Below are 282212 nucleotides of genomic sequence, written 5' to 3'. Positions count from 1 at the left end.
AGACAAAACTAGTAATTCAAAGACACTATTTTGGACTCTGAGAAATTTGGCATTTTTAGCTAGCAATAGGAATTGTTCTATGAATGGTCATTTGGTCCACCACTGAATTATCTAAAATTGTTGGATGGATTTCCATGAAATTTGGTATGAATATTCATAGTTCCCAGAGGATGAAGCCTAACGATTTAAGTGATCCCTTGACTTTTCATCTAAAGCCACCATGATGTTGAGATATTTCACTTAATATCTCAACATCTTCAAGATGGATTGACTAATTTTTGTTTTTTTGCAGAGATTCATGGTTCCAAGATGAGGTATTGTAATTTGTGATCCCCTGACTTTTTCTCTAGCGCCACCATGAGGTTGGCATTTGTTGTGCTAAATTAAATTAAATTGCCATCTCACTTAAAACAGCAAATGGATGGAGTTGATGGATTGTCCTGAAGTGACAATTGTATAGAGTAAAGCACTGATTGATGAATCAAATATGAAAATAACCGTTGCGGCTCAGCTTGCATCGTTTGAGCTCTGGGAGGAGGGGTGCATTTATTCATAAACATTCAGTGTCGAGCCATCAGTGTATTTCCAATGAACAAGAAAATAACACTGAATACACTGATAATAACAATACAGAGAGACTGTAGAAAGAGCTCACACTAAAGTGCGGAGGAAAAGTGTCTCAACAGATACATGTGGAGTCAGAGGCGGGCAGTGACAGTGAATGATAGATGCAGCGAGACGGATGTGACAGATGGAGAGAGGAGAAAAAGTAGAGTGTTTGATAACTTATACCCATCTGCAATGAAAGGATGATAAATGCCTTCCATTTACAGTAAAAGCAATACTTTCCTTTGAATGGCTTCCCTGTGGGTCTGACCCTCCGTGGCCGTGTCTTCTGTCTCCCCATGATCTCCAGCCGTCCCTCTGTCAATCCTTTTTATTCTGTCTTTGGCTTTTTTCCCAATGTTTTAAAGGACAATACCAGTGATTTTATTTAACCCAGTAACAATAAATCTTATTACTGCCAAGCATTTTCCAAAACAGATGTACCCTCTGGACAGCCATTGTTTTTTATTCATTTGAGTTTGCTATAAAAATAACCTTGCAGAGACGTGAAGCATGTGTGAGATATGTAAACCATTACAGTGAACATTTTGCTGTCTTTATTTTCTTGTCAGTAATGTTATACTTTCTTGTGATGCAACTGCGAGCAAAGACTGTTTTGAAAAATCTTTTCTTGAGGGCTACAACATTAGAGATATGAGAGCTGGTTGATGTAATCAAGCCTTTTAAAAGGGATGGTTTAACATTTTGGGAAATACGCTTATTCGCTTTGTTGCCCAGAGTTTACGAGGGATTATGTGCTGGACTGAAAAGCAGTAACTTCCTGTAGTTGTGTTATTGTGAGATTGCCAGGCAACCTGGAAAGACTCCAGGAAGTAAATGCACCCAGCCAAGAACTAGGTCCGCATATCACCCTCTGCAAAACCACAAATTGTGTTTTTTGTAAGGATTAAACAAATGAGATACAACATGTTGATTTGTGAGCTCTAGATGTGTTGGTAGGCAAATTTTGTCACCTACAGACAGAGCCAGGCTAGCTGCTTCCAGTCTTTATGCTAACCATCTGCTGGTTGTAGCTTCATACTGAATGGACAAATATGAGAGCAGTATATCGATCTTCTCATCTACCTCTTGGCAAGAGATCAAAAAATGAAGCCTATTTCCCAAAATGTCAACTGAAACCTTAAAATATGGAGTCCCCCAATAAATCAGTATATAATAAATCTAGCAGTCCTACATTAATAAATCCTTAAAAACTAGTCAATTGTCTTAAATTAGGGGGTCCACCCCCCATATAGCAAGTGGTTTGTTTAAGGGTCAACAGATCAATGTTTTTCTTTTCACTGCACTCACATTCCATTTTTAGCCATGGCTTAACATAGGGGAGGCAATCTTGGTCACTTGGTCCATTGTTTTGGTAGAGACTGAAACATCTTAACAACTATTGGATGGATTGTCATTTATGTTCCCCAGAGGAGGAATCCTACCGACTCTGACGATCCCCTGACTTTACCTCTAGTGCCACCATTTATGGTTTTGAGTGAAATGTCTCAATAACTATTAAATGGATTGCCATTACCACAAATTCATGTCCCACTCCAGATGAATATATCCTCTGACTTTTCAACTAGCACCATCATCATCAGGTACTTTGGTTTGCTTTGTGACCAAAACCAATGACAGTCCCTTCAGCCTCAGCTGTATTTTGTGATATTTAGCAAATATTAGCATGCTAACACACTAAATTAAAATTGTGATCATGCTAAGCATTAACTTTGTCAGTATCTTAGCAGGCTAATGTTAGCATTTAGCTCAAAGCACCGCTATGCCTAGATACAGCCTCACAGAGCCACTAGCATGGCTGCAGTCTCTTAGTCTTGTTGAAATCCGAAACTCTTTGAAGAGTTTATGGTTTCTGAAAAGCTATATTGTTGAAAAAGATGGAAATCATATTTGATTTCCATCTTTTTCAGCCTGCTTTGCTCTAACCTGCAGAGTGCACCTGCACACTGAGCCACAATAGAAGCTTTATTTTCTGGAGGCACACTGTACAGCTTAGAAAACCCGCACTGCCTCTTATTCTCTGTATCACGTCCTGCTATATTTCTGTAATATATTCACTCACACATTGTTATTGGTTGTGGTGGTTTTTGAATGAAATGTGCAGTCCGTCAGAAGCTTTCAGATTTTGCACCGTGCAACTGATAACATCAAACATGCAGTGATTCAGTGCCATATTCATTACTGTTTTTTCTTCTTGGATGAATTGCCGGTACAGTGAAGGAAAGGGGGAGAATGCAATTCCCCTGGGCAAACATTAATTTTCTCACTCACCTACCCCCCTGTAACACAGTCTGTAGACATAACACACAGTTCTGATATTGTCCTTGGTTCGATGGATTTCTTCATGCGCTGCAGAGGAATCATAAGCCTGGAAGTGCAATCAGCAGAAGAGGCAGGAGAGACGGGGAAAGAGAGGCACCAAATCTCACTGATATTCTTGAAGACGGTGCCAAATGCTCTGCTCAAGGGCTAGCTATCTATTCTCTAACCATATGCTCATATATTATGAAGGGGGTTTATGTTTATGTCAACCATTCACAACAAGCTGAAAAAAAATATCAAAAGCCTTAAATATCCCATGAAACCCATACTCTACTTACACAAAAAGTCTGTTGTCAGAATAAAGATTGATAGGTCTCATGTTTTTCTGTATAGTCAAGTAAAAATCACTGTTTGACTTATTGGAAATAAAAGTAATAATCATAATTACATACATTGTTTTTCCCATCAGTATTACATTTTGATGTTTCTGCTGTTTTCATGTGCAACCAGATATGACTTTATTGAATGTTTCACTATCACTGCCTCTGTTATTCTGCCAAGGTCACTCCGGCTGATGGAGAGGGAGAGCACCAGGAAGACAACACCACTCACAGAGACAAGAGGTTGTAATCAGACAGAGCGAAGCTATAATCAAACATAGACCTTTGGCTGGAAACAGACAAAGCGTGACAAAAGAAAGGGAAAACAACATAATCATAGCGAGAGATTGAGGAATTCGATAAAAATACATCTTTAAACATCCAAGGAGAAGGGGACAAAGGAAAGCTATGTGGATAAGAAACTAAAAGAAAAAACTAAAAAGCAGTGTACAGACGGAGTGGTTAGGTGGACAGAAAGAGGAGACAGAAGGCAGGCTGGAGTAGATAATCAGGGCCAGTGCATCAAACATAGCCTGTTGCGAAAAACACCCTCTCAGCTAATCAGAGAAGAAATACAGAGAAAAGTTGGTTGATGCCAAAACAACACTGCGGAAATCCAGACTCGAATATGTGGTGTAAAGAAAAGGATTTGGTGTGTACAGCATACGGAAATGAGGACCGAATTGAGAAAATTCTCCTCCTTACGTAAATCTTCTCTGCATGAGAGAGTCTTCCTGTAGAGTCGGGGGTTTAATAAGATGGGGGGTGGGGGGTTGTTTTCCCCCCAATCCTGTCTTCAGCCAGCTCACTGGGCTGAGAAGGGCTGAGCAAGAAAAGAGGGAGGAGATGAGTTGTGTCTGAAGGCAGGGCGAGGATGGATTTGGGGAGGATGAAATCAGACTGACTCCCTCGTGTTTGCTTGTATTTTGGGAACATTCTGCTCTTCTTCACCTAATAATCTCGGTGGCTGGGACTGTTGTGACTCCACCTATCAGACCATTTTAATGAATCCCAGCAGATTAGCGGACACAATTATTGTAATCCTGGGGACACTCGACTAAACCAGCTCTTTTTCATTCACCAATTAGCTGCAGCATATGGTAAAAGTGTCCTACGAGGGAATGTACAAACAACTCCTGTTGTATAATGTGTATTGGCTGCTACAAGGCTCCTATTAGAGAGCACAAAGTCACCAGGTGGAGTGCAACTCCTTTACTTCATTGTAAAACAGAAACATAATTACAGGCAGTGCATATTGATAGTAGTTTCTGAGATAAAACACAAAGAAATGGTACATAAATATCACAGCTATTAAATATCTACAATCTCTTATCAAGGAGTAAACTTTTAATCACTAATTATCAATTACTGAAATAAAATATACAATTCCCATTCTGTGCAAATGAAAATAAGCATCCTTTGCTTATGCATGGACAGGTTAGGAAGTTAGCTAGCTAGCTAAATACCAATGAATTAGCAGCTTCACTCACTTAAGTTGAGTAATAACGTCCATCTTAGCCAAAAGAACAACAACTCAAGAAGAGCTTAATCTGCTGCAACAATAGCTATATATAGTCAAAACTTATATCATCTCCGACTTCTGTACAGGCAACCATCATAATGAAAGGAAACACAAGACTCTTCGAGAATGTCTCAGAGATTTACAATATGTAATTTGTGTAATTGATGTACATAATTGGCGTAGCTGGTAAGTAAACACAATATAATCTGCACAGTCTCCGTAATGTGAGTTTTGGCCTTCACCTGTTTTCTATGACAAATTAATAGTTTCCTGTGCCTTTTTATGGCTTTGATAAGTATTCATCTTGCTGATGCCTGCGTCCTGCTGCAGTGCAGTGTGTTACAGAGCTAAGCTGTGAGGTATATTGATGAGCTGTGGGTCTGAGGATGCTCAAATCACAGAGCAATCAGGCCTCATCTTGGCTCTTGTAGCCAGATGATCAGTGCAGACGGGCACAATTTGCCTCCTTTCTTTGGCACGGCATGACTTAACCCTTCTAAATGGTTAGGTAGCGTCATGCTCAAAGTGTTGGCTTTTTTTTTTAGTGTTTCACATACCAATGGGACGCATTGTGATGTTTTCTAAGCTGTGCTCAAGGGACGGAAAGTAATCCGATACAGAGGCGTTTGGTAGCATCCAGCGAGTGGCAGGACAGTGCAGAGGCTTGAATGCAGTAACACATTTCCAGCCAGTCAAATCAGATGGGAGTGGGATTGTGCAAGCCTTTAAATGTGTCTTGGGGGCTGGATAGCGGAGGTTATTATCCAAAGAATCATGACAGGAATTCAATAATGGGCTTTTGTCCTGTGAAATTTCACTCTTCCCATAAGGATCCTTCTGTTTCTGGCTCCCTACTCTTTCTCTCTATCCCTCTGCTCCTCTGGGGGGAATGAGTTAAAAGCATAATACTGGGAGTACTTGAGTGCTGAGGATTCCTCTTGAATGCTAAACAGTTTTATCAAATAGCACACTGCAGCACAAGACTGTAGGTGCTGATGGGCAGTGAGAAGCTGAATATATATCCGACAAGTGTGTATACTTTATGGTGTACACGATCAATGTAAACACAAGCTACAGAAGACTAACACATTCAGGAGAAAATTAAGTCTGTTCTCTGCGTTTGAGCCCACGCTGCAAATAATAGATATTTGTTTTTAAATTCTTATATCTTGTAAATGTAAACCTGCATTATGGAAATGTTTGAGATTAACACTGAATCAAGTGACTGTAATTAGAAAATGTTGCTCGTGTAGCTTAAATCACTGAAAATCTGCAGCTCCACACTCTAAACAAGTTTATAGAAAAACTAAGTGTAAGTCACCTGCCTGTCATGAAGTAGCAAAAGGTAAACAAGTGAAAACAGAGCATCTAGCAAGCAAAAGATCCAGATATTATTTCTCACAGTGCCTGATAATCAGGCCGAACTGCCATTTCATTTCACTTCATTCATTCATTCATTCATAATATTTGAATCGCCGAACAGATCGTAGATGTGAGCAGAAACTCTGTCTGGAAACAGTCCAGTGCAGCAGAATCGTCCAGTATAAAGATAATTCCTTGCAGAATAAATTAGTAAAAATATATTAGGTCTCAGTTTTGTGTGTTTGCTTTAAAGTCTTTCTGTGAACTTTGGTTAACAATTGCCTTATACAGCTTTGAATAAATGATAAGTGACGTTTGTGTATTTGAGTGCTTAAAATGGAAAACATTCTTTGCACCTTTGATGAGAAAACAGCAACATAAATTGCAAAATAGCTCTATTCAATATATAAATGCTAAAGAGCAAATTATTGGAAATATGAGTGATCATATTTATACTCATTGTGAATGACTTAAAAGATAAACTGGTTTGATGTCTCTAATCTGGTGTTTTCTTTGCTCTATATTTTTGTTCAGGACTGTTCCTGTGTGCTGTAATGGGTTTTATACCACTAGTTTCTCTCTATTTAGCTTTTTTCTTTTATTAACAGATCTGCCCCCATACTGACTGCACCATGTACCAGTGCAGAGAGACTGTTTGATTGGTACAGAGCAAACCTAAAACAAGACGTCAAAAGCTAAAAAGGCTGGAAACCACTGGTAAAACCACTTGAGTGAATTTGCTTAGTTACTTTCCTTCACTGGTAAGAACTAAGAAAAAGACCAGTGCATGGGCACAGATAACCTTACTCTGTACTGCTGAAATATCTACTCTAAACCTCCGAACTCCAAACTCTTCCTTTTGTCCTTGAAATATGCTCAAGCTGTTTTTTATTTGGATCTCTGATAAAAATCTGATTTGTTAATAAGATTCGTTAACTAATTTGTTAATTATACAATATATTATGAATACATCTTCTATTAACAAACCTACTTGGCATTCAGGACGCAGATATCGTGTAATGCTTTCAAATAACAGACTCACACTGATCGCACACGCACACACACAAACAAAACATTTCATCTGTACAACACTCTGCCTACACTGTTCCTATTTGAGCTCAAATAAGAAGCACAGTGCTGCTGTGGGAGTTAAGGTCCTGACTTATTGCTTGTGCAAGAGGACAGGATGCTATGTGTGTGTGTGTGTGTGTGTGTGTGTGTGCGTGCGTGGTGGCAAAAGCATTTCCATCCTTCAATTTTGTTGTAATTCCACATAACAGTCTTGTCTGTGAACAATGCTAATTAATAGCAGATAGCAGAAAGTACAACTAGCAAACTTTCTTCTCTGCTCCCCCTCACACACACACACACACACACACAGACACACACACACACACACACACACTCACAGCAGGACTCTTGGCATTGTAAGAGAACCTCAGTATAAAGATTTAATGGGACTGTAGGGGGATGTCGTCTGGTAGGGTTTAAATGTTTAAATGTTGCTATTTCTTCCTGCTGCAGCGGGAAGAGAGAGTTTCCTGTGGTAATCCCTCCCTGCATCAGTGGTCTTCTTCCTGCTGCCTTTGCCACAACAATTTCCCTGAGGCATAAATGCATCGATGTCTGTATGATGTAAGCATTGCAAAACCCAAGAGCCACTAATGTGGAGAGCTGTAAATGCACTACAAACTGGGAGGCAGAGAGCAATGTAGGAACAAAGAACCAGAAACAAAGAAACAAAACTTGCAAATAAGCGCTGGAAGAAACTAATTTTTTTTTAACGGAAAATTGTTGAAAATGAAAAAAGCAACTTAATCATTCATGCATTTGTGCCACCTGTTCATAGATGAGTAGTGCTCTAGGAGGGTTTCAGGGGAGCTCATCTCACAGGGAGCATTGTGGGTAAGACTCCAGTGCAGCCAATTTGGTACCAGGCAGCAGAGGAAGGAGATGTCTTGGAGGAAACCTGGGCTTGAGGCTTAATTTAACATCTAAGAAAACAGTGGTACTGACATAGATTTCGTTTGACAGCCGCCGCCCACTCGCACTCTCTCTCTCTTCCCTCTCTCACTTATTTTCACACTCTCTCTCCTCTGTCCCTATCTGACAGATACACGCGCATTTACAAAATGTGATGTAACAGCCCCCTTGAGCTGTAATCCAGGGCGAGCATCCATAAAGAAGACTTGTTAAGATGTTCAAAGGAAACCGCAAAAATAAATGAATGTAGCGGGCAGTGGAGCGCTGCCATTAACTAGCCACCAGATCTGGTTGTAACATGATGTGAGAGAGTGTTTGTGTGTGTGTGTGTGTGTGTTGTTGGGGTTATCAGCAACAGTAAGATCTGCTGACTAAAGCCTTCCATGGATCAATGTATGTCAGCAGTTGCAATGAAAAATCAGTTGAGTGATATGCATGTGTGATGAATTTGTGTCCTCCAATGTGTTATAGGGGCAGCTCCAGAACAAAATACACAAGGAGACAAAAGGTTTTTACAATACAAAACTATAAAACCCACAATATTTTCAGTTAACAGCAGGTTCACAAGTGTTTAGAAGGGATGCACCAATCCAGTATACACAGAATAGATATCAGATTGAGCACAGATACTGACCTTATTCAATGGATCAGGTATCAGTCAGGATAGGACTGATCCACATTAAATACAGTTTCTTTGGTATAATATCATTATAACATTCAGTGTTTCCATTATCAGTTGCATACAGTCAATCATGATGGACCACTGATTCATTTGTAGCACAACAGCAGACCCTGACTTCATGTTTCCTTATGTAAGAACGATTCCACACTGTGAGGTAAACTGATTTAAAATTTGGGGAAAAGACATCTCTGGTTTTGGATCAGTCTGCTCTGTGTTGGCAAATAACCTGACTTTAGGTATTGGAATCTGTATCGAGAGAGAGAAAAAGTTGGATCAGTGCATCCAGGAAACAGGATGTTATCCAAATCCAAATACACAACACTAGATTGATAACTTCAGGTATAACAGGTTCACTGAGTACAAAGAAAACAGATTTTAGGAAGCATCACAACATCATAATCACAGTACACTGCCGTACTATCATATTATTGTATTAACGTCATTTTTTTATGTTTCTTTTTTTCATTCAACAGTATCTTATAGATCCTCTCCAGACAGGTATTAAGACATAAAAAATACTCAAACTCTGCATATACATCATTCTGCACAGTGAAGCTCAAACACCCAGCTGAAGGAACAAGAAGAAAAATACATTCTTGAGTGGAGGAGGGACTTTAAAATATACAATTAAATATATTTTTCATAGTCAATGGAAAGATGCTGTCCAAACGTCTAGTGGGAATTATTACGCTCTAAGGTGGACTCACATATCCCATAATGCATCATAAAATGTGGTGTTCAATTAATGGCTACTAACTGAGAACAAGCTGCAGTAATGGGCTGTGCACAAACAGGGAGAAAAACTGTCTGCACAGTGCATGCTGGGAGAAAGAAATGACCTGAGTGGAGTCTGAAACATTTTTTATTATTATTATGTCTACATAGACGTCTAAATATATAGTGAGTAGTGAATGAGTTAATGTTTTTAAATCCAGACTTCCTTTGCTTATGAATCCCTCCCAGGAAAAAAAACAACAACAACAAAAACATGCAAATTCAAAATGCATTGTCATTAAGCCCACAGCAAAGCAGCTCCCATTGAGGACACAGTTTCACACACACTTGACAGACTGAGGAACAACATTTGCATATTTTAGAGCTTGGCTGATGTCCTTCCTTTGCAGCCAGAGTGGCTGGTGAGGAGGATTTGAGCTACCAAACAGCCATATTAGCAGATCGATAGGATCCATTTAATGTGATCGTTAGAAAAGGTTATGAGAGTGTAAGAGAACACGTCTCTATTACTGGGCCCTGACACGTTCTGCATTGTAGCAGCTAAATGCTACAGAGCATGCACAGGCCACATGCAAATAAACCAAAAATGTGCAATTGCATAAATGAACATGAATCAAATCTACAAAATGCAAATACATGCACAGATACATAAACACACAATGCACTTTGGAAGTGAAGGCGCAAGAAATCTGTGCATTTCAATACATTTAATTTATGGGCACCACAATAAGGAGAACAACGAGTACAAAAAGAGGAAAACAATAGCACTACTGTTCATAGGCAAATAATGGATAAAGGCTGACATCGTGTAGTTGTTGGCCTATAGTCTGTGCTGGTGTGGACAGATACAGTCAGTGCTGTGATGCCATCTAGTGGCTAAAGAAAAATGTTCATCACAGCCAACTGAAGGAGTCTGTGTGCAAATACAAAATAGTGAAACAATAAAAGAAGGACTTCAATTTAAACTCTGGGATTGTTTGTTGTTTTTACTGGTTTTAAGATCCATAGGAGCTGATCAGTGACGTCATCATCGTCTAATAAAGTATCTCTTCTCCAACATGGCTGGTTGTAACCACTGCAAACAGTCAAACGAAAACATCCATCTGAAAAGCAGGATAATACTGTTCCACTGTGGCTTATTACTTTCTTTGGACAGTATATTTACTGTATATAAACACAGCAAACCAACAGTTAACCCTTTTCTAATATGAAGAATAAAACGGGCCTGTGTACATTCATATGGATTAAAACAACTAATATTACAACCCCAAATTATGAATATAATAAGAATACAATAAGTGATAATTAAGACTACAAATACAGCCACACTTGCAGCAGATTTGAGCTCAGCGTGCTAACATTTGATAATTAACACTAAACACAAAGTACAGCTGAGGTGTTGGGAATTATCTGATAATTGATCTTAAACCAAAGGGGAAAATACAAATTTTGAATGTCACAGTGGCACTAGAGGAAGAGTCAGAGATCACTAGACTACAAAAAAAAAATCACCCTCAGGGAAGCATGAATGTTGGTACAGAATTTCATGGCAACCAATTTAATGTGTCAATATTTATTTATTTATTTATTTGAATATGTACACATACTGTTTATCCGAATGATGTATTCTTCATGTCAGGGATGGTCACATACGGATGCTTTTAACACGTCATTGATCAAATCTCTGTTATATCTTCTGTTACCTCCCCGGCTGTGTGCCAATAAGCCAATAAACCATGCAGCTTGAATTCCACAGTGCTGATTATTTTTCATCTTTCTTTATTGATCAGGAAGAGAAAAAACTCTTGAAAACACTTGAATTAAAAGTACTTGATTTCAACAGCTTCCAAAGCACTGTTCAGTGTGTGCAGACACCTGTTCATTTATCGCTGAGTTCACATTGTTTTACGTTATACAACCAAATAACAATTATAACATGATATTAACACACAAACAGGTTTATAAAAATACATAAGAGAGAAAAATAAGCTTATATAAAACAACATCTATATCTAAATATAAATGAAAGGCAATAAGAGGGATAAAATCTATACAGTCTTTGCCTAAATCAGTGTGGATAGTAACAGTTACTGACCTATAGATGGCATAAGAAAGCTAAAGGTTAACTTTAGCGCTGAATACTGGCCCTAAAGTCTGAGAAGAGGTTTTAAAAAAAATAAGCCAGCAAGGTTTTAAACATGTCTTAACACACTCTAGAAAAAGAGGATAATGAAACACATCATACAGCATTTAAAGGAGATTAGTTGAACCCTGAATACTTACAGTACTGTAAGTCTCTAATAGAAGTAGGAAGATTTTTCCAAACTGGCAACACATACAGTTAATGTTTCATGTTGAGGAAGCAGCAAGAAGTTTGCAAAATCTTGTTTTAATCTCTTGTCTTTGCTTTCTTTTTTTAAGACATATCTGTCAGTGTGTCCGTCCAAGACATCGGTGAGCAGCTCCAAAAGGAAAGCGACAGTTGAGGAAGTGCGCTGAACAATGAATGTACATTTTCCATTTCAGACGATTTGACGGAGCATTTGATGGGAGCAGAGCGAGACTGGTTTGTACTCAGATCATGAACGACTGAGTTTGTTTGTACTTCTTGAGCTGCGGAGAGCAGAGAGACATACAATGAATCCTTTCCTTCAATTAGCTACAGACCTGTGTTATCAGCAACTTATCACCAACATTTAATTTCAACCCAGATTCATGGCAGCAAGCAAAACAAGCCCTGGCATGATAACAAACTGCTTTGATCACTCACATTGCGGGTGGGAGGAGGAGGAGGAGGGTTGTAGGACTTTGCGCTGAAAGACAAAGAGCGCCAGTTCAGTCTAAGGTCAGTACCAGTCGATAACACATGACTGCAGACAAAACAAGAGTGAGCACTCACTTTTTCGTTTTCTTTCCTTCTGGATGAAGACATAAAAAAGAGGCAAAAGATCAAGAGCAGCAGGTTAATATTTTTCATTATCACAATCATGCAAGGTAGTTGTGGGTGAAACTTAATTTCTCAATTTAAAGCAGCCATAATTGATTTTTTGGGCGATTTGGAGGCAGTTCAATGATCTGTGAACACAATACTGACATATTATCACCTAAAAAGTTGCTGTGGTGAAAATGTTAGAAAGTATATGCACATCCAACACAAAGAATGCCTCTAACCAGCCGACAAATGTAAACCCTGTTTTTGTTCTGTTACTGTGTCAGTAATAAAAACATTCAGGGGCCATTCAAGATAACGAGTACTTTTACATTTAACACTTTAAGTACTGTTGCTACATTTTGCAGATGATACTTGCAGGACTTTCATTTTTACATTGTGGTATTCATACACATACTTAAAGGTACCCTGTGGAGTTTTCTTGTAAACAAACAAAAGTTATATTTCTGTGTTTCTGTGTTAATCAACAGAAACACATTGGGCCTCATGCAAGAAACACCCGAACAAACAGATTAATTCTCAAGAGGAACGTATGAGTGATTTAAGAGCATTTGTGGCATTCATCATTTTTCTTGTACTTGAAGATTTCTCTTCGATACAAACAAAATTTACAAGTGATCCAGATCTGTCATACAAGTCCTGAACAGGTAGTCTCTGCCTCTCTTCACAAGGGGAGAAAAACTTGATTGATTTACAATTATAATGTCTTAATCTGAATGAATTTGGAGTTTAAATATGATACCAAAGTCAACTAAAATAAAATATAAATAAAATGAATGCAAAATTAATATTCTGTTCACCATATCATTATCGTCATGGCTGACAATTTACCAAGAGGGTTTTTAGACTTTATGACTTTTATTGGAAAAATTCTACATTTCAGTAGTTGTTGGAAACTTCTCTCACTCCGACAGCTGTCTCTGTGTCTCTCTGCAGGTTTCTGTCCAGTGTTTTCTTATGATGCTGCAGGTGAGAGTGTAACATCATCTACTGTCATATTCTCTCTCTGTGACTGTCACATGACTGCCTCTCATATTAGTCAGCGCTTTGCTTTAGAAAAATGTTTTTTAGCATCTAACCTACAACAAAGCATTCCCTCTGTGCCGTTGTATTCATATTTTCTAATTGTTTCAGATTCCCTATTACTGACACTCCTAACCTTACCTTGAAGCTCTGCAGTGTGAAATTCTTGTTTTTACTCTTGTTTTACTCTTGTTTTAACATCTAGAGACGTTATTACATTATTAAAGAAATGTTCTTAATTCCCAACACCAATTCTATCTTATGTTTCACAAGATGCATCTTCAATCCTTGACAAACAAAAGATGGTAACCGTAAATCAAAACTGCTTACACATCTGGTTGTCATATTCATCATGGTCACATAATAGAAACGCACATTGAGAAACAGCTCAAAATTTCGATTCAGGCAATGTTTTTTGTATCAGCAGGGTAAATTAGAGGCTGAGATTTACGGATACGACTTCACAAACTACTCACTCTTGCAGCAGCCTCGACGTCGGCAGACACACACACAGACGCAGCAGAAGATGATGAGCGTCAGAAAACCTACAGCACCTGCTATCAGAATCGTCATATTCAAAGGATCTGGAAGAAGGCAGAGAGAGTTTTTGCTCAGTGTTCGGTCAGAAGAGCGCGACATATAAGCACCAATGAGCTGTTTTACCAAAAACACTTACAATCAATGACTTTAAGTTGTTGTGCCACACAGCTCTTGGGTGCCCCAACACTGTTGGAGGACTCGCAGCGGTACATCCCTGTATCCGCTTTGGACACGCTTTTAAAATTCTGCTCCAGACAAAAACAAAGTGTGAGAGGAGGTGTGGAGAGCAACAGCTGTGTTTCTGCACATGTTTATTACTGTGTCCATATATGAGTTAGTGTGTCTTCTTGTGTGTGCACCTGTTGTACATGAGTATTTACATACGCTACATGCGTGTATTAGTGTGTACTCACCAGTGTGCCTTTGTGTGTGTCGATGCTGTATGGAGTGTCTGCTGTTGCCGTCAGGGCCTTGTTGTCTTTGTACCACTGGTAGGTGGCAGGCGGCACGCTGAGCTTGTCTTTACAGAGGAGGTCCAGGCCCAAGCCAACAAACACAGAGCTCGGGACCTCACAGGACGGGACGTGAGGCGGCACTAAGGCAGCAGAGAGGAAAGACAGAAATATGTAAGAATACTGCATTTGTAATTTTTTGGGCAAATCTTCCTAAAACAATGAAAAAAGTACTTTTCTTGATGTATTTTACTGTTTGGTAGTTGTGAAGGACAGATTATCCATATGCCAAATCAATGAATTGATCTGACAAAAGTAATAATCTTATTGAATCTCTCTGTCTTCAGCGATAATCAATACATCACAGTTGAATTGGATTGAAACTACTCCCACACCTCCCAGGATTAAAGAACTAAAACTGGTACTGTCACTGCTATTTGACTGTTTAATTGAAGTCTACACTTTTCATATCACATCATGCAGTGAAATAATGAAAACAAATAAGAAAGAATTGAGACGGAAAAATAATTGTCGCTCTTGAACAGAATCGCAATCTTGAAGTAGAAGTGGACGAAATGGATAAAATTCTCTATCTCTGTATACATCATTTAATATTGCAATATATATATTAACATTTTCTGAAAAAACAATTACCAGATCAGATGGGAATGCCTGCTTTGGCTAATCAAGCAAATTAAATACCCACAGTGCTTAATTACACTGATTCAGAAATCATTTGAAAAAAACAATATTGCTATAAAATAGTCCTGCTCATTGATTTGCAACATGGCCAAATACAAATTGATGGCTACCACAAATGGTACGTCAAAATCTCTGACAGTAGTGAAATTCACATTCACACCTACAAACAATCTCCAATCAAGTCTCCAGTCAACCTAATCTCCATATATTTGGACTGTGGGAAGAAACTGGAGCCACTACAGGAAACCTTCACACTGGATTCACACACGGGAACATTTTGAGGAAACGATGCTGAACACTGAGCCGACATGTTGACAATATCAGATACCTTTCTAGCTAATAACCTTTATTGTTTATCTCTTCCCTCAGTCCCTAGCATGACAATTAAATGCAGAAAACTCAATTACTGGTTTTGAAAAGGCAACAGGGTAACATGCTTTTTTTTGTTGTCAGTTGCCTAGCAACGGGGATGTCACAAGTGAAACCATTTAAATAGATTCAGCGCATGTCTCACAAAGACACACACTCATATGCATATTTACACATTCACACAATCACATACCGAGCACATTGAGGGTTACAGTCGTCTCTCCCAGGTTGACGTGGTCCTCGCTGGCCGTCACCTCACAACGATACTCCCCCGAGTCTTTCTGTGTGACAGAGTGTATCGTCAGTGTCGCTCCCTCTATCTTGGCCCGTCCAGTGTAAGACCCTACAGTGGAGGGAACAAGGTCATGAAAAGACGATAAGGGATCGAGGGTGCTTAACCAAAGGCTAAAAGGGAGTGAATTGAAGGCAGTAAGGATGAAAGAATGATGGCAAGAGAGGCGGCAAAATAGCAGCTTTTTTAGTTTAGAGAAGCTGAAGGATTGAACGCCTGTGACTCACCGGTAAATTTGTGATCAAAGTACACAAATGTCACCCCCTTCCCTTTCTTCTTCCACTCGATTCGAGGGTTCTGATCTTTCTCTGTCTTGAACTCACAGGACAGCACAGCGTCTGGAGGACAGAAAACAAAGCAGCAGAGCAGCTTTTGTTAAAAAGGGAAGATATTACAACAAGATATCAATCAGTAGAATATATAGTGTAAACTTGTTTTCATTGCAGGTACTCTGTCCCATCATTTCTTGTTAAATGTGTTGTTGTTTTTTGTCACAAGTGTGTGCTGTTGAAACTGATCAGCACTAAGTAATGTTGCTGATATACTAGTTTAATGTACCGTCTACTGTGGTGTGACTCCTGTTATTATGTATTATTTTTCACGTTTGTATCACATGATGAGATATCTGCTGTTCTTCCTTTGTCTTAGTTGATTTTCCAAGAAAATATTCAGATATATACATGATTTAACCTGTAATTACATATGTATGTTTTAAATCTATATATATATTTTTAAAGAATAGTTTTGCATTAATTTTTGTGTTGATTTAACTGATTTTACAGGTTTCATTTTGGGACAGAAAGACACAGAAACAGAAGAGCAGATATCAAGTATAAGATCCCACTTCCTGTCTCAACTTGGCTGTCAAGGTGTTCCTGATTGTGCATATTAATATAATTTTTGTAAGTAATAATGACTGGGAGTAAGTGAAGTACCAGATATGTCTGTCTGATGTTTTTCTTTTCTTTTTTTTTCTTTCAGTCATATTTTACCCAAATATATTTAATTCATTTCCTCTTTTCCTCTCATTTGTAACTGGATGACAAAATTAATTTGAAATATCTTTAATCAGAATGAGTCTTTGGATCACTGAAGGAAGATAAAAATGATAAAAAAAAGAGCAAAAACTCACATCACATAAAAAGACCCTGTTCTCTAAAAAGTTGTTGTCATTTTAAAGAAAGGTAAATAATTAAAAGGTGAAAAATATGACAGGTATGTACAGAATATAACAGCTCACCTGTGTGCTCGTGGACCTCCACTTTGGGTTTACTGCTGCTCACTGTCACTGACAGACAGGCAGGACCTGCAGGGGTCAGATGATTCATCAACTATTATAAATTGTTGGAATGTTTTTACTGTCAGGTCATCAGGTAAAGCAACCTTAAAACCTTTTTCTGGTCATATATATCTCTAATTTTCAAAGAGGAGAAAGCTGTCGATGTTCAGATTAAGCATGCTGGGGTTTTTATTTTAATTACGATCAGAGAGACCAGAAACACAACAGACATAAAAACAGAATAGAAAAGTACACAAGATTGATCACAGCCTACACATACGATTCATGCATTCACAAGAAATTGCAAACACATCCTCACTGTAGAAAAGTCAGTTTTCCACAACATAATATGTAGGCTACCAGTGCATTTTAGCTTTCATTTTTTGTGGTTGCACACACACACACACACACACACACACACACACACACACACACACACACACACACACACACAGCATACAGAGTGTGTAGCTACATCCTGGTGGTGCCAGGAGCGGTGGTGCGAAGGAATGCAGGTGATGGATGGCTTTCGGACAAGCTTTATCCCAACCTGATAACCTCCCTTGGTGATCTTTCTATTCAGGAGGCGCACACACACACACACACACACACACACACACACACACTCTCAGAGCAGACACTGTCACAACGACACAACATTTACATTACAGTATCCTCACAAAAATGCATGGAAGTAGCATAGAAGTATTTAAAAATGCTGTATGTACAATGTAAAAAAAAAACATTAATAGTGATTAACCGTTCAAAATGTATCTTTTGAGTATAAAAACAAGGTTAAAGGGTGGCAGTAGGAAGTGAGTGGCTAGAAGTGTCCTACACAGAAAACAATAGCTGCAGTCAGCTTAAATTCATGTCAATTATAATGGAATCCAAAGGCAACAAGTTTTTCAAAGCAGTTTAAATCAAAAGTTTTACCAAAATATGGTGGAATACATTACTTTCAGCAGAGGGAGTTTCAAAGAGGGTGAAAAGGCTTTGATTGCACACAGATTGTTAGCAGAGATGTGGATTATGTTGCTGGAGTGAATTAGGAAGGTTTTTAGAGATGTTACTCAACTTTCTTCTGCTGTGAAAACATGAATCTGCCATAAATCCATTGTCACTGACTTTTATTCAAGCTGACCACAGTTGTCGGTGTGTGTCGTGTGTGTGTGCTGCACACATGCATGGAAAGCATGCGTTTCTTATGCAGACAAAGCTGCTCTTTATGACAGTAACCTTACTCCGCTCAGCTGGCACAACACACACACACACACACAAACATACACACAGACTTATATATTACACACTTGTGAGGATCTACACTGATTGAACCTTTAACACCGAGCCCTCTGCACAGTGTGCTTGACGTTGACCCTCAACCTTAACCTAAACATGATTCTGACTTTAACACTTAACTTCAATTCTTGCCATGAACTAATATTAACCTACATAAACATGAAATATTTCAGACTATATCCAATGTATTTCAACATAAATTTTATACAAAATGGCTAATTCATGTGTGATATCTGATATTATCCATAACATTTGTTATTTATATTTCAAATGCAAGTCCACAATGCATTTTTAGTGTTTTTAAGTATTTTTGGAATGCATTTTGCCCGAAGTACTCCAAACACATGTACTTTAGCTTTTTCTGTAGCTTAGTAGGGTGAGGATATCAATCTTTTCATCTCTGTGAGGACATTTGGTCCTCATGAGTAAATAAGAGAGAGATCAAAAGATACACACACACACACACACACACACACACACACACACACACACACACGATCATGAACATAGAGCATGTTGTTTAGAGACCAAGCCTCTGGTCCTTTAAAATTCCCACAACAACTTCAAATGCATTCTCCCAGATAGCAAGTGTGCGTTTTCATCTCAGTCCAATTAGCAGCAGGGTCAGTCGGAGGCTATCTTCAAACTGAAACGGTGCGATCTCAAACTTCTCCGTGATGTGTCCCATCAGTCAGTGGATCTCGGGTTCAAACGGCATCACAGCGGGTTAAAATGTAAACATGAAGCCCAACCACTCCCTCCCTGCACAATATCAGCCCCCGCAGTCCCTGAACACATCACACCTCCTCCCCTTAGCGTGCACGAGCCAATGATCAATGAAACGTTATAACAAGGCCGGTAATCTTCTTCATATTGAAAGAATAAGGAGTTAGAAGTTAGTCGGGCTAAATCTCGCACTAGGCCTCTTAAAAACCACCAAGTCGTTTAAAACATAAACCTCTTTCATCGAAAAACAATTAACTGGGTAATTAGACTTATCCTGCGTTTCTATCCATCTCCTTTGATAGTTTGGTTATTTATCTGTTTCTTCTCACTCAAAAGTTCCTACTTTTCTGAAACGAAGACACTCAAATGAACAAAACAGAACCAAATTTGTTTCAAGTAAAATTAAAAAAACAATAGGCTAGAATCCCTTGTGGAAAAGTAGGTTTATCTAGCCTATTAAAACATCACACCACACTGTGAAAATATAACATAAGCTCCGCATATGTAACAAAACTACAAATCTTAAATTGGCATATAGGCCTATAAGCTTGCACGCGCTATTGAATAACATGTAGCCTACTTCTTCCTCAGAAAAGTTCCAGCAATAGGTTTATTATGGTGTGTAACACTACACTTTATATTCCGTCATTAAACCGTTAGAAAATTGCTTCATAAAGTCTCTAAAACCGGGAAAAACAAACTCACTGTGCAACAATGTGATGAGAAGAAGCAGCGCCAGCATCTTCATGGTCTTCATGTTCAGTTCAGATCCGTCCTGAGCTCTGTGGGTGTCCGTTGAGTCTGGATGAAATCAGTTTTACTCCAAAACTCTCTGCAGCCCCCTCAACTTTCATCTGCTGCATGCGCGCGGTCTCGTGAACAAATGACGGGGAGCGCGTGCAGGAGGCGTTCAGAGGCTGGAGACCCCCTGTCCTGTCAGCAGGCAGAGCAAACAGGGAAATATGCTCTCCTATTTTGACATGGTTATGTTCTTTGATCTGCCCTGTTTGTACTGATAGTAGGTCTGTCTCATATGATATGAGTATGGTCAAACCTTTTAATTTTTTTTCTCTGATATGATGAGGAAGAAGACACTGCAGCTAAAATATGCCAGGGATGACACAGAAAAGGCAAAATTTCAATTGTGGTCCTTGGTGCAAAGAAAGCAAAGATGGAAGAGTCCAGCTGTAAAGGAAGTATCACAGTACCATCAAACCTGCGGTGAAACCAAACTAAACTTCATTTACTACAAATATTATTTAAAGATTCCCTCCAGACATGTACAATAAAAAAAAAAACTTTGCTTGGAATTATATTGTGTGTCTAAACAGGTTTTCCACAAAAAAAGCACTAGCCCCTTAAAATCCTTTAAATTATATCTCCTCCTTCTCCCTCATTGAAAAACCCAGAATCTATGAATATGCGAATATATTTCAAGATGTCTTCTACTTCGCTGTCAAGTCCATTCTCAGTATTTGTGCACTGGAGGCTTCAAGTTTCCACATCAGTCTTGTGTAAATTGTATACTGGACCATGATCAGCCACCAAACTAGTTGTGATGTCACAAATCATGCTTGTAGGCTGACCCCTTGGCAGATTTTCAATGAGCACATACAAACTTTCTACTTTCAACAGATGAAAGTAAAAACAGCCTTCTAGTGTCAAACTTTGCACATACATCATTCTGCACGGTGAAGCTAAAACATCACAGTGAGATAATAAGAAAAACATTAGTGGAGGGGAACTTAAAGTTCAGCTTCGAGGTTCTTGTGCTTTACTTCAGTATTTGCATTAAATGCTACTTTATAATTAAACTCTGCTACACTTCAGAGGAAAAGTAATTTGTAGATTAAAATTTACCAACAGAAATATATGTTTTTAAAATATGACATCCTATTCTCAAATTACTAGTAGGAGAATATATAAATTAGGCAAAACGAGCTCTATCTGGACCAGCTGCAATGTTAAAATGCTAAAATATTAATGCATCAATAATAGTATGTAATATGTAATAATATATTACAGAAGCAGTCATTCTGTATATGAGTACTTTTACTTTTTATATTAAGTACATTTTGCTATTAAAACTAAAATTGTGAATGCAGGACTTTTATTTGTATTAGCGTATATTACAGTGTGGTATTGGCAGTATTGATACTTTCACTTAAATATTTTTACTTCTTCCACCACTGCATCAAACCAACACAAAAACCTATGACACCATCAATAAAATCATATTACAAACAATATACTCAAAATTAAATAAAACTGTAGATACAAATTATAACTGGGTGGTAAGATTACACCTCCAAGTTTGACCTGTTTCTTAAAATTGCAATGGTTAGTTTTTTAATGTCAATAACAGGTACCACAGAACATAAAGATGCAAGTAGTCATATAAGTATGAGTAGGAAAATTAAACAGCTGAATGTTGCAATATAAACTCTAAAACTGTCAAATGTGGAAGGTGTTACTGTACAACCGTCAGCAGCAGCTTTACACTATACAGGATTCCTCCTCATGATAGTCAGAGACACGTCTGTGGAGAAAACTAAGTCAACTTTTTAGAAACAAATAAATACATTCTCAGATTAATCTTAGCTGCCTCACACTTTTGCATGTTTTCAGGGATTTCTGAGATTATCTCATAAAAGCATGTAATCCTCCATCTGAATATAAAATATGAACCCGAGCTTAGAGTTGTTTGGATTCCACATGTCAATGGTGATGTGTTGTAATAGGAGGTGCAGAGATGAGACAGCTGCTGGCTGAGCTACTGTGCCCTTGGATATTAAGTTTCTCACCACCAGAGCCCACACAACAGCACATTGTCACTCACTCTGGTTAATGTGCACACATGCTTACATTTGCGACCATATGCACACACAAAGACACACACACAGAGGCCATACATGCAGACACGTGTGCATAAACACACACAGGGAGAGAATCTCACAAAGTCTTTGCTGCAGCACCTGTTGACAGTCAACAATCTGCAGCTGCTCTGCTGTGAGCAGGACCCACTGATGTCATGTAACACACACACACATCTAAAACAACACTACTTACACTCACCGGCCACTTTATTAGGAACACCTGTGGAATCTACTGCAATCCAATACAACAGCTCTGCCATAAATTCTGCATTTAAATTTTCAGTTTTTGTTGTCACTGTCAAAAAGGTGATAATTCTACTTTATGTTTATCATAGAGGTCGCAGTGGGTGGTGGTGGTGTACTGGATTGCATTATATTGAATGGTGTTCCTAATATTTTGCAGCTCTCATTTATGTTAATGGAGTGGACAAAATGAATGAAGTGGCCGGTGAGTCAAGAGCTCACTTTACACAAACGTTTTTTGCACTAACTTCCCCAGATAATGAGTCCTATATGAACAAAACATACAGGAAGAGCCAACTTTGAGTGCACTGAGTGATCTTCAGTGACAGGCGTGCCAGTATAAACAGCTGTCCTCCTGACTGTTTACCTCACAACGATAACCAAAAAGCTGTGGTTGGTTTGTGCTGCATAAAGCTGCACTGATAAATATCATATTAACAATGTATCAAATGATTACTTGAAATGTGTCGCTTGTGGTGATAGAGAGTACTTAAGTGTCTCTCAGCTCATCCTCAGACAGCTGCTTTGAGCAAAAGAGCTACAAAAACCTGTTGAACGCTTCCTGCCCAGCACTAAACCACAAACAGTCAAAGTTAGATGCATTTTAAAACCAAGTGTAAACAGGGTTGCTGTTTGGTGCAGCTAATGATTCACAGCTTTTGTCACTATCACTGATTAAGCAAACGAGCTGACTCACCATCACAAAACACTCAAAGAAGAAACACATCACAGCAGGCCTGAAGCGCTTCAACAAAACATAACGTTGTGAAACACAAACTCAATTGAAACCCATATTTCATTATCTGTGTAACATGACTGATAAATTAAAAGATTAACAGAAACATCGCACTGAAGTTAGTGATTTAACACACAAAAACACTAGTAATGTTTGGAACCAGGGTCTCGTGAAAAGGGAGGGGAGCAACCTTTTCACACTGGTGAGCGTAGAGAGCGAGATATTTGGAGATCAAAACAGAGCTAAAAGGAGAGACTCCAAATGAATGGTAATAGTGCTCCATATCTTCTGGGTATGTATTTAGCCTTTTGCTAAATAACCACATGCACGTTGTCTTCCCAGTATGACCTGAGTTTTCCTGGCCCTCCACATTCTCCACAGATTTCTAATCAGGACTCTGTCTCCAGGACGCAACTTGTGACCATGTACTTTTCGATCATAGTGTACTTTCCCTCTGGCAGCCTCTTTGTTGGCACTTTTGGTGGCAATGGAATATGCCTCTCTCATCCTGCTCTGCCACCTGGCCACATAGTCCTCATGCTTCTCTTGTCCTCCACTGACATCCAGGTTAAAGAGGAGGTCAATGGGGAGTCTGGGGGACCTTCCAAAAAGAAGGAAGTAGGGTGAGTATTATGCAGTTATATGCATGGACCACCTTGGGCACAGAGGTTTTTCAGTCCAGTTTATCTTCCTCTGTCAGAGTTCTCAACATACTGAAAAGAGTTCTGTTGAACCTCTCAACCTGGCCATTACCCTCTGGATGGTAGGGACTTGTGTGAGATCCACACACTCCACTGAGCTCCTTTAACCTCCCCAAGAGTTGGTTGTTGAACTCCCTCCCCATGTCATGGTGTAGCTTGCTGGGGAAACCAAACTGGAGGATGAAGCCATTGAACAGTTTATCAGCTACAGTCTTTGCTGCTTTGTTTTTGGTGGGGTAGGCCTGTGCACAGTGTGTATAGTGGTCCATCACCACTAGGATGTACTCAAAACCCTGTTTGCAGGTTTCCAGATGGAGGAAATCAATGGACACCAGCTCAAATGGGTAGGTTGTCTTGATGTTCTCGAGTGGAGCTCTGGTTTGCTTTTGAGGTTTTTTCTTTTTCAGGCACTCACACTCTTTTGTGACAAACTGTTCCACACTGACATGCATTCTTGGCCAAAAGAACCTGTCTCTGATCAGGCCTAGCGTCCTTTCCACAGCCAAGTGTCCCATTTTTTATGCAGTTCTCTGAAGACAATTGGGTGGAATTCTTGAGGCAGGACAAGCTGATGTTTGTCTGCTGTTACCCTATACAACACTCCTTCACTGCTGATGTGGAGCTTAGGCCACTGCTTTAGAAGAACACACACATCTGGATCCTTGCTGCTCAGGTTTTTTCTGATAGGCCACTGGTTGCGAGAGATGTATATGAGATCTCGACTGATGACAGGGTCTCTCTCCTGAGCTTGTCTGAGCTGCTGGGGTGTGAGAGGAGGACCAAGGGCATGAGAGGGGGCATCCTTGACAAGACCGATTGCCTGAATACACACATTCTCCCAGGTAGGTGTTTCCCTTCCCACAGTAATTCCAGTCACTGCTGCACTGATGACTGCTGGGTGAACCTCATCGCTGCACTGGCTCATGTACCTGTCAATGTCTAGGGGCATACGTGACAGGCCATCTGCATCAGCGTTTGACTTTCCTGGTTGATATTTGATTTTAAAGTTAAAGTCTGCCAGCTCTGCAACCCAACGATGACCTGTGGCATTCAGTTTGGCTGTGGTGAGGACATAGGTGAGAGGATTGTTGTCTGTGTAGACTACAAAGGATGGGGCATAGTACAAGTAGTCTCTGAACTGCTCACAGATGGCCCACTTCATAGCCAGGAACTCCAGTTTGCCAGAGTGCATGTGGTAATTTTTCTCTGCTGGTGTGAGAGTTCTAGATCCAGATGAAATGACTGCCATCTTCCCGCCTCGCCTCTGGTAGAGTACAGCTCCTAGTCCATCCTGTGAGGTGTCACAGTGGAGAACGAAGGGTTGTGTCATATCTGGGTAGCCAAGTACGGGAGGGGAAGAGAGGCAGTCTACCAGGTGATTCAAGACAGCCTGGTGGTACTCTGTCCAGCTGATTGGAGTGCGGGAGGCCTTCTGTCCTCTGCTTTTGTTCTCTCTCTTCCTCTTCCCTTTTGCCAGTGCTGTTGATCATGGTTCTGTGGCTGGCATGTTAGAGAGAAGGGCATATAGAGGCTTTGCTACCTTGGAGAGGTCCCTGATGTATGGACGCTAATACGAGATGAAACCCAACAACTTTCTCAGTTCTCCAACAGTGGCTGGTCTCTTCTCCTTCAAGGCCTGAACACGGGCTATTTCCTTGGGGTCCACGGTATAGCCATCACCACTGACCATCTTTCCCAGGAATCGGACCTGTCTCTTGAAGAGCTCACATTTCCGTGGGGTGAGCTTCACACCATGCTGCTGATACCTCTGCAACACTGTCCTGACATGCTCCAGGTGGTCCTCAAAACTGGAACTGTGCACCAAATTGTCATCAAGATAAGGCTGACAGATAGTATCTCATAGGCCTGCCAGACATTTCTCCATACTCCTCTGGAACTCGGCAGGTGCAGAGCTGAGTCCGAACGGGATCCTAACGCACTGGTAGAGGCCTCACGGTGTAATGAAGGCAGTCAGTGGGCGGCTGTCTGGATCCAGAAACCCTTGATGGTACGCCTTCCCCTGGTCAAGGACTGAAACCGGGAACTGCCACTCAGTGAGTCCAACACGTCTTGAATGCGTGGAATGAGATGACGGTCAGGCAAACTTCCACTGCAGAGCAGGTTTCTTGGTGGCTGGTAGTAAAGGGGGTTGTGTGGGAACTATTGGCAGACAAGTTGGCAGGATACACAGTTTTGACTGCCTGTAGGTGGCCCACCACAGTATGTTGGTGGAGAGTGATGGAGTGGTTGGTGATGTTGGCTATGGGTATAGTGATGATGATTTTCCCTCCATCTTCTGCCTTCACCAGGCCCTCCAAGCCCTCTTGGAGTGGATGCAGGTCGCTGACTGTGAAAAGAACCTCCTGGCCTTTGTATTTAGCTCCTAGGTGGACGAGCACTCGTATAGCCGTCACCTCATTGGCTCCAAGGATGACTCTCTTCCTCCCAGTTCTCAATACACCCACATTCTCATCCCGGTCAGGCGTCTGCATGAGCTTGATGACCATTTTTGCCACCATCCAGCTTGCAGTTCACCAAGCACTGCTTCCCTACTAGACTCACCAGCTTTTTCCTGCATGGTGACTTGATGTAGTTGATGTAGGGGTTAAGTGTAGCCATCGAGGGGTCTTTACTGGCAGACTGTTGTTGTTTGTGCTTGGCTTTGTTTACATGTATCTCCCTCCCAAGTGTCTCTCTCTCTGTCTCTGGTCAATAGTAGGACACGTGGACAGGAGCTACTGATTGTCCCCTCTCAGCAGCCCATTCCCGTTTCCCATCATTCTCAGTTTCCTGCAGCCTCTGGAGATATGGCCGGGCTCACCACAATGGAAGCAGTGGTTACACTCCTCTCCTCTCCGTGCCTCTTGACATATTTCACAGCCTCTGGGTCTCTGCCTATTCATGGGTCTGTCTTTCCTTGTAGGCTGGTAGGTGGAGGGCTGGTGGACAGGTGAATGGTAAACAGAGGACTGGTGGATGGAAGGATGGTAGGTATATGGACGGTAGGTGGACTCACCCCTTGCTGCATGGTTTGCTGTTGTTTCCATGGCTCTAAGGAACATCTGTCTCACCTCCTGGATACCAGCTTTGAGCTCCTCCATCAGCCCCTGGGTCTTTGGAGGCTTCTCACTGCTAGGTTGCTGAGGTTGAAGCTCCTTCACCTTTGCTGTCACAGGGATGGGGTCCTTCACAACAGGTGTAGGTAGGGTAGAGCTGATGAGTTCAGCCTGGACCTCACAGACTCGGGCTCCCTTCATAGCAGCATTCTTCCTCTGTTTCTGTTGCCTCTCTCCTTCCAGACTTGCAGCTTCACTGAGCTTTTCTATGAGGATTTCATCATTCACATGGATGTCATTTAGGTAGGGCCTCATTTGGAACTTGATTGCATCACAGAGGAACCCTGTATCAATGGCATGGAGGAACTTACGCTGTACCAGGTCTGGGCTGTAGTACTCCTCAGCCTCTCCCTCACTGGACTTCCACAGCATTCTCTCCTTTATCTCGATGGCCCTGAATAGGAACTGCTGTGGAGACTCTCTGGGTTCCTGGGTAATATTGGTAAGCCTGTGACATAAGTCAGTAGTGCTTTCCTCCTTGTAGTGCCCTTTTAAGATGGTTTTCAGCACTGACAGGGTTAAACCACTTTTTATTTCCAACATGTTTCATAGGTGGAGACCAGGGGTTACTGCTCTGATTACTGCCTCGACAATCTCAGCTTCAGAATATCCTTTCCAGAGACCTGAATCAATCTGATGGATGAGATTGGTGTAGGAAAGCTTATCCTTCTGACCTCCCTCTCCTATTTGTCCATTTATCTTAAACTCTCTCCAGAGAGTGACCTCTGGTATGGATAGGTAGTGTGGTGTGCTGTGCCTGACCTCTGACTGTTGATGACTGAGAGAGGCTAACTTGTCACTCAGACTGTTGATTTTCTCCTCCAGGGTCCTGTGTGCCCGATCCTGGGGGTGCTCAAACTGGAATGGCTGTTCGGCAGAGTGGTCTAAGTGACTCTGTTCAGGGGAGATGTTAGTGTCCTTCCTGTTTCTTTCTCTCACCTCATGCACATATAAGAGGAGATGTCTAAGGTACTGACAAATCTTTTCATCCCTTTCCTCCATATCCTCCAGTTTCCTCTCGACAATCTTATTGAGAGTTCTCTTTGTCTTACCCCCCTCAGCAGGAACAGAACACTTCACATAATCACATATGTTCATTAGCTGCGGTGGCTCCAACTGCCACATCTGAGCACAAATCTCGTCCATTAAATTATCCATGTTTGCTCTGTGTTCTTCTTACAGGTGTTACCCTTACAGCACTGATGGTAAGGATGATGGTGTGAAGATCTGGTTCGTCTCACTAAAAGTGGCTCTTGGTGATCTTGAACTGAAGAACTCACTCCGGGGCTGACTCGCCAAAATATGTTGCACCCACGAATCACACTGGACTCAGGATGAACATATTTGTTTTAAAAAAAAGATGGATGGTCTTATTCTGAAAGAATAAATGAAAACAAACAGTGACTTTGCTGGTCTTCAGTAGCTTCACTCTTTACTAAGTGTAACTGCCAACTGAAGAACACAGTGCCAACCAACCATTTACACACCCAGATTTGTTCTCATGCCTTTTCTCAAATCAGTTATGCTTTAAATTGCAAAGATACAAAATCAATATCATATGCATAAAATAACACACAATTGAGTGGGCAAATACACATAAATATCCTATATGTCACAAAGACAACTTTGACACAAGAGGCCCGAGATATACACTGAGAGGTATGGCACGTGTTTGCAAATCACAGCTCAAAACAACACGATTATCAGAGGGACATCTATAGAAAGCAACTTGTTAAATCTAAAGGCAGGTGGATGACAGTATCAAAGGATCAAGGTGAAACAAACCTGATTAAGTGAATCCATGTTTCTTCTGAGACACGTTGCTGTGAGCAAATAACCTTGACACACACTAAAACCCTTGATATTGATACTCGTGGTTTGATAGTCACAGTGAACATATTACTTTTTGCTGAGCAGATGCATCCTCTCCTGGCCACAGACAGAAAATATAAAGTAATTTCAGGAGTTCACCAGTCTGGCCTATAGACTGAATACATCAATACACTTCAAAATGTTTAACGAGTGGGACATTTCACTGAAAATTACATGTCAGCTATTTCAGTGGTGATAATTTGACCTTTGTCCATTTCTATTCAAGAAACATCATCTCAGTATTTTGCACACGTGTCTAGCATCTGAAACTGATAAACATTAAAATGGTATACTGATTAACTTTTATTTGTCTCTATAGTGTAAGTGTAAGATAGTTTATTGTTTTGGATATGAATAGTGAATAGTTCTTTATCTGACTTTTCTCTTTTAGTGTTTACCTCTTTGGAAATTTGTACTTTCTACCCACTAAATCATTGCAGAGTGCTTGCCAAGAGGAAGCATAAGAGAAAAAACTTTGACAAGATAAGGTAACGGTAAGGCCTCCTGCTTTATGACTTACTGAAAAAGAAAATAAATATAATGGGAGGGACTAATGCTGTTCATAAAGATTAAGAGAACCATAAGAAAAGACAGATAAACAGCAGTCACGGAGAGGAGGACGCACATGAACAGGCGATAATAACTTACAGGTATAAGAAACATTTGACAGTAAATCACTGTCTGCAGTCTCAGGTTGCTTTAAATGACCATTCTGATAATTCACCTCTTTTTCATGCAGACCAAAATGAAGACACTGGTGATTCTCTCACTGGGCCTAGCAGGTAAGGGAAATGTTTTTGAATAGTGTGTTCCATAAAAGACTTTTTTTCAGTTTTAAATGTGTCTTGCAAATTGGTTCCGTTATAATTGGACACTTCTCCATTGCTGTGGATTTTGATCTCAGCAAAATTTAAGACTGATGTCATCTCATTGCAATTTGGGCTATGAGCTTGTCACAACCATGAAGAGACCTTCTTTAGGAAAATGAAAAAACTAAAAATCTCAAGCAAATCAATAAAAAATATAAGGTAGTCATGTTTTTGTTCTTTCAAGTTCACAACATCTTCAAAGGTAAAGTTCAGCACGTAGAGATTCAGGTTAAATATGAGTTCACGGACCGAACACAATTTATAAATTAATCAAAATAGATACAATTAAAATGAGATACTTTCTTCCAACAGAAAGAAGTTAATGATTGATAAAACGTTGATTCTTGCAAAGATTCACAAAGGTCTTATCTCATATTCATGATCCTCTCCATATCAACATGATCCCAGTTGTTGCTGCATCATGAAATGATAGGTGCAGGTAAAATAATCTGCCCGATTTTGACAACAAATATTTTTATTTTCTCTTTGCAGTGGCTCTAGGACTGCCCGTGTTAGTTCCTGATGTAGTACAAAAACCTGTTTTGACTGAGGAAGAAAAGAGCCCTTTGCTGGGAGATTCGGTTCCCGTGCAGGGTCATGTCGTGGTGGAGGATCCTGCACCACAGGTCAGACTAGGCTCCATAGAGCAGCAGGAAAAAGTAGCACCAGACACAGACCAAAGTCCTCTGAATGTCCAGGTCAAAAAAGATAGCATTTTGGAACAAGAGGTTGAAGTAAAGCCAGAAGACAAGGTGGATTCAGAGCTCAAAACAGAGGAAGAAGTTAAGGTGGAGGGAGACGTTAAGGTAGATCCAAAGGCTAAAGCAGATACAGAAGTACACCTGAATCCAGAAGTTATGGCAGAGCTAGAGGTTAAAGTAAAGCCAGAAGACAAGGTGGATTCAGAGCTCAAAACAGAGGAAGAAGTTAAGATGGAGGGAGACGTTAAGGTAGATCCAAAGGCTAAAGCAGATACAGAAGTACACATGAATCCAGAGGACATGGCAGAGCTAGAGGTTAAACTAAAGCCAGAAGACAAGGTGGATCCAGAGCTCAACGTAGACCAAGATTTAAAGGTGGAATCAGAGGTTAAGGTGGAACCAGATGTTCAGTGGGAGCCTGAAGTAAAGCCGCAAGAGGTTCAAGAGGAGATTCAGATGGAGATGAACCATGACGAGGAGACTGAAACCGGTCTGGAGATTGAAGAAAGGCACATTGACATGGAGGGAAGAAACGAAATGGATGACGACAACATGTTTGAAGAGCAGCTGAGCGATACAGAGCAGGGGCTTATGGGTAGGAGCAATAATGTTTTAGATGAAAAACCAATCATGGAACTCGAACCCGAGACGAGAGAAGAGCACTTTCTGGATCAACAGGTCATGCCAGGTTCTGCTATAATGGATGAAGGGCCAGCGTTGGACATAATGGGGCAGCAGATTCAACCTTTAGGGCACTATTTCCCAAATGAAGAGGCTGTGATGGGGATGGAGCTTGCAAAACAGCGTAACTCGGACTATCTGATGATGGAGGGAGCAGGGAATGAGTTTGTCAGGGAGGAGGAGTCTCCAATGGATGGCATGCCACTGTTTGAGGAGCCAGCAATGGAAGACAGTCCTCTGCTTGACGAAGGTGTTCAGAATGGTGTGGTGCCTGAAAGAGAAAATAGGACTTTGCTGCGGCAGGAAATTGGAAACCCTGTAGAGAGAAGATCAGCAAAAGGTAACGTAAATAAATTATTATGCATGCATACACACACTGGCTTCACTTATTACAACACTCACATACCCATATGTACAGTGAAATAGTGTTCCTCTTCTCCATACTGGCTGTGGAGAGATCCCTTCCTAATGCACTTCCAATGTAAAAATAAGGTATAAAGTTTGTTGAAGCTAATATGAGGCTTGAGCAGTCTGAGTTAGACAAACTAAGTGGATATCTTCCAAAGTTAAAAAATTCCCTCTTAATATTTCCCCAAAAAAGTGTTTCTGTGCTGAGTTGCAGCTGATGAAGAGTAATACAAAGATGGACTTTGGTACTAAAAAGACTGTGGAAGGTACCGACTTGGTTCAACTAACTCACACTGCTGAAGTCTCATATTAGCTTCAACTGAACTTAAGAAGTAAGTAAAAAAAAAAAAAAAAAAAAAAGCATTTTTACACCAAACAAGGATTGTGGATTTTGTCCCCCATTGATTGCATTGGAATCACTTTAGGATCTCTGGACAACAGGAATGATTACAGGACCAAAAACGGTGTCAGTTTTCATATTGGCCTGTGAGTTTTGTTTTAAGATAGACTTGGAAAAAATGTGAGCCTGTCCTTTAAAGAGCAACAATAAGATGTTGTAATTTCCCTTTTTAGCCACAAGGCAGTGCTCTTGTCCTGGTGTGGTACTGGAGAGGAAGTGTTACCAGTTCTTCAGAGGACCAAAGAGGGCTTCAGATGCTGAGGTATTCACGCCTTCTCCACCATTCTGAGGATGCACCATGAAATCTTTATAAACTTAGACATCTTTAGGAATACACTAATCACTAATCCCACTATCACTGTGCTTTCTGTCCCCTTGCAGTACTTCTGCCAGACACTTTCCCCTGGTGGCCACCTGGCCTCCATCACAAGTCAATACATCCACAGAGAGGTGATGAACCTGATGTGGCGGCAAAACGGAGCATACACACGCTCCTGGATTGGAGGACTACGATATTTGGAGGTGTGTGTGGTATCAGGAAACGGTTGGGTCACACAGTAAATCTGTTGTTGAAAATTAATTATTATACACCCTAGCTTGACTGGTTTACATTAAATAACTGCAATAAAGGTAATAAATTACTCCTCCATCTGATTGCACCTCATTAATCTCCTGTTATCTGTCAGACTGGTCGCTTTATCTGGTTGGATGGATCCCCCTGGAGCTATGCTGATTGGCTGTCAGGGGAGCCCAATGACACAGCAAACGTGGAGGACTGTCTGGAAGTGCTGTCATTTGGTATGAGTCAGTTTGTTGTTTAAAGCTGAGCTGAAGGCACACACATATTTTTATTTATTTCTTCGACATTGAATCAAATATGAATATTGAACACATATGGGGCCACTGGATTCCTAAATGGCTGTCTGTTTGTCTTTCAGGAAATGGGAAGTTCAATGACTTCACATGCTGGGAACCTCAAGCATTCATCTGCTCCTTCCCTTATTAGTGAATATACAGTGTGCTCCTTTCCAATCTGCTTCTTTGTCTGATTTGATGTTGGATGCAGAGTTAGTTGCTTTTTTCTTTGGTTGTACAGTAAATAATATCTTGAAAAGCAAATGGAACGACACCACACAATGTCTTAAAAATCAGAACTCCTAACCATATTGTACATCATATTCAGTTATGGTGTTCTTTGTTTTATATAATAAGATAATATTTTGTAAATAAAAACAGTGCCATATTTTGTTCTTGAGGTTGTTGTGATTATTTTGTGGAAATAAGTATACTAAATTGTTCTTAATTTAAGTATTGTCAGTATACTTAAATTACTTACTTACTCATTTTTTATTTACTAATATTGTATTAATTATATATAATTAGTGCAATTTTAAATAATTGAAATACACTTTAGTGCACTTGACTGTGCTATACCATTAAGATGCAATCAAGTGTGCATAATTACAACTTTTTGTCAAACTCTGTACATACATCATTCTGAACATTGAAGCTCAAACATCCAACTGAAGGAACAAGAAGAAAAACACATTTTTGAGTGATGGGATACTTTATAATAAGCAGTAATTGTAGGTGTGTTTTTGGACCTCACTTCCTAGAGATACAAACAGTGTCGCCTGTGTGACATCAACAGAGACAAAAAAACACAGTATGCCGCTTCACACAAGACCTACCTCACCTGCTAGGCCTAGTGAGTTGAAGAGTGAGTCTGTTGCATTAGCTCCGCCTACCGTCTCAGGAGGATCAACCACGGCTGGATAAAGGAAAACGCATCACGTGTCACACATTGTGCGCCATTTGTGATTTTCCCTGGGAATGTTGCCACCAACACTCAGTTCGTAATACTCATACTACTGCAAATGCGAGGGCTTTCATCAGTGGGCCATAGGCTCAGTCACCATTGTGTTACCACATTTGGTCATAGATAGTGACTTAAAAGACATTTATTTAATTGAAATTATAGCAGACTTTTGAGTACAGTTAAATAACTGAAAATGTGGTAAGATTTAAACTTTACATTCTCTCTCAGTTAGAGCTACACTGTTGGCCGGCAGCATGAGGCCCTGCTTGGCTTTAAACGATGAGTGTTTACTAGTCAACAGTGATACAGCCATCAGTCTGTGACTGACCTCCTGCCCATCCAGGACCCATACATGGCAAGCTCACCTCACTCAACCCCCAGAGTCCAGGCATTCTGGCTTATTTTGCAGGATCAGGGAACAGTCTCTCTGTCCAAGAGAGTGATCTGCTTGGGTGCCAAAAATCTTTCATGAGAGCCCAGATTTTAGATTTCACGTTCACCTTCTGCTGCATTGTTGGCTGAATGCTTGATAATGCTCTTCTGTCAGTGTGGCATCTAGACCCATTGAATTCCAATCATCACCTGCCCTTTGAATTACAGCAGATTAGCGCCCATTAAGTGATGTATTCACACTCGGCACACGGCACATGCGACTACTGTAAAGCCTCCTGGGTCTCACATGTTGCTGTGTGTGACTGTGACTCATTTTCCACTGGCCTACACAACCTTTGCTGACCTTTGGACATGTAGGTTAGGATTACCAACTCTAAGGTGATGACTGGCAGCTCTTTATCCTTCTATTATAATTGCTGACTGCTCCACACATACATACATCCACCACCATCATATACTCACTGCTATGAATATTCAACTTTTAGGGACACAATCTTTGATGTGTGAGCCTTGCGGACTCTACATTGTTCCCCTACCAGGAAATGTGACTTTTGCTGGATTTAGAAGATCACAGTTGCATGTGGATCTCCAGTCTATTCCTGGAGAGATCTCCAATAGCTTTGCTGCACATTGCAGGGGTACAAAACAAAATCATATTTTTAGACTCAGTACATAATCAGATCTTGTTAGTCATCATCTCTAAGAGCGTATAATTATGAAAAACCGATCGTCTGCCAAACCTTTCATACAAGAATTGAATAAAACCAAAGTGATTTTGGAAAAACAAGACAATCGTTGCACTATATCTTTATCATGTAGTGACTGAGAATTGAAATGGAGCAGGCAGGATTGCCAGAGTCCTGCTGCTCTGTTGTGATGAAAATCCTCTAATACTTTGACTGGCTATTAGAGTTGCTGTTTTGATGAGAGTGACTCAGTGGTTCTGGTCATCTGTCAGTTCAAGTCATTTTCTTGCTTCATGCAGCATAACCAGCTGTTTACTGGCTTCTCTGTGTGTGTGTGTGTGTGTCCATGCACAGAGGCTTTGAATCCTCCCGACTGAGCCCCGTACAGCCAGGCTTACCAGCACTTAGTACAGTGGATACCTCTGTTTCCATGGTCAGCCATAACCTTTGCATTACAGGCCTGTGGGGCAAAAACAGACTGTAAACAATGTTTACACCACAGCCTTTTATCGTGCAGATACATACCAGCACTAATCTGTGAGCATCATTCATACAGTATATGTTCTTCACACCGCTGTGATGACAAATAACAGAAAAAGAAGAATATATTGATATTTGGAAAGAGGGAAGAGAGCAACATTTGCAACATATTTCAAGAAGAAATACCTCCAGGTCATGACAAAGGTAGGATTGAACTTGGAACACAAGTTTTAGCTAGTTAACTAAAAGTTATTTATACTTTAAGTTGTAATCCTTAAGAGTCAGTTCTCGTTGATTTGACAACACTCACCACTACCAATAAAAACTTTATCATATATTATCAAAAGAATTATAATGAGAAGTAATTGCTGAATGTGTTGAATGGCTATAGCAGAAATAATGTTGATCATAAATAGTATCAAAATTTCATGACACTCTTAAGGATTATAAATTTAATATTTTTGCAAATCATTTTCCGTTACTGTTCTATTTGGTTCTGTATTTTATGAATATCATTAAACAAACTCCTGCTTGAGTTGTATTCTTCTGCCCTCACTCTGCGTGTCAATGCACAGCTATGCAGCGAGCTTAACACATTTCCGCTTAAGGTTGAAGACAGCGGGTTGCCTTTGAGGTTTTCACTGGAAGCAATTATGAAACTGTGAAAACACTATCGGACAACAAATTAAATGATGACAGTTACACAAATCAGAAAAAGACTGTTACCGTAATCAACAGTCAGGCCAAAGTTATTATAAAATACAAATTAGTACAGTAAAAAGGAAACTGGATTCACAAAAGCATAGATTAAGTTAGCTGTCAAATTAAATACATCGCTCATGCCAGAAAGAAACAAAGTTAGCAGTAAGTCTTGAAGTACTGGAACTGTTTTTCACTTGCAACTCTTAAATAGTTTTGCAGTTCACATTTACAAGATATCATACCTCCTCTCAAGGTGACACAGCTACTAACTGGTTTTTAAACTAAACTAAACTACTGTCACTCACTGTGAAGCTGTGTTTTTTAAAGTATTATTCAGTTACCTGAAATAAAAGCTTTGGCTGGCTGAATACCAAACTTGAGTCCAGAGTGTTTATGTACAACCCTGTCAGTAAGAGGTAGAGCATGCAGGGTAAGAGATGAAAGATGGCACATGTCAGGGGGATGAAGAGGGGATGGATAAGTGCTTTGTAAAGGTATTAAAGTCGGAGGTGTCAGTTCCAGGTCAGACCTGGGTAAACAGTTTCCTCTCTCTCCCGCTGATTGCATCAGAAATTAACACTATTCTCCATGGAGCATGCCAAGTGGCACACATTTATAACAGACATCATACAGATATGCAAATATGTTGGCACACTGCACAGTGTGGATACATTTTGTCCTCAAATGTCTGCTACAGTCCTACATGGTGTCTGGTTCATTGAGGATGAGAAGGGGGATAATGTAAAGCTTACGGCAGATGTCTGACAGAGGAAACACATTTTATCATTCTTAAAGGAAAAACCGGTACAGGCCTGAATGCCGGACCCCTATAGTGAGAGGATCTGGTGGCTCTGTTATGCTGTGGGGGGCATTTTGCTGGCATGGTTTGGGTCCACTTGTCCCGCCAGAGGGAAGGGTCACTGGTCATAATACAAAGTTGTTCTGAGTCATCACCTTTATCCTATGATGAAACATTTATCTTGATGGGAGTGGTCTCTCCCAGGATGACAATGCCCCCATCCATAGGGCACAAGGGGTCACTGAATGGTTTGATGATGGTGGTGGAGAGCGATGTCTAACATGTCCCATAGGTGCTCAAGTGGTTTGAGATCTGGTGACTGTGAAGGTCATAGCATAAGATTCACATCATTCTCATACTCATCAAACCATTCAGTGACTCCTCGTGCACTATGGATGGGGGCATTGTCATTCTGGAGGGGACCACTCCCATCAGGATAGAAATGTTTCATCATAGGATAAAGGTGATCACTCAGAACAACTTTGTATTATTTGCAGTGACCCTTCCCTCTAAGGGGACAAGTGGACACAAACCATGCCAGCAAAATGCCCCCCACAGCATAACAGAGCCACTAGATCCCCTCACTGTAGGGGTCAAGCATTCAGACCTGTACCAGTTTTTCCTTTAATTTGTCACTCATCTGTATACATATATATATATATATATATATATATATATATATATATATATATATATATATATATATATATATATATATATATATATATATATATATATATGTGTGTGTGTGTGTGTGTGTGTGTGTGTGTGTGTGTGTGTGTATATTTATATATATATATATATATATATATATATACATATGATATACACACTGACAACAAGGCTGGGAGAGGTTAGGGTCACGTATCTCTCTGTCAGACATCATAAAGCTATTTCTCTACCTCTGTCGCTGACCTCTGACTGCCAGAGACCCAGAGACCCCTGCCTCACTCAGGGGTGTGTCACAGACGATGCTGCTTCTATAAACACAAGAACACAGCAGAGAGAGGGACAGTCACAAACAAGAAAGAGGGATAAGAGGTCACTTCTTCATCCAGGTATGTTGAACACATTCTGTGGGGCAACATGCTAAAAGCATATGGGATAAATACATTTGCTGTTATTTAAAAAAAAATCAGTGAAATCAGTGTATCATTACTTTGATACTACATGTGATTTTTTTTAAATAACTACTTTTAAATGACATCAAATAGTGTCATGCATGTTTGTATAGAAATCCATCAAAATATGATGTTCATGTTAGCTAAATAGTATGTAGAAACTGGATGTGTCCTCTGTATGTAGCTTGTTGACCTGGGGAGGTTTAACCAATTCAATTGGCTTTATTGGCATGAAAGTTTCGAGAACAATGTTGCCAAAGCATTAAAATATAATTTGTCCAAACATTTGTTCCTTCTTTCACTGAATGTTTTACATTGTAGGAGGAGGTGCATCTCTGTCTCAGTCTCACCTGTCAAACAGTGACCACATATTCTGTTTTCTTTTGGTTGCCATGATATTTTGTGTCATCCTTTTTCGCCAGTTTGTGGTCACTGAGCCTGTATTTGGTTAAGATTTGTCTCTGCTTTCTATCTCAGTAGAGACAGTACAGTCATAATCTCTTTTTAGGGCCAAATAACATTCTAATCTACTTTGGCTTTTAGTTTCTTCTTTCCAGTGTTCCAGATAGGTTTCTTTACATGGCATTATAATTTGGTTTACTCTGATTGGTGTTTGGAAAGCAGTGTGGTGTGTTGTGATGATGAGTGTTTCTGGGCTCCAAACTGGAGTCCAGTGTAAGCCAGAGGGACTGGTGAGACCAAATCTAGTTTATTCTGAATCCACTCCAACTTTTACTGATCTTAAAATAAGTCACAAATACACCAGTCATTTAACAAGCACACTAAAAATAAACACAACTTTAAGCCAGCGAATCAAGAACGATGCAAATGTTTGTGACAATCCAAATTCTGGAAAAAAATGTGTCATCAACACTAACTGAGCAAAAACTGTAGTGAATGCAATTTGTGGGACATTTTTTTTGACACAGACATTATCATACTTGTCAAAATATATTAAGGGCAGAGTTTTTATATATTTACATCATGCAATTTGGTAGGTTTATTTGTTAATTTTTAGAGGTACAGTAGATAAACTAAGTTTTGTATATACATGTCTTAATTTTTTTTTCATGTTGAACTGTTATTTTAAACGTCTTAAAACATGATCAGAAGCAAGAACTGCAGCTACACTGCAATGGTACTCATGTCACAACAAACATTTACTTTACTTTCAACAGTACTTAGTTCTCATGGAGCGACTGTCCTTAATCAGCAAACCTGTTCGACAGAATCATCCTGAAAAGGAGAGCAAGGAGAATGGTGAGATTCAGGATGGGAAACTACAGATGGAGCAGAGAACCACAAAAGAGGGTAAATTTGGACTAAATAGTTGTGTCATTTCAAAGTCCAAACTGCATCTACTGCATTCTGTTCTTCCTTCAATAATCTAGTTTTTGAGTTGCAGAGGCTGAACATGATTCAGATTTTTTCTCAGTAGACTCTCAGTAGATTTGTTACATGAATCTGTGCTGTAAGTCTGCAGAATTCTAATGTGACTCCTCGTCTACGGTGTTAACAGACCACAAAGTGATGGCAGGCGAAGCTTTGGACAAGAGGAACATCTGGGAGCCAAGTCTTTACTACGCATTGGGAAAGGAGTCCTTTTTTTTCGCTGGTCATGACATCAGCATCCGGGAGTCTATGGATACTTATGGCGCTCTGATCTGGCCTGGGGTATGCCTTGCCATGATGGTGTGGAAACTAACTCAGTGAATGAACCGATTGTTACAGATATGATAATGACAATTTGTTTTGTAGGCCATAGCTTTGTGCCAGTTCTTGGAGAACAACCAGCAGCAAGTGAACCTGATGGATAAGGCCGTGCTGGAGATTGGAGCAGGGACTGGCTTGCTCTCAATAGTGGCAAGTCTACTTGGTAAGTTTATTACGATAATGAATTCATTTGTACTTCACATAATATGTTCTCTATGTCCTCTGTAATCACAGGTGTGTTGGACCAAGTCATTGTTTCATAAGTCACCAGTAAGTCTGGTCGGTGAATGTAAGTCATAACACACTCTTCACCAAATATAACGCCACTGGATGCAAAAACCAGCAACAAAAGATAGTTGCATATCAAGAGAAATATCAAATTAGAATTGTAGAATTAGCTTTTTTACTTAGAGATACTTAATCTTGTGGACAACATTGACATTTTAGCCTGGTACTGAACTCAAGGAAATATCAGGAAGTCACTACAAAACACTGGGATGTATTGTTTAGGGACCATGACTATCCACACATACCAAATTTCTTGCATTGCAAACAGGTCACCAGACCTACATTATTCATACATTAGAAATATATGTGTTCATTTATTCCCCATGAAATAAAACATCTTTTCATGCAAAAGAAATCAATGCAAGATCTCTTCCTACAGTAACTCATCCTTCTCTTCCCTCCTTATCCCTCTGTCTCTTTCAATAGATCACTTAAAGAAATCCATATTTATAGTCACTCATTCACTGACCTTCCAAACAGACCTAGAGTTTAAACACTGGCCTGAATGTTTCTCTGTCTGTAAATGTACTGCCTACATTCTTCAGTTTTTTTGGCTTGGTGAGGTGACCATGGTCCAAGTGAAGTCACAAATCAGTGGTGATCAAGTGAAGTTGCAAGTTTTATCATCAAATTCCTGACTTGAGTCCACATCTCCTGATAGCATTTTATAAACTTTATAGTAAGTGCGTTTTTTCATTCTGTGGCCTGTAGGATTTGAGACTTCTGAAAAGACAAACTTAGAGTACACACTTGTAATCATCTAAAATACCACGTGTATTTAATTACACATTTAGAGAATAAGGCTGGTGCTATTATATTTTCTTCTCATTGTCAACAAATCCCATGAAAAGTCCAATACCAACAATGTCTCAATCCTTTAAAAACTCTCTGACTTCCCTTCTTCTGTGGCCATCAGCCCTGAAAACATTGGTTCCTACTGAAGATGTAAAAAAGTGTAAAAAAAACAAGTGTAAAAAAACAAATGTATAGTTTCATTTTTAAAAAGGCTCTAACTTCCTGAAATAGCTAGGCATTGTAGTTTTTCACAAATGTCACTCAAACAGTTGTAAATTGAGTATTTGTTGGGGACTATTTTCAGTTGCAGATTAATACACATTAGGTGCATTCTTTGCGGCAGCAGGAGGGTTTATGTGGGATTGATTCAAAATAAACTACAGTGCCCACGTTCTTTGTAATGAAGCAACTAGCTAGCCAGTGCAACTGTGTGGCTCATTGATGTGTTTTTAATAGTTTTTGAGCTTTATGGCACAGTGAAATACGCTAACCAGGCTTCTTCTACCCTGGCAATACTTGTTAGTGTGATATGTTGGTTTTAGCCTTCTTATGGGACTTGTTGGCAATAGGAAAATATAAAATATCATCATGCTTTTTAGAGTTTAAATACAACTGCTACATGGCTGTGTAACTACTTGACAAACTACATGAGTTGTAGTGTTAGCATGTGCATCAGATGGAGCTATCTCAAGCTCACAGAGATGATTTTAGTGCCAGATCTCATTATATAACCCACAGCACTGAGTGAGATAACAGAGGGGCCAGTCACCAGAAAACGTTGGTGTTCTCCTTTCAAAGTTTCTGTCTGTGGGTCTATCATTCACTCTCTGCTCTTTTCCAGGTGCCCAGGTGACAGCTACTGACCTGCCAGACATCTTGTCTAATCTGACCTTTAACCTTCTGCGAAACACCAAGGGCCGTGCCCGCCACACCCCTCAAGTGGCTGCCCTCACCTGGGGTCAGGACCTGGAACGAGACTTCCCCTACCCGTCCTACCAGTATGACTACGTGTTTGCAGCAGATGTGGTCTATCACCACAACTGCCTTGAGGAACTGCTGAAAACTATGTGCTACTTTTGCCGACCAGGAAGTCGAACAACGCTGCTGTGGGCCAACAAAGTTCGGTTCCAATCCGACCTGAACTTCACAGAGTGCTTCAAGAGCAGCTTTAATGCCACACTGCTCTTTGAGCTCCCACAGCAGGAGGTGAGGATATACAGCGGCACAGCAAAGGAATGACACAGGAGTTTCAGGAGGGGGAGCTTCCTAAGAAGTTGATGGTTTTGTGATGATCTTTATCACTAAAAAAATCTATTTTTAAATCAATACAGAAAAAAGTCTGGTTTTGTTCTGTGTTTACATGACATTCCTAGACATTGCTATAACCCTTGTTGAGCAGAAAGCAGAAATGAAGTTCCTGACTCAAATTTCCATTTCAATAAGCTATTTTATTTGCCAGTACTTTTCCATACATTTGATATTTCTGACTTAACCTTTGATCAACAATTTGTTTTTATAAATAAATCGATTTGCTGTTAACACTTCTCTTACATTCAAATTTGTCTCTAACATACATAAACCTCTATCAAAAGTGCTCTGCTCTTGGCTATTCGTGCAAAGAGTCAATTATTAACAATGAAATAAACACAAAATGTTTTCCAAAAGCATGAAACTGTATTTCTGGTCTCTCTGCTTTTGGTAATCCAACAGCAGCGTTTAATTTAGCTGAATATAGTAAAAACTAAGACAAAGGAAACTATAGAATTTTCCATTAAATGGAAGACATACACACTATAGGACCACATATAGGATAGAGGAAAATACACAGTTTAAATCAAAAAGCATTACAATAATTCAGCACATGCACATACAAAGAGAGAGGGGGACAAAGAAGGAGAAGATGAAGAGAGTGTGAGGGAGGGACAGTGGTTTTAGAGCATAAAATGTCAAGAAATTTCTTTAACACCTACAGTACATCTATGCTTAAGTCCATTCAAGGTTGAACATCCACCTCTGTTCTATCCTTGTTGTTTCCTGTGCCCACCAAGAAATGTTTAGCGTCTCAAACTGTTGTAATTCTGCGATCAGAAAGTTCAGAAGAGACTGTCTGTCTGTCCTGAGTATTTGAGTCTTCATGCCACATGTTCTTGAGAACCGAGAGTCTTTACACCGCATGGTTGATTTGTTTTCAAGGTGTCTCAATGACTCTACGATGTGCAGCAGGTTGATGACTTGTTTGGTGGCTGCTCTAGTATAGACTCCCTGCGGAGGTCGTTAGGGACACTGCCTTCAGGACCCCAAATGTTGAGCTCTCCATAAATGCCCATATCAATCATCTCCTCTTGCCAGGGGATGGGGATATTGCCTGAGGAAAACTCATCAAAAAAGGTCTTGTCTGGATCCTCCAGGTTCACTCCTTTCACCGAGGAGAAAGCTCCGACATCATCCAGACTTTTAGCATACACCACTTTAGGGTCAGGTACAAAAGGAGGAGGTAGGATTCCTGGAGAGGTGAGATATGGAAACTAAAAATCACTTCAAAGTGTTGGAGGATTGAGGCAATTTTCAGGGTTTGATTGAATCAGAGACAAAGTGCTAAATTATGACAATATATATTTAAAGTTATAGATGTGATACACAGCTCTAAACAGGATAAGTATGGAAAAGAGATTGTACCTGCATTCAGTTTCCTCCAGTTGATGTCACTGAAAAAGGGGTGTGCTCTGATCTCATCACAGCTTCCATTCTTAAAGCCCATCCTCTTATCAACCTCTTTAGCGAGCAGCCCATCACAGAGGGACTTTGCATGCTCGCTGAAATTCTCTGAATAGGTCACCACTCGGTTCAGGATACGCTCTTTCATTTCCTCACGATCAACCTGACCAGAAGACAAAAAACCTTGTGTTTATTTCACAAAGTTAGCCTTTTGTGCACTGGGTAAATAAAAGGCATCAATAAAATACAACTAACCTTCTCCCCCCTCTCTCTGAACGGGTTCTTAGCAGCCATGAACTCAAACAATGTCACCCCCAGAGTGAAGTAGTCGACTGATGTGTCATACTTCTCCCCTTTCAGCATCTCTGGAGACATGTACCCTGCAAGAACCAAAGGGAAACAATAGTGAAAGAAAGTTCTGATTTACTGTGAAAACAGTAGAGTAAATATGAAATCGCTTATTCACTACTAGGCAGAAACAGATGAGACGCACCCGGTGTTCCAGCGTAGCCTTTGGTCATCGTTTTGCCTTCTTTTAGCTCCACAGCAAGACCCAGGTCAGATATACGCACATTGCCTGATCAATGACATGAAGATATCTTAATCAGCTATTTTTGGCTGGACCGCAGGGACCAGCCCTATAAACATAAATATCTGTCCCTGTCTGACTGACTGAGTGATGAAGATACACCAGTGTAAGGGTCAGAGCCAATCAGAGGCAGAGTAGGGGCAGGTCTTCATGGAATGTGGGTGGGGGAGAAAATAACGTGGCTGAGTAGATCTATCTGCAGATGCACAGTACTACACAACACACCCACTTTACTACATGACACACCCACTTCACAGAGCTGCCATCTTACGTTGGTTAGGTTGGTTAGATTTAGGCATGAGGAGTGCAATGGTTAGGGTTAGAACAGTGGTCACCAACCCTGCTCCTGCAGAGCTACTGGCCTGCATGTTTTGGGTATCTCCCTACTCTAACACACCTTATTCTAATAATTAACTCGTTATCAAACCCTTGAAAAGCTTCAGCGGTTCGATAACAAGTTAATAATTACAATCGTCTGATTCTAATTATTAACTCGTTATCAAACCCTTGAAAAGCTTCAGCGGTTCGATAACAAGTTAATAATTACAATCGTCTGATTCTAATTATTAACTCGTTATCAAACCCTTGAAAAGCTTCAGCTGTTTGATAACAAGTTAACAATTAGAATCAGGTGTGTTAGAGGAGAAACATGCAGGGCAGTAGCTCTCCAGGAGCAGGGTTGGTGACCATTGGGTTAAAATATCAGGGGGGTATGTCGAGAAGTAAAGTGGATGTGTCGTGTAGTCTGCAAGACTGCAGATAGACCCTTCTCAACACCGTATCTGTCATTTCAAATGGAAAGCCCTCTAGTATTTCATACATGGTCCAGCCATACACTAGGTTTTGTCCTAGTGTTTTGACTTTACATGTACACAAAGACATTTTTTTGTAGCAGTGACTAATGATTATTACCGTCATTATCTAGTAGCACATTTTCTGGTTTGAGATCTCTGTAGATGATTCTTTTCTGGTGGAGATGCTCCAGGCCTTGGATGATCTGAGCGATGTAAAAACAGGCTCTTGGTTCGTTAAACCCTGGGTTGTTCTCGTCCACCAGGTAGACATGGTACCTTCCAGGAAGAGAGAGCAGGTGTGTCATGTATTAAAAGGTTTGTGATCTGTGTACATGTACGATATTATACATGTCTTGCATGCTCATTTGCTTGCTAGAATAATGGTATTAACTGTGAATATGACCAAAATTATGTGCGCACATTAAAATCAGATTATTAGGAAACAGGGTTTTTTGGGGGGACCAATATGACTTAAAGGATAAAGTATTTTTGTTAATCTGTAGTCTAATTGTGATTAATGCTTTTAATGAGTCATACAGAGCTTGAGCTTATTATCTAAATTCACTTCTAGCCCTCTGTATGCAAACAACTGTGTGACAATGGTTGTTGAGAATAACAATTTAAATGTTTGTGAAAGCCAAATTTGCCTATCAAACTACATATGATCCATCCCATTGCAATCCCACTGAAATTAGGAACTAACATTCTGGGATGAATCGTGGCACATTGGTGTGATTATCAAATATATCTCCCACTGATATCACAACTGACTTTTGCTGAAATTACAACATTGCTATCACATCAATTTTTGGGTCAACAGCACTTTTTCTGTTGACAATGGAGATGTGGAAAAGGTATTTCAGAAAAGTAAGTTGTGTTTGCCAGTTATGTCTGTAAATAAAGTAACTATATAGTAAAAAGTGCATGGGGAGCATGTGAAACAATGAGTACATCTGTTCGTGTTTGTGCTTTGAAACAAGAATTTTTCAGAATGTGAAGTTACTTGAGATCTCCTCCATTCATGATGGTCATGACCAGACAAAGCTCGTCCTTTGTCTGGAAAGCGTACGCCAATGACACAATGAAGCGACTGTGAACCTTCTCAAGAATCCTCTTCTCCACCATTGCCCCCTACAGGAAAAATTAAGAAAGACAATTTTGAAAAATAATGCTTTGAAGGGGGAAAAAAGGACTTTCCCTGCATGTAGGTGAAGAAAAATGTGGTGTGTGTGTTAGAAAACAGGTTGAAGCATTTTAAAAGAATGACCTAAAGACAAGTCAAGGGCAAGATGTAACTGTGCCAAGGATATCCATTCAGAAGAGCTTTTCACTAAAGCTCCCAGTAATCACTCTATCCCTGTCTCAGTGTTTAATACTGCAGGCTAAAGCCAAACGAGACAGAGGCAGGGACAAATATGATTAGCACCACTGCAGTCTGCTCACTGCTGGCTTTTCTTTCCCTGGAACATAAAGCCGGCAAAAACACCTTTTTTAATCACATCACTGCATGAATCTTAGTTAAAAGATCATGGTGTTTCCCTGAAATCTTATTATAGGAAACACAATATTGCACTCCAAGTCAAAATCAAAGCTTTTTTATGAAAAGTGAGGACAAAGTTTTTCATTTCTGATCATCCAAACAATTCAACTGAAATAAAATACTTATCTACTTACTGCAATAATGCCAGACACTGAAAAAAGTAGTCTGTTCTTCCTTTAGACAATTATTCTCTCACCTCATAGCCTTTCCTCTTCTTCAGCCTCTTCTTGTTGAGTTTCTTACAGGCATAAAGTTTTCCAGTGGCCTTCATCTGGCAGGCAGACACCTCCCCAAACCCACCTTTCCCGAGCACACGGAAGTCTAGGAACCAGTCGTCATCCATGGGCTGCATCTCGAGCCACTTCCATTGTAGGAACCTCTTCAAGTACATGCTCTCAAGGAAGAAAGTGTAGGGGGCCTCTCGCAGATAGTCCAGCGTTGTGGCCAAAGCTGCAGAGAACAAGTCATCCCCTGCAGCCTCCTGGTTTTCTTTCACTTTGGCTATGATGTCCTCAGACAGGAATGGGCAATAGTGTTTGGCAGAGGAGTCCATATAACGCTGGACAATCTTTGAGGCCTTGTTTACCCTTTCAGAATCCTCTGCCAGGTCATAGGCCTCGACGTCTTTCCACAAACGGCAAGCCGGGACATAATCTTTATTTGCATTCAGGAACTCCCTAAAGAGGCGTTTGCCAATCGGCTGGTCCACACAGACTGTGTCAAAGGTCAAATCCAGGGTATCCTTCAAGTCCTCGCACACGGTGATGTGGGGCAGTTTGAGGCGAGAATGGTACTTCTTATCCCGAGCTGCTGCATTAGAGCCATCAATGCTTCCACGAGCATTGATGTACGCAGAATTTGCAACCACAGTGGTCAATCCTCCGATATCCATGTTGAGGGCAGATGACTGTTAGGCAACGCAGAGGGGACACATTGCAAAGAGTGAAGAGAGTGAGAGGATAAAAGCTGCAAACTACTGTGCAGGAGTGAGGCGGATCAAGGGAGAAGCAAGGGTGAGAGAACAGGAGACAGAGAGGGTGATAGATCACAGAGTGGTGACAGAGGGAGCATGAGAGAGAAATGAGGACTTGAGGCTGGTGTCTGAGCACACTTTGAGGACTGTACCACCCTCATTCACATGGGTGCACATTACCCCCACCCCTCCTCACACACACACACACACCTGACTCAACACCTTTCGGTAATCCATTAACACCCTAATGCCCCAGACAAAGTGTGCGAGCACATACTAGAACAGAACAACACAGGCAATGTACGCAGCTGGAGTTTCACCAGTCAATAAACTGAAAAATCACAATTAGAAGTTACTGAAAATTAAAGATAAGTAAAGGTTTGTTAAAGCTGTGTCGTTTATGACTCATTGGGAGACTTTCAGGTAATCATAACACATCAGACTGATTCAATTACAATAAACCAGATGTCTTTATATTCATATAATACATATTCAAGCCTTGTTTTAGATACTCTGTCTAGTGGCTATTGTTAAAATATGTTAGATATCCCTTTAGAAAAAAAAGAGGCTAATGGACATGTATTAACATGTTATGTTGCCATATGGTTTACTTACTTAGTAAAGGCCACAATAATGTCAGACACTGGAAAAACTAATTAGTGCCCACTGCCTGCAGCGCATGTTTTCTTTTGGTCCTTATTGGCTCTCCATGTCAAAAACATTTGGGCACACCTGATAAACAATGCCAGTTTCAATGTCAGGAAGAGCCCTTGAAAATCCATGTCTATATTAAAATGAAATGCTAATAGGAATAAAACTACCACAGTACAATGTGAGGCCCAATGGCACTGAGCGTGAAAGAGCATATAAGTAGTGACAGTTATTGACATTTTGTTCCCTCACCTCATGGTTATCCTCGTCTAAAGTCTTCTTGAGTTTCTTACAAGCATCTAGTTTTTCTCCGGCTTTCCTCTGACACGCAGTCACCTCCCAAAACCCACCCTCACACCGAAGTTTAGGAACCAATCTGCATCCACAGACTCTCAAATCAGCAGGGCCTCTTAAAGGGGCACTCCACCCATTTTAAGCAGTTTGCTTGTCACAGTACTGCTCAGCCTGTGAAAACAGTTGTAAAATGTCTTCTGTAGCTCTGGAGGAGCTTTATCAAGTCTGAGAAAATTAGTTTGAGCTTGGAGACTACAAATGTATAACAAACTGCATTGCAAACTGGGGTCATCAAGTTTAAAAGATGTGCACACATACATCAAGGGAGGTCTAATTATTTCTCCGCCCTCCCAGATGCATACTAATTATGCTTACTTATACCTGTGAATATGCTCGTTATTACAGTTGGTCTAATATTTATTTTACATGTGTTTGTTCATGAAAAATCAATGTGGTCTAAAAAAAAAGTGAGTTGCATTGTGGGAAATGTGGGATCAAGTGTTTTTAGAGTTTTAAGCCATACTAGAGACCAAAAATCAGGATATCTCCACCTCTGCTGCTCTTCAAGTCCCCAATTTTATGGAAGTGAAGCAATATTAAATTGCTGTAATATCCCTTTAAAGACACTGATCCCTTCACCAGTGGATGGATTGAGGGATACAGCAAGAGCTGCAATAATTAGATTAGTTGATTAATCGATCAACAGAAAATGAATCAACTATTTTGATAACTGAATAATTGTTTCAGTAATTTTTTAGGCAAAAATACTAAAAGTTTGCCGGTTGCAGCTTCTTCAATGAGGATTTGAAGCTTTTCTGCGTCTCAGTAATTTTAGATTGTTCATTGGAAGACATTTGACAAGCATCTTTCACTATTTTCTGACATTTTATAGACAGAAACTAATCAGCAGATTAATCAATAATAAAATTAAGTTAGTTGCAGCTGTTGTGAAATTTTAGAAAAAGCCTGACATGGTGTTCTTGACATGAATCTGAGGGATGATCTGTACCTGCCAGCTCCTCAGATTTGAAATATGTGAACTATTGATTGTGTTTGATAGGTGACCCTCTCGTTTCAGCAACAAACTCACATAAACTATAGATCCAAACTTTTAAAACAATCTATATTTAATTTGAAAACTTATATTAGATTACAGAAAAGGTATTTGGAAGAGTCAGTACATGTGTTGCTCAGTTTTAAAAGGGAGATCTTTGAAGGGAATACACAAAGACCTATACAACCACACATTTGTTACATCAATTTTTGAAGGTCTAGTATCTTTACCACTGGCCTCTAAAGGATACTATAAGCTACAATCGTCAATAGGAGTCATATACGTAATTAACAAAGCTTATTTACCTATCAGGAGCCTGGGTTATGAAAGTCTTTACCTTGCTGGTGCCATTTTTTTTTTTGTAAACACTACCAAGGCGTTACAGGGCGGTGATCAAGAATTCCTCAACTCCAGAATACAAAAAAAACAAAAAAAAAACCTAGCAAACAAGATCAGGAAAGCAGCTGCCTACAGAACAGAAGGAAGCCAGCCCAACATAATGAGGGATAAACTATTTAAAATTATTGCCCAGAACACAAAACAAAAAGTATCAACACATGTGATGGAGCCCCATCCTAGGATGCCATGGCAACTGTATTAAGCCATTCAGAATTCATGGTGGTGTACAAACACAGCATGTTCAAGCAGACACTTTGGCCACCTTGGAACATTTGATCATCATCATCATCATCATGTCTGCCATATGTAATTGCAAAATAATAGGAATAACTATTCAAACAAGTACATTATACATTCTCCAACAGCAGTAGGTTTTATAGAGTTTTTTTTAGTGGGATGGCTTATTGAAAAGTGAATTAGACATACAAAGACTTCAGCTTTGAGGTCAGGCCACAGACTACAGTTCCCTTGGACGACACCTCCCCCAGAGCTGCGGTGCAGGTGCACGTGATTCAGGAGCAGAAAAAAAAAAAAAAACTGGGGATAACACCCCAATTCTCTCAATATTCATCTACACCCCTGAGAAAAGCCAGACAGAAATACAGGCATGGGAAACAGGGGAAAAAGGTTGAAGTAGCACACACAGAAGGGGGACTAAATTCCCACGGTGAAAGGTGGTTTGAAGGACTGTGCTTGTTGGAGTGGCGAGGCGTAGACAGGCTAATCTTCATCGTCGTTCTCGTCGTACTCGTCCTCATCATCCTCATCCCCCATGTAAGACACTGGAGTCTCCACGCGAGACCCACTGTAGTGAGAGTCATTAGAGCTGGAGGCCATGGTGCCGTCGGTGCAACCATCACTACAGGAGGAGAGGAAGGGTGAATTTTATCATTCAGAAAAGAAGTTGTGGACGACGACATGATGATGATGATAGATAGATAGAAGGGAAGGCTTCTCACCTGCTTGCAGGGTAACGGGCTCCATTAGCAGAGGATCCTCCAGTGATGTAGACGTTACTGATGGGACCCTTTGCCATCTCTAGAAAAAGAGAAATTCTGGCCTGTGATTTCTGCATTTGTCGCTCTCTTATGCAGTCACACTACTGTTATGGTGAAAACTCACTGGCAGCCAACAAATTACGCAGCATCACCTGCAGCACTTCTAGCTCATCAGCGTGGGTGTGTGAAGCTAGTGAGTAACTTGCTCATTGGCAAACAATGTGTTAATAAACAACCTATGACATTCTTCAACTATTTGTGACTCCGTGCCAAAAAGCACTTTGTTTTTGTTTGTCTATAATCGTTGAGGCATGGCACATTCAAATGAGGAATCCAAAAAATGCAAAAAAACAACTTCCACAGACATCCACAGCAGGTAATGACTCAACTTCCTGACCCATCACTGCATCATTTCTTATATTTGAGCCAGTCTTCTGAGCTATTGTAAACAGCACCGGTCTAAAGTTTGGACACACTTTCTCATTCAAGTGAATGGGAAGTGAACTTTTTGTATAGTTTAACCATTAATTGTATTTGTATTGAAGTCACGCCACTGATGACTTTATTGTCTTTATGATATCTGTGAAGTAGCTGCTGTAACACTGTAATATCCTTTTGGGATTAATAAAGTACTCTCGCTCTCTATCATTTTTTGGCAAATCACTGTACTGTGGAGCAGCAGAAGAAGGAGCCTACTTTGTTTGCAAGAAGTTTAAGTTTTTGAATTTTCAATCCCCCTTTTTTCACGTCCCTGGTGAGTCCTGTATCGTCTGAGATCCCACAATGCCAAGCAATTTGCTCATGTCCCATAGAAAAAGACTCAGAGCTTTGTGTTGTGCCCAGTAGGTAATCACAAAGCAGTTGACCATCATGTTACAGACTGTGCAGAGCTACCAGTGTTATGCAAGTCAGCCAGAGACAGTTGAAATTAAATCTAAACAGCCAGCACTCTACTTAAAAGATTGTACATTCTTAAAAAAGGTGCTATATGTAAGAATAGGCCCGACCCGTCCTGTCTCATAATACCACTTTGTACCTCGAAAAGCGATAGAGAGTCACTGTAGCATCCAGTCTGCCATCAGTCTAACATGAGAGGGTGAAGACGTAGCTCTGCCCCGAGCAACTGGCAGCAATAGTAGAGATTTTGAAGGCTAACTGTTGTAATCTAGGACCATTATTATGTCACTTCATTGAGTTTTTATATTTTTTTCAGGTGAGAAAGCAACTGTTTAGATTCAGACTGACATATTTATGTAAATGTCTGAATATGAGCTCCAAGTAAACTAAGGGCTGCGACACTCACCTATAACGTAGGGCTCCAGGGCTTTGGGCACCAAGCTACGTGCAACCTTCAGATCCTCTGGAGAACACTTTCCCACCTCCAAACCACAAGCCATGCCCATACGTTTCAGGACCTCGATGTCATCATGGATCTCAAACATGCTGTCAAAATTGAACAAATACTCGAACCTGCGAATGACAGAAAGAACAGGAAATATAAAAAGGGTGAATTATCAGTAATCTAACAGAACAAAATCTGAATTTCCCAATCTCACTTTTAAGTGGTTCAAGCTGTTCTGAATGAGTTTACGCTGCAAATACTAAAGAACCAAATGTTGGATTCTGTCGAATGCAGTGAATACATTCAACGTGTTTAAATGGAAAGCACTTAACAACAGAGTTATAATCTCACAGCCATCCTGTAAGCATCATCAGTGCTTACAATGGAGGACTGCTGCCACCAATCTTGAGTACTAACACCGAGACATGTACTGCAAAGTCTATTACAAACCACCGGAAGACACCAAGAAAGATTAGGAGAAGAATGAAAGAATAATTGTATTTGACCCCAAATGTTCCATTTTGAAATCAATAGACTTTGAGGGATGTGATCCCTCATCAGTTGGCTGAGAAGGAAATGAACTACAAACTTTATGAGTTACTCTGAAACCACTCAAAATATCACAAGAACAGCATCTTTTTAAATAATCAAGTTTCAGAGGAAACAATGGATTCTTTAACTTCTCACTAATCATAGTGCATTAGAGCCTGACTGATACTGAATGTTTATGCTTTCATTTCTTGCTGCAATAATTAATGTTCAGCAAGGCCACTATGTTTTTGTTGTATATTACTCTATGACAGTTTAAATGTTCTCACTCATGCTAACAGGACTGCTCCTGGTTTTAATCCATGTCTGTGTATACAATCAAAGTCATGCAATAATAATAGCAAACTAAATGGTTGCACAGAATCTAATACAGCTGAGACTGCAACTTTGAGTACCAATATAGCAGATGACTAAGTGTCTGAAGTCTCAGACATCCCTCCCACATCCACAGTGTATCACTGTAGCAAAACTTTACTTCCTTCAGGACTGATTGCTTCCACAAGATGCATTCAAGTCATGCACCACAATCCCATGAGTAGCACACAATGCTTCTTAATACCCTCCTCTTAACATCTGTTTTCATAAATGGAACATGTGCTCGGAAAAGGAAATGGCATTAATTGCATGTCAGTGGGCTGTTCATGTTCCACCTTTTTTTCTCTTTTTTTTATTTTTTTTTATTAAAAGTGCCAGGTGACCAGCTCAATTATGAGCATGTCATAATAAAATCACCAAAGATGTATAAATTTCTTTTTTTTCTAGTGTTTTTTAATATGTATGATTTTAAAACTTTCATTACCAACAGAGGTTAACTTTGTATGAGAACATGACATATTTTTAACCCGTTCACAAGGTCTGGGTCTTCAAAGTCAGCTGCTAAACAGCTACATACTGAACATCTTGTCAAAAAACCGCATCTCTATCTTTAACCCGTTCACCCTTACTAACTTAGTCTGCAAGATTTCCAAATTGCTTTTTGATTACTTGCTAAGGACTGGAAAATTTTAACCAGCAAATAATGCAATATTCTAAACAAATTTAATTTAGTCCATACAACTTTGTCATATGCCTGTGGCTGCTAACCCAAATGGCTAATGTGCCTGTAATCCTTGAATTCACACCTAGCTGTGGAGGTGAATAGTCAGTGAGATTATTGTACCTACAACATAGAAAGATAACATTGTTCGGTCATTTCACAAGTGCTCACGGCAGCATTCTTTCTCTCTTAATTTTTTCTAATTATCTCTCTTAAGACCAACAAAATACTTGACGGTAGTTTTACAACTTTTTGCTTAAAGAGCTGAAACTGAAGGCTAGGCCAATCACATACTTGTCATTGGAGATACTGCAGTCGATGACAGTTTTCTTGCTGGTGTTGACAATAATGAAGGGAAGGTGGATGATGGAGTTGGGAGGTGGAGGTCTGTTTGCCTGCTGCTCTGTCTGTCTGTTCCGCTGAACAAGGTTCTTAAAAGCTATTTGCTGTAAGATAAAATCAAAAGAAAGATGAAAACTTTGATCAAAGTACATAAATGTTCATTTTGGATTGATAACACATTCAATATTGCAAAATTATTTCAGCTACTCTCTGCGACATTCATTAGTAACACTTAAGCTGGATTTATGCTTCTGTCAGGTGTTACTGCAGAGGCACTATAGATAAGTCCAGTGTGGGAATTGGTTTATAGTTGAAGGTAGAATTTCATCTGTTGGATGATGTAGCACCAGCATGACAATAACCGGATGTGTTGTGCATTATCCAACTGTATTGTGCAATTATATAATATAACTAAGCAATCATGTTTGCATTACTCCATTTTCTTTGTGATATGGATTACAACAGGAGGGTCACCTTGTCTTGCTGAAGAATTGTCATGCAGTCATTAGTAGTAATGGTGTTTACATTCTTTGACTCACTATGATAAAAAGCGACAACTACTCTTGGCATGTATGCACAGTCACTTTTTAGAGGCGGTGCACATCAAATCCAGCAGAACTTACAACATATTTAGGGAGGCTACATGCATAGACTCCACAGCTGCACTGTAACCCCCCTAAAACACAAATATAAAATCACTCAACTCATTCCCACCTGTAGTATGAGTTCCTGAAGCTGTGACTGTTTCTGCTTAATCCTCTCCAGCCGCCTTTGTCTCTCCACCTACAAATGATATAAAGGAATAATGATTAACAGTGATAACAAAGGCAATGCAAACGAATGTTTCAACAATCTTCACTGTGTTTGTACCTCTAGGTTTTGGCACTCCTGTGCTGAGTTGGTGGGCAGGCCGATCCACTTGATTTCTTTCTTCTCTTTAGAGATAATGTTCATGGCCATGAGCACATTAAGTGCATCGTACACACGCCGCCGAATGTTCTTCTGGTCATACACGTGCTGAAATTGAAAATTGAAATTATTATCAAAAACTTCTAGGTTGTTAAAAGATAATTGTAAAGTCTAGCATTATATATGCAACTTTTTCAAACATTTCCGTTAGGTGTTGTTTAGGTTTGCATCATTCTGAGAAAATGCCATGTAGCTGCAGCACTCACTGAGTCATTGGGTGACATGTGGTTGTCTGTAGAGCTGAATTCTGCGACCAGTTCATCTGCCACTTCATTGTAGGTGGTTACGCCTTTCTTCTGCACTTTCTCACACACTTTCATGGAGAAATGCCTCAAGCCCTTCCCATTCTTTTCTCCTTTCTTACCACGCTTTCTACAAACAGAGCACACCTCCTTAACATCACTCAAGTTTTCATATCAACTACAATGGTATAACTACTCAATCATCAACATTCATCTATTACTTGTTTTACATGAAATTACATCAATTGTGACATGACAGAAACACTCCACAATAATATTCCAAGCATGTAAATTTTGGAGCTTTTTGCGGACTTACCCTGATGACCAAGGAGAGGCATCCGATGGTTGACTCTGAGTGAGGAACTGGGAACTGGGTGTATGTGGACTGTTTACCAATATGGTATTGGATACCGTAGGCCTCTGAGGTGTTCCAATCACCTTTAAAAGACAGAGCATGAGAGGAGAAAGAAAATAATATTCTGCACTGGCACTCATTTTGAGAGACTGTCGACATAACAAAATGATGAAGGTTTACTTTTTCTAAAAAATACATTAGGTTTTACTTTAAAAAATAAGGTGACATCTAGATGGAAAGTAAGGACTGGGGCTAGCTCGCTTTAGTCTTCTCAGGAAGTGCATCCTCTGCTGAGCTCTGGTGGTGTTAAGAGACCAGGGAAGGTCATTGATGATGTGCACACCAAAGAATTTGTGTTTTTGACCCTCTCTGCTGCAAAACCTGTTAACGTAAGGTTGTGTGCTGTTGCCTCTTGTCTTCCTGAAGCCCAGAACAGACAGACAAGTTGTTCCCTTTGACACCAAACTTTTTTGTTGTAAGCTAAAGCCTATTTTGTTGTTACACACAGGTAGAATTACTGTTTAGTCTTTTGAATTTGTTTGACCATTTGTTGAATAATGACAGGAGGAGCTGAGGAAGCAAAGTTTAGAGACACAATTATGTAATTTAATTTATGATTCAACTAATTTGTTTTTAATTCTAATTATTAATTTCTCAAATACTGGCCAACATATTTGGATTGTGCTGCAAAAATAGCCAATGACAATTGTTTAAAAAAAGTTTTCATGGAGGAAGAACCTGTATTGCATATTAGAAATTTTTATTGAATAATCAGTTTTTGGTCATTGACGTAGACGATTATCAATGAAGGAAAAAGCTTGAAATTTGCATCTGTAGTGATAATGTGATGCATCTAGGAGATACATAATCAATTGCTTCACTAAGGTGATATCTAAGCTGATTCCCGTTATGTATACATTCCATGTATATAATGGGATGATGGGTGTAATCCTGCTGACTGTAGAGTTGATAAGCTTAGGATCAACTGCCTCCACCTACCCTCCGCCCGGTCACCTCACAATGATAATGGAGGGGCTTACACAACAGTAAGACACAGCAGAGAAACCCAGCAAGCACAAATGCATCTGCGGGTCACTGACAATTAAGAGAGCTGATTTTTTTATATTTGAGAGGTTCTAAGCTGTCAGACAAGTGTGGTTGAAAAAGCACAAAAGTCAGACAATATAAGACGATACAATGTGGCAGTTGCGTGGACCATCACTCACCATGTGTGGCACATGCATGTGTGCAGCAACGTTCACATTGGATGGCCCAAGGGTTTTGGGTAGTAGCTGTTTGGCCACAGGGGCAGCTGTAGGCTGGACAGTAACCAAAGACAGGACACCTGATAGAAGACATGAGACCAGTAATGAGTAGAGCTCTTGATTGAATCTCCATTGCCCCCTATTGTCCACCTTCCAACATATAGGCCTACACCTGAACAAACATTCCTCTGTGTGACTGGATATCAATTAAAGTAGCCTGTATGTAAAATAAACAAAATACTATGCAGTATAAAGGTATTTACTAATAACTTATACCTTTACTGGGGCTCAGATTCTGATCGATGAAAACCTTCAGCTCTCCATTTGTTTCAATCAGACCAGCCTGTGGAGGACAAGAACAAAATGACAACATTAAAGACATTACCTGAGGCCATTTAAACTTAAACAATAAGAGTACAGAAGAAAAAAAATGAAGCTACAAAGAAGATTTAAAACACACTTTGACAACTTAAGAGACATGCCATCATCTAAAGTCAGCTACGTGCCAGCAAGGTGGCACACAAACTACACTATCATTTTCCAGTAAAAGTCCTGTATATAGTTACTTACATCTTTAGCCATGATCCCAAAGGACCGGGGAAGTTGAGCTTCAGTTTAAAAAGAAAATTTTCTTCTATTTGTCACTATTCAGACCCTGAAACACAGAAAGGTGGCAAATGATTAAACAGTGACAGTAGCAAGTTCAGTTTGAACTAAAACCTTTTTTTCCACATTATTTCCTGAGCTTAAGTATCTTTGACACAGTTTCTGGTGTGAAATTGATCTAAACTTATGTCTTAAGTGAGGCCCATCTAAACTGATGACAAGCACACTGTACAAAGCTGCATCACAAACGTTAGCTTGACTTGCCGGGTACTCTTCTTACAGGTCAAAATTGACGCAAAATGTATCTAGAACGATCAATCTCCTACTTGTGAGCCTTTGAGGGGCATCTCTGAATACACTGTGGATGCAGAAAACCATATTAACGCATCCCTTGGTGCACACAACTTTTACTACGCTAAGTGTGCACAAGGCCTACTTCAGGTACCGAGCACGTCCGGAGGAGAGGCATTGTCGAACTTCTGCTACAGGTCACGCAAACATGCTAACTTTATCAAACCCACGCAAAACTATTAATGTGACAAAGTAATAGTACCGTATGGTTACCGATATACATGCTGCATTCGACAGTAACAGCATCCATTTCATACGACGATAGCAATGAACAATCTTTTGTTGAATGCAGCTAGCTAACTGTTAGCACCAACAGTTAGATTCAGGCTTACTGAGCGTTAGCAAGCTAGTTCGCTAATGCACGTTTTGAAAAGGATTCAAGAGAAAAAATAAGCGATTATTGGTTCCGTATTGTAGATTTCCAGCCAAAGTTGACTGAGAATTTACATTTGAGAGACGTGTGTGCATTTCGCACGGTAGGATAAGTTAATATAGAGATTATGTGCACTTACGAGTGCACTGTGCTGCTTCTTCGACGGCTGTTGTTGTTGGCATTTGAGAATGGAGGAAGAGGAGGTCTAAATCCATACCAAACAGGAAACAAACTAAGCAATGTCGAACTACTTTTCAACTATTTTGTAGTTAATTTCAGCGATAAATAATTTACTGATATTGAGTATTGAACTATTGAGTTTGTTTTCCTTTCAGTTTCTGTCTGTTGGCGTTTTACAGTAAGATATGGGAGGATTGTGCCTGTTGGTCGAGTACGGAGGCTGTGTACAAAATGCTCATTTTCGATTCAATAAACACATAGTGACTGACTTATTTTAAAAAAATAAAGCAAATAAGTTAATCAATCAGTAACAAGAGAATGAATTCATTAAGACTGAAAGGTCAGCGATATATTTAAAATTCACAGCCCCAAATAATTCGCCACAACTTCTGAGTTTACTCGTTGTTGTTGATTCATTGTGGTTTATTGACTTCGTTGTCAAACACTTGTCACCTCCGCACCAACCAACAGCACACTTAACAGTGTTTTTGTTTTGTTGCAAAAGTTACATTCAGGGACTCATAAAACCTTATTTATTATAACGTATTACAGCACTTAACTAGCTAACTAGCCTAACGCTAATCTCTTTTTGTATAAAATATATCGCGTAGGACTAATTTAGGCCATTTAACGTTGCGTTTCAGGTGTGGTTGTTCACCTTTGCACATAACGTACGTTGGTTTTTACGACGTTTCAGGACACGGACGTTGATGTAACGTTACGCTCTGAAAAACATACCGTTACATTCCAATCAAGCTGATAACCGTTAATGTCAGCCGCTTACCGCTGAGTTAGACTAACCAATATTTTGCAACACAAGGGTAAGTTAACGACTTGTCTGAAGCTAATGTAACCTTAACATAGTGCACAGTGAAGACTAGTACTAGTGTTAGCACTAATAGTTTAGCAATGCGTAACGTTACTGGTTATTTTAGCAACGAGCTAACTCGCGGTTACGGTTGAAAAGCCGGGACCACCGGCGCTTTGTTAGCCAAGTGGCGTCACGCTAGCTCGTAGCTAGCGGACAAGCTAAATCCACAGCTGTCACCGACAACACTGTCAGAGTTAACCTAGCTGCAGTTTTAACGTGGTTAGCGCTGTGTCTATTTACTAGTTAAATAATTTTCAAGACCTCCTTTTAACACGGTAATGTGTAAAAACTCATATCCAACGTCAATAACTGTTTTGAGGCTGCAAATATAAGCGAATCACGACTTGATAAATGCAGCTTACCGGTGCACTTCACAAGTTAGCAAGTTGTGTGTTAGCCTTTTCTATCCACTCTCTGCTAGCCTCTCTGCAGCAGCGCGTCTCACAATCTGATCTTGGCGGTGTCTCGCTTTAGCGGCATCTGATTGGACAGCATCGTCTTCTTCTTCCTCTTCTTCTTGTGTTACAGCGATTAGCATCCATTTTATTGGCGCATTACCGCAACCTTCTGCTCCGGAGTGTGGATCAGATAATAGGCTTGCAACCTAAATCTAAATCTTAAAAAAAAACGCTTCACACACACACAGTCGTGTTTCCATCACTTCAGAGGACATCACATTGACTTACATTCATTTCCTTGAGACTTATCCTAACCCTAACCATAACCACCACATGCCTAACCCTAACCCTTACCCTGACCTTAACATAACCCTAAACTAACCTTAACTTCAAACCAATTCTTCACCCTAAAATGATTTATTTTACTTTAAGGAGACTTGCTTTTCGTCGCCTTAAGGGAGGCAAGTCAAGTCAAGTAAACAGATTTACGTTCCCACAACGTGAGGAATAAATGGACCACACACACACACACACACACACACACACCCTAAACTACATTTTATCCTCCATGCTTTACAATCTAGTCCTACTATAAAAATCTCTATCAATGTCAACCACCCTAGCACCCTATCCCTGCTTATCCATCATAAAAAAACTGTATCCATAAAGAAAGCTAACAGTACCCTGACCTGTGTTCTTTTTTCCCTCAGATTATTCCTCATCATCTCTCTCTGTGTTCCATACCCCCTATAACTCAGAACTACATGCTCGCCGGACTCCTCTTGTTGATATCCCTCACACAAGCCTGTCTGGTGTTTCTCTACTATTTTCAGTGTTTTGTTTAATGCACAGTGCCCCAACCTTAACCTTGTCGACACAGTTTCCTCTCTCCTGTGTCCTCTACCTAACCCTAGTGATTGGACAGCATCGATGAGATAAAAGCAAAGCAGTCAAAGTAGTTTATGCCCACAACCCAATTCAACGCAATTCAAGACAGTTCTGACTGCAGGTAAGTGTTGGTTATATTAGAATCTAATCACTTCAGCACTCAGCTACATTTGGGAGGCGGTCAGGGATATATGTGAACGCTGCCTGACTGCATTAAAGCACTGCTTTGTTAGTTTTGGAATGTGAGTGTAACATGACAAAACCAGCTCTGCCAGATAATGAGGAGGATAAAAGTACTAAAAGGCCACCATTATTATACAGTGTTGTTCTGGGAATAATAAGTGTAATGGCCTCGAGAGTTTACCTACTATAACTACACCCTTTTTTGGAGGGTTTTGAAGGATGATTGTAGTTCTCCTTAAACCATCGAGTTGGATGATAACATTTACAGAAAACATAAATCAGTTGAATGAATAAATAATTAATAAAAATAAAAAGAAGAGCATAAACTTGTACACTTCAATTGTTGCCTATAGTCAAGCATTTCTTAGGGGTGTTGGGGTTGCGCTGAAGAAAATTAGGACTCATAACCTTTAATTTTCTAAAATGTGCAGCCAAGTGTGAATGTGTAATTTTTCTCTGTCACAGTTTACTACAGATTAAATCTAATGGATTGCAAACTTCAAACACATGCAGATAGTTCAGATGCATTTGAGACACTTCTAATGTCGTGTGTGAACTGCAGTCCATCTCAGCTGGATCTAGATACAGAACAGATACATAGCAGTCGGTCTGAAGGGTCAGGGTCAAAGGTGAAGAGAGCACAAAGCAATACCCTCTTACCCCTGATATGTACAATAGCATGTGTGAAGCTTTCTACACCAAACACTCATCACCTAACAATGTCTCAGATCCCTAAATCAAGCTAAATGATGCATTTAAGCCTCCATGTTCAAATGCTGCTCCACACCACTTCTCTCCTAAATCTCCAATGTCCAACTCCAAGTCACACTGATGAGTCAAAGCAGAAGACCTGCATCTTCAGCTGAGCTGAAATCAGTAACCACCAAATTATCTGATAATCGTTTATGTATTTTAATACAGAATCGTTTGACACAGGTTGGGGCATTTGTGACTATCCATATAAACAAGCGTCACTTTTTATCACATCAAATTCACTTTCCCTATCAGTTCAGATGTTGACACCCACGTCTTCCACTGATCTTCTTTGGTCCTCAGTCATACCCAAAGCTTCAAGAAAAACTATGGAGGAACATTCCCACAAACATACCAATCAAAAATCAACCTCCGTCTATCATGATAATGTATTGAATACCCAGTTTTAGTAGTTGTGTACACACTCAGTTGCCAGTTTACTGGGTACACTTAGCTAAACTAATGGAGTCTAACACAACTATCTGCAATAAATTCTACTATAATTATGGGTTTTCATGTAATCATGTAAAAAAAAAAGGGAAGCTGTAGTTTGTGGCGCTGATGAATGGTATTGTGTTATGGGGGGTGTTTCTAATATTCAGTCTACCATCATTGATATAAAGACTCAGTTCAACCCAATGCAATCCAACAACACAGCATATTGTTACATTCAAAGTAGAGCCCATGAATGTGTTTCACAACTGACATGAATGACAGTTACTACTCTACAGCATTATAAAGATCACTTACCTGCTGCATCCTGTGAGTGAGCGAGCCTAAAGTGAGTCTATTCAACTCAGACTGCCATTCAGACCTTTTTCACTGTAAAACAAAAAAAAAGGAAGGCTGACATGCACAGATACTCTATCAGCAACAGTGCTGTGTGTGCTATTCACACTTGTTGAAGGGTGGATTCATTTTTACGCAAGATAAAACTCAGCTGACCCTCACCCTCCTGTCAGTCCAGCTAACTCTGATACTTTATTTTTTACTGTAAGATGAGCTCCTATGTTGTTTCTCATGTTGCATAATATGAGGACTCAGATTCTCAATTATCAACCAAAGTTCACAAAATAGTAGAGACAGAATGTGATTAAAGACTTCTTTGATTTAATACATTTAAAGGCTAAAAAGCCATCTAGTACAACACAAAATACATAATACTATACTACACAATACATAACTATATCTCATAGCATATATTTATTAATATACTCTTTTATATAGTTTAGAAGGAAAAGAATTGTCTTGAACAAATTGATAAAAAAAAATAAAAAAATAAAAACATGTTTAACATAATACTATATGATACAACACTGTTAAACACTGTAATGGCAAAGGTAAGAACCAGAATTTTGTTTTGGTCTGACAGTTTCAAATTCTTGGTATTTGAGATATATTTTAGTAAAGAACTTGGTGCTCATGTCTTTATACAGGCTGCAGTGTAGCAAAAAGTATTGCTCTTGTTGATAGAACTGAAAAAGTTCCTTTTCTCTGCAGATTTGTCTGTGTCGACCGATCTCAATGGCCGGGTCGTGATCACTCCGTTGCTGCTCATGGTGCCCAGATGATCTGCCACTCAAACAAATTTCAATGTGTAGAGTTTCAATCAGGATGTCAGATGCCCCCCACTTTGCTACCATTTAGCAAAATTGCTTCAATTATAGAGGTATATATTTCTAGTCAGTTTTGGGTTATACAGTATAGTATGAATGTCGTAATTTTTTATGGCATAGAAAGTCTTTCCTCTTTGTCTTATGTGAAAGGGAAAGCAGAGAGTATCTGTTTGTCTAGACTTTTTTTATCTTCTACATGGCTATTCGGTCTGTGACGAGCCTGAGTGCGTGTATTGTGTATTTATTGACTGTCACTGTTTTTATATCCCCTTGCTTGGCTGTCTGGTATGTGTGGGAGGATGGGAGTGGGTTTCTCTGTGAGGGAAAAATTGCCCACATGGCTCACAGGCATAAGAGACTGCAGAGTGATAAGCTGGTGCACCCATAGTTATTGTGTAAGTGCTTAGTCTCTGTGCATGTCAGAGCTGAATGTGAATACAGTTTTTACAGTACATTCTGGCGTCACACCAGCTGAGTCACAGCCCATCAACCACTGCAGGCTGAAACCCCACATTTTCAGACTTCACCTTAACACCCCATGCTAGCATTTATTTGCCACTCATTTCTAAAAGAGAAAAAAGACCTCTAAGTACTTGCACTATAGTGCTTAACATGCTTTTAGCATGGCCAGATTAACCTGCCTCGGGCCCCAAGCTGCTAGGCCCCTATTAACCCCCTGTTCTTGCCACTCTTTCTGCAATGTGTGCACTCTATGCTCGAATACTGCCTAGCCTGGGTTTCCTGTGTGGTAATTTGATTGAACGCATTATTCAATCATAACAGAAACAAGATTTGACACAGGGACTCACTTCAAGGCAGGATCTCAAGATTAGGTACTTAAAAGACAAGTTCACAGTTTTTCAAGTTTGTCTTAAAACAACAGTCAGGTGCCCAAATGAAATAAGTTTTTCATGCCATAATCATTCCTGATGTTCATACCAGCCATCGTAACACACTTACAATGCAAGTGATGGGGGACAAAATCCACAAGCCTCCTTCTGCAAAGATGTATTTAAAAGTTTATCTGAAGCTAATGTGAAGCTTCAGCTGTTAGAATGAGTCAAATCAAGTAGATATATTTCAGCATTACAGTCTTTTTAGTGCCAAAGTCCTTCTTTTTGTTACTTTACTTACAGCGCAGCTCAACAGGGAAACACTGTCCAGGGAAACACAAAGAGGCAATTTTATGCTAAAAAGACTGTAAATGTGGCAGATATCTACTTGATAAGACTAACTCAGACTGCTGAGGTCTCATATAAGATTCAGATAAACTTTTAAATGCATTTTTACCTAAAGTGACTGTGTGGACACACTGTGGATTTTGGCCTCCTTCACTTACATTGAAAGCACATTTGAAGGGGATCTTTTAATAGCCTGTATGAACAGGAGGAATGATTCAGTGTTTATATGGACACCTGACTGTTGTTTGAAGACACACTTGAAAAACTGTGAACCTTTCCTTTAATTCTTCAAGTCTTTATTGTGTAATATTGTGCTGTTGTGGTTCACATTCCCAAACAAATTGCATTAGCGAAATAAATGAAATGTAATGTCAACCTTCATATTATTATTATTATTATTATTATTACTACTATTATGACAATGTGTGACGTGTAGTGGGGGAGTGACGAATTACAACAGATGCACTGTTTAATGGTTTGTGCGAGCGCGCGCGTGTGTGTGTATGTGTGTGTGTGTGTCTGTGTATTGTGTTGGCAGTAGTATGTGAGTGTTTATCAGACTGTGTGTTTAGAGGTGAAGGTTGCAGTTCTGTTCATTAACAGCTATTTTCTGTGGTTTACATGTCATAACAAAGTCATGTAAGACTTCGTTGCTGTCGCTTTCTCTCACACACATACACAATGACTAATTTTAGGACATAAAAGTGGGGGGAAAAGTAGTAGCGACTGCAAACTGCAAACCTTTATCTTTCTGGCCGACTACTTCCGCGCAGGCGCACAATGAGCGGCAGTCGGGCTACCAAACTGGTCAAACAGCGGGTGTGAAAATGGTAGGTAACCAAAATAAACACAAACCCAGGCACTGGTTTTGGTGCCGTGGCGGCTTACATTTATGCCTATTGTCGCATTATTAAAAGTTAGTGCTGTGTCGCGTTTTGGCAAGCTTACAGCGATCAGTTACTGGTGTTCGCTGCTGTTTCAGGGAAGGTCAGTTGATATTTTGAGAGCAGCTAGCTAGCTAGTTACATGTCCCTTTTTGGCAGTATGGTAACTTCGGCTGTGAGTAGGTCAGCCGTTGAACCTCAAAGACAGACACCGAGTGAAATCCTGACACACCTATACCCATACTGACAGTCTGTTCCCGTGATATTATCCCCTTTGTTAATGTCAGTGAGACATTCTGGCTAATTTAGCTATCGTTAGCCAGCAGAAGTTACTAGCGTTAGCTGGTGGTATGTAGACAATGCTAACCTAACGTTACCCATCTGGACGCACAATAATCTGCTCTGTGTGGACCGTAGCCAGTGCACACGTTTGACTTCGTGTGGCTGTAATCGCACCGGTTTTTGAAGTCTCTTGCAGGTTGGTGAACTCACAGAGTTAATAGTCTCCTGTTTCAGGAAATGCTGCTGCTCAGTGAAGTGCAAGTGCTCAGATAGCTGGTGTGAGGAGATGGCATGGTGGTTTCTCTGCAGGGGCAGTCAGAGCAGAGGGTTATTTCAGAATAATAATAACTAACGGTTAGTTTAATTCTCATTAATCTACTGGTTATTCACTTGATTCATCTTTGATCAAAATATATCAGAAGTTTCCCAGAGCTAAAGACGACGTCTTCTAATTGTTTGTCTGTCCAACCAACAGTCAAAAAGTCAAAGATATTCAGTTTACCATCATAGAAGACCATGAAAATCAGCATTTGAGCAGCTGGAGTCAGTAGACAGTTTGCATGTTTGCTTTAAAAATGACTTGGACAGTTAGTTGATTATCAGACTTCTCTGGCAAACGACCAACTGGGTTATCGAGTAATCATTTCAGCTCTAATATCAATAATAGTGTTAAGAGACCAGATACTATAATAAAGCCAATTTAATGATACAATATTCAGAACATACTTGTTTGGTTCTAGCTGAGTGAAATGTACACTGCTTCTGCTTCAAACTGATTTTAAAAAAAAAAAAGGTTTGTGTTAACTAACTAATCTTATGAAAGTATTAATTTCCATTCCCTATAATATAAAACATTACTACTGAGGTATTCAATATTGTGTCATTCAATTTTTTATTTTTTAAAAAAAATATTGCCAACTATTCCTGACAGGGTGCTTGTGTTACACTCCAGACTTGCTGCACCTCTAGGTCCTGGTGCTGGCATCCCATTTCCCTACTCATGTTACATCTATGACTGTAGTTATCTGAGGGGCCCTCCGGGGTACATCATGTGCTTTGAGAATCCACAACATCCCCCTTCAGAAAAGCCCATGTTGCCTTTGGACAGGACATAATCACCACGCCAGCTTCTTGGCTCACCTCCTATGATGTGTGTTTGTCGGTGTGACAGACTAACCTTTTGAAACATGTGTCTGAGTGTCTCTGGGTGTCTCCCAGTCTTTCTCGTCCTCTTCTCCGTTGCCTGAATGCCTGTAGATGTGTGTATCTCGCTGTGTGTGCTTCTCTGTGTCTCGCTTTGTGTTTGCGTGTTGTTGTCTGTACTCTCTGGTCTGGTCACACCCGTGCCTGACTTCCCCTGTCCTGTACTTGCGCAGCATAAGCTGAAGTCTTCGCAGAGGGATAAGGTACGGCAGTTCATGTCCTTCACACAGGCTGGGGAGAAGACAGCTGTGTACTGCCTCACACAGAATGACTGGAAACTAGAAGTGGCCACCGACAACTACTTTCAGAACCCAGAACTCTACTGTAAGGAATCCATGAAAACTTCAGTTGACCGGAAAAAGCTAGAGCAGCTCTACAATCGCTACAAAGGTAAGTGTTTTACTCTGTAACTTAAATATGTACTGGGGTAGTTTTTTTCCAAAAAGGACTGTATTCCTAAAAACTTATAGACACCACTTGTTTGCAGAAAGTGTGTTTTTTTTCCCCCTCTGATAGATCCTCAGGATGAGAATAAGATCGGTATTGATGGGATCCAGCAGTTTTGTGATGACCTCTCGCTGGATCCAGCCAGCATCACCGTGCTGGTCGTTGCGTGGAAGTTTCGTGCCGCCACACAGTGCGAGTTCACCAAGAAGGAGTTTCTGGATGGAATGACAGAGCTGGGGTGAGTGTCGACATCAACAGACACACTCAGAAGTGGGACATAAACACTGTGCCTGAAGTATCTTCGCATGGTGGTTCTCTTAGTGCAGCCCCGGGGAGGGAAGGTTTTCTATTTATAGACCCTCTCAACCACAGCTTGAGTATTCTGTGTCTTCGTGGAATGTCTCAATGGAGGAGCCGCAGTGTGTTTTGAGGGTTATTTATCATCAGCATCAACACTATCATGTACTAACTGTCCGAGGTGTCTGTGTGTGATCATTTAGAGTTTGTTTGTTTACATTTTTTCTGAAATTGTCTCTCTTTGTAGGTGCGACAGCCCAGAGAAACTGAAGGCCCTTTTGCCAAGACTAGAGCAGGAGCTCAAAGATAGCGGGAAGTTCAAGGACTTCTACCAGTTCACCTTTAACTTTGCCAAAAATCCTGGACAGAAGGGTTTAGGTAAGAAGAGTGACAGTCAGATGAATTTGATGAATGATATCACTAAATTGCAAACAGTTGAACGCAAAGCACTTTTCAGACATGGAATATGTAACATTTCTGGCTTCATCAAGTTGGTAAAGTGACGTCTTTATGTCATTCAGACATTGGTGACTTTTAGTTAATGTTCATTAAGGCTTCACTGAGCCGTGACAGGATATTTACGGAGAGAGAAAATGCTTGTGAGATATTTGGCACCTGGTGCATGAGAGGGTGCAGAGAGAAAGAGAGCACAGTGAGTTAAAAATGTAGTTAAAAAGCAAGGTATCACTGATAGATTTAAAACTTCTTTTGCTGTTGAAGCCTTAATTGACGACCATCGTGAGCATGAGGAACTCGGCACTGCTCCTCACAGTGAATCCACTAACACCACTACTGTCAATGTCATCATTAAATGTTATTGGAGAGCAAATTCTGCTGCTTGTTTTATAAGTCCGATATGCACAATCATTGGATGACAGGACGTTTCCACTCTCCTATTGATCAGATATGAGAAGATTGATCTCCTTAACACCTTAAAATTGCCTTTCACAGTGTTTCCTAGTTTATTAAACCAATTCATTTATTACAGTGATGTTAGAAGGCGAAAGGACGTGACGTGTGCACTCCTCTCACTGTGCACGTGTCACCTTGTGCTGCGGCACATGTCTGACCCAGTAAGATTGCTGTCCTGACTTTTTTGTAAAAGTGACCAGGGTGCTTATTCCGACATGAGACCAACATGTTAAAGTGCAGTGAGATTAAAGTAAAGGGGGACATTTCTGAAAGGGGTTTATATGTTGTGTTTTTTTTGTCTTTGCAGACTTGGAGATGGCTGTAGCCTACTGGAACCTGGTTCTGTCAGGACGATTTAAGTTCCTTGATCTTTGGAATAGATTCCTTTTGGTGAGTCAAAAAAGTGAAATTAGGGATGCGCCGATCAAATATGTCAGATTGGTATCACACCTACACTGTCTGGGAATCTACCATGACGTGACCGATCCACATTAAGCACAAAGTTTCTTTGTCACTGTCAGTATGAAAATTTCTGTGTTTTTGCTTTTATATTCACTGACTTACTGGGTTTTTCGGGCAGATCCATAAAATGACACCAATGAGTTCCACACAGTAAGCTGTACAGGTTTTAAATTTGGGGGAAAAAAGAAAGCACTGATATCGGATCAGTACTCCATAATCCCAGATATCATGAGTTGAGGTATCAGAATCTATATCAGAAGACAAAACATTGTAATGGTGCATCCCTCATTGAAATCCATGTGGCCCGGAGATGTGGAACTTGTGCCAAGGATGGAAAAAGGTGTGCTGGCTTTCATAACACCTCTCTGGGGGGGCAGTGAGTGAAACCAGGTGGCGTTTGTTTGGAATGAAAACCTGCACATTCTCAGACCTCCAGAACACATGCTGGCATCATCAGTGATTAACTGTCGTGTTATGGCAAAAACTGTCAACACATCTCGGTTATAGATATGAGTAAATTTGAAACCAAGATGTGTGAAATCATGTATATACTGTACTTTTATGTTCACCAGCACTTGTCTATTTCAGGAACACCATAAACGATCCATCCCAAAAGACACGTGGAACCTATTGTTGGACTTTGGTAACATGATTGCGGACGACATGTCAAACTACGATGAGGAAGGTGAGTTGTAAAATTCCTTCTGATTCAGCATTGATCCATTTGCTTTCAGGTTAATGCAGTGAATATTGAATTTAAATCACCGTGATACTAATGATTTCTTGGTGTTTATTTCTCAGGAGCATGGCCAGTCCTTATAGATGATTTTGTGGAATTCGCTCGACCGATTGTAACAGGATCAAAACGTAAAACTCTCTAAATCAAACCCCAACTCTGGAAAACCAGAACGTTGTTTCTTTTACAGTGACTTCATAGTTTTTTTTAAGACTTGTACAAAAAAAAAAGTGAAAATCGTAGACTTCAGAGAGAAAACAGAAGCACTCGAAACTGTCAGGAAACCACCTTTCAGGGAGCTGAGTACAAACTACGAGAAGAAGAACTGGCCACATTTCTGTCCTCATGAGACTGAGGCGTTATATGGACATTGCCAGATCCACCTCTGTCTCTCCTGTTGGATTCTCAGCATCCTGGACGCCCCTCTGGTCTGCCCCAGGAGCGCTGCCTGTGGAGACGGACACAGCACTGAGAGGAGGTTCACTGGCTGTGTGTACTCTAAAGAGACTGGAGAGGGAAAGCTGTGTGTTTTTAAGATTCTTCCTAGTTGGCTTTGTTTTGTTATATGAAGCTCTGAGTGACTGTGCAAAGTTCCCATGTCTTACTCTAACTTTGGGACAGAGTGCTCACTACACCAGCACCAACAGAACTGTTGCAGTTTTACTGTACATACTGTATCTATTGGGACAGTTTACAAAGAGAGCTATATGAAGAATAATATAAATATGTTCAATTTATAAATGCAAAAGATGATTCTTTTATGTACAGTCAATGCTAAGATCTCTAACGGGATGCCTCAATATCGTGGATGATATGCTGTTGGTATAATTGTTAGGTGGATCTGTCAAGTAATGGAGTTGTGAGCTTCTCATCGAAAGCATGTTTAACACATTTTATTTCACCTCGGGCTGGTTTCAAAAATTAATTTTCACTAAAGTAAAGGCGATGTTTTAATTTAGTTCTTGGTACCTGTCAGGATAAATCTCAGTCGACAGCGTGTCTTGAATCCTAAATGTCCACAGTACCACAATTTTGCTTTCAAAGGATAATTTCCTTTTAAGTGTCAAGGAAAGAGTTTTGTTTTTTATCAGTCGATCCCTCTGAGACATTAGTGAGGCTAAAGTGACTATTCAGCAGCATTTAAGAGTTAAAGTTAAGAAATTACAGGCCCTTAGGATTGCATGGCACATATCTGTATGTTACATCAGCGCGAAGCCCCTTAGTTCAGAAGCCAGGACACTAAAGAGGGCAACGACAAGACGACAACGTAAGCCTTAAGAATAAATACCTGTCTGTTCAATATTTATGTTTCTGTTCAAGCCCATCTGTTCAGTGTTACTGAAGGTAGTGAAAATTAGAATATATTGTTGATACATCATGTAAGTAGCCTAAGTATATTGTTCATTTAAGAAAGATGAATAAAGCATGAGTTTTTCCATAATCATACATGTATTTAGCTCTTTTGTTATTGATAAGATAAACAATGGGCATATTTTATATCACATGCATACAGTACATACATGCAGCTGCTTAGACAAGAGTGTGTTTCTTTTAGCAGAATTATAATGATAGCCAGACAAGTTAATGTGACTCTGTGAAACAAAGCTTTAATGTTACGTTTTTCTGAATATGATCCAGTCCTCCATGTTGTTGGTTGTTAATAATAAATAAGATTTAACAAGGTTTTTTTTTATTTTTATAGGACTTGGGAATGGTAACTGGGCCCATTTGATAATGATGCTTTGTGGGGAAAAAACATTGAGTTAGCTGCATATTGTTCATTGTGTCTTCATTATTTCTCTGTTTGCAACTTTACTGTGTGACACATCAGCAGTATTAGATCAGGATTTCCGTAGCACTCAGAATGATGGTACAGTCATAAAGTTTGTCATTGCTGTTTTTTATTCCATCAGAAACTCCAAGCCAAATGACTTTGTTATATCGGTGCAACTTAACTGTCCGTTTTTGTTGTGCCATCTTTTGTGAAAGACCCCTAATTTGTCTCCAACATCAAAAAAGTTTTCTTTTTTTATAAACAAATTTCTAACAGTTAATTTTAGTCTCTAGTATACCATAGAGAATGACAAGAAAAGTGGCAGAAGGTAGTGGGTTATTAAAGCCCTCCTCCACTCCAACAAATGTGTTTTGTTAATTATTCTGTCAGCTGGATGTTTGAGTTTCACTGTGCAGAATGATGAAGGCGACGTGCAGAGTATTTGCATCACAGCTGGTCTGGAGTCAGTCGAGGGCCAGCATACAACTTGGACAAGTGTGATGTGGAAACTTGAAACCGCCAGTGTACAAATACTGGAAATGACACATATTTGCATATTCATAGGCTCTGGATTTCTAATGAGGTAGAAAGAGAAGATGCCATTTTACAGATCTCCTCCAGATATGAATTAAAGACATAAAATACTCTGCTTGGAACAATAATGTGTCCCTAATATGTTTTTTCCACAAAAAAGTAAAATTACCTCGTAAATATCCCTAAAATGACATCAACTCCAGAATCTGTGAATATGCAAATATATTTCATCTCAGAAGTTTAACTGTTGGACACAAGATGTCTCCTACTTCATTGTAAAGTCCATTTTCAGTGTTTGTGCACTGGAGGCTCCAAGTTTCCACATAACATATGTGAAACATATCAATAAGTTTAATATTAGACCACGATTAGCCTCCAAACTAGTTGTGATGTCACAAATCATGTTCATTGGCTTGCCCCTAAAAATCAGATTTTCAATGAGCACTGAGAAACTTTCCACTTCCAGCAGATGAATGTGAAAACAGTCTTCTAGTGTCAAACTCTGCATATACATCATTCTGCACAGTGAAGCTCAAACATCCAACTATAGGAACAAGAGGAAAAACCCATTTTTGAGGGGGAACTTAAAGGACATGTCAGACAAAATGTATTACTCCAAACAGAAGATTTTTAATCTTCAACCACCAAGAAGACAAGCCAAGAACAGGGCCGTAGCCACAATTGAGGACACTGCGGTCATATTTTCTGTATTGTCTCTGGAAATTTAGATTTTTGCAGTGGGAGAAGTCAGATTCATGAACTCAGTATTTCTAAGATGGATTTTAAAAATGTATGAAATTACTGTTGCTAATACTATTATCACCATTACTACTACTACTGCTGCCACAGTCAGCTCCACCACAACGTCATCATCACATACTGTGTATACAAGTAAACATTACTGTCCCTCTTCCTCCAACTGTTTTTCAAGCAAATAAAGCTCATACCCGTGGATGCACCTGGGTGCTTCTTAACCTAGCCCCTCCCCTCAGTAAATGCTCTCATGTAAGGTGAGACGTTTGAAACTCTGACCGCTTTGTTATTTAACTTGACAGCAGCCAGCTCTTTTACAAGGAATAAAAATGAAATAACTTCAGCAGTACAGGGTTTTTATAGCTGTGGTGGACTACTGTACCTGCAGTACTTTGTGCGCAATGGAGGGGGAAATAAAAGGAAATGCTTCATGTAATAACAGCAGTGACAGGTAAGCCTCGTGTTGATATGTGTTCTCTCAGACTGCATTTTCATCAAGTTTGTATTAGATTTCACAGCATCAAGTTGTTTTTTTTAACACTGTAATGCTTACAAAACGAGAGCTGTTACATGGTTAGATGTATTGTCATTTTCCTACCTGCTAGTTGTTATTTACATCAGCTTCTTTCCTCATCAAGTCCTTAATCTCTTATTTACCGGGCTCAGTGAAATATCATAGCAAAGTGTTGTTTGTCGAAGGAGTTTGAATTTTGCTCCTTGCCTCTAGTCCCTCTTGAAAGTAATTTAAAATTTACTAGTCACCCAGCCAGGGCATTTGATCTCCCAGCTACAGAAACCCTACCCAGTGGAGGCTGTTGTAGTGTCTGTCATCAGGGAATAGGAAAGAGAAAGAAGGGTTTCCACCCTTTCACCCTGCTGTCAGTCCTTTCATCACAGTGTTCAGTGTCATTGAGTTGTACATGGCATTGGATTCACCCCCAGCAGGATTGACCCCTATGGCTTCACGAGACATGACGATTTTGAATCCTACAAGGAAATGATGAATGAGTACGTAGCTGTCCTCAACAGAAGATCCATGAGATGGTCCAAACTTCTTCAAGGGAAACCCCATGTTGAGAAGAACTTGACAGGTACAAGAAACAACAAACACACACTGTTTTGCTTTCATGTCTTCAAGTGCTCTGCAGTTGAATTGACGTTATTTTATAAAAATCTGTTTTGGAAGTGAAGAGGTATGTGCGTAAAGGTGTGCCCAATGAGCACCGCGCCAGAGTCTGGATGGCAGCAAGTGGTGCCCAGGAACACCTGGAGAGCAACCCGGGATACTACGAGTCCCTGCTGGCCATGGAGCATGACACCAAGCTGAAGGAAACCATCCACACAGGTTTCCTTTTCATTAAACCACACAACTTGTATCAACACATAGGTCCATACCATACTACAATTCTTCTAATTCTTTTGACAGACATGCATAGGACCTTTCCTGACAACATCCTCTTCCAGAGCAAGGCAGAGCCGGGCCTGCAGAGAGCTCTGTTCAATGTGCTGCTGGCCTACGGACACCATAATAAGGCAGTGGGGTATTGTCAGGTGAAGAAAAAGACGTCAGACTCTCCTCACACTCAACAGAACATCTGTTTACCTAAAGAACAGGATCAGCTACTTCCTTCTTATTCAAATACATGTGTGGGATTTTCCACAAACACAACATTTACTAATAAATGAAAGCCACCAGGTAACAGTGAATTTAATTAATTTAGTTATATTGTACAGTCACACAGCCTTTGGCTGGAGATGCAACCTGAGAAATCACACTTTATACCAAATAACAGCCGAGGAGACGGGTATATACAGGTATAATTGACAGGTACATAAGTAGCTGTATTCACCAGACATTCAAGTATATATTTATCACAATATATTAATGACAAAATCAATATTTACCACCTGGAAATATGTTCTTGTGTCGAGCAGAAATTCATAGTCATATATTTGGCTGCATGTGCTTTCGTCTGTAAAGTCAGTGACCCATGCCAGTGGACTCACACACAGTTAGATCATCGCTGTCTCTGTTTATTTCAGGGCATGAACTTTATCGCAGGCTACCTCATCATCATCACTAAAGATGAAGAGAAATCCTTCTGGCTCATGGATGCACTGTTGGACAGGATACTCCCAGGTAGACCTTTTTTTATTAAGACACAGTGCACGTACACACAATTATTGTAGCACAGTTCATGCAATGTGCTTTACATTAAGTGAATGTTTACCAGTAAAAATACAAGAGAGGGAATATAAAGAATGAATCAAACACATGATATTAAAAAGCATAAACATATTAAAATAAGTAATATACTCAGTTGATGTAGCTAGAGCTGCAACGATTAATAGATTTGTCGATCCACAGAACATTAGCCTCAAACTATTTTGATAATCGATTCATCACTTTTTAAAGAAAATTTTACAAAATTACCTGGTTCCAGTTTCTCAGATATGGATATTTTCTGGTTACTTTTAGTCCTCTATGATAATAAATTTAATATTTTTGGGTTGTGGACTGTTGGTTGGAACAAAACAAGACATTTGAGGATGTCATATTGGGCTTTAGAATAGAGAAAATAATCTGCAGATTAATCAATAATGAAAATAATTGTTAGTTGTGGCCCTATATGTAGCAGTCCTCATAGAGATGTTATAGACAAGAAGCAGAAAGTCTGGATGTGTAGGCTCTACCAGGGACATAATTTGGCAGCCTTATAATTTGAAAAATTAATTACATCGAATTAAATTAGTTGGAAGAAGTGTAGGTACCTTAAAACAGTGAGCTCTTTGCTTAGCTGCAGTTAAAGCAGCAGCAGCAGCATCTTACACAAGTACAGACTTTTAGACTAGTATAAATGTTTGGGCAGAACTAAAAGCAACACAGTACAGAAATTACACCTATCTGCAACAAAGACCTGCACATTTTCTTGTTTATATGTGAAAGAAAGACAAGATGATGCAACTATTTCCCATATATGTAGCTATAAAGTCACATTCGTAATAATATTCAAATTAATTTGCATGTTGTGTAATAACCTGTTTGTCTCTTTGCTTCCTTAATCTGCCTCTGTTTTATCATGGCTCACTAGGAGCATCCTAACCCTGATGTCATTAACTGATTTGTAAAGTAATGAGCAAAGCTAAAATATTTCTGAAGTAATCACTATATAAAGTTGTGTGTCAACAGCATAGCAGTGCATCCCATTAGTGCCGTTGTAATATAAAAAGCTGAGTAGTAGTGGACCAAGGTTGGAGCCTTGTGGCACTCCACATGAACCAATAATTCACACAAGAAATTCAAGACTGATTAAAAAAGATAAAAAATCTGAGACTTTGATCTGATCTGAGACAAAAGAGTTTAGACCGACAAACATGAACTCCTCTACTATAAATGCACGTTATTGTAGACTATTACAGCCCGGCCATGATGGGGCTGAAGACCGACCAGGAGGTTCTTGGGGACTTGGTGAAGACTAAAGCACCTGCAGTAGGCCAGCTCATGGACCAGTATCCTGGCATATGGACCCTTTTGGTGTCACGCTGGTTCATCTGCCTCTTCATTGACATACTCCCAATTGAGGTGAAAATTTGCATTATAGACAAATCAGGAATTCATGGAGATGTCGAAGTGCGTTATTTTACAGACCTCTGTCCTGCTTCCTGTACTTGCAGACGGTTCTGCGGGTCTGGGACTGTCTTTTCTATGAAGGCTCCAAGGTGCTTTTCCGTGTGGCGCTGACTCTCATCCTTCACCACCAGCCTGAGATCCTGAGAGCTCGTTCTTTGCCCGATGTGTGTGAGTGTTTCAAACAGATCACCTGTGGAGCTTTCACTCTGGACTGCCACGCCTTCATGCAGGTACATAATTGTATTATTGGTTTACACTACTCTGTGTTTTTATACTAAAGCAACATTATTATCAGAACATTCTAGTACTAAGTACTAATTTATCTAACACTACCAAACATCACATTTTTCAAGATGAGGAAAGATTCACTACTATGAAAACTGGTAGAAAATGCAAACTAACAAGGGAGAGAGTGGTGCATCTTTCCTGAGAAACATCTTTGACTTAGCTCATCTGGGTTAGCTCACACAGAGAATAGATGTACTACTCAGAAAAGGTGGTGTCATGACTCATCTTCATCCTTTTCATGGATTATGAAACATTTAACCACTCCCTGGAATGTCTTTCAAGGTTCGTTAATTGTTAATCATTAATCGATCAATTGATCATTAATTATGGTTTGTGGAGTATGAATGGAATAAATGGCTCCATGTAAACACAGCTTTTATGTGCATGCCTCTTTAAAAGAATAATCATAAACTTTGGTCAGTTCAGTGATGTTTACTTTAATTCTGTTTTTGCAGAAAATCTTTGCAGAACCTGGCAGTCTGTCTATGGCAACTATTGATAAACTGAGAGACAAATTCAGACAACGAATCCAGGAGGAGGAATCTAGACAGCTGTGAAGTTTTGGATCCACCGTTTCTCCACTGGACTGTAATGGCTTTCAGTCATTAACACTACTATCAGCAACCGTATATTCCTGTGTAGGGCTGGGCAATACATTGATATTATATCTATATCGTGCTATGAGACTAGATATCGTCTTAAATTTTGGATATCATAATATCGTGATATGACATAAATGTTGTCTTTTCCTGGTTTTAAAGACTGCATTTTAGTAAAATGATGTAATTTTGTGCATTTTCCAGACTGTTCTAGTTGTTCTATTATTTGCCTTTACACACTTAGTCATTACGTCCACATTACTGATGATTATCAAAAATCTCATTGTGTAAATATTTTGTTAAAGCACCAATAGTCATCCCTACATTACTGTTGCACTATCTGTATCGAGGTATTTGGTCAAAAATATTGGTATTTCATTGTTTTGTCCTTATTGCCCAGCCCTACTCCTATGATAAGCAAGCTATTTTACACTGAATGTCTGAAATACATGCTGAAGCTTCTCAATTGATGCCAGTGTTTTTGAACCTTGTCTTTTTCTGAGGGTCTTTTCGTTCCTCAGAATATTTTTGCTGCTATAGATACTTCAAGATCATCACACCTGTCACCTTGTATTTTAAATCTGTCATGTTTATTACCCTTAGCATTTGCTTTGTCACAGTGGAAAACAATAGTTGTGAGAATCTTACTTCTGTGAAAACTGTCAAGTGTCCAGTGGAAAAGGGGAGTTAATCTCTCGTGCACTAACTGTCCATTTCTCTTGATGAATTAAAAATAAGATGTTTTAAATTTGGTTTGGCAACTGCTGTCTTAATTTACAGATCCTGGTGTTGAACTCTTTCTTGTTAACATTAAGCCAAAGAAAGGCAAGAAGAAGTCATTTCAGTGTTACATGATAGTCTTCAACAACAGTTAATTCAGTATGCTGAGGCCAGAAACTTCCTGTTGCTGTGGATTCAGAGACATGGACTGTATGTGTGTAAATAATGTTTCAGTCGCAAGAAAATCAAACTCTTTCAAACAAAATGCTCATTCAGATCCCAGTTGCAAAAAAGCAATGAAGAATCAGGGGTGTGTTCCAGAGGCAGGTATTTGCTTTCCTTTGCTGAGTAAAACCTAGAATCACCTCAAATTCAAAACCTAAACTAAAGTAAATACACTTGGTTTTATTCAGATAACTCAGTGCTCCACATGCTTCTTGTAAAAGGCCCCATGTGCCTCAGGACTGGTGTAACAGTCGACCACCATGTTTGTCAAACACCTTCCCCCACCCTGCATGCACAGGCTGAACTGCTTGAAAAAAAAAAATGAGAATGGACCAAGAACTGTACTTTTTTTGTTTTAGCTGTGTGTATGCCAAACATGATAAAACTATACATTACCAACACACTGTGGTTCTGAGTCCTGTTGGCAGAAAACCTGCAAGACTAAAAACTACTGAAATTAAATTAATTAATTAATTAATCTAAATTATCTAAACCTCAGACTAAAACTGTGGGTTAACTAATAAAGAATCAATAATCATTTATTCTGACTCTTTACACAATGCTGTTGTAATTTAGCCTTTGTTATATGGAAACAATGTGTATAGGCCCATTTCACCCAGTAAGTCATAACAGTGGAACAGTGAGCCAGAAGGCACTATACCTGAAACTGAAGCAGCTAAATGATTTCAGCTGTCATTATTATTATTTACACCTGTGTTTTTCCTACTGGGACATGTCAAAATGTCTTTGAATTAATTTAATACATTTCCAATGTTCAGTATTACAGTTCCTCTCAAATACAGTACGTCCACTTCCAATGAGTCCAAACAAACAGGGCCGTCCAGGAACAGGTTTGACTGATGGAACTGACTAAAGGCAAAACAAAAAGACAAACAGCCTCTTTCATTCACTTTTATTGACCTGTGACGCCTTTAGAAAACATTTCAAACGATCCATTAAAACCACATTAAATCACTACATGGGTATTTAGATGAGGGAGGGGAGGAAAAACATAAAAAACATAAATATCTGTACTTTCTCCTATTACATCAAACAATGCATATTTATGGTAATAATAGTTCTGTACATGAAGGCTATGTGAGACACAGAGAAAATGTCCCAAACATGGCAGCACACAGTGTCAGTGAGTGAGTGAGTGAGTGAGTACCTCTGTGGTTATTGGCTTTACTTTAATCCCATCTCTGTTACAGCTGGGAAGGCACTGATGAACACTGACCAGAGCGTTTTGGCCATTTTTAATCATTACCAGGGGCTGTTTCCAAGGACTCTAGTGCAACTTCTTTCACTACAGCAACCAAAATCCCACGTAAGCCCATTTTCAGGGACACAAAAACAAACAAACATAACCACCCAGTGGAATATAACGAATCAACATTATTATGTTTCTACAGTGATGTCCTGAGCTTAAGCCAAATGTGCTATTTTTATAGACCGATTAAGCAATCCCTGGTGTATGTGTGTATATTGTAACAGCAGAATCCAAAAGGAGTGGCTACTATCCCCTGAAGGAATAGTTTTGGGAAATCCTCCTCCTCATAAAGAACAGGTTAGTGTTTGTTAACTGTGGTACAGTATGTTCTCTAGAATACGTTTACTTGAGCTAAATGTAGAGTTGCAGGATAAAATGTCAGACCTTTGCTGTGTGACGTTAAGCAGCCAGTAATTTTCCCTTTATAGTAACAAACCTCCTTAATGTTGATACCACTAAAATGGTTATCCGGAAACAGATAAACAATAAGAAAAGCTACAGTAGCAATTCCCTCAAATCCCACAATCCCTCAAAATTCATTTTTCACAAAAATCATAAATAGTACAATACAATTTGAGGACTCTCATGGACCCTTTGATCCATCCTCTTCTATACATGGTACCGGTTAAGAGTTTTTCTTCATTACAATCCTCTAACAAAGTCCCTTTTTTATGGAAAGAGCAAGTCAGTTCAGAAAGCGCATATCAACCTCCAACCAACTCCACAAAGTGATAATGACTAGTGTTACCGATGAGGGCAGAGTAGAAGCACACACACAGAGAGAGAGGCAGGGAGTTGAGGGATGGAGGAGGACAATGTAGAGTGTTAAGTCTTGTAAAACAGTGGTTAATTGCAAGGGTGGGATAGCGCACTCTGGCCTCTGGGGACGTGTGAGAGACACGCCACCTCAGATGGTCTGGTAGCCCGCATGGCTCCTCTTCCTGCCAATGAGGTAGGCCAGGAGCACGATGAGGACGAGACCAGCTAAAGCTGCTCCAACTATGATGGGGATCAACATGTCGTCTTCATCCAGCTGACACTCCTCAGCTGAGAGAGAAAAGAGAGGACAAATTAGATCAGAGAAGCAGCGGATTCATTTCATCATATTCTACTTGAGAATAAGAAAATCATCTCTTTTTAATGGCAGAATGTGTCTACCTGCTCCGAACTGATCTCCAGTGAGGCCGAAGGGCTGCACCTGCACCTGGAAGGTGTTGATGGACAAATCTTGAGCTACATCAAGAGTTTGTTCCTCGCGGCACATGTATGAGTAGCCCAGGGTGCCTCGCAGGTAGTCCAGACTGCCATTATGGGCTGAGAAGGGCTCTGTGACAGAGGACAGAATGAGGAATCAAAAGACAAGACAGAGGTTTCTGGTATTTAATGTGATAAAACCTACTCAGCAGAATAATTTTACATTATTTATACTGAAACTGTTGGTTTTAAATTATTTTGATTTCTGTACTCCGCTTTCTTTTGTATCTATTGATGTGTTTATGTTTACATGTTGTGTTCATGTGCTTCTATCTAATCTTTTATCCTGTTGCACTGCTGAAAAATCAATTGTCCCTTGAGGACAAATAAAGTAAATGATTGATTGATAAAGACAGTGAAGTGAAAATACATTGTCCAAGTTCTGTTTCAGTGCCCCTGTTAATTGTTTAGTTATCTCTTGGTGTTTGTCAAAATGTCATTTTTTTAGTGTTTTATCTCAAAATCCATCTTTTCTCTTCATCTCATCCCGCCCTCAGGGGCTATACATAAATGTATTCAATCAAATGTGATTTAGGGTCAACTTGTTAACCCCGCTCGTCACACAAAACAGCACTTAACCACTGAGGTCTAATTTAAATTCACTTATGAGATCCAATCAGATGTTAAGGATTTCATTTAAATATATAATACATATTCTATATTATCAGCAGTTTTCCACAGCTGCTGTGTTTGATTACGTCATATTAGACGGGTGTTATATATTCATTTATTTTTATTATATATATTTTTTCAGGCATTTCAGTGTAGATTTAATGCATCAAGGTGTGAAAATGTGTGTTTAAGATAAAGATATGAGGGTCTGTAAAAATAACATTCACTGTTTGACAACCTTCGGTGTATACATAAAAAATATTTTAACACCAAATTACCGTCAATTATAGTATGATATATGTTCTCTAACATATTGGTTTAGGATCTGGTGCATGTTTAGATGTTTTTTGTTTATGTTACAGTTGTGGTGCCACCTTTCCCTCATTTTGAGCCAGAAAAACTGAGCAGTGGATTAAGATCACAGCATAGATTGATAGATACACTAGCATGCAATACTGGGAGGAAGAATTTTCTTACCTTTCACGTCTGGCAAAACTGCTGACAGAGACACTTCATTCAAGTGGTACTTGTTGGATGTAGTATTCTGGAGGAAAAGTCAGTAACACTGCAGTCAAGCAAATGAACCAGTTTACTTTAAAACTCCAGCTGCCATCTAGTGGTTGTTTCAGAAAGTACTAGATGAAAATAAAACCGCCTGCAAGTTGGCAAGTGGATGAAAACTATGATCCTTTTTTTTATGCACAAGGTTTGGAATTACGTAAGAGTGACGGCAGAGCTCTTACCAGAGTGAAGAAAAAGGTGAGGTTGGTTTTCTCTGCATCTGTGGTGAGGCGCAGAGAGGCAGCGTCTGGGGCACATGAACCAGAGCTCTTTGTCACATTGGGCTGAAGGTTCACAACATCCTGCACAGTCTGTACATGAATGATGTCACATTTAGTATTTCAGACATGTCAAAGTATTCAGACGACCGCTGAGTGTTTGTATTTATAGTCACCTTATTCAGGGAAGCAGAGCTGTAGGTGATGTTGAGCTGAAGGCCCATGGATGCCAGTAAACAGACTGTGCCGTTGCTGCTGGTGACCTTGTAGTTTCCCCTGTCAGGTCTGCCGGGGTCCTTGTGTGGTGGAGCAGTCGCTGGTGGGGCAACAGTCGCAAAACTCTGGTGCAGGGCAGCAGCTGCAAGAGGTATTCAGTTAGGAGTCAAGCACTACAAAGACCCAAAGTGTTATTAAATAATGTCTAATTATAGTAATGTCTTTTCACAAGCTATTTTTGCATATACTTCCCCATTTCTGTCCAGCAGTGTTTATCTGATAATCAGAGTCTGTATCTGTTAATCAAAACAAACTGGGCCTTCCTCTGTACTAAATTCAGGTGAGTAAAATTTGCTGTGTTTATCTGAGCGTTGTTTTTTCGGTTCCAAAACTTAGACATACCTGCGCCTTTCACGCTTGGCCCAGTTAAAGGCATCAGACTTCCTGGTTTTTTGGCTGCGAGATAAACACTCAAACAGGTATTTGGTCCCTGACTGTTAAAGGCATCACCAGAAAATACGAACATTGCCACTTCCAGACTCGACACACAGGGCGGTCTGTTTCGGAGCAGCTCAAAGTGGCAAAATTAAAGTTCTGAGTTGACACAGTGTGTCTTACACCATGATGGGTTATGATATGTGGGATAGTCCTATTGCAATGTAAACATTTTATTAAACCAATGTATGACTTATCCACGAAAACTGTCAAATAATCATTAACTGGATAATAAAGAAGGCAACATATGAATTTAACTTTCATATTTCCCACTTGGTTGTTGCCTACGTGGTGCGCTTGGTTTATATGTACACATGTTAAGACGGCACCACTTCATCTGTGGTGAAAGAAAAGTAATTACACCTTCTAATTGACGACCACATAATGTCAAAATACTCTCTTACAAGAGGTAATGAAGTGATACGAGAGCTCAGAGGCCTGTAGTGACTTTTAAACCACAGTATCGGTGCTTGAGTCAGATCTGTGAAAATGATGTCACTGATGTTGATAGACACAGCTTACAGCTTTCCTGTCAGTGTACCAGCGAGTGGCTTGAACTGGTCTAAACCACTATTCGTTCAGGGCGTTTCTACCCTGAAGTCACTGAATCTCACACGCACTTAGTGGGTTGTACAGTGGTGTAGTTTAGGAGCCTCAGTCATTTGTGACTGCACAAGAAAAGTTATTGTAATAGGAGTAGATTTGGTTGCTGCAACAGTATATAAAACACACATTATATGTACCCTACACTTACACTCTATATTCTCTCTACACTATATTCTGTAAAAATCGATTTGGACAAAGCTACTGACTTAAGGTCAAAGACAAAATCCAGCCTGTTATCTTCATAGCAAGTCTTTTGGATGACTTTTGTTTAGTTTTAAGTCCAATATTTCCTATCAAGACAAGCAATATTATCCGTAAGCAGTGGAAAATGAGAGCCACCTGGGTCACAGTGGGAGGACTGAACAAATGATCCTGTGTGTGATATGTACCACACTATTATAGGTGTGGCTTCATGTCTAACGTAGAATACATCAGTGCAATTTATTTTACCAGCAGATGGCAATATACATACACTGTTTGATATGAAGCTTCCAGCAATTAACCTGTTTCCAACAGAGTGCATCAGGAACCCTCAATGCTTCAGAAACTTTACATCTAAAAGTCATGCAATACAAATGTTACTTGCAGATTTACAGATGTATCGTCTGCCTTTGATTCTCCAACTCAAAGTATTCATTAGGTAGAAAAATGGCACTTTTCACACCGTTATATTATTATTATATAAAGTAATTTATATTATTGGATCATCATTATTGATGCACTTAAGATATAAAATGTAAAAATCTGTCAATATTACCTCATTACAAGCACATAATATTGGAATATACAATACAGTGGTTGAGTTAAAGTTACATTTTGCAGTACAGAACTGTCAAATACACAATATTTGTGTTTGAGGTCCATCAGAAACAGCGTCTCCATTACAAAGTTTGTCCACCAGAGAGCACTCACAAGTTCATTTTTCAACTATAAAATGTCTCTTTCACTCCATGTATTGGTCACAATTATTTGATACATTTAGGGGATGCTTATCAAAAACGTTTGTTTATGTTCTAGTTCCTGTAAAAGAAAAAAAAAGAAAAAGAATACCAGCTGACCTGTTATCAAAACAGGATCAGGATATCATAGTAAGTACAGATGTCAGATAGCCTAAATATAGTGGGGCAGAAGTAGCATAAATTGAAAATACTGCAGTACAGTTCACAAGAGGATTTTACACAGGAGGAACAGTTTTCTCGTCCTGAAGAGAACTACTCAGCCTGTTATCTTTCCAGTGATTAAACTCTGATAATGTCATCATGAGTTATCTTAGTTTGGGCTTCATACACATTTCGAACAGTAAGCATGCGTTGAAAACTGGAGGTGTGAGCTTAGAAAGAAGTGGGCATTTAGGAGGTGAATTATGGGAATTGTAGGATCCAAAATTTTTGGAGCTTAACCCATACTAGAGATGAACAGACCGGAAATAGTCGGCCCCTGCTGATCGATTGTGACCACTCTCTATCTCATCAGTTTTTACACATTGTTAAAGATGAAACCAGTGTAACCAGTGTAACCAGTTACATGCTGCACTAATGCTTCAGTGTTAATGCTCTAATGAGGCCATATATAATAATATATCAATCAGAGAGCAAAAACCACTAGTTTTACAGCAATACTTTAAGTACATTTTGCTGTCAATACTTATATACATTTACTTAAGTAACGTTAGGATTTTTCATGCAGGACTTCTGCTTGTAATGGAGTATTTTTACATTGCTGTGTATCTCCCACCACTGCTTAGGTAACAGTGTTGTTTTTCTACTGTCAGGTTATCTGTGACCTTCGGAGTTGGTAACGTTACGTTAACTGTTTACGTCGCGAGGTAGCCGTTAACTTATTGTCCGATTAGCCAAACTAATACTTACCTAAAATCAAGTGTAACGTTACTGTCAGGCATCGTGACTGGACACCGCCGATCTGCGTCATGTTTCTCTGGTTTTCTCTCCGGTGGTTTCAGTGTTGGTCAGGTCGAAAATCACAGCAACACAACCGCAGACAGGACGGAGCGAAGCTAGGCTGTGCTATGCTAACGTTAGCGTCACAACAACAACAGTCTGGAGAACAATAAGAGTCGAGCGCACTGATGCAGCGACGCGACAAAACGCTGTTCTTCGTAACGAAATCTAGCTACTGACGTCTGTGGTTAACTTCTTCTGTCTATGTATGCCAACTGTGAGGTGAATGTTTCTTGGCTGAAACGCTTTATCATCGCCACCACTGCAAACGCTGACATCTGGATCACGTGACAGACGCTTTAAGAAACACCCAGAGAGTCACGTGACGGAGAGCTGCTTAAAGTTCACATTTTACCGAGCAATGCTGCAGTGGTGGAAGAAGTATTCACATCCTTTATATAAGTAAAAGTACCAATACAGTAATGTAAAAATACTCCATTACAAGTAAAGGTCCTGCATGAAAAATCCTACTTAATCAAAAGTACATAAGTATTAGCAACAAAATGTACCTAAAGTATTGCAGTAAAAGTAGTGATTTGGTCCCTCTGACTGATTTATTATTGTATATGACATCATTAGATTATTAATACTGAAGCATCAATGTGTAAACAGCATGTTACTGTTGTAGCTGCTGGAGGTGGAGCTAGTTTCAACTACTTTATATACAGTTAGCTAGTTTAGTTCAGTGGTTCCCAATCTAGGGGTTGGGCCCCTCCAAAAGGTCACAAGATAAATTTGAGGGGTCGTGAGATGATTCATGGGAGAGGAAGGAAGAAAAAACAAAGTTCTGATACACAGATCTGTTTTCAGTTTTTGGACTGTTTCTCTAATCTTTGATTTTTGGTGAAATGTTGGATCATTTGCACATTTATTGAAATGAAAACATGTGAGAAGTTCAGAGGGATAAATCACTATTTGATGGAGCTGTCAACAACTCATAGACATCTGAAATGTGACCCCGACGACACACTGCTTTTAGTGAGACGTCAAAAGCCAAAAAGGTTGGAAACCACTGGTCTCATTTTTAACAATTTGTTGTATTTTAAAAGCTTGTCATTGTGTCAAATCATCATCTGAAAAATAACTAAAGCTGTCAAAAATTGTAGTGGAGTAGAAAGTACAGTATTTCCCTCTGAAATGTAGTAGAGTGGAAGTATAAAGTAGCTTCAAATGGAAATACTCAAGTAAAGTACAAGTACCTCAAAATTGTACTTGAGCACAGTACTTGAGTAAATGTACTTAGTTACTTTCCACCACTGCAGTACTGATATGCACATATGTATGTTTAGTTATTGGTCAATGTCATTATTCCTCCTGTCCTTACTGGCCTTTACCTGACCTAACTTCAATGTGAGAAAGAGGGAACAAAGTCCAGTCCACCATCTGTGCAAAAATGCATTCAGAAGTTCAAACAAAGATAATATGAGACTTAGTCAAATTAAGTGGGTATCTTTTATTTCATATACTTAATTAACAGAACCATAATGTACATACAACATACGTGCAAACAAAAGTGATTATACCAGGGATATAGACAGCTGATATAGTACTGTGCAAACATTTAGATTCTTATCCATTATGCAATACTATCAGGGAGGCATCTGATCGGTCCCATATTAATTCAGCAGCATGACAATGACCCAAATCATTCAGCCAGAGTAATAAAGAACTAGTGACACAAAGAACAAGGAGTCCTGCAACAGATGGTTTGGCCACCACAGAGTCCTGATCTCAACAACATGGAATCTGTGTGGGATTTCATGAAGAGACAGAAGTAACTGAGTTGCCTAAATCCACTGAAGAATTGTGTCAACTTCTCTAAGATGCAGGAACAACCGACCTGCCAATGAACTCAAAAAACTGTGTGCATGTGCACCGAGGAGACCTGCTGCTGTTTTAAAGGCAAAGTGTGGTCACAACAAATATTGATTTCATTTCGGTTTCTTCTGTTTACTGAACTTTGTATGAAGTTAATTGATAAATAAAAGCTATTTGTGGCATTATTTTTCACTTTACTTTTAGTGCCTAAAACTTGCACAGTACTGTACATTTTTCCATGTAAAAATAAAAAAGTTAAAAAAATACACTATGTGCAAAAACATGGCTATAAGCTTTGATTGCCTTCTTGTTTTTACCGTATTTAATTGCGGTGCCATGTTCAGATGGTTCTTGACAAAAGTGTCTGAAGTTTGGTTTGGAGACTGTCAAGTCAAATCAAGTCAATTTCTATTTGTATAGCCCAATATCACAAATCATAAATTTGCCTCAAGGGGATTTACAATCCGTACAGCAATATAACATCCTCTGTCCTTGAACCCTTAATCCATTTCTTTTTATTTATGTGAAATTTCCCCATTTATAAAACCAACTGCATGAAAAAAATAAAATCTTTGTCCATCTAAACAAAGATAAACGTCGTCATCCTGTGATCATTCACTCGTGTCCTCCTCATAAAATGTTCAGTGTCCATCCAGAATAGTTTTGTGTAAATAAAATGACAAAACAAATGGCAAATATTTTCTCTTTCTAATCCACAGAGTTCACAAGAATATTCAATCTCCAGTCTAAACTTCTCCAAAATCCTAAAACAAACTATAATTACCTTATTATTAACACAATATCACCAGTTAACCATATATATTTATGCCAGTTCAATTCTCCATAAAGGGATGCCCAAAAACATCTCGCTGGGAGAAGAATGTCAGACAGACTCTCATGGCTATAGGGATGTTGAAAGTACATATAATCTGCACTTTATTCTTATCTTTTCTCTATTCAGCTTCTGTATTTGTGTGCATACATACAGACTTATTTATACTTTAACTTCAGTAAATAAATATTATGTCACTTCACACACCTACCCCACTTCACTTCAGAGAGAAATACTGTTCTTTTTAATACACTAAGATCAGTTGTATGTTATTTCAGGGTATTTTAGATAAAATACAAGTGTAAATTCAAATGTATTAGATCTCAATATCATTGTTTATCTATTAGTTGCCCTCCAAAGTTACAGTCTTTTTAGTATTAAATTCCTTCTTTGTGTTTCTCCAAACAGTTTCTCCAAACAGCAACAAAACTACATGCAGCTCACAGCACAATCTATTAACTAACTAACAGGGTCCAGAGAACGTAAGCATGTAATTAAAGGTCCTGTAAGGTCACGCCTCAGTCAGAAGTCCCTGAACATTTCACACACAGTTGTTAAAATTGAGTCTCCTCTCTGTGCTACTTCAACCGACCACTTCTCTGCCTGCAAGTTTCCTTTAGTGTCACAGATCAGTGTGATTATGCAACACTTTGGAAAGATGCAGAGGTCTCGTGTGTGTAACCCCTTCCTCTACACAGACAAACACGAACATTTAAGTATCATAAGGGCAACTTATCTTTTGACCTTTTTAACATGCAGTCACTTAAACAGGCTTTTACTGGCTCCAAATGTCAAATCAATTTTTCTGCAGCCTTCTGATCGACTATCCACATTTCTCCCTTTGATTGTTAAACTGAAAGACACAGTTTGCACACCATAATCTGTACAATCAGATTTTTACTCTCTGCTTGATAACTTTAATCTGTTTGGCATATTTTTAGATACATGTAAGTGACATAAACTGCTACATTTTAAAGTTTGTTTGGTCCCTTAAGTACCTCAGAAAAGAATGTTGACTGGTTTATGCTTAAAGAAACAAAATTCACCTTAATTAGGATTACTTGTATTTTCCTTTGCAAGACATTGTTGTCTTTCTTAAAAGATAATACACTATAAAAGCATAATTTACACTATAATACATATCGTGAGCTTCATAGAAATGTTATGATTTTCAAGAAAATCCAGCACAATAAACCATTTCAGTAACACTTCATTTTACTTTATATAGTATTTGTACGCAGTATAGCACTTAATAGTTTAAAACACACTGTAATGTATTTGTAAGCCAATACAAGGACATATTATGTATGTTTATTATTGCATTTGTCAACAGCTCCAACTTCTCCTGTGAAGCCTCCAAGCTGGTGAATAACCAGTTAATGAATAGTTTATAATGAAGTATAATATAGCTGTAATCATGTATAATCATATATTTAATATATTAATAGTTGATAAACATGAAAAAATCTTTCACATGCAGGTTTAAAATGTGTTAAGAACTCAAGTAGAAACACTTAAAATGTCCTTAAAAATGCTTACAACCACATTATAGTGTGATATAAACAATTGATTGAATACCGCTTATGATATTATATTCGGTCAATTTTGATTGTTCACTTAAAGGATCCGTGTGTAGGATTTAGTGGCATCTAGTGGTGAGGTTGCAACCAACTGAATCCCCCTCCTCTTCCAAGTGTGTCGGAGAACCCACGGTGGCCACGAAACTCACGAAAAACGTGAAAGGGCCTCTCTAGGGCCAGTGTTTGGTTTGTCTGTTCTGGGCTATTCTAGAAACATGGTGGTGCAACATGGTGGGCCTCGTGGAAGAGGACCTGCTCCCTATGTAGATATAAAGGGCTCATTCTAAGGTAACGAAAACACAACTTTTCTTATTTTCAGGTGATTATACACTAATTAAAACCTACTCATGAATATTATATTCCTTTTCCACCACATGCATTCAGCTAGATGCCCATAAATTCTACACACTGCACCTTTAAAATTTTAATAGTTTACTAGAAGAAGTTTACTCATCTTTTATTTCACTGTCGGATAACGGTGAAGGTCTGTTTTAAAAAGGTGTCCTGCTTGTACATATAAAGCATTCTTCTCGCTACACAATCAAACAGAATATCCGAAGCAGCTGAACATGACACAGTCACTGAGCGTTACTGTGGGTGTTGAAGCTTGTACGATGCTTTGAAGTACACACAACCAAGTCTCAGTCCATTGGCAGCTACTCAGTTCAGCCACTTCCTCTGATCAGAGTGGGGTGGAAAAAAAAGATAAAAGTGAGGCAACCGAAAGCAACCAGGAGGTAAAGAAAGAAAGAACGTTTCTACAGACGGAGAGAGAAAGAAACAAGGAGGGAGAGCCATGAACACACTGAGGACAGGTGTGTTTGTGCTGTTTGGGCTCGTGGTGCCTGTATCCTGTTCAGGTAAGCGATGCAGATCTAAAGCAGCTATTTGATTCTAATCTTATTCACTTTACTGAGTTTGATAAAAGGCCTGAAATGTTTGCACACATGGAAAAAGAAATGTATATCAGCTGGTTGGTATTGGAAGGGAGTCTGCAGGTGTTATAAGAATGATGCTGAATTTATTTAGTAAAACTAAACTCTAACATCCCTACGGAAATGTTTGTTGTCCTTCGTAACACAGGCCCTCGCTGCTCAGATAATCGGCAGTCGAGAGAGCAGTCAACCCTTAAAATGAAGTTTTACTTTTTTCTTTATTCACTTTTTGGATATTTAAATAAAGGAAAGAGTGAATCACCTTGCTGATTTATGCAAAACAAAATAGCAGAGAGGAAAGAGATTTTGTAATAGTCATCCGCTCAGTCATCCACTTTGTAAAGTTTCCATTCTAATATCATGAAGATGATTGTCTATATTTGGAACATAGGAACCAGTGATGGAAAATTATAGTCAATTATTAATCAATTCAATGCACAAAACCTTTTAGCTCTGAAACTTCCCACACAGCAGCGGCACGTTGGTTATTATAATAACCGTAGAATATAAGAATGTACATTTTCTTCTTACTCTGTATCAATGAAGAATGAAATGTAAAATAATTTTCTTTCCTTTGGGTTTAACTTGAGACGTTTGAGTTTTCATCGGCAGAAGTTTGTGTGCATTTGATGTTTCCCAGGTTTTCTGCTTCATGTCGTAGTTAGTGGGGTTTGTGAAAAAAAAAATATTCATAATGATCAAAAACACTTTCAAGTCCTGTCATGTATTTCAGTCAGATTCATCATGATGAAGGGAAGCATGTGCATAAATAAATAATCTCCCTCCAGACACTATACTGCGTATGAAAACACTGATGGTGAATTTTCACTGTTAGTTTTCCAGAGTAAGAAGATAAAACGTCAGATCTTCTGCAGCAGAAAAACACACTACGAAGGATGGTTGCTGCGAAGAACATATTCAAATATTTACTTACTCTGCTGCATGCTCATAACCTCCTGACCTTTTGAACGGCAGGATTGCTTCAATTATTTACAGATGATATTCTATCCTGCGATATACTGAGACATGTCAAAACACCAGGCCAAGTAAGCAATAATCACTCAGTATTGATCAGGCGATGTGCTACATGTTAGCTTGAAGAAAACAACATCCCTAACCCCTCAGCATACAGTTTCCCCGTTAAGTGGCTTTAAAGTTTGACGACTGACAATATATTGATTGTGTATTATCTTGTTCCAGCTCTTTAGTGAAGTAATTATGTTTACACTGAGTGAAATATACAAACCCAGGTTTTTATGGCTGCAGCATGTGAAAATATTCTAGATTTCTTGTGCATTATTATACACACGTTTCCCCAAAATTCAATCTGACATTTTGGTGTATTTAAAACTTTAGGATGAAAAAATAAAAATTTGTGAACAGAGTTTGGCTGCACACATTTAAAAATGCATACATTTAAATCAACACACCCACTGGCAGACTGCTACTTAGTACCATGTGTAAAGGAACATTTGACATTTTGGAAAATACACTTAATCACTTTGTTGCTGCAAGTTAGATGAGAAGATTGATACCACTCTCAGCTCAACTCACTCTTAATATGAAAGCGAATAGATAAAAGATATTATATATTTTATAAAAGGGTTACCAACCCGAACAATTTCTACAAATTAACAATTTATGTATAAAAAAATGAAAACAAGATAAAGCACAAATGAAAGGTGAGCTGAAGAGTTTTTGGGAAACATCAGCACAGTGGACCTTCAGTTTTCTCCCCTGCTCAGTAATACTAATTGCAGAATTTTGAAGTATAAAAATAACTTAGGAGAAATGTTGCAACTTTAGATCATCAAGATGAGATGAAGGAAGTTATAGCCCCAATGAATCACCACCACCGGCTACGTTCTCACAACATGGCTTCTTTTCCAACCGCACATTGAGATAAATGAGTCTCATCAAAACCACAGAGCAACCTATCGTGCTGACAGGAAGACGCTTAAAGTCCTCAACTGCAGATAGTTTCTTATTTCCTGTTTGAGGAGGACTTGCTCAATTCTCTCATGTGCCTCAGTATGTTGTTATTTTCCATCCCATGTTGCTGAGTGGATATCCTGTATGTCGTGCAACAGAGTCACACACACACATACACACACATATGCTGAGGCCCTACTTTTTACAGCTGCAGAGAGAAGTGAAACACTTAACTCCTCTTACATCCAGTATTGTAACAAATCATAAATATTCCACCATGAAACATTACATTATAACATATAACATTATTATATTCTTTATGTACTATATTTTATAGTATATAACACAGCTTATCACAATATTCTTTCTATTTCTATTACTATAAAAATATCAGACATTATTTAACATGCATTATATTATATATAGTGCACACCTATTACATATTATATATAATATCTCTGTATATATTTCCATATATTTCAATCTTTATAGTATTTATTATTCATACTTATACATATAGCCATATTTATATAATGTATAGTACATACAATATAGCTACTTGTTTCTTCATCATCGGACTCATTCTTTCTGGATATATATACTGTATTTGTACAACTCATTGGTACAGTCTGAGGTATTATAATGTATTAAATATAATTATCATAATTTGTTATTTAGTTTAGTTTTACTGTATTTGTATAATTCAAATAGTACATTATCTGTATAGCGTGTCTCTTGTGCTGCTGTAACATGTGAGTCTTATATTGAACTATCTTACAAGTAAAAGTGTTTATATTCACAGTTTTAGCGAAGCAAAAAGAAACAAGTATTGACAAGAAAATTAACAAAGTGAACGAAAGAGTTGAAGCATCAGTAATGAAATCCTCCAAAGTTTGAGATAGCGATACATCATTTTTCACTACAGGATGAAAGATACACAAACAAAAACTTGATTTGTACCCAACATCAGTGATATTTTCCTTATGTTGAATATTTTTTATGGGTATTATATTCCTTATTTATACATATACCTAAGTTTATTTTATTTGTTTACTTTATACAGTTGTTTATCTGTTTCCACTCAGCCTGTTTCTTGCTGCTGTAACATGTGAAGAGTTAAAGCATCAATTTAGAAAACCCCTAAAAGTTATTTTTCATTCAACCAGATTTTTTTCAAAAAACAGTATTTCTGATTATTGTGCCAAAAAATACAACCCTCGCCCCTCTGCTGCCACACACACACACACTCTTACCTCCCCTAACCAGCTCTGGTGAAAAGGGAAAAACAAGCAAATAAATAAAACTGGTGGGAAAAAACCAATAAGACTTCTTTCAGGTGGTCATTGAAGATTAATGTTGAGATTTGGATCATCAGTAAGAGGCTGTCAGATCTTATTAAACTGTGATAGTCTGTCCTTGAGCAAAAACCTGGATATTGATCAACTCATTAAGCCACTAAGTGGACTGTGGGGACCTCCTTCTTCTTGTAGTACATAAGAATGAGTTTTTGGTTGTAATTAAGCTTTAGGAGAAAAGCTGTTGTTGTGTCTTTTTGCATTTGATTGTTAATTCTTACATACCAAAAAAAAAAGCCCGTCTTAACGTGTATAATCATAGATGGAGGGTTAACAGACTGTAGAACATCATATAAATATAATACTATATTTGTGATTCATAAAAAAATATCAATAACAGAGGGTGAGGCCTTTCCAAAATTGGCTGCACATATTGGGTCCAAAAAATTCTTCTTCAGATATCACCAATTTTATTTTTAATTCTATGACTCTTATGGTTCCAGAGAAACAAGAGGATGACTGAGTCCATCTGATTAAATGATGATTTATGTAGAAATATATGGGGGCAGACTCTAAAAGAGGTGCAATAGCTGAAGAAATAATATAATAATATCATTTTCACAGCACTGACTTTGCCCAATAAAAGAAAAGAAATTAGTAAAGGATTCAAAAGAATCTTCAAAGGGAAATTGTTATTTTGTTAAATTGTTTTAACGAAAAAAAATCTTGTAATCGTGCAGTCATCAATTTGCTTTTGGTCCAGCTGATCCAGAGAACGCCTGAATTGGTTAATTTACAATTTAAGGATAACTGGAATGCTAATGCCAGGCTGGGTGACATACAACAAGGTGTCATCTGTGTAAAGTGATATATTGTTACATGAATCTGTTGAAGTGAAAAGGGCTCTATGACCAATGAGAACAGGTTTGGATGTAAGGGACAATCCTGTCTCGTACTCCTCAATAAACTGAAACAAGGGGAGAGCAATTTATTTGTAATAGTCGTGCAGAGGTATTTTTTTATATAAGAACTTAATCAAATGAATAAAGTTATCTCCAAAATTAAAAATATTTCAACACTGAAAACAAGTGAGGCTATTCTACCTTATCTACCTGTACCTCAATAATGATTTCAGTTCAGCGTTGCAATACTAAACTCAATTTCGCACAAACATATTCACACAAATATTTGCACAATTCATTTATGTAGCGTAATTCATTGCTGTCTTTGCCTGTCTCTTGTGCGGCTGTAACATGGACATAAAGTCTTACCTTATCAAATCGGAATCTGCAAACCACTATTTACATCTGTCAGATCTGTGGTTTCTCTCCGAAATGTATGTAGTGGAGGAAAAGTCTCACAAAACAGAAATACTGAAGAACCTCAAAAATGTATTGAAGTACAGAGGTTAGTTACCCCCCACGTCTGCTTGCAGTAGAATAATTTTCTCCCCTGTTTGTCCTGCAGAGCCTTTTTTTAATGACCTGGTCATCTGCTATTTCCTGGATGCGATCCTGATGGTTTACTGCATCACTGCCACTGTTTTCTTCTTTAGAGAAAAGGTGAGTTGTAGCACAAGCACATCCGGCCTCAGGGAACGCAAAGATATCTGTATTGGAATGATTAGTTGATTAATTATTTAGTTTTACTCTTCATTCAACAACTAAAAGGACATTTTTTTGGTTACAACTTCTCAGATGTGAATATGTGAAAATTTCTTCTTCTTTTTTACATTATTGAAAATGAACAAGCTTTACGTCTTTTGTCTGTTGATCAAACAGAGTAAAAAAATTGTTGTATAGCTCCTAATTAAAATGATTAATGATTATTTTCTTCTTTTTTCTCTCTCTTTTTTTTTTTACAAAACTTTGCTTTTTTGGTTATTTGCTTAGTCTATAAAATATTTTTTGTCAGACAAACTGTCCAAAGACCAAATTCATTTAATTTACAATAATATAAAACTGAAAAAAAGCAGCAAATGTTTCACATTTTTGCTCAATAAATGACTTTTTTATCAATTGAACAATTATAAAACTAATTGGTTATTAATTTTATGTTGACTAATCAATTAATTGGCTTAATAGACTAAACAATTAGTCAACAATTGATAGATTAAACAGACCTGAAGTAACATACCTGTTCATTTATAAAGTGTTTGTTCTGTTTAGTTTTCCTACCCCCCATCTGAAGCTGTTAAAGTGCCGGTAAGTGTTTATGTTTTTCAACCTCACTTAATTTTCTCATTATGACTTTGTTGACTGTTATTGGCTGATATAAAATGTGTGTGTATACTTGGATATGTGCATTTCAAGTTTATTTCAGTTCACTTTCTGTATTTTTCACTGAATCAAACAGGATGCTAATGGTGGAATTTACCAGGTAAGGAGGACTCTTACACAATTTCATGACCAAATTATGTTTAACTGTGGCTCTACTGTGGGGTATTTATTTATTGTATTTATTATTGTCTTTTTTTCCCCTGTAGGAACTTGAGAGACCAAAGGATGCCGATGCTTACCAGGTGCTTGAAACATCAAAAAGAAAGGTACGACACTACTTCTGTTGATAAGGATTTTTCACCTTCTCATCTGTTCTGGTGCTAAACTGTCAATCAACATCTTGTATTTTATCTCTAGAAAAAAGCTGCCAAGAAAAAGAGAACTGAGGTAAGGTTATTAACTCACTCACATGGGAATTACTGTCAAACAAAAATAAACTTTTTTAAACTGTGGGATATGGTGAAAATAAAAGGAAACAGCAAGATATACTAGACAGTATGTGTAGTGTAGCAAGAATCACATATGAGATATAATACCTGGGGATATGGGGATATAAATACCACATGAATCCAGGGTCCATCACTAATTTGGTGTTGATGGACGAACCAAAAAAATCTTTTGATCTCAGATTGTAAAAAAGACTGAAAACTTTAGCATCATTGTGCTGTGAAGGATGCATTTAGAATCCAGAATGACGCGTATCTTGTTAAGAGGAAGCTAGAAAAGAGGATTATTTGCATGATTAAGTATTCATACTTTGTGGTGAAGAACCACTTGAGTATTGCAGGACTTAGACAAGTGTCTTTTTATTTTAACTATATCTAACACAATAGCCAAACACGTGACATCAAGGGCCAAAAGTCTACAGGTTTTCATTACAAAACCTACAACAGCTGATTGAATTGTTTAACACTTTCATGACATAAAACATTAAGCTTTAGAGAAAAAAAAAACAGAGATTCCTCAAAGCAAATGCAATAGACGATGGGTCTCCCCCTGCTGATGTCACAGGGTAGAAAACTACTTATCAATGCAGAACTGTAATGTTGTCTCTCTTCTCCACAGTCTACCCCAGCTGAGGAGAGGGATATGGATCCCTTTGAAACTTTGGTGCCCAGTACCCCTGCTCCACGGCCAAATCCTTAGTGATTTTCTGCATGGTCACTCGTATCCCAAGAGAGCGCTCTTAACTCTGCTGTAAACTCCTGAGTTCTCATCTACAATCAGGAATAAGTTAATATTTCTTGCTGTTATGTGAGACAGTCAACTCCTCTCGTGTGTTGTTTGTGTCTGTGATAATCCGTATGGATTTAGAGCTGGTGGGAGGCAATAAAATAGCTTAGCTTAGCATAGAGACTATAATCAGGAGGAAACGCTTGGAAAAGCTTGGCTCTAAGACTAGCTTTTTTTTAAATCAATCAAGTTCAAGTTTATTGTCATTCAAACCATACATATAGCAGAATGAAAGGACATTACTCTGGGGCCAAAGTGGACAGTAAATAATAGTGCAAGACAGATAAATAAAAATAAATAACAAGACCAAATTTCTGAGAGAAAAAGAGTTTTTAAAACAGTATATTAAAGCACTACTATTGAGTGACCTTTGGGAAACAGGTTAAAACTTATTTAAAATATGAATATTTTCTTATTTAAGCCTCTGGAAATATCTTCAAAACAGAAATAAGTACAAAAAGAAGTAAGATATCAGATTTCTGTAGCTGGAACATAACTAGGTGAATATAACCAGCTTCTTTTTTGTGACACTCACCTGATTTGACTCACTCAGACTGATAAAGCCTCATATTAGCGTCAGATAAACATTTAAATTCTATTTGAATGAAACATGGATTGCGGATTTTGTGCCCCATCACTTACATTGAAAGTGCATTAGGAAATAATCTTTTAATGGTCAGTATGAGCAGGAGGAATGATTACCGTGAGCAAAACATGTTTCAATGTTCATACGGACACCTGACTGTTGTTTTAGGGCAGACTTGAAATATTGTGAACCTGTCCTGTAATAGCAACTGCCCTAAAACTAAAAAATAATACAATTAATAATACATTTTCCCAATTCTAAGCATGTGTCTCTGGATTAATTATCTCCATATGCCAAATGTTTGTTAAAATAAATAAATAAATTTACATTTTTACATTAAAATCCCTGTTTTTACTCTTTCTTCATGTATAAAAATGTGTCCAATCAAGGTAAAGGTTACACATCCTATGTACTAGGAGCAGTGGGTTGCCACTGTGCAGTGCCTCGAACTCAAATGTGACTTTGGGCGACTATAGCTAATGGCACCCATCATATAAACCTGCACTTTCTCTCTGTAGCTCCTTATCGTATTCAATATGAAGGAATTAATTTGGGCCAAAAAAAGATAACTCTAAATTCAATTCACAGCTATATATTACAAATCTTTTGGTTTTATTGGCTAATTTTCTTATTTATAAAAGCAAATTAACATTAAGAATCTAATTTGTTGGTTTTCACAAAGGAGGTCAAACTACATTGATTCAATTTTCCTGTAATACAAAGGCTGTGAGAACTATTAATACCTGGGGTTTTTTGTTTAAAATCTTTGTATGAACAATAACTCCCTCTAACTCAGGCTTTTTTTGCTGTTCTTCTGCAGACTGATGAGTATTTTGTATATAATCATTGTGTTAAAAGAACCTGGAATTGATTATAAGTCAATAAAGAAAGAAAAAGAAATGCTAAGCTAAGATCCATACTTAACGAACAGATATGAGAGCAAGAAAGCAAAAAAAAAAAATCTTGTTTTCCAAAGTTTAAAACTAATATTTTAAACTAATACATTTTCTGGCTACTGTTCCTGCTGTAAATAATCACACCGGTGTGCTTCATCGTGTAAACTGACTCCCAATAAAAGTCAAAGCACATGTCAAAACACTTGAAAATGGTTTAATGATGTTTACAACAAAAGAGAACTGTACATTTACAGTAAAAGATTATCTTTATATGTGTATAAAAACAAAACAAAACAAAAATACAGCAGACAAATGCATCAAAATCTACTATGTATCCTGATTCACATACTTAAAACTCCTACACAATCTTTCAGTTCTATGCCGCCATGACTGGAGGCGGGAGGGAGGAGGAGGGGGGGAGTTTGTAGTCAGATCAGAGCAGTGTCCCTCTGTTTTATTATAGTCCATGATGGAAAGCAGAACTCTTTACATTAGAGCTCCGGGAAGTTAATTCTTATTAGACTGCAGAATAAGAAAAGGGAGAAAAAACAGGGACACATTCCTTTAGATGAGCCCAAGCTTCCAATGTGAGTAGTTAAATGTTTTACAGAATGCATTTCTTGAGATACACAGACGTAATATGTACATGGTTGGCGTCCTTTTTTTTTTTTTTTCCTCATTTTTATCTCTTGATAAAAGCCATGGTCACTTGGGCTGTGAACTGATATCACACACATGACACACCCAAAAACATACAAAAATACTATATCTTTAACCTACCAAGAGTAAGACAGTTCTGCAATTAGTTCCATGCTGTGACAGGAAAAAGAGATTACAACAAACAAACGAGAAACAGACATTTTTTTCACGTAAGTTTTTCTCAGAAATATACCAAAATATACATCTAAGCTTTGGAATTACTGAGGCTAGGACTAAAGCCAGTGCTGGGTTTGTCTCTTAATACACATGCTGCAGGGTGGAAGGAAGAGAAAAACAGAGAGAGAGAAAGACAAGAGACACAGGACAGAGAGAGATCTTTGGTATCTGCATTTGTCAAAAGTTAAATATTTGGATTTTTGCTTTGGGATAGCGCTTGTGAGGTCCTACAACCTCACTTGGAGTAAAGCATTAAACAAAGTGTCACTGAAGCCCGTCGGCCAGAGGTCTGAGCCGGAGGGACACAGTCCATGCAGAGTGAAGGACCATGATGCATAGTGTCACAGCTGATAAAGAGTCTGTAGTGAAGAGATGATGTCAAAGGAGAGAGTAGAAGAGGAAGAGGAAGGAGGAGGGGAGGGAGGGAGGGAGACACAGCAGTGAAATCTAGCAACCGCAGGATGTGTATTCCTGGAGACAACAGGGTTATGTCCGGGGACTACAGTGTACAGATGAGGAGGAGACAGACGCACTGTGAGAGGCGGGAACAGCATTTTCACCACAGTCCTTGAGAGAGAGAGAGACAGCAGATGGGAGAAAAGTGGATCCTAGCAACAGTGCTCAAGACAGACAGACAGACATTGAGTCCTGAGCATTTACAGTGTGCACAGGATTTACCCTCAGTGTGTATTAACAAACATCACCCAGCTACCACCAGATTGGTTCGTTTACATGTCTGTCGGAGAAGCCCGCTCAGCCCTGTTCAACCCCCCCCTCCCCTCCTCCAATCCCCGCCCACAGGCACTGAAACCGCTGCACAGACCGGACTGAGTGTTTCCGAGAGGGGAGGAGGGGGGGGGAGTGTGGGGGTTTGGGGGGGTGGAAGGGAGGTGAGAGGACTCGGATGAGAGCGTGCAGCCGGGATTAGATGCTGAGCAGTGAGGCAGGGATGGGTGAGAGACGGTGCCGTTCATATACAATCAGTTAGAAGTCTTTGGTTAATGTTGTTACCATAGGAAAGCGAGAGCGGGCTGTGCCAGCGCACCGTCGTTTGGGAAGACACGTAACACACCAGTACTTGGTGGAGTGTAAATTAACAAAAAAAAAAAAAACTAAAGCAGGATTGTCAAACTTAGAAAAAAAAAATCAATGTTCAAACATGGGTCCATTTATGAAACAGAAAGCATCTTTTCAGAAGGGGAAATCTTTTAAACTGAATGTACAGAAAGCATTAAAACACACACTAAATAAAAATATTCATCTCAAGTTTCAACTAATAATTTCTATACAATGCTGAAATACATCAGTGTGCAGCATAAGAACACCAAATTGTGAGAGAAAGCAAGCAGACATTCATGAGTACTGGTATGTATTGTGTCTCCCCCTGGTGGTGGCTTTTATCCACAACCTTTCACTAAGTACAGGTGTGAACGGGCTTCTCCAATGACACAAGTTTGTGTATTTTTGTCTTTTTTTTGTGATTTTTTTTAAAATATTTTTTTTTTTCTTATTTCTTAAGTAGATTAAAGCAGGTTTCACTCAGTCTTGAGTTAGAAATGAGGTATACAACAGCTCCTTTTGCCTTACTGGTGCTCCACACTTCCTCTTATCAACGTTAAAAACTAGCAAACCAGTGTGGTGGGTCAACATTACTACAACTTGACGTGTGACTGATCCACAAGAGCATCTTGAAATCTCTGGATCACAAAATGAAACTAAAGCGTTACAGCCAAGCCAGTGCCAAGTAGATCAACAGTTAGACAGCGAGTAAGATAAGTAGAGATGAAACAGTCAAGACTATGACCACAAACTGTTGTTTTACCATTATTAACCACAAACAGGCTCAGCAGTGGCCAGAGGCTTTTGTTAACCAGTAGAGAACTTTAAACAAATATAAGTACTCATGTCTCAACTTTTTTTTTTCTTTTTTTTTTTAAAGAAATCACTCAAACACCTGCTTGAAGATGGGAAAAATGCACCATAATGCTTTGCAGACTGCCCTCTCTATTCTCTCTTTTTAACACACTCACGCACACACACATACATACACACACACACCCACCTGCTGGAATTATTAGTAAAGCTTTTTTTCACAGGTATCGTCAACCTGTCTGAGTCACACCTAAAAAACATAGGTAGCAACGTAATCATCCCACACTCCAAAATGCCCCGAGTACACTGTATTTGTTTCAGTGAAAACAATGCACCGGGTGAGCTCACACACACACACACACACACGCACACACACACACACACACAACAATAATGCTACAATGCTCATGTCTTCTACGTAACAATAAGGCATAAATGATAATGTTAATCTTCTTTGTCAAACTAAGAAAGCCAGTGATCGTGCCCTCTCACACTATACAAAACAATTAAAGGCATAAAGTAATATTACAGAAAAAAAAATCAAATGATTGTTAAAGACAGCACAGCAAATCAAGTCCACAATGACTCAACCAAAATAAAAACAACAACAAAAAAAAACTCTAGTAAAAGATTAAGATCAGATGCTTCAGAGTCTCTGTTCTCCTGCCAACCACAGGACCTGTCCGTCAGGAGCGCCCTCACCGATACACGACAGACTCAGGTGTCAGCGACTCACGTGCCACTGAGGCGTGGTCTCAGGTTTCTTTTCTTACTTTTTGGTCTTGACAGTTTTCAAAAAAAAAAAATTTTTTTTTTTGCTATTTTGCAATAATAAAAAGGAAGATTTCGGGGAGATTTTTGAGTAAGCATGATAAACACTACATTCAGTCTTGATAACATACTGGTTCAAATATAAAATATGAATATCTTACAAGTGTTTATATATATATTTATATGTATAGAATTAAGAAAAGATCGTTTCTCTAATTCTTAAGTCTTTCCTCAGATAAATATTTCAGTAACATCCTACGGTGCCGATGGCAACTGGTTCATCTTACTAGCACGCGTTCACCTCTTAAGTAACTACAAACAGCACTGGAACAGGACTGAGTCCTATAGGCCCGTCGTGGCCTCAATAACAGGGAAACCAGCAACATGAGCAGCCAGACACCTGCCGAGCTGCAAAGAGAAAGGCTTTTACTTTGGCAAGAAGGATCTCTAAACAATATTTAAACCTGGAAATACCCCATAAATAGTAGTACTAGAAAATAGCAGTAGTAGGTTGTCCTTTTATGTATGGATCCTATGTATGGTTCATCAGTATAAACTTTGAATGGCGAGCCAGACAGTACTTATACATTCCACACTGTTCTATACACAGAAATGTCTACGGGTGAACCTTATGTTTAAGTGCTGCTGAGGTATATTCAGTCAAAATTATTCAACAACAGAAAAGAAGTACACATGAGGAGAACATGGACAGATTTCACTGCTTAAAGTTTCAGTGATTGAATAATCACTGCGCTAATTCATTTTGTTATTTGGAAGTAGCAGAACAATGATGCTGTTGTGTGGGGTTTAGTTGAATGTGTAGCACATGAACAGTGCTCAGACATAATCTGGCAGGTTTTAAATCTAGTCCACAGACAGATTTGGGGAGCAGCATATTTGTTTGGTAATATGCTAATTCAAAATGTTGGTGATGAGAGGAGGTGTAGTATGATGATCAGAGCTATGGATTTACATAGTTGAGCCCTCCGTACGGGAGAGTCTACACCACAAAACCTGATTTTCACAGAACATGTCATAAAGCTATAGGAAAGCATGCAGGCCTCTCAACAGCTCAACTCCACCAGCAGCTTCAGCAGCAAGTTGTTAAAGCTAAGTTTCTGTGATCCTTATCCAGCAGCACCAAATTAGGAATATCAGTTATTGACAGAGGTGGGAGGAGAGGAAAATAATTTATCAGCAGTGTACAGAGTAGAGATCATATAAACGGCAACTTATGTGCTCAGACAGGCACAGCAACTACTGAGGAAAACCACTTTGGTTCAAGCTGTTGTTTTATGGCTGAATATTAGTACAAAACCAAAAAACAGACCTTTTCCGTTATGCTTCAGAAATGTCCAAAACTGCTACCAAAATGTCCAAAACAGATTTAAAAAAAAAAAAAAAGGAAAACAAGCCATCAAACGGCTCACAAAAAACCAGGATCAGGCGTTAGGGCGAGGCCCCAGTGATAAAAACCAATTCATTAAGAGTGAAAGGAAACTAATTTCTCAAGCTCCAACCAAGCCAATCCCTCTGTTTTTGGTCAGTTGTGCCGCCAATTAAACGTTCAGCTATGAGACACTTGGTCAAATTAAAAAAAAAAAAGGTCATCTTTGGAAAATGATCATCAAAATATTGCATTTCTATATTCTGTTGACAATGAAGAGATTCTGTACTCATAAATATATTGACTAGACTAAGCTACACTGACTACACACAGCAATTATTTTAACAAATATTTTTGGTATATCTTAAAGTACGTAAGCCAGTCAAACGACTGCAGACCAAAAAAAAAAAAAAAAAAAAAGACAGAATTTCATTCCTCCCAAAACAGGCAGACTGCAGCTCATCAATCCAGTTTTTTGGTACAGATACTGTGCACAAGTAGATACGACGGTACTACTATTAAAAATAAAAACACAATACAATAAACCCCATTTAGCCAAAGCCACCACATATTTGGTACGATGACCATGCCCCCCTGACAAGTCCTCCTCAAAACAGACCAGTCAGCCACAGAGCCTTGTGGGTCATGCAGTTACTGAACTCTCAGCATCTGCCTGAGCTGTAGACAACACATGCAGACTTCTACTTTCTACCTTTGAACCCAAAACATAAATGTACATTTTTCCAATGGATCACCATCCAAAACAAATCCTCAATCCAACACGGGACTGCATGTCTGCAGCTCTTATTAAAGCTCTCAGTTATGTTTTCAGTCATTTTCTATCAGTGTCTATAATCCGCACCAACACCTTCATATTACAAAAGCTCGGCGGCTACTTCGCCACCAAGGCAAAATGTAAAACTCAGTGTTTCCAGAAAGAGAGACTCGGAGAGACACATCTGGTCCCTCCGACCCTTAAAGCAATGATAACCTTTGTATCGGCCACTTATTACTTGTTTTTAAAGCCTTATAACCACGATTAAAAATTGATAGTTAAATCTTAACTTATTAGACTTACAAAGTTCTGAAAATGTAAAAAAAAATTACAGACAGTAAAGATAAATGAAAAAAAAAGTCTCTAAAATATAACTTTGATATGATTTACGTCAAGGCCTGTCAAAAAAACCCAAAAGAAGATAACTGAAGATGGGGTGACACACAAATCCCCATTAGTGATGATGAATATTGTGAAATTAGTAGTAAAATCAGTAAAGTTTGAATGTTTAAAAGAGAAAAATCCTAAAGTTTTTGGTTAGAAGTATTTCAGAGAAAATTCTGAGCTGGAAATAGACATATATACAAAACGTGAACAGCTTGATGGTACCGAGGATATTTTCTTCCTGGACACTTGTCAAGGTTCATGAGGAGCGGCAGGCCGACAACAGTGTCCATCTGGCTACTGTTTGTGGAAAAAACATCCAAGAATCATAAAGAGAAAGACGGGAAACAAACTATAAAACGGAAAGTCAACCCCAACCTCATCTGAGGTCATATTCTTTTTGGTGGCAGCAAAAGGATTAAATAATGATAGATACAATGGAAAGAACGTGGGGTGGTTAGTGAAGCGCAGAGCCTATATCAAACGACCTCCCCTATTCCCTACATGGTGTGATGAGAGTAGTGCACGACATGAGGAATAGGGCGTTAATTCGGGATGCAGCCTGACTGGCTTCACTGAGCCTTGGAGGCAGTGGTAATGGTCGAGGCTTGCACAGGCACAGCCGTGGTGGCTTGATGATGAGCATCAGCAGTGAGCTGCAGCCCCCCCGCCCCGGACACCAGGCTGACGGGGTTGCTGGCGAGCAGCGACAGGTTCTGGGGGCTCAGGAAGAGCGGCGTGGTCACCAGGTTGGGTGTGTTACCAGCAGATGTGTTGGCAAACAGCAGGTTACCACCGTCCAGAGAAGTGATGGGGATCGTCCCACCCGATGCCAGAGCTGTGGAGAATCATCAAATGATCAAATGATCAAATATCAGTTATCGAATGAATAACACAGAGTTTATTTCACTTTTTACTGTCGTTGCAGGACTTTTCTTTCTGCAGGATTTGTTTTTCTATCATTATAAACGTATCACCGCTCAGCAGGATTTTTTATATTCATAGATGAAATTTTTTCTCAGTGGCGTTAACCTCATGGGTGTGGTCCACAATATGCAAATCAATGGTGGCCTCATTCAATTTTTGTCATCATTATACTAATAATTAGGGTAATTATTTCTCCTGATAACCCTATAATGGATTTTAATTTTCTTTGTATGTGTTAGAAATATTTCATCTACTTTTTGTTCATTGATATACTCTTGAATTTATTTCACCATTTTATTTATTGATTCATTAATTTGTGTTTTTCCTAATGAGTCAGGTTTGGTCCTCATAACAGAGGTTCCCAACCCTCAGGTTGCAGGCTTGCAGAGGGACTTGAGGAAGTTCTATGATTTTTCACAAAAACAGAATAACAGGCTCATAAACTAACAGGCCATTAAGAAGTACACAAAATGTGTGTGAGGACACATCCTGGATGTTGCTGAGAGGTCCATCCGTACTCTTCAAATTTAGTAAATAAATATTTACACAGAGCAAACTAAGTTAATATCAGCTTCTGGTTTGGTTTTTAAGCTTGCCCTCTCTTTCTCTTGCTCTGTCTTTTCTCAGCTCATCTGCAACCAATTTGTCAATATAAAAACAGTCTGCAGTACAAACAGGTTGGGAAGCTCTGCTCCATCCCATGTGACTACCTATGAAACTGTATTTCTACAAGATATTTGTACAGTAAGTTGTTAATGTATTGTCACGACATTGGTACACACCTTGGATGGTGGCAAGGGTGCTGTTGCTCATGAGGGCAGGACTCAGCGCACTGCCAAGGCCACCAGGAGTCAGACTGAGCAGGGCCCCCCTGGACACACAGACAAAAGTATATTGATCAATAAAGAGGACATGAACAATTGAGTGAAATCCACAGAAGTGATAACTGGAGGACCTGTTTGAACATGCCCAATACTAACCCTGGGGTGAACTGGGAGGGGGCCATCAGTCCTGGGTTGAGCCCTGCAGCAGCAGCCATAGCAGCAAGGCTGGCGCTGGTGGGTAACTGGGCACCCTGCAGCGCCGCAGACAGCCCTGAAGTCGCCACCATCACCTGACCCGTCCCTAAAGTGGTGGCTATAGACGACGGGGCCTGGGTGACGACGGTATGCGCATGAACACCAGCTTTACTCTCTGCAGTCGTGGACTGAATACTCATTGGTGACGGGCTTAATGATGGAGAGCTGGTTGCTGTGGTAACCATAGGTGCAGTGGAGATGACAGATGCAGTGTTTGTGGCTCCAACTGTCGTGCCTTTGGAGAAACGTGGGTCATTGGGGTTTATTTGACAAAACACGACAAAGTTAACCTTAAATTCTAAAAATTCTAACACTTTCCTAAAAGCAAATACGGTTGAGCACACACACCTGTGAAAGACAAACTGGAGACGCTGGTGCTGGTGAGAGGCATCACTGGATTTACAGTCAGAGTGGTGGGTGTGTTAATAGTTGGACTGCTCACAAGGCTTGCTGTGCTGGCCACCTGGGCAACAGAATAGGAGGGAGGATTGAATGAGATAATGTGTGTTAGAGTCATTTAGCTACAGCTACACGCAAATATAATAAACCTTTTGTGGCAGCTTTGCCCAAAGAACCAATTATAAGAGCTTAATGAACAAATATCCACATGTCGTGACAAGCCTCCAAATACAAGTGACAAGTACGCGTGACCCTGTGACAATCTTTCCTTTACTTCCTTAAAAAATAATCCCTCAAGAAACACTTATGAGCAAGTTGTGTCTATCTTTACCAAAGGGCTACTGGGTGTGAAGATGGTTTTGATGGGGGTGTTGCCTCCTCCGCTGTTGCCACTGCTCGGGGGGTTAATCCTCTTCTCTTTCTGCCGGCGATTGCAGAACCAGACCCGAATCACCTCCTTCTCCATGTTGAGCTGGTCAGCGATCATGGTGATCTCCTCAGAGGTAGGTTTTTGGTTCTGCTTGAAGAGGGCAAAGAAGCCAGAGATGCCCTGTCAGCACTAAGGAGACTATTTCAGTCACTATGACCACAGCTTATGTAATTTTTATTTCAGATAACATCTATTAAAAGGTTAGACATTATGACCAAAGATTTATACCATGATAACATTACATACTTACAAACTACAACTGGGGTTTCCTGACAATAATAATCCACTGCTACACTTTCTATTCATATGCTCATTATGTTTCAAACTTTTTTACTTCAAATCCTACTTTCTCGAAAATATACCAATATATTGCCAAAAAACTGCTTCATTTTTTAGCTGGCACACAACAACAGGTAACATCTAACCTCTAATGTTTGCTTGATGGGAAGTTCATTTTCTCTCATCAGGTCAATACTGTTAACTGTTCTCACCTCAAGAAAGCTTTTTTCTAAGGCCACTCGGATGTTGGTCTCAATACTGGTCCTCTTCTTCCGTCTGCGGTTGATCCCCTCTATGCCCATGCCTGGGGAGCCCAGGGCACTGGGGCTGGACAGGCCCTGGTCAGATGTCAGGTTCTCTGCACAAACAGCACCGACACAAAGAAAGGGGAGGGAGGTAAAGACAAGGTAATGTAAAGATACACAGCCCGTGCCCACACTACTACTCCCGTGGCAATTGCCTCGATAGCAGTCAATTGGGTGGGTTCAGGGACAAACCTGCATCATTGAGCCACTTCTCCAGCAATGGCTTGAGTTTGCACATGTTCTTAAAGCTCAGATTCAAGGCCTCAAAGCGAGAGATGGTAGTTTGGCTGAAGTCGTTTCCGTACAGCTTCCCCATGGCCAGGCCAACATCCCCCTGGTGAGAAGGAGAGAAACAGAGAGACGGACCAAGAATGAAGGGACAGAGAAATATGAATAATGTAAGCACCAGCATCACGAGCAATTTCACTCTGGTTCTCTAGAGGGAGGTATTGCAGGAAAAGACTCACCAATATGTTGTTAATGATTGCTATATGCATTAAGGCCCTGTTCACACCCAGCATTAAAATGCATCTTGGGTGATCCAATCACAAGTACAGGTGTGAACGCACACCTGTACTAGGCGCATTGAGGACGCAATGAGATCCAATCACTCAGACCACACTCAGAGGTGGTCTGGGCTGTATATGGCCACATTCTTTTAGCAGAGTATACTGAATGTGTCCTGGGCCACATTGAAGGACCGCCTACTCAACTGACATCCTCTGCGGCAGTGGAAGTACATACTCATTCACGCCAGGCGACCTGAGCAGAGTATGAAGTTAGCAGTACAGCTGTGAGCGTTGCAGTGCAGTGTGTGTACAGTTTAGGCTGTTTGTCAGTGAATAAATGCTACAACAAGATCTAAGCCAAGTTCCCGTGTCTTGCCTGCCACCTGCTGATTAAAGTGAAGAAGGCTTAGTCCCGAAGTTAGCGACAATGGGTTAGGCTCACTAAAGGTGGACTGACCTTTAAGGCGGATCAGCTATTTTCATTTTAGTGACAATCTCAGCTGCTCCTAACTGAGTTTTGCTCTCCTCTGCACCATATTTGGTCTTTGCAAACGGAAATGATGTACGTGTTTATTTGCATATTGAGCGGGGAAGTGAGATCTGATCACAAGTGGTCACTTTAGACACATGTGGAGACACATGTTAACGCCAAGTGTGAACAGGGCCTAAGAATCTGAACATGACATGAGATTATCCACTGATGTTCATTTGCCAAAAGCAAAACACATGGAATTACAAATCACTGGACCCTTAATGATCATTCAAATGTATTTAGTCTTACACACACACACACACCTGCGTGAAGCCCAGTTTGATACGCCTCTGTTTGAAGGTCTTGGCAAACTGCTCCAGTTCCTCCAGATCACTAGGCTCCTCCAGAGTGGGGGTGTCCAACCGTTTGGGTGGTGTCTGACTGTGGGGCAGGGTCTGAATAGGTGTGGCTGCTGTTGTGCGGGTTGGAGTTGCAGGCTGCAAAACACAAAATGTGATTACAATTAAGATTAAGAGTCTGAGAAGGAAAATAAAAACACAGTAATGTAGGAGATTAACATGCGGTCAAACAAAATGCACAGTCAGTCTATAAAAGTTGTTTTTTATTCAAACACCTGGTACAGCTGAAAGAAATGCCATCACTTTTCAGAGTTTAAAAGAGATGCTTGCATCATTACCAACCTGAGTTGTGAGGGTGATGCTTTGTTGAGTCGGCAGGGGGTTAGCTTGGCTTTGAGGTAGTTGAGTTAGAAAACCCGGGGCTTGCAATATGCCTGCAGAGTGAAAGACAGTCAGGGGAGGGAAGATAAAAAGAAAGTTTCAATTATAAATCCCATACTTGGTAACTAAATCTTTTCTTAATTCTGCATGTAAATCAAACACTGCAACCCCCTGTAGCGCTTACCTTGTTGGGCAGGCGGTGTCTGTGAGATGATGAACTGAGGCTGCAGTGATGTGGCGATCGGGTGACCGGGCTGCACGAGAACAAACTGAGGCAGACCAAGATTCTGCTGCTGTAGCTGCTGCAAGACAAATCAAATGGCCTCTAGAATGATGTTGTAAAAATAGATGTTTACACCATATACCAGACTAAATTACATCACCGCAGCATTGTGGCTTTGAGCTCTCATCACCCAAAGTTTAATTGTGGCACCATCACAACCAATTTTGTCATAATTGGAAAATATATGCAAATGCTGCATTGGCAGCAGCAGGGGTGGTTGAGCGAGCTATAGATTGACTGAAGAGAGCGAGCAGTGCTGGCAAGAACAAAGCCGTGAAACAGATAAAATGTTATTTTCTGATTGTTTCACGGCGGTTACGTTCTAAAGCACAAATAAACACGCCCCCACACCTGTGCACAACCCTGCCGGAAGGTGCCACATTGTGGGATTTTGTGTGAATGCAGAACTTCATCTTGTCCACTGTGGCCTCTCTGCTCTGTGTGTGTGTAGATCAGCCCTGCCTTCGGTAAAGCAGATACACAGACCCGCAGCTCTCTATCTCTGTGTCGTGGATGTATAAAGAGCAGAGCGGAGCAGAGGAGAGACACGGAGACAGCGATGTAACCTGGTCGCTAAATTTTTAGTCCCGACTTCACACCCTGCGTGCTGTTATTGGCTGGGGGCTACACACCCACTGTCCAAAAGTTGACACCCAGAAGCGTCCCACACACAGCAAAATAATAATAAAATACAGGCAGGGTCAAGGTCTCTGTGGAGAAATACACCACCACACACTTCTAATTGTTTTTTTTGTATGAATCTATCCTTTTTTTTTTTAGAAAATCTCACATAGTATACCTTTAAAATAAGATGCAGTACATTTATGAATGTAGTTTTTAAACCTGATTTTTGTTTACTCAACACAGAAACTCTGGATGTCTCCTACAGTGCAAATAATTTTCACAATAATGAAAATTTTGATTTAAAATTCTTACCCAACTAATTTAAAGCCAGATAACAACTATCTTTATTTACATCTTCACCCACATTAGTTAAGTTTTTAAAAAACATTAATCAAAAACTGAGTCCTGTTTCAAAGGTGAAATAAAATTAAAATAATTCAACCAAAATAGAATTCAGGTATCCACATTATTCAGTCAGCTTCATTAAAAAAAAAGAATTCAGGGCTACAAGTTTACATACAGGAAGTTTTGTTAAAATATTGTTTCTATGAGTTGCAGAAAAAAAAAAACAACTGGTTGATGGCTGATTGTGTGATCTTACAGAAGCAATCTGGATTGGCTGTGACAGGGGTAGCTGGGTAATGGGTGCGGCTGCGGAGGCTGAGATACTGGCCCCAGTGGTGCTGTTCTGCTGGCTAGCTGAATGCTGCACGGCTGCAGCCAGGATCTGAGCTTGTGCCTGCTGGATCAACAGCTGCTGATGTGCTGGGGTCAGGGTCAACTGAATATAGGAGGTTACAGAGAGGAAAAGGGGAAAGAGAAAGACATAAGTAAGTAGGATTCATACAATTCAGTCTTAAGTGTCATTGGATGAGTTAGTGTTGTCATGATACCTCAGTTTTGGGTTTGATACACGTGCAAAGTTTAAAATCCAACATATTGGTAACCATTATAATACCACAGCAACATTTTACAAAAAAAAACATAATGTAGTTGTGTAATATTATATTAATAGTCTTGGCATGTTGGCATGAGATCTGTCTTTAAGTACTTAAAGAAAAACACTTGAGTTTTATTAACAACAACAGGTGGACTGCAGTGTTTGATGCTGTTGCCAACAACTATTTAACAGCTTTTTATTACGCCAACTTGACAGTACACACCCGTACAGATGATGGTGAAGTGGATTTACCATCTTACGTTACATATGAATACATTAGGTCACAATGCCATTGAATTAAACTTTTCACATAGGTATCAAATTAGTACTGAAACTTTGACTATCGTGACAACACTAATATGAGCCCAGACAGGCAAATGGGGATAAGACTCATGCAGCTGAGCCAGGCACAAGTGCAAATGAGCATGTTGATGTAATGTTTCAAACTCAAACCCACATGCACATCTACTCCCGCACAGCACAAAAGCGGCCGCATTCAACCCGACTGATCACTGCAACTACAACATGGCCTGAGCTGTAAATGGGAGAAACATGGAAATGAAATGTAGCCAATGTGACGTGATTGGCCTGATCACGAGTGTTACAGACACACCGAGGTTATGTCCAAACATTTCTGTTATGGAGGAATTTGAACATAAGCCTAACGACCACAAGGATGAACAGGCAAACAGGCAGAGGAGACACCAGCCTTAGCCACAGAATCAGGGCAAGCGATCATTTCATCACCCACTTTTTCAGCCAGGGTTAAATGTTTTAAAGTGTCACCTCAGATACGTGGCTACAACCTGGTTTTAACTCAAAGCAGAGAGGCAACGGGCCACTTACTCCTGCAATCTGTCCCCCGGCCAACATTAGCTGGGTTTGAGGCAATACGCTCTGCTGGACGGAGGTCGGAAGAGCACTCGAGTCTTCCGACTTAGACTAGTGGAGGTGAAGCAAAGACGGGGCTTAGAGGAAACCTTCCTAGAGGCATAACTGAGCATTGTTGACCATGTAAGCTAATCAATTAAATATTATTATTGTTATCATAAAAAATTAGAAGCTCTTACCTGGAAGCAATTTGAAAGAATATTTAATTCAGACAAAAACTACCAGTTTAATTTTTTAAAAAGCATAAAACTGAAAACACAATGAAACATTATATCTCTGTGCTACCTGAGCGGCTTTCCTGAGAATGAGCCTTCAGTCTTTGGGCAGGGAGAGGATTTGAATTAAAAAGGGAGTGAGAAAGTGGGTATTTAAAATGTGCCGCAGCCTTCAGAGACATGGAAAGTGAAGGGAAGGGAGGGGAGAGTTGAGATGCTAATTAAAATAACTGTTATGCAGTGCATGTAAATTCTGCATAGATTTGCATATTCTCGGCCATCTGTTTCCGAGCAACCGCAGAGCAGCTAATTAGCATACAGGGTTGATTAATCTGCCTTGTTGCCAGGCGACACCAGGAGAGCCTGGCTCATTTAAATTAACTCTTTCTGCTTGTGCATATATGAGTGGAGATGAACATTCCTCTGTTCAAACTTCATATTTCATTGTAAAACTAATCTGTGTCATATTATGTAGTCATGTTATTTTCTGTATGTTGATTTTGTGTTCTCTATAACGCTGTGAAATTTTTAACATTATTTAGGTGTGGATTCAAATAAGCCGACTGGGTTTTCAGCCTCTCCCTGCACTGTAAATTACTTAAATTACACTGTAAATGTCATTTTTGTGTATTTGTTCAATTGTGCAAAAAAAAACTAACTAAAAAATAACTGTCACTAAATCTAAAAATGATCTGCTCCTCCCACAAAAACAGGAGCACAAAGTTGCTGAAGATAAAGTGTGTGCTCGTGTGGTGGTGGTGGTGGTGGTGTGCCTCACGCGTTACCTGTTGGAGGAGGGCTTGTGCATGTGCGCTAGTGATTGCACTTGTGGTTGGCACCGTCTGCCTCTGAAAGTCCAATCCATTGATTTGGATTCCTACGGACAGAAATATAATACATGAAACATGTTGTCAGAGCAGTTCAAAGATGTTTTGAGCGTGGTTTAGCAGGCAACATAATCTACACTGTTGTTGGTTTAACAGAAGAATGAGGAACACAATACTAGAAGCCCACAGTGACCCTGCAGAAGAATAGTGAAGGAAAACAAACAGCACAGTTTTCAGGTGAAATGAAGACTGGGTTTGAGTAAAAACATACTTTTAAAATGACAGCATATATAATATATATATATAAGTGATCCAACACAGCTGCGTGAATCTGTTCAAATGTAGGCTGGCGAATCATCACAGAATTAAATATTAACACTACAGGCTTACATGGAAATGGGAAGCATACAGTGTCATTAATATTTACTTAATTCATCATTGCACAATACACATATAACACTGTGCAGTGAATCTACAACGTTAACTTTCAGTTTGATCATTTTCATCATAAAATCACTGAAGCACTGAGACGCAGCAAATTAATGTGATATTCATTAGGCACAAATAAGGGAAACTGCCCTGTGAGGTAAACAATTAATTTGACAAAGAGAACTGCTCACAAGGATTTTGGAAAGCTGCCATCTCTTTTTTTTTTTTCAAAAATGAGTCAGTAACACAAAAATTGAAATTTTTGGCTAAGAATTTGAAACCTGTTGAATGAGTAGGTAAAACTCGACACCCTGATTCCAGTCCAGTAAAGAAAAAAAAAGCAGGAGAAAAAAAAAAAAAAGCTGTAGGTCACTCACCGGTGTTCCCGTCACCACTTTCCATTGCACATTTAGTAGTTTCTGACTGATTATTCACTTTAGCATCTGGAAGAGCCAGACAGAGACACATAATGAGACTGCCAGTTAAAACATAACAGCTCTTTCTCAATTATTTAAGGAGTGCTCTCACTTTCGTCACCCCAATATATCCCATAACTGCATGATCACATTCACGGTTCAAAGCAGCAAACTACATGATCCAGCGAACTTAACCACCAATACAATGGTTTTTACAGTCAAGGGCAACACTACAAAAAATTGTTTGTTAACACAAAAATGCAAAGTGTGCCAGCTTGGCTTCTCCTATTTCGCACAAGGACGGCAAGCAACAATAAAACCCAGCTGAGCTCCATCACGACCTCATCAAAAACTCACCCGCTTTTGCTCCACCCGTGTTTTCCAGCATGGTTGCAGAGCCTATCAAGGAAAACGGCCTGTGCTGGGCAAACCCACCGACAGGGTGTCGGGCACTCAGTTCCTCCTCCCACTCCCCCCTCTCTTCACTCTCCACTGGTCAACGAGCAGAGTTCAATACAACCAGAGCTACACACAGACACAGTGGCACTGTCCACCACACGGTTCACTGAACAACACCAGGATACGCACACAGGGAAAGCCAGCAGGGTTTAGGCAAACAGCTCTCCTTCCCTCAGTCTGCACTCTTTCTCTTTTCTTTTCTTATAGCTCAGCCCCTTTCTCTTTTACAGTGCACTCACTCTCCCTCTTTCCTTGCCTCTCTCTCTCTTTCTCCTGTGCCAAGATTGTCAGTACTTCTGAAAAAGTTCACCCTCTCCCTCTCTTGCTGGAATGAAACAAACGACAAGTGCAGCTGGCAGCCTCCTCCAACCCGGCTCCCCCCCTCCAACTCTATAATGAAGCATAATCAGTATTCAGCTGATTAAAGCCGTATGCAAATCTGCCCCCTTCCTCGTTAGCAATGCAAGGCTTTGAAGTCCTGCGAGCGACGCATTTCACACAAGGCTCTGAAAGCTTTCTGCATAATTTAAACCCCTATAAATATTTATCAGCTCATTAGCATATTAATTGGATGGCTTTTGGAGGACGATAAAAAAAAAAACAGGGGAATAAGGACGACACAGAGAGGGGAAAAAAAGTGCACAAATCAGCACTCGGTGCAGCAGAGGGAGGGGAAGCAGCAGCACAAGACCAATTATTGTGCGAGTGCACGGCTAAAAAGTAATTAGCTAAGAGCAGGTAAAGGGCTGAAGATATCCCAGAATGCAGTGTGAGGCCTGTCGGCGGTGGTCTGGGCATGTTAGCAAGGCGGATCGCATTAATAAAAAAAAAGTCTAAGACTGCTCGTTCGGAGCATCTCCAGGAGTCATGGAGACTGGGCCAAACTGCTAAAAAGGGAGGAGGGGGGGGTCTGGGTTATTAGTGGGAGGGGGATTCGCTCAATCGGAAATAAATAACTCCACATTAATCCACCACAAGCCTGTCATTACTGCTAGACCCCCTGTGGCTAAAGCATTCCACAGCGAGCAACTACAGAGAGTGGGTGGTGGGCTGTTGCTGTCTATGTTTATGAAGTGTTAGGGGATTAGCATATTTAGATTAGCTTTACATTCCATTAGTATTTCATTTTGGAGCCCTTTTAAATTCATTTTCACCAGGCTCTGAGAGTTAATACAGTGGGGAAACAGCCTTGCCATGGAGCCGCACAGGTGTCCAGTGAATCAGAATGACTGGACTGGAATGTAGAGCGGTATTGTCGTCTACAGGGGAAAGGGGCTTACCATCTAACTCCACAACAACTTCTCCTGGCTAAAGCTGTAATCAACTTCTTCACTTATCCCCACCGCCTAAAGAAAGGCATTTACATACTTGTTGACCAAATCAAACAATGCCAAGAGGGCACTGGTGGCGTTAACACAGTGAATACTGAAAAAACAAACAGACCTTTCTCAGAAACAGCAGTATGAGGAAATAAGAGACAAGTCTTCAGTCACGAGCAAAGTTGGCAGCTGTTTGTAAACAGCAGTGTGTTTTTATGACGGACAACCAGACACTAAAACAGCGGTTCCCATCCTTTTTTTGTCAGATGTACCATGAAAAGAGTTCAAGTGACCCTTCATGTTAAAACTGCATTTTTTTGAACTATTATGATTATAAATCGGATATCATTTAACACTATTAATTACATAAAAATGGATATTGTTATAATACTTTTATTATAAGACCTAATGATCCTGAAGTTGCCAGTTAGGCTCTGTCTGGTTTAGTTAGATATTCATACTACAGTGACTTGGAGTGGCAGGAGCTCGACCAGTTTACTTTCAGCAATATGTTTCAGTGTCTCTGCTCAAGAGCTCGACCAGAATCGTATTTTTACCTCTTTTGTGGCCCATCATACCCGGTAGTTTATTGATTATAACATCAATAAATACACTAAAGATCAGGCTGACACCAATCTTATTTGTGTGTTTAATTTCCTCCTAAACACATATGTGAGTATACTTTCTTTTAAATAAATCATAATTTCTTTAAGCACCTGCATAAGTACCCCTGTTAAGGAAATCACTGCCCTGTGTTGCTTTTACATTCTAACTTGATGCCTTTCATGTTTTATGTAAAGCATTTTGAATTGCCTTGTTGTTGAAATGTGCTATACAAATAAACTTGCCTTCCGTGACAATAAATGAACACCGCACTAAACTCCACACCACTCTCCGCTGTTGATCCCTCCGAACAACACAGTGTTTACTTTAACTGCAGGCCTTTTGTTTACCAAGGTGGCTACTGCAGGGAACATACAGATGCCACACTGGTGTAAGAAATCTGAAAGAGGTCATTCCAACAAAGTGTGGTTGAGGGGGGGTCAAGAAATGAGTCTGTCCTTCTGACCTCTTTCACAATCACATCATACAACCAAATGAGTAAAACAAAGTGAATGCAAAGGCAGTTATCAGCAGTGTACTTCAACACATGTACAGTTACTTGGTTGAATGGTTGGCAAAACCCTGCTGTGGAACAATGCGTTATATTATTACCCTGCATGGAGAATTTTAAATAGTTATCTAATTAGCACCGTTATATGGGGAGTCTGGCTGAATACTGGGGAGCTGTTAATGTGAGGGGAGAGATTCGATGTGAGACAGAGCAAAACTTAATTAGGCAATCCACATTCTCCTCCACTACTTATATTCTACATCTTACACACAGAATACATCGAGACAACTTTTTCCAAATCTGGACAAGTCTGAGCAGGTCTGAGCGCTGAGCAGATGTTGGAACCGTCAGGATGTATAGTCACAACAGATCATCTTTCAGTTTGAGGGAATTAATAACCAAAACAGCATGAAGCTTGCTAGTTCAACGCAGAATCATTACAAATATCCAATTTAAAAATAGCATTTAATACTTGTCACCAGCAAAATCCAACAACAGAGTGAAGAAACAGCAACGTTATACTGAGCCCACAAATGAACACACAGGGTAATTTGATAAACAGTGATGGGGCTAATTCAACTGTACGCTACCGTAGATTCTCCTGGGCAGTCATTAGCCGGCTGTCTACAGAGTAGGTGGAAAATTTAATCTAAAGAAATGAAAGTGAAGTTTCTAGGGAGTGACGAGTAGGAATATGCATCTCTCTTCCAATCAGCACATGCAGAGGTCAGCCACCTCACCAACAGTTTCTTGGTGCAAACTCTCAAATAAATTCAATGCCTAGCAGGATGATATTTGCATTAACTGCTGGTTATTCATGTAGTGTGCACTTCACTTTCTTGTAATAGCAAAAAAAACAACTTTTTTTCAGGTTTTACCAAGGATCATGACTGTTTACCTCATCTTTTTAAAAAGCTGGCACATGATTGCGACTGCAGAGCAATATTCTTTAATAGACTGTATATTCCCTCTGTTTCCACAACATGCACTGGCTTTTAAAATAGTTCTGTCTGGTTTGTAGCTTAAAAACCTTTCATTAAAATGATGCTATTAATAATGGCAGACACATGAGAGTCATCAGGGACAACATAGCAATTGTTGCTTAGTAATGTAACAACCTGTAGGTCACCCACACAGCTGTGGCGGTGTCCAAAAATCACTCCCTCATCCACCACTCCCTTAATAATAGACACTGAATAGTTTAGTCAATAGTGAGGAGTAAATTGAGATTTTGGACACTCACTAATTATCATCATCACCTTTTTGCATCTGCGCTGACTGCTGTGGAGACACAAAACAGTCATTTTCACATCTATAAAAATGCAGCGCATTAAATTACGGGATTGTCAGCAGAAAGTAGCGTACATACCATGAATGCTGCTGTTTTTGTTATTTTTGAAAGCACTTTATACTGGATAAGTTTACACACTGAATAAAATGGCACACAGAAAACATGTATGCATCACAATATGGTAAACACAGAGTGATTTTGGCCTTTGTCTCCATTTCCTGAAGGCCTCCATTTTGTAGATTAATTCCCGACCCTACATGGCGCACAATCTTAGATCCTGACTTGTACTCATGGGTATTTCCTGAAGACATACTTGTACCTCTTCTGAATACTTAAGACTAGGGGTTCATTAGGAGTATGAATCTTAATGTGATAAAATTGATCATATCACAATAATTAGGGTATTGAGATATGTTGACGCATTTCTGTACTGACAACAGTGTAAAACTATGTTGCAATAGTGTGAGGACATACTGACCTAAATACAAATCCTCATAATGTCACAGGTAAGTATGTTAGAAAGAAAGAAATCCTTTGCATACAAACAATCTTTTAGCCTAACATCTGCTTTACCTTGCTATATTCAGAATAAGGAAGTCTCGCTTTGCATTGTTTAGTCATGAATGACTCACTTTACTGCAGATCACCAGAAACAAGCACTTATCTGTTTTGAGCACACCACACTGCTCTTATTAGTTATGATTTTCTTCCTCCACTGTGAAAAAGCTTGTTTGACTGGAGCCTTCATGGAGGCCTCCTCAGTACTTTTGAGATGGCATGTCTTGAATTTATTACTGCGAATGATGCATTATTCATAACAGCTGTGTTTACATCAATGAATATTCATGATGGAACTACAAGGCTGGAATGAGGGTGGAACTGTAAAACTGATTAAATGAGAAAAGTAGCCTAAGTGTGAGGATGCAAGATTTATTTCTCATCTGTTCGTTATGTAGAACAGCTTAATAAGTCAATTATATTTTTTCTTAAGTAAGTGAGGTTATATTCAGACAGTGGGTATAATTTCACACAATGCTAACAAACAGAAAACTTAAACATAAACTTGATTTAGACAACATCCTTTAAATATTGATAAAATAAAATACTTAAACCTCTTTTTTGGTTTGGCTTAAAATAAAGGACAGCTTTAGTATCATTTTGCCATATCACAAAATAACCTGTAATGTGATACTATTATTGCTGTGGGCAATAGTTACCCTGTAATTCTCACCCCTACTAACAAAATAGGAGGGGTGTAAGTTTAGTATATTTACATCACAAATAATACTATCCAAATCACCCCAATACATAAAGCTGAATCTCATTATCAAAACAAGTCAAGCACAGAAAGACAAGAAACTGCAGTTGCATTCAATATCCTGTTTTGACTTGCAAAGATAGGCATGTCTTCCTCAGCGTTTACCCCTGCAACTGCATAAAACCCCCAACTGAATACATCATGGCCAGAGTGCATCATATTTATACATTTATGAAAATAGTTACATGTTTCCTGTTCTCCATGCCATATTTCAGTAATTTGTGTGTCTTGGTCTATTTTATTCCCCCGTTTTTTTTAATAGTTTTCCTTCCACGAATCGAGGGTCTGAGGACCAAGAACGCTGTATTGCTGTACAGACTGTGAAATCCCCCTGAGGCAAATTTGTGATTTATATTGGGCTATACAAATACAATCGGCTTTAACTTTAAAGCCAAAAAGAAGAGATTCCTGTATGACATGAAACAAAGCCCATCCTCTGCAGTGTTACTACAACAGTCTTCAAACTGGTTCCTAAATGGCAAACTCAATCACATGGAGTTAAAAAAAAGTGCCATCAAGCTGTGTCTTGCCTGGTCATGAAACCGGCAGAGTGAATAGTATGACTGCCCTGCCTGTTATTATTGTGGCCTTCCGGAAGTGGGCCTCACCACCCCTCCCTGTGCCGGGGGGGGGGGATACACAGGTACAATCTTTGTATTCAGCACAAGCTCGGTCGGTCAGAAACTGCCGCAACAACGAAGGGCATGATGATGAAAAGTTGTACAAATAAATGAAATATTCTAATGAGATGGATGAACAGAGCAGCACAGAACAGAAGAGTCCTACTTCAAATAATAAAAGTGCCCAACTTCAATCAAACTGCGTTTAACTGCATAAACATAAGCTTGAGTTGCAGAAAACAAAGTTAGCCTCTAAACGACTGGACCAAGTTAGAGGAGGCAGCCAGCTCGCCACTCTGAGGACAACAGTTTTAATTTGAGTAAACCACGTCTTATTTTATGAAAAGCTTTTCGCTCATTATCGCCACAAACTGTTGACGTGCGTTGATTGTGCGGCGCCAGGGGAGCTCCGGCTCCTGGTCGGCTGGAGGAACATGCTGAACCCCGCACTCTGGTTGAGGCAGGCCCGCATGAATAACACAACAGGCTGCCGTGGTGGCTTCGCTGTGGCCGAGCACAAAAGGCTGAAGAGGGGGAAAAACGCTCTTGTATAAAAAATACCACGCCGAGCCGAGCTGACACTGTATTTAACAAAACACACGTTTGCAGCATTTCGGGTTATTTGTCCCCCGCAAGTAGCGCTTGAAAAGGAAAACAAGCCACTGCCCGGCTCGCTCAAATGAATATGCAAACCTCTTTCAAAAGCCGCTGTGTGCATCAACACAAAGCCAAGGCGGTGCTAGCAGGCGAGCTAACGCTGCTAGCATCCTCATTTCAATCAAACTGCGTTACTGAAATATCTAAATATGTCACATATGAACCAGAGTCACGTCGGCGATTACTAATAAAATATGCTAAACCGTATTTGTCGACAGAGGTATGAATATGTAGCGGCGTACGGCCGTGTAATCACACAAAGGGGGGAGGCATGTTTCCATGTAATTCACCGTCGCACTGCTCGTTTCCTCCTCTGTCAAATTACAGTTGGCTCGCTGTGTGAGCTGAAACAGGACTAAATATCATCCTAATCTGTCCGTCCATCTGCGTGTTGTCTGTACTCCGCTTATCATAAATTGTAACACCGTTTGAATATGAGTATGAATATGTAAAATGCTGTAATCATTACCTGGTCCTGAACTCTCATCTTGACTCGCTGCTCCTCCGTCCGCCATTTTGAATATTTAACCCGAAATCCCAGCCCTGAGCCTACCACACTGCTGCTACACACACACACACACACACACACACACACACACACACACACACACACACACACACACACACACACACACACACTGGTTTTGTCTTTCTATCGTTGTGAGGACCCTCGTTGACATGCCTTCCTTGGCCCCTTATCTTAACCTTAAAGGGAAACTTCGGTATTTTTCAACCTGGATCCCATTTTCCCATCATTTTGTTTCTAAGTGACTAATGAGGACAACAATTTTTAAAATTGGACCAGTATTGAGCGAGAGCGTTGCATCCAGCTGCCCCAAGACGAGCTGCAATGTAATCCTTTAGGGCAATTGCACATGTCAAAGTATGTCCACTAAAAGTGTTTGTTTTCTGCCACTGACTGGCTCAAATTGTTATTATAATATGTGTCTGACATAGAAAGTAACATTTAACACAGGGACTAGCTGCCTGTAGCAGCATTATGTCTAACTGCATAGGGATCTGTATCTGGGGCAGCTTACAGGCTAACCGAACCACCCATATATTAATCCATGCAGTTTGTTTACATGTATGAGGATGACTTTCACAGCCATTAGACTGTAATGAAACTAATAAAACTAAGTGTAATGACATATTATCCCATGGACTATTATGAGGACGATCATGAGTCATTACACTTTGAATGGCCAAGCATATTTACTTGAGCTGGAGTACACAGAAAGGAGGTAAAACGACTGAAAGACGTACAGTAACGGTTAGCTTAGAGAAATTGCTGGTGTTGCTGCGGTTACTGCTCCTGATGAGTGAAGAGGAAAACTTTTTCTGCATAGTTGGACCTGTTGCTGCCAGACTCGGAAAATCTAGAAGTGTCCATGGAGTAATCCCAGTTGTGAAACTACTACAAATTGATTTACAGCGTTTATCAACATAGTCATCCTGGAGACTGTTTCAGATCCGCAAAAGCAACTGGATGAAAAGAGCATGAAAAGAGCAAGGCTGGTTGGACCAAATGTTCAGCTCCACATGGTAAAAAATGCAATTACAACATGTAACTGTGTGAGGAATTACAGTATGTAAGTCTCTATCATCCAGCGGTAATCCATCAATACTGCTCAGTGTGGATCTGGTCATTTTATCTTCGCAATTCGGAAACTTTCAGACATGAAGAACTATAACATAACATCTATTAAGTTACTACACTACTTCTCTAGCATGAACAGATGCTGAGTTATGCACAACCTCAGATGTAAACAAACCGGCATGCGCAGATGAATATGTGGTTGGTTAGCCTGCAAGCTGCCCCAGATACAGATCCCTATGCAGTTAGCCATAATGCTGCTACAGGCAGCTAGTTCCTGTGTTTAACATTACTTTTGATGTCAGACACATATTATGATAGAAATCTGAGCCTGTCAGTGGCAAAAACAAGCACGTTTAGTGGACGTACTTTGACATGCACAATTGCCCTAAAGGATTACTTTGAGCCTATTTCGCAGCTGCCAGCTGAAGCACTCTCGCTCAATACTGTTCCAATTTTAAAAACGTCGTCTCCATTAATCACTTCAACAGGAAAATAGGGTCCAGGTTGAAAAAAGTTCCCCTTTAACCATCATAACTAAATGTCTAAAGCCAATTCCTCTAAACTGAACCTAAACCCAATTCTAACCTTAACCTTGAAACCAAGTCTTGAACTCTCAAACTGCCCTTAGAAGTAGCGAGGGCTGGCCAAAATGTCCTCACAACACAGAAATGTCCTCACAACACAGAAGTGTCCTTACAATGCAGCAGTGTCCTCACAACTCAGGAATGTCCTCACAACGCAGAAATGTCCTCACAATGCAGAAATGTCCTCACAACTCAGAAATGTCCTTACAATGCAGCAGTGTCCTCACAACTCAGGAATGTTCTCACAACTCAGAAATGTCCTCACAATGCTGGTTTTCAACTGAAATTAGTTCTCACAAAGATAGACAGACAAGTACACACACACACACACACACACACACACTCACACAGGCGGGCATGAGTACAGTCACGCGCAAACTTACCAGAACCTGTGCAGAGTGAGGTGTTTGCAGGGTGTTGTTAGCTGTGGCCTATTTACATACGTAAATAATTATCTAGATTTTTCTAAGAAAAATCTGGATAATTAGATAATTGTGAATTTGGACTGAAAAGAGCAGAGATTGATCCAAGAACTCTAGAGAATTTGACTTTTTATTTCGTTTTGTTTATTACTCCTAGTACTTATCTGGTAACTTGTTTTCTGCACTACTGTAACATGCGAATTACCCCTCTGGGTATCAGTAAAGTCTTATTTACAATTTATTTAGTCATATTCTATTCTATTCTATTATAATACATTTTATTTTATTATATATTCTTATATTATATATTTTAACATCCATCCTACAAACACCAATTTCAGACAAATTGTAAGATGTATTGGTGACTTTGCCTTGACCTTAGAGAAGGAATTTCACTTCTCTAATATATAGGGATGTGAAGTGGGGACGCATTTCCTGTCATCCCAGCCACTTCCTGCATTTTGCCCACTAATCTGTACTTTAGATACCAAGATAACCCACTGGATTACATAACCTTCCTTGACTCACCCAGTGTTCAGATTAACAGATTAAATGTGTGCATTTTTAAATCTTAAAGGACCATAGTAATGTTTTGCATATTTTAGACCATTTATTGCCAATCTGAAATACCTTCGCCAACCATTTTACAAACTGAAAGATACAGAAAAAAGTCCAATAAATGGACCTTGTGTTTTTGGTCAAACTAACTATTTCTTCTTAAATCTTTTTTATTGATTTTTTTCCAGCAGACAAAGCACTGTGATCTGACATACAAAGAATATAAAATGCCCGTAGTTGAACAAGTTAGATCCCACCCATACTCAAATTCAACTGCATTACCATGCAATGATGTAACACTGACAAAAGTTAATGTAGACTCGAAGTTCATTGTTGTTGATTACAGAGCTCCACGATAACAACAGCCAACCACTGGACCAAGGCCCCAGAATCTTAGAGACATCAAAATCACAGGTTCACTGCTTGTCAAATGGTTTTGGTAATTTATTCTTTGGAAATTTGTCAAGTTGCGCAACTTAAAGTCCCCCTCCAGTCAAAAACATGTTTCTTCTTGTTCCTACAGTTGGATGTTTGAGCTTCACCTGTGAAGAATGATGTATGCCAGCCTGTCCTCACCAGAAAAATTACAGTATAGGTCTAAAATTCAGGCTGGTAAAAACAACCATGACATTTACTTCCTCCAGCAGCTGTAGTAATTATGACCCAGGGAGGTGACACAGTTCAGATGACATTGATATAAGGTGACTTGATAAGATGATTTTGCCTTATTAGGAGGAGGTGGGTTGGGTGAATGGCTAGAGAGTTATGTGGCAAAAAGTAGACTTTGCTGCAGGAGACCATTGTTCGCCTCCATTTCCAACCGTGAGTCAGGACTTTTTTTTTTTTTAAATATAACATTGTGGTGTTTATTTTTGTCTTGACACAGAAGGTTGTGTAACATTAAAGGTGCAATGTATGACATTCAGCCCCACTAGATGTCAGAAAACAGCTATTTGCTATGTAAAGATATTGTTTAGTAATGCAGCCTGAGCAGAGAATGAAGTCACATTCCCTCTGTGTGTGCTGTAATCCCAGCCTCTCCATTCTTTGTTTTGGAGGTTGGTCTGGCCACATTTACATGTTGTGCACATGAGTCCCTCCCTGTCCTTCCCATCTTCAACATGACTGCCAGGTCACAAAGTCTCTGATATTACAGCTAAACAGTACACTAAAATATGTTTCTGAAAACATTTGAGGCATATTTGATCAGCACTGCCTAGTTTGACAGTTTGATCTGAGTTTCGTGAGCCATGTGTTCAGATGCTGCTTTTTTTCCCCAACTTTATTAAGTAAACAAAGTGTGCATTTGTTTTGGTCTGACATGCTGGTGCTCTAGTATGACGTCTAGTGGGGCTGAATGTTGTATATTGCACCTTTAAGGAAGTATAAACCACGTTTCAAGTGATCACATAAACCCAAACTATGATCTTTCCTTAACCAAGTGGTTTTTGTGCCTAAACCTAACTAGCCGTAAACCACAATGTTGTCACACCATAAAAGATAATTATTTTTTAACAGTGATTTGTAACGGTTTTGTAAAGCCACATATTACAGTCCTATGGGACATTCTGGAGTGCATTACTACGGCTGCTAGATGGTGTAAATGTAACTATTTTTTTTTTTTTAATTTTGCCAGCTGAATTTTAGACTTATACTGTTGTTTAATCATAAGGATGTGTTGTGTATGTGCAGAGTTTGACACTAGAAACCTCTTTTCACATTCATCTGCTGAAGGAGGAAAGTTTCTCTGCACTCACCAAAAATCAGATTTTTAGGCATGGCCGTAGCCAGCTATGATGTCACAGAGGTTCGGACCTCGGTAATTATTTCCTAAAAATATATATATACATATATACAATGGAAACCACTTAAAGTGATCCCAGTTACAGTGATCACTATAAGCGGTTTCCACTGTACTACATTATATGTATGTACATATATATACATGTATTTTTTTATACAAAACAATTTGAATTTAACTAAACTTTGAATTAAACGCTTTATAACTGTGTTGTTGAAAACATCTGGTGTATCCAGGCAGCTGATACCCCCCCCACCCGACTATCAATTAGACCAGGCAGCCTATTGTGTGCGGTATAGGTTCAGTAAAAGATACATTATTGCTAAGAAGCTTTCATTAACTACATTAACTAGAGCTTGAATGTTGATAAAGTATTGCAGCATTTCATTCATTTGAAGAATGACTCATTCAAGGCTAGCTGGCTTGAGGCTATAATAGTTAACATGTAAACACTAGTTAACAGTAAAGAGAGAAGGCAGGCTGAGAGTTGGTTTTCTCAAATGAAATTCTGTAATTAATATTTATTACATTGATAAAATGATTTGGCTCAAGAAGTGCCTGTCCTTCCACATTTTCATATGCAGAGATTTAAAAAAAAAAATCTTACAACTATAGAAATTAAAACCATGGAAAAAAAACAAAAACCTTCTAAGTACTCAGATTATGTGGATGTGTTTTGTTCTTCTATTTTTTGTTTTATTTTTTATTATTGTATAACTCTTGCTATCAACCTCCCTGATCCTTCTTCCCACTGAACACAGTAAGAGACAAACCAGTAAGAGAAGAAGAATGGTAAAAAGATTGTGGCAGAATAGTAGATTTATTCTTTAAAAAAAAAAAACTAGAAAAAAACAGAGAAAAATGTGACCATAAGGACAGAGAGGAGAACATAGAGCAGGACAGACAGAAGAAGAGAGGAGGAGCTCAGAGAGGAGGAGAACACAGATGAAAAGAACAGAGAGGAGGAGAACAGAGAAACAGGACTAACTTTGCATCCTTACGAACTTGTGAAATTAAAGAATAAAGTCACACAGAGTCGGGTATTTACAGATACAGAAAAAAATAAGTGGGTGGCAACAGAGCAGCACAAGTATCCCCATCTGGCATTTGCTTGTCCAGAAATGTAGTAAATAATCTGCATTAAAAGAAAAAATTCTGGACTTCACTAATTTCTAAACCCTGGCTACAGTCCTGTTTTTAGGGGTTGACCAATGAGCGTGATTTGTGACATCACAGCTTGTGGAAGCCAATCATTGTCCAGTATGCAACTTACACAAGTGTGATGTGGAAACGTGAAGCCTCCCGTGCACAGACATTGAGAATGGACTTTACAGTGTCCAGAATATTCATAGGTTCTTTATTTTTTAATGAGGGGGAAGGAGTAGATGTAATTTTAACATGGTAATTATACTTTTTTGTGGAAACACCCATATCAGGCACACATTATTGTTTCAAGCAGAGTATATTCTTAATACCTGTCTGGAGGGGATCTTCAAAGTATAACATCAACTAAAGCAGGTCCTGCATTATTACCTAATGATGTGGTTCTGTCTTCTTGGCCCTGTGTTAAAATACTAAATATTTATTTAAGTTAATATTATGCTCACATGGTGCATATTCATAAATATAAAAGTCATAAATTACAGAAGTTTAATTAAATAACTACAAACTAATTTATACACAGCGGACCTGGTACCAGTTAATATTATTCCATCACAGGAGTACTGGTGGGTCTCTGGGTGTCTGGGCATACAGTATAATGAAGCTGCCACATGTAGTCTACTGTGCGCACTGCACTTGATGGGAACTTGGAGGATGCATACACAATGTACAGAGTATGTTGTCGGCGGGGTTGAGGGGTCAGTAGCGCCCAGAGCCCATGCTCAATCCAACAGACTGCTAAGTAATAATGGAAAACTATGGACACCTGGGACAAAAGGAAAAATAGCTTTAAATTATCTAAAATTATAGATAATACAAGATAAACATGTATTGGAAAATGGTCAGAAACACTGTAAATTGAAGAATCTAAACAATAGTTATAATAACAAATGATTGTTGTTACAAAGTATAGAAGTCTCTTGTGAAGATGTAAATAATTTTACTGTTAATTGTAACTGGTTGCTTTTTTAGTTGGTTATAATAGTGACTTTCAGATTTGTCAGTCAATAGTCAGTCAAATGTCAAAAGTTTTCATACAATTTCCGATTCACCTGAAGAGACATCTGCCTCAGTTTTTTTTTCTTCCAGATGTATTTCTGTTTACTGAATTAAAAAAAAGACTAATTAAGAACAATATTATTAGTGTTGTGGAGATAATTCATTATTTTGTCACTAACACTTTTGAGTTGATCTTTTATGTAGGATATTAGCAATAATCAATAAATAGAAGTAGTATGACCCTTTTAGAGATGCAAAGATGCAGAATCTTGGTTCCCTCTCACATCAGTTGGGTAAACATTATGCTCAAACAATGAGTGACTGAATACTTCAAGACAGCTGACCTGACCCCACTAAGGATTGCATCATTGTCCTCAGTCGAGTCTAAATCTGCAACCCGGGCCACTGAATGAGCACACTGTCTCATTATCAAGGTCACATCTCTCCTAATACACAGCCAGTGTCGCAATTCACAAACAGCAAACTTTCAATGCCAAACCATCAGATGGAGGTCCAGGTTCAATTCACACCTCCTGCCTTTCACATCAGTGCAACAGTTCTAAATGAGAGACCACAGCAGCAAGTTAAAACAACAGGGTCAAAGGCCATTAACGTATTCAACTGCATTTATGATCTTTTTATATGCTATCATAAATGAACAGACCAGCTGTAATCTGGTCTGTATTGATTACGTACAACTTCATTGTCAGTCCAATACTGCAGCCTGCAGGTCAAATTGAGCACAACACCAGCTATGGATATACAATATAAAGCACAAAAACAACTTTCTATAAAGGTCAAAATCTATTGAACTGTCGAGCAAAACAATGAAATAAATGTAGTCACTGACTGGGATCAGTAAAACGATTTTTTGGGGGGAGGAATTGTTTTTTTTTTAATCTACATTTCATACTTTGCTGTGCTGCAGTCATCTAACTATATAGATGAATATTTAAATGATCTATCTATCTATCTATCTATCTATCTGTGTCATGTTGTATATTTAAGTCCTGTTGGTTGTACAGCCCCTCTTTATTACATTCAACTCTAATGGTCAGGTTTAAAGTGGATGATGAAGCAATGATTGGCAGTCTGGTGACATGTGACCTGTAGCCGTTGACTTATTACCTGGAAGAGTCAACTTCTCCATAACTGGGAGTTCACCGTGAAGGTTAGGCGGACTCTTGGTCTGAGACAGAGAGCATCTATTTCAGATCGTTCTTTTTCATTTCTTTTTTATTCTGATTTGTATCTTCTTTTAATGATGGCAACAAAGACGCAACTTGGATGGCAAAAACTGTTTCTGATACTCACAGGTAGGCTTTATACTTGTATTCTCTCTCTTTAATATCATAAACTACCACACCTTTGTGGCATTATCACCAACATATGTTAATCATTAATCCAATCCTTTGCTACTAAACCGGAAGAAGATTACTGAAAAGAGACCTGTCGGTGAAATCTGTTTATTATATATTTGCCTGGAAAGAAACATACTTAAAAATCTATATTTAAGTTTTATATAACATAAACATAATATAGGTTGAGTTGGTCAGATTAAATCATATCTACTATGGTCTGTCCTCCAATAACACATTATAAAAGTAGATGTCATAAATACATCACTATTACTGAGAAACAGATTGATTATCAGTTATCATGTATTTCGTTTTATTTCAGTGCTGCCCTGCTGCAGGAGTTTGGAGGTTAATATTCCAAAAGAACAATATGAGGTCGTAAGAGGACACAATATTAATATGACCTGCTCCTTCAAACCAGCCAACCCAACCTTCGACTTCTTCGTCTTCACATGGGAATATTTAGATGGGTCAGCGGTAAGAAGTTAAACTGGCTTCCTGCATAAATTGTGGTTGTAACATCGTCTTAGTAGCACATTGTGAGGAGCTGCTTAAAGGGGAACTATCAGCCTGTGAACACACACACACACTTACACACATATATGTATATTTATATCTATGTATATATATAATGTCTTCTGTGGCTTTGTCAAGTCTGAGAGAAAAGAAACCTGATGACGTCACCAAAGTAACCTCAGCTTGAAGTTGGAAACAAATTTATAACAGAAAGTAAAACTGGAGACACAGTGTGTGAATGACGTGGCTACTAGCCAGACAGGGAAGGTCTCCCAAAAGATATGCAATCAGAAGTGTAGCATTCTTGGATTTCTCTCTTTTTATTAAATAATTATACCAAAAACAACATTCTCCTCAGAAAGTGTTAATAATATATAATATTCTCATATCATGACTATGGTTGTGTCACATTTTGAAATGGACAATGATCCACTCGACTGTATATAAGAATACTTGTTTCAGTCAAAAGAAAGACAATGTCCTGTGCTTTCATTGAATGTGATACTTGATAAGTTCCAAACTAAACGTACGGAAACACACACACATATAGTGGCAATGACCTTTGTCCCGTGGATGACAAAGAAGTGAATAAGCCTCTTGCACATACTCCACTTGTACATGTTACATGGTACTGAGACAGAGAAATTATGCTATATTTTTCAGGTAGGACTATACACTAAACACTTTTGTATTATATTATTTTTTAATTTGATAAATTGTCATGATAATTTGTACACAAAATAATTCATTAAAGAGAAGGTATCGCAGCAACAATGTGGCAAAACTGGACATTAGAGCTGCAACTAACGATTTTTCTCATTATAAAATCAATTATTTTCTCAAGATTTGATTAATAGTTTAGTCAAATCAGATAATAGTGAAAAATGCTTGTATAATTTCCCAAATTATTATCAGTTTACAACTAGTTTATAAAACAGAAAAAAGCAGAAAATCCTCACATTTGAGAGTTTGGTACTTTTGCTTAAAAAACATTTATCAATTATCAAAATGGTTGCTGATTAATTTTCTGTTGACCAACTAATAGATCAATCGACAACTATAAACTGAAATCAATACATCTTACTCTTATTTAGCATACATTATACCACCTATTGTCAATTTTATTTACAGTATATATATATAATGTCATGACTTGTGGCATGGTATTGATATAAATATAAAGTATTATATCAATATCATTATTAGTGCAGGTGTCTTTGAATAACACTTGTTTATGTATATTTCTCTAGAAATCAGTGGCCACATACTATTCATCAATCAATCGAATTGACATCTCGCCTAATTATGAAGGCAGAGCCTTTTTGGAGATTGACAAATATGTCAGCACACTCCGCTTAACAAAGGTGACCATGCAGGACAACCGTGAATTCCAATGCAGTGTCAAGATCCCTGGTGATGATGAGGGAATAACAGCTGCCACCACTTCCCTTTTGGTCCTGGGTGAGAATGAACAACTCACATGTTTTATGTTTATTATTTGTCTATCTAACCATTCAAATGTCGTCTCCATGGTGATGTAAAACCAATACTGCATTTTGTTTTTACAATTTTCTTGTAATAAAGTGATTCTAACTGTTATAGTCTTTGTTTTATTGCAGAACCTCCCTCTAAGCCCATCTGCGGGATTCAGGGAAAAGCAGAGTATTTTCAAAACATCACCCTCACCTGCATGTCTGAGCAAGGATCCCCAAAACCCGTCTATAAATGGAACACCTACAGTGTCCAAAACATACAAAGACCACTTCCACCAAAGACACTTGAAAGTATGCTTTTCAACCATCCATATGTTTCTTTGAAGCACATATCTTTGTTGGATTGGGTTCTCCTTTTGCCAGTGTTTATGTAAAGAATGACAAAATGTTTTGTTACAGGCAATGGAGATCTATCATTATTCAATATTTCAAGAGAGACATCTGGGTTCTTCGTTTGCACGTCAACAAATCGAATGGGTTCTGCCAGCTGCAACTTAACCTTAGCTGTGATGCCTGGTGAGTGTCTTAACATGATTTACCTCTCACCTCTAAGTGATAGAGAGAATTGCCGCCCAACTCTGCTGTCCCCATCAGCTCCTTTGAGCTTTTGAGCCTCATTTAAATCATGTGGCTCTGGTAGTCCACTCTCTTCCATCTTTCCAGCAGCAACTCAGTGTACACTATCACAACAGAATGGTAGACAAAGTTCGCAACTAGCTGGTGAACCTGGAGGAGCATTTAGCTGCTAAAAAGCTTCGGCCGAATTATTTTTCTTAGGAGATGGTGCTGACCAAAACAGAGCTAGAAGTAGAGTGAATATTGGATTTACCTGTATCAGGTGGTGAGAAACACGATATGAATGCTAATGTTTGTGTCTGCTTTTAGTAGGCTAATCCCTCCCCCAAGCAGCAGTTGTCCAATCCTTGCTGAGCAACCATAACTAGCCACAACTTCAACTCTTTGAATGTGGAGGACAGTGCATTGTGTAACATTGAAGAAATCCTCACCATACCAGTGTGGAGATTGCATGTTGTGTAACAATGACCAAGATCTTTAGATCATTAGCTCATTTTGAAAAAAAAAAATGTAATCATTCTCACCCAAAACATATTTTTCTCATACAAAATAGTTGCATATGAGTGTAATTTGTAGAAAAGGCTCAGATATTTCAGATACACAAATGGCGAAGCTGTAAACACTGGCCTCAGCCTTGCAAGTATAGTGAGAAAACATCATGTTTTTCTTCTTTCTATCCAGGCAGCATGAATATGGGGTCTACTGCAGGTATAATTGTAGGAATCCTCGCAGGTTTACTGGCTGTAGGGATTCTCATCTTCTGTTGCTGCCGGAAAAAGGGCAACAAACACAAGTACGCTGAAGGGTACGTATTGTGTGTCCTGTATGTTTCTGCCACTGTAAACACAACAATTATTAGTGTATTGATTGTTAGTATCTAAGTGATGTTTACAAGTGCAGACCTCACCATTTACTCTTTCTGTTGTGTATTTTATCCCTGGTTGTCTGTTAGTTCCCCTGGAGATGTGCAGTTTTATGACAGAGACACTTCTGAAGCTGGAGAGCAGTACCAGGATGACATGGTCACCAGTGAAACAAAGCAACAGGTTTACCAGTATGAAGACAAAGACGTTCCTCAGAACAGTTACAGTGCAGGAACAGCTGGACATAAGTTTGATGATGACCAACACAGTTATTACAGTGGTAAAGAAAAACATGAGGGTAAGGGCAGTGATATTGACGCTCAACGTTACCAGGACGACCAGCATGATCACTATCGTGGCAGTCGCAACCACCTTGACGATAAACGTGATCGTTACGGCGGCAGTCGTGATCATCTGGATGATCAGCGTGATCGTTATGGAGGAAGTCGCGACCGCCTTGAGGATAAACGTGATCGTTACGGGGGCAGTCGTGATCGCCTTGATGATCAGCGTGATCGTTATGGGGGCAGCGGTGATCGCCTTGATGATCAGCGTGATCGTTACAGGGGCAGTCGTGATCGCCTTGACGATCAGCGTGATCGTTACGGGGGCAGTCGTGATCGTCTTGACGATCAGCGTGATCATTATGGAGGAAGTCGTGACCGCCTTGAGGATAAACGTGATCGTTACGGGGGCAGTCGTGATCGCCTTGATGATCAGCGTGATCGTTACGGGGGCAGTCGTGATCGCCTTGATGATCAGCGTGATCGTTACGGGGGCAGTCGTGATCGCCTTGACGATCAGCGTGATCGTTACAGGGGCAGTCGTGATCACCTTGACAACTGCAGCAATCGCTAACGTTGCAGCTGCAATCTCCTCAATTACACTTAAAATCAATACAGAAACTGATATCAATAACTTTGTGTTACTGAATGCTCTTTTAATGTCCTAAAAATTTTTTTTTCTTGTTTGGATCCACTTAATTGGGTTCATGGCTCAGTGCCTCGTCATACCAGACACATTACAAAATAGGTGGTGCTGAAAGCTTTGTGACATAGTGACTATTTATGGGGCCAGTTGCCTGCGAGTCCACTAACTGATTAGGCTGAAGTGAATAGATTTTGGTCCAAATATATGCTTTGGCAAAACCAAATCAACTTCTGACCCTGTTCAAAATGTCACTATACACCAATATTTAATTGAACAACAAGCCTGACCTGGATAGAAAAGTAGGACTTGTATTGTTAAACAAAAGTAATGTCGGTGTAATGTTTTGATGTCCTGTCATATGAGGATAAATAAATGAGGTGGTGAATGATACCATGATGACACAAAGTAGAGGGGCATGTCCTTTGAGTTCATTTTTCTCTATATTGGAACAGTCCTTTGTAGTCTAGTAGTTTAACAAATGGCCATTACATAAAATGTACTGTCTGCCAATAGGTTAATCAAAAACAAAAAAATATATGGCGGTTTGATTCCTGGCTCCTCTAGTCTGCATGTTGAAGTGTCCTTGGGCAAGATACTGAACCCCAAATTGCCAACGATGGTTGTGACATCAGCGTATAAATGATTTCCTCTGATAGGCAGGTTGGAACCTTGCATGGCAGCGCCTGCCAGCATATGAATGTGTGTAAATGGGTGAATGTGACACGTAGTGTAAAAGAGCTTTGAGTGGTCGGAAGACTAGAAAGGTGCTATACAAGTACACTCCATATAGCTTTTACCATTTACATCACACAGAGTCTGTCCACAGCTGACTGGGAGTGTCAGTCAAACCTGGTTGAATAAGAATATGCTTGCGTTCTGGTAACTCGCAGATCCATGAGGAAAGTTGAGGTGTCAACATAGCCAACTGTATATAGCATGTGTACTTCATACAGATTTAATGATTTAACCAGCATGATCAAATAGACTCTACTACAACTACCTGAGTTAGATTTACAATTTTTTTAATCTTTTAAAACATTTGTGTGGTACATCTTTTCTACAGCTAAATGCCATATTTGCTTTATTTTGTTATTTCTTTATTTTGGTGTTAGGTAATAAGGAGTTAAATTTTGCCTAAAAGTGATCATTTGTATTTTTGTGTTTTTTAAAAAAATATTTTTGTGTGTGTGTTTTATATAGCAACAATAAAATCGAGTTCAATGAAGAAAATGGGTCAAATGTTGCCGTTTGTGTGAAGTAACATTCCTCAAAACTCACTGCCAAGTCTGACCTGATTTTACAAACAAGCTGCCCCCCTCTCTCCTGCACACACACACACACACACACACACACACACACACATACACACATTGACCTATGTCACTTTTGGGGATATTATATACACTTACATTCATTTCCTGTGGACTTACCCTAACTCTGACTATGACCACTGACCCCCAAATCAGCTTTCTGTCAGCTTTTGTCCCCAGTTGGACAAGCCGTCCCCAAATAACTGGTCTGAAATATGTCCCCGAAAGTAGCCTATGACAGACAGACAGACACACACACACACACACACACACACACACACACACACACACACACACACACACAGAGAGAGATATCTCTACTGCCGCTACACTCGCTGCAGATTTTAAAAAATACCCTGCTGCTTATACACTAAAGGGACACCTCCACCAGCTCTGCTACATACTGTGTTTAGTATCCTGAGTAGCACAGGAAGGTGTCAGTCTTTCGGAGCAGTATTGTGTGTGTGTGTGTGTGTGTGTGTGTGTGTGTGTGTGTGTGTGTGTGTGTGTGTGTGTGTGTGTGTGCTGAACTCACCTCTGCATGAAGTGGTACAGTCCCGTTAGTCGCAGTCTGGGTCCTGTTGGTAGCAGCAGCAGCAGCAGCAGTCGGCGGGCAACGAGGATGACAAACATGCGGATAAACTGCTCATTCCTGTAAAACGGACTATATCATGAACTTTTACCGGTGGGCTGTTTTAGTGGGAGCGCTGGGTGAGTCTGAATATCTTTCAATACAAGCTAAAATGTATTTGCTGCATCAGCGCAACAGGTTGATCCAATGCAAACTGAACTGCCTATCCAAGGCAGCTATGCGGCTTCGGGCTATTTGTATAAGCTATAAAACACTTGATAAGGTGCTTTTTTATTGTATAATTTATTTGGGTGAATTAAGTGAGATAGATGACTCATTATATTAATGGTATGCCCCATTTTTAATGAATTACTGACACATCAGGGGGTTTATGGGACAACGCTAATAATCCTTCCGGTATTTATTATGTCCTTTATGTAATATTGTATAATATTTTGTTGATTTTACTTTAAAGTGTATTTTATCTCTTCAGATATGTTAATAATATACCCTATACTGTCTGTACAGTACACCATAGTTAAGTTAATTGTAGGGTGTATTTTGGAGTACAATGTTTAATGGTAGTGCTGTATTTTACACAGTGGGCCTGTATACTCAAAGCTGCAAGGATTAGTCTATTAATCAATTTATCTGCAACTTTTTTGATAAGCAATTTCTCGTTTTAGTCATTTTTCAAGCAGAGAATGTAAAACATTCCCAAGACTCTCAAATGTGATGGTTTGATGTTGTCATTTGTCATTTATAACACTAAACTGAATATCTTTGAGTTTTTGTCTGTTGGCCGAATAAAACAAGCTATTTGAACACATCATTTTGGGCAGTGAGAAATTATATCAGGCATTTTTCACTGTTGTCTGACATTTTATTGACAAAATGATTAATCAGTCACGAAAATAAGTTAATAATGTTCAATATAGTACACAAGTTGCTGCAAATTTGCAAGTAAGTATCTCCAAGTGCACATCAGTGTTTCTTTAAGGTTTGAAATCTGCCTGTGGTGGTACATCTGTTAGTAATATACCCCCATAACAGAAATATTCACTTTTCACACATTTTCTTGTGAAATTGTAGTGATATCCTTTATCAAACAAGGAGATTATATTCAGTCTTATCAGTGTGGGTTTTTTGTTGGTCTAATGAGTCAATGTGAAGGAATGCACAACACAGTAAAGACAGGAAATGTGACAGCTTTGGAGAGGAAAAGTCCGACCGTGTTCAGGAAACATGCAGCAAAGCGCTGACCTGGAATACATTTGTTACCAAGCACACACATACACACACACACACACACACACACACACACACACACACACACACACACACACACACATATACACACATTAGTTAAAATGTAATCTAATGCTGAAGGGAGGCCTGTAGTCTGCATGCAGGTGGTGGGAGAGTCAATCTGCTGTCTCTCTAACCTGTTCATTAGCCTACAGTGAGTCACACCTGATGTAAACGGCATGTAAACAATAATTAACCATCACTTTGAAATGATGCATCCAGAGGTTTCTGTATTCGTTTATCCGAACCTCCTCTCACCTCAAAGTGATTGCATTCATGGAGCAACGGTTTGGTTTAAATCTCTAGCAGTTAATTGGTCAGTTCACACCCAGCTGGACCAGGCCTGATACGCCCATTGGTTGGGAGTGTGTGAAACCCCCCCCTCCCTCCCTCAGCTCCTCAAGTGGGACAGAGGCGAGGGGGGGATTTGCAGCCCTAACAATGGACTGGTCCATGAAAAAAAGAAACAAAGGGAAGACCAGAGTTCTTTCGTGGGAGGAATTTAGGAGCTTGGTCACCCCTCCTCCTGTGCTCCTGTCCTGTAAAAACAAATTTGGCTTAATCACCACCATCATTCTCAGAAACGTGCAGTGCAATGTGTAGTTTCTCAACAGCTGAACACCTGATGATACTCATATGACTGCAGGAGACAAACTTCATCTAGGTTTTACTTCATCAATCCTTAATACACTAGTTTGAACCTCAGAGTGATGCAGTATGGAGGCTAATATCAGAAGAAAACACATCAATTTAAGATAAATGCAGGGTGTATGCTCCTCTTATTGGTATGAAGGAGAGGCAGGCTGGTGGATTTGCTTTTGTTTTGACTTCCTGTCTTCTGGGAAATGTTTGGAGCAAGTTCCTGCCCGCCCCACCCTAACCTAATATGACAAGCTGTACAGCAGAAAGCACCCACGAGCGTCCGACTGCTCCATCCCCTCCCCTCTGTGATGACAACCCCCTGCCTCCTCACAGGCCTCCCCAACCCCCCACACACACTGGAATTTAACCCCCCTGACCCCGGTACCAAGCAAGAGAGGAGCCGTACACACACACACACACATACACACATCTAATCTCTGTTCCCCTCTTCCCTCCTGTTTTGATATTACACTAAATATCTCCCAGGTGTAGTCCCCCGCACTCATGAATCATCCACACACAAAGAAGAGAAGCAGCTGTTTCTTCAGGAGTAAAGTTGTCATCGGCCTCCTTTTCCTGTCTTTAAACTGTTTTTGTCTTCACTCAGTTGCCAGTTTATTAGGTTCACCAAGATCAAACTATTGCAGTCTAATACAACAGTCATGCAACATTGTAGCCACCACATTTACATCAATTAGGGTAGACTTTGTTTTAATATAACACATTTAGGGCTGTAACAATTATTTTCATTATTGATTATTCTGCCAATTTTTTTCTTGATTAATCGTTATGTCTCTAAAATGTCAGAAATATTACTAAACCCAAAGATAATCTGTTTACTGTCATTTACGACAAAGAGAGCATTAAATCATCACATTTGTTAAGCTGAAACCAGCAAATATTTGGCATTTTTGATTTTAAAAAAAAGACTAGAATGATTATTCACTTATAAAAATAGTTGCCACTTAATTTTCTGTCTATTGACTAATTGATTAATCTGCTAATTGTTGCAGCTCTAAACACATAACAATTCAACAGCACTGCAGTTTCAACAAAAGCTGAACATTATAACCTGCATTAGTTTTAGCTAGGGGGACCTAATGAACTGACAATTAATTGCTATTTTGATTATCAATGAATTGTTTACATTATTTATCAAGTAAATATGCCAAACATCTGCTGGTTCCAGCTGTTTTTCACTGTTCTATATTGTTGTATATTGAACATCTTTTGGTTTTCATTTTTTGCACAAAAAATGCAATTCGAAGACATCACCTTGGGCTCTGGAAAATAACACATTTTACAATTAATGAAAGATCAAAACATTAATCAACATATTTATGGTTGGTAGAAATAATCATTAACTGCAGCCCTACATATAGTATATTTTGCCATCTGATGGTCATCCTCCTGGGAGAAACACTCGTCTTTGGGGTGTAAAATGAACATGATACTATCGCTGTTTGAAGTTGGCTGCACACATTTTTATCTCACAGTAACATTCACATGACTTTGAATAGTCAAATCATGTGTCATGGAAATACAAAAAAGTCAAACACATCCCTTATTCACATGTTCTGTCTCTATTTCTTTATGTGTGTGTCAGTCTGTGTGTGTGATGGTGTGCACGTCTCAGTGCGGGAGAAGCAACGGTTTGCGATGCTCTTCCAGTCTGTGGTCCTCCCGTGTCAGTACCAGACGGCCTCCACCCAGACCCCAGTGGTGCAGTGGTGGTACAAGTCCTACTGTCGAGACCGCACCCGAGAGTCCTTCACCCTACCGGAGAGTCTGGGCGTCCAGGCCTCCGACCTGGGCGCCACATCCCACCTGGAGTGCTCCGACAGCAGCCGTACAGTTCATGTTGTGGCCTCGGCACAGGGAGCCTCCATGACGCTGGCTGAGCACTACAAAGGCAGAGACATTGCCATCATAAACAGTAATGTGATGATTTTTATCCTCTTTGAAAAAGTGATGAATTGAGGGGAAATAGTTACCGCAGCTGTTTGACTACTGTACACTTAGATTCATCTCCAAACAGGAATCAGAGCTGACTGTGCTTTGTATTTCCTGTTCTCTAAATAAACCTCTTTTGTCTTTGTCTCACAATAGTGTAAGCACACGTGATCACGACCTCCTTTCTCTCACTCCTATTTATCTATGTTCTCCTTTTAAACCTCAAGCCTTATCGAGACAAAACACCCGTCTTCTATCCAAAAGTGTCAACAATGGGCTCCTGCCGTCATTAAATACAGTAACAAGAGTGATCCACTAACATGATAAAGGAATACATGTTGGTAATCTCTATGTTAATTAAGATTAGGATTTCTTGTTATTCACATGTAAACATTGTGTATTTAGTTTTGTCTGTTTTACTAAAGCTTCTATATCTAAGTGACAAGTGAGAAATGATTTAAGTCATTTTTTAAAGCCTCTTAGATGGGAAGATTTTCTGATTTTCTCTTTTATACATCATTGTGAATTGAACACCTTGGTGTTCTGAACTGTCGGTTCGGACAATACAAGCAATTCGAAGACATCAGCTTGTGTTCTGGTACAACAGTGATGACAATTTATAAACCAAAAAAATCATCAATCAACCTAAAAGATAATCTGCGGGTTAAACAATAACGAAAACACTTCTTACTCACAGCCCCGATTAGGCGTTACACGGAGCAAAATGTTAAATTACAGATGCATGCATACATGAATACACATTAATGTAGTTACTTTTGTAAAGCCCTGTTAAAATTGTATCAACATAAACATCAAAGCATCAGACCACAATTTACCAGATGGTGTTTGTAATTATTATTTCATCTTGTAGCGAGTATAGTTCAAATTCTCAAAGTGATTCTCTCATAAACTGACTGCTGCTTTATGAACCTGATCATTAGCTCTCTCACCTGCTACAGTCCTATTAATCTGGTTTCTTGTCTCCATGCAGAAGCGGACCTGCGGATCGGGCAGCTGCAGTGGGGAGACAGTGGAGTGTACTTCTGTAAAGTCGTCGTCGCTGACGATCTGGAGGGGAAGAATGAGGCCCAGCTGGAGTTACTGGTGCTCGGTATGGCCACACTTCATTTCAGTCAAAGTAGTGACATAAAGACTCAAACAAACAAACTTTGAGCCTGATCATGATCAGCTGTTTACAGTTTCCTTTATGTTTATTTGTATGTTAAAGCTCAGTGCAGTTTCTTTCAATATGCTGTTTGTAAAGGTTTTCAGAAATACCCTTTTTGTTGCTTTTGCGTTCCAAAGTGTCCATGAAACAGCTTCCATGGAGACGACCAAATGGTGTTTTCCTCTTTACATGGTCCTGATCCTCCATGACAGACTCTATTGTTTAGCCAACTGTACACTAAAGAGAGCTGACGTGGCCGTCTGGTACATCTTAAGTCAGTTAGACACTTTGTCAGGGTTGTGTGGCTCATGAGACTGTACAGGATCATATTGTATGTTTGTGTGTGATCATGTTATATTTGTTCCCTGGGGAGTGTTTGTTGTTCATGATTATACCTGGCTGCCAAAACCTGCGCTGAACAGCTAATATTAAAGTGTTAAAGGTCAAAGATTCGTATGTATGTCTTGAAGTAATTGTCCATTCGTTTGGGAGAAATTGTGGAGACTATTGTTGCCAAAAACGTAAGCCACTCCTTAAGCTGTTACCATGGCAACATGCTTTTTCAGAGGAGCATGTTAAGGGTTGCTGTAGACATGAGACAAGAGAGAGACACAGAAAAGGGCAGAAACAAGGCTTAACTCTGACTTGAACATAAAATGATCGTTACCAAAAATGTTTTTTTCTGCTGTAAGTTTGACCTGATGCGCATGAACATTAAAGTCTGCTCATTACATACATCCCTCCTGAACTGAGCACTAATCTTATTATAATCAGCTTACAGGAGAGAAGAGCAGGGGCATTAACTTGTGTGAATAACAAGATAGACTGAGTTTTTGGCATAGGACTTTTTTTTTTTTTTAACTTTGCTACATTGCAACTACAAAGGTAGAATTAGAAAGTGTGTATCTGGCCCTGACATGGCTCTGAGATACACTAACTTCAATTGTAAAGAAATACTTTGATATTTTGGGATACACTTGTTAGGTGAGAAGATTGATACCACTTTCAGGAGAGGAGAGCGTCTACAATCGTCTCACCTAACACTCAGCAAGAAAGTGCGTAAGTGTATCCCAAAATGTCAAAGTATTCCTTTAAGCAACAAGTTGTGATGTTTCTTCTTTCACCATCTCCTGAATTTCTGGTATCATTTTTCATTTTGGATACATTTTTCCTCCAATGTTCACTCCCTTTGCTTTCCCTTTTGCGCTGCAAAATCTTCTCCTGTACTCCCTCCATTCCTTAGTTTTTGCTCTGCCATGTTCTCCCTGCATCGTTCACTGCCTCCCTCCCTCTCAGAGCTGCATAGCTCCTGAGCTTTCTCAGGTTACTCTGCGTTACAGAGCTTCATGGTATGTAGATGACTGTGCCAGGTCAGTGGAGCAAGATTACTTTTTTGATCAGGAAGGAATGGTACACTGTTTTTTCCCCGCTCCATAGTAACAGTCTACTCAGCACACCCTGGAGCCATGACTGGCAGTAGTCTATTGCCGTAGTCAGACAGAGGCAGGTCTTTGCAGTAATCATAGTCATTTGCCACTTCACAATTAATCCAGTAAAAACATGAACTACTGCGGTTGTGTCTCAGCTCCAGTTCACCTGTTGCTGTCTGAATCAAGGCCATTACTTTCTCTTTTCCGTATTTTACAGTTTGCCAACTGTATAAAATTTGACCTGTTTTGACCTGTTAATCTTGTATATGAAGCACAAAAGAGGCATTGTTTCACAATGATACAATTTGTGGGGCCTTTTTTTTTGACGAGCTCCCATGGTAAATTGTTGTCCTTAATTGTGATGTGCCCCAGTTTCCAAAACCCCCTCTTTGTATTCTCACACTGCCTCTCTTGCCACGTCTCTATATATTTGTGTGTCTGTTTGCATGTAGCATGTGTGGATTGGCATCTGCATTAATTGATTTGTGTGCAGGTTTAACACCATCAGAGAGGCACATGTGTAGTGTGCATCACAGAAACATAGCACGGCTAACCTCCTAAAATAAAAATAGATTCAAAGTCAGATGAGTTTGGGTTTTGAACTCTGAACTCTGGCGTACATGACTTATGTTTATGGTCATAGGTTAGTATTTCTGAAAGCACTCCCTAGGAAACTCTATGGCATCATATTTTAGTAGCATGACCTCTGAACACTAAAACATGTCAGTGATTCATGTGATAACTAGACAAGTCTACAGCCATGAGGCAACATGAGGCTGCACTGGCAGAGCAGAGCTTTGAATCAAATGGTCTGCTAAGTATGCAAACATGCTCAAAGCTGACAATGCTAACATGCTGATGTTTAGCACATATAAACTTCAGTTTATGTTCACCATCTTCTTGTTAGCCTGTTAGCATGCTAACTTTTAGTTATTGTAATTCATCCTGGGGGGAACATGAGTCTCTGTAGCAAATTTCAAGACTATCTATCAGATAGTTGTTGAGACATTTCAGGAAAAAAAAATGTCAACCTGATGGTGGCGCTAGACTTAAAGCCAAAGGAACACCAAGATCATGAGGGCGAATCTTCTACGCTCCATCTGTACTAAATTTTACAGCAGTCCATTGAATAGTTGTTGAGATGTTTCAGTCCAGACCAAAGTGGTGGACCAATGATGAACCAACATTACCATTCCAAGCCACTAGCGTGGCTAAAAAATGTGTTCATTCATCTTAACATATGACAGCATGTATGATGCATAATTGTTAAATTTATGCAGACAGATATATTTAATATACATTAATTAAACATTAATGTTTCATTACTGTATGTTTGCCAATGTTGATGGTGTAAAAAGTTTGTCTCTTTGAGATTCCTTAATTAGTGCATGACCATCAATCAGCCACTCTGCTACCAGATTTTCTAATTTGCCTGATCTTTTTTCTCTTGCTTCCTGCTTCCTCTGCCGGCCTTCACCTATGCTCTCCGTCTCTCTGCAGGCAAGACAGGTCAGCCGGACGATATCCTACCTGAGTTTGATGTGGAGTTTATGCCAGGTACGGCACCTCACCTGCACTTTTAACTAATTTCCTGGCATCTTCTGGCTTCTCTAATGCCTCCTAATGTTTTATTCTCACTGACCAATCAAAACTCTCTTTGACTAACAAATTTACACTGAAAAAAACATCAGAAGGAGAGAAAAAAAACCAAAACAAAACAAGCTGCCAACCCAGTCAGAGGAGCATGTAACTCGATATGAATAAAACACACAGCCAGTTGGTTAATGAGGCCTCATGAAGCAAAAATCACAGACTCTCAGTTTTTATCCTTCACCTCTGCTTATGATTTAAATTCCACAGGGGATATATGTTGACTCAGCGAGGGGGTTTGAGTGGGTTTTGCTTTTGGGCACACCCTGAGGAAGTGTGTTGTTAGGGTGTAGATGCTTTAGAGATGTGATGTGGGATAAGAGTCACTTAGAGTTCCCTTGAGTTTGCCTGAAGTTTCCTATTATAGTGCTTTGTGTTCTTTGGATGCACCACTGGAAGAGGACGGAAACATCAGCATGATTTTAAAGGAACATTGCGGTTTATTACACCTTGGGTCTTTTTTTGTCTTCTCTGGCCATTTAAAGGTTGTAAACAAGCTAGTAGTTTAGTCAGATTAGCTAAACCACTTCATTTGAAGTTAAAACCGAAAGTGAGCGCACCGGAAATGTCTGGAAATACCTTATCACACAGAAAACATGTGCACACAACTAGGGCAAGTACATTAGGTCAAAGCTGAACTGGATGTTTCCTATTGACAGTTTGGGTAACAAATTTACTATTCACCTTTATTTTCTCTTCCAAATCAAGTTTGGCTAATCTGGCTGTTTGTGTAAAACCTTTTTTTAGCAATTTTTTTGATATTCCCAGATCTCTATAATTAACTTAACTACTATCACGAATATGAATAGTAGCCAAAGCTATAAAATCAAGACTCAAATTGTACATTGTAATCTTTTTTCATGACATGCAGAGAGTGTTTCTGCTTTTGTCTTATTTTTAAGAGCACATTTGTTGATATTGTTCTGTTAAACTGATTTTATTCCTCTTGTGAGGGCAGCTGGGACAGAGCACTTTATCTTTTACTATAAGTCTTTAACTGTCTGTATTGCAGAATGGGCGTTTGTGGGTTCTGTAGTCCTGGGTAGTATCTTGTTCATGTTGCTGCTGGGGATCTGCTGGTGCCAGTGTTGCCCTCATTCCTGCTGCTGCTACGTCCGCTGCTGCTGCTGTCCTGATACCTGCTGCTGTCCACGACACTGTGAGTAACACGAACAACTACACGATTTCCTTTAACATACCTTCTCAGTATCAACTCAACCCTCTGCATGGAAGGTTTAGAGTTTTGTTGTTCTCCTGTGCAGTATACGAGGCAGGGAAGATGGCAAAGAGTACCCAGCCCGCTCAGATGCCTGTGTATCCCTACTACATTCCCGGGGTCCCCGCTGTGGTTCCTCTTGCCCCTTCATCGCATGTGGAACCAAAGATTGCCACTATCCCTTCATTGGAAAATAACCTGGCTAGAGGTGAGTGAAAACATCACAGTTTGTAAGTTGCAGAGATGTCAGAAAACTCTGTAACAGCCTTATTTCCTTTCAAAAACACTGACTCGACTAACTCTCATTTCATCTGTCATCTCTCACCTTCAGAAATTACATAAATGTCTGTTACTCGTGCATGTTTGCTATATGCATGTTTGTTCTTTTCATCTGGTGTTAATATGTTTGTTTGATTTGTATGAATGTGCATTACACACTCAAGCGTATATGTGTGTGCAATCTTTGCATGATGATGTCCCTGTGAGTGCATGTGTGTGTGTGTGTCCATATCCACAGTGCGCAGTGGTTATCGACTGAAACCCAGTCAAGACCAGGACTCAATGAAAGTTCTGTACTACATAGAGAAGGAGTTGGCTCAGTTTCCCTCTGCCAAGATGGCTGCACTGAAACGTAAGCCTGCACAGATTAGGCCAGTTTCTGCAATCTGTGTGTGAGAGTGTAACAGTGCGTATGTGATTGTGTCTGGTCTAAGTGTTCCTGTTTTATGTGCATGGTTTGTGTACATGAAGTAGCGCTAGTTTCCATCTAATCCTTACATTAATTTCATAACATCTAACTGTCCTCACTGAGATGAGAAAAAGACATCTCTCTGTTTCAAAAGGAAAGTTATTATGTAAAGTCCATTATATTCTGTATTAGGACATCTCAGAGTGTATTATCATGCGGATGCCATGGCCACTTGCAAAGGAAAAAAATTTGTTTGTTGTCAATTTAATTCGTGTTCAGGTTTGTTTCACCGGTGAAAGTTCAATGGTGTTGCAGTTACCTGCAGTTTTCATAATTAGTCTGCAAACTAATTTAAAATTGTTGAACTATGTTTGAGGTGTTCTGATATACAAAAGTACTTTGTCTTGTATACATTTAAAGCATAACGCTCAGTACTTTACTGCCTTGTCTGTGGCTCTCGCACCTGAGTCCATTGGTTTCTACTGAAGATGTAAATCTTAAAAAATGTGTCACAAATGTATAGTTATTTTTTTTAAAAAGCTGAGTAATTTCCTTAAACAGGTGGGCACTGTAGTTTTAATCAAACATTACTCAAACAGGAGTAAATAGTGTGTTTGTTGGGGACTATTTTCAGTGGCGGATTAATACACATTTTGTGCCGTTGTGAATATTTATGGCAGGAGGATGGTGTATATGGGGTTAAGTTAAAATACAGTGCCTATGTTCTTATAAATGAAGGGACATAACGTGTTGGTGTGTTTTTTATTAGTGTAGTAGTGTTGTTAGTAGGATCAATACATTGTTGGTTTTGGTCTTTGTCAACAATAAGAAATATATAGAATATCACACCAGTCTTATTCTTTAAATTATGTTGTGACAGTAGTGAGAAGTGCTTTTTTGCTTAGGATATAATTTTCTGTCAGCTATAATAAGTACTCCTGGTTATACAGCCCTCATCACCACAAACCAGAGATTAGGTGATGTACAGTGTGTCCTATGCTCTCATCCCAAGCACCTAGTACTTTTAGCCGACCACATCTTTCTGTTAAATGTTCAGTTGCATCATTTCACAGTTATAGCTGTGTAATTTATGAAAGATTTAGATTTTAAATACTGAAATTAAAACAAATCAAACAAAGAAATAAAGTGAAATTTGTATATTCAGTCTATGGTCTCTACAGTGATGTGTCTGTCCCAACAGCCAGTAGCCTATCAGAGCTGAGTTCCCTTCATGATGGAGGGAATACAGTAGGAGGGAATAATTTCAGACACACATATCAGACCGTCCAGATGAAGGCACTGCCGTCCATCCCAGACCTTGATGACCAATCGGTGCTCAGAGTGGCTCCACCTACCCAGAGCCGCAGGTACAGACGGGACAGAGGCAACCACTCAGATGATGAACTAGACAGAAGGTAATTTGTATAATTAATCTTCTGATTATTTTCTCAGGAAATCATTACATTGTTTTTTTTTCTGTTAAATGTCAGAAAATGCCCGTTATAATTTATCAAAGCCGCATTCAGTTTACCTTCATATATGCCAGAAAAATCTTTTTCATTTCACATTTGATACACTATAATCAGAAAATATTTGACATTGTTGATTGAAAAATTGTAATTTTTCAATCAACAAAGCTATTTATATTCATCAGCTATTAATTGATCGTTAAAATAGTTGCTGATTAAGTTTCTGTCAATTAACAAACACTGTTTGATGAACTACCCCCAAAAAATAATTGTCCAATCACAGCTTAGCAGGCCTGTCAAGCTTTGGATTTCTCCACATGTTGAAACTGTGTGCATGGGGCTGTAGTAAGAGTGTTACTCTGCAGAGTTTTGGAGGGTCTTTCTTAGCCTTTCCGTTACCAAAAACATAAGAGAAAAGTAAGAAACCTTTAATAAAAGCTCAGTTCATGATAGGACATCCTCTGTCCCCTCTATGTGGAAACCAAATTAGTAGCTCTGCCCTTTATTGGATTTGGGGAATTTTATCCAGTATGCCAGCCAGCGTTATCTGAGATAGCTAACCGAGATATTTTCCATACACAATGGTTCATTCTCATCCTAAAAGCATTTTCTCTTGTAACATAAAAGTAAAAAATTGTGTTTGAAAGTACAAACAAATGTATGTAACCTAAGCAGGTGAAGAGGGTTATGTTAAAAAGAAATAACAGTCTGATCTTACATTTTTCTGTATCACACTTGTGCTTTTAAGCTAAATTGACGGTCGCCTGGCTAGAAATGCTTTTGTCTCTGTGTGAAATCAAGGAGCCATTGTTTCAGAAATTAGAGAAAATGTTGATGCTAAATCAGTATAAATTGCACGTGTGCCGAAAGAAAGCTTGACAGGTGTAGCAATAGTAACTAAGGGGGGCGGTAAATTGGGTAATCAACTAATTGTTTCAGCTTTAGTTTCAGAGTTACGAGTGTGGTCTGAATTTCACATTATTTCCAGCATAAGCTTTACAGGAAGATATCAGAAACATGTAAACTGTCGCTGTGTGCTCTCCCTGCTGTAGGTGGAACCCTCGCTCAGAGCACCTACAGAGAAAGACCCTGAGCAGGAGAGGGCGGACCGGCTCCCTGGACGAGCTGGAGGAGTTTGCTCAGTCTTATGGTTCCCGCAGCCGTCGGGCTGAGCCTCCAGACCGATCCTATGACCGAGATTACAGCCCGCCAAGGCGTTTCTATAGAGATGAAGATGATGGCTGGGGCCGTCGCAGCCCCTCACCTTTACCACAGAAGAGAAGGGACACATGGGACAGTGATCGTCCCCCTCGCTTGCCCCAAAGCAGAGGCTATGATGACACCTTCCTCAATAGTGTACTGCAGAGTAAGGCGAGGGGACGGGGAGGTGCTGGGAGGGTGGACGAGGACAGTGACACTCCCTCCAAAGGCAGCTCCAGAGGCAAGGGCAGCGATAGTTACTACAGCCGGTCGCCGAGCAACCGTCCAGAAGAAGAGGATCCTTTGCCTCCGTACTCTGAGCTGGAAGCAGAGCGGTACCGCAGGGCTGACCCAAACACAGACCGGTACCGCACTGTAGAACCTCCTAGAACAGAGCGATATAGGACCACTGAACCAACCACGAGGCCTTTCTCTTACACCCGCCCTCACCAGGGGATGTCCCATACGCTACAGGGGGGCAGGGAGGAGAGAGATAGGAGCCGAAACCTGGTGAGTTACTTGTAGCGGGGAAAAGGACCTTCTTTCTCTTCAGCAGGTGATATTCTATATTTTCTCTTATTGTCAACAAATCCCATTAATACACTCAGTCATTTTCTCATAGACCTCCATACAATCGGACTTCTTTTTGAAGCCAGTGGAGTTGCCCCTTTCTGGCCATTAGAAAGACCCAGACCCACTTTTCAGATCCAGAGCTACCTGCTTGGTGTATCCAAAGCCTGATAAGCTTATTCCTCTGTGGCATAGATCTACATTGTTGTCCCAGAACTATTAAAAACACATCAGTGAGCCATGAGTGACATGTTCCTCCATTATGAACATGCGCACTTTTGAGTCAATCCCAAACACACTGCCATGCTGCTGTAAACACTCACAAGCACACCAAATGTGTATTAATCCACAGCTGAAAATAGTCCCCAACAAATCCACTATTTACTCCGGTTTGTGTAACATTTGTTAAAAACCACAGTGCCCAGATGTTAAAGGAGACTTTTTAAAAAATAAAACTATGGAGTATCCTGGTGGTTACAGGTTTACACTGTTCCTGGTTTGAGTCCAGCTGGGACATCCCTCCTCTATCTCTCCCCTTATTTCCTGTCAGCGCTTTCCTGAATTCTATCTAATGAAGGCAAAAGTCTGCCCAAAAAAAGAAACTGCATATTTATGTCTTCAGTGGCTGAATATAAAGTATTAAAGGGCAGATTATCATGAGATTTGTTGACAGTCAAAAAAACATAGAATAATGGCAACCTGTTGTTTTATATTTGCAAAGGTTTTACAGTATTTGTACATATATATGTCTATATGACACTGTACATCAAGATTTATGGTCTCACACTGAATCCTTATAATTTACGTCTTACATGACTTTATCTTAGTAGCTGTAACATTTATTACATTTGGAATAAATAAAAGCAATTGCATATGTGCATTTACCTCAGATATGTATATTCTGATCATACTTATAACCATAACAGTGTTGCATCTGCTTACTCTCTGGTTTCTTAAATATTCAAAAAATGTGTCATTTTCTCTATGACATCACTATAACAGTCACTGCTACTAACAGGACTTGCACTGCATGATATCTCTGAATCATAATCAAGCTTTGATGACTTAGGCGCCACGCTGCACTAACCTAGCATGGGCATGAATGCAAAGTCTCTAATGCGTGGCTCTTGGTGTATTTCTTTAACAGAGCACAGCACTGAGCAGGGACACTCTCATAGTGTGACAAGGTTTCCCAGCCTCGGCCTGCACAGCACAGCACTGCCAGTCCGTTCGTTCAAACCGTCCTGTTGCTATGCAGGAGGGACTAACTGTTCTGCCATCAGCCATATGAAGTCTGGCTCATCTCACTGAAATAACTGCACCGAAAAAAAACAACAGTGGTGGGAAAATCCTGAGAAGTGAATGTGCACAAATCAGTCGTTTCTGTTACTTCGGGACGATTTATGGTTGTGTGCATGTTTTCTCTCGTGTGCATTACTTATACCTGTGGAATCATGCATGTGTAGTCCATAAATGGTCTGTGTGTGTGTGTGTGTGTGTGTGTGTGTGTGCACCAGTTTTACTTGTTGAGCATGATGAGTTGAGTAAGTGGACTTACTTTTATCAGTGCCAAGATGTTTTTTACTATCTGCCAACTACAGAATTCTTATGTAACACTGAGCAGGAACCATAGTCTTATTATTTTTCTACAAACTTCATACTTCTCACTCAGTACTCTGCAACTCAGGTTCACTTTATATTTGTCTGTTGTTGATATTGTACTGTATGATATTGTACTGTACCTTGAATTTGTTCTGCAGATTTTATTTGCACTGCTTAAGTAGCTTACTCTTTGAATAAAGAAAACTTTGAAGTCTTACATCAGTGTATTTTTATTATCACAGAGAGAGAAGATACATACAGCATAATAACATGAATAAAAAGTTTTGAGCTTTTATGCAGTCTGCAAGGACTCGTGATGAATTTGGTAAAAAAAAACAAAAAAAACATAAAAAAACATATCGATATTTGTCACATTGCAGAGCAGACCTCTGTGTCTCAAAACAATTGGAGGACAAGTATTAACTGAGAACATGTCACAGTAGATTTCCAGCACAGCACTCAATATTACATCACATGCATTGACAAAAAGGTAAAAACTACATAATTTTAGTACATCTTCATCTGGGAATATGTACACATCAAACTATTTACAATGTTAACAACATGAAACTGTACTCGGTTAAAATTAAAACTGAAATTTATAATTACACAAACAATTTGAAATAAAAGAGGAAAAGGACTGACAACAAAAGTCACAACAATACAATATAAAACAATGCATAAATAACAAAGATTGAGATTTAGGCTAAAGCTATACAGCTTATTGCACCTACGCTTTTTAATACATAAGTCAAAAAGTAAAATTAGACAGATGTTTACACTATGTTGCCCATTTTTATATTTGCCCCTTTAACCTACACATTTTTTGTTCCACATTACAGGTGTCACAAAGTCCCCCCTTTAACATCAATACAATTATTTTTTATATTAGTCCTGACTCTATGTTTCCTGAATATGCACATTTCTCTCAAGGCACATTGGCATTTTTTGATTTAAATCCCCCTTAATTCAAAGATGTTTTTTTCTTCTTGTTACTTCCGTCAGATGTTTGAGCTTCACTGTGCAGAATGATGTATGAGCAGAGTTTGACACTTAAAGGCTGTTTTCACATTAATCTGCTGAAAGTGGAAGTTTCTCTGTGCTTAAATCTGAGTTTAAGATAATTTTGTGACATCACAACTAGTTTGGAGCCAATCATGGTCCAGTATTCAATTTACACAAGTGTGAAGTGGAAACTTGAAACCTCTAGTGCACAAACACTGAGAATGGACTGAATAGTGAAGGCCTTGTGCCCCACATATATTTACATTAACTTATTTTGACAAGATTGATTTTGATATAAAATATCAATTGTCTGTTATACAATCTCATCTCTGAGTGGTTATTGTGTCTGATAATGTTTGTGATAATGTATATGTAACTTGGACAGAGTCTGCCTGTATTTTTATCATTGCTTATCAAAAATACACAACTAAATCAACACTACAGCTTTACTCACAACCTTCATTTACAGAAACACACAATCAGCACACTTTACCATGTAAATCATGTGTATGACTTTAAATTATGCATAAAATACATTAAGCTGTGAATGGGCTAAATGGTACAACATAATCTCACAACATATGAATTGTGAGCAATTAAATGTTACTACCGTTTATTTAGAGCAAAATGAGACTAAATGAACATTTGATAGCGCTCCACAACACAGCCTGCACATCACAGTGTACCTGTTTTGTGTTCCCTGGGTACCAAAACACAGTAAAAAAGACAGAAAATGAATGGTACTGTGTGTTCTTCGAAACTACTAACAACAAAATACCAGGAAGGAATTTACAAACTGGCACGTCTTTGAGTTCAGAGTGGAGCCAGACACAGATGTGATGGCAAAGCTTTTCATCCATGCAGCATTTTTCACAGGATTTCAAGCACACTTGTGTAAGCTGAGAGCAGCACTTGAGTTCAGCTCACGCGGGCTTGTTTTGTGTCAACTGTAAAGCTCGCCGGGGTCTATGTCCTCGATAAGGGATGTAAACATCCTCACACAAAGAGCTCCGACACTCGTTCAACATGACTCACCCAGAGAGTGAACTTTAAACTCGGGCGTTTTTCCACCAACAGACAAATGAAAACCATCATGCCAGCCGAGGCGACCTGCTTCTCTTTTTTTGTTTGATTTACAATCAGATTATCTGAGCTTCTGTTCTTTTAATATAACTGATTTTTCTGTCACGTTGCTGAGGACAAACAAGCCCTATAACTGATGAACATTCATATAAAGAGTGTATTAATCTGGTATGTAAATAGCATTTGATTACACTCATCAGGAGCAGTTGACTCAAGGAAACACAGCAGAGAACAGAATATTTACTGATATATTAATGACTAATCTGCTAGTTAAGCTCCCAGTTTCTCTCATGTTGTAGTTTGGACCATTAAAACTATGAAAGAGACTAACTGAAACAATGAGAGCGTTTTGTGTGGCGCCATGAAATTGTCTGAATGGAAAAATAAAATGATAGATTGTGCTCTCACAAATAATTCACTCAAATTACTAATTTGTAATATATGTAATTGTGCCGCCAGATTACCAGGTTGATTCTCTCAAAGTTAGTTGTTTAGCCAACAGGGGAAACAGCAGGGAGATAACCTCCTTAGGGGGAGATAGCAGGTCACAAGTATATGCTACATAAAGTATATGCTACATAAAGTATGTGCTACATAAAAGCTGGGAGCATGAAGATTAATTTGAGCTCAGCACTGTGTGTCATTTTTTTCTAGTAATAAATCTGTAATAAACACTGTGTTTTGGTTAGGCACCTATTCAAAATTTGAAGAATGTGTAAGGGCTTAGAACATTATGATAACATTACGATGGAAGTATATGATGGTCATTCCCATGCTCAATTGTGTCTCATAAGTTGTTGCAGCAATTTTGGGGTTGATACCATTTGTTATACAGGTTTGGTGCAAAATTTAACCATTTTTGACCACTTGAGAAATTATAAAAATGGTCAAAAATCCCTCCAAAATACCACATTAAACCTCAGCACCCTGTACTACTACTGTGATTTGGTTTCAAAAACTTTTGACATTTGGAGATATCTTGTGGGTATCCATAGAACCCATTTTCATTCAGATATCTTGAGGTGAGAGGTCAAGGGACCCTTTTGAGAATGGCCATGGCAGTTTTTCCCTCGCCAAAACTGAGCATAACTTTGGAGCGTTAGCAACAAGTTAGCATGACAAGGTTGGTATCAATGGATTCCTGGTTTCATTTGATACTAGTATCTTCACTGTAGCTTTAAATCTGACGTCGGGGCAGTGGAGGAGGTTAATGACTGATAAGATATACAGGATATGGATGCAAAATACATTTGTGGTTCAAAATTTGATATAGGAACTATTTATAAAGGAATACTTGAACCAGGTCAAGAATAACCCGCTCTATGCTGCGAAGGGTCCGAATATGAACTGTATGTGAGGGTTAAGTAGCTATTTTTTCAGGTTGTTGCTGTCGTAGGGACTCTGTGCTCCTCCTGCTCCTCCTGCTGCACCTGTCAGGGGGGCGGGCTCAGTGATGTCACCTGAAGCTGGGCAAAGGGGAGGTGGTGATGATCCGCCTCCATCATAGTCCGACTGCTTTAGGGGGAAGTTGTTTGTCGATTCGTCTGTAAACACTCGTCTTTCACCACAGATAATACACATGGCCAGAAAAACGTGTCGTCTTCAGTGAAAACGTGGGAGTACTATGCAGAGCAGCGCCTACATGACGCTTTTCTACAGATGTTCAGGATTTTTAGTGGATTTTAAATCGTCGTCAGGACAGTGAAGCTTCCGCGGAAGGATACAGAGCAACGAGATGGGAAAAACGATACTGATGGCGCTTCTGCTGGTTTACCTGCCGACAGGTGAGGCTTTAAAGTCCACATAGTAAACACACCTTTTGCCTGAAGTTCATACTTAATCCAGGTATAATCTGTTTTATCAGTTTATTGTAGAGTGAAGCCACTTGATCAAACAATCGAAACTGGGAAGTTGACAAGTTAATTATCGACAGGTGCAAACAAGACAAGGCCGTCTGTTGTCACGTGACTTTACCACAACTACTATTTTTTTGGCCTGCTCTCTAAAATGATAACATCCATCAGCTCACGCTGACTACGGTAGTCAACATTTCTTCACAATGATGTATCAGCTGTACTCAAGGATTTGTACTCAAAGCTACACACAACAGTACATCACATTATTATTATTATTATTATTATTATTATTATTACTATTATTATTATGGTAAATCTGCTGTTGATCTGAAATGATAAGTCAATTATTCTAGTTGATTAGAAAATGAATCAACAATTGAATACACTTTAAAGTCATTTATCAAGATTTATCAAGCAAAAACATCAAACATCATCTGGTGTCAGCTTCTCGGGTGTGATGATTTGCTCACTTTCTCTGTTAATGAGAATAATCAATAGTTGCGTGTCTATTCAGTATTTTGCCGATTAATCTATTAATCCTTTAGTCTATAAATTGCTTGAAAACTGTGAAAAATGCTCATTATAATTTTCTTAAGCCCAAAGTGATGCGTTTAAATTGCTTGTGTTGTCTGGCCCAACAGCCAAACCCCAAAATATTTCTGTTAACTATCACATGAAACAGAAAAACAGCAAATCTCCACAGTTAAGAAGCTGGAAGCAGAGAATTTTGAGCATTAAATGTTTAATTGATTATGAAAAGTTATTTTTCTGTTGTTCAAATAATCTATTAATTGACTATTTGTTTCAGCTCTGTTTCTATGTGTAGTAAACATTTTGTTGACAATGATGTACAAGGACAGATTCTTATGTACTTTATTTTATCTGAGTAGGACTGTGACTAATGGTTCTTTTGTATTATTGATTAATCAACTGAATGTTGATTTTGGTGAAAAACAGAAAGTCTTCAAGTTTGAGGGGCTGGAATCAGCACAAATTTCATGAAAAGTGTCTTAAAGTAAACTTAAAATGGTTGCGGATGAAATTTCTATTGATTGAGAAATAGTTTCAGATCAACATCTTAAAATTTCTGTGAAAAAGCAAATTTAAGCTGTCAAAGAAGGTTAGATTTGGTGTCAGATTTTTACAGGTCTGTGTTGTTGGTCCAAATGGTTCATAGTGGTCGTAGTTTTTAATTTAGCTCAGATTGTCTGTGTTTTCTTACCTACATCCTTGAGTGTCCATTGTTGATGATGTGATTTATGAGACTTGGCTGTCAAAATGTTTCATTGTGATTAACAAAGTATTCTATTTTTCTATTTGGAGACATTAATCAACTGAAGAAAAACTACCAACACGTCACAATTTTGGACGACTATTTCAAAGAGAGAGATTTTGACCTTAGATCCTAACTGATACTTTTCTCAGTTATAAGAGGTCACCTGTCATTAGCTTATTATCCTAAACTCTACACCTGATCATGATTGACAGCTGTTATTGCTTCTAATGTTATAGTAAAATATGTGCACAGGTAACGACTTCTGGAGTAAACTGTTAACCAGTCTGGTCAGATTCTTATCAATCCAGCATTCAGGAGCAAAGCCTTGACACAAACACACAAGAGGTTTTCTTTGTGAGTTACACATGTTAACTTCCATCTCATCTCATTCTCCGTCCTCCCTATTTCAGAGCTGCTCTCCATCCAGGTGAACGTTCCAGAGACTGAGAGGTTTACGACTCTGTTTGCCTCTGTGATTCTGCGCTGCGACTACTCCACTTCAGCGAACCCTCAGGATGTCCTGGTCACCTGGAGATACAAATCCTTCTGTAAAGACCCGGTGCTTGATTACTACTCCACAGGTGAGACCGCAGGTGGAGGGAGACCACAGCATATAGTTAAAAAAAAACATAGCAGTGTACATAAAAAATGGTAGTTTACATAGACAGTGATCTTTATCACAATAGTCGTCCTGTTTGGAGAACTGAAGATTAGTTTCGTTTCTATGACTACCAGTGTTGGTTTGATCCTTTTATATCATCATGGACATGAATTACCAAAACAGCAAATATTCTGGTTATTTGCTTCTATATGGGTGTTTGGCAGTTTTAAATCAAATGGTAAACTTGAAGGTTTGAACTTTAATGAGAAAACATTTTCAATGGTGGGAAAGTTGCCACGGACACCCGGTTCGTAATACTCATAATACTGCAAATGCAAAAGCTTTTATCAGTGGGCCATAGGCTCAATCACCATTGTGTTACCTCATTCAGCAATAAATAGTGACTTAAAAGACATTTATTAAAATGAAAATCTTCAAAATTATAAATTAAAGTTAATCAGCTGGTTGTTGCAGTTACACACCTGAAGGATTGAGTCAAAATGCCACAGATGTGATGGAGGTTTGAGCTTTGAGGAAAATGCTAATCTTCCGATCTTGGAAACAATTAGCATCTTTCATCCTTGTGTCGCTCTGTTTCTGAAGCCTATCAGGCCGCTCTGCAGCTGGGTCAGGACCCGTCCAATGACTGCCCAGACCGCCAGCGCACAGTTCGCACAGTGGTGCAGAAGAGAGGCCTTAATGAGCCCATACTGGGAGCAGACTACAGAGAACGCAAAATTACCATTCAAAACAGTAAGTGTGAACCCATCATAATAACAAGGTTGCTATGAACTGTCAATAGTCTCTCTTTCTCCACTGAATTGTGATCTAAGAAGATTTTAGAACACCAAACAAGTTGCAGAAATCTGCATACAAATAAGGAAAAATTTGTATAAGTATGTTTTTTTTTAAGTTAGAGTTTTTATTGTAGTATGTGAACATATGTTAGCATAGAAATATTTGCCAATCAGTGCACTATTTTGCCTAATTAATGGTCTTGTTAGCAGAACTGGAGAAGCTAAATTGAGTATATATTGTTCAGGAAAAAAGCAAAGATTTTGTGGCTTTTTTTGAATATCTTTTTCTTTTCATAACATTTTATTTGGATTTTGCTAGTTCAGAAGATATATGTTGACATTATTGTTTTATGTGTCAACAGAGGCTGACCTGGTCATCAATGAGGTGATGTGGTGGGATAATGGTGTGTACTTCTGCAATATTGATGCGCCTGGTGACACGACAGGGGACCCGGATCGTGAAGTTAAACTCATCGTGTACCGTAAGTTACCTCAGTTGTGGCACTCAAAGTCACATGGAGCATAAATATAATTTCTGAGGAAAATGTGTTTGTGAACTAAGAAAGAGATTGAATTATCAGTAATTTTGTGACCTCTGACCTGTTCCAGACTGGCTGACCATCCTGTTAATCATCATCGGTGCCCTCCTGCTCATCATGCTCTTCTGCATATGTTGCTGTCAGTGCTGCCCGCAGAAGTGCTGCTGCTACGTCCGCTGCCCGTGTTGTCCACAGACGTGCTGCTGCCCGGAAAAAGGTAAAGCACATGCTTTTTTTTGTTTGTTTTTTTTGTTGTTTTTTTTCCACAGCTGGTTATGAGGCAAATTGACATGAGCAAGTCAGGAGCCAGAAAGTTCAGTACTCCTTCAGTGTGAAACCATCAAACTACATCAAACTTAACAGTGCTTGAGCAAAGTTTTTCTCTTGTGACCTGTGATCTCTTCTTCACATATTTAAAATCTTTATACCACACTGGGATCATTTTAGTGTAAGTTAACATGAGGTCAGGGTGTGCTATTGGCACTGGCACCTGAGTGGATGTGACTGAGAGTGGAAGTCATGAATTTTATAATGACATTCATGAAGAAAGTGTATTTACTGTGATCAGTCCACATAATCGGGACAGTATCAGCCTTCTTTTATAATATTAACACAGTAAATAATAATCTAAATTATTGTATACAACACTCCATTTTTAACAGAGGTGTGCTGTTTTGCCATTACATCTGGAAATCGGACACTGTTATGTTGGTATTGATGAGCAAAATGCCTTTATCAGTTATGTGACTTAAACCTGCTTTTTCCTGAAAAAAGCTGCCTGCTGCAAACAACACTATTAGAGCAGTGAGATTGAACCAAAACAGTATAGTTGCAACCAGAAAGCTGAACAATGAGCTGAAATTGGCTATAAAGTATTTTGTTTATATATAATGTATTAATATAAACTATTTATTTTTTATTTTGGTATTTTGTCTTATGTTGCCTTATTATTTCATGACTTGTGAAAGATGTTATTTAACACATGAACACTAAATGTGTTGTGTATATATAGGTGTCTAATCTGTAATGTGTAGAAAGAAACTTCCTTTTTGTTTTGTTTCATAACGTGTAATAAGCAGCAATGGTTTGTGTTTCTTGAATGTCAGCTGTCAGAAGTCTTTATCTACATGTGGTATCTTTGTGTGTCACATAATCTCATATGAGATGGTCCATTTCAATGATATGACAGAAAATTTTAAAAATTCAAGTACAGTATTGTAAGTTTAACATGTGTCTTATTGATTAAAGCAGAACCCTATACAATGTGGATCATGTTTCATGTTTGCACTTTGCAAGCATCAGTAAATTCAGTTTTAGATCATTATCTGCTGCTTTTGAAATTACGAGAAACTGTCAAGTGGTGCAGGATCTGATAAGCATAGAAGCGTAAACACAAAGTGCATCATAGACAAAATGGTTTCTGATATAGAATCTGTACTCGTGCAAACCCATAAACCAAAATCTACTCCGTCATCACCGATATCAGAGTTGAGTCACACAAATGACCTTTAACCGTCTCTCTTCTCAGCTGTGATGCAGCACCGGATGATGCGACAGGCTCAGAAGGCTATGGCTCCTTGGATGAACGGCCAACCCATTTATGCTCCCATTAGCTCCAATGCCTCCTCTCAGGGCGTCCCCATACTGTATTCAGGTGAGTGACACAAAAGCACAAAGGACTTATTTTAATGCTTTATTGAATACTTTGTTGCTCCATTCTTGCCTAGACCCAAGATCGTGTGTTTGGTTTGGTTTCAGAAGTGGGAAGACACAATGGAAAAAAAAAAAAAACAGAGACTATGAATGCTATTTCCAGCATTTATATATTACATTTATATCAATCCAGCAAATAACACACTATAACTCTGGTTATCATGCTTTTGATGGTAGACCAACAATACAAATCCATGTAAATTGCTGTATTAGGCTTTTAATGAACTAAACCCACTTTCTGATAGATGTTATATTTGAATCTTTACTACAGAAAGAACAGTGTCCTTTCATGACTTGTCTTTGATTGATGTTCAGTTCTTGCAAGTTCTTTTATGAGAATATTAACTATATATTAAAATATTGATGAAAAAGATGTTTTTTGTTTACCCAAAAACATGCAAAAGAGATGACAGTAGACTTTTGTAGTGTCTGCAGATCTTTGTGTCAGACGGCATACAGGCTCTGAGGTTTAGGGCAGCCTGTATGTAGCCTGAGAGGTGAAAACCAAGTCTAAAAGTTCACAAAGAACTCACTGTTGCTTTTTAAGTTGGTGATGGTAATAATTGAAGGCATCTCAAATGAGCTAATCAACATTTCTAACCACGCTAAAATAAATGCTTGACTTTTGTCCAGGCTAAAACTATTGGATGGATTGCCATGAAATGTTGTACAGACATCATTGGTCCCCAGAGGATGACTCCTAATGACTTTAGTGATCCTCCAACTTTTCATCCAGTGACACTGTGAGGTCAACGTTTGTGGTTTTGAGCGAAATGGCTCAAAACCTTTTGATAGATTTCCATTGACATTCATGTCCCCTTCAGGATGAATTGTAATAACTTTGGTGACCGTTTTCATCTAGCGCTACCATCTGGTCAAAAATTCTGGAAATTATACACCCTTGTTTAGACTGATCAATATGTAATTAAGATTATTCATGTCTCCCCACTTTCTGTTTTTAACTGAGCTCACTGTCACTTTGGTTTCAGGCTCGTACTCGGACCACCCTGTCAAACAGAACTTTGCCATGGCTCCCATGCAGCTGTCACCCATGGCCCTGCAGCAGCAGCCCCCTCCTCCTCCTCCTCACCACTACCACATGAACGGCAGTGTGCATAGCAGTGTTCAAGGCACCAACCAGGTGTTGGACTACCTGGAGAACCAGGTGAGGGGGCTGGATACAGGACCACCTCCAATGGCTTCACGTGTTGTCCAAAATATGCCGCCATTACAGTCTCATCCTCAGCCCCAGCAGGCTCCTCCCGCAGTTCCCTACAGTCCCGGGCCTCCGAGTATGTTGTCAGCCCTGGATGACATGGGGGTGAGAGGGATCGAGAGAAGGGTGATCACCCTTCCTCCTATCATCCAGCGTGGACCCAGCTTTTCCTCACGCAGGGGGCCTGGAGGTGGAGAGGGAGTCAGGGGTGTCCCCAGAATGTCTAGCCAGTCCAGTGGGAGCACAATCCCCTCGGAAAGGGGCGTCCACAGAGACAGTCGTAGATACAGAGACGTCTCTCCTCCCAGGCGGGGGATCTTGCGTGATTACAGCGACGACTCCGACTGGGATAACAGGCGAGGGAGAGCGCCACACAGGGGCTCGAGAAATGAGAGAGGAAGCTCAGCAGGGAGGAGAGGAGGTGGGTCCAGGCCACGAACCCACAGTCGTGATGACCTGATGGAGGAGCTGCACAGCAGAGCAGCACGGAGGGAGAGGAGCTACTCACCTCCTCAGCGTCGCAAAGGGTCCTGGAGCTCAGATGAAGAGGACAACAGGAGAAGAAGGGGAGGGAAAGGGAAGGATTGGCCAGAGAAGCCCCCTAGCTACAACTCCATTGAGATCCAGCCTGGACACGGTAACGGGCAAAGGAACTACAACCATCTTTATGTAAGATCCACACACAAATACTGACACACACTCTGTATAAATAGTGTGCTGAGAATGATTCTCTTTGTGTCATTTTTCTATCTCCACTTAGTTTCCTTTTCTTTTTCTAGTTTCGACTTCTTTCTTTCGTCATTTGTTAGCCATGCTATCAGTGAGCGATGGCAATGTCAGTTGTTTGGTTGGTCGGTCCCACCACTTTGTTCCAGGCTGAATTATCTCTACAAATATTAGATGATTGCCATAACGTTTTGTACAGACATTCACGGTGCCCAGAGGATGAATCCTAAAGAGTTTGGTGATCCCCTGACTTTTCCTCTAGTGCCACCAACAGGTCAAACTTTTCACTTCATGTGAAATATCTCTGCATCTACTACATTGATGAGCAAAATTTAGACATTTACTCCTGATTAATTGTAATAACTTTGTTGATCTCCTGACTTTTCCTCAAGCACCATCATCAGGTCAAATTTTGAAGTCCAACACTTTGGTCTATGACCAAACACCTGCTAAACTAATTACATTCCCATCATCTTCAGCTATACTTTTTGTTTAGTGCTAATAAGCATGCTAAGATGCTAAACTAAGATGGTGAACATGCTAAACATTGTCATTATGAACATGTTAGCATTTAGCTCAAAGCACCACTGTGCCTAAATGCAGCTTCACAGACTACTAGCATGGCTGTAAATGAGTAGTCTTGTTAATTTCTTCATCTTTTTGGTCTCTCATTCTTCTTATGTGTGTTGAATCATCTCCTGCTTTAACTAAACCTTGCCTCTGTCTCTTTTCTCTCCTAGGATAGAAGTTCCCATAGCAGCACCAGCGTAGTCATCTGAAGCATTTCTTTCTTTTTGTTCTTTTCCTGAATGTTTCCACAACGGTGAAAATGAAGACAGACACTAGCTTAAAGGATGGGTTCGCAGTTTTTCAAGTGTTTTCCAAAACAATAGTCAGGTGCCCAAATGAACACCGAAATAGTTTTGTCTTGCTGTAATCATTCCTCATATTCATATGGGGGACAAAATCCACAAGCCTCCTTCTCGGCAAAGATGTATTTAAAAGTTCTCATATAGGCTTCAGATAAACTTTTAAATGCATTTTTACTCAAGACGACGACTGTGGATTTTGTCCTCCATCACTTCCATTGAAAGCGCAGTTGAAGGGATCTTTTAATGGTCAGTATGAACAGGGGTAATGATTACAGCAAGAAAAACATGTTTCAATGTTCATTTGGGCACCTGACTGCTGTTTTAAGACAGACTTGAAAAATTGTTAACCTGTCATTTTTATCTATTTGATCAGTGTGCAAGGATGTAGTTGTTATGAAGTTGTTGTTGTGACATTTGATAGTGAGTCCTGAAAATGTGTGTATGTAGTTTACTCTTGATGCACTGTATGTAATTGCTACAAAAATGCCTTTTTTTACATATGAAGAATCGTTATATTAAATGTTGTAATTTGTGTGTTTTTCTTACTGGTGATGGATAAATGTATTCTGCATTTGGTGTTTGTGAAGTAAATGTAAACATTTAACAGTTTAACCAAACAGATTGAACATGTTATTTGTGTTTGTGCAGAGAATACACAATGTGTAATCCTGGATTTTTTAAAGTCATTTCTTATTTTTGCATAATCATATATATTATTTAAAGTGGTTCTTTTTCTATCTTCATCCATAGTAACATTATTTGTAGGAAGGTGGATGGAGTTAGTGGACATCACTGACTCAGTCTGAAAACTTTGCATCAACGCCAAACATAATATTGATTTCGCAATAATATTGGTTTTTTTTTTTGTTTTGTTTTGTTTTTTGCTTTTATTATGAACAAAAATAGAGGTGTGCTGCCATCAAATGTGTACTGTATCTCTCTATATAAAGCAAGGAATCTGTCTGTCGGTATATATGTGGGTTTGTCCTGTCCTTGTCACGTGTCTCGAGAACCGTTCATCTGATCTACTTCATACCTGGCAGGTGGATTGCTGGGGAAATGAGGAAGTGCAATGTCGATGTGTGAAGATATTTGGATGAGCGGTTCTTGAGAAATATATAAAAATACCTCATAAATGACGTTGAATTGTTTACAGACAGCCCCACATGGTGGTCAGAGGTGGGATAACATCCGTAGTGATGAGAACTACCATAGAGAATGAATTGAAAAACTTTAGAGAATTAAGCTCTATGTGTTAGGTGTTAAGGGAGCATCGGTAAATTGTAGGGTCTCCCAATAACCTGCATGTGAGGCATTTAGGGGAGGAGCACAACTCTAGGTATTGAGAAATCATCCCATCCCGAAGAGGCACGTTTTGAATGGGCACTGCACTAGTAATGGTAATTTTGGTAGTCTCCAAACATCACAGCAAAACACCAATTTATTGATACGATAGATTTGGAATACATCTACGACCAGACAGCTCATCGACTGCAAGATCAAAAATGAGGCTCTAGGGATACAGGTTGAGGTGCTGAGAGCTCACCTCCTTTTCTGCAGAGCAACACATTGCCTACAAGGAGGAAAAAGTTAATGAGCTTTCCACCAGGCTGGAGGCAGAGACCAAAGAGAACAAGTTTCTGTGGAAAAAGGTGGAGCGCCTGACCAGTGAGATTCAGGGTGAGAAGGCCAGGAATCTGAAGCTCAGTGATCAGCTGCAGCAAGTAAGAGACACCCATGAGGAGCAACTTGAGACAGAGAGGAAGTCTCATGCTGAAAGGGTGAGCGAGGACGAGGAGATGCTCAATAAACTGAGGGCTGAGCAGGAGGCCCTCCGTCAAACCATGGAGCAGCAGATGGAGAACATAAAAACAAGACTTGGGGAACAGACCTCCACCAGCCTTGAGCTTGCCACTCAGCTCCAGGCTGAGAAAGAGGCAAGAATGACTCAACACTCAACTGACACTCCTACACTGCTGTGACTCAGCACCCCCTGTTTTAATATAAATACTCTGTATGATTGTATTTTATAGTACTGTAGTTGTATTGATGTATTATTGAGTTGTTATGTTTTCTTTTCCATCTGTTATCACCGTCTTCATAACATACAACAAAGTCATTTACAGAACAGAAAATGTTCTGATCTTTAATGGTTGTCCAAACAGAAAATGAGAATCTCCTATACTGGCACGCCATCAACATTTAAAGGATTGTTCAGAGTGAATGACTACACATTTATCTAAATATTGCAGTTGAATGATGCACTCAATCAAGGGATTATAGCCATTTTTTGTCATATACGCATGCTTACAAGAATTTGGCCAGGTCATATTGGAAAATAATAGGCTTATTGAATACCAAAAAATAAACCACTTAGCTTTTTACAGGTTCAGTCAAATTGGGTTATGTACCAAATTTTGAGAACATTATATTAAAGTTGTAGCCTACATGTGGAGAAGGAAAAAAAATTGCTACAAATACAAAATGGTGGAAAATGTGTAGGCAGAAACTGGCGTGGCCTATATGACAGTCCATGGTTGGACCAAGCAATCAAGAAAAAAGTAGTTTCTACACTTCAAGGTTCAAGAGTTTTGAGGTAAAGCGTTAAATGCTAAGTGTACATATAGTGGCCCCATCTTCTTCCTCTTCCTGATTAATTGGCCTTAATGAACTTTCCACCAAATTTGACTGAAATCTGTTCAATAATTGAAAGATCCTCTCCAACCATGATGTAAGATGTATATAAAATACTCTACTTTGAATAATTATTTGTGTCTGATATGGTTTTTCCACAAAAAAGGGTCAGTTGACTTGTTAAAATCCTTAAAATGACATCTAGTCCTTCTCCCTCATTTGAAATGACAGAATCTGTAAATATGCAAATATATTTCTTTTCAGAAGTTTAACTGTTGGACACATGATGTCTCCTACTTCACTATTAAGTTCATTCTCAGTGTTTGTGCACTGGAGGCTTCAAGTTTACTCATCACACTTGTGTAAGTTACATATTGGACCAGGATTGGCTTCAAACTAGTGTTTTAAATAAACCTTTTTTAGATACAGCTACTGTGAACTGGATCATTTATATACTTACACATGAAGATACATACAGAAAACCGGTAGCCAAAAGAATACACCTGGTTGCTAGTTTATTAGGTACACCTAGTTTAAACTAATTCAGTCTAAATACAACATCCATACAATAAATGCTAAAGTACCTTCACAAAGGTTATAATGTAAAGTTTGTATTGAAGCTGTATTGGAGGCTGTAGTTTCTTTTGCTGTTGAAATACATTGTGTTGTACTGAAAGCTGTCACTTATATGTTGTCCACCCCATTTCTACTAGTGAGTATAGACTAAATATTTAATACAATCTCCAAAGAAAGATAGAAGGAAAGCTTTTAGACATTTAGTATTCCAGTGGTATCCCTGGGTCTCTGGGAAAAAATACAATGAAACTGCCGTTTATAGTGCGCTGTGTACATTGCAGTTGATAAGAAAGAGTTAGAGGCAACCTAGGGACCCCAAATACTGTTAAAGGACAGGTTAACAATTTGTCAAGTCTTTCTCAAAACAACAGTCAGGTGCCCAAAAGAACATTGAAATAAGTTTTTCTTTCTAATAATCATTCCTACTGTTCATACTGACCATTAGAAGATCCCTTCATAAGCCACTTTTAATGTCAGTGATGGGGACCAGAATCCACAGTCCTCCTTCTGTGCAAAAATGTATTTAAAAGTTTATCTGAAGCTAATATGAAGCTTCAGTCCAAATGAGCCAAATAAATTAGATATCTTTCAATGTTACAAAAGTCCCTCTATTTGTTACTATTCTTCCACCACAGCTGAACAGGTAATCATGTCTGGGGAAACAAAGAGGGAATTTAATGCTAAAAAGACTGTAAATGTGGCAGATATTCACTTGGCCCTCATCACTTACATTGAAAGCACATGTGAAGGAGATCTTTTAATAGTCAGTATGAACAGGAGGAATGATTACAGTGAGGAAAACCTCTTTCAGTGTTCATATAGACACCTTACTGTTGTTTGAAGACAGACTTGAAAAACGGTGAACGTCTCCTTTAAACTGACTCTGCCTGTACTCTCTGCCAGGGAGACACTGGTGTGTCCAGCAGAGGGAGCCACAGGCTTTAATATGATCTGCAGCGGTCAGATGGTTTTGTCTTCTCTATGTTTCACTGGTGTTTATGTCAGTGCATGACTAAGAGTTACAACAAATCTCTTTTTTCCTCAGCTGTAGGTTTTATGAAACAGAATCAATCCATGAAACTTAAACAATGGCATAAATATACCGTCAATATTATTATATAAGCGGCAGAATGACGAGCTCTTTGTCAGTAGAAGATCCATTCAAACAAAGCTATGCTGTGTTTGGGGGAGCAGATGTTGAAGATGGAGGCTCTGTTTACAAAGAGGAGGGAGGAGGAGGTGGGGAAGGGGTTGGAGCTGTTGTCTGATTGGTGGACTCACTCGCTGACTGACTGGGAAGTAAAACTGTCAATGTCAAAGGATCCTGGATCAGCTGTTAACTGTCTGTCGATCTTCCCCAGACATCCACAGCGACCATAAACAACAGAGACTCAGCACAGCACCGCTCAGTCCCTCCTATGCAGATTGAAGTCAGGAGCGCAGCAGCTTCACGTCGTTTTCAGGTAAGACTGGCTGGATATTTAGCCGCCAGCTCGCTAACTTAGCATTTAGCAGCTGCGCAGATTGTTCTCTAAAGAAAACATTAATTATCATTAAAGCTGTAGACGGCAAAACATAAAGTAGCCGCACACAGCAGCGTTTAAACAAGCTGACCACATCTACACCACAGATTAATTAATACATTATCAGTGCATTTATATATTTTTATAAATATAAATGTCGGCGGCACCTGTTTGTCTGTGACTCAGCTTGTGTGAAGCTGATGGTCCAGCTTGTTTACAGGAGGACAGACTATCATTCATGATATGTTTGGCGTTTCTAGGTCGTGTGTCTTCACCATTAGGTAAGGTAGGCAGCTGCCTGGGGCCCAAAACTAATAGGCCCCCAAACAGTTATAGATTTATTATACTATTTAGATATGAAAAACATTGAATTATGTTACTATTGTACCCCGAAATAAATTATAAAAGGTCACCAAAGCACTTAAAAATATGTTACTGGTTACGCTGCAGATTCATGTTTTACTCACAAAATATAACAATTTAAATATGACGCATTATTATTCATTAAACTATCCAGTATTGTATAAACTAGTTAGAATGAAAAGCTCCACCTTGAACAGTTAATTTAAGGACATTGTGCTGATTAAGCCTCTCTTTCACTCTTCACTGTTGAGTCAAAATGTGCAGGACTTTTTTTACTAGTTTTACTTAAGAAAACAGTTTTGTGCACTTCTTCTGCCTCCGCCAATACCAACATTCCCAGTTAGAGAAAGGGTGAATATAAAACAAGACAGGGTTTACATCGGGCCCCCAGATCACTAAATCCGGCCCTGCTTGTCTTGATAGGATTATGTCTGAGATAACTTTACTGTGTGTGTTGTTGTCTTAAGGCAGCATGAACTCTCTCCCGGGAAGAGCCGCACTGTCTCTGTGCAGACGCACGGCAGCGACAGGCGGGATGAGGGTCCTCACTGGTTCCCCAGGTCACCCTGCCGGGGGCCTGCTGGCGGACAGGGTCTCTCTCCAGGCTGTGCGGGTCTGCCATTCGGGGACGAACCGCAAGGCCAGCATCAGCACTAAGAAACGGGGCTTCGACATCACCAGAAACCCCCACCTCAACAAGGTGAGCTCACTAACATGTCCTGGATCTTTTCTGACATCATCAACACATCTATATTTCTTTTGCAGGTGCTTGAATCAAATATTAACAAAAAAGACAAGTCACATCCCCATTTTTTTTAATTCTACATTGACATTTCAACCACACCAGGTCTTCCCCGGGGAGAGGTAAAGGTGTGAGCTCACCTGTTTACATATGAGGATATTATGCTGAGCTGTATTCATGTATGAACTGAGCACAACAGAAGATATTTGCATTGCTTTATTGAATATGCATGTTAGGGCTGCATTAGTGATTATTTTCACTATTGATTAATCTACTGGTTATTTTTTGGATAAATTAATAGTTAATAATAGTGTCTTGGTTTATAACATTTAAGCAAATATTGAAAAATGCCCCTCACGACGTCCCCTTGCCCAAAGTGACTCCTTTATCTTTGGGTCTAAAGAGACAAGTCAGACAAAACATGTCAGAAAAGAAAACCTGAAAATATTACTTGTTAGAAGCTGAAACCAGGGAATTTTTGCCATTTTTGCTCATTTTATGATTAATTTATTATCAGAATTGTTGCCATTTAATTTCTTGTCGATCAACAAATTGATAAACTGACTATCCATTTCAGCTCTAATGCATTTAAAGATAGTTGCACTAGGTATTGTACAGGTATTGTTTGATCATTCCTAGTGATTGAATGATGTTGGACATTGGGAGATGTTCTGTACATTATGAATTATGCACAGGTGTGCTCACATTCTCACTTTTATCTGTGGTACCAATTATTTTGGCCCGTGCAGTTTAGGATTTTGGTAATTCTGTCGGCCTGCTATCGTAAGTAAGCAACAATAATTAATGCATTCTTGAGCAAATATAACACTCAACATTGTTGTTTTAATGTAACACGTGTGGCATTATGATGGAATGTGTCTGAAAGCATTAGTTAGTCGTGAAAATGTGCAACTTTATGCTGCAAGGTGATTTAAAATCTAACAACTTCATCTGTTCTCTGTGGGGGAACGTGTGCTGTTACTGCGTTCACATGACTCTGTCTACAGACAACATGATGTCCCGCATATTATGTTGTATGGTGGTAGAACATACGTAAACAGAGAATACCGTAGAAGTACCACATAATACAGCACAGCCGTACAGCATGAAGCTCCTATCTGAGTGAGATAGGCGAGGGGTTAAACCCCCGACCACTGAAGCGATGAATGGTCTTCCAAACATTCCTCTAATGCCTCTGTCTCTGTCTGCTTTCTCTCTGTCTTAATAAATACCATAATAAAGCCTGTATGACTTTATGACTGCCCACTTAACTTTTGCTGTACTAGTAAGGAAATGATAGTATTTTCTCATTACAGTTGGATAGATATACTTACTCTTGCTGCAAACAAATATCTTCTGTGTAATTCACAGGTGGGTTTACTGCAGTTTTTCTAAAACTTGATTTGAACACCTTTTTTCTGCCTTGGTAGCACTGTGAGGACAGCAGGGCGGACACTGACAAGTTTTAGCTGAGTTTATTACTTTGATTTTGGCTGATTTCAAGTTCCTTCCACTGCTGATGCTCAGTCAGCAGTAACATGTTGACTTGACTCAGAGGAAAGATTCAGGAAATATGCTCCTCTTAGATAAGAAAACAAGTCTAAGTAAAACGTGAATCTGCACATTAAATAATGAAATGTGTAGAAACACATATTTAAAACTTTATTGTTATATGATTATAGACTTTACTACCCAGTGAAAGTCTGAGTGAGTGATTGCATTTTATGTGTTTCATTGACACTTTTTTCATATTCACACTCATTTTGACACAATTACATGATGTGATGTTGATTGACACTGAGCAGCTCCTCTGGATATATTAACTATTTAGTGAGGAAGGGTGACATTTTTACAGCAAGAAATCTGTCTCACTATACCAATCTCTTGCTTAATTAGAGCTTATTTTCATTATTGATTAACCTTTAATTAATCTACAAACTAATCTACTAATCATTTTGGTGTATAAAACACCAAAACAATGAACATTGTCAATCACAATTTTCTAGAGGTCACATGAAATATCTTAATTTGTCCACACAGCAGTCCAAAACTCAAAATTATTAAATTTTCTGTAAATGTCAGATAAGGAAAAGCAGCTAATTCTCAAATTTGAGAGCCTGAAACCATTCAATTTTGGGGATTTTTGCCTTAAAAGGGATCTAGAGGATAACTGTTTTTATCAAAACAAAATGGACTTATAACCATATAAATGATTCTCCTTCATCTCTTTATTGTAATCGCTGATATGATTATATTACGTTGTTTTTTCACAGTAATCCATGATAAGGTTTGAATTGGAGTCATTACAAAGGTTAATCTTGTAGGAGTTTGTACCTCTCCCGTCCACATTTAGTCTCGCTCTCTCTCTTTGTCCTTGTGTGTTGACAGTTGGTGTGTGTAGGCTGCGTTAATGACAGCCACTGGTTAGAGGTGTAACCTTAATGGGTTTACTTTGGTACCTCTTTACCTGCTCGCTCTAATAGATGTAGCTGAACTCTGTTAATCTTTGACTTTCTCTGCGGTCCTGTTCACAGTGATGTGGATGCACATGAGAAGACAATTTACATGTGAAATGTTTTCCCTCCACACTGACGTCCTCTCTCTCTCTTTAGAGTTTGTTATTTAAGGCATCAGTGTATCAGCATGTCTCCTTTTAATGACCTCTGGTTGGCAGACCTTTTGATATGCAGCTACAATTAATGTTCTTAAACAGTATGCAACTCGTGGCTGTACAGTAGTGTTGTCCAGCTGTTGAGCATTTATCATCAGAAAAACTATTTAATGGGAAAACATGCACAACTAGTAACCAAATATCAAATCCACTATCACATTTCACGCTCTTCTCTATAAACATGAATAATTTACAGTGACAGGGGTGCGTTCAGTAAACGCAAAGACCCGCAGTGAAACAAACCGACCCTTTTACGGCCAGTTTATTCTCCATGTAGGTCAGCGTTTCCTCCTGCACACTCCAGAATAAAGAGGAAGTGGAGAGAGTGATAAAGCAGGGACGAGGAAAGAGAAGTCGAGCTGACAGGGGAGTGAGTTCAGCCTCACACACTATTGGACAGAATAAATAGATTAAACCTCACACTCCCCTCCAATCACTCTTTGGGAAGCTTGCCATTGCAGAGACACTAAGCAGAAGGCAGAGAGGGGTACAAGGCTGCAAACTCAGTAAAAGCTGCTGTCAGTTACCAAAACATTTGAAGGGCTTTCCAAAGTCAGCTTATTTTGTTTGACTGGACCAATGTGTTTTCATACAAAAGGGGCAAATAATTCCTAATTTGGAGAAAAAGCTCAAAAACACCTCTGTAGTTGGGTGTGGCTATGAGTCTGAGCCAATGTCGTACTGTGGTGACTAACACATGACTCACTGTGGTCTAGATTGTCTGATTTTCTCTTTATTTTGTGGGCGTTATGTAACCGTTCCTCTTCCACCCCGTAGGGAATGGCATTCACGCTGGAGGAGCGCTTACAACTGGGCATCCACGGCCTGCTGCCCCCTTGCTTCCTCTCGCAGGATGTCCAAGTGCTGCGTGTCATGAAGAGCTATGAAACACGCAGCAACCCTCTGGACAAGTGAGAGCAGACTCACGGTTTTACAGTAAAACATGCTAGATATTATTGTCATACATACTTACTCAAGTGTGGGGACAAAAAAGAACATTAACAACAAGTCATAGCCACACATAGTGCACATGATACCACCCCATGCAGGTAGAGCAGAACAGCACTGACCTGCAATGCATCTAAGTACTATACAACTAAGTTAACTTAAGTTCATTATTAATCTCAAGTCTGTCCCAGGACTTCATCAAATCTTCGATAGTGTGTCCCATTTGTTGCCAGAGCACAACTGGCTGTTGTTTTTTTCATTGATAGCATGATTTAAAGTTTAATTGGTGTCATATTAACTAGGGTTGGTTGATATGATTGTATAAAGTTATACTGAAGTAGCTCTCACTTTATAATCTCCGGGTGACCTTTGTTAGCAATATCGCAGAAAGATGATATCATAACACAGGTCAACATGCAGAAATAATAACCTACTTTAAGAGGAGAGGATGTTGCAGCTGATGAAAATGTTGGGTTTCGGTGTCTCTCTCTCTGTCTCAGGTACATCCTGCTGATGACGCTGCAGGACAGGAACGAGAAGTTGTTCTACCGTTTGCTGACCTCTGATATCGAGGAGTTCATGCCCATCGTGTACACTCCCACTGTCGGCCTGGCCTGCCAGCAGTACGGCCTGGCCTTCAGGAGACCGCGGTGAGATAATTGCGTCCACTCTGTGTCAGTGTTGGCACTGCAGTTTGTAGGTTACACGTGCATCACAATAACACTTCTGAGCTGGAAGAGGCTTGAAACTTTCAACTTGAGAGGGAAGTGAAACACAGCTTTTCAATCTAGTGTTAAGTCACTCTTAAAACTTAAAACTTTGAGTTAGGTTATCCATCACAATGTGAGTCCATCACTGAGTGCCTTTATAGTTAATTGTTGACAGACAATAGACTGAAGGAATAATGGACATCAATGCGTCAGTGTTTACGTACTAATTCTAAGTATGTTGTGCTGTCATATTAGGAAAAATATAAAATGAGGTATATTTAAAAATTCCAGCATGCTTACTGAAGTGGGGTTTTAATGTGTTGATAGCGCTAATGTCTGTGAATGCAAGAATAAATTCTTTAGTTTAAAGCTGCTCATAGCTCCAGTTAATGTTTGAAACTGTGGACAGTGGTGTGAGGTTATTCTAGGACGTCTCTGAAGTCTCTGCAGGTTAATTTTCAGAACTTTCTGGAAAGAATTGAAACATCAAAACATTTAGCTTTAAGTCAAAGGCAAAGCAATGGATACTAGACAGAGTTCCTGAATGGGGTTATGGTTATGGTTGAATATGATATCTTGACATGTTTATGTCAAACCTTTCATTCACTTTTTTATCACAGCTTTTTGAACTAGTGTCACGCAACTGTTGTCTCTTCTGATATGATGTTATAGTCTGTGTTGCCTTTTGTCTTGAGTACATCCTAAAAACATTTATGTCAACTACTTGTTCTTGGGATTGTCTACGTTTGGTGTTTGTGTTGTGATATTTCTTCATGTCAGACATGGTCTTGTGGGATGGTTGATGGTCTATGAAAACATCAGGGACAACAATGGAAATAAGTCTAGGACTTTATCGTTCTATTGCTGACAAAGTCTATTTTAAAATATATGAGTCAATAATCCTAAACTTAAAAGTCATCCAAATAATGAAACTTTGTCTTCTTCATGCCTTATTGTTGCACCCTGCTTGTTTACAGAGGTCTCTTCATCACCATCCACGACAGAGGCCACATTGCCACCATGCTTAACTCCTGGCCTGAAGAAGACATAAAGGTGCCCTCCTCCCTCTACATGCACAAACATGCAGCTGCTTGTGCCTGAATCATATTCATATGAGAAGCTAATTGCTAATATGTGTTTGTCTCTGTCTAGGCCATCGTGGTGACGGACGGCGAGCGTATCCTCGGACTGGGTGACCTGGGCAGCTATGGCATGGGCATTCCTGTTGGGAAGCTGGCGCTCTACACAGCCTGCGGTGGCGTTCGGCCGCAGCAGTGTCTCCCTGTGTTGCTGGACGTTGGCACCGACAACCAGGTGTGTTTGACCTCACAGCTGCAGGAATAATAAGTTTTATGCGTCTTATCTGCCTCTTATCAGTTTCCATTTGATAGATTCAATATCAGACGAATTACTGTTGTGACTCGGAAATTATTTACAGATTTACAGGAAGACGCAAGATGGCAAGTTGCCTTTTATTGATTGACCGACTGATAATAATTTTCGGTTCAGGCACTGCTCGATGACCCCTTGTACATCGGACTGAAGCACAAGAGAATCAGAGGAAAGGAGTACGACGACCTAATCGATGAGTTCATGCAGGCCGTGACAGACAAGTGAGTAGAAACACCAGTGAGCAGAAGACACTGGAGTGATCTTGCTTTAAATTCTGACCGATCACCATGTCGTTGTGCAGGTACGGGATGAACTGTCTGATTCAGTTTGAGGACTTTGCCAACAACAACGCATTCCGCATCCTTAACAAATACAGGAATCGGTACTGCACCTTCAACGATGACATCCAAGGTACCAGATGCTTATGAACGTATTCGGCCACATGACTCCTGACCTCCATCCACACAACCTTCACTCACTTCCCCAGTATTCCCAGTCCAAAATAAGCACATTCTCAGAAAAAAGACACACTTACAACCAGTATTGTATAATCTAGTCATACAATTTTCCCCTCAGAATCAAGCGGCCCTGCTGACCTGTGTCTCATCATATTTACAGGGTCAAGTCTGTCAAGTCTAGATCTAGATTATTACACTATTTCACTAATTGAGTAAAAACAATGAAAAAAAGTTGAGGATTCACTTTTTGAAATTCACTCACCTGGATTCAACAAACCACAAAATGAACATGTTTGAACCTCTAAATAACCCATCTTTCCATCTCAAATGACCTGTATTGACACTGTATTGACTGTGCACACTTCTGTCATTCATTTTCTTCTCTCAGGCACGGCCTCGGTAGCTGTCGCCGGCCTCTTAGCTGCTTTGAAGATCACCAAGAACAAACTGTCTGATCACACCTTTGTTTTCCAGGGAGCAGGCGAGGTGAGAAGATTTCCTCGCTAACTGTCCTTAATCCCTGAGAGATAAGACTGTGTCTCAGTCCAAATTTGAATTTCGAGAAACTGGCTGAGGTCAGAGACAGAGAATTATCCTCTCTCTCTTTTTTTTTAATGCCAGGCTGCTCTGGGTATTGCTCACCTGCTCATTATGGCCATGGCCAAGGAAGGCCTGAGTAGTGAAGTAGCTGCCAAAAAGATCTGGATGGTGGACTCAAGAGGTCTCATTGTAAAGGTAAGGTTTGCTCTCTCACAACCTCCCAGATATGACCTGTACTATATGTGAAACACCAAACGGGACCATGTTGAATTTTGATAAAATGAATTTTATACAAATGTAGGGAAGAAGTCATCTGAACCACGAGAAAGAGGAGTTTGCTCATGAGCACCAGCACCTGAAGACCCTGGAGGAGGTGGTGCACACCATCAAACCCACCGCCATCATAGGTGAGTTAACCTCCCTGGAGGGTGCTACAATAAATGATTTACAGGAGATAAATGCATTGTTTCATCAAGCTTTTTGTAGAGCTAAACATCCTGAAATATCCCTCGAAGAACATTGTTGGAACTCCAAATAACCCACATTGTTTCTTTCATCTGTTTACGGTCATTCCCGACCAGTTGTGGAAAAACAGAGAAACCTGTTAAAGGTGAATTTTTTTCCCTCCGCCTTTGCTCAGCGCTATAACAACTCAGTAATTTGCTACAAATCAACTTATTCGCGCTGTTTAATCTAATGCCTTAAAGTTTCTCAAAGTTTTTAGTGAATCAGCTTGCATGTGTGATGAACTGTGATAACATGACGACAGTGTCCAAAGTTAACATCTTCCTCTTCTGTTTATAAGGATTAAAGAGGAAATAATTAGAAAATAAATTTAAAAAAGACTCAGATCCATGGTTGGTTAGGTAGATTGTGATTGTAATTTTCAGCTTTTTTATCTTATCCTGGTGCAGTAATTGTGCGTCACAGTAATTGACTCATTTGGTCTGAATCCTAAAAGAAAGGCCTCACATTAGAAAACAGTACCTCAAGGCAAAATTATTCACATTGTCTCATTGGAGCTTGTGAATTTTAAGTCCTTGTGGTTAAAAAGTCACTCCCCTTGTCCTCTGATGTGCAGTATTCTCTCTTTGCTCTGTGTCTTGAATATGAAGGAGTGGCTGCTATCGGAGGAGCATTCACTGAGAAGATTATCAAAGACATGGCATCCTTCAACGAGAGGCCGATCATCTTTGCCCTGAGTAACCCTACCAGCAAGGCAGAGTGCACAGCAGAGCAGTGCTACAAGCTCACACAGGTAAAGTGTGGCAAGCTGCACATTATAGTCACTGTATTAAAGTTTCCACATTTCCATGAAAGTTTCCATATTGTGTTTAAGCTTGAGGTGTAACAAAAATGCTGACTGCAAATCCCGCCTCATTCAATATTTTGTTAAGAGCTTTTGTTTTGAAAACCTGCATTGTTTTATTAGCAGTCTTCTTTTTACTTTCGCTTTTATTGAGACATTGCTGCATTTTTATGGAACAATACTGCCCCAGCTGGTTATATGTGGAATTGCATGAAACTGATCCATGAATACAGGTTTTGTTGTCCCTTTCATTTGGCAGATATGGCCAGAATTTACACACCAGTTTTATATACCAGCACATCAAGAAAAAGATGAAATTTAACTTAACTGATGAGACATTTCCAGCCCCAGGCAGTATTTCCCAACATTTAATACAGGAACTGAAGTTTTCCTTTTGGTTTAACGACAAAAAGATCACAACTTGTAAAAAGTAAACTTAGCATGGACACACGTTTCACTGTTTTCATGGTCAGCTATGGCTAATGCCCATTAATTCATAAGGCATCTTTAGTTGTCAGGAGTAATTTCTGTGTGAATCTGCTTTTCTTCTGTTAACATCTTCATCCCTGTACAACTTTGCTTTGTTGCTCTGTGCAGTCACAGAAATGTTGCTCCCTAGTGATTAAAAAAAAAACTACAGTGTATCTTAAAATTCAAAAATTTAATTTTTTTCATTTTAATTTTTTAACCAGGTAAAATTCACTTCATTGAGATTAAAATTTCTTTTTCAGGACAGACGTGGCCAACAATTCCTTCTGTTCTCTGTCACAGAAGTGACTCATGGTTTCTCTTTTTAACTTCTTTCTTTTGTCACCTCTTTATCTTCCATGTTCCTCCTTTTTAATCAGGGTCGGGGTATCTTCGCCAGTGGAAGTCCGTTTCAAAAGGTGACGCTGTCTGATGGACGCACCTTCTACCCTGGACAGGGAAACAACGCCTACGTCTTCCCGGGGGTCGCTTTGGGCGTCATCGCCTGTGGAGTGCGCCACATATCTGATGACATCTTCCTCACCACAGCAGAGGTACTTTCTTCGGTTGCTAATTTATTCATGGCAGTAGTGTTGCATTATACTGTGTATTAACTTATGTTAATGAGGGTGCTATTTTGACACCAACATGATTAAATAAATTGTTTTTTAAACGGTTTATCCTTGGTTGCAGAAGGATTTATAGACCATATCTGTCTTATTCAGACCATATTTTAGAATCAGGAATGGTAAATGTCAACTGACAAGCATTTCCCTCGTCTTGTACGCACTCAAATCAGCATGATTTATTCTGTCCGTCAGGCGATAGCTGACATGGTAACAGAGGAGAACTTGGCTGAGGGGAGACTCTATCCTCCTCTCAACTCCATAAGAGAGGTGTCCTTCAAGATCGCAGTGAAGGTAGGTGATCTTTCCACGTGGTCAGCCTTCATTCCTCAAGCATGTAATGATGATGTTGATGTACAAACTTAAAGCAGCATACATTCATATTAACAACGGATCAAATGACTACTTGTATGTGAATGGTGTTGCTCGTAGTGATGAACCCACAGAATTATCACCTGACTCTGCAGCTCTATAAAGCTTTACAACCCACTGTGCACTTCACTGCTCGGCATCAAACAGCAGACAAAGTTGGCAGCTAGCTGGTGAACATTGTGGAGCATTTAGCAGCTAAGATACTTGATATTTCCCTCATGAGTTGTTGGCAACCAAAACAACTAAAAGGAGATGAACATAAACATAACTCTAAATTAATGCTAAAAATAAATTATTGCAGCTTTAAGATATTTTGGGCTCATAAGAGATATTGTGATGCATAATAATACATCATATTGTTCAGTGCAGAACTGAAAACTGCATTGCAATGTCAAACAAATTGTCAAACATTATAATAAATAATTTAGCCTAGATTGCTACCTGAAAATGTTGTTGACATGATGATTTACTATAAAAGCTAGAAATATAAAAGCAGTTTGTGTGAAGATGTTTATATTGAGGATTTTGGGGCATTTACAGTCTTTGGAGAGTCAAACATTTTGACATTTTTGACATTTTGACATTTGCTCCTTATCTTATTGAGGATTTCCCTTTTTGTACATGAACCAGGTGTTTTTATTCTTTAATTGATGTAGATAAAGTTCTTTTTGTAAGATATGAAAGCTTATTGATCTTTTTAAGAAATTCTATTAATTGCATTTTGTAGTGAATTCATGAAGAAAACAAAATGTTTTTGGTCAAAACTTGTCAGCTGACTGTATCATTTCTAATTGATACAATACTCTCAATATGTATTTTACCACTTTTTCTTTTGTCTTGTTTCCCTCTCTGCCAGATTGTAAACTACGCGTACAAACACAACATTGCTTCGGTGTACCCCGAGCCAAAGGACAAGGAGGCGTTTGTGCTGTCTCACGTCTACAGTCCCGATTACGACTCGTTCACTCTGGACACATACAGCTGGCCGCAGGAGGCCATGAAGGTCCAGGATGTGTGATCCTGGTCATCTCTCTTTCTCTCTCTCTAAATGTAATATGCTGCCGTCACTTACGATTTTTGAATTGCCTCCATTCAGAAACTTTGCCAACGATTCTCGCTTTTTAGTTGTTTCTTTCATATGTTTGTTTCTATAAATGTCCCTGGTATGTTCTCAAATGAACTTAGAGATTCAACACGCAGCACATGGAGCTCATTATAAACTAGATGCCCAATTATAAGCCAACCAACAATGCATAATATACTTGTATGTTAAGGATTATAAACTCTAAGTGTTAATATGTCAAGTTTTCTCTTTCAACACTGTACTTTTTTCAGCAACTGATATGAAGGTCTGACTGAGAAAGAAGGATATTAACTGCTCAACAGCATATCAAATAATATAAGCACATTAACAACGTAACTACACTCCATTCAGCTGTTGTAGTATTCTGTGCTCACATTGTGTCAAAATCTGAAATGCATGAAAAAAAAAACAGTAACGCACAATGCTTTCTCTTGTCTGACACAAATGAACAGAAGACTCATTTTGAGGTGTATAAAAGAAAAAAGATCTAACTTTCACACAAAGTACAAATTCATAGTGCCTCTTTCTGTGTGACCTCAGGACATCACATTCTCCATATCCTGAGTTAACATCTGCATTTGTTCGTTTTCAGTTGTAGAGGCCACGTGTTTAGCTTAGGACGGCAACATGTGGTTCATCCCTCCAGCTGCTTCTTCGTATTTTACACTCCTCTGTGTGTGTGCACGTTTTAACCTGCACACAGGACTGAAACACTCCAGGATCGGCCTACGTTTCTGTTTAAGGGAATCAGTTATTCTTGATAGGAGGCAAAAGGAGGTTTGTTGAATGTGTGTTCATAAGAGGCATCAATTGGAAGTGAGTGTCACCATCAGGATGGTTTTATATCCAGTGGTGTGTTTTCCTTTAGTTTTGTACAGAGCTCTTTGCGTGTTGTTGTGTTTTTTGCCAAAGTTGCTGATGAACTGAATCTTATACTCCTAGAAAACAAAATGCTCTGCAAGCTTTAGTACAGAGATATGCTTGATGTTTTCAAAGGGAACATGAAACTTTTTAAATAAAATTTTTAACAAAATCGTGGAACTTTGTCATTTTTAAGGATAAGCAACTACATTCAAGCAGTTATTTGATGTTGTGTCTGAACAGAGATAACTTCTTTGAAAAAGCAGTGTATAACTGAACCTTTTGTGTCCCATTATTTTTTTGGGATGGGGAGGACTGCTCCCAGCTGGTGGATTCTTGAGCTGTCTTAAGTCTTATGTATGGCCTGCATGCATGATTTCATGATTTCTTTCCAACATGTGTTTTGACAGGAAACAGAGTAAAGTAGGAAGGAAGCAGCTACAACATTGTCCAGCTTGTCTGTTTATCCTGTCTCAATTCACAATTCTTTCATCAGTTTCCATCCGCTTGCTCTTGGATTACTGATTAATGAGGAGATCAAGTCAAGGATATTCTCTTTTTTCCTGTGACAAACTAGATTTACTTGGTGAATTTGCTTCTAGTATTGTACTTTTGGTTTGGGGCTGTTTTTCTTGGCCCTTTCGTTCCACTTGCTATAAAAATAAAGTGGATCATGTGGCAGAACGGGAGAAAAACCCTGTAGTCATGTTCAAAAAATCTTGCAGCAAACCTTTCCAGAAGAGTGGAATCTGTTGTAGCAGCATGTTCATACCTGTAATGTTTGGATGTCCACATACATGGTGTATTCAAATACATTTTTAAGTGAAGGAGCTGGTTGTTACTGTGAGTGCGTGGATGCTTATTTTTTTGAGTTATCACATTTTCAAGAACAATATACTCTGTGACACAGAAATAATGGGCAAGAATGTTTTCATTAATCAAAAGTTTATTGAAATAATCGTTGTGGTGTTTCATTTGCTAAATATTCATGCCATTTTGACAAGTGTAACATCAGCAACTGCCACTGTAACAAAAGTAAAGGTAGCGGATGGTGCAGGCCCACTCACTACACATGTGCATTGTAAGAATTTGTTCTGTTAAAAATGAATATTACAATATATTCACAATATGAAGCAATGACCACAATCAAATCTGTTCTATTCCTCACATTATGAATCAAAACTTTTAAAGACATAAATATCACATTTTTCTGTACCTCCAGAGAAAGCACACACATAAATGAAGTCATTGTGCTTTTTAATATCTAATCAGTGGTTTGAAGACCAACAAATGGTTTCCTCTGCATTAGCAGCAAAGTAAATGTCTTAACACCCATCCAAGCTCCCAACAGATGCTAGTAAACAAAATATTTCCATATGATTTGCAACACAGGGCTGACTCAGCAATGTGATGCCATCATAACAGATATTATATCCTGATTTAGAGCTGCAGCCACTGAGCAGCAGTTCCTGTGCAATATGATGACTGTCGTCTTCCCCACATCAACATTTCTGTACCTTTCTTTTGCTCAAACTACAGAGGTGTGCAATATGAACAAAAATCAATATGGCAATGATACAACTTATTTATCCATTACCTAAATAATAAATTGACAATACATTTAAAATACCTTCAGCAAGGATATGATTTATATATAAAGATAAACAAAAAATGAATGAATTCCATCTTTTTTAGGTACGAGCTTCTTTTTATTTTGGTCAGTGTAGCCTGACTCATGTAGAGTTAATACACTCTTCGGTGATAGTTTGAAAACCTTCCTTCTACATGAAGGTGAAGGAAATAGTGACTGAGACTGATCAGTTACTCTTCATGTCACCATCGTAACAGTTTGGTCAAACTGCACCACAGGCTTCGAGATCAGAAGAACTGTCATAAACAAAGCGTCACTTAAATTAAAACCTGACAGTATTTAACCCCATATGCTGATACAATTGTATGTGGATATATCACCAAGCTCCAGCTCAAACCATGTTTTCCTGCTTGAATTAGAGCATGACAATGGCTTACAAATAGTCTTGAACTTTAAACCTTTTAGGAAAGCACACACTTGACAATAGCAGATGCTGTCAAAAATGACAGCAACTCAGCTCTTACAAATGAGGACGGGATCTCTGAATCGTCTGGCTCTAATCCTTATCAGGGTCAGACAGAAGTAGGCAAAAATAGGCACATTATATCTTCATATCACACAGACCTCATTTCTCAAAAAACAACCATCACTCTCTTCTCAAATCTTCACTGACTGACTGATGAAAATGGGACAACATACAGTATGTGATCATGTTAAATTAACCCTCAAATGTCCATATAAAACACCTAGGATTACAATTGAATATAGAAAGAAAATGATTTCTTAGTGATAGAATGTAACTATTAACACAAAAGGCCTCAGATCAACACACACCACTGCCAAAATTTCACATGATCTGAATAGATTTGCCAAAACCGTGTGAAATTTGGAGAGCCTGAAAGAGGCATACGCCACTTCCCACACAAAAGTTGCGATCTATAAAAACAAATTTGGCGGGAAAATGTGCACATGTAAACTCTGCCCCATGCATACAAACATTTTGGAGACAGATGGTGATCATCATCATCTCTTGAGTTCGCTTTGGATGATCTAACACAGCATGTCAATGAGCTAGAAATGTTTGCTCCAGCCTGCGTGAAAACAATTTCAAGCTAACGACTAAATTCATCGAACTGGAAGGTTGGAGCAGTCAGCAAAACCTGTGCATGTTTTATCATGTAGATAAAATTATACATTTGTGCCCTACTGCTTCAATCCTAACCAACTCTCAACAGTCACAACCTCTCAACCTCCAACAGGGAACTCGTCAAAGGTGCCCCTTAAGCTCACTACTTTTTGATCTAAGCAATTGTGTGCCATAGTCACCAAGATATTTCAGGAATTTGGAGGAAGGGAGTTGAACATAAGTGTCCCTCTATGCGGACGATCTTGTGCTTTTCATATCAAGCTCGGACACCTCCCTACCCCCCATGCTGCCATTGCTCATCCAATTCAGCCACTTCTCAGGATACAAACTAAATTTACACAAAAGTGAACTTCTCCTTGTGAATGGAGAGGCACTAACGTCAGAGTATACTAAGCTCCCTTTTAAGATTGTGAAAAATCAATTTACTTACCTCGGTATTACAGTCATAAGAAAACCTAAGTGTCTTTTTAGAGAAAATTTCTTTACTCTGTTAAATCAAGTGAAATAGTGCCTAACGCAGTGGTCACCCCTATCTACATCCCTGGTGGGCCAAATTAACTCCGTCAAAATGTATATTCTCTCTACATTTTTATATCTTTTTCAATCTAAACTAACCTTCATTCCTAAATCCTTTTTTGACTCACTAGACTCAGTTATCTCGTCCTACATATGGAAGGGCAATTGTCGTCAACTAAATTAAGTCCATCTTCAAAAATCAAAAAGCAAGACATGGCATGGCACTGCCTAATTTCTGCTTTTATTACTGGGCGGCTAATATACGCTGTCTTATGTTTTGATCCAGCCTGTTCTCATTCCCAAATACCGACGCTTCGTCACACCCCTCAGCGTCTGACACCAATGCACAAGGCACTCTTTAGCGTCTGTACTCCAATGTAAATCCTTCCGCACCATTATTCGACAACATGAGACCGATGACATCTATATATATAAACCACAAATTTTCCCTAAACCTAGCCAAGTGTTTTTTGTGCCTAAACCTGATCAAGTGGTTTTTGTGCCTAAACCTAGCCGAGTGGTTTTTGTGCCTAGATCTGACCAAGTGTTTTTTGTGGGCACTTTTTTCTTTTTCTTTTTAAATGGTGCAATTTGGTTCTGACTGCACACTGACAATCCCTACTCTTATCGATGCTCCTTATTGGTTTGGTTCTCTATTGAGACTCTTATCGGTTCTTTTTCATAACTAAATAATTGCTTTTTAAAAAGTATATTATTTTAAAAAAAGAATAAATTCAGAACAGCATTGGAATTTATTCTTATTTTAAATATAAATAAATGCTGTTTCTAGAGCAGCAACAGTAGTAACAATTTGCTATTAGCCGTGCTAGTGCTCTATGCTTGTGTAACACAAAGCGGCGGTGGATGAGACACTGTGGACAGACTACGGTTTTTTAGACCGTAATAGAGGTAATACACACTAAAACGTGTTTTTTGAGCTGTAAACTAAATTATATGACTGTGCTGTGATGAAACACATCAATACTGTGTTAATATTGACACTGACACCACATTTATGAAAAACAAAATCTGCATTTCATGGGTTGAAAATGGCTCAACGTGTCATCTGCTAATTAAAATCAGCCCTGAAAAGGCAGGGCCAATGCTGACGTAGAGTCGACCGTTTCATAGTTCTCTACGTCATGAAATGTATATTAATGGTAGAATGATAACGCCCACCTCCCCCAGCCCCGCGCTCATTTTCAAATATATACTATATACTTTCAGCTTTAGAAGCTAACGGCAGCTACAGAACTGCAGGGCGAGATGTAAGGAGGATTTCTGTTGTTTTTGTGGCCTGACTTCTGGCTCGTTTAAATGACCTTGAACTCCTGCCTCACACAGTTATGCTCCGTCCAACGCCCACCGCCTGTCCCCCCTCAGCCCCTTGCCTACTTTTTAGCATTTTTCAAAATTATGCAGTGGGTGGAGTTAGGCTCAGACCTAGGGGTGCAGTTACACCAAGGATTATGGAAGCACAAGAGATGAAATTCTGGTGCTTTTTTGACAACCACTGCTAGATGGCACTGCTGCCATTTTGGACGGAAAACGCCATCACATCTGATGCACACAAAATCAGCAAGTCTCACAGCCAAATCAGAAGCGCAATAGAAAATTTCTCAAAATAAGTCATCGGTAAATTGTATGACACTTAGACGGCATATACTAGTGATGTCACCATACTAGATTTACCACTGAAGATCCACTGCTCTCAGTACCTGATTTGATACTGGAAACCTCATTCAGGACACACTCCTTTATTTAAAAACTATATATAAACATTAAAAATTGAACAGAAACTTTTTGTGTTTCATTATTTAAGCATACAGGCTACATTAGAATAATAGTTACAAATTAAATATTGGCCTGTAGCCTTCAAGTAGAAAGCAAAGCAGCCCAAAAAACAGTCATTTCAAATTAGAGGAACTGTATGAAAATTCATTCTCTAACAACAAATACAACTGTGATTCTGTGCTCTCATTCTGGTTTGCAAATATGACTGAAAGTGTTTCAGCATTTAAACAAACACGCTCCGGCTATATTAGAATAGTAACACTGAGTTATAGCGTGATGAGGTGTTGATACTATTGATAACTAAAAACGCTGGTATTAGTATCATTTTCTAAATGCTGGTATTGATTTGATATCTATGTATCTATGGGATCTATGTATTGATTCTTGTGACATCCCTAAGTTTATCCACTTTGGTTATCCAGTTGTTTAGAAGAATGGTTCACAAACTGGGATCCGAAAACTGCAGGGATCCTCGAGAGGGCTGCAGGGGGTTCCCGGCAAAAGGACAAATAGATTAATTTCACTTTATTGACACAAAGTTAAAGGGATTGTATCTTCTTAGAGGGGATTCTTTCAAACAATATCCTCTCAAACATGGGTCTCTGGTGTATTGTGCATCTATTTTGGAGGCACTTAACTTGAAAAAGTTTGAGATTGCCTCGTTTCTGAAAATCCCAAGAGTGCTGGATTTTTCCATCTTCCATTTATGTCATATTGTGTGTCCTATTTATGTATTGCTCACTTTTTCCAGCTCTGGGAAGAGGGATAAAAAGTTATGTTTTTATGTTATGTTACGTCTTTCAATTTGGAACTTGTAAATCTGAACCCATGATTTAAAAGTGTTTGTTCTTTAATAAATGAAATTCTGAATGAATATTTTACAAATTTTTGCTTTGATTCTTTCGTAAATGTAATGAATAAGTAAGTATGCATATTTATAATATTTTTTCAAGTTCAACACAGGCCATTCGGTAGAGGCATTGAAAATATGTTTGTTAGATGTTTGTATTGTTTGTAATATTTGGTACCCATCCCTACAGAGAAATAAGTGCACATTAAATAAAATTTCCAGACCTTTAATTATTTTGGAGAAAATAGACGTATAAATTGATGCATATACAACTCTGGGAAGCCTGAACACGCATTGATGTCTGGAACAAGAAGCGCCTCTTTCCCTTGCCGTTTAATCGCATACAAAGCGAAAAAGCGGAAATGCAGTGGCAGGGTCAAATATTTTTTCACATTGGCAGCAACATAAACGGACAATGAGGGAAAAAATAACTCACTTTTGGACGTAAATCCATCTGTAGATGGAGCTCTTTCACCCATAGGTATCGAGCGCTTTAAGGATCTTTTTATCAATATCAGTTTTGCATCATTTGAACAACTTTCTGAAAAGTTTAACCTACCAAATACCCATATTTCAGGTATCTGCAAACCAGACATTTTCTCCACTATCAGGTAACAAATTTCCCAGAGGCACCTGATACAAACACCGCTGTTTCTTTGTTACAAAGGTTTAATATCCGCTATCTATGACAAGCTAGCAGGTATAAGACCTGCCCCTCTTGACAAAATTGAAACTGCCTAGGAGCAGGATTTAAACCTTTCACTGTGGGTTAATTAAATATCCCTCTGTGCCTGTCACTGTCTGTTACAGTTACAGGTTGTGCAAAGGGCCCATGTGACCAAACTATCTCGTATTTACCAAGATGTGAATCCCTGCTGTGACAAATGTAGGTGAGGTGAGGCTTCCCTTATCTACATATTATGGACGTGACCTAGCCTGGAAAAATACTGGACGGATGTTTTCCAAACCTCATCCCTAATCCTCAATTTTGACCTAGAACTCAACCCTCTGGTCGTCATTTTTGGCACCACTGGAGAGGATGATGCATGCGTGAATCCAATCAATTGACGCACACTGTCCTTCGCCTCTCCTTTGACCAGACGTGCAGTATTACTAAGATGGAGGGATGCTGCCCCACCCACCCACGCTCAGTGGCTGATGGACAACATGTCCTGTCTAAACCTCGAAAAGATCCACTACTCAGTTTGTAACTCAAACAAAAGTTCCAAAAGGTGTGGAGACCTTTCCCGAAATACTTTAAGAACCTTAAAAGTAAAGACTTATTCTCTCACTCTCTTTTTGTCTTTTTTCTCTCTGTTGATTTCTTTCAGTAATATTATCTGTACAAATTTATTAATTTCTAACCCCCCATACTTTTATTTATTTTTCTTTCTTTCTTTTCTAAATATAAAACCTGACTTCTAGCACCTTTCTGTATTACTCCAGGGACGAAATACCCTTTTATATAAGAAATTCCAGCTTGTAGATGGGGCTAGTGGGGGTGAGGGGCAATTGATTGCTCGATGTGCTCTTCTATCATGCATGTGCTCTTTAACCTTGAAATATCTGTTGTGCACTCTACAAAATTCCTGTGTATATTTTGCTTCCTTGTTCGAAATTCAATAAAAATATTCTTGAGGAAAAAGAATTCAAATTATGGTTGACGCTAGCAGTTAAAGTTGCAGGTTTTGTCTAAATAAACAAAACTTGTTTGACCTTTTGTCTGTTCTATGAGTTATGAGTTACACGCTGCAACAAATTTAGATTGTAGTTGATGTGTAGCTGATGTTTTTACATGGCTCAGGGTGTAAGAGCACATTTTTAATACTGATCTGCCTGAGAAAAGATGTTGAAACAAGAACTCAGACAATAAGTCCGTACCTTTGGCAAACTAACAAATAAATATAAGCATAAAACAAACAAAAAAAAGTACCAACTGCAAATATGGCCGACTTAAGTAAAAATACTGAGTACCACACACACAAATACTTTGGTAACATAAACAGATGGGGTAGTAACAATCGCTGTGCCAATGTCTTTGGCATTTCCAGAGCAAAATAGCTTTTGTGGGATTCAAAATGCAATGTAACAGGCAGGTAAACAGAGATTAAAACTAGCAGTCTGGTAAATCTCTCAGTACAGACCGTACAGACGGTATGTCACAACTCTTCTATTTCTGTTGTCTCTTTTTCTTCTCTGGACAAATATAAGACAAAAACATGTCTATCATGTTCTTGACGATGGCTGGAGGTGGGTGGAGGGCGTGAGGGAGGTGGTGCGCTACACTCATTTGCCAGGCATCTACCTGCAGAACATTCAGTCCCTTGAACATGGCTCTGAGCACCCTGTCGAGCTGCAGGGAGTACCAGTCGCTGTTGTATAGGCTCACCTCTTGGTCCACGGCTTGGAGATTGGCTGAGCGGATCACGACGAGTGTCCCCGGCGCTCGGTCCATGAGTCGCACCAGCGCCCGTCGGATGTGACGAAGCCGTCGTATGTACACCTCCACAGGAAAGGTGCTGAAGTGGGCCCAGATACTGAGGACCACGACAGTGTTGGGGCCCCCAGACAGGCCGTCCAGCTCATTGGAAATGTACCGCAGCTCACTGGACATGACTGTGGAGAAGCGGATGGGAGGGCCGTGGCAGCGGTACATCAAGAGAATATTATGGGTGCTGTCCACCGCCATGAAAGGCCCAACGTTTTTAGGACTGTGTAGGTTGAACTCTTTTAATTCTGGGGAAAGTGGAATAATTTGAAGTTACAGTGGGAAAGACACACAAAATCCAAAATATAGAGTGTAAAACTCAAAACTCACCTGGTGCAGAAGCAATGAGGTACTCAAACCACTGCCTGACGGTAGAGTCTCCGTACATGTTGATCACCTTGTTCTTCAAACACTGAGTGATGGCAGATGATTCGTTAAACTGGCGCATTGTAACGCCACCTAACGGCCTCCATGAGTCCTCGTAGTAATATCCAGACGGTGCTAGCTTAATAGGTTCTGGATTTATACTGCTGCTTTCTGCGTCTACTTTATCTGATACAAAGCGAGAAACGTTGCAGACAAAATTAATTTAATAGAATAAATCAAAGCATGCACAAACTGTGAAATGACACACAAAACTACACATATGAGGGTGTGAGGTATACCTGTCCTTGAAGGCACCACATTGATCCTGTCAGTTCCTGAAGCATGTATGGGAACTTTGATGTTTACACCACTAAGATTAAAGAAACAGAAGGGATCAGTGTTAAAACAGAATGTTGAAGGATAAAGCTAACAAAATACTTTATTATTGTTACTGTCAACAAATACCCCAAAAATGATAAAACCAAGAATATGTTGGACAAGAAAATGTCTCAATAGTTTCCAACTTCCTCTATCCTGGCAAAACGGGTCACAAGCACAAGCAAATAGGTAAGAGCCTCCTATTGGATAATTACTGCATGGGTGATTATCTTTCAGCTGGCAACAAGTTATTTAACCCCAACTGATGTAATGAGTATCTTCTCATTTCTTAAACAACCATGTCGAAAGACACATCCCGTGGTCGTGGAAAAGATGTTGGCCTGTTTGAGAAGGGTCAAATCATTGGCATGCATCAAGCAGAGAAAACATCTAAGGAGATTGCAGAAACTACTAAAATTGGGTTAAGAACTGGCCAACGCATTATTAAAAACTGGAAGGATAGTGGGGAACCATCATCTTTGAGTGAAACAACAGTAGAACTCAGGGCTATATTTAATAGTGAAAGTAAGAGCATTTCCACATGCACAATGCAAAGGGAACTCAAGGGATTGGGACTGAACAGCTGTGTAGCCCTAAGAAAACCACTAATCAGTGAGGCTAATCGGAAAAAAGGCTTCAATTTGCTAGGGAGCATAAAGATAGGACTCTGGAGCAATGGAAGAAGGTCATGTGGTCTGATGAGTCCAGATTTACTCTGTTCCATCATGCCAAGTGCCTACTGTACAAGCCTGTGGGGGCAGTGCTATGATCTGGGGTTGCTGCAGTTGGTCAGGTCTAGGTTCAGCAACATTATGTGCCCAAAGAATGAGGCAAGCTGACTACCTGAATATACTGAATGACCAGATTATTCCATCAATGGATGTTTTCTTCCCTGATGGCACGGGCATATTCCAAGATGACAATGCCAGGATTCATCGGGCTCAAATTGTGAAGGAGTGGTTCAGGGAGCATGAGACATCATTTTCACACATGGATTGGCCACCACAGAGTCCAGACCTTAACCCCATTGAGAATCTTTGGGATGTGCTGGAGAAGGCTTTGCGCAGTGGTCTGACCCTCCCATCATCAATACAAGATCTTGGTGAAAAATTAATGCAACACTGGACGGAAATAAATCTTGTGACACTGCAGAAGCTTATCAAAACAATGCCACAGCGAATGAGTGCCGTAATCAAAGCTAAAGGCGGTCCAACGAAATATTAGAGTGTGTGACCTTTTTTTTTTTTAGGTGGCGACTTTTCTTTTGGCCAGGCAGTGTATGTAGTCCAATTTTTCAAGGCTCAGTGTTTCTTACATCAGATGGGCACTGTGATTTTTAGAAAACATTACTTAAACGGGAGTAAATAGTGTATTTGTTGAGGACTATCTTCAGCCATGGATTTGGTGATCTATAGAGTATTTGCGACATCAGGACAGTGTATGTGGGAACAACTATTAATAAACAACAAATTCCATGTTCATTAAAATAAAGGAACATGACACTCAGTGCAACGATGTGGCTCGCTGATGTGTTTTAATAGTTTTTGCAAAATGAAGCTCTATGGCTCAGAGTGAAGGAGCTTTTGGCTACACAGACAATACTTAAAGTCCCTATATTTAGCCCTATTTGCAGTCAATAATATAGTCAGCATGTTTTTTTTAAAAAATATATTGTTAAACATTTTGTATCATTAGAATGAAGAAAAAAGGTCTTTGGGGAAATATCAGAAGTGCTCTTTTTTGTCTCGACCAGCTGGGGGGGCGTGCCAGTGTCCGTGTTTGATTGACAGTAGCGGGCAGGCTTCAAGTGTTACACCATAGGAAACGGAGACGAAGTAAACTAACCGCTGTAGCTACAAGTTATGGACATACAGTGTGTCGCTAACAGGGATTTTGAAGAGCAATGACTAAACCAGCATCTAACAAAGTGACATTTTCATAAGTTAACATGTGCTGCAGCTGCGTAGCTAATTAGCTATCTAGCCTGATAATTGACATTAGTAGTGCACTTTTCTTCAGTGTTTGTTTGGTGGCTCATTCAATTAGCTAAGGTGCAGACGTGCAGAACGTGAAATCATGAAGTTAGATAAGAAGGAGGCTTCAGCAGGAAATGTGGGTTGTTGTTCAGTCTGTGGTTCTTGTGTTGTGTAGCAGGATTTTATCAGGCTCAGTGTGACAATCGCCCCATTATTGTTATTCATGCCAGATTTGATTTGGAGAAATTAGGACTCCAGCAATGTAAGCCGATGGAGGAACTGTATTTTATCAAATTAATTCAAAACTATGAGCACCATCATGAAATCAAAGAGTTTAATGTATTAATTTCTCCCTTTTGGTTTCTGATTATTTCCTCAAAGGAAAACACAGGACAAGTGATTTACAGAGCAGGGGAATGCTATTTATTTCAGTTGGACTAATAGTGGGATCAGTTCATTTTTAGTTTTGAATTTTTTTTCATGTTATTTGTTCACAATAAGAAAATAAAGAATACCACTAGATTTATCCCTTAACAAACACATATGTCCAATTACCACACTTTCCTGATCCTATATTATACAAACCTCTGGAAGAGCAATGCTTCCTTGTTGGTGATGAGGTGCTTCAGGTAGCCTCCCTTGGCGTGGTTGATTCTGGTGTCACAGCTGAGCATCTTCGGCTTGTAGCAGTACCAGGGCTCACCTGTGTGAAGGTCTGTGTAGTTGCACAGGGGCTGCTGGTCGGGGGGCAGGCACATGTTACACACAGTTGTTTCAGAAAGGAAGCCTAAGCGAAACAGGCTCTTGAAAAACACCCGATCAGGTCGTTCCTCCCTCAGCCGTCGCAGCACAGTGACGGCCTCGCTGGAGTGCACCATCGTGATCTCAACCTGTGCAGACCCCACCCAGAGGAGTGGGAACAGAACAGAATAAAATCCATTCTTGTGGTCCAGCACGATCCCCGCTACACCTGCTCCAAGCTCCGGGGAGTGCAGTCGAGCCAAAAGGAAATCTCCGCCGTAGTGCTTGGGTTGACCCTGGAAGTCATGCATTTGGACGAGGACCTCAAGCTGGTCACCCACATGCCACTCCCGCCCTGCTTTAGTGGGGAGGATGGCGAACAGGCTGTGCACGGGGTCACTCGTGCGGCGCAGAGCAATTGGTGTGGAGTGAGACGGTGGCACAGGCCAGGCGATTAAGTCCAACAGGTAGCGCTCCTCCAGTTCATCTTCAGGGGAGGGTTTCAGGCCCAGATGTGCACAGAAGGTGCGGCTGTGATTAAAATTAGGGATACCCACCGGGATGAAGGATGATTGGATCCTGCTCTGGAGCTGGTACAGGGCTGAAATTGTGTGGCAGTTCCAGTTCTGAGGAGACAGACAGAAGAGTTAAGTTGTGCTGGAGGAATAAGCACCGTCAACTGTGACTGGCAAATAAAAATGCATTTAAAAAATGCAAATTAATGTAATACAGAGGTCTGGTGGATTATTGCAACAATAATTGAACCAAATACTTTGAGTGCATTTCGAGATGGATCTTCTTGTGTTACTACTTGGGCTACCCTATAAAATAAATAAACAATTGTAAAAAAAAAACAAAAAAAAAACTTTTGCATAATATTTTATCTTTTTGATGGTGGATCAGTGACAAGCACAGAGTTAAATAAGAAGGACACAGATCTAAACATAAAGGTCAGTTTACTCTTTTTCTGTGGCTCTGGAGGAGGTTTTTTTTTTCCAAGTCTGAGAAAATGACAAAAACAGCACCTGATGACATCATCAGGGTTTACAGTATTTTTAAAACAGATGTTTGTGATTGGGACAAACAAAAAGAATGTCTGAACAAACAATCTACAAGTGTAAATAACAACATCCAGATAATCAGAGTAACATGTTGAAGTTCAATTTTTGTCATGCTATGGAATTTGCTTTATGCAATTACTTCACTAGAAAGTTACAATTCCCCATTATTTGCATTTAGAACTACCCATGTTACTAAATTACGCTGTTTTGCACACCACTTTCACATTGTAGTAATGTTAGTAGGCCACACAATAGTTATTGTTTATGTTATTTTGGTATTTAAACACACAATATGTAATTTTATGCCACTAGGCGTCTCTCAATCAAAACAATAACAAAAGACGGAGTTTGATGACATCATGACGTAGCTTGGGATCATTATTTTGTTTTGAGGTTAAGATTCCTTCAGTGTTCATCGTTCAGGAGGTTTTTACAGGGAGCTGAATTATCTGCAGAGGTCTCGTCCTCTCCAAAAGAAACAGACCTGGCGATTAAAACCAGTAAAAACAGTGAATAAAGCAGTTTCACATTAAAAATCAGTGTTTCTCTGACACTGTTTGGCGGACACAGGACGGAGGGGCTGTGAACTGAGCTGCAGCTAATGTTTTCTCAGCTTGTCTCTCTGATAACTTAAGATCCAGACGAAATACTAATTAAGTGGATTTAGTGCACCTTTAATTGAAACTTCTGACAAAGGTGTTCGAAATCCTATCTTAAATATGTGGACCCAGGTCTTACTTCCACCGTGCGGCTGGGCTTCTTTTTGTGACTCTGAATTGTTACCCAGCAACATATTTATTTGCCTGCCTGATATGATTTTTCTTATGCAATCCTATCAAATGCGCTTGACCGCATGTAAAAATTATTATTATTAATAGATATATGACACTATTTTTGGTTTGTTATCTGTTTCTTCCTATATCTATTTTAAATCTGGATTTAGTGGGATGGTTCTGTTAAGAATGTGTATTTTTACTTGAACTTTATTTTTTTTCTAATTCCTTTATTTCAGTTCAGTTGTGTAGAAAGCTTTTGTACTATGTGAAAACACAGGTAAATTATCATTTTATCCATTACCCTAAACAGGTTATTGAGGAAACACACCACTTCAAACTAGGGCTGGGCGATATGACCAAAATCTCATATCCCGATATAGGTCATTTCATATCCTGATAAGGATACCTATATATCACAGTTTACAGTGTGTGCAGCGCAGCAGAGTAGAGACAAACAGGGGTGGAGAGCTGACAACTAAACCCATTATGTAACTGTAAGTGCAATAAAAGCTTCGAGATTAAAAAGCCAAGATTTTTCAATGTAATCTGCGCAAAAGATGGACTGACTCCAAATGACGAAAAATACTGCCGTAAAGAGTGTGATTTGCGTCACAATGATACAAACGATAGAGCATAATATGAAGACATTTTTCTCTCATCACACGATATAATATAATATATCGTCATAACGCACAGCCCTACTTCAAATCCATTTGTATAATGCGTCTCTCCTCACCTCCACGGTGTGGATGTTGCATAGCAGGAAGATGAGGCCAGACAGGGCTAAGAAGAGGAAGATGAGGGCATATTTGGATAGATTTCGGCACATGGTGACCTCCTTCTGTCTCCCATGATCATCCCTGTTTCACGCTCCGCTGTCACCACGGTGACGATGGCATCGTTTCGCCCTCAGCACCTGATGTAGAGAAATGAACGCTGTCAACGAGACAGGATGGACAAACACGAAACTGACACATTTTCAGCTTCAACAAAAGGGACAATTCATGTTTATGTATTGCAAGCGAAGAGAAACAATCATACAGGTTATTCATTTTGAAGGGGGCCAGTTGTGCTGCTGGTGTTAAATTATAAGGAGACAATATCTATACGGTGGGGTCTCTACTCTAGTTAGGCTGCCTCAAACCCAAGCCGGCAGTTAACTGCTATTTTTGTCTCACCGACAGTCCAATAGCCACAGCATATTGGAAAGCAGTGCTTTATTTTGGCATTTTTCTTCGTTTTTTTTAAATTGTTGCCGATTCATTTTCTATTGGTGGACTAATCGACCAACATCCATGCTTGGAAATGTCTTCAACTTGGAACAAACTGATTTAACAGCCTTACAGACAGACTTATAGTAATGGCAGTGGTTAACATCCAACGTTACTCGGTACATCTAAAGCAAATCCTCCATCTTTAGACATCAGTAACAGTCAGCTGCGACGACGCAAGAGCCAACAACAAAGGGACGGAGGATAAAATTCAATATTATACTCACTGCTGTATAATACCGTTCATTTAACAGACATAACCCACGGCTAGTGGGTGAAGGTGTGATTGGTACCCAGCAAATGCTCGCCTACTTACATTAACATGTCATATTATCATCATGTCGGACCGTTGGACAGACGCTGAAAGGTAATGACTCTACCGGGCAGGGCAGGCCAGCCGGTGAGGTAGCAAAGCTTTGGCCAGAACATCAGAGCCAGCCCGGTGGACGGACGGCAATAGTCTCCTGTTTGTAATGTCCTGCAGGGAAGGCGGGGTATGGTAATCCCAGATTTGTGGAAGATCTCGCGAGAGTGATCATTTTAACCCAAACCATCTTTCCCGAACCCCCTTTAAGAATGAGTTTCCATACATTTTTCCCATCCATGATTTTTCCTGACAGACCTTTCCCTACCCCTAACCAAGTGTTCTGTGCCTAAACCTAACCAGACTTTAACTACAGCATTGTCACATCATAAAATATAGGCATTTTGTACAATGACAAACAACGCACACAAAGAATCTCGCGAGAGCAGCGGCTTTTTATGCAATTTGTATGTTTGCTCTTTTTGCGATAAAATTGCAAGCAAAGGAAAATAATGCGATTTTTTAAACTACTACCAATGAAGAGTCATATGTAATTGTAACCGATTAATACAAATATAGCCTTTTTATGAATTTCATCTAATCATTCCTGTTTATTATTTTTGTTCTGTTGGATCTGCATCTCTTACCCGTGTCATTTGAAGTGTGTGTGTGTGTGTGTGTGTGTGTGTGTGTGTGTGTGTGTGCGTGCGTGTGTGTGTGTGTGTACAACGTAATTACGTCGGTGTGTGCACGCATGCACAACTGACAGAGAGGTAGTTTAGGCTGCGTAAACTGAAACTCCCTGATAACTTTTTTATGCATTTGATGTGATGCTAACGTTATCTAATGGTTGTGTCTTGTTCTATGTCATATCAGTTCTATTCTATGTAAATCATGTCAATATTTGAGATCGCTAACCATAGTTTTTTAATTAAAGTAGATTTGGAGAAATTGAGCGACCGTTAGAGTGCCGGTGTGGTTGATATGGTAACACTATAGTGCTGTATGTTATGTAGGCCTAGTTATAAGAAAATCAGACTTCAATGTGGATCGATATTGTGTATGTTTATAATTGTTACAGTAATGAAATATGGGTCTTGGTCTTGGTTACTATGTGTTTAATTATAATTGATTAATTATTTATGTGATAGGTTTTGTTTTTGTTTTTATTGATTTATGCTGCTATGTCTATATATGTCTATGAAATTGAACTTCACAGTATCTAATAGTTGTTATAATTTTGTAACTGTAACTTGGCAAAGTAGGAAAGCTCTATCCAGCCAAGCAGAAACACACACACCACCAGATGTTTTGTTATTTTGCATATATTTCACCAGAGATTGCTACTAAAGACCTGAGACCCAGAGCCGCCACCTGCCTCTCAATTGAAAACGCCCAGAACAACGCAGAACATACAACATATCACAGAAACAACTATATTTCAGTGCTATTTTTAAATTTATTTTCTGAACGTGAGAACCATTTGCTCAAATTATATTAAAAAAGAAAATACTGCACTTGAGTTCCATATATAAGCATTTATTAAATAAACTGTAACCTCAACATTAGCACTAAATAAAATGATAATAACGTTAAAATAAATCCATTAACATAAAAATATTGTTTATTTCCAAAGTGCCAATTTTTATGTTCAAGGTAGATTATGTCCATTTTGAATGGAAACCAAAGGCATAGTGCAGGTTAGATGAAAGACAAAGTGTAATCTCTTAGAGCTGTAGGGGTGTTTAGGCTACAACTCATGTATGAAACTACAGTTCGGTGTCATACTCCATTGGCCATTCATCATGCGGAAAAGTTGCATTTAGCAAAATTGCAAGCTCTCGCAAATATTGTAGATACATTTTGTGATATATTGCAATCACAAAATCACAATTTCCTAGAGGGAGTGGGAGAGGATAGATCAGCAAGGACCCTCTCAGAAACCTCAAAACGGTCTGGATGGATCAGTCTTGCTGCATTCTCTGGAAGCCAAAGTGGGTAAAGGAGAAAAAAAGGGGGGGCATTTGGACTCTGAAGCCTCTAAAATTGTGTATGAAAGCCCTTTTCTCGACAGGAACATGCATAAAGAGGAATAAGAATAATTAAAATAGAAGTTCTGATCTCATGATTATGTATATTTCATCATTTTATTGTGCGTTGACATAGGAAAACCCCTCCCCCAGACTTACCAGGCGGGTGGTTCTGTCCCAGTCTGGTTCTGTGTCCCTCCACCAGTCCACCAGATGCCCTCAGACTTTTTTCCTGTTTGTTGAATTGGACTGAGTGGCAGTAAGACCTTGAAGTTTGCTTTTACACTAGTAATTTTCTTATGGTAATGTGACCAAGAGACAATGCACAAAAGTGAACTGAAACTCAGAACAACTCAGTCTCACCTCTATTCATGTTATTACATGCAAGCCACTTCCTCATGTGGCCTACTTTTCTCTCCACCCTTCTCTTCACATCCACCCTACATCAGTCTTGTTAGCTCTGCCCTGCTTCCGGTGTCTGCCCTCCTGTTTTGCCACTTGTTTCTTGTTGTTTCATCAGTTCAGTTTGTATTTAAGTCCTGGTTTTCAGTTCAGTCTTGTTGGATCCTTTAATCTGTGCATCGTTCAGTTTTGTTTTGTTTAGTTTGGTTCAGTTTGGCTGTGCCAGCATCTCCTGGAGCTGCTGCTCCTGCATCCTGCATTTGGGTCCATCTCCTGCTGCTTCTTGAAAGTGGCCAACTAACTGCCCAGGGGCCCCGACCCCCGAGTTTGCTCCATATCGTTTGAGTCTACATACTTCTATTAAGTGCAGATTTATTAGAAACTTGCACCAAAGTATATTTGGTTTTGTTATTTTGCGTATATTTCACCAGAGATTGCTACTAAAGACCTGAGACCCAGAGCTTCCTCCTGCTTCTTAATTGAAAACGCCAAGAACACAACGCAGAACATCAAAGGCATAACCCAGCTGGATATATAATCACTTCATCAAATTAAAAAAAGCATACAACATATCACAGAAACAACTATATTTCGGTGCTATTTTTAAATTTATTTTCTGAACGTGAGAACCATTTGCTCAAATTATATTAAAAAAGAAAATACTGTACTTGAGTTCCGTTTATAAGCATTTATTAAATAAACTGTAACCTCAAAATTAGCACTAAATAAAATGATAATAACGTTAAAATAAATCTATTAACATAAAAATATTGTTTATTTCCAAAGTGCCAATTTTTATGTTCAAGGTATATTATGTCCATTTTTGCTGTCTGAACAACACATTCTTCTGACTAACTGAATGCAAACCAAAGGCATAGTGCAGGTTAGATGAAAGACAAAGTGTAATCTCTTAGAGCTGTAGGGGTGTTTAGGCTACAACTCATGTATGAAACTACAGTTCAGTGTCATACTCCATTGGCCATTCATCATGCGGAAAAGTTGCATTTAGCAAAATTGCAAGTTCTTGCAAATATTGTAGATAAATTTTGTGATATATTGCAATCACAAAATCACAATTTCCTAGAGGGAGTGGGAGAGGATAGATCAGCAAGGACCCTCTCAGAAACCTCAAAACGGTCTGGATGGATTGGTCTTGCTGCATTCTCTGGAAGCCAAAGTGGGTAAAGGAGAAAAAAAGGGGGGGCATTTGGACTCTGAAGCCTCTAAAATTGTGTATGAAAGCCCTTTTCTCGACAGGAACATGCATAAAGAGGAATAAGAATAATTAAAATAGAAGTTCTGATCTCATGATTATGTATATTTTATCATTTTATTGTGCGTTGACATAGGAAAACCCCTCCCCCAGACTTACCAGGCGGGTGGTTCTGTCCCAGTCTGGTTCTATGTCCCTCCACCAGTCCACCAGATGCCCTCAGACTTTTTTCCTGTTTGTTGAATTGGACTGAATGGCAGTAAGACCTTGAAGTTTGCTTTTACACGAGTAATTTTCTTATGGTAATGTGACCAAGAGACAATGCGCAAAAGTGAACTGAAACTCAGAACAACTCAGTCTTATCTCTTTTCATGTTATTACATGCAAGCCACTTCCTCATGTGGCCTACTTTTCTCTCCACCCTTCTCTTCACATCCACCCTACATCAGTCTTGTTAGCTCTGCCCTGCTTCCGATGTCTGCCCTCCTGTTTTGCCACTTGTTTCTTGTTGTTTCATCAGTTCAGTTTGTATTTAAGTCCTGGTTTTCAGTTCAGTCTTGTTGGATCCTTTAATCTGTGCATCGTTCAGTTTTGTTTTGTTTAGTTTGGTTCAGTTTGGCTGTGCCAGCATGTCCTGGAGCTGCTGCTCCTGCGTCCTGCATTTGGGTCCATCTCCTGCTGCTTCTTGAAAGTGGTCAACTAACTGCCCAGGGGCCCCGACCCCCGAGTTTGCTCCATATCGTTTGAGTCTACATACTTCTATTAAGCGCAGATTTATTAGAAACTTGCACCAAAGTATAATATCACCTATGACAGGTCCTCCACCTTCACTCTGTGTCAAATCTAGTTTCAAGACGTGAATTGTTTTAGTTTATATTGTTTTAATTTGTTGTAAAGTTGTGTTTTATCAATCTGTACACAGGAAACCTATGGCAAGCTAGTATTAGTCCATCGTTGGAGTACTGTAAGGCTGCAACCAATAATTATTTTCACTATCAATAGGTTTGACAATTTTTTACTTTGATAATTGATTGTTCAGTATATAAAATTTCAGTAAATAGTGAAAAATACAGATAATTATTCCCTTAACAACTACTTGTTTTGTCTACTATTGTGGAAAACTAACAAATATTCACATTTCAGAAGCTGATACCAGTGATTTTTTTTTGATGATTTATCAATTATTGAAATTGTTTCCAATGAAACTTCTTTCAATTGATTAATCACTGAATCATTTCAGCTCTAGAGTACTACCATATGTAGCGGGGGTCAATGGAGGTCAGTAGGGGCCCAACAAGAAATATTTGCTGAGGTCCCATAGAAGTTTATCCAGCCATGCCCCTCCGTCTTCTCATAGTACTGTAATGATCAGGAACAACTAATAAATATCAATCAGGTCATAGTAGTCAACAAATTTCACCAAATACAATAAGTCAGAGGTTTGGGTATAAACTATACTGAAGTTGTTCCTCCATTTTCAACCTGCTGCTACTCTGTAGTGCTGAAACATTCGGTCGGTTGATATGTTACTTTAGCCACAGAGATGAATCAATTTTGGTAATTAAAAGACCATTTTTTTCACAGCAGACAGTTTGACTTTTCTTCAGTTTAAAAATCACAGGTGCACTTAACATCATGAATGATATGGATCTCATCCATTTCAGTGCTCCAGTTCCAGGACCCTGGTATCTACTTTTCACAGCACATATTTTCACCTGTCAACACAGGAAAAGCAGAAGTGCAATTAATAACATAAACAATGGCTGGATTCCACTTAGGTGAGCCAGTTCCAGGGCTCTCGTATTGTGCATGCTGACTCACTGACATGGCTTACTGGGGCAATTAATAGGATGGACCCATGGTTAATGTCATTAGTAACACCTGTATACTTGCTATGAAAAGTCAAAATATCTGTTGTCATGGGAATTTATCAAGTTTTGTGGTTATTTTAAAGAAAAGATTTGGAAATGCAAGGCGTTGCTTCATTTTTATCATATAAACGTCAGCATAATTAAGACATCACTGGGCTCTGGCTCTAATGGAACAAACTTGTTAATTTTTACATTTTATACACTGACAGATTCATCGACAACTTGACCAGGGAAGTAAGTGCTTAGCTCTTACAATATTTCAATACAATGTGAAATCAAATAAAAATGTTAAAATAATAATTGCAGATTTATTTACATTTTACTTAAGATAAAGGTGCTACAACATTTTTTCTGTTAGTCATCGGGTGATGTGACCTAAAGTTGATAAAAAACAGTTCAGCCAATTAAAACTGTATGTCACAGCAGTATGCTTGTATAGTATAGTCTGTTGTTACAAGTTCACTACATTTATCACAGCAACTACAAGTCAGATTTATTGCAGTTTATCACAAGTATTTGATGTAGTGGATATCAATAAAGAGAACAGGTTGTTACACCATGCCTGGTCTTTTCATCAATAGAGGTAGCAACCTACTAACGGTACGTTATCATAAAATAACTGCTTCCAAGTTACTCACACCTTCTGAAGCTACATCACAATCATTGTCTTTACACAGCGATGACTTGTCCATTAAATAAACCAACAGATCCAAGAGGTGAAGTATAAAAATAAAAAAAACATGAGTTACATTCACAGTAAGCTATCGTTTTTCAAGCCTGTCCTGGGCTCAGCTAACTACCCACAGACTTGATAAACAAAAGAAAGTAAGTGCAGTGTTATTTGAGATCTGGGTGACTAATCAAGGTAAGTGCATTTTTCAGACATGCCCAAGAAGGAGCAAAGCATCTTATTCCTAAAGTCAGTGCCAATTTACACACACTCAGTAGTTCTGTACAGGTGTTTTTTATATGCAGTTTTTCAGTGAGGGCCAGCAGTGGTTTCCTCCATTCTTTGCACCTCTGACTGGTTGTCTGCTGTCTTCTGCAGCGGGGAGCTGGGTTGTGCTGCTTTGCCAGGGGAGACTGGTGAGGAGGGTTGTGGTGTTTCTGTTCTATCACTGATCACCTCCTCAGCTTCCTCCTCCCTCTGCTGGACAGAGGAGAGGTACTGCTCCAGCAGGCTGCAGTCTGCGCTGTCCACACCATCGACCCCTCCAGCAAAGCCGCTACGAATGGGACTCAGCGCTCGCACCGTCTTCAGAGAGTCTGCTGTCCCGCTGCTCAGGAAGCTGTCCTCCTGTGCTGCCTGTTGCTCACTTGTCGACTGGAAGCCGGAGTCTGGGAAGGAGACGTCTGTGCTGGCTGGGTTCGTGGTGCTGGATGCAACAGGTGGAGCCGCCTCACAGAGTCCAGGACCTGGGATCTGAGCTGGGGTAACAGCCTGAGAAACGCTAGCCAGCTGCTGCTCTACAGACTGCTTCCACTGCTGCATCGACTGGAGCTAGATGGGACGCACAGAAGTGTCAAACTAATGAGGTAGCCACATGAATCATGTAGAAAGTTAGAGGGTTATGATCTACAGGAAGCCCTTTTTGTTTTTAAAGGAGACCAACATCTTACCACACAAATCTTGACTAATATGGTGAATTAAAATGGTGAATGTGTGCATGATAAAAAAAAAAAAAAAACTTTGCTGACCTGTTTCCATAGAAACTTCACAGCCTCCTCCTGAACCAGCCTCTGTAACCTCTCCTCCTCATATTGCTTCTGCACTCTGCAAACAAATCCCATTTGCACCTTTTAGTACTTTGAGTCTCTGCAATTAATGTCAAAAATTCACCTACAACAAACTAAAACAGATTTTTTTTTAATGCTACTGGTTAGTCAATTACCTGTCAAGCTTTTCAGAGAGGAAGAGGATGTGTTCTTGCATCCTGCGTAGGCGGATTTCACTGCGGACCTCTCTGGCTGTTGGGTGACAACAGCGAGTGTACTGTCCCCTCCACCATGACTGTATTTTAACAGCTGCACTGTCTGCTTCCACCGAACTTGATTTAGTAGCACAACTAACAGCTTCCTTCTGCTTGGGGGCTTCTTTCATTTCTGCTGTACCAAAATCAGAAGATGTTTCTGCATCATTTTGTGGCGTGTTAACTCTGACCACCAGTGAGCCAGCTGGTGTGGCTGCACCAGAAACTACTTCTTCCTCCAGAGTCCCCTTTTTCTGCTTATCCGCTGGAGGCGAATGATGTGTCTTGTTGGTGCTGTGCTTTTTGGGCTGCGCCGGCTGCTTAGGGGCCAGGGAATCAAGTTCAAATGTCGCTGTCTCGTCCTCGCTGTCAGAGTGAGTCTGCTGTGGCTCCAGGTCAGATGTGAAGGGGAGAAAGGTGGACTCTGAGGAAAGCATGCTGCTGTTGAGTTTATCCTCATCAGTCTGCACATCCTCCAAATAGATTTGCTCCTCTCCGAGTCTTGGGCCGCGTACTACTGGCATTGATGGATGGGACAAGTCACAGCTCACCCAGGTGTTAAACTGCACGACTGGCTCTGTACAAAAGTGGAGATACCAAACAGAGACACAAAGTTATGATGAAATAACACTGTATCACAAATGCCAGTGAAGAAAAACTATTACTCAATGGTTTTATGAGGCAGATTACTTTACTAAAACAAGAATTGCAAAATCCACTAAAAAGCTTAAAGTTTAATCCTGAGTCAAGAAAACTGCCCCACAAAGTGATAAAGCAGCTATGTTACCTGTTTCGCAGGCTGATGGAACAGCAGCTGGTGATGCTGCAATCATTTTCTTCACCTCTCTGGCTCCCCCCTGTGGGATTGTATGTGAAGGACTGTGCTTCTCGACATCTAGTTGAGTTGGGCGAGGAGGGCTGGCACAGCCTCCGCCGGTCTCCTCTAACAACTGCCTCTGGTGAAACCTGAGAGTCAGAAATGTCAGTACAAACATGAGGTCATTCAAGTAAATATTTTTTCCATTAATAGGCATTTGCGTCTTGGTATCAAGTTTTTTTTTTTTGCTTCAGGTTTTGGAGCAGTGTTGTAGTGTGCTTTGAGACTTGTCTGTAAGTTTTGATTTATACCTCTGCTTATTCAAGATCTTCTCCAGTTTGGCATCTTCTGCTGTCTCCAGAGCCGGTGATGAGGTCAGAGGACAAACAGTGGCGAGGTACTGAACCAGTTGTACGTGCTGCCCTGGTCGATACGAACGACCTTTGCCCTGACTGTACAGCCACTCTGCTTTGAGGCTGCAATTAACAACGAGAAATAAGGTATTTGAATATTTGGATATTGTGTATTTATCTTATCTAAATGGCAAATTGCAACAGCACAGAAATGTACCTACCCTTCTTTCTGAGACACTACGTAGCCATCCAGGACCTTTAGGCTCAGACACCAACTCATTATATATGGCCGATAATCAAATCCTGGCAGTGAGGGAGTTGCCATAACACAAGGGTTGCTCATAATGGACAGCTGCTCCAGTTCATGGAGAGGTGACAGGTATGACACCTATGGAGCATTCAGAAGTAAAAGCAAGGGATGCAGGTAGAGAAAAAAAAATCAGTCAATGAAAATAAGCCTCTGCATAACTGAAATTGAGATCAAAGCTGCTGTATCAATTAAAGAAAAATAATTACTTCATTGAGATCTCTTATCTCATTTTCTGCCAGGGAGAGAATGGATAGATGTGCAGGTAGGTGGGCAGGAACAGTACGAAGTGTTGTAATGCTGTTTCCGTGAAGTAAAAGAGTCTGCAAAATTGACAGCAAATTAATCAAAGACACACATACGAGAAAACCGCCACTATAATATTACATTGTTAAAGGTTATATTAATTTGTTTAGGGCCACTTTTGACCTGAGAAACTCCAGCACTCACCTTTAATGCCACAAGTTTAGTCAGATCACCGATACTAGATATGTTATTGTCAGAGAGATCCAGGTGTTGAAGGGAAACACAGTTGTTGAGCTGCTCAATGACCTGTGTAAAACGTTTACAGTTAGTTAAACATTTAATATAAAACATGGGATGAAACTAATGGTTTTAACTATACATTGACATGTTTGTACATAAAAGACAGAAATGAAATATAAGTAAAGTGTGGGAGAACAGCTCCTTTCCTTACCTTAATATTGTTTCCAGACAAGTTAAGCCATTTGAGGTGTGGCAGATCTCTTAGCCCCTCGATGTAGCCAATACTGTTATTGGGAAGATTGAGGACACTCAACTCTGTTAGCCGAGACACGCCCATCATTCTCACCAGACGGTTACTGGCTACAGATAGCTGATGAGGGAAAGACAAAGACTTATGACGAGACATCAAATGAATAAATTGTTCATAGTATTTAATCACTTGTCACTATGCTGTAAGTCCAAGAATAAAGGTACTGAAAACACAAGCAAGACAGCCTTAAGTTTAGACGCTTAACTAACCTGCTGGAGGCTTGGGCTCCTTTCTAGGTGGTCCAGTTTCATGATGTGGTTACGGTCCAGGATGAGAGTGTGGGTGTCCTCAGAGCAGATGAAATCGGGATCCAGCTTTTGCATACCCCGGGCGGAAAGATCCACCACAGGTCCTAGAAGGATAGAGATGAAGATGGATATTGAACAGACTGGAAAACCACCACAACTGTCATTTTGCTAATCACCATGGCTACATATCAGACTAGATACAAGAAGTACCCCCACACTGAATCAGAGCTCCCTTTTCTTTATTTGCTTGTGACGTTTCGACCAACTACAGGTTCTCCTCAGGCAAAATCAGGAAGACCTTTGGTTGGTCGAAACGTTGCAAGCAAATAAAGAAAAGGGAGCTCTGGTTCAGTGTGCAGGTACTTCTTGTATCTAGTTTAATTGTTTTTTGTATCCAGCACCTACCCCACTGAGGTCTTGTGGATGTGCACAAGACTACGTTGTTTTCATATGTATTAGATCATCTCATGAGGCAGCTACGCACATATACAGTAGACACCTTCAGTAAGCTGGGAGCAGGCTACTAATGTGGGCACCGCACACATTTTACACCTAACAGTTTACCATCATCAGGGTTATCTTGAGTTAGGTTTAAGGATTCACATATTTGACAGAAAACCTTCTTGGACTGGTATTGAGTTTGAAAGATGAGGGGATTTAAAAGGGCAGGGAAGGTCTGATGAATGATGCAGTTAGGCTGCATTATGGGAATTGTAGGAGTCAGCGTTTCTGACTCATTCTAAGGATGAAAAGTCAGGATATTTCAGCCTCTGATGCACTAATTTTGACAATTATTTTTATAACCTCTCTCTTGCAAGTACCCCAACTTCATGGCAGTGCTAAATACTTCAAAAAAAGAGTGGTAGAGAGAATTACTCACATCTGGACATGTAACTAAACTTAAGAGATAACAGTTATTTTAAACAAATGTCTTTTGCTGGCTTTGTGCATTGGTTTTACCAAATGGTTTAAATGTTCATGGATGACTGGTATTGCTGGCATCATGGCAATCCAAAATCAGGAAAGCTGACTACCAAATGAAGATTAACAAAGACACAGAAGAATAAATACAATGCCACATAAGCTATGTATTTAGCTACGGTCCACTTCTTGCAATCTACCAAGACAAGGCGCAGAACATAAACACAAATGAGATGGTTTAATATTCAAATATGGCAAACTGAAGGTCTAGTTTTGATCTGCATCCTCTGACACACTTGATGTTAGACGTTAGCTAACGTTAGCTGACCTAGAAATAAACATACTTGCAACGGAGACCGTTAAACCTGCGTGAATCGTCGCTGTTTGTCTGACCTAAACATACAGCGGGACACTCACCTGCATTTGTATCAAAGCTTAAATCTGATACACCCATCCTGCCGCCTTAGACGACACCTTACGTTAGCCAGCAACTCTATTAGCTTGCAGACTGGACTGTGAATGCAAAAAAGCGTCTGTCGCTTGCCAAGGATCGAATTGTTCAAACAGACAACTAGGGATTTTGGGAAGTGTAGTTCATAGCGGCTGTCTCCCTCATTGCGAAGTGGCGTATCTGTGGTTTGAAAAGACTACAATTCAAACTCCTCGTCTGTGGCAGCGGCAGCGCGCTAAATGTTGCCGAAACCCGCCAGCCAGGATATATCAACGGGAAAGAAGTTATATTGTAATATGTGAGCTACACGAAACGACCTAGAATAGGTGTCATCTAGTTTTTCGTAATATTATTTGCGTGATTCACCACTTTATTAGCGAATTATGAAGCAGGGAAGTATTGCTTGTACGCTTGTTGAGTGCTGATACGCTTGCTAGGCAACCGTCAGACTGTGACGTCACCCCGTGATGATTGGCAAAAGTATTAATTTGATTAAAATGTTTTTTTTTTTGTTTAAAATTAAAAAATATATTTATATATGTATATTACCTTTAGACTATTAATTAAACTTCAACTGACAAAAACTCACTGTTTATTCGGTTATAAGTATCGATTTGTAGTCTACCTATTCAGTTTCCGCTTCCGTCATCGTTCTTTCCGGTTTTGTGCCCTCTCGTAGCCATCATGAAGTGAGTTTACGGAATATTATCAAATGCCATCTCAACATTTAAATACACAATCTGACAATGCAATCGCCATTAAGAGTAAAGATGCACTATTTTCTTTCAGTGATGCTTTATATTTGTCGTTTTCAGGGTCGAGTTGTGCAGTTTCAGCGGGTATAAAATTTACCCCGGCCATGGCCGCCGATACGCCAGGATAGACGGAAAGGTAACCGTTTCCCTCCTTCCCCGGTTCAACCCGGCTCCTCCTGGCTCTGTCTGTTGATACTGTGTGTTATACAGTTTACTGTCATCACTTTGTGTATCAAATGTGTGTCCAATGTTGGTGTTTGTAACATAAGTAGCAGAGCCTGGAGTAGGCCTTAACCGGCTCTCGTTGAATCCTATGTAACTGCCGATGTTAGCTGTTAGCGTAACAAGCTAAACAAGATCACATTTTATTTGTCAAATATCACACTATTACTGAATTAACACGATACCTAACTTGCTTGATAGCTGCTTTGTGGTAGAAGAGCAGGCAGAAACATAATTCACTTGAATAGCAGATTAAAGGAATAGGTTCACATTTTTTCAAGTGTCAACAGACAGGTGGCCAAATGGACACTGAGAGAGGTTTTTCTTGCTGTAATCATTCCTCCTGTTCATACTGGCTGTTACTGGATGTGATGATGTCAAAAATGCATTTTAAAGTTGACCTGAAGCTTATATAAGGCTTCAGCAGTCAGAGTTAGTCATATTAAGTGGATATCTGCCACATTTACAGTCTTTATAGCATCAAATTCCCTCTTTGTGTTTCCCTGTTGAGTTGTGGTGGAAGTATAGTAACAAAAAAGGGATTTGGGCACTAAAAAGACTAACATTGGAAGATATCTACTTGATTTGACTTATTTGGACGATTGAGGCCTCTTATTAGCTTTAGATAAACTTCTATACATTCTTGCACAGAAAGAGGCTTGTGGATTTTGTCCCTTATCACTTACATTGTAAATGCATTATGAAGGGATCCTCTAATGGTCAGTATGAACAGGAGGAATGAGTTTGGCAAGAAAAACCTATTTCAATGTTCATTTGGGTACCTGACTGTTTTAAGACATGCTTGAAAATTGTGAACCTGTCCATTCAGAAAATTGTGTCACCAGTAAACTCTTGAATCTTTATTATTTAAGGAATTGTGACCCTGTAAACAAGTGTGATTGCAAACACAGCCTAACTGTATCACAGGTCATTTAGTTGAGTTTCTTGTCTTCATCAGGTGTTCCAGTTTTTGAACGCCAAATGTGAGTCTGCCTTCCTGGCCAAGAGGAACCCCAGACAGATCAACTGGACTGTGCTGTACAGACGCAAGCACAAGAAGGGCCAGTCTGTAAGTAACGGGCTGTATTTGTATGTCTGTGTTTTAAAATAACATGATGTCTCTACAACAAGTGTTTCCAGCCCAGATTCAAGTTCTTTAACTACAATTATCTGCCAATCTGATAGTCATATCAGCTTTAAGGCACAGCTGCCCAGTGCATACAGAAGCTACCTGACACTAAGATGATCTAGACCTTAAATCATCCCAAAAATTTGTTTTGTGCCAAATGTGCTCCATATGCAGACAAAATAAATGATACATATCAGCAGAAGAGATGCAGTGTTGATTAAATATGTATCTGAGTCATTATCTTAACAGGTGTAGCCTAAATTTAACACCCCTTATTTTTCACAAACTATGTATTTGACATACTGGAGGTTCAAAACTAACTTTATAAACTTGAATTATTTATGATATGAATGGAAACTCCAAGAATTGCGTTATGCTCTTTTTTTAGAGAGAAGACTTATCACTCTACAAAAATGCTCATTTCACTCTAAGATTGTACAGTAATGTTGCAGAGTGGAGTTTCTTCCCTCACAAATGATCTTTGGCTGAGTACAGACACCTGACAAGTTTAATTTTGGCATTTTGTCAAGTTACTTATGAAATTGACATAAATATCACACTGATACAACCAGCCACCAGCAACATTTGTCATCCTCAATTGTCTGTGTAAATATAGTTATACACACCACTATTTACATACTGTCAGATACTAATACAGCAGCCAATGTCAGCTTTAAAAGTATTTGTTGGCCCAAAGATTATTTTCTAGTGCTGATATTTGACTGATAGAGATTTTTTTTTTTTATCTGGTCGTCTTTTCTTTCGGTATGTTTCTTATTACAGCTGTCATATTGGAAAAACATGTCTGGTTTCTCAGTTTCTTCCATTTCTAGTAAGACTTGCACAAATATGTAAAAGCACTGCTGTCGGCCATCATCGTGGGAAAACATAGGGAATAGATGTATTTGTGCCTCTTTACCAAAATTCAGACTGTTACTACATTAAGCCAACGTCATTGACACGTATTAGTTTGGCTGTGGGTGGATGGTGTGCATGGTGTCAGTCCATGTTATGTGCTGTTGCCGGACTGTGTTTTGCAGGCTGTGCAGCAGTGCTCACTCCACACCTGCAGCCATAGACAAAGTGGAGATCATAGTACTGGCCCTTGACGTCTTTATTGACTTCTCACCATCGGTCAGCCTCCAAACTCTCCTACATGCCGTCACATTTATCACCTGTAACTGTTTAATGGCACATGGCAAATACCAGCATTTTAGTGACACTGAAAGACATAATTCAGTAAAAAATATGTTTGCAAATCCAAGATTTTAAGCAGGTTTAAAATGAATACTAACAATTGTGATTTGGTATTTGGGACCACTATAATTTCAGGGTCATTGTAGTTTGGTTAGATTGAGCGTAGACACCATTATGTGCCATAGTTTGTGTTTGTGGCACCTGTTTAGTGGCTATTTACCCGTTTTCTGTGTTTTCCTTCTTTGCCTTCATCTCAGTTAGAAACTCAACTGCTTTCTGGTGTCTTGAACCAAACCACCGAATCAAACATGACCTAAGCCACCATCAACTTGTTGATACCTTTTTATGTATTTTTAGGGAGTTTTCCCTCTTTGTTGGAAATGTTGCCTTTTAGAGCATATTTGTAATATTGGGCTACAAATGAACTTTGGTTCCTTCATCACATGCTTTAACAGGAAGAGGTGACAAAGAAGCGTACCCGCCGCGCAGTCAAGTTCCAGAGGGCCATCACTGGGGCCTCCCTGGCTGAGATCATGGCCAAGAGGAACCAGAAGCCCGAGGTCCGCAAGGCCCAGAGGGAGCAGGCCATCAGGTAAAACACAAACTGCTTATTTATCTCCCGATAGTGAAACCTTTTTTTTCTCCCCAGAATAATATGTTAATTGTTGCTCTGAAGTCAAGTTAATGAACAGTTGAGGGTCTGTAAATCTAGCAGAAGAGACTTTGTAGACTTGCAGTTGTGGAATCAAACTGAGTCTAGTTTTAGGTGGCTATTTCAGAGGCAGCAGACCACCGCTTACTGTGCAACGCCAGCGTCAGTCTCACCATCTGTTTTCACTACAAGATTTTACTCTTGAAAAGAGGAAATTTAATAAATTATTTGGAATCAGCCAGAAAAGTCTGACAAAATAATAAAAGATGCAGTGAAAGGACTTTCCCACAACTCCATCTTTCATCTTGTCCAGCCTTTTTAATGCAGGGGGAGCCACTGTATGCAGATGTACCCAATCTAATGAGGTTAATGGAATATTCAATTACTGATTGTACATCCTGGGTCTTAATTCATAGTCTTGGCTAATATCTATAGCTTCATATTTACTAAACTATTGTCGTCGTTTAAATTGGACACACTTTGTTGGAAAAGGTTTAATAAGTGAATGCAGTGGGGTTCAGGAATCTGTTCACTAAAAAAGCTACTTTGGGCTTCGTTTTGAACCGTTGATATAACTTGTTGTGGGGTTGAGTGATATGATGATATGTCATGATTCAATATAAATGTGTTAACTGTCACTTTGAAATGCTGTTTTTACCAAAGTAGCTAATCCTTTAAAATACTTGGTGCTCTGTGGGCAGTGTTAAAAATCTAATTCGTTTGCTGGATTAGCAAAAAACTGATGTTTTTGTTTTATCCATAAAGTTTCTCAATTGTTGGTATTTTTCCTGAATAATGGGACTATATCACAATATATATTGATATAAAAGCACACTGTAAAACATGATATAGGTACCCAGTGTCCATGCCTACATGTTGTAATTTATCAGTTTGGCTGATTTATATATTCTTCTCTCTTGATTCTTTCAGAGCTGCCAAGGAGGCCAAGAAGGCAAAGCAGGCAGCCAAGAAACCCGCTGCCCCAAGTGCAAAGGTAAGATCTGCTGTGCAGAAGTGATGTTTTGTTTTGCTTAGTTTTAGTTCATCGTTGGTTAGTATTACATCTGGCTGCTTTACTATAAACACATTTATGAATAGTATTGTTACTCGAACTCTTAAAGCTATCTGGCAAAATAAGCTTTTTTTTGTTTGTTTTTTGAACATGATCACAGAATAAATTGTGTGTGAACTGCTCCTCTGTATTCTCTGGATTATGAAGTAACTTGTATACTGTGATTATATTTAACTGTGTGCTTGATGTCTTTGTTCCTCTGCAGGCCTCCACCAAGACTGCACAGAAACCCAAGATCGCCAAGCCCATGAAGATCAGCGCACCTCGCGTCGGTGGAAAACGCTAAGCCTGACTTACCGTTTCTGGTTGTGAATAAAATTTTGTGGTAAACCATCATTGGTGTGATTGGTTATTTAAAAACAAGGCAATGCTATAGGCAACTTTATTGAAGTTGTCCCAACATATTTCTTTCAATGTGTCCACCTGCATTTGACACAAATTAAATTAAAATAGATTTTTACTAGAAAGAGTTGTTCAATATTGTACACTGGTTTGTAAACACTGGCTCAATACTTGGCGAGTCTACAAACAGCACTTCAGTTGGTAACAGAGTTCAGAGGCAGATTAATCAATGTGTGGACAAAACCAGCAATTGGCTGAATCCACACCGATGATGCAGTTTGACAATTTGACAACTAAAACCTTGCGTTGTATGTATGAAACAGCAGGACAGACTTCCGAATACAATAATGTCACAATCCACTGCAGAGTAACTACAGTCTGAGTAACGTAGTGTGTCTGGTAACTTCAATATGAACACGTCAGAGCCAACAGTGTCCGTTCAGACTTCTCATTTTGGTTAAAAACATCTTCAGAAGATGGAAACTGATTTGTTCTGTAGTGTCGAGTGGAAGCAGGAGAGGGAGTTAAAGTTCCAGCTCGTTGAGGTCTACAGACCAATGCAGCTCACTTGCAAAGACCTCTTAAAAATAGTTTCTATGTTCATACTGGAAACAGTGACTCACATCTATTATGCAGCCAAAGCATATAAATAAAGCTCTTCCAAAACATTTCACAATAAGTAACTGAGTTGGTACAAAGACATGCGACTGAAAACAGCTCCAGTCTCCTGCATCAATTATTCACGACTATCTTAGAAACACTCAGGCACCAGAAGTAATAAATCTTTTTAGGTTGCAACTGTTAATCATGATCCATGAATATGGCGATTTCCTCAATTAGAAGTCTAGAAAATTGAAGCTGGGGAAAAAAAAGGTTATTTCCTTAAACTGTTAGTGTATCTGTTTAGTGTGACAGATGAACTCTGCAGGTTATCAATGCTCCACAGAGAAAAGCAGAAAATCTTTACAATAGAAGTGGATCAATTGATTGAAACGGGCACTCAGTTGATTTGGTGTTGCACTTTGATAAAGTTGGAGGAATTTTGAGAGACAGAAAATTGAGGCATTGTAGAACAAAATATCTTAATTTTAGTCCTGTGTGGGTGAAACTTGAGAAATACTGGATCTTATTTCCATATTGCAACTCAATAGTTAACACAGGCTTCCTGTCCACAACGTGATGTCTCAAGACTCATGAAATCATCTGAGTTATTTTTTCCACCAACTGTTTTCAGAGTACAAAGCACGATGATCTTCATTCATTTAATCGACTATTGTGTATCTGACGTGCAGGTTCGGTCACTGCGACTGTACATCTACTGCATTTACCATCCATACTTCCAATCAGCTGCTGGTGTTGAACAGGATTTATTCACATTACATAGCCATTACATTTCCACAGAGCCTTATTGATCAACCTTCAAAGTGCCCTTTGTTCAAACAGTCAGCAGATCAAATGATATTTAAAAGTGATGACACCAATTATTGCTAAAATATTTGTGTGATTAAAATGAGAAACTACAGTGAAAGAACCATTACAAGAAAAAGTATAAAACACCTTTCTAAGAGCAAAGAGGCATTTGACAGCAAGGTTTTGATTATAAAGAGCCGAAAGCGGTTCAGTACCAGTGTTTGCTAATTGACTCTTGAGTAACAATTAATTAAAAAGCTGCACAGGTTAAACGTGCCATTGGTTAAAGTGTTTCTGATGAAGAATCAGAGAATAACAGCATCTTTCTATACAGTTTTAACTAGAAAAGAAGATTTTAATCAGTGAAGCAATTTATAAATTACAATTTGTTATCACATAAATTAAAAGAATTAAAGCCATTAAAATGGAAGGAATCATTATATGGTCGTCAATAATGATTTAATAATCACTCTGGTACAGATGCTGTGACTGTAACCAAATTATAAATAAAGTAATGCAAATATTAATGTGATGAAATCCTTCTAAATTTGATTTGGAAACATTCCTTAAACCACGTTCAACACATATCCAAGAGTTACATATTTGGGAAATTATTGCATGAGGTAATGCCTGCTACACCTGAACAACGATGATGGAAAAAAAAAAAGCAAAACTTCCCAACGAGTGGCGAGAATGTACAATCATACAACTTGTTGAAAGAATATACTTGTGCGTTGATGACTCTTCTTGAGTGTGTGTTGACTACAGTTAAAAAAACGTCCATTTTTTTAACACCCTGAGGAAATTTTAAACTTAAGGAAAAGTGCATATTTCCAACAGGGAAAACAGGCTAAAAGTGGTTGAATAATGGTTATGGCATGGTTGTTATGGAGACGATATGGGATGTGGAGATGATGAGAAGGGGCAGGTCGCTGCCCGGTGTGGAGTCTCCCTTTGAGTCCGCTGCAGACGAGTGTTGGCAACAGCAAAGCACTCAGGACTCTGCAGCTTCTTTCTCCAGAGCCTTCTGTTCCTGCTTGAAGCTGTTGAGGAAGAACACATGATATCACATGATTTACCGACAGCCCAGATAAAAGATCTGAAGAACATGTTGATTCAATCATCTCTGTTGCCTCCAGATATTATTGTGCAACATCAGCAAGCAGTGCCAGCTTTTCAGGCTTTTGTTGCCCCGGGTTTTGCCTGTCAGGCTACATATAGGTCGCTCTTCGTCATTAGTGGAAGTTTACAGCCTGAGAGGGAAACTACGGGCTCAACTCATGGCTGAACACAATACTTGCACCTTCTCTGCATGTAAAAAAAACATTTAATCTACATTTGTTATTTACACTTAATCACCTGCTAAAAAACATGCAAGTATAAAACATCAATCAAAGTGTTTTCTGTAGAGCTGTAACAATTAATTGATTGACAGAAAATTAATTGCTAACTATTTATAGAAACACAATGAATCTATTGATTGAAAAAATATTTTTATAACAACAACAACAACAATAATAATAATAGTAGTTAGTTGTAGCCATAGTTCTTTGTAATAAATCCATCTTATCCATCGTTGACCTCTGAAACCAAACCTGCGCCCTTGTCGATATAAAATATTGATTTTATTTCATCTTTATTTAATCGGGCATTTGTTCTTATTATTTTCTGTTAATCACATAATCACACGTTTTAAACACAAAGTGAGTTTTAGTGACAAATGCTTATGTGAACTAACAAGTGATTCCTGCACACAAGCAGCACAGAAGCAGAGTTTGTGCACTGAGGAGATTGTTCATGAGCCAGAACCTGATCCAACTTAAGACGGATCATTTTTTAATCAAAACAAGATTTCTCTTTACTTATTGATCCACCCACCCCTTCCACGAGACATCTAGACAAATTCTGTTAATGCCCCAGAAGCCAATGATGCCAGATCCCAAACTAATTCATCACAAGTCTGAGCCAAAGACCTCGAGGTGAAAGGCAGCTTCCTCTACAAACTAATTGTGCCAGGCGTCGTGTTCATTCATTAATTCAATCAGAGCTAGTTTATCTGTCACCCGTGTGATGCTGTTTTCCCTGATTTCACTTATAGCTGCAACAATTAGTCAATTAATTGATCAACAGAAAATTAATCAGCAAACATTTGCTGGTTGCAGCTTTTCAAATGTGAGGATTCGGACTGTTGATCGGACAAAACAAGACATTTAAAAGACATTATAGAAATTAAAACAGGCATTTTTCACCAGTTTCTGACATTTTATAGACAAAATGATTAATAGAGAATGAAAATCATCATCAGTTGCCCTGGTCTATTGACTCTTTATGTCAATGTCAATGCACTTCCCCGATGGAGTCAAGTCGACAGTTGACATTAGAAAACAAAGTACACATGAAGAATATGTTATACATTTACTGCAACTCGCTGCATCAGCTGCAACGCACTTAGCTAAACATTAACCATGAATATATATATATTTCACAGAAAGCTACCGTGCGCTTATCTTTGCGTCACTTGTTACATTAGATCATCAAAGTTCTTCTAACAGATAAGTGGGTCAGCTGATTGTCAGAGAACAGCGAGCGCACTTTTCACTTTAATTCACCATCAACACACAGACCTCCAAATCCTGTAGAGCTGGGAGGCTCCTGCGCTGCCCACAAAGAAGTTGACAGCAAACAGGTTCCAGTTCTTCGGGATTATGACCAAAGAATATCTGGACCAGATCAGGCCTGGCGGAGACGGAACACAGTGAGAGTGAAGGTCATGCACACGATTGGTAAACCAACATGAGAACAGAGTCTATGTTTTGGTAAGAGTAACAGATAAGATCTGTTTGAAGGAACATATTGCAAAAGCATCAATCAACCTTTGGCACAGATTGGTAAAATCTGTGTTTAAATGAACTTAAAGAAATCCAAACAACTAACACTTCATATTCCAAACATGTAGACCAGGATGTCAGAAGTTCCTCACATGGATTTTAATGATAAAAATGCATCAAATCAGCTGTAAGAGGTGTCAGTTATATTTCCATGGATCACACCATCTCTTTTTCTAAATTAAATTGAGACATTAAACTGTTAAAATCTTACCTGTCGCTGTCAGTACTGCAGACTGGGAGGTACTGAGTTTATCTGCTGGTCGGGTCATATCAGCTAATCCAGCTACAACCAGACCCTGCAGTTAAGAGAACACATTATCTTTCAGATCCATCACATCGTCTGGTGTAAATTAACCCAAGTATTTATTGTATGTAAACAAACAAACACTAAAAACACGCTGCTGACTGGTTTAGTCCTTTGTGTCTTTGCTTATACAAGTTAGACAGGTTAGACTGTATGTAAACACACTCACCCATTTGAACATCGGGGCCCAGAAGAAAACTGTTTTTGGACCTAAAATAAAAACATAAGAAAATGAAAACATCAAACTTGGCAGCTTTAACAAGTGATATTACATCATTTGTTAATTTCACAGTTTTTCAAGGTTTTTTCTCTGATGTTACTCATCCACCAGCTGGGATTTTCTAACAGGTATAAAGATGAAACTTAACTCAAACACACTGAAAATACAAACTCAAATAAGCTTAATTAGCTCTGTGTTGTTTATATGACATCACAGTAAAGAAAAGTGGGAGGCATCATAAAATCTGCTGGTCAATATTTACCCAATACTGATATCAAATGCAGGTCAAATCACATGTGAAATATGCAAGTTAAACAGATAAAACTCTTCCTACACCAATAAACACGCCCAACCCAACATAAAAGAAGTGAAATCTGGCAGATATGTTCAACCAGGTCAACCAGTGAGGTTTCCTCACTGAGACACAAGGCTTCTTACAGTGTGTGAAAAGATTAGACTTAACTCCAGACAGTAAAGCCTGAGTATCTGTGTAAAAGGTATTTGGACACTCCAGCGTGTCTGAGTCACTGGGAGGAGACTCACATAATCTTAATTACATGCAGCACAGAGGAGGAAAATGTGAGGGAACATTAACATCTGCTGGTTTGGAGTCTCATTATCCACCAATGCTGAAGGCTGAACAAAAAGTAGGATGTCTGTCACTGCAAATCATCATTGAGGGAGTTGGCTTTTGTCACCGCCCCTTCATACCTGCTCAGAAAGTTGTCCTTGACAGGCAGAGCTCAGATACCCTTGCATAGACAAAACACAGAGTTTTACCAGTGACGCCAGTGACTCCTTAATCTCAGTAACCTCTAGTTAATATCAGTGTCAATGAGGGCTGAATGCCTGTGCGAGCTACACTGTTCACTAAAATAAAGCAGTCTAATGCAACTAATCCTACCTTCATGAAGGTTATAATGTTCACTTTTTATTGACACAGTGTTACTGAGGTGTCGATTCAACTTTATGGTCAGTTTAGGAGCTGTAGTTTATGGTGCTGTTGGACTGTATTGTTTTATACAGAAAGCTTTTGCATATTTGGTCCACAATCATCGATGTAAATGGGGTGAATGAAAAAGCAAACAGAGAGGCCATGACATTGAATCAACACCTCTTTTAAAAGAGTGAAAAACTGAACATTATAACATTCATAAAAGGTTTCACAGTATCTTTGGACACATTAGAAAGGCTGTAAATTGGGATTCGAGTCGAAACAGTTCAGTCTATTAATCGATTAGTTGATGGACAAAACTAATCAATGAAACAATGAATCAAATACATAAATAAACAGTTGAATCAATAAAAATAATAATTAGTTGCAGCTCAGGAGGAATAAAAAGTACCATGAACATAGTATGAGATTAGAATGAGACTGTTTCTCATTATTGTGATCAGGACACAGTCAAGACTCAAATATGATTCTCTGCATCAAACTGTACATGTGACCACAACTAAAACTACGTATTCTCCCTGCAACACAGTCACTGTCTATTTTATGAGTTATTGTATTTTATTTAATCAAAATTAATAAAATGACAAAAACATGACAGTCCTGTTGGTTAAGCTGTGGCTCGGCTCTTTTAAACTTCAGATGATTTTTTTTTTTTTTTTTTTTTTTTTTAATGGTGATATCTCTGAACTTCTCTCAAACCCTGAACACCACAACAAACTTAAAGGTCCCCTCCACTCTTCCTCTTGTTCATACAGTTAGATGTTTGAGCTTCACTGTGCAGAGTTTGACACAAGAAGACTGTTTTCACATTCATCTGCTTAAAATGGAAAGTTTCGCTGTGCTCTTTTAAAAATCTGATTTTTAAGGGTGGCCTAATGAGCAGGATTTGTGATATCACAACACATTTGGAAGCCAATTCTGGCCCAATATTCAACCTACGCAAGTGCAATGTGGAAACTCGAAGCCTCCAGTCCTGAGGCTTCCAGCAGAAAAACTTAAGAAATCAAAACTATTTTCATATTTGTAGTCTGGATTTTTAATAAGCTGAAGGAATAGATGTATTTTTAAGAATTTTAATAAGATACTAGAACTTTTTTTGTAGAAAACCCATATCAGACACACATTATTCAAGCAGTTTCAAGCAGGTATTTTTATGACTTAATACCTGTCCGGAGGAGATCTGTAAAGAAATTCCTGGTTTTACTGCAGACATTTATACACTTTTGCATACTGGGCTGCTTAGCTGTTGTTATCCTGCAGATTTGGGTCTCCCAGAGCCAAACAATGACTGTCATACATTAATTTATTTACAACACAAGATAAGAGCTGCTGTTTTATTCTCCACAAGGTGCAATCCAGATAAGTAAAGTGCACCCACCACATCACAAACAAAGCTCCAGCCTGCTAATCAAGAGGCTGGGTGATGATCTCTGCATTACCTGCCGGGTGGTTGTACAGAGGTCTGAGTTTGGCGGGCAGCATATGCTCGATCCTGTCCAAAATCCTGTGATAGGAGGCTCTCAGTGCAGCCATGATTGTAGATGATGAATTGGAAATGAGGACAGTTGGAAGTCGGAACTTGAAGCTAGCTCGCTAAAAGGTTAGCTAGCTAGGTGTCTTTCTTAAAAAGAGGTAATAGAGTTTTAAAATCCTTTTTTCGATGTGAAATGTTGTCAGATACATAAATGTCCGGTTGGCTGAAGAACGGGAGAGGATGCTGCCGTCCTGCTGTTGACCTTCTCCCGCAGCTCTGAGCTCCAGGTAGTTGCTAGCCGTCAGTAGCTTCTCCCTGACCGACACGACGAGGTGACTTTCTGTGCCGTGCAACCTAACCTGAGAGGGGCGGTGCTTACATGGGCTCTCTGCCATCATTGGTCCGCCTGGACTGAACCCCGATATGATTGGTTTAGATGGGATTATTACTTTTCTAAACACAGCGTATTCTAGCTGGGCGGAGACGAATTATCTCTACAGCTCAAATTTGTAAAAAAATTAATCATATTTCAGGTGTAATTTTTACATTATGAACACAGTTTAGAGTTGCTTGTTAAAGATAACAAACAGTTACATACAGTTTGAATGTAAAGATCCAAAAGGAAAATACATTTTGTTGCAAATGTTATGATTTTAATGGGAACATTTTTTTTGATTCACAGAAGAATAGCCTACACGTTGACTCTATTTCTTTGTGACTTTTAACAATTTTACTCTTGTGAAGAACTTTGTGAACTTGCTCTGTGAAAGGTGTGAAACACATATAATAAAATATTTATCTATTGTAAGACCACAAGGCAAGCAAAGAAAATTTTAAGATACAAGTATAATTACTACTTCAAAATCCTTAAAATTACATCTCTTCCTTCTCTCTCAGTAAAAATTCCATAATCTGTGAATATGCAAATAGGCCTACTCAAAAGATGTCTCCTACTTCACTGTAAAGTCCATTGTCAGTGAATGTGCACTTGAGGCTTCAAGTCTCCACATGACACTTGTGTAAATTAAACATTGGATCAGAATTGACCATTGACTACTGAAACTATAGATGAATGTGAAAACAGTCCTCCAGTGTCAAACTCTGCACATACATCATTCTGCACAGTGCAACTCAGACATCCAACTGTTGCCATTGACTGTATGTAAAGATGGATGACATGACAGCTCCCCAAAAGTGAAGCTAAAATATCTCAGTCGCCCCCTGGTGGCTGGCTGGTCATAAGCCCCGCCCCCTCAATGTTATCGGATGGGACACGAGCCAAACTAAAAAAAAATCAAAGTCCACTTCAAGTACATTTTTCCCAAAGACGGTTTCTGTCACTTTAGGTAGTTATTATTAGGCTGATGTTTGTTCAAGTGCTCATTTTTCTGATCATTTTGTTTTTAATTAGTTATTTGATTTTATAAAAAGGGTGTGTAACGTCATGATTGACAGCTGTGACAGCCGCTCTCAAACCTCCGTCGGACGGCGGGACGCAGAGGGCGCGTGTCTCTCCGGTCGTGGTCTAGAGATGGTAACCATAGACTGTATGATGGTAACCCTAGATTTGCAAATCATTATCTTGTCAAATTGAGAAAGGATGTAGGCCTATCAGTGTAAACTGTTAATTCTGTGACTTACTCCCAGAAACTCTTCTTGATTTGTTTTGGTACCGTGTCCAAACCAAAAGGCCGAAGGACTTGAGTAGATTTATTATTGATCTCCGATTTCATTTTATGCCTTTAGAAAAGATTTTGTTTGGTTTCAATAAACGTAATGGCGATAAAAATTAAAGAACATATTATTACTCTAATCATTCTTTTAGCAAAGTTTCATATCCACAAATCCACATTTAATAACTCCAAACCCTTATTTATTTTATTATTTAAAATGAAACCAAGTAATACATGAAAATTATTTTCTCTTCCAAAAACAAGACAATATGTTTGTGCATCTCCTTTAAATGAATGAATAATGTGTTCTGGCTTTGTATATGTGTACTGTCACCTGGCATTTTGTTTATCTTGTTTATTTTATTGTGATTGATTGATTTCACTTGAATGTTTTCTGTATTCTTATTTTGTATTATAAGGGAAGTCAGAAGAAAAAAGTTTCACTTCGACATAGCGGTGGGAAGTGGAGGCACGTCGTCCATCTTTATATACAGTCTCTGTTAGGAACAAGAAGAAAAACACATTTTTTACTCGACTTTAAGTCTTTGGGGACTACGGAAAAGTCGACAAAACAGCAGTCACTGTCGACCACCTGCCTGGTTTTCAAACTTTGAGTTAAACTGCTGCTTAAACACTGCTGGATCCAGCATGACTGTACCAGGTGAGTCATGTCCCAGTCCACCATAATGTACTAGGTCAATGGGATTCAGTTTTATCTATATTCTTTAACAGTGTTCTTTATGTTAAATGTTTATATATATATATGTATGTGTGTGTGTATATATATATATATGCACCACTAAAAAACACCAACTGCCTTATACTAAGATGGGTCCTTCCTTAATACCAGAAGAGGGTTCCTATCAAATTGGGCTTTACATTTCACATCCCTCTTTTAATCCCTGCACTGGTCACTTTCATATATTTCATCATGGACTTAACATTGTACATCGCATTCAACCTCCACTGTAATTATTTATGTACGTCGCATTTAATTGTTACTCTTGTCATCTTCATATATTTTATACTTTTCATTTATTTGTCCTTAGCACAGTCCATACTTCCTTTGTACAGTCAATATTTCATTTCAAGTTTTATATACCATTTCAAGACTATTACTATTCCAATTTTTTTAAAATTTTCATTTAATTTTAGTCCTATTTTGTTTACTTCATCATTATTATTACATTATTTTATTTTTATTCTTCTATGTTGCTTGTGGGAGCAAACGAGACTCACTCTTTACATGATGCGTTACTTGGCTGATAGATGCTGATTCTGATGTGCCACACTCCGCCCCTCTGACAGCTCATTCGTCTTAATAAAGCGAGCGCACCCAATCGTTCTGTGAAAACACGTTGTTTCTCGCGTTGTTTGGACACAGCTGACCGTTTGTCTGCTAAAGGAAAAAAAAAAAAACATAAACCAGGCTAGGCTAGCAGGACGGATAGTTATCGGCGCACAGAGCGGGAGTACAGTCCGTGTAAAGTCGGGAGGACAGCAGCGAGTCTTTCACTTCCAGCCATGCAAACCATGAGGGTCGTAGCCAGCTAACGGTAGCCCCGTCCCGGCTGGCAGGGACTGATCTCGATGGCGAAACCGAAGCGTCGGTAGATAAAAAAGGCGACATCAACAGGAACACGGTTAGCTTAGTTTCAATGTTATTGTCAATTAAGAACCACACTCGGTCACAATGTCTTGCTCTGGCAACCTGGTTTGGGATGTAAACAGACGCTTAATTGGATACAGCGACCCTAACGCCATCAGGACCAACTATTTAGGTAAGAACAACACAAGCCTTGTCTTTTAACACTGTGTGCGTGTGTGTGTGTGCGTGCAGCAGTAACCTCACTGCAGACATTGAGCCTTTAAAGGTGCTATATGATCATAAATCAGCTGGCAGATGATACCGCATCTCCCTCAAGAGGTCACAACAGATCCCTCTGCTAATCAAGAGGAGAGATGAGTTTTCTAAAGCGACTGGACGATATGGACATAATCAAATTTCACAATATTTTTGACCAGATATTGATATTGCAACAGTATTGAAGGGATGATTACCGGTGCTTTCACAAAATATTTAGACAATGAGAGTTTTGATAAATAATCATCAGTAATGTGGACATAATGTCTAAGTGGGTAAAAGCAAATAATAGATTAGCTGGAACAGTCTGGTGTAAGTTTAGAAAATGACATCACTTCACTGTAACGCAGCCTTTAAAACCAGGAAAAGAAGACACTTATGCCATATCATGATTTTAAAATATCTAATATATAAGACGATATCTAGTCTCATATCACAATATCAATATAATATCGATATATTGCCCAACCCTAGTCTGGATAACACCTACATTAAAAAAAAAAGAAAAAGAAAAGTGAACTAATTGCTCTACATGACCACCTGCTAATAGACTTATATGAGAATCCAGTTAGCAATGAAGAGACATACTCAGGAGTGGTTATAACAAAAGATTGTAAAACTAGAGAAGAAGTAAATATTGTGACTTATATAAAGTAAAGTGAGTCTATACTTACAGAGGGATTTATCAATCTTCAGATTAAAAAAATTGAAACACTATCTAGAATTATGTACTCAGCTCTTTCACTTGCCATTCCTGACAATTTAATACAATCAATTAATCAAACCAATTTCAACTTCATTTGGAAAAAAAACATTATCTTAAAAAGGGAATGTGATAAAATCGTCAGCAGAAGACGGTTTAAATGTGATTGACTATGAGGCAATGAGTGGTTTGATAAAACTCAAATGGTTTAATTCATAGAACAATTCATATAAAATAATGATGGATTCTAATTTAATATTCCTTCTAAAATATTTGATAAGTGTGGTGGGATAGATTTTCTGTATTGCTGAACTACCCAATAAGCTGTATAAATTTCATCAGCAGGTTCTCGTATACCGGAAACTGAAGCACAGTTTCACTCCACACAGCTCTCTGAACTGGAATAACAGACGTATCTTGTTTAAAAGAAAATCTTTATGTTCCTGTGATTATGTGGAGAAACGTATTAGATCTGTTTTATATTCGATGGATTCAAGAGGGAATCTTCTCGAGTATTTATAAATTCAATGTGCAGCATACAAAAAAACAATACACAGTGGTTATCAAGGCAGTTCCACAAGTAATGGTGAATATGGTGAAAGACATGTTGCCTCATGATGTGTTATTTACCACAGATGTCTTCATTTTAAATAGATGAACAAACTCTTCCCTTTACCATTAAAAATAAATAATCTATTAAAAGATTATAATCAGAATTAGAACCAGATACTTCACTCTCTGTATTTCACCGAAAGCTAAAGAAACTGATTTTAAAATGATAAATGATATTTATCTTTGTGATGAGTTTCTGAGATAAAAACAACTGTATGTTTTGTAATTCTGATATGGAAACTTTAGAAGATTTGTTCTTTGCTTGTAATTATATTAGATCTTTTTGGGAATCGTTTCAAAATTTGATATCTGAAAAGGACTTTCAGTTGCCTAAATTATAATATTATGATATTAAATTTGGATTTATAATGCAGGATAAGAAATGGAAGTGATGTACAATAGCCGGATTATTATGGCTGAACAATTTATCCACAGATGTAGATTTACTAATGTACTAACTCTACTAATTGTTCTTGGTCTTTATGAATGAATTAATACATTTCAAGAAAGCACTGAAATGTATAAAAACCAAACAAGCCTTTGATATTTACAAAAACATTCAAATATTGATTTCTGATTAGACCTCTGACTCTTTGATTTTATTTTTGTCTTTATTTCTACTGCTTTGTGTAATACTACAAAAAAAAACTGTAATAGCTCAGTCTGTGATTTGTCCTGTTTGTACTATATTACCAACTTATTATTGTAATGGCCAGACAAGGTATTCAAAAAAAAAACCTCCCTGCAGGCTGTTTGTGTTGCTGATGGTTTGACAGCTGCACACAAACACGTCTGTTCCCCCAAAGACATCATCTGCTGTCAGACTCGTCCTGTGTGTGATTACAGCCTGTTAACTCAAATTATTTATGTGAGAGTCAACGTCGCTGCTGGATAGATGAGATCAAGTTGTGTTTTATCCTCATCAGTGCAGCCCTGTTACGTTAGAGCCACAGCAAACTCATATTTATATTGTCTTTCATCATTCATATTTATCTTATCTTACGTATCACTATATTTGCTGCATTGCAGACATCATAATGATACAGGAGATTCTGCCGTCGATGATGTACAGCACAGCAGCCATCTATAAGCAGTTGTAGGCAAATAGCGGCCCGTAGACTAAAATCTGGCTCTGCAGCAAAAATGTTTGGTCCCCTGATGAAAGTTTTGACTTTCATAGTTTACATCAAAACTAACAATTTTTCTACGAATCTACCGTAGATAACAGGATAAACACACGGCTCGTGTAAATCCTAATCAATAATAGTAATAATAATAATAATACATTTAGCTAATTTGTGCTGCACTTTTCATTCACAGTGGATCTCAAAGTGCTACAGTGTTAAAAACATGTAACATAAATAAAATCATAGGAGTTAAGATGGAAAAGCCTTCCTGAATAGAAAGGTTTTTGGGCTCTTTTTAAAAGAGTCTGGGGTCTGTGCCGCCCTTGGATGGTTAGGAAGGTTGTTCCACAAGCCTGGTGCACCAGAACAGAAGGCTCGACCCCCCCCCCATGGTGCGGAGCTTAGTCCTGGGGGCCCAGAGGTACTGTAATATAACCTTGTTACTATCTAATCCTGCCCCCACACGAGGAGAGGCATTAAAACTATGGTTGCACCATGTTATTTGAATAGTGTTGAGATTAAGTCTAATAAACCAGAAATTGAAGCCTTTATTTTTGTGATCATAACAGATTTGTTCTTCACAAACACAAATGCGCGGCAGTCAAACAGAAATGTTGTGTTAATGCCATCCTCAGCCTCACCCCTCAGATACAGTCCTTAACAGTGTTATAAATCTATTTTACTCGTAAATGAATTAAAAGAAATAAACAAATCACACAAGTCTGCCGTTCCACTGCACCGGTTAACGGCCCTGCAGTCAAAAATCCTGCAATAAACTGGCCCACGGTCAAACCTAATGGCTGACGACTGATCTATTGGCTGCATCACCGTAATAAGTAAGTGAAATATTAAAGTATTTCACATAAATGGCAAAAATAATTCAGTTTAAAAGCAGAGATCAATCAAGTTATGTATTGATTAATTGCCTAGTGCATTATGAAGTGTTTGCAGTTTTGCAGGATTTTGTTGGTAAAACAAAGTTCTTAAACCCTCTTAAATAAACACGCTCACAGCAACAAATACACCTGCTTCATATATTCAACTGTGAAACAACCATAAACTGTCAATAGCAAGGCTGCAACTAACGACGATTGTCATTATTGATTAATCTGTCAATTATTTTCTTGATTAATTGATTAGTCATTTGGTCTATAAATGTTCAAATGTCTCGTTTTGGCCAAACGACTCAACGATAATCAGTTTACTGTCATAGAAGACTGAAGAAACCAGAAAATATTCACATTTGAAAAGCTGTAATCAGCGAGAATTTGGACATTTTATTCTTAAAAAATGTCCCAAAACTATTAATTGATTATCAAAATAGTTTTAAATAGCAAATTAATTTAATAATTTGCAACTAAACTACTAATTGACTTATGGTTGCATTTCTAGTCAATAGTCTGAACTACCAGAAATGAACAGTTGTAAAGGTACCAATGTTGTAAAGTAAGTAAAGACTTCTGCCTCATTAAATTCAAACCTTTTTAATCTGTGAAAATGATGTTTCTCTTGATATATTGTAACACTGATTATGTCCCACAAATTACACGAGAGCACTTGCCAATACACTAAATTCCTTGAAAGATTCACAGCTGTGTGATGCTGTTTTAAAAAAAAATTAGATAGTTTTTAAAAATTCATGTTGCATTTCCCTCGTATGATTTGATAAGCTTAACCAGGGCAAAGCTAGTCTCAAGTTTCCCTCCAGCAACAGTCCTCATCATCATTATATCAGCAAGTCTTCACGGGGGAAAATGTCAGTTTTATGTCTCTCGATGGCCGTGCGTCTCTGTGTGTCGGTTGTGAGTGAACAGCCTGGAAGAACAACAGTGATCGCGGTGCAAACAGAGGAAAAGCTGCTGGCACACTGAGAGACAGAGGCAGTTTTTATAAGACGTGTGTGTGCTGTTGCCTGTCAAACAGTCAGCACCTGACAGTGGTTGAATGGAGATTTATGGGCCTGTAGAGGTGGGGCAGGTGCCACAGAGGTTTAGTCAGTGCTGTATTTAGCTTGACTGAGATATGGTGGGTCAGAGCTCTTGTAGGATATATTTAGCTTCAAAAGAGGGGTGGGGGCAGCAACTTGTGGTCCACGTTAAATTCCGACAGAGAAACCTCTGGGGAGGATAGAAGAAATTTCCTGTGTATCGCCGGCCTTTCCCTGATCCTCAGAATGATTTAAATGTCAGTATTGTCATTGCTTCTGGTTTTACGTGGTGATAAGAGACTCTAAAAAGTAAAGTGACTCTAATTGGTAAAAATAAGACAAAGACAGTAAAGTTAAGACATTGTTGCATGTTTGTACTGGAAATAAAACTAAACAACTAAATTCACCTCTTGTCCCAGAAGATTTATACATTTCAATGTATTTTTTGTAATTTACAGTATATAATAACTGAACTGATAACAGAATGAATGAATGAATGTTTTTATTATTGCATCATGCATACAATTGTATGTTCAGTCTGCAAGACACCATAAATTCAGACAAACCAGGACCAGAGTACAGCGTTTACATTGTCAAACAGTAGGGAAAGAAAATAAAGAAACAACTAAAGCATCTTTCACCTTCATATCTTCACACCATCATTAACGGTGCAGAACTTCTCATTTACTGTCAGAAGCTTAATATGAAAAATCTAGATTAATTATAATTAAACAATCTACCTTGCCTTCTTTTTCAGGCTTTGGAGATAAAGTTAGCAAACTTAAACACATCAAAATTAAACAACCATTACAGTTTTTACTAGCGTTGAACGATATTATCGGCACATCATCGGTATCGGCTGATATAAGCTCTAAAATGAAATATCGGCATCGGCCGAAATGAACATTTTCTGCCGATTATGAGAGGCCGATTTGTTGTCTTCTCCTCGGCCACATAACTGTGCCCTCCATGGACTGTTTCACCCTGACGGTCCCGGTGCTTCCTCCACAGGCTCCAATTCACTCAGCTGCCCATCAGACCAACTGCTTCTTCTAGCAGAGGCTAGCTGGCTGTGCTTCCCTCCGGCCATACTGCTGCTAATGCTCTGCTAGCCTTTCAGCTAACGTTAGCCCCGGCTCTCCAGGTGGATCCAACCGGAGCACCGAGCCCGGGTTTGTTATTCAGGTTAAAGTGGGAAGAAGCAGCTGATCTGACGGGCAGCTTGAGTGAAGTGGAGCCTGCGGAGGAAACACCGGGACCGTCAGGGTAAAATAGTCCGCGGAAGAGCTGCTATGTTCAGCTGCACAGATAGGAAACACCTTGGCTGACAGGATGTACCACTCTGTTTGGGGGGGGGGGAAAAAACTTCTTCTTTTTGGTTTATGACGGCGGTTGGCAACCAGCGTATTAGGTGCATTACCGTCACCTTCTGCTCCGGAGTGTGGACCAAAGATTAAATTATACACATTAATCCTGTCTGTCTAATAAACTCAAAGAAAACTCTACTGCTCCACCCACTTGGCAAGTTCATTACAGTTTTAACGCTGAGCTCCTGAACTCCAGTCTTCCTAAGTTCTTCCTTCATATATTGTCTTCTTGATCATACTTAGTACAATCCATGATTGCATGTGTAATAGTCTCCTCAGCCAGCTGGAAAAAAATATGTGCATATATCGGCATCGGCAATCGGCCACAATGAGTTGGAATATCGGCAAAAAATCCAATATTGTGCATCCCTAGTTTTTACTCATCTGAACACCAGAATATTTCATGGTTTTGTTGAGTGATTTCATGGAACAGTAACTCTCTAAAGTCCCCATAATTTGTACAGTACAAAAGAAAATGGGACTCACTTTCCTCTTCACCCAAATCACACGACTCATCTGTTTTCCTCTGGAATATTTTTTCAATTGACCAACCTCAGTGACCAGAGGAAGAATAGCAGCTCTCAACTGTGCAATCAAAGATCTTTGACTTCTAGATAAATAAGATGTAACATATAATTTGGGGCCAAAATTCTGTTTGATCTGCTCCTTAATTTTGGCTTCGACAGAATGTTTTCAAGCCATTTTTCTTCAAATTTCATTAAAAGCTTATTTTTAATGGAGTTAACATTACAGCACAGATTATTGCTGTAGATATGCAGCATATTCACCTCCTCGAAAAAATGGAGTGAAACTCTTTTGCCAATGGAGAACTGTATGATTTACTCAGTATAAATAGTTTATTTATTCTGTCCTCTGCCATTTTGATTAGATGGTTCCACAGTCGGATCATTTCACATTTTTGTCGTACAGACCCTGGTACTCAGCACACGTCTCCCTGAATTGCTGGAATCAGAGCAAATCTATTAAACCCTGAGAAAACATCTTATAGCTCTATTCTGTATGGAGTCTATAGTTTTAGATCATTTTAAACCCCTGCAACATAATCCAGTATGTGGGAGACACATGCATTGTAAAGCTGGGTATATGTAGAATAACCAAGATCATTACGTACTTTCAGTTTGTTAATAACTGGTCCCAAAACTCTCCCAGCAGAGTCAGCGATGGACCCAATTCCAACCTCATAAGTCATAAATTCATCTAGAAAGAAACCCAAGTATTTATAGACACTAACATATTCTAAAGCGACTGAATCTCCACTTGTAAAACCACAAACTAATCACATTTAACTGTAGCTCAGACTCAGCCAGTAAAATTATATCATCCGCGTATAATAAAATACCTAATTTAATATCATCAATGCGTACGCCTAAATGAGCTTCTTTAATCTGTAGAGCTAAGTCATTCACAAATAATGCAAATAGATTTGGAGAAAGCATATCACCTTGTTTTACTCCAAAAAGTGTATCAGTAAACATTGATCTGAACACAGGCAGCTATACAAAGCTACCATCCATCCCACTTCCATAAGTTTAAAGGCGAGCAGATCTCTGTTAATCCAGTCAAACGCCTTTTGAAAGTCAACAACACGTGTGAAAGTGGGTTTGCCTCTAGCATTTCTAGTTCTAATAATAGTTGAATGTATATGATCAATACAGGCTTGTCTCTTTCTAAATCCATTCTGCTCATTGACAACATACTGTCCCATTTCTAAATACTGTGTGAGCCTGTTATTCACTATATTAGAGTACAGTTCGTAAGCCGCACTAAGGAGGCTGATGCCCCTGTAGTTGAGGGGTATTCTGGGGTCATTCTTCAGTGACTTTGGAGCAGGCTAAATAACGGACTTGTACCACACTCTCAGGATTATACCATGTTTAAAGTATGTCTTGAAAAGAAAAAAGAGGACGTCTAAGAGATGTGCAGATGTTAAAGCTTCATTTGGGATGCCTTCAAATCCAGATGCCTTATTCAGTTTTGCTTTGTCTATAAACCCTTTTAACTTCTGTAGTAATGTTGTGGTTCATAAATGTATTTGGGCTACATCCTGGTGTGTTCATAGCCATCTCCAACACAAATATCTGTGCACTTGAGGATAAAACCATCATGTGTCAGCAGTCTGAGTATGACTTGGAGGGATATTTATTTCATATTCCATATTTAAGATGATTATTAGTCCTTTTATGCGTCAAAGCTCTGGTTTGCATATACAGCACTTGGCTTTCACAGCTACTCTCTGAGACCTTTTTGATTATTCTCTTTCAAAATAGAAAAATGACAGGAAGGAAGCTACTTTACACTTACAAGAGTAATGGATGTTTCTCACAGTGAACATTAGTGCAACAAATAACACACTTAACTGTTTTATACAATGAGCATGTCGTTAGACGTCAATCAAACGGCCAATTAAATTCAGCCAAATGTTTTTACCAAAAATGGAACAGGTATTTTTTGTTCTCTGAGGTTGTTTCTAGAGCTGAGCCACCATCCACAAATAGTTTGTTGTTTTTTGAGCACCCAGAAATTCTGCTTTTTTTTTTTTTTAGTCTGTATGCTGACTGTTTTGAGTACACTGAATTTTGTCACTTTTACAGTGTGAACACACTACAACACAACACCTGCACAGAATTGGTGTGTATTTGGGACACAGATCTTAACTTGAAAGTGATGAAAAGTATTTAATCACAAAATAACTATTGAAAACATACTAAACATTTAAAAAGTGTCGTCAGTCCTTCATAAGGGCTGCGTTCTGGTATAAAGTAAGTGGGCTTATCAGACGTCTTTTGCTGCATTTATAGTCTCATCATCATTATTTATGTAGGACGTGTTTTCTTTCTGATTTTCGTCTTTTGGAGCAAACAAACCCAAATGCATGAGATGCTTCCCCTGCATTAATAATGCAGTACGAGCTACGGAAATACTGAATGCAAATGTTTGTGATATTTTATATCAATCCACAGAACTCTTACTGCAGTCAACTTAAAGTCTCCCTTCACTCAAAAAATGTGTTTTTCTTATTGTTGCTTCAGTTTGAGCTTCAGTGTTCAGAGTCTGTTTTCACATTTCATCTGCTGAAAGTGGAAAGTTTCTCTGTGCTCACTTTTTAAATCTGAGTTTATAGATTCTGAATTTTTTAATGAGGGAAAAGGAGTAGATGTAATTTTCAGTTATTTAACTGATTTTTTTTTTTTTTGTGGAAAAATCATGTCAGACACAAATAATTATACCAAGCAGAGTGTTAATGTGTTTATATATGAAGATATGAAGCATACAGACTGTCATACAATAACCTCAGAAATAAAGTGAGAAAACTTGGTAGTCTTTTAAAGTTTGCTGTTTCTCTCTTTTCACAGGTAGGAGAGAATTTGTCCAGAGGCTTAAACTTGAAGCGACACTGAATGTACATGATGGCTGCGTAAGTACCTCACATGTTTATGTATGATGTGTGTGTGTGTGTGTGCGCCCTGTTGCAATCATGTCACTTTTCTTCAGTCAGTTTGTGAAGTCTCCGTATGTGACAGAGCAGATCTTTGACTTGAGGTCAGGTGGTCGATGCCTCTGAGAAACCTGAAGCCGACACAACAGTCACACGTCTTGTCACACTATCAGCCAGGCAGCCTGAGTCTGTCCAAGACACCAAAACAACAACAGCTCACAAGTCCCACAAGAACTTTAGTTTATTTATCGGCCTCGTCTTACTCAGAACAGCCACAGTTCAAAGGATTTCATTTGTATTGTATGTTATTATCTGTTTAATTGAAGTATAGACAAGCTGTAATCATCTGGGTTTACACTGTGGACTGTTAATGGAAGAAAAGTCTTTTAATAAATGCTGAAAATATTAGTCTGTTAGTTTATCAACAAAAAATAATGACAGTTTCAGTCAGTGATTATTCATTTAAGTCAATTTTGAAGTAAAAAAAAACAATTAATTTCTTTTTTTCTGTTGCAAAAAAATCAAATATGAATAATTCAGTTTTTTAAGCCATTTGAAATTGTCCCTTTTGTCTCTGATAATATGTGATGCACTTTAAAGACTATTAATTGGATAAAATAATCCACAAAGGGGAATCTGTATTCTCAAAGATGAAGGTATATTAATCGTATGAGTTTCTCAGTTTAGAGAAGTGAATGATGTGGCATATTTTCTCCACCGAGGCTTCCACCAGGAAGTCACGAAGACAACACCCTTAGAGTATTAACTAAAGCAGAGGCTGCGTACTAAGAGCTCTATTTACTGTAGAGATACGACATGATCTCTCCATATTGAACGTTAATGTAGATGAAAGAAGAAAGAAGTGCTCAGGAGGTTAAAGTAGAATTGCATAACCCTTTTGGTTTCATTGTGGGAAATGAAAAGGTGTATTCTCTAATTTAAAGTATATGTTTTTAAAAATAACAGCATCTTGAAATATATATTGTCAATATTCTCTGTATATTTTTAGATACAGTATGTACTGAACCAGCTGAACATCAGTTTTTTGGTTTGCGTGTTTTTGTTAGATGTAGTCTAAAAATAAAAGTTTCCAGACCCTGTTTCACATTTTTCTGTCATCACGGTCGATAAACTGCAGATTTGCCTCACAAAAAGTTGCATCCTGTTGGAGGGTTTGTGAGCAGGCCTCAGACTGGTCAGCTGTACAATAGGAGACCTGGTGGGTCTAAGTGGGTTAAAGTGCCGAAAAACAACAAAGATACACACTAAACAACAACAAAAACAACTGCAAAATACAACTTTGCAATTGTAGCTCAAAGAGTGAAAAATTGTACAGCAGATTATTAGTGGACAGAGAAAAAATTAAGATGTATAAAACATTAAGATGTTACCTGGTTGCCACAGTCTCATTGTCATTTGTGCACCACATTATACAAGATAGCTGACTAATCAAAAAAAAAAAAGGCACAGTGAGACTTTTCATTTAGATCTCTATCCTCTGAATCTGCTCGACCACATCTGTCCGTTAATCTTTCATCACACGAGAGAAACCGCGACATCTACACTCAACCACTCAGTCTAATGCGTTTTGATCTTCAGATGTTGTGCAGCGTCTCTTCAAACCTGTTAAAATGTTACATATGATGGAGCCTTGAGGTCAATTTGCAGGATGTGGTTAATGGAGTGAACACAGAGTGTATTTTCACTAATTGCTCCAGAGCGAGTCTTCAGACATGAAGAGCAATAGTGTGATGATGAAACACTGGAAGAGGATGCAACCAGCAGTTTTTAATGAAATATTGATCCACAGAGTGCAAAACAGTGAACTGAATGATCTGCATTAGATCTATGGATTAATTACAACTCAGTACAACCTGTGACCATAATTTGATAGTAATTAGTCAGTTAATTAGATGTTACTGAGAACGACAGTGAAAGTCATTTAAATTGGACAAGAACATTTCTGTAAAATGTGTTTCTGATGCAGCTGCCACACGTCTCAGAGTGTGAATGCACTTCGAAAAAGGATTTTTCAGATTGGTTTTTGTCTGTAATATGTAAACTAAAGCTGCAACAAGCATTTATGTTCATTACCCATGAATCCATAGATTTACTTTTTGTTTATTTAATCAATTCATTGTTTAAAAAATGTAAGAAAATTGTAAAATTCTGTCATCTAGCTTAGAGGTTTAAGACTTGGAGACCTTTAGTTGCATTTCTCTCTCCCTCATTAACCATCATACCTCAACTGTCTGTCATTAAGGCATAAAAATGCTTTAAAATCCTGTCACATTTTCCCACAGACCAAGGTGGCATCTTCAAATTGGTTGGTTTTTTGTTTTTGTTTTTTGTTTTTTTTGGACAAAAAAATTATGTTTAAAAAAAATGACAGCAAAATCCTCATATTTGAGAAGCTGGAATCAATAAATATTAAGTATTTTTGTTTAATAAATAACTTATATTATTATGTAATTATATAATTAATATTATTAGGGCAGCAGCTAACAATTACTTTCATCATCACTTTAATCTTTTTAAAAAGAATGAGTCATTTTTTGATTGATCAATTAATTGACATGTCAGAAAATAGTGGAAACTGCCAGTCACAGTTTCCCAAAGTAACTTCTACAGATGTCTTGTTTCAATTTATAACCATGTTATGAATTCATAATTATCAATAAATTCTTATTTTGTATTAGATAACAAAAATCAGCAAATCCTCACATTTGAGAACCTGGAACCAGAGAATGTTTTGGCATTTTTGCTTAAAAAATGACTCAAACGATTAATCAATTAAATAGCCTCAGATTAATTTCCTGCAGATCTACTAATCAATTCATAGACTAATCTTTTCAGCTGTGATGTAAACTGCAGAGTAAAAACTGCGTCTGTGTCTCCACTTGTCTCTCCGCAGGTCAACACTATATCCTGGAACGACACAGGAGAATACATCCTGTCAGGGTCAGACGATACCTTCCTGGCCATTACAAACCCGTACAACAAAAAGGTAATCAATGAACTGACAACAGTTCAGCTGTCATACACAGTTCAAACAGCTGACAGAGTAACAACAAACGGATGTAAATAAACTGTTTGAGTAAACAGCTGATGAAGACTATTTTTTTGTCTGCTGACTTTGATATTTAACCAGTTTTAGCTCTGGTACAATTAAATGATTTTTCTCTTTTCAGTGTACAAATATTTTGTAATGTGGAGAAAAAACAAATAATCAAAACATGGCAGCAGTAAGTTACCGACTCATGTTCTCAGTCAAGCTTAGAGACACTGTGGGGACAAATGTGGAGGTCACATACAGTTGAAGGTGGTTCTAGGGGTCAGCCAGAGGTCTCTTTCTTTAGTCTTGTGATGTGATTGGTTATTGCAGTGGTTTGCACAGCCAGTAGTGTTCCTACGTTATAAGATTTGAAAATGGATTTTTAATGTTTGTTTCCCCAAAACAAAAGGTGGGACTCCAGTGGTTTAAAAAAAAAAGAGAAAATAAAGAGTAAAAAATAATGTTTTGATCATTTTTGTGATGCTCTGTAAGTGAAATGCACCAAAATGATCAAGATGAGATAATCACTGGAGCCTTTTTCTTCAAATTTGTATTTGAGGAAACAACAAACACATTGCAGTAATTTGTTTTTTGAGGCAGAGCACCCAACTGAAACTCAGTGCATGATGGGAAATTGAAGCAGATATGGTTAATGGATATATTTAAGTGTTTAGTTTTCAGCTCAGTTACTTTCCTGCAGCCTCTAACAGTCAGGCAGGTCATTAACTTCTGTTTCTCTTCCTCAGGTCAAAAAGTCTATACGTTCAGGTCATCGTGCAAATATCTTCAGTGCTAAGTTCATGCCTCACACCAACGATCAGGAGATCATCTCCTGCTCCGGAGATGGTATCATCTACTACACCCACACCGAGAAGAGTGCTGAGTACAACAGACAGTGTCAGTTCACCTGCCATTATGGAACAGCTTATGAGGTACTAAACACTGTTGGAACCTCTGCAGGTCACATAACTTATCACTCTCTCACGTTTTCCATTTCTAACCTCGTCCTCTCTGCTTTCTATCAGATTATGACGGTACCAAATGACCCCTACACGTTTCTGTCATGTGGGGAGGACGGCACGGTGCGGTGGTTTGACCTGCGCATGAAAACTAGCTGCACTAAAGAAGACTGCAAAGACGTACGTCGACAGCTGTGATATTGTTTTTCTCTTTTCAGTCAGTGACTCATCAACATCTCAGTAGCACTAATATCTGTTTACTTGTTTACTGGATGGGTTCCTTTTTTTTTTTGCTTTGTTTTTTCAACCAACTCTGAAATACCGGCACATTGTAGATGATGATTCATGTTTTGTTCTTTATATTATTTATTTATATAAAGAACATTATTTCTTTTCTTTTATTTATTTATATTACATTTTATTTAGGTTATTGGTCTTGAGCTTTATTTCTTAAAGGTGTTTATTAGCACATAATAGTTACAGGTAACACTTTTTTTTTTTAAAATTAAAAATCAAAAACATCTAATTTAACATTAAATAGAATTCACAAATTTTGTTATAATTTTTTTGTCAATTATGTTCCTTCATTAATGAAATTCCTTCTACCCGCTTAACTTTAGTTATGTATTTTATTGATACAACTTGATATTGGAATTGATATTGATTTGGTATTAATGATGTAGTAATGATGCAACAACACCTCCACATTTGCGTGGGTTTGTCCTCGGTGCTGCTTGTCTCTGGTTGGAGAGACAGAAGACGGTTATCTTGGCTTCAGGCCGGGCTGCGTGTGTGTGTGTGTGTGTGCGTGTGCGTGTGTGTGTGTGTGTGTGTGTGAGAGAGAGAGAGAGAGAGAGAGGGAAGTGGTTTCCTCCTAGTTTGTGTTTCATCTACTCGTATTTCATTCTGGAGATCAGTGCTTGTGATATTAAAACTAAGATAAGAGATAAAATAAATTAATCCTTAATCCCATAGCAGGGATTTTTGCAGTTACAGCAGCAAAGAGGATAATGCAATAGCAGGAAGCATCAGTAAAAAAGCAAGATATAATAAATAAGTAAACAGACTCAACGGCTGAATTATTGCACATAGGAAATATTGATATTGCACAGTTTAGTATACATTGATTTTGCACATGAGTGAATGTGTCAGTTTTGGTTTGTGGTCTACTGGATTGTTGATTGTAAAGTCTGACAGCAGCAGAAGGACCTGCAGTATCTCCCTCACACACTGCAGGTGAAGCAGACTGTCACTGAAGGAGCTGCCCAGTGTTGTCAGAGTGTCCTGCACGGGGTGGGACATGTTCTCCATCTGGGATGATAGCTTCGCCATCATTCTCCTTTCTCCCACCAGCCACTGGGCTGAGGGGTGATCCCAGGACAGAGCAGGCCTTCTTAACCAGTCTGTTAAGTCTCTTCCTGTCAGCAGTCAAGATGCTGCTGCCCCAGCAGACCGCTCCTTAGAAGATGGCTGATGCCACCACAGAGTCAAAGAGGTCCTCAGGAGGGCCCCCTGCAGTCCAAAAAACCTGAGTCTCCTCAGCAGAGAGAGTCTGCTTTTTCCTTTCCTTTAGAGTGCCTTTCTGTTGTCCCTCCAGTCTAGTTTATTAATCAAGTGAACACACAGGTACTTGTAAGATTTCATCTCAGTGTCCATTCCCTGGTTGTTAACCGGTACAGGAGGAGAGTGTTTGTGCCTGTGGAAGTCCACCGCCAGATCTTTGGTTTTCCCTGCATTGATCTGGAGGTGGTTCCACTGGCACCAGTCCACAAAGGCCTGAGTCAGTTCTCTGTACTCCTTGTCGTCCCCATCTGTGATGATGATGATTGCAGAGTCGTCAGAGAACTTTTGCAGGTGGCAGTTAGTTGAGTCTTGTGTGAAGTCTTTAGTGTAGAGGGTGAAGAGGAAGGGAGCCAGGACTGTTCCCTGTGGGGCCCCCGTGCTGCAGAAAACCATGTCGGACTCATAGTCCCGTATCCTCACATACAGTGGTTGGTTGGTTAGGTAGTCCAGGATCCATGCTTGTGAGGTGGTGGTCCAACTTGTCACTCAGAAGCGTGGGCTGAATGGTATTAAAGGCACTGGAGAAATAAAAAAAACATGATTCTCACAGCGTTCCCAGCCTTTTCCAGGTGAGAGAGGGATCCATGTGGGAGGTAGATAACAGCGTCATCCACCTCAATGCCAGGTTGATAGGCGAACTGTAGCAGATCCATTGATGGGCTCACCAGGGGTCTGAGATGGATAAAAACAGTCCTCTCCAGGGTCTTCATCAGGTGCGATGTCAGGGCCACCAGCCTGTAGCTATTGAGGTCCTTGGGGTGCGCGTTCTTTGGCACTGGTACCATGCAGGATGTTTTCCACAGCTGTGTCACTCTCCCCAGCTTCAGGCTCAGGTTGAAAATGTGCTCAACTATCCTGCACTGCTGGTCTGCAGAGGACTTGAGAAGCCTTGAGCTGATGCCATCCAGCCGTTCTGGCCAAGATTCTCCTGAGATCTTTCCTCACCTGGTTTTTTGTGAGGGACAGATTGGGGCAGGGGGGCTGTATGCTGGAGGTTGTGGGTGGGGGTTGGGGGGAGGGGGGTAGGGCATTGGACAGGAAATGCAGTGGCTGTGAGCTGAATGTTGTGAGAATGGGGGAGTTGGGCTCCTTGTAACCAGAGATGGTTTTAAGGCAACTGATCCTCCATCTTCCTCCTGTAAATGTTTTTTCCCTCCCTGATCCTCCTCCTCAGCTCTCTCTGCACCTTCTTGAGTTCCTCCTTATTGAATGTGGGCATAGTGGAGGACAGAGAGGTGTGATTAAAGTCACCAGAAATAAGAAGGCGGGCCTGCGAGTCGCTGTGTCTGTCAGAGTAGAAACTGTCAGAATACTTTCACCAGACACTCACTTCCCCCTCTTAATTATCCTACAACCTGTGAGTGTTAAGACTGGACCTCCACAGCTGGAAAACTAAACATCCATAATTTTTCCACATTGTTCAACTTGACCTAACAGTTGCAATAGCAGCATGATTGTCCTTATATCTACTTTATGAGTATTTGTAAATACCTATTGTCAAAATGCAGCTTCAGGTGTTTCTGTTAGAACAGATTTCTGCAGAAACAGCAGAAATGACTTTATTCTACGGTTTTGATTTCAGGACATCCTGATAAACTGTCGGAGAGCAGCAACCTCCATATCCATTTCTCCACTGGTGCCCTACTACCTGGCTGTGGGCTGCTCTGACAGCTCAGTGCGCATCTATGACAGACGCATGCTGGGAACTAGAGCGACAGGTAAGATAACATAAGATAACCTTCATTGTCCGCAAAAGGAAATTAGTCTTGGACCATGAGAGCACTGAAAGCTGCTTATGTCCGTCATGACACACAAACACCACACAGCATCTAAACAACAGCCATCAGACAAACGTCTAGATCCTACAAAGATAACAAGGTAAAGAATGTCGTCCCATCCTGCCTTGCTGTGTGTCTATTGTTCGATATTCTCATGAATGTGACTTTATCCTCTTTCTCTGAAATTCTCCAACTATATTATAAACTATTTATAAAATTACATTAACAAAATTAACAAAATTACATTGGTTTACATTAACAGTAATGACTCAAAGAAAAGAAAAGAGAGAGCAGGCAATTTAAACAGTTTGATCAAGGCAAATTTATTTGAATTGAAAGCTTCAATAACACTGCCTATAAAGGAACTAAGACAAAATGTTAAAGGAACAAAAGACATACTGTAAGGAGAATAAAGACACAGATATGAGCTGTAATTAATTAAAAGGCATTATAGGAAAATTCTAATTTACAGTGCAGTAAGAAATATGAATACATTAAAAACATTTTGTGTGAGTTTGTTTCAGATATGTGGTGCATAGCAGCAGATCAGAAAACCATTCAGTGCTTTATAAACCAACAGTGGTTCTTTAAAAAACAATTCTTTGACACAGGAAGTCGGGTTAAAGATCTGAGATCACTTCTTGGTGTTAGTAAAATTAAGACTTTAAAATGCATGCATGCATACAAGGGAGGAGGGAAGTGAAACAAGTAAAAGCATGGCTGAAAATATGTTTTTAACAGGCACTTAAGTTAGTAAGTCTGAGAATCTAAGGACTCTACCTGATATATATATATATATATATATTTGTAGCACATCAACCAAATAGTCTGCAGAAAGTCAATGAATAGATTTAAGAAAACCCGCCAACACAGCAGCCGATGTAACTGATCAACTCTCTCTCTCTCTCTCTCAACGTCAGGTAACTACATGGGCCGGGGGACGACGGGTATGTGCGTCAGGTTCGTTCCCGCTCACCTGTCCAACAAGTCGTGCCGAGTGACATCTCTCTGCTACAGCGAGGATGGCCAGGAGGTTCTGGTCAGCTACTCCTCCGATTACATCTACCTGTTCGATCCCAAAGATGACCAGGCCCGAGAGCTAAAGGGCCCCTCTGAGGAGAGGAGGGAGGAGGTGAGAACATAAGAAGACTCGAGGAAGGACTCGAGACACATCACAAGTCCTTTTTTTTTTCTTCTTTAACTGTTGCCCGTTCGGTTATGTCCTTACTTATTACTTACTTATAATTTCATGGTGTTTTTTTAATACCATGAAATGTTGTTTGAAATCTTTCATGTAATCATCCAACTACACTTTTTTTTTAAATTATTGATTAATCTGTTAAATTTGTTTTGGTTAAGTGAGTAATCCTTTAATCTTTTAAGTCAAAAACATACTAAAAAAGCTCATCACAAGTTCTTCAAATATCTTGTTTTGTCAGACCAACAAGATATTCAATTTCAAATTACATCAAACAGAGAAAAGCAGCAAATTATCATATTTATGAAGCTTGAAGTAGACGATGTTTCGTTTTTTTTGTTGCTTGATTAAACAACAGGAACAATTAGTCGATGTTAAGAAATGTTACTGTTTTTTTTTTTACTGTTGACAACATGATAAATCCAATAGTTTCAGCTCCAGTTAAAAGAAATATGGTAATAATCGGACACAGAGAAGGTCAGTGCTGCAGAAGAGGCTGCAGTGGCCTCCTGGACCAGAACTACTGCGGTGGTTGAGCCTTTAATCCATAAAGATGACGTTTCTTGATGCTCCAGATATTCTCTATAAAAAGTACCCAAGTTGTTTGGGTGAAAAGATTGTTTCTTAGAAACAGATCTGACCTTGTTGTGGCTGAGTAGAGCAAATGACCCTGAAACTCAAAGAGAGGAGAAGAAACAACATGATGGTTCACTAAAACCAAATCTGAAACACTGAGTATCTTTTCTTGCATGTATTTAGGTCATTATATCAGTTTGTTTGAGCACATAGTCTGGACATCGGATAAGTGAGCCGTCAGAGAAATCGGACCTCAGATAAACTTAGGTGGGCGCCGGAGCTTCACGTGTGACTGAATGTGCTGGATCATGGTGCCAGTGTTTGAAAGCCTCGTGGTGAGCTCAGCTGTGTCGAGATGCAACCGCCACACACATTCCTTTCCAAATACAGCGACCGACGCAGGCAGTGTTCCTCTATCCACCAAAATAGTTCAGGCAGAGGTGGTGGTGGTGGGGGGATGGGGGGATGGGGGGGGGGGGTTGAAGCTAAGGAAATGCTCTCTCCTTTTTCTTCCACCTGTGATACCATTTTGTTCTGGGCCTTTCTGTTTCTGTCTCCTCCCTTATTCTACTATCTCCTCCAGCCTCGGCTCCTTTTCACCACCTCCAGCCCATGTCCAGACCTGATGACATTTCCTTAGCAAAGCAGTTGATAGTCTCTCCACTAAGACCCCCTTCTTTCTATTTCTGGCTCTGAGCCTGTTGCCCTACAGAGAGAGCCAGGGGACTGGAAAGTGAAGGCGACCTCAGTGGTGCAGCTAGAAGGGAGGAGGAGGAAGGAGGAGGAGGAGGGGGGGGGCACTTTGGAGAGGACACTGACAGAGACATGCAGTGTTTTGCTTTGGCAGCAGAGCTATTTTTGACCATGCTTTGACTGACAAACTGCTAATCTTTCTGTGTGTGTGTGTGTGTTTCCACAGCTGAGGCAGCCTCCAGTGAAGCGCCTCCGTCTACGAGGCGACTGGTCGGACACTGGACCCCGAGCTCGTCCTGAGAGCGAGAGGGAAAGAGATGGTAAGATCACAGCAGACAGTACCGCGACATGTGACACGTTGACGTATGTGTTCCTGCTCAGTTTAAAGCACACTAATAAACCGCCGACCCGTGAGAATTTATTATTAAATCAGCCCACAAATTCACTTCTTATTTTTTTCCATTTATATTTTTCTCAGACTTTTTGTGAGAGTGATCATTTAATTTTCTAGCAAGGCTGCAAAGCTGCAACGTCCCAACATAAACGCTTTGAATGTGATCAACAACACTCTGATTTACTGTGTCGCACCTGAATGTTTCTTTCTAAACCTGCATTAAAGAATGTAATCCCTTTTTAAATGGATATGGTGAACTTGCAAACATTAGCCTTAATTATGAGTCATGTTTGTGTCCACCTAAAGAATCTCACACAAATATTCACTCTTCTTTTACCTCTGTTTTGCTCTCCGCGTACTCCTGATGAAAATATCTGACTGTTAAACACTGTATTCACCAGCTAGTCGCTAACTTTGTCTGCATACCAGCTGATGCAGTGCAGGCAGTGTTTTTCATTTTTAATTCACTGAAAACAGCTGTCTGCCGCCGCTGGAAATGAAGCTGATGAGAGCAGTGAGAGTGAACCAAAACTGTAAAGTCACAAACCAGAAAACCAAAACCGTGAGCTGAAAGAAACTATCGACCTCTGCTGAGCTGAGAGGAAACGTTTCTATCACACCTACCTATCACACCACACGTAGTCATGCGATCCATTGCTAATACAGAAATATTGATTATAGCTGCTTTAAAGAGAGGCGACAACTGATTTTATTTCGTGACCTGTCTCATCTAAAAAGAGAAAGCTGCCGTTCTCTGGGAATATAATCAAACATGCAGAGTAATGTGATAGGCACAGGGGACAGACGAGAGGAGAGATTCATGGCTCAGTGGGAACAGACTGGAGCACACTCGCTGATTTGTAGCCTTTAATAGTGAAAACAGACTAATGTTTCGACACAGCTGTGTCTTCATCAGTGTCTCTTTTCAGTCTTTTCTCTCTCGGGTTTGCTGTCCCTGATCAGAGAAACACTTGAATCAGCTGCATATTGCTGGAAGATGCGCAGAGATCTGCTTTTTATTCATTTCTCAGCTTCAGAGTACACAGTTGAGATTAAATGTTGAAATGAAAAGTGGCCCTCTGAAGAGAGAACAACCTGGCCAGCGACCCTCAGCTAAATTGAGTTTGAGACCCTTGGTTTGAAATGATACTTCATCAAAACTATCAAACACCCACCAGCTGTAGGCTTGAAGAGAACAGCGGCTTCGTTCCACTTAAATGAATGTCAGTTGCACAATCACTTCACTTCGCGCACACACACACACACACACACACACACACACACACACACACACACACACACACACACACACACACACACGTCAAGTCAGTTTTTTTTCTGCAGCCCAAAGTCACAAATTTGCCTCGAAGGGTTTTATAATCTGCACACTTTTATGTCCCCACGTAGTTTTTTTTTTCTTTGTCCTTACTGAGTGAAATTGTCTAAACATAGGTCTCAGTCATTGAATCAACACTTCTGACTATGTTATTCAAATCTTATACAATGTGTGATGTTACAATCATGACACATATAACACATTCATACCAAAAAATATTCACCTACTTTGTGTTTGTATTATTACTCTCTGCCCAGTGGTCAAATGTACTGCTGTTAAAAAGCAGATGTTTTGTGTGAAAAGTGCCTCTAAGTGTTGCTCTGATCTTCCAGGAGAACAGAGCCCGAACGTCTCTCTGATGCAGAGGATGTCGGACATGTTGTCCCGTTGGTTTGAGGAGGCGAGCGAGGCTCAGGGCAGCAGAGGAACCCGACCTCAGACCCGACCCAGAGGTGAGGCATCAGTCTGAAAAACTGTCAATACGTATAAAATAAGATCTACACATTTCAGGCTTCAAATATATAGATTATGAATTTTGGGGGAAAGAGAGCTCTGATACAGGACCGGCAGTCAGTATTCACAGATATCCTGAGTTTGAGGTATGAAAATCATTATTGGATCAATGTTGTCACATCTTTTTTAAGGTCTTGAATTGTCTTTAAGAAAATTGTATAAATTCTAGTTCATAAAAGTTCTTAAATTCATTTGAATAATGAAGAATCTTTGTGATCTTCATAGTAAACAATATTTTATATTTTATTTCTTTAACCATGGCATTTTCTCACAAATCCCATCTTGTAAACGTCTTCCTGTATGCGGACGGCTTTTGATAAGCGCATCTACTGCTGCAGTACATTTAATTATTTATGACTGTTTTAGACTGATCATTGGATGGATGTCATGTGATATAAACCAGTTGCATTTTGGCTTTGATTTAAATCATAGTAGACTGTGTTTTAAAAAGTTCATGTTGCCAAACTGTGTAGCCACGTTCACCACTGATTTTTATTCTTTTTTTTTAAGGTTTTATTTTAATTTTCCATACATATATTGACTAACATCATATACACTTACACATAATATCACATACAATGAACAACAACCACCTCAACAAACTCTAAACAAAAACAGAGGAACAAAAAAGTAAAAAAAACACATTTTTATGAAATATCCAAACCAAACAAGCTCAACTGATTATCTGCGATTGTAATTTTTTCCCCACGTGGGGTTTAAACTGGTTTATTCTTTTCTGTAGCTGTTGTCACCAGAGATTGTAAACATCTATTTATTTTCTTATTTCCAGGAACAGCTGTCCGTCCAGAGGCGGCATCGAGTACCTCAACTGCCCCTGCAAGAGACTCCAGACAGGAATCTGGCGCCCCCATGAGGCCTGCGGGGACAGACACCCTGGAAGTACCTGCCAGCTCTGCTGCTGCCGCTGCCGCCCCCACTTCCTCTTCCTCCTCAGGGTCGTCGTCGACAGTCACGGCACCTCCTGCTTCCAGCTCCTCGTCGGTAGAGAGTTCGGCCCCTTCCACCTCCTCGCCTGACTCAGAGCAGAGGAGTCAGGCCGACGCGGGCGGGACCCCCACGCCAACTGCCACCCCCAGCTCAGAGCCTGCACTCTCAGGTAGACTCACGCACCTGTTTTCAGAAATGTACATTTTACTCTTCAGTCCAGCGAGTAGGGCGACTGTATGTACTGAGTGTGTGTGTGTGTGTGTGTGTGTGTGTGTGTGTGTGTGTGTGTGCGTGTGTGTGTGTGTGTCGGAGCCACTCCACTCAAGCAGCAGCCTCACTTCACTCTCTTTTCCTTCAGCATCCTGTTGTCTTTCTCCTTGTTTTTGTTTTCTTTTTCTTTTGCCTGACTCTCTGCTCCTGATCCTCCTCCTCCTCACATCCTCCCCTCAATCTTCTAATCGTGCATCCACTCTCCCTCTCTTCCTCTGCCTCTCTGTCAGAGTACGGTCCTCATCGGCTGCCCATAAGTTTAGTGTGTAGGCGTTTGCAGAGGTTACTCCGGCTGGCCGACCCCCCAAGACAGGGTCAGAGAGCAACCACTTCTTCTTCCTCTGCAGCCTCTGAGAGACAGTCACAGAGAGCTGCCGCTGCCGCTGCCACCACTGAGACGCGACCCCGTACAGGTTACCCGCCCCTCTGAGCTCCCCCCCCTCCTTCCCCCCACCTCCTGCTGCTCCCCCTCATTGCCTGGACACCCCACTCCCCTCCCCCTTCCCTCACCATCTTCCTCTCCCCCCTTCACATAGAGACAGTTATGCTCTAAGAGGATCCAGCCTTGCTAGAACTGACCACTAATCCCACAGTGATCACTCTTTCCATTCCCCACTACTGCACCTTGAGCTTATTAACCTCTCCGCTGTTTTGCTCGGCCCCTCACTCACTCCATCGCTTGAGTTTTTCACCTGCAACTCTCCCATTGGAGTGGCACCCAGCCGGTGTGGAGCTCTGCTGCTTCGGTGTCCTCACAGCTCATGTGGTTGTTCACTCATGATTGACGGTACTTACTTATCAGTCGTAGATCGGCTGTGGTTCGATTTCACTTCAGCTTGAGAATCCTAACTCTCTTTCAGACACGGATTATGTAACACTGCCGGCTTCATCTGTTTGTTGAAGTGGCCTTTTGTCATTCAGTCAGAGGTGTCCGTTACGGGTCTGTTCAGACATGACAGGACTTTTACAGAAAGAGCCACGATGCTCACACATCCGTTTTCTCACAGGCCGCATCACTGATGGATTTTTAAACTTATTTCGATGTTGAAGCCTTAATTAATGAGCACAAGGGACGCACTTCTCACAATGAATCTCATCAATTTCATCATTGATGAGTTCTGCTTTGTTTTATGATGGCACATAAGCAAAGGATGACAAGAATTCCCGTTTGCTCACGTGCTGTATGTAAACCGATTTGAGTATTTCCAGCTTTTAATCTCTTTGATTAAAGAGAGTTTGATAAATAAGTGATAGATTTATTACGGTGAGTGCTCACATGTAGAGGACGTGCTTTCAGTCTCGTTTTAAACCTTGTTGCGCCGTAGCTTTCACAGCATTCAATGCAGACGGTGTCACGGAAATGTCATTAGGTCTAACTCAATAACTTTGTCCTTGTGACTTTTTTTTTTTTTTTTTTTACATAAAAGTGAATCTGGTGCTTATTCAACCATGAGACCAACACAAAAATCTACTATCACATTTATGCAACGAAGTGCATGTCTGAAAGGGGCTTTATTAGACAAGTTGTTAAATTAAACCAGCGATGACACAAATTATGCATTCACTGAACACATAGTGTCTTTGCTTGTATTGTTTGAAGTGAGAGCCAGGCAGCACTATCAGATGTAGTGCAGAGAACCGGTGCTTTTGTTAATTTTGTATAATTTAACAAACATGGTGGATAACAGCAAACTGTGTTTTATTAAAGGAAAGGTTCACAGTTTTTCAAGTCTGTCTTCAAACAACAGTCAGGTGTCCATATAGACGCTGAAAGAGGTTTTTCTTGCTGTAATCATTCCTCCTGTTCACACTGGCTATTAAAAGATCCCCTTCAAATGCACTTTCAGTGTAAGTGATGGAGCCAAAATCCACAGTCACTCTGTGCAAAAATGCATTTAAAAGTTTATCTGAAGCGTATATGAGGCTTCAGCAGTCTGAGTTGGTCATTTCAAGTAGATATCTGCCACATTTACAGTCTTTTTAGCATCAGATTCCCTCTTTGTGTTTCCTCAGACAGTGTTTCCCTGTTGACACTAAACAGACTGTGATGTTGAAATATATCTACTAAATTGACTAATTTGGACGGCTGAAGCTTCATATTAGCTTCAGATAAACTTTTAATTACATTTTTTCACAGAAGGAGGCTTGTGGATTCTGTCCCCCATCACTTACATTGTAAGTGCATTATGAAGGGATCCTCTAATGGTCAGTATGAATATGAAGAATGATTATGGCAAGAAAAAAACATTTCAATGTTCATTTAGGCTCCTGACTGTTTAAGACAACTTGAAAAATTGCGCACCTGTTGTTTAAGGTTTGTATTTTCACTGCGGTGTTGTGCAGTACCTGAGAATAAGTTATTCTTGATGGCAGGAATAAACTATTTGTAAAGGATCTGTAGGAAGCATTTGTGAATTTGTCATTTTTTTCACTCAGATTTACTAATCTCTGGTACTCATTTTGCATATAAAGGCTGAAGCTGCACTCACAGTGTGTGAAATGACCTTCCCTGGTTTGAGCAAATAAAAGAAACATGAAGTTTTTTTTTTTTCCTTTGGCTGATTTTTACAGCTCTTCCTGCTTGGCCTCGGACCGTTTTTTTCAACATGTCTTTGAAGTTTAATTCTTGTGCGTGTTGACTGTGTGAGCCCTAAGGTCTGACCTCTGTATCCGGTGTTTAGTCAGTCTCATTTGTGTTCCAGATTCGCCCTCGTCTGTGGTAAACAAACAGCTGGGATCCATGACTCTCGATGAACAGCAGGGTGCGTCCTCTCCTCCCACCCTGCTACTTGCTTTGTCTTTTTCACCCTCTCTCAGATACACAAACTCTTTCTTTCATACCACAGTCTTTCTCCCGTCGTTTTCATGCTTCGCTTTCTCCGTTTCCAACTCTTTACTTTCCCATTATTCCCATGATCTCTCCTCATGTACATTAAAGTGCCTGCAGATAGACTGAGCAGGTCTATCAGACCCACGTTACTGTTACTTGGGCTGAAGGATACTATAATAAATGAATAATATAATATGATATATTAATTTAAATCCTCTTTGTGTTTCCCTGGACAATGTTTTCTTGCTGAGCTGCAGTGGAGGCATATTAACACCAAGAGGGAATTTCATGCTAAAAAGACTAATTTGGGAACATATATAATACGATTAGTGTAACTCAACCTACTTAAGCCTCAAATTAACTTTAATTAACTTTGGAAAACATTTTTTACATTTGATTTAACTTGCTCACGTTCTGAGCAGGATTGCAACGAAATAGTTTTCAAACTTTGCCTAATAATAAAAACAATAATAATAATGATAATAGTAATAATAATAATTTTCTTGAGTAATTGTTTCATCCATAATAAATTAAGTTTTAAAATATATCTATCACAATTTCCCAAAGCTCAAGCTGACATATATTCAAGCTGCTTGTTTTGTCCAAAACCCAAAAATATTCAGTTTCATATCATAGAAAACAAATATTCAAACTTCAGAGGCTGGAAACTGTGAACTTTCAGCATTTTAGTTTAAATAAAAATTATCAAAATTTTAAAAATAAATTAAAAAAAGTTTAATTTCCTCAATTAATTGATTAATTGATCGACTATAGAAACTAATTGACTAATTGTTGCAGTTTTGATTGCTTGTGAGGCTTCTCCTTTCACATGAATACAACAGGGATCCATGTGAATCAGTTTGTGCACAAAACAATAAAAATCTAAGAATTAAAACAAAAGGAAATGTATTTAATCAACGGCAGGTTCAATCTCCTTTATGACTGTGATGACCAGCTGAGGTGTGTGATGATCCTTCAGGTGTTTCTGTCTGTTGCTGTCGATACTTGAATCACTGTTACGAAATCACCACCTCTGTCCGCTCTGTCAGTGTCTGCTGCATGTTCCCATTTCCTGTGTGTGGTGTTAATCAGTGGGAAGTAATGCAACAGCAGGTTGCATGTTTCCAGTGTGTTTTGCAAGAACCAGTTACACATTGAACTCTTGATTCAGCAGTGAAGCTACTTTTTCTTAACCACACTAATCAATCTTTCTCGCTTGCTCTGCCTGTGTGTTGTCCTCTCGCCCTTCAGGAGGAGCTGCAGGTTCACCTCCTGATGAATCTGTGTCTGTACCAGCCAGCAGCAGCACCTCCACATCCACCTCCACCTCCACCTCCACCACCGCTGGCACCAGTCGACCCAGTGCAGCAGAGCCAGTCCTCAGCCTGCACTACAGCTCAGAAGGAACCACCACCAGCACCATCAAGCTGGACTTCACTGATGAGTGGTGAGTGATACCTGAGCAGTGGGAGAGAAACATCCTGTGAGCTCTCTGATATCCCCTTGAAAGTCTGTTACAGGTAGTGTCATCGAAGAGCTATTTTGTCCTCGCACCTATAACAGATTTCATGTTTTGAATGTTTTGTTGGAGGTTCATTCATTTCCAATGAGCTTATTGATAATCGCTGCATCTCCTCGTCACAAAACCATGTGACAATGGACGACCTCAAGCGTACAAACACCCAGTGAATTAAAAAATGCAAGAAACAAATGCAAACAAATATAATACAAACAATCAGAAATAAAGGATCAGCAGTCAGTCAACATAACTGAACCAAACTCAACTGGCACCACTAACATTTGTGAAAGAAGAGAAAGAAGAGACTTACACACATCCAAAATAAACTCCTCAACCAGGTGCTCAACCAAACAGGAAATACCAAGACAAGAAATGTTGGAATACACACACAGTTTCTTATATTGACTGTCGCTTTCCAACAGGAAATTTATTGTGGGAGCAAAGAAACTGTGTGTGGACTCAACTATTATTTGACCTGTAAATCAAACCTGAAATCAAAGTGAATATTTATTGTAGGAACTATATTTGATCAGTTTCATGTCAGTAAATGTTGGTCACAGGATCAGAAGAAACTCAGCTGCATTAGTGCTGCATTTAATTAGTGTTTTGGTTGGCAGATCCTCATGTAGGAAGACACTTTATATGATTTCACAAGTGACCAACAGTGTGCAAAATTCCTGGTTTCTTCTCAGTTTGCATACAAAAAAATTTCAGTCGCAAATTGAAACATTGTGGATACAGACGCATCGTCAACCTCGTACAACTGATTCCACACTGAGGTTAACAGTTAAAAACAAATGTAAACCATTTGTTAAAACCTTTCAGAAGCTCAAAGGACTCAGTTGGTTTGATTTCTTCCTTTTACAGGAGCAGTAGCACATCCAGCTCTATGGGCAGTGGAGGATCCAAAGCATCTGAGGCGGTGGCTTCACAGAGCAGAGAGAGTCTGTCCACAGAGAGCTCCACGTTAGAGCAAGGTGAGATGTGTTTTTGACGAAATCAAATTTAACTTTATTATCCTAAGAAGGACATTAATTGTTTGGAGGTGCAAAAAAAAAAGAATAGGAGCAAATACAGAAAGTAAAGTAACCGACACAAACCATGAAAGGCACAACACCAGTGTAGCCGACTGTTAGCAATCATTCAGTAAAAAGAAAGATGTAGCAATATGAAAATTTGAGATCTCTCTAGTAGGTGAATTCCATGGACTTCTGCTCCTAATATTTCATGTAAAGGAAGCTCGCTCCTCCCTTTCTTCAACATTTGGAAAAAAAAATCTCAGGCTGCTGAAAGAGAAACTTGTCTTGGATTTCTGCATAGAAAGACAGTCATGTCACTTAAAAAATAGATGTTATCTTTATTTACTTATTTAACCAGGTAAAAATCCTACTGACATTAGCAACCAAGACCTAGCTAGAGCGGCAGCATTACAAGTTTCAGTCAGGACAATACAATATACACCAGGCACACAAATAAAACAGTACTAAAAGCCAGATGATAAAGGCTCAAAGAACAGAGAAAGTTACAAAACAATTAGTAAAGGAGTCATTTACCACGGAGTCTACAATTCAGTCTGGTTCTTTAATTTCCCTCTGCAAACTATTCCAAGTGTCTGGAGCACAAAACATGAATACTCTCTCTGTCTGTACGTTGGGGTCGGACGGTAGATATGTGTCTTGTGATCTAAGATTATGATTGGAAGATGGACTCTGTTAAATCAGTTTGCAAAGATGTTGAGGGAAGTTTTTCTAGAAAGGCTTTATAAATAAAAATATACCAGTGACTCAAGTAACACATAGAGCAACTCTGGAGTCCAGAGCACAATGATGAGTTCATGGTTCTATGTTGGTGACGAATCTTAATGCACAGCTGTAAACATACTTAAAAAACACATCCACAAAAAAAAACATGAATGAAAAATGTGATATTTCTGTAATTCTAAAACGCCTTAATACACACATCGAACTTGAATGCCTACAACAAAGCAGACAATAGTGCATTTTAAGTATCCTTTATGTATTGATGTGTGTCCCCCCTCAGTTCCCTCTGCGTCCTCGAAGCAGCAAAGCGGGCCGGCCGCCTGCACAGAGCCTCCATGTGCCGCCTCCTCCTCCTCCTCCTCCGCGTCACCTGGCAGCTCATCAGCTCCAGCCCCGGCCGCAGCACAGGGCTCCTCCTCATCACCGCCAGAGAGGAGTCAGCCTGAGGAGGACACGTCAGGGGGCTGCAGAAGGCAGGAGCCCACCACAGAGGAAGGGCAGGAGGGAGGAGAGGAGGGCCAGAGCCAGAGCCAGCCCGCACGCGCCAACCAGGACTCCGACGACAGCGACGACGATCCCATCCTCATCCCGTCAACGCGCTTCAGAGGACAGGGACAGAGGTACGCTGCACAAGATGACGCTCTTGTGTTCCTGTTCTTACACTAGAAGCAACAAAAGCTTATATTCAAATATTGCTCTCATTTACGATCACTTTTAAAGGGTGGGTTCTCTGATTTGGGTTTTTTTTCTTTGTGATGTGACTGTTTTGCTACAAATATAGATTTAATTCCAGAGGATCCGCAGTAGGAGATAGAATGATCAGGTAAAGTCTTTTTCACTGGAAACCAAAGCATCTAACCCGTCAGGTGTGTGACATGCAGCAGAGCATTTAAACTCAAGAGCACAACACGACATGTGCAAGCAAGCGTGAAGATTAATGTTTTTTGTGTTGGTTTGGTCATTTCACTCACAGAAAAAAAAACTAATACACACAGCTAACTGTAGCGTTAGAGCACAATGCATGAAGTGTTGACTCCACCAGTGATTTGAGAGACACCGTTACAGCAGCATTTAAAAGATGTCATACGATGGAGGGATGGAGAATGAACGATGTGTGCATGACATCCTGATGGAAAGGAACACATACAGATATATAAAGTTTGATTTCCTCAATAGGACCTCTTAGAAAAAAACTTTTTATGAACTACAACGTACACATACTGTCAGTCATGTGACTAATGGACAAGACTTAACATAACAGAATATCAAGAGCTTGATCCAGTTATGATGATGAAGGTGTTTTGCCTTGGAAGTGGCTGCTTTCTAGCTTGGGAGTTTGTTGAATAGATCAATACGGCATAAATGTGAAGCATGGGGTTGATAAGCCGCAGCGACAGCACGACGTTGTGTGTCTGTTTTTCGTGCGTCTTTATATTTACATTTGTGTTTGGCTTCCTTGTGTTTCTCAGACGCTCGGCAGCGGCTCGTATCCAGGAGCTTTTCCGCAGGAGGAAAGAAAGACGGGAGATGGAGGAGAGCGAGACGCAGAATATCAGGAGACCCTCAGTTAAAATGGTCTACAAGGGCCACCGCAACTCCAGGACGATGGTACACCTCACGCCGTTTTACGTTATATTGGTCAGGAGCCTCGAAACCTCATGAATAAGCCTCTTATAGTGTTTTTTTACATGCACATCTAGATAAAGGAGTCCTGTTTCTGGGGCAACAACTTTGTGATGAGCGGTTCAGACTGCGGTCACATCTTCATCTGGGACAGACACACCGCAGAGCACCTCATGCTGCTTGAAGCCGACAACCATGTGGTCAACTGCCTGCAGCCGCACCCCTACGACCCCAGTGAGTCCCGCCGCAGCGTCTCCCCGCACGTCAGATGTTTCTCTACTGCTCCGTGACGACGTTTCCCACCATGTTGTTTATTTTCTGCTTTGTTTCAGTTCTGGCTTCTTCAGGGATAGACTACGATATCAAGATTTGGTCGCCACTGGAGGAGTCGCCATCTTTCAACAGAGTCCTCGCTGATGAGGTGTGACCAATCAGTGAAATCAGTGAATTGATTGAGTGATTTATTAATTGGTTTATTGTCTTTCAACAAAAAAGATTTCAACATTTACTCAACAGAAGTTTCCTATTATGAAGGATACAGTCTCTTCTGTCTTAGTTGTCAATACATTTTCTATAAATCTCCCCCGCAAAAAACACATTGCCTTCAGACAACCAAAGCAAATCAGCTTTCTATAATTGATTTTTGTCCTTATTTCACCAAACTGGCAGCAATAAAACACAAAATAAGATTCATGGAAGTTAAAGCTGAAATCCTGCATCTGATGGAGAAAGAAGTCAGAAGAGATGCATCTTCTTCTGACTTCATTTAAAGCCAACATGTAGAAAAGTATTGAAGTAAATCTTCACTTTGCCACAAACTGAGTTAGCTCATGTGACGAAGGTGACAAAACACAGAAATGACCATAAAGCGTTGTTAAACCAAATAAGAACATATTTCATGTGTTATAAGTGACTATGAATGAAGAAATACTTATTTTGTTCATTCACAGACAAAGACAAGTGCAGTGTTTTTATACTACATACATAGTTAAGTTAATAATAGTTGGAGTCAGACGCCAAACAGCTCAAACTCCATGTTAAACGTCTTATTAACAAACTGTTACAAAACTCTAACAAGAGAAATTCAAGATTCAGGAAGAGCAGTGCTGCATAAAAATACTATCAACACCAGTTTCAGATATGAAAATCTGTTGTAATTTATACATTTTACAGCTGGGGTCTCTGAGACATTCGGGGTCTGTAGTGGACTTTTGAAACATGTTATCAGCTCATAATCGTGTTTATGAGTAATTCTCATAAAGTCATGAGGTATCAAGCTGATGAAACAATGCTACATGTTTTTTTTTTTTAGCTTTTAAAGACGGCTTTAGGTTTCCTTTCAGAGAAAAATCCTCTTTATTTCTTGCACAACAAGCTTTCCCAGTTATTTCTTCAGATCCTTCGCACGTCTCGATACTCTACACTCCCTCTCACCTTTGTTTTTCCATCTTTCTCCTTCTCTACTTTCAAGGTAATCACTCGCAACGAGCTGATGCTAGAGGAGACGAGGAACACAATCACAGTCCCGGCTTCATTCATGCTGCGAATGTTGGCCTCCCTTAATCACATCAGATCAGGTACACACACACACAATCTCTCTGTTTCACATCAGGCAAATTGTTTGAATGTTTGGGCCTGTTAATGCCCGGGTACAGTAGGACTCTTGTGTTCTGTAAAACGGTTTACTTGTTTTTCTGTTCCCTCTTTTGAAATCTGCCTTTTTCTTCCTGTAGATCGACTAGAAGGTGATCGCTCTGAAGGTTCAGGCCAGGAAAACGAGGACGAGCAGTAGACCGGTGGCGTTTTATTTGAAAGAAAACACTATTTCTTTTTGCTGTATAGCACTTGAAAACCCGAGATTTGTACAAGTACAGTGTAGAATACTTCCTTTTGAAAATTAGTGTAATTTCTAGCTCCCCCTGTGTTTTTTTAAGAGACTTTCTTACTGATGTTTCTGTATGAGTTTAAACTACATCTGTGTGAATGCAAAGGCAAAGACGTCAGTATATATTAAGTGTGAGAATAATGGCGGCTGGTGTGCAAGGATGTTAAGTGCAATATTATTTTGTAAGGGGAGAGTGAGCTTTGATCAGTGTTAACGTGTGACATTTTGAATTTGTAGCACAAAGCTAAGAGATGTTGACGTGCTGCTCCGGCAGTAACCATGTAAACAAAGACTTTAAGTAAACCATACTTGGAGAATGCTTTAATTTTGTTGTTGGAGAAAAAAAAAGAAAACAAAGCTTGGTTGTTCTCCCCAAATGGTTATGTCAATAAATTAATCTTTTACAAAATTTGGAAGAAAATAAAGCTAAATGGCATCTCAAAGATGTCTGCATTCAGAGCTGGGCGACTGTGCAACTGGCCTCTTACCAACAAATGAATGAACTTAAATTCATTCCAGAAATAAACCGTCTGTACTCTGCACGCCGAGTCCTGCAGTGATTCAAAGACTGACAGGCTGCAAGTTGAACACAGGGACACGCAGAACAATATGGTTCAGCTGAACTACTCACACAAACAGGAAAAACAAGTTTGTTCAGAAAATTTTATGTAAAAAAAAAACCCAAAAGAAATTTAATAGAATCTTAATACAAGTATTAATAGTTACTGTATAGTGAAAATCAAAAGGTTACATCACTTCTCAGGTGTATAATTTTTCTTATAAAAATAGTACCGTTCAAACATAATATGAAAATACGAGGTAAGACTGAAGCACCGTAGTTGTGCTCTAGTTATTACAAAAGTACTCTGAGTGTCATTTATAACTGATGGTGAAGGAGTAGAAACTGAGGTAAACACATGTACCACTCAGTATTTACTAAAAGACAGTGTTGTAGTTAAAAAAAAAAACAATTTTGGTTTACTGATTGGACATTGATCACAATTTCTATTTGAGTTGACTTTCATTTACAGACATGCTTCTCACTGCTCATTACAGCACTGTGCACAATGACATCATTAATTTAACTATCCTGAAATATTGATAAAAGTCGGACGTCATGTGCCCATGAATCCACTTTGTTTTTACCATATTTGGTCTTAACTACATCACTGCTTTGATATATAAAAACAGACAAAATAATAATAATAATAATAATAATAATAATAATCACCTTCTTCAACATGAAATGAGTCATAAAAATGAAGCAAATAACGTTTGAGAGTTATTTGTGAGATAGAAACTACGATGTATTAGTTTGTTTTTTTCGTACTGTCCTGCCATAATGAGGCACACCTTGAAAGTTCTGGAAAAATACAATTATAATAAAATATAATTGTAAACAACTTACTACAATAATCAGACCATGTAGGTTACAGTAGTTAAGGCTTTCCTATATGATGCATTATTTCAAACAAAAGCTTGCAAAGACACTGACGTCGTGCACTTGGTCCAACACAGTGGAATGAATAATGTGCACTTCCTGTTTCTTAATAACTTCAAGTATGGAGTACCCAAGTGTGGAGATCAGACTTTGTAAACCGCACCATAGAGCATGACGAGTGGTCACAGTTCATATAAAAGTGTTTACGAGTTCCGGGTGTGAAGCGCCCGCAGTCCACAGATAAACTGAGTGAGATCGTAAGCGAGCCAGCTGAGTTCAGGCTGGTTTTTCCTCCACATCCTGCTCTTCTTCATCTCTGTCATCTTTGACGATCCCTTCATCGATACTCTCCAGCCTCAGTCTCTGACCGTCCAGGTATCTGGGTCTCGGCGGTGCTCTGGTTGTGAACAGTCCCCCCGGCAGAGCCAACCCGTCCCCAAACAGGGTGAGCTTGGCGTCGCTCTCGATAGCCTTTGCCAGGCATGAGGCGAAGGTGTCGAGAGATTTGTGCACCTCTGCATGGACTTGGAGCGAGGATGTGTTGGTGTTTTCAGCTGCGGAGAAAAATGCAGTGTGACGTATTAGACAAAAGCTTCAGTGAACAGATCTCAAACCTCAAACCACATTTTCTGAAACCCTCTGAGTATTTAGTTTGTTTCCTTCTCTCTAATCTTGTGGGGAAATGACAGATACCTTTGGAATGCTCCACCTGGTCTTCAAAGGTGACTGAGCTCCTCCTCTTCCCGGACGGATTCCCGTGGATTTGTGGATGGGAGGAGCCGTCTGTGGAGAAGTTCTCCAGCAGCATCACGTCTGTGCCTGCGAGGGAAACATTAGAGACAAAAAGGCTGCGTAACCGAAAGCAGTTAATGTACAGACAACTGTACAAACACAAATGAGTTGGATAATCAGACGTTTCTTAGTGTTACACATGACCTTACTTGCCCTGCTGACACCATCCTGGACTGGAAATGTGAGTTTGTGAAAAGAGGAATGTGAGGCCGACTGTAACAAAGCTGTTGGGAGTTTGACGCAGTGGTGCAGCTGTCAAACCTCAGGTTTACATGAGTGCAATCAATCACTTTAGCTCATTTTTTTATTTTCAAGTTAAATTCAACGGTTGAGTTTTAAAAAGCAGGATAATAAATGTGATATTATGGTTGGTAGTTGTTAGTTAACCTTTAGAGCAACGCAGTGAAACTATGATTAAATGTAACCCTGGACAACGGTAGGTTGTAATGCTTAAATGATTAGTCAACTAATCAATTAGTCGACTGACTCACAATTTTTAAGTCATTGGTCAATTATCAAGAACAATTTATCAAGAAATATGTCAAACACTCTTGTTCCAACTTCTTAAATATGAGGATTTGCTGCTTTTTTTTCTGTTTTTATGTGTGAAAATTCATTATCTTTGGGTTTTGGACTGTTGGTCAAAACAAAACAAGCCATTTGAAGACCTTACCTTGGATCTGGGAAATTTCATTAAGTACATTTTTAATCAATTCATCAGAAATGTTACAGATTAGGTGATATGAAAGTACAAATTTTATGGTAAATATTTTTAAGCAAACCTTTCAAACACATTTTTCCAGTTTTTTATATTCTGTTTAGACTCTTTTTCTTTGCAACGTGTGCTAAAGCTTTTCTCTTATCTATGCAAGGTTAGCCAGCAAATGCCTACATATTATTTTATGAACAGTAAAAAAGTTAGTGAGCTGATTAGCTTGTTGAACATTTGTTTACTGTAGCTAATCTATAAAATTCAAACTAATTATTGCAAAAATTGTAATGAGTACATTTATCTTAGTTGGAAATTTAAAATTTGATGTTGATAATCAGATAAATTCAAATTGTTGTCCAGCCCTGATATCAGATAATGTTATATAACCATAAATTATATCATTTGTTATATCATATCACCACTTCTCAAAACACAGCTACAAAGTGCTTCACAGTTCATTCCCTCCGCTTCCTGTGTGCAACACTTGAGTTTTCAGGAGCGACTTAGAAGAAACTGAATTTGTAGGTCTGATTCTCGGGTCGGTCACTTACATGAGTCCTGAGTGAAACTGAAACCAGTATCTCCTGTGCTGCTCCCGGGGGCCAGCAGATGCCCTCCACCGGCCAGCATGGCTGTCAGGTGAGGCGACATACCCAAATCTGATGGAGCACAAACAAATGTTATGTGATCAGCGTCCGACACATGAAATCACATGAAATCCCACACAGTTCACGAGCCACTGCCGTTCTCCCACCTGTGATTCTGTTGGAGATGCTGAAGAGGCGGGACGTCCTCTGTCGCGTGGCGAACGACTCTCTGTAGTAGCGATCCCCGAAGCACATCCCCAGCAGCTCCTTCCTCACTGTCTTATTCCAAAGGCCGTAGATCAGCGGATGACACACAGCGCTGCAGAAGGACAGCCACGCCACCAGAGTCTCCAGCCCCTGAGAAACGCTCCCCTGTCCCCACAAGGCCTCCGTACACACCACCCCGACGTACGGCCCCCAGGTCACGAGGAAAGTCCCTATCACCACTAAGATGGTGACGAAGGCCTTGCACTGACTCCCTGCATACACAAGGCTCCGCCGGCTTCCATTAGAGGAAGTGGAGGTGCTTGAGTTCTTGCGTCCGTTCCTCTGTGCTCCAGCGGAGTCATCCTGGGCCACAACAACGGTCCCACAGTGCACTTTCCGGGCTTTCATGCGGGCGACGCGGAAAATGACGCCGTAACAGGCCAGCATGATGAAGAGGGGGGGGAGCATGCACCAGGTAACCCAGAAGGCTGTGTAGCCCGGCTCCCTGTGCCAAGAGGCTACACAGGTCCACTTGAAACAGTCGAACTCAAAGGAGGACCAGCCGAACAGAGGAGGCAGACAGCCCACCAGGGAGTGCAACCACACGTAGGCGATGACCACGACCGCCCGGTTCCCTGTGATCTTCATGGGGTAGATCATCGGGTAAAGCACCGCGTAGTATCTGTTGGGACGAGAGGGGAACACAAGTGAAGAAACTGCAGTGAGGAAACTCAACACGCTCTCAGGGGAGTCTTCTGATCCAAGTAACACAGAAACTGTGCTGAGAAACTGAGTGAGTGATACAGAAGCTGCGGCCAAAGGCTGCTACTGTTTGTTTTTTTTTTCCCTCCCCAAAAAGCTGCAAACAGAACAGAAAGGCAGAGGCTTGGCAGGAGAACAAAAACATGCACTATCAAAAATCCCCAAAGGTGCTGAGAGTAATTAGGACCACAGTGAGAACAGCAAGGACTGAATCATACAGAGCAAACTTACAGTAGAGCTTAGCAGCTACATTTTACTGTCATTTATAATAATATAATAGTGATCACAATACACCTAAATTATTTAAATATCTACTCAAAGAATGAGAAAAGAAGACAATCTTACAGGCATTTGATGCTATCTTTGTCTTTTTTTTAGTCCATCTTACTTGACAGTTTTAGAAACTCTGCACCAGACGCACATTTCAGTCCTGTTTCTTAAAACAAGTCTGCTTTATTTGTGTATCAGTTTCGTATTTCTAAAAATAGGAATGAATGGAAATAATCCAAGCGCTGCATATGAATGGTGCATTCACATCAGTCAACATTTAAAGTTACATTGTGTAAGCCCGTCTAATGCTTGTCACTTGAGCTGGGAAAATCTCCAGAGAAATACCACCACTAAAGTGTGTGGTTAACCAATCTTATTTACAAAGCTACATACTGACCTCAAAGGGAAGCAAATGAAAAACTACATTTCACAAGTTTCTGGACATGAAAGCATAGAAACAATGTTTATCCCTTATTAACTCTGAGACTGAACGAGGTGAAGACACATGTCAAATGTGCAGTTTTGTACTGTGACGTCATTGTTATTCTCCTGCTGAATCTGTTTTATTCAATTTTAGCTTATTTTTATCCTCCATTTTATTTTACTCTTCTAAACTGTTATTTATGAGTCTTTTCCTCTCGTCTTGTGTTTCTTTCATATCCAGTCTTAATACTCTGTATGTCTTGTGTAAAGATTTGTCAAGAATTGCATCATCGTTCCTTTTGCAACATCACTACATTAGGGAAGAACACAAATATATTTTGTTATTTAGTTTCTAATTGTGATGAATATAAATCGGGCTCTTGCTGATTTCATACAGATGTTGTGTCCCAAAAAACAATGGGGAAGAAATTTTCAACACAACCTCAAAAATAAACTTAATACAAATTCAAGTCAATCTCCTTACTGCAGTAATTACTGTCACTTCTCATTCTCAAACTAACACAAGCCCGACTGAGTGCTCAACATTTGATCAAAGGCAACATCTGCGCTTTATGAATAAAGGACATGTTTTAAAACTGATTTAGTGAATAGTGTCCTCTCCTCCAATAATTAATGCTAAAGGTATTACTTTAAATTCATACCTGAATAAGATATCCATTCCCCTCGTGTTGTCAAGGTAAAATGGGTAATAATTAATCATAGAATACCAACTATGGGGGCAAATATGTGAATGATGTACATCTAACTACCAGTATTTTTTCTTGTTATTATTTGTAGACTGTTTATGCTCCACTGACAGCAACTACTAAGATGCACAACCACAGCCTCTCTGGTGGTGGTTTAGAGGTGCTGGTAGGTGTATTTTTTTCCTTTGGACAGAGCCAGGCTAGTTGTTTCCTACTGTGTCCAGTCTTTATGCTAAGCTAAGCTAACTGCCGCATGACGTCATCCTTATTGAACAAACAGATACAAGAGTGGGATCAATCGTCTCATCTAACTCTTGGCTAGAAAGTGAATATTCTACTTTAATATAAATATGGCAGTCAGGTTATTCTAGTGCATATGACTACAATCATTATCTGACACTAACCTGTCAATGGCGATAGCGCCGAGGGTGAGCATGCTAGCAGAGCTGATGAGCAGGTAGAGCAGGGCGGTGAGGTTGCACCACACCACCCCAAACACCCACTCTCTCTTTGCTGAGCTCACAGCCACAAACGGCAGCACCAGCATGGACAGCAGCAGGTTGGAAAGAGTCAGGCTGAACACAAACTTGTTGCTGGGGGTGAGCAGATAGGGCCTGCGATAGAGGGTCGCCACGATCAAGAAATTCCCCAGGCAGGCGAGGAGAGTGATGGTCACGATGGAGACTGACTCCAGGGCAGCCAGACCCTCACCATTCCCGACCCCGGTGCAGTTCCTACTGGTGTTCATGGTGAGAGACTGGGCCACCGGACAGGGGAAGGAGTGGTAGGAGGCTGGTGCAGAGGAAGAGGACATGATTGGAAAGAATAATGGATGTACAAGTATATTACAAAGACGGCAATGCTAAAATCTTCTGACTGTTAAAGTAGTATAACGATGTGTTTGCATGTTTTAGCTCCATAACTGCAAACTGTCAATCTTAAACATTTTTGAATGAAACCTGGATAGTATTAGATTTTTTCCCGCTGTTTCAGGCAGCCATTGGTTTTGATCAATTTCCGTACAACATAATCAATTAACAGGCTTCTGAAACTTGTTTGTGTTGAGTAAACTATCACAATGGACATTAAGTCTGCATTATTGTCGCATGGTAGTGTAGTTTAGGGATAGAACTAATGTTTTGTTTAATATCGATTAACCTATCCATTACTTTTTAATTGTTTAGTCTATTAAATGTCACAAAATTTTGGGAATTTTTTTTTCCCAGAGCCTAAAGTGACTTCTACTAACTGGTTGTTTTGTTTGACCAAGAGTTAAAACTCTAAATATATTTAAGAAACATATAACAAAGACAAAGGTAGCAAATCCTGATATTTGCAAAGCTCAAACCAGAGAAAATACACAAAATTGTTGGCATTTCTTGTTGATAGACTAATCAATGAACCGACTTACTGTTTCAGGTACAATGCAGTTTAAACACAGATTGATTTGAGAAGTGTGCACTCCATCACCTCATAACAATAATGTCACTTTGACGAACATTAATGCAGACTTAATGTTAACAGTGATGGATTACACAAGTCGAGTTGCAAAAGCCTACTGATTGATTTTCATAGTGTATGAAAATAAATGGAAATCAACGGCTGCTAAAAATGGTTTGCAGGCTCATGAGTTGAGATGTATGGCATAAATTCAATTTATAAATGGATTAAACATGTAAAACCATTGATACAATCCTGAGGCATGTTTACAGATGATCTCCAGACAGGAGCTTGATGATCACACTACGTGGGTACGTTTCCAAGAGAAATATTGTACATTTTACTCCACTGTAGTTGTATTTACTAGTTTCTTTGCTGATTAAGATTTTATACACAAACCATTATAAACTACGGCCCATTAACATAGATTTAACTACCCAATAGGACGTAATGCAGCTCCATGTCAACCAGCTACAACATTAAAAATGAAACTTATACGTTTATGCATCAGCAATAACAATCTAATGATGTAACATATAATAATATTACAAATGGCAGCAGCCGATAATAATTCCGTATTTTTACTTAAGTATAATTCTGAATGCAGGATTCTTACTAGTAATGGAATATGTTTACATGGATCTGAATACTACTACAACTGTCTTTAAATAATGTACCGTACTTGTGATGTTAAGTACAGGACGCGGTCATGTAACTAAGTTGAGTTTACAAGCTTCAACGCTAACGTTACACATAACTCAACAGCCTAGAGGATAAAATCCTCACAAATAAATCGCCTGTGTTGAGAATTAAAGTTTTAGCTGCGCAAAGTGACAGAAAGCTGTCTCTACTTTAAGTTACACCAACGGCCATATCTACTTCATACCAACGGTCGTATCCACTTTTACACCAACGGCCGTCTAACGTTAGTTAACGTTAGCTCTGTTTATCAACATTATTTTGCCTTGTCTCACCATAGCGTTACTTGGCTATAGTGAACTTTAGGAAGGTGTGGAAAATGGAAACGAAAGTGAAGTTCAAGCCACGGTGTCTAGAGACATATTATCTTTCTGCACAGCTCTATACTTAAAATGTAAGCTTTATAAAAGGTGAATACGGTGCAGCGCTGTGACCACTAGTCCCACAGTTGGCTAGCGGTAACGCTAGCTAAAACAACTAGCCACCGTTAGTTAGCCTAACTTAGTTGAGCAACTTTCTCCCATTGTCCCCCTGAAACACACATCCCTTTCTACCTGATTTGGTTCGACGCTGTGGCTCCACATTTTCTCCCCCAACAGTTGCAGACTGTCCATCCTACTTGTTTGTTTCCACACTGTAAGCCAGTCCCCGAGAGCCGAGTGTGAGAAATCTCTGAAAGCCCCTCGACATCTTTAAGTTTGTCTGTCCTCAGGCGAATCGCAAACGGCCAGCTGCGGCTGCAATGGCGTCCTCCTCCCACCTCCGCTTTAACTCCCTCTCTCTCTCTCTCCCTCTCCTAGCAGACTCCTTCAGTGTGTGGGTGGTCGCCAGTGAGGATTGCCTTGTTTTGTTTTGGTGTCGCCATTGTTGCAGCCAGCGTGTTTTCTTTGTGGTTAACTTGTGTAGATGATTGTGGGTTTGCATGTAAGTTAAGCGCTTTTTACTCACTATTACTTTACTCACTACATGTGCTGAAAAGGCATAAACGTACATTATTGTTCAGTTTCGGTTGCAACATGTTGTACATTATAGTACAACAACTGTGTCAGTGTATGTATGTGTAGCTCTTAAATAACAGGATGGTGGACTTAATGAATGAAATAGTGCGTCGCATCATGTTTATCCATCTGGACCACCCAGGTAGATCTAAAGCTTCCCGCACAAATACGTCACCTTCTGACAGCCAATCAGAGAGCTGGACCGACTGTGACCAGTTGATGGCGCACTTTGCCTAAAATTAGTATATAAAAACTGAACCAGTTTGTATCTATCCTCATGTTAGTAACAGAGTTAGGCAGGGTGGGATATTATTTGAATTCGTATTCACCTAAAATGTAGATGACTTGAGTCAATATTGAATTCTTATAGTCTCACTAATGCCTAGAATTATATTTTGTATGCATATAATTTGGTTATATTTTGTCTGCAAAGTGCTGGTCCTCAGCACTTGTTTAGTAGAATAAATGTAACATCAAATAGAGTAAAGGAGTTGTAATTCATTGTAAAGAATACTTTACATACTTTTTTTTATGATTCAACTTACTTGTAGAAGCTTTTAAAGTGAACAGAGAGGTCTTACTTGATGTATTCATCAAAAGTTTATAGATTTCATAGATTTTTGATTGATGTGGGAATACTGTTGCTCAGGTCAACACATTTCAACTGATGTCAAGGTCTGCCTCCTCAAGGATTACTGTGTAACAGCTGGCGAGGTTCATGTTAAATTCTGCTAAATGGGACCAGTACCATCTGCTGTCAAATCAATGTACCTGCAAGGGGAAGAAAAAAATAGATTTTTTGGGAATCCTCAGAGGAATGATCCCTGAGGTGATAACTCTGCTATCCTGGCTGCCTGGTATTGCCCCACCCATTACTTCCTACCGAAAACAATTTCCTGCATTTATACATCTCGTGCACTGATTGTGTGAGGCATCTTCTGAGGTTTTTAAGGAGGATGTGAAGTGCTATAATATTGGTGCAGAGGAGTAAAGGATGGAGCATATTTTGGATGGAGAATTTTTTGGGGTAGAAATACTAAACCAGTATATGGTTTTAATTTGGGTCAATCAGGCTCACTAACCAGCCTCACATATCTGTCACTCAAGAACCAGACAAAAATGCTCATGGTAGCTGCAAAATCAAATGAAAGCCTCAGTGCAGACAGGTTGGTCACATTTGGGCAAAAAACAGCAAAATACTCCTGAGGTGGTGAAACTGGGTGAGTTGACAAAGACAAGGAACATTCATTTGTTTTAGTGCACACTGTTGGCGTCAATTATCTGGAGAACATCACCATCGTGTGGCCTTTTGGTGTTAGTAAAACCACTGGAAACTCTTCCCCTCATGTTATGAACCCTCCTTAAAATTATCTCAAACTAATTGGTAATATGCTAATTGTCACATCTGTATCAGCAGCTAGATTTAGTTTTGTGATTGTAATGTTTCTTATTTGTTTTATTCAAATATATCAGCAGGAAGAAATGAGTGTTTACTGGTGATGACAGAAAGGATGAAAGCAGGAATCAGGTAGGAAAGGAGGGACTTAAAGAGGAGGGACAACACAGCAACTTCTGTTGAAATGTGCTTTATTTTCTTGTCGTTTGGGGTCCATGTGTGTAAAAAGTGTGTGCGGTATGTGATGTGGCCTAATAATAAGAATAATTGCAAATCAACCATTGTTTTCATTTTAATGTAATTTTAAAATTTCCTCTGACCTTACTGAAATTAAATGTAATTCTTTATCTCACAGGTCCCTTAATTTTATACTAGAGTAATTTGCAGGTATTTAACAGCTAATTTTACAGAAAGGGTTGTACAATTTGGTAAGTACCCACACTCACTATATTTGTGTTCATATGTAAATGTTGAATCTTAATAGATTAGACTCTTTACAATTCTTTAACTGACAGAAAATGTTCTGTTTTCAGTGTATAGTTTGTAAAATAACATATCTTAAGTTTTCCACATAAGGTTATACACATAAGGCTTTGGCATTTTATCTGGCTGCACAATCGCCATGACGAGGACCAGGCTGTAGGCTGTAACGTTCATGAGAGATGTCTGTACTTTATGCAGCCTAACCTTTTTCAGTGGTGGAAGAAGTACTAAGATCATTTACTGTAAAAGTAGCAGCTTCACTATAAAAATTACTCAACTACAAGTGAAAGTCTTGCATCCAGATTTTTACTTAAGTAAAATTGCAGAAGTATTATCAGTAAATATATTTTAAGTAAATTGTTAGGCGGAGTGGACCTTGTCAGTGTTAAATTATTATTATGGAATCAGTATTGTATGTATTAATGTAAGCAGTACAATAATGTTGTAGCTGGTTGATGTGGAGCTAATTTTTTTTTAATAGTTTTATATATTTTTGGGTAGTCTCATTTATTGCAAGGTATCAACAAACTGCTGGAGCTGATTAACCCAAAGTGAAGAAGTTGTCTGGAGACCAGGATGTCTTACGCAGGAACATTTATTGAAGCTCGATCAAGGAGAAAAGAGTTACAGTACAAGTGAAACACTGTGCAATGCCATTCAGTTCTACTTCTACAAGTATTTAAACCCCTCACCAAATCCTTATCCTTACTACCTCCAAATAAGGTTATTCTTCCCCTTCTTCTTCCCCTATTGGTTATTGAACTATACACAAGACACTATACTATGACAAGTCTGGCCGTCTGCACAGAGCACAGCATACATCCACCTGACTTTGGTTCCCACAGGAGACAACCATCCTTATCAAGACAGCTGGATGTCACAAATATTTCCCCCACAGTTCCCCCCTTTTTGACTGTCAGGTCAACCTTAATTACCATTACCTTCAAATCAATTAAGGAACACCTTCAGAATTAAAGTCACACACACTTACAATAATAATAATCACTCAACAAAACAAGTAAATTTTTGAATCACCATCAGTAATCAAAAATAATTAATGTTCAATAATGATAGTGTGAAAGAAAATATGTTACAAATGTTTTCAAACTAAAGAGTCAATGTTTGTTATCAACTGAATGTGATGTAATGTCATTGTTTGGGGATACATGTTGGTGAAGAAATCCTACTCCTAGGCTAGTTGAACTCTTGAACCTGTTTCTATCTGAGGATTGCTTACTGACCTCTGGGGTTAGCTAGAGATATCTTTGTCTTAAGCCTACTGTTTTAGAGACCATATTTGTTTGTAAGAAGGTGTAACGGTTTGTGGAAGTGTCCGTTTAGGGACCAGACTGTTTTTAGCTTTGCTTCTGAAGAGGTATAAAGCTGTCTAGTTTGGGTTCACAATCTTTAGAGAAAGGGCTGGCTTTAGGGAAAGGGCCAGCTGAACTGTACAGTGTCTACAACTGCTTCAACAAGTAACAATGTTTAATGCTTTCTTTATGTCTCCATTTGCCTCTTTCTCAAGAAAATTTCCACAACAGCAGACATCAACACAAACAAATACCAATTAAAACTAACATAATTTTCACCTTCTATAATAATTAATAACAAGTAATCATACAAATACATCAGGATCATCAACAATGATTTTAAACAGTTAACATATAAGTCATCAAGTAAAAATATCAAAACTTCAATATAAACCTAATGTAATATTAATAGAAACAAGAAAATAGAAACTAACTAATAAAAACTAACTCAGACAATCTAAAATGATTTTCTCTTAGTCCAACAGATAACATTTCAAGCAGATCTGAATTACATATTATCTGATAATAATAACTAATAATAGCTTTTAGATATTAGCATAAAACACTACCTACTAATTAAAACACTTAAACTGGCATCTTAAGGCCTATAATCAATGTTAAGAATACATGGTGAAGACAGCAAATTTCAGTAAAGACCTGAAAACACATTAAAAATAAAACAGCTTAATGCCTGATCCAAATCAAAACACTCAATCACAGTGTTCTCATCATGTTATGTTATCCAAAGTAAGCAAAAAGTAATCAATATATTTACACACTAACATCATAATCAACACTGTGAAGAGTCTTCAACCCATGTACTTTGCGCACAGTGGAGGGTCACCACCATGGAGAGGTTACTAGCACATGCGATGCATGGTGGTATGTAATCCATCACTTAAATATCTTGTAGTTGAATATCCTGTGATTGGGAATAAAGTCTCTTATTTTGCCCTATCATCAGAACAGGATTATCAAACACATTTATCTTCATTAAACCGATAACCTGGTGGAATCGACTCAAAATCGTGGTAGTCATAATACATCATCATTGTATCATTTCCTGCATTACTTACCATCCTCTGAGGTGCTTCAATAGCAGCTTTCATGACTCTACGAATAATCAGTTTGACTACTGCTACCAAACAAGAACACAGGAGAATTAGGAGGAAAACAGACACTATAAGAGTAATCAAGAATTTAACTAAGCCAGATCCCCATGATCCAAACATACTTGAGAAATCCCCAAAGGAAAATCCATGATTAATATGTAGCTCCTTGATACCTCTTGCTGTGTCATGTACCATGTCCATAACAGGGGATAAAGTGCCATTTGATTCTGTAAAACTACAGTTTTAATCTCCTGCACCACCTTATGCTCAGCTAACATGGCTTTACTTGAAGAGTCAAGGTGTTTCTCTAAGACCGTTGATAATGATAAGAGTTACTGTTGGGAGACATATACACCATACCATGACAGAAAGACACTAGCTACCTCTTGTACTGGTGCAATCTCTCTTCTGTGTCTATTTAATGGAGGATACAACACAGTTATTTCTACAGCCTAGTCTTTCCCTACTCCTTGGAAACATAAGGAAACATTTCTTAATAGTGCAGTGATATAAAGGGTAAATAATCTGAACAGTCACGTAGGGGCGTTTGTTCACCTTGTAGTGCTATATAACTATGCACCCTTACTTTAACTTACTCTACAGACTTAGCACCAAACCATGATTGAATATACCCCATAGCTTCAGCCAGTACCATAGGGGTATAAGGTTGGGGTGTGCATACATGGTCATTAGAGAATTTTGAACAATTGGTTTGGGCCAGAGCTACCTGGATCATAAATGATATGTAAATGGGAAATGTAATTAAATCTAATCGGATCAGAGTTTAGTTCAGAAGTCACTTGATCTGGAACACATGGCAAAGAGCATCCCCTGGGTGGATTCTCTGGATCACCTGGATTACCCTGTCAGCTCACTGAGCAGGAAGAATCCTTTTGTTTGTCCTTGCTTCTCCCTTCTTCGTGAACGGATGGTGGAGCCAGTCTGCACCTTGACGCCTGGACCCATTCTTCTGGTTGTCAGCAGCACCTGGAATGGACCTTTCCACCTGGGAGACAAAGACACTTTGTCCAGAGATTTGATTAGTACAAAATCACCCACTTGAAATGGATGGATAGGCTCTCCTGATGATTTTTGGAGTCTACTTGACACCTGTAACCTTTCTCAAGGTTTCTGATAGTTTCTTAACATACTCTGTCATATACTCATCCACATTTTCACATGAAACAGGATCAGACCCAGTAGTGTGAGCAGCACATTTGACAACTGCAAGTTGAGACGGGAGCAAAATGGCCTCTAACAAATCTGCTACTAAAATATGATGATGAATTGGCTTCCCAGAGGATGTCAAATATCCTCTCATCTTCCCCAACTGTCCAAAGTCATGGTCCACACCAAAAGCATACTGAGAATCAGTGTAGATAGTTGCAACTTTGTCTTTAGCTAGAATACAAACTCTAATGAGAGCATACAACTCAGCAGCTTGAGCTGAAGTACCATTAGGTAACACTCGTGCTTCTAATACATCCCAGTCATTCACTACAGCATAGCCAGTAAGGTGTCAAATGGTCTACAAGCTGAACCATTAGTGTAGAGAATCATATCAGAATTAGGTACTGGTGTCTGCAACGAGCCTGGCCTTGGAGATTGCTAATTTCAATGGTGTTAATGCAATCATGATCATCTTCTGTATCAATTAGAGGAAGGAGAGTAGCTGGACTCAAGGGTGGTGAGCACTTTAATGATATGTGGGGACTGGAAAGAATGATTGCCTCGAATCCTGAGCGACATGCAGCTGTCATATGCTGAGTAGCAGCATCCTGCAGATCCTGCAGACCCAAGGATGGGGCTGTTGTGAGTGCAGTTTTCAGATCCTGGAGGGCTTTGTGTATATTCTCAATCCATTGCACAGTAGGAGAAGCTCATTGCACCGTGGCTGCACGTGAAACAGGGTTGGTAGTAACATATACCAGGACGCTGTGGGGCTCTACGCTCAATGGCCTGGTTTGCCACAGTTGTTACACTTTCCTCTTTTCTTCATGTTTTTGTTTCTATTGGGGTTCTGTTCACCCCCTGTTTCATGCTTACTGTCATTGTTTACATGTTTCATCATTTGCTTGGAGCCTGCATCATCTGTTGAGAAAACCTGACTTCTATACATTCCCATTAATTTACTAACATTTGATTTCCCATTTATTTCCTGCCAATCAGCAACCGCAAGTTTGTAAGTTGTGGCAATGCGTGGTCTTGCGTTTTGCAGGGAAGTTTGGATGACAAATACCTCATTATCCTCTCTTTTTATCCCTGCATGAGTGTCCCACACCTGGATAAATCTCTGGATGAATTCAGGCAAAGATTCTTTACGCTCCTGTACACAGTGAATAACCTTTAAAAAATCATTGCGTTTTCGTGCACATTTCATGACGGCTTCTTTTGCTCCACTGGTTACCCAATCAATCAGAGTTGTGGCTGTGGGCCATTGGCCATCTTCTGTAGGATCAGGAAAAGTAGATTCCTTCTCGCACAGAACCCACTCAGTTCCATATGTGAATTCTACCAGCTGTGTTACATCAGTCAGCAGACAGTTGTATACAGTAAACACTTGTGAAAGCCAAACCAGATATTCATCTGGGCGACTAATTGGATTAGGAGCTTTCCTAGTCATATCCATAATTTCACGTGGGGTCCAAGGTTTGCAAACAGCCATACCACCAGCAACTTGATAACTTGCAGTCTGTGTTGGTGTTTTCTCCATGGACCTAGTCTGAGCAGAAAAGGGAGGAGGAGGAGGCGCTTTCTTCTGACGTACTATCTTCATCGTTTTAACAGGCCCCCCCTTTTTGGGTGCCACCTCCACCACCACTGATTCTAAGCCAGAAGTTTCCTGACTCTCCCTGTGTCCACTTCGCTGTCTCTCTTTTCTCCAAGCCACAGCAGCCAGAGCAAGCAAAATGAGATCCTCATCTGTCTGTCTTTTCACTGTCCCTGTCTCATCTGCCTTACTGCTACTTGCTGATGAGGTGAAAGAGTATATTTGCTTGTCAAACACTCTAGAAGTGGCAAGCCAGCTTCGGCTAACATTGGCGTTTTGCCCAACTATACATCACCGCCTTAGCAAATGCCTCGTTATCTTTAGGATGACGTTTAATTTTCAACATTTCTTCAGCTTTGGTCTGCATCACAGCTTCCAACAAGGGAATATGACATGTAGCAACATACTTCGTACACTGCTCTATCACATCTCTAAACTCATCAGACCCCCACTTACAGCGCTTCTCATCATCACTCAAAACACCACATCGCTGATAAGCAACATCCAACCACACTGTCATGCACTCTTTCATGTATTTATAATCTCATCCCAGGATTAACATTCATTTTGGCTATTTGCTGCTTACTCTTACCAAATGACCCCTGAAACGGCCATCCACTCTCTGTCCATTCAAACATAAGCAAAGTAAAAGGAAACACATAATTCCAGCCTTCTTGTCTACCTACAATTCCTGCAGGCACGTGTGGAGAAAACATTGCTTTATAAAGTGATATATGATTGGGGTCATTATGACTCTGTGACTGTCTCTCTGTTTGCGTGCTAGTATAGTAATCTTCTTGTTTTTCTTGTTTTACATCTGTATTTTCATCATTTATTGCGATGAATTAACTACAGAGTCATTTCTAACCTCTGCTTTAGACTGCTTAGTTGACAGAGTATCACCCATTTTTAAAGCATTAAACACATACACATCATAAAACACTGCATCAGCACATATTCACAGCATGCACAGTAAAACAAACATATGCATCTCAATACAAGCTCCAGCAGCATCACAAGTCTCCATAATATTTTATTGCCTTTTTTCTTTTGCAGTGGTGGTGGTTTGAGACCAATATAAGTGAAAACTCAGAAAGTATTTTGCCTTGTGTATATAATTATAAAACTCAGCACCTTGGTCTCTGAAGCTAGAGGCAAAACAGAACCTACTGTCCCAACAGACACAGACTCACCACCAATATTGATTAACCTAGAACGTCTTCCCAAAGGCTTAACCTCACTGTGGGTCTCGCCTGTGTCCAGCATAGCCTTGACGCTGCCCCAGAAAAGAAAAACACCTTGCTGTGGTGCTGCAGGGGATTGAAATAACAAACACCACAGTCTTTTTTCTCAAATTTATCACCAACTGCCCTCCAGTTCATTTATACAAAATCTTTATAAGATCACAACACATTGGATTACACTCACTGGATTCCTTTTTCCACAATTTTTCACTTATCACTTTTGATTTGAGCATCAACTGAGAGGTTTATATGGCACATTTCGTTCCGAGCAACACTCTCAGAGAGTTCAGCCAGGACATTGTGCCCGGACACTGAAGCTCTGACCTTATCCACACCTTAGATGCTCACAGACAAATTGCAGAAAATACACAGGACTTTTAATTCCATGAGACACAGACTTCAGCAAGGCAAGGTAAAAAGAAACTTTGCACTTACCAGTCAGTTGTTCTCTTGGAATCCTCGATTGTGATGCCAGTTTGTCAAAGAATTGCTGGAGCTGGTTAACTCAAAGTGATGAACTTGTCAGGAGACCAGGATGTCTTACGCAGGAACATTTATTGAAGCTCAATTAAGGAGAACAGAGTTACAGTACAAGTGAAACACTGCAATGCCACTCGAATGTGCCATCTACTTCTGGTCAAGAGTATTTAAACCATCCACCAAATCCTTACCCTCACTACCTCCAAATAAGGTTATTCTTCACACATCTATGCCCCTATTGGTTATTGAACTATAAACAAAACACTATGCTGATTAGAGTTAACTGAGGTTTGTACACAGGTTATCTTGAGACCAGTCTGACTGTCTGCACAAAGCACAGTATACCTCCACCTGGCCTTGGTTCCCATAGGAGACAGCCATCCTTATCAAGACAGCTGCATATCACAAATATTTCCCCCACACAAGGGATCATATTTTACAAACTAATGATGCTTTTTGTATTTAAGATCTTAATCTGAAAAGTAATGATAGCTGTTAAGTAAATGTAGTTATATGTAAAGTACAGTGGAAGTATGATATTTACTTCTGAAATGTGGAATAATAGTGTAAAGTGGCATAAAATGGAAATAATGGACTTAGTTACCTTCCACCACTGCATATGGTAATTTATTAGTCATAACACTGGTTTTTCTAATCAATTGTGAACAAGTTCACATCACAGCTCTATTATGTAAGTGAAAGTCTTTAGTAATAGTACTTTTTAGTATAATAGTTTTCACTGAGGCCTTAAGGTGTAAGCTGCATTTCAGTATTATAGTTAATGGAGGTGGAGCTCATACTTTATATAGTACTGTTGAGTTGTTTAATAATGCATAATATTTAACAAACTGCATGTATTCAAGTAAAGTACAAGTACCATAAAATTGTACTTACATGCATCGTGGATTAAATGTACTTTGTGAGTTTTCTGGTTGTGTAGTGGTATAATCCACGTCCCAGTCTTTGCTACCTTGCTTACTCCAGCCTCTAAGTTTCTGCAGAGCATCTTGTATGAACAATGTACATCTTGGGTGATTAGTGAAATACTCCATGGCCACAATGATTTAATGGTTCTCTTGGTCAGCGGTGGTGAAGGTACCTGGAATGTCAACACCCATGTGCTTCATCACCACCTCTACTGGGTGCTGCTGCAGGTGAGCATGTGAGTGCTGAGTCCATCCCTTCTAGCAGTGCAGAAGTCACATTGATGATCCGTTCTGGTGACACTTCAGTCAGTACACCAGGGTCAAAGCCATATTCTCCCTTTTACTGTACTTCATTTAATTTCCTATTTTAAGTTTCCTTTTAGTTGTTTATTGATAATTCATTTAATTTTTGTCATTTTTCTTTCCACTGTATTTGATTTAGTTTTTTACTTTAACTTTCCTTTTGTATTTACTTTTCTTAAATTTATTTTTCATTTTTTAATGAATTTTTATGATTATTATTGTTTTCCTTAATTTGATTTATTTTAAGTTTGCTTTTGTTTTTACTTTTTTGTTGATTTTTTTTTTTTTTTGCATTTTAGTATCTTTCCTTTCCATTGTATTTTAGTTTTTTACTTTTAACTTTCCTCTTACTTACAAGTTAGAAGTTACAATCTACAAGCACGAATTTTGACCCCTTTTTTTCTCAACAGCTGAATCTGATTGGTCAAACACACTGTTTCCTCAATCCCAAAAAGTGGTAGGCTCATTTCCAGGCTGAAATCCTGAGTTCTGGGTTCCTCTCCTCAGACACTCCAGCCTCCTCCAGGAGCTCATGATCCTCTCACTCAGACTTGAGCTCAAGGTTGAGTGAGAGCTGTGCGTTGAGCTGAGATTTCAGCTCCTCCACCTCTCTCCAAAGAGACTCCTCTCTATTACATCTCTGGTCAGATCCTTCATTCATTCCTTACATGACTGTCTAATAAACATTTGCTGCATCTGTTTTTAAAAACCTGATGGGAAAGCTGATCATGTTTCATTTTTAAAGTGCAGTAAGTAATTACACTAAATGATCCTAACTGTGGTAGACAGAATAATATCAGTATTGAAATAACCATCACAATCCCAGACACACTGCCATAGAGGTGAAGCAACATCATGTAAGAGATAAAAACAAAATTATTTATTATTTCAATCTGCCCTTTATATGGGGTGGTGGCACTAGAACCATCCTGATATTGTTTTGTTTAAATCTCAATAAAAATGATCATGTAGAAAGATCTTGACAAGAGAGTAGTGGTAAAAATTATAGTAGTAGAAGTAGAAGTAAGGACAGAAACTGGGATGATAAAGTAACAAAATCTGGACTACTGTGTCTAAAGACTACATCTATCTTTATGTGTAGTTTGGGAACAATAATTTGATGCTCTTAGTTTTATTCATCATCTCTGCAACACAGGTTCTTAAGGGACGACACTCAAAGGTTTTCAAAAATGTGGTGAGCAACCCATAAAAGGCACACATTGGTTTATTTGTATACACTCATACTTAAAAAGGTTTTAAAAAGTCTTTGTTTAACCAAATGGAAGGCATATTAATCTAATAACACATTGGTCACTCACTTAAAGATATTTTAAGTAGTGTGTTTTTGTCCATTTTCAGCCCTATTGCTAAAAAAGCATCTTTAACATGTCGTGGTAATGCAGTAGTTTGAATCCGGCTGGAATCAAACCAGGAACATACAGTATGAACAAATTACTTTGAACTGTCTATTTAGCATTGAGACAATGAAAACTAACCCATTGTTGATCTATATAAGAAGTAAAATGAGAGAATGTAAATATAACAACTTTGAGGTATGTAACTGAAGCATGACAGGGTCTCGGGACACACAGTTATAATTCCACCTTAAGACTTGAAGTTAAAACTTAAGCATTGGTGTTTGAGGAGTGTAGTCGGTCAGAAGAGACACCATCAGACCCTGAAAGAGAGGAGAGTTGTGCTAATTAGAACCAAGACAATCAAACTGGAGGCAGATAATATTCTGACAGGATCAGATCGGACCAGTTTCACTCACCATGATTGTCCACTTCCTGTTCTCAGCCTCAGGGAAGACAAGGGAGCGGGATGAGTAGAAAACCTCGTCATCCACCTCCTCCATTTTCCGGGGGAGACAATGCAGGAAGGTCCAGTCTGGTTTGGCCACACTTCCTGTCTGTAGTGAAATAACACCAAAACATAGAGTTAAGATCCAAATACAAGGAAAATAGAGACAATTTATAATCACCGCACATCCTCATTTTGATGTTTACTCTTTTCAAAATAGTTCACAATTCATTTTTGATCATTTTTTTTTAGATTATATTACCCTGTCAGTTTTGTGTATACTCTACATTTTAAGAGTTTAATTTCAAGCTTGCTTGGTAACTTATGTGCCAGATGAAGTCTGTAATTAGTGTTAGATTAGTTCACCATACAGTACAATACCATACAATTTGCAGAAGGTTAAATGCTGCAGTTTTGTTTACAGTAAGTGCATCATCCAGTCAAACAGGAGCATGTTTGAGATACTGTTTTGAACTGACTTTATTTGCTTACTGTGTACAGTTGCCAAAAGGGACACATTTGGCAACAAACAGTGAACAAAGACAACTGTTATTGGCATGAGGTGGATGGCCCTTAATTATTTCTAACGCAAAAAGAGGTTCTAAAAGGTAGAAATTTAGGGTTGTGCTTCTAAACTATAGATAATATAATATTCTTATTTACCTTCATTGTAATCTGGTAACCGTGGAAGTCTTTGAGCCTCTTTTTCTTCTCCTCCTCCTGTCCCATGCTGACCCAAGTGTCAGTGACCAAAACATTGCTGCCTTGAGCTGCCTCCATCGGGTCAGAGGTCAGAAGAAGCTGGGTACCATGCTGAAACATAATGAAATGTTATGACAGCATCTTTTGGTCATAAATAAACTGACCACAAAACAATCTGAGGTGGTCTGTCTATCATACTGATCAGGACCTCACCAGTTTAGAGAGTCTCTGTGCTTCTTGAATAACACTTGTTTCTGGCTCGTATCCCTGGGAATGAAGACAGTATTAACTTTGTTTCTGATTAGGATTAATGATGTACATTATCATGCACATGTTTTTGTATCCCCAAGCATCTCCTCTCACAAGAGGCCACTGGGGAAATGAGACGCTCAAGACTGACTGCTATAAAACATGAATCGTACACCAAAAGAGATGTGAAAAGACAGCTAAAGGGGAAGTCAAATGTAAATGTAAAAAGAGGCAAACCTTAGGTGTAGCAACCTTAAGATGAACTCCCAGTTTGGCTGCAGTCATCATGAAGGAGTGGAGGACGTTGTTCCCATCTCCAATCCAGCTCACCGTCAGTCCACTAAGGGACCCATAATGCTCCTAGAAGACAGTTGCAGTTGCATTTAGACAGCACTATATCATTATCATTTATTGCATGAAAACTGCAGTAAATAGAGGGGGTTGCAGTACCTGTAAGGTGAGGAAGTCAGCCAGAATCTGTATCGGGTGGTAGAGGTCAGACAGGCCATTAATGATAGGGATGGAAGCCTCCTTATCTAGCTCCTCCAGCGTGGAGTGGCTGTACACTCGTGCCAAGACGATATCGCATAGTCCTGAGAGAACCCTGCAGTGGGAGTTTATGTAGAAGAGATTAGAAAGGTGGGCATGGACTCGAGGGGGCGGCTGTTATTTGTATACCGTGCCAGGTGGGAAAATCTGAATGGGAAATGCTGTCTTTTCCTCTCAATAATTACCACAGCAGTGAGAAACACTAGAAGACTGTTGTTACCCTGAGAAGCCCACTGGTGTGATGAAAACAGTACCAGTTAAAAGTCAAGTCTGGTGCAGCGTGCACGTATACAACCGTCATTAACCTTTTAAAAAATATTTGCATAGTTATAAAACTCACCTTGCTGTGTCTTTGCAACTCTCATTCACTCCCAGATGGATGTCCTGGGAGGTGAGGAAACAGGGGTGTCCACCCAGCAGAGCAAAGCCTGGAGTTATGATATTAAGGCAACTTTAGTTTCTCTTATGGCCAACTGGTGCTTGAAAAATGTAAATATTTTAAATGAATAAGCACACAGACACATGTTGAGGGAGGGGGAGACACAGGAGGAATAACAGTTCAGGAGCTATTTTGTTCCAGGGATGCATCTTATCTGCCTTGTCAGCAGGTCCTTTTGTGTCCACATTAACAATGTGAACAATGTTTTACTGCTGAATACACTGATGAATGGGATCAGCCCAGTTAACAGTATGAGAGGAAACATTTATTTTAAATTGTTCTCATAATCTACACATCTATGTAAAGCTGACCGGTGCCTTTATAAAAATGTGTAGTATTCTGTCATTCATGGAGATGTCTAACTGAGCCACGTGGCATACACAAGTGCAGTTTTCTAAGATACAACTCGGACACCTGTTTCTGTGGACATTCTTGTCCTGGTGCTCCTCTTCTCAAATATCATAGCAATGGACTTTCCTTGTAGAAGAGGAAGATACTGGAAAAGAAATGACGGTAACTTTCTTTAAATGACAAACTCAGAGGCTACACAGTACAAATATGGACATTTAACACATGGATACTGCAGTAAACGTTAATGTTAGCTACCTGTTTTTCACGTTTGATCCGATGTTTCAGATCTCCTGACACCCACAAAAGCTTCTTGATTTCATCTGAGCTGAAGTCTTTCAGAGTAAGACAACTGCGGCCCTTTAAATTAACCGAACCAAAGGAAGCAGCTCCAGTTCTGAAAAAAGCACGACAAAGTCATAATGCATGTCTTATTACATGTAACGACTTGCAATGGCTATCAAAGCTTGACTGTCAGTAATGCTAACATAAAAAGTTATCTGGAGTTTCTTAACTTACCTAAACCCTCGCGCCTGAGTGTTATAAAAAGTTTTCAAACATTTGAAAACGGGACTGTTTGCGGTGAACAGTTTGGTTGACATTGCAGCCCTGGAGGTAAATTAAAGGGAGACGTAATGTTGTGTGATTAATTCATCAGAGAGCGCAGCCTTCATTCACAGATCAGATCCAGATAACGTGCAGCCAGGGCATGGATACCAATGACGTCACCACGTGACGACGTAGAGGGGCGTGGCTTCCAATCTGACTGCGTTATTTGCATGAACGTATTATATTATGTATATTTATTTTAAATTAAACCAACCGGAATTTGCGGATTTTTTTAATTTATTTATTTATTTATTTTTTTACAGTTTTCAGCAGTGATCCAGAATGAAAATTTGCGGATTGTTTTTTTTGCTTGTAATGTGATAGACAATATTCATTTAAGATTGTTTTTGAGCAAAAATAAGCACACACAATACACTAAAACAACCTAAAATTACCTCAAGCAGGCTGAAAGAAATATTTAGTAGATTTCAGTAGAACCTTTGAATTTGAGATTTTATTTCATCACAAACAGTTCAAAACTACATAAAATGTAGGACACATGGCCACTAAAATGCAAGGTTCGATGTGGAGTGTGGCAAAAATTAATTTGCGAAAACATTAACCATTAATCACCTCCCAACAATTAACACTTCAACACATAAACACACAAATACATAAATAAATAACTGGTAAAGTGCTTGACCTCAACTTCACCAAATATCTTTTTTAGAACCTCTAAAAACTACAAAGGCAAAAACATGACACTCAAACATAAAACTTTCTGCGGTACTCTAAAATAATGCATCTGCTTAAAATTTAAAACTCTTTGGATACTCAAAATATCCATATATCCAGGTGCAAATTATCCTACAAAATTAATTTAGTCAAAAGTTAGTGAACAAATCAACAGTCCAGTAACAGAACAAATGACTCAGTGAGTGATATGACTGAGTGAATGGGTTTTGACTTGTGGTAAGGATTAGTCTAGTCTTGGGGTCTACAGTCGAACTTGGCAATCAGCATCATCTTAATGTTGTTTTCAGTCAGGTTCTGTCAGTGCTGTGTCAGCAGCATCGTGTAGTGGGAGAAAAGTCTCTACATCCATTGAGGTAGTCGGGAGGTGGGGGCACAAAACTGCTATTAAGGCTAGAGTGGGCATCCTGTCCTCCCTCGAGACCCACCACCACACAGGACTGACCTCCACAGTGTCACTCTTGTCCATATGAATGTAGCGGCGCCATTCCTCAGCTGACACTTGGATTAGGGTAGGTATGGTCTGGACATAATCATCCATGTTCTTTCTAATCCCAGTCACCTTTGCTGGATCAAACACTGGAATGGATTTGAAGAGCTCCATGCAGGGATGCCTTTCCATCACAGCCTGCAGCTTTGCAGAACATTCAGCCATGGTCTGCTGGGAAAGCTGAGCAGGTAACCGTCAACCAGTACCCTCAGCTGCTCTCTAGTAGTCTCAGGACGCCGGTCTTCAGCACCTGCAGTGCTTCCATACTCAAACAATATATACAGGTCATCCAGCTCTCCATGGATGGTGGCAGAGGACAGTCTGGATGTGTCTTGTAGTTTGGTGAAGGTGGCCAAGATCTCAGTGCTGTGTTCAACAATGAAGATGGTCTGGGCTTTTAACATGTGTATTTTTTCCTCTAGGAGTGCTCTTAGGTCCCTGATATGGAAAGTCTTGTACTTGTTGAAAAATTGTTGAAGAGACTCCACAGGCTCCAGTTGATGCTTACTTAAATATATGAAGTTTATTGAAAATAAATATCTGACATCAGAGAAGCCTTTGGCACAGTGCACACATGGATACAGTCGCACAAAAACACTTAGCAGAAACAGGAAAATAATCACTTCTTATAGAGTTGCTCAGTTCACGCCACCAGGGAGGGGAGAAACAGGGACAACTGGTGTCAGAATGAACTCTGATTGGAAAATAATAGGGCAGCTGTTGTTACCCATCCAAGGTTACCACCTTATCTCCCAGCCTGACGTTGTGAACCTAAAACATCTCTTGTACGAGACCTTGGAGGCCAGAGTCAGGCCCTGTAGATGAAATCATCACATTAAGGCTTTGATGAGCACATTCTGTGGTTTTAGAGAGACAGCCAAAGTTTGATACCTAGATTGTACTGAAAATAAAAGAAAAAGGCAGATATTCACTATACATTTTACATACTATACATAACATTTACTGAAAAACATTTCTTTTTCTATTTGCTATAATGCTCTAATCTACACAGCTTGATAATGTTTCCCACAAATGTCAGTAAAAACACATTGATTGTGTCTGGAATTGCAGATACTAACATACTCCAGAAATCCCTGGATGTAAACTAGATCACAATGATTCGAAATGCATTCTAGGATACTTGGCTGTGTTGCTTGAGTATACTCCAGTGTGAACAGTCTGCTGGTAATGGCATACTTACTCAATGATTAATTAGGCAGTATTAAGTGGCTAGTCAGACTCCTTATCTGTTCTGGACACACACAAACACACACACACACACAGGGATAGAGAGAAAAAGAAACTTGTCCATTACCTTTTCTGGTAATTTTTTATATGAAGGCAATCTAATATCTTTCAAAAAAGGCCACAAAACCTTATCTACACACACACACACACCAAAAAGGCAATGATTTATAAATGTTTCCAAGACCAGGACCTAAATGATAGCCTGACTTCAGCTGGCTAGCTTTGCTTCTATATGTAGAGAACTATAAGTATCATCTTGGTGAGGATATTAGCTAGCTGTTAGCTGTTAGCTGTTAGCTGGGCAGCTCATAAACACTATTTTAATTGGTAAATTGGTAACATTTTGAGTAGAATTTCACATCTTAGCCAGCTAGTTAACAGAGGGATTATGCTTACCTATACAACTTGCTTTCCTGTTTTTATGCCTTAAGGACTTCAGATGCTCCAGCACTGTCTACCTCCTCAGGTGGTCCACTGAGGCAATTAACACCATTAACAGGACCAGGAAAGTCCTCATGTTGCACTCAGATGGATCCGCGATCTCTCGAAGAATATGCTGCGTGGAAATAATAATAATTTCTTAAATGACTTATTATTCTGCTTTGTATCTGTTAATTAAGATTCGTCACGCTGTCCAAGTAGATCTTAAAATCCCGGACCATGAGCAGTTCAGCAGTTCGCCCTTCCTCCGTCAGTCTTAGAGGAAGTGTGAAATCATTTCCAAGTCCAACACTGAGAGAAGCTGATGAAAGCCTATCACTTTTTTCAATATGTCGTCACTGAAATATTCTGTGTAACTACACAATGAGTGTGTTTATATGCTAATAACACACAACTACACACATGACTAGAAACTGTGGATACCGCAGTGAGGGAAGAAGTATTGAGATTGTTTACTTCAGTAAAAGTACTAATATAGCAATGTGAAAATACTCCAAGTAAAAGTCCTGCATGAAAAATGCTACTTAAAAAGTACAGAAATATTAACAGCAAAAAGCCTTTAAAGTATTTTTGTAAAAGTAGTGATTTGGTCCCTCTGACTGATTTATTATTATATATGACATCATTAGATTATTAATACTGAAGCATCAATGTGTAAACAGCATGTTACTGTTGTAGCTGCTGGAGGTGGAGCTAGTTTCAACTACTGTATATACAGTTAGCTAGTTTAGTTCAGTGGTTCCCAACCAAGGGGTCGGGCACCTCCAAAGGGTCACCAGATAAATCTGAGGGGTCGTGAGATGATTGATGGGAGAGGAAAGAAGAGAAAACAAAGTTCTGATACACAAATCTGTTCTCAGTTTTTGGACTTTTTCTCTAATCTTTGATTTTTGGTGAAATATTGGATCATTTGAACATTTATTGAAATGAAACCATGTGAGAAGTTTAGAGGAAAAATCACTATTTGGTGGAGCTGTTAACAACTCATAGACATCTGAAATGTGACCCCGACTACACACTGCTTTTTGTAAGACGTCAAAAGCCAAAAAGGTTGGAAACCACTGGTTTCA

The 282212-nt window shown here is 39.4% G+C and overlaps 20 protein-coding genes and 1 non-coding gene across 49 annotated transcripts; 11 read left to right on the top strand and 10 right to left on the bottom strand.

The window, feature by feature from the left end:
- Positions 1-10295: 10295 nt before the first annotated feature.
- On the bottom strand, positions 10296-20167 carry jam2b (junctional adhesion molecule 2b). Of its 3 annotated transcripts, none has more exons than XM_067603878.1 (10): positions 19891-20167; positions 17122-17187; positions 16109-16219; positions 15783-15932; positions 14480-14661; positions 14203-14311; positions 14003-14110; positions 12453-12468; positions 12324-12366; positions 11041-12166 (listed from the first exon to the last, which is right to left on the bottom strand). In XM_067603878.1, exons 1-10 carry the CDS (start codon positions 19940-19942, stop codon positions 12128-12130), a joined length of 876 nt encoding a protein of 291 aa, XP_067459979.1. In that variant the 5' UTR covers positions 19943-20167; the 3' UTR covers positions 11041-12127. The 3 variants fall into 3 exon arrangements, 2 of the variants coding, with proteins under 2 accessions (XP_067459979.1, XP_067459978.1); XM_067603877.1 differs by having other exon boundaries at positions 11049-12166; positions 12453-12471; positions 19891-20165; XR_010930647.1 differs by lacking the exon at positions 12453-12468 and having other exon boundaries at positions 10296-12166; positions 13987-14110; positions 19891-20165.
- Positions 20168-29280: 9113 nt separating this feature from the next.
- LOC137192867 (uncharacterized) lies at positions 29281-33043 on the top strand. Of its 3 annotated transcripts, XM_067603876.1 has the most exons (8): positions 29296-29362; positions 29469-29511; positions 30091-30494; positions 30639-31320; positions 31962-32050; positions 32170-32310; positions 32475-32586; positions 32727-33043. In XM_067603876.1, the coding sequence occupies exons 2-8, from the start codon at positions 29475-29477 to the stop codon at positions 32792-32794; spliced, it is 1533 nt and encodes a 510-aa protein (XP_067459977.1). In that variant the 5' UTR covers positions 29296-29362; positions 29469-29474; the 3' UTR covers positions 32795-33043. The 3 variants fall into 3 exon arrangements, with proteins under 3 accessions (XP_067459976.1, XP_067459977.1, XP_067459975.1); XM_067603875.1 differs by having other exon boundaries at positions 29281-29379; positions 30091-31320; XM_067603874.1 differs by having other exon boundaries at positions 30091-31320.
- A 5901-nt stretch (positions 33044-38944) lies between these two features.
- On the top strand, positions 38945-42123 carry mettl21cb (methyltransferase 21C, AARS1 lysine b). The gene is made up of 4 exons (XM_067603872.1): positions 38945-39099; positions 39308-39462; positions 39547-39664; positions 41426-42123. The coding sequence occupies exons 1-4, from the start codon at positions 38979-38981 to the stop codon at positions 41821-41823; spliced, it is 792 nt and encodes a 263-aa protein (XP_067459973.1). The 5' UTR covers positions 38945-38978; the 3' UTR covers positions 41824-42123.
- Positions 42012-49111, bottom strand: LOC137192862 (rhodopsin kinase GRK1-like). Its single transcript, XM_067603864.1, has 7 exons — positions 46419-49111; positions 45686-45813; positions 44801-44958; positions 43793-43876; positions 43555-43679; positions 43261-43462; positions 42012-43087 (listed from the first exon to the last, which is right to left on the bottom strand). The coding sequence occupies exons 1-7, from the start codon at positions 47112-47114 to the stop codon at positions 42792-42794; spliced, it is 1689 nt and encodes a 562-aa protein (XP_067459965.1). The 5' UTR covers positions 47115-49111; the 3' UTR covers positions 42012-42791.
- A 133-nt stretch (positions 49112-49244) lies between these two features.
- On the bottom strand, positions 49245-59583 carry tfdp1a (transcription factor Dp-1, a). Of its 2 annotated transcripts, none has more exons than XM_067603865.1 (12): positions 59435-59583; positions 57262-57346; positions 56968-57034; positions 56653-56771; positions 55388-55509; positions 55036-55201; positions 54731-54877; positions 54575-54643; positions 53813-53964; positions 51895-52061; positions 50553-50631; positions 49245-50452 (listed from the first exon to the last, which is right to left on the bottom strand). In XM_067603865.1, the coding sequence occupies exons 2-12, from the start codon at positions 57271-57273 to the stop codon at positions 50314-50316; spliced, it is 1239 nt and encodes a 412-aa protein (XP_067459966.1). In that variant the 5' UTR covers positions 57274-57346; positions 59435-59583; the 3' UTR covers positions 49245-50313. The 2 variants fall into 2 exon arrangements, with proteins under 2 accessions (XP_067459966.1, XP_067459967.1); XM_067603866.1 differs by lacking the exon at positions 59435-59583 and adding an exon at positions 58161-58316.
- On the top strand, positions 58923-70758 carry dcun1d2a (DCN1, defective in cullin neddylation 1, domain containing 2a). 5 transcript variants are annotated; one of them, XM_067603869.1, is made up of 7 exons: positions 58923-59022; positions 66634-66850; positions 66977-67145; positions 67452-67582; positions 68424-68506; positions 69167-69263; positions 69380-70758. In XM_067603869.1, exons 2-7 carry the CDS (start codon positions 66676-66678, stop codon positions 69457-69459), a joined length of 735 nt encoding a protein of 244 aa, XP_067459970.1. In that variant the 5' UTR covers positions 58923-59022; positions 66634-66675; the 3' UTR covers positions 69460-70758. The 5 variants fall into 5 exon arrangements, with proteins under 5 accessions (XP_067459970.1, XP_067459971.1, XP_067459969.1 ...); XM_067603870.1 differs by lacking the exon at positions 58923-59022 and adding an exon at positions 60401-60479; XM_067603868.1 differs by lacking the exon at positions 58923-59022 and adding an exon at positions 64762-64921.
- Positions 69678-77609, top strand: LOC137193269 (growth hormone-regulated TBC protein 1-A-like). Its single transcript, XM_067604598.1, has 8 exons — positions 69678-69792; positions 73290-73466; positions 73562-73720; positions 73802-73926; positions 74419-74515; positions 75786-75958; positions 76051-76236; positions 76750-77609. Exons 1-8 carry the CDS (start codon positions 69678-69680, stop codon positions 76849-76851), a joined length of 1134 nt encoding a protein of 377 aa, XP_067460699.1. The 3' UTR covers positions 76852-77609.
- A 1127-nt stretch (positions 77610-78736) lies between these two features.
- On the bottom strand, positions 78737-85327 carry lamp1b (lysosomal associated membrane protein 1b). The gene is made up of 6 exons (XM_067603863.1): positions 84939-85327; positions 81930-82111; positions 81718-81846; positions 81452-81518; positions 80267-80434; positions 78737-80155 (listed from the first exon to the last, which is right to left on the bottom strand). The coding sequence occupies exons 1-6, from the start codon at positions 84997-84999 to the stop codon at positions 80016-80018; spliced, it is 747 nt and encodes a 248-aa protein (XP_067459964.1). The 5' UTR covers positions 85000-85327; the 3' UTR covers positions 78737-80015.
- A 13281-nt stretch (positions 85328-98608) lies between these two features.
- Positions 98609-121538, bottom strand: pou2f1b (POU class 2 homeobox 1b). Of its 8 annotated transcripts, none has more exons than XM_067603857.1 (15): positions 121492-121538; positions 114206-114271; positions 113358-113449; positions 112313-112408; positions 111128-111307; positions 109804-109921; positions 109581-109672; positions 109203-109376; positions 108091-108232; positions 107806-107951; positions 107216-107404; positions 106834-106948; positions 106387-106720; positions 106189-106277; positions 98609-105317 (listed from the first exon to the last, which is right to left on the bottom strand). In XM_067603857.1, the coding sequence occupies exons 1-15, from the start codon at positions 121535-121537 to the stop codon at positions 105052-105054; spliced, it is 2145 nt and encodes a 714-aa protein (XP_067459958.1). In that variant the 5' UTR covers position 121538; the 3' UTR covers positions 98609-105051. The 8 variants fall into 8 exon arrangements, with proteins under 8 accessions (XP_067459958.1, XP_067459959.1, XP_067459955.1 ...); XM_067603858.1 differs by having other exon boundaries at positions 107216-107401; XM_067603854.1 differs by having other exon boundaries at positions 107806-107961; positions 108092-108232.
- Positions 121539-129285: 7747 nt separating this feature from the next.
- LOC137192858 (cell surface A33 antigen-like) lies at positions 129286-135082 on the top strand. 2 transcript variants are annotated; one of them, XM_067603853.1, is made up of 7 exons: positions 129286-129463; positions 129828-129982; positions 131272-131482; positions 131641-131805; positions 131914-132030; positions 132772-132895; positions 133073-135082. In XM_067603853.1, exons 1-7 carry the CDS (start codon positions 129409-129411, stop codon positions 133809-133811), a joined length of 1566 nt encoding a protein of 521 aa, XP_067459954.1. In that variant the 5' UTR covers positions 129286-129408; the 3' UTR covers positions 133812-135082. The 2 variants fall into 2 exon arrangements, with proteins under 2 accessions (XP_067459954.1, XP_067459953.1); XM_067603852.1 differs by having other exon boundaries at positions 133043-135082.
- Positions 135083-135639: 557 nt separating this feature from the next.
- ildr2 (immunoglobulin-like domain containing receptor 2) lies at positions 135640-150877 on the top strand. Of its 3 annotated transcripts, XM_067603847.1 has the most exons (10): positions 135640-135904; positions 139321-139650; positions 140659-140778; positions 143766-143822; positions 144928-145074; positions 145178-145339; positions 145649-145762; positions 147021-147234; positions 148341-148998; positions 150206-150877. In XM_067603847.1, the coding sequence occupies exons 1-10, from the start codon at positions 135865-135867 to the stop codon at positions 150239-150241; spliced, it is 1878 nt and encodes a 625-aa protein (XP_067459948.1). In that variant the 5' UTR covers positions 135640-135864; the 3' UTR covers positions 150242-150877. The 3 variants fall into 3 exon arrangements, with proteins under 3 accessions (XP_067459948.1, XP_067459949.1, XP_067459950.1); XM_067603848.1 differs by lacking the exon at positions 143766-143822 and having other exon boundaries at positions 135672-135904; XM_067603849.1 differs by lacking the exon at positions 145649-145762 and having other exon boundaries at positions 135695-135904.
- A 3346-nt stretch (positions 150878-154223) lies between these two features.
- Positions 154224-163315, top strand: ildr1b (immunoglobulin-like domain containing receptor 1b). Of its 2 annotated transcripts, none has more exons than XM_067603851.1 (8): positions 154224-154532; positions 156291-156461; positions 157085-157234; positions 157641-157760; positions 157888-158034; positions 159346-159471; positions 160520-161415; positions 162218-163315. In XM_067603851.1, the coding sequence occupies exons 1-8, from the start codon at positions 154484-154486 to the stop codon at positions 162227-162229; spliced, it is 1671 nt and encodes a 556-aa protein (XP_067459952.1). In that variant the 5' UTR covers positions 154224-154483; the 3' UTR covers positions 162230-163315. The 2 variants fall into 2 exon arrangements, with proteins under 2 accessions (XP_067459952.1, XP_067459951.1); XM_067603850.1 differs by having other exon boundaries at positions 154225-154532; positions 162213-163315.
- A 3530-nt stretch (positions 163316-166845) lies between these two features.
- Positions 166846-179793, top strand: me3 (malic enzyme 3, NADP(+)-dependent, mitochondrial). 2 transcript variants are annotated; one of them, XM_067603838.1, is made up of 15 exons: positions 166846-167017; positions 167912-168140; positions 171631-171764; positions 172302-172451; positions 173489-173564; positions 173664-173825; positions 174021-174124; positions 174205-174314; positions 174750-174847; positions 174983-175096; positions 175203-175308; positions 176017-176159; positions 177059-177232; positions 177500-177598; positions 178533-179793. In XM_067603838.1, exons 2-15 carry the CDS (start codon positions 167913-167915, stop codon positions 178692-178694), a joined length of 1860 nt encoding a protein of 619 aa, XP_067459939.1. In that variant the 5' UTR covers positions 166846-167017; position 167912; the 3' UTR covers positions 178695-179793. The 2 variants fall into 2 exon arrangements, with proteins under 2 accessions (XP_067459939.1, XP_067459938.1); XM_067603837.1 differs by having other exon boundaries at positions 166847-167017; positions 167908-168140.
- A 7196-nt stretch (positions 179794-186989) lies between these two features.
- Positions 186990-200552, bottom strand: nxpe3 (neurexophilin and PC-esterase domain family, member 3). 3 transcript variants are annotated; one of them, XM_067603841.1, is made up of 6 exons: positions 198685-200552; positions 194042-194221; positions 191313-192094; positions 188673-188743; positions 188338-188559; positions 186990-188255 (listed from the first exon to the last, which is right to left on the bottom strand). In XM_067603841.1, the coding sequence occupies exons 2-6, from the start codon at positions 194132-194134 to the stop codon at positions 187690-187692; spliced, it is 1734 nt and encodes a 577-aa protein (XP_067459942.1). In that variant the 5' UTR covers positions 194135-194221; positions 198685-200552; the 3' UTR covers positions 186990-187689. The 3 variants fall into 3 exon arrangements, with proteins under 3 accessions (XP_067459942.1, XP_067459941.1, XP_067459940.1); XM_067603840.1 differs by lacking the exon at positions 198685-200552 and adding an exon at positions 197070-197553; XM_067603839.1 differs by lacking the exon at positions 198685-200552 and adding an exon at positions 194893-195027.
- A 132-nt stretch (positions 200553-200684) lies between these two features.
- Positions 200685-206701, bottom strand: cep97 (centrosomal protein 97). The gene is made up of 11 exons (XM_067603836.1): positions 206226-206701; positions 204849-204991; positions 204541-204699; positions 204294-204395; positions 204053-204166; positions 203758-203924; positions 203495-203659; positions 203154-203332; positions 202289-202943; positions 202095-202170; positions 200685-201897 (listed from the first exon to the last, which is right to left on the bottom strand). The coding sequence occupies exons 1-11, from the start codon at positions 206260-206262 to the stop codon at positions 201376-201378; spliced, it is 2319 nt and encodes a 772-aa protein (XP_067459937.1). The 5' UTR covers positions 206263-206701; the 3' UTR covers positions 200685-201375.
- A 146-nt stretch (positions 206702-206847) lies between these two features.
- Positions 206848-211622, top strand: rpl24 (ribosomal protein L24). The gene is made up of 6 exons (XM_067603844.1): positions 206848-206948; positions 207075-207150; positions 208195-208305; positions 210018-210154; positions 211145-211208; positions 211492-211622. The coding sequence occupies exons 1-6, from the start codon at positions 206944-206946 to the stop codon at positions 211570-211572; spliced, it is 474 nt and encodes a 157-aa protein (XP_067459945.1). The 5' UTR covers positions 206848-206943; the 3' UTR covers positions 211573-211622.
- LOC137193304 (small nucleolar RNA SNORA23) lies at positions 209345-209525 on the top strand. Its single transcript, XR_010930736.1, has one exon. It is a non-coding gene; the product is annotated as a small nucleolar RNA SNORA23 (small nucleolar RNA).
- A 1357-nt stretch (positions 211623-212979) lies between the features above and the next one.
- On the bottom strand, positions 212980-219223 carry mpc2b (mitochondrial pyruvate carrier 2b). Its single transcript, XM_067603845.1, has 5 exons — positions 218845-219223; positions 216400-216440; positions 216138-216222; positions 215663-215774; positions 212980-214081 (listed from the first exon to the last, which is right to left on the bottom strand). The coding sequence occupies exons 1-5, from the start codon at positions 218936-218938 to the stop codon at positions 214033-214035; spliced, it is 381 nt and encodes a 126-aa protein (XP_067459946.1). The 5' UTR covers positions 218939-219223; the 3' UTR covers positions 212980-214032.
- A 2705-nt stretch (positions 219224-221928) lies between these two features.
- On the top strand, positions 221929-254966 carry dcaf6 (ddb1 and cul4 associated factor 6). 5 transcript variants are annotated; one of them, XM_067603830.1, is made up of 21 exons: positions 221931-222333; positions 231527-231588; positions 234524-234616; positions 235411-235596; positions 235690-235803; positions 238769-238904; positions 239885-240096; positions 241658-241751; positions 243494-243613; positions 244465-244791; positions 245123-245305; positions 247595-247654; positions 248974-249169; positions 250109-250218; positions 251282-251621; positions 251783-251824; positions 252471-252609; positions 252702-252858; positions 252957-253045; positions 254096-254201; positions 254358-254966. In XM_067603830.1, exons 1-21 carry the CDS (start codon positions 222246-222248, stop codon positions 254414-254416), a joined length of 2913 nt encoding a protein of 970 aa, XP_067459931.1. In that variant the 5' UTR covers positions 221931-222245; the 3' UTR covers positions 254417-254966. The 5 variants fall into 5 exon arrangements, with proteins under 5 accessions (XP_067459932.1, XP_067459933.1, XP_067459931.1 ...); XM_067603831.1 differs by lacking the exon at positions 251783-251824 and having other exon boundaries at positions 221929-222333; XM_067603832.1 differs by lacking the exon at positions 247595-247654 and having other exon boundaries at positions 221930-222333.
- On the bottom strand, positions 254563-266866 carry gpr161b (G protein-coupled receptor 161b). Of its 2 annotated transcripts, none has more exons than XM_067603842.1 (6): positions 263104-266866; positions 260815-261202; positions 258209-258930; positions 258006-258113; positions 256644-256769; positions 254563-256504 (listed from the first exon to the last, which is right to left on the bottom strand). In XM_067603842.1, the coding sequence occupies exons 2-6, from the start codon at positions 261156-261158 to the stop codon at positions 256227-256229; spliced, it is 1578 nt and encodes a 525-aa protein (XP_067459943.1). In that variant the 5' UTR covers positions 261159-261202; positions 263104-266866; the 3' UTR covers positions 254563-256226. The 2 variants fall into 2 exon arrangements, with proteins under 2 accessions (XP_067459943.1, XP_067459944.1); XM_067603843.1 differs by lacking the exon at positions 263104-266866 and adding an exon at positions 262825-263088.
- Positions 266867-274778: 7912 nt separating this feature from the next.
- Positions 274779-278390, bottom strand: otc (ornithine transcarbamylase). The gene is made up of 10 exons (XM_067603829.1): positions 278181-278390; positions 277920-278058; positions 277728-277809; positions 277215-277302; positions 276776-276929; positions 276563-276685; positions 276290-276343; positions 276038-276187; positions 275346-275483; positions 274779-275249 (listed from the first exon to the last, which is right to left on the bottom strand). Exons 1-10 carry the CDS (start codon positions 278261-278263, stop codon positions 275190-275192), a joined length of 1071 nt encoding a protein of 356 aa, XP_067459930.1. The 5' UTR covers positions 278264-278390; the 3' UTR covers positions 274779-275189.
- Positions 278391-282212: the final 3822 nt, after the last annotated feature.

Source organism: Thunnus thynnus, chromosome 11 (assembly GCF_963924715.1).
Source record: "Thunnus thynnus chromosome 11, fThuThy2.1, whole genome shotgun sequence".
Taxonomy (NCBI): domain Eukaryota; kingdom Metazoa; phylum Chordata; class Actinopteri; order Scombriformes; family Scombridae; genus Thunnus; species Thunnus thynnus.
The sequence above is the reverse complement of the archived record's forward strand: the minus strand, read 5'-3'. Positions and strand labels throughout refer to the sequence as shown.

What these genes read in the sequence shown, in the direction of transcription:
- jam2b (XM_067603877.1), bottom strand. Translation starts at nt 19,942, where the DNA reads ATGAAGACCATGAAGATGCTGGCGCTGCTTCTTCTCATCACATTGTTG. An exon ending in CTTTGATCACAAATTTACCG is followed by an intron (nt 15,933 to 16,108) that starts GTGAGTCACAGG and finishes CCTCCACTGTAG; the next exon opens with GGTCTTACACTGGACGGGCC. An exon ending in CTCCTCCTCCCACCCGCAAT is followed by an intron (nt 12,167 to 12,323) that starts GTGAGTGATCAA and finishes TGCTCTCCGCAG; the next exon opens with CTCAAGAAGTACAAACAAAC.
- LOC137192867 (XM_067603875.1), top strand. Translation starts at nt 29,475, where the DNA reads ATGAAGACACTGGTGATTCTCTCACTGGGCCTAGCAG. An exon ending in TCTCTCACTGGGCCTAGCAG is followed by an intron (nt 29,512 to 30,090) that starts GTAAGGGAAATG and finishes TTCTCTTTGCAG; the next exon opens with TGGCTCTAGGACTGCCCGTG. An exon ending in AGAGAGAAGATCAGCAAAAG is followed by an intron (nt 31,321 to 31,961) that starts GTAACGTAAATA and finishes TTCCCTTTTTAG; the next exon opens with CCACAAGGCAGTGCTCTTGT.
- mettl21cb (XM_067603872.1), top strand. Translation starts at nt 38,979, where the DNA reads ATGGAGCGACTGTCCTTAATCAGCAAACCTGTTCGACAGAATCATCCT. An exon ending in GCAGAGAACCACAAAAGAGG is followed by an intron (nt 39,100 to 39,307) that starts GTAAATTTGGAC and finishes CGGTGTTAACAG; the next exon opens with ACCACAAAGTGATGGCAGGC. An exon ending in AATAGTGGCAAGTCTACTTG is followed by an intron (nt 39,665 to 41,425) that starts GTAAGTTTATTA and finishes GCTCTTTTCCAG; the next exon opens with GTGCCCAGGTGACAGCTACT.
- LOC137192862 (XM_067603864.1), bottom strand. Translation starts at nt 47,114, where the DNA reads ATGGATATCGGAGGATTGACCACTGTGGTTGCAAATTCTGCGTACATC. An exon ending in ATGAATGGAGGAGATCTCAA is followed by an intron (nt 44,959 to 45,685) that starts GTAACTTCACAT and finishes TCTTCCTGGAAG; the next exon opens with GTACCATGTCTACCTGGTGG. An exon ending in CTGGAGGAAACTGAATGCAG is followed by an intron (nt 43,088 to 43,260) that starts GTACAATCTCTT and finishes TCACCTCTCCAG; the next exon opens with GAATCCTACCTCCTCCTTTT.
- tfdp1a (XM_067603865.1), bottom strand. An exon ending in GCCTCTCCTTGGTCATCAGG is followed by an intron (nt 55,202 to 55,387) that starts GTAAGTCCGCAA and finishes CTCTGTTTGTAG; the next exon opens with AAAGCGTGGTAAGAAAGGAG. An exon ending in TTCAGGAACTCATACTACAG is followed by an intron (nt 53,965 to 54,574) that starts GTGGGAATGAGT and finishes TTTATCTTACAG; the next exon opens with CAAATAGCTTTTAAGAACCT.
- dcun1d2a (XM_067603867.1), top strand. Translation starts at nt 66,505, where the DNA reads ATGCCTGTAGATGTGTGTATCTCGCTGTGTGTGCTTCTCTGTGTCTCG. An exon ending in TTTGGAATAGATTCCTTTTG is followed by an intron (nt 68,507 to 69,166) that starts GTGAGTCAAAAA and finishes TGTCTATTTCAG; the next exon opens with GAACACCATAAACGATCCAT. An exon ending in GTCAAACTACGATGAGGAAG is followed by an intron (nt 69,264 to 69,379) that starts GTGAGTTGTAAA and finishes TTTATTTCTCAG; the next exon opens with GAGCATGGCCAGTCCTTATA.
- LOC137193269 (XM_067604598.1), top strand. Translation starts at nt 69,678, where the DNA reads ATGGACATTGCCAGATCCACCTCTGTCTCTCCTGTTGGATTCTCAGCA. An exon ending in AGGCAGTGGGGTATTGTCAG is followed by an intron (nt 73,927 to 74,418) that starts GTGAAGAAAAAG and finishes TGTTTATTTCAG; the next exon opens with GGCATGAACTTTATCGCAGG. An exon ending in TTGACATACTCCCAATTGAG is followed by an intron (nt 75,959 to 76,050) that starts GTGAAAATTTGC and finishes CTGTACTTGCAG; the next exon opens with ACGGTTCTGCGGGTCTGGGA.
- lamp1b (XM_067603863.1), bottom strand. Translation starts at nt 84,999, where the DNA reads ATGACGCAGATCGGCGGTGTCCAGTCACGATGCCTGACAGTAACGTTA. An exon ending in GCTCTGCTTCCCTGAATAAG is followed by an intron (nt 81,847 to 81,929) that starts GTGACTATAAAT and finishes ATTCATGTACAG; the next exon opens with ACTGTGCAGGATGTTGTGAA. An exon ending in AGTTTTGCCAGACGTGAAAG is followed by an intron (nt 80,435 to 81,451) that starts GTAAGAAAATTC and finishes CCTCTGTCACAG; the next exon opens with AGCCCTTCTCAGCCCATAAT.
- pou2f1b (XM_067603854.1), bottom strand. Translation starts at nt 121,537, where the DNA reads ATGGCGGACGGAGGAGCAGCGAGTCAAGATGAGAGTTCAGGACCAG. An exon ending in AGCCAATCCAGATTGCTTCT is followed by an intron (nt 109,922 to 111,127) that starts GTAAGATCACAC and finishes TTTGTCTTGCAG; the next exon opens with CAGCTACAGCAGCAGAATCT. An exon ending in CCCTCCCAGTTCACCCCAGG is followed by an intron (nt 106,278 to 106,386) that starts GTTAGTATTGGG and finishes CTGTGTGTCCAG; the next exon opens with GGGGGCCCTGCTCAGTCTGA.
- LOC137192858 (XM_067603852.1), top strand. Translation starts at nt 129,409, where the DNA reads ATGATGGCAACAAAGACGCAACTTGGATGGCAAAAACTGTTTCTGATA. An exon ending in AACCTTAGCTGTGATGCCTG is followed by an intron (nt 132,031 to 132,771) that starts GTGAGTGTCTTA and finishes CTTTCTATCCAG; the next exon opens with GCAGCATGAATATGGGGTCT. An exon ending in AAACACAAGTACGCTGAAGG is followed by an intron (nt 132,896 to 133,042) that starts GTACGTATTGTG and finishes GTTGTCTGTTAG; the next exon opens with TTCCCCTGGAGATGTGCAGT.
- ildr2 (XM_067603847.1), top strand. Translation starts at nt 135,865, where the DNA reads ATGAACTTTTACCGGTGGGCTGTTTTAGTGGGAGCGCTGG. An exon ending in CAAGATGGCTGCACTGAAAC is followed by an intron (nt 145,763 to 147,020) that starts GTAAGCCTGCAC and finishes CTGTCCCAACAG; the next exon opens with CCAGTAGCCTATCAGAGCTG. An exon ending in GAGATAGGAGCCGAAACCTG is followed by an intron (nt 148,999 to 150,205) that starts GTGAGTTACTTG and finishes TTTCTTTAACAG; the next exon opens with AGCACAGCACTGAGCAGGGA.
- ildr1b (XM_067603850.1), top strand. Translation starts at nt 154,484, where the DNA reads ATGGGAAAAACGATACTGATGGCGCTTCTGCTGGTTTACCTGCCGACA. An exon ending in AGTTAAACTCATCGTGTACC is followed by an intron (nt 157,761 to 157,887) that starts GTAAGTTACCTC and finishes GACCTGTTCCAG; the next exon opens with ACTGGCTGACCATCCTGTTA. An exon ending in GTGCTGCTGCCCGGAAAAAG is followed by an intron (nt 158,035 to 159,345) that starts GTAAAGCACATG and finishes CTCTCTTCTCAG; the next exon opens with CTGTGATGCAGCACCGGATG.
- me3 (XM_067603838.1), top strand. Translation starts at nt 167,913, where the DNA reads ATGAACTCTCTCCCGGGAAGAGCCGCACTGTCTCTGTGCAGACGCACG. An exon ending in ACGTTGGCACCGACAACCAG is followed by an intron (nt 173,826 to 174,020) that starts GTGTGTTTGACC and finishes TTTTCGGTTCAG; the next exon opens with GCACTGCTCGATGACCCCTT. An exon ending in AGTGCTACAAGCTCACACAG is followed by an intron (nt 176,160 to 177,058) that starts GTAAAGTGTGGC and finishes CTTTTTAATCAG; the next exon opens with GGTCGGGGTATCTTCGCCAG.
- nxpe3 (XM_067603841.1), bottom strand. Translation starts at nt 194,134, where the DNA reads ATGTGCCGAAATCTATCCAAATATGCCCTCATCTTCCTCTTCTTAGCC. An exon ending in TGTGGTGCCTTCAAGGACAG is followed by an intron (nt 188,560 to 188,672) that starts GTATACCTCACA and finishes GCTTTGTATCAG; the next exon opens with ATAAAGTAGACGCAGAAAGC. An exon ending in CCTCATTGCTTCTGCACCAG is followed by an intron (nt 188,256 to 188,337) that starts GTGAGTTTTGAG and finishes CACTTTCCCCAG; the next exon opens with AATTAAAAGAGTTCAACCTA.
- cep97 (XM_067603836.1), bottom strand. Translation starts at nt 206,262, where the DNA reads ATGGGTGTATCAGATTTAAGCTTTGATACAAATGCAG. An exon ending in AGATAAGAGATCTCAATGAA is followed by an intron (nt 203,925 to 204,052) that starts GTAATTATTTTT and finishes AATGCTCCATAG; the next exon opens with GTGTCATACCTGTCACCTCT. An exon ending in GTAGTGTCTCAGAAAGAAGG is followed by an intron (nt 203,660 to 203,757) that starts GTAGGTACATTT and finishes TGTTAATTGCAG; the next exon opens with CCTCAAAGCAGAGTGGCTGT.
- rpl24 (XM_067603844.1), top strand. An exon ending in AGCACAAGAAGGGCCAGTCT is followed by an intron (nt 208,306 to 210,017) that starts GTAAGTAACGGG and finishes ATGCTTTAACAG; the next exon opens with GAAGAGGTGACAAAGAAGCG. An exon ending in CCGCTGCCCCAAGTGCAAAG is followed by an intron (nt 211,209 to 211,491) that starts GTAAGATCTGCT and finishes GTTCCTCTGCAG; the next exon opens with GCCTCCACCAAGACTGCACA.
- mpc2b (XM_067603845.1), bottom strand. Translation starts at nt 218,938, where the DNA reads ATGGCTGCACTGAGAGCCTCCTATCACAGGATTTTGGACAGGATCGAG. An exon ending in TCTGTACAACCACCCGGCAG is followed by an intron (nt 216,441 to 218,844) that starts GTAATGCAGAGA and finishes TTTTTATTTTAG; the next exon opens with GTCCAAAAACAGTTTTCTTC. An exon ending in CAGCTCTACAGGATTTGGAG is followed by an intron (nt 214,082 to 215,662) that starts GTCTGTGTGTTG and finishes CTTCCTCAACAG; the next exon opens with CTTCAAGCAGGAACAGAAGG.
- dcaf6 (XM_067603830.1), top strand. Translation starts at nt 222,246, where the DNA reads ATGTCTTGCTCTGGCAACCTGGTTTGGGATGTAAACAGACGCTTAATT. An exon ending in CTCAGAGCCTGCACTCTCAG is followed by an intron (nt 244,792 to 245,122) that starts GTAGACTCACGC and finishes CCTCTCTGTCAG; the next exon opens with AGTACGGTCCTCATCGGCTG. An exon ending in GTAGGAGATAGAATGATCAG is followed by an intron (nt 251,825 to 252,470) that starts GTAAAGTCTTTT and finishes TGTGTTTCTCAG; the next exon opens with ACGCTCGGCAGCGGCTCGTA.
- gpr161b (XM_067603842.1), bottom strand. Translation starts at nt 261,158, where the DNA reads ATGAACACCAGTAGGAACTGCACCGGGGTCGGGAATGGTGAGGGTCTG. An exon ending in GGCGCTATCGCCATTGACAG is followed by an intron (nt 258,931 to 260,814) that starts GTTAGTGTCAGA and finishes TCGTCCCAACAG; the next exon opens with ATACTACGCGGTGCTTTACC. An exon ending in CCAGGTGGAGCATTCCAAAG is followed by an intron (nt 256,505 to 256,643) that starts GTATCTGTCATT and finishes TTTTCTCCGCAG; the next exon opens with CTGAAAACACCAACACATCC.
- otc (XM_067603829.1), bottom strand. Translation starts at nt 278,263, where the DNA reads ATGTCAACCAAACTGTTCACCGCAAACAGTCCCGTTTTCAAATGTTTG. An exon ending in ACTCAGGCGCGAGGGTTTAG is followed by an intron (nt 278,059 to 278,180) that starts GTAAGTTAAGAA and finishes TGCTTTTTTCAG; the next exon opens with AACTGGAGCTGCTTCCTTTG. An exon ending in TTAAGGTTGCTACACCTAAG is followed by an intron (nt 276,344 to 276,562) that starts GTTTGCCTCTTT and finishes CTTCATTCCCAG; the next exon opens with GGATACGAGCCAGAAACAAG.